Here is a 270,519-nt window from a genome sequence, read left to right as displayed (position 1 = left end):
GGACGCTTGGGTTATATTCCTGGCTCTGGGAGGGGAGTGGGATCTACTGGGTTACAACGAGGGGGCAGGCTGAGAATCAGGACTCCTGGATTCTGTTCCTGGATCTCCCTTTTGACCCTCTTTTACCTTGGGCAAGTCCTGGGATGTTTCAGTAGGGAAAGCGGTCCCAGTCCTCAAGGGAGTCCCAGAAGGGTGGATCTCTCTGTCTATCCCACTCGCTTGGATTGTAAAACCTTTGGGGCAGAAACTGTCTCTTAGGCCAGGACTCCTCTACACTCTATTAGGGAATCTACGCTGCTGATAGCAATGGTGGGAGTGCTAATAAAGAGAGGGCGCCGGCATGTTCAACCACCCATCATCTGCACCTGCTTTGTATGTTTGCACAGCACCTAGCACAAAGAAGGCCTTTTGGTGCTACTGTCAGGTAACATAAAACTGATCAAAGGAAATAATAATGTGGAATTAGCCTCCAGAACTCATTGCCACATGAGAGGTAATGTCCCCCCTGGGCAGGCTATAATTGTCCACAGTAGAGTTTCTTGCACCTGGCTCTGAAATGTCTGGTAATAGCCATGCTTGGCGATGACCCTATGATCTGATCTGGTGTGGCATTTCCTGTGCCCCTGAAAAATACATCTTGGCTGGCATCTTCAAAGCCATGGAGAGGATTCAGACACATTTTAATGGCGGATGGGTATCAAAATCCCTTTGGTTGCTTTGAAGCTCGAAACAGCAATTTGCCCAGGCACCGGTTAACCTATTGCTTTTCACCTGCAATAACCCTGTAATCCAGTACCTGGCCTTTTAGAGGTTAACCTCCTTGATGAACCAGACCTTCAGATCTCTGGGTCGGATCCTCCACTGGTATGAACCCGCCTAGCCCCACTGAGATCACTCATCTCAGAGTCTGTTTTTCCCTTCCTCTGGGTAAAAGCAAACCACTGCAAACCAGGGAAGGGTTAATGGGGGAAGGCACGTTATCAGCTGGCTTCCAGTAACAGGTTTCTTTTCCTGGCAGTGGTATTTGGACAGGGCTTCAGTCTGGACAATATCCAAAGACATCCAGTTGCAACATATGTACTTACAGCTAAGCAGCGGACTGGGCTTACCTAACAACGGGTGTCACAAGTCTGAGCGGTGAAAATGCCATATGGCCAGCGGGACCAAGGAGGGCTCAGTGGAATGGGAGCGGTGAAAGTAAAAGCAACATGGTGTCATGGCTAAGGCAGTCGCCTGGGACCCAGGAGATCTGAATTCTCTTCCAGGCTCTGCCCCTGACCTGCGGTGTGACCTCTCGCATTGCCTCTGGATGATGAACCTCTGGGACAGAGCCACTGCCCCTTGCTATGTATGACCAGCGCCTAGCATGCTGGGCCCTCGAAGTGCTAATGCTATATGAATCATAAATACAGAGCTGGGCAGATGCTGCCATTATTAGCTACATTTAAAGCCAGACGGCCACATCCTCAGCTGGCGTAAACGACCCTACTTCTATTGACTTCGTTACAGCAATGCTGGTTTGCAGCAGCCGAGGCGCTGGCCCCAAATCCGGGTGTGAGCCCAACGCGTAAGACTTGAATCTACTGTTATAATCAGCCTCACCCTTTGTTTTACGAGCAAGATTTTAATTTTTCCATCAGGCTGACAGGGGAGCAAGTTGTGTTCATGGCCTGGTATTATGGTAACTCCAGCTGAGATCGGGGACCCACTGTCCTAGGCGCTGTACCTACACTCAGCAAGATGCAGTGTCTTCCATAAAGGGTTAATTTATACACTCAGGGTCAGATCACAGGCTGGTCTCGGTGGAGTTACTGTATTGAATGAGTATTGAGTACTGAATGGGAACAGATCCTCAGCTGATGTCAAGCCATTTACCCCGACTCCCATCAGTGGAATGACACTGACAGAGGCAAAATCTAGTCCAAAACGCACAGATTTTCAAGAGACCATTTGATCATCGAGACTGACCTCCTGCAAAGCACAGGCTATTGTATTTCACACAGTTACCCCTGTACTGAGCCCGATAACCGGTGACTGACTAAAGCATATACCTTCCAGAAAGGTATCTGGTGTTGATTTGGGGCTGAGTATACAATATCTAATCCATAATCCACACACCAGCCTTGCAAATTTATTTTAACAGGCGGATAAAACATCATTAGTTGTCCCACTATCAATGGGCAAGTAGATTTTGTGCCGTCATGAATGAATATTTGTTATTATTTGTATCACAGCAGTGCCTAGATGCCCCAGCTGAGATCAGTGCTCCATTGTGCCAGGCGTTGCACAGAAACTTAGTGAGGGACAGCCCCTGCCCCAGCTGAGATCAGGGCCCCATTGTACCAGGTGCTGCACAGATTCATGATGAGAGACTGTTTACAATCTGAATAAGGAAGACAGACAAAGGCTGGACCGTATCCACTCTGCCAGGCTGTACTATACAATAATTCTCTGACTATTCTAGGACTGGTGGGGATCAGTGGCCCTGCAATGAAAGGGGTCATCTTGCCCTTTCTGTCCTAACGATGACTTCCCAGCAGTGGAAAGAGGATTATTAAGATAAGAACATAAGAACGGCCATACTGGGTCAGACCAGTGGTCCTAGCCCAGTATCCTACCTTCCGACAGTGGCCAACGCCAGCTGTTTCAAAGGGAATGAACAAAACAGGGCAATTATCACATAATCCATCCCCTGTCGGCCAGTCCCAGCATCTGGCAGTCAGAGGCTTAAGGACCCCCACAGCATGGGGTTGCATCCCTGACCATCTTGGCTAATAGCCATTGATGGATCTATCCTCCATGAACTTATCTAGTTCTCTTTTTGAACCCCGTTATAGTTTTGGCCTTCACAACATCCCCTGCCAATGAGTTCCACAGGTTGACTGCATGATGTGTGCAGGACTTCCTTTTCGTTGTTTTACACCTGCTGCCCATTAATTTCATGGGGTGACCCCCTGGTTCTTGTGTTACGTGAAGGGGTCAATAACACTTCCTTAGTCACTTTCTCCGCGCCAGTCCTGATTCTATACACCTCTGTCATATCCCTCCTTAGTCATCTCTTTCCCAAGATGAAGCGCCCCGGGCTTTTTAATCTCTTCTCATATGGAAGCTTAATCCCTTCATCATTTTTGTTGCCCTTCTCTGTACCTATTCCACTTCTAATACACCTGTTTTGAGATGAGGCGACCAGAGCTGCAAGCAGAATTCAAGGGGTGTATTTCAACTTATGAAATAAAGTATTTGGTTCACTTCAGCGCATACTTCTGAAAGTTCAGGAAGGGAACTCCTGAAAAATGTAATTGGAAGTCAGGGGATTAGGTAGGAGGAGGAGTCCAGTCATTTCCCAAAAGCTATTTCTGGGCCCCATTTCGTAAAGCCTGCACTCAAGTGCGTACTAAATCGCTGCTCTACAACACATCAAAACAATGCTCTCAGTGAGATCGGCGCGATGATGAAAAGTGAAACGTGAAAACACGAAAGCCAAACAGCGCGACGTGGAAAACAGAAATAAACATCAGAACAGTAACTTTAGCCTGAGGCGGCCCCCACGAATTGCAGTTTAAGATCTGCACTTTATACCATTTGCCATAGGGTGACCAAATGACAAGAAGAAAATATGAGGACACATGGGGGGGGGGGCAGCCACAGGCTCACCAGGGCCGGCTCTAGGTTTTTTGCTGCCCGAAGCAAAAATAAAAATAAAAAAGCCGGCGTGCCACTGAAGCAAAATATCAGGACAAATGGCATCCCGACCGTACATCGGTCAGGACGCGGGACAAACAACTAAATAACGGGACAGTCCCAATTTTATCGGGACATCTGGTCACCCAAATTTGCCACAAGTTGCTACAAAAAGAACGTGAAAGAAATGCAGTGTGTCCAATATGTGCGATTTGCAGGATTAACGAGCCACCTTGGCGCTGCTGTGGGAAATATCCAGGGACTGCATGCTTCTAGGCACACTTGCTGAATTTCAGACACAGGCTTCTGGAAAATTCCACCTTTCACACTGAATCATTTCATATTAGATAGATTCAGATGAACATGGCCCTGACCCTCCAGTCTACAGACAACCTGCGCATGTTATTGAACAAACACATGGGTGGACTGTGATCTCGGCTGGCTAAAGAGCTGGGTTCAACACTCGACCGAGGAAGGATTTATTGGGCAACAGGTTCCTGATGCAATTTGCAAACAAGGGGGAACATGAGACGGGGAAACCTATGGGGATTTTCAGTGAAAGGCAGTGCCTTAGTACCAGGGGCTAGAAGCTGCTATTACTGTGCTCACAGGAAAGCTGGAAGAACCCCATTAGCATCGCTGCATGCTGCTGATTTGCATACTAATTTTTTTTCATAGTGGTTTATTGGCATGCCATACCACTGTGTTTAATGGCATGCCCCATTATTTGCAGATCAGATTATTTGCGTGCCAGTTTTCTAGCAGCTGGACGGCCTTACAGCTTACCTGCTGTTTTAGCTGCATCAGCTAGGAAACACACACATTCTTGTGCGTGTCTTGAGAGTGCTTCAGGGAAGTAATGTTGCAAGATTCTCCCTGCACTGTATTTAGCCTCCATGGTTTGGATCCAGCCCTGTAAGGTAGAGAGCGCCCTCCACCTGGTGGGATTACAGCAGGGGGCCTGAGAGCCAAACACAACATCTCCTGCTACTTGGTCAAACCTTAGCAATGAGTAATGAGCAAGCGATTGTCCTGGTTCTGAGGGTCAGCCACCTTAGAGTGACATGACCACACCTGCAATGCCAGTGTATTACATCCTTATTTGAAAGAGTGCAATGGATTGAGAAGGGAATTGACAGCCAGGAGTTCCCCTGATCCTGTCTTTGTGTGGCTAGTGGCTTAATACCTATTGGTAGGAACGTTGGAGCCTGCTTACTCCCCTGTCTTCCTCCCAGGGCAGTGACAGTGTTTGTAAAGGGCACTGAACATGCAAAGTGTCTTCCTTGCTATGTGAGTGAAAAGTAAATGAGGAAACACTCCAAATCAAGAGCCAGGATTAGAACCCAGGAGTCCTGACTCTCATTTCACTATTCTAGCCACTAAACCCCACTTTCCTCCCCAAGCTAGGACAAGAACCCAGGAGTCCTGAGTACCAGTATACACACCACGCTAAACACTAGACCCCACTCTCCTCCCTGTGCTGGGGTTGAACTCTGGAGTCCTGAATACCAGTATACACACCGCGCTAATCACTAGCCCGAACTCCCTTGCCAGAGTTGGAACAGAACCCAGGAGTCCTGGTGAGCTGCCTTTTTGCTCTAACCTACCCCACCCCCTACCCATTTAAGATACAGAAGAGTCTTTGTTTTGTTGCTCTTTGACGAGCAACTGCTGAGTTTTCTTTTCCTGGGGTTTCCTAAGAGGCTGGCACGCCCCACACCTCACATCTACAGAGATTACAAGGAAATTCCAACATGTTGCTACACTGGAAGGTACAAGGCACTTCCCCCACTCTCCCCCAGATACCCTCCCATTCCTGAATCCACGTCAGTTCTGGCATTGCCAGTTCCTGTCAAAGCCTCACAATCCTTGATTTCTTCACTGTTTACCCAGGATTGATGGGAAATAGAGGAATTTTTACTCTCAAATGTATTCAGAGATTTCTCCAAATCTGAGGTTCAGCACTTTGGTGAGGAGGATTTTGGGAACCTATGAGCAGATGGCACCCCCAGCCTGTTCCAAACACATTATACACAGCCAATTCCACTCTCTTCCTGGAAGCTGACTTTATTAGCAAACTAATAACCAGATACCAGGCATCCGAGGCCAGCTTCCTTTCCCCAGGGTTGGCTGTTTCTCAGGTTCCCCGGTAGGATCGCTGTGTCCCAGGCCGTGCTGAGAATGGGCTCTGTGGATCCTGAGCCCCTGTGAAACCCAGGCCTTCATAGCTCACACTGGGCACCCCCAAAAACAGAGGCATTCAGAATTAAAGGCTGCTTTTCCTATTTTGGTTCTGAGCATCTTGGCTAATATCACACAGCAAGCCCATGGCAGGAGCAGAACCAGGTGCCCCGCCCCACCCCCTTCTTCTCTAACCATTAAACCGTACTCCCATAGCGAGGAGTAGAACCCAGAGCCCTGACCACTCAATCCTCTTCTTAAACCCATAGATCACAGCCCCCTCTTTAAGCTAGAAGTAGAACCCAGGAGTCCTGACCCCCAGTTCCCTTCTCTAACCATTAGATAACCCTACCCTCCCTCAGCTAGCAATAGACCACAGGCCAGTTCTACCCACTTAATCCCACTCTGCCCCCAGAGCTGGAAATAGAATCCAGGAGTCCTGACTCCTTAGTTTTGTGTCTTAACCACAAGATCATCTTTCTTCCCCTTCTTGGTTCTTCCTTGATGTAAAAGGTAAACAAGACCTTAGGGTACAGATGGGTTTATCTTGGCAGGTATGTTCTCTGTGGATTGTACAGTGAGCACAATCATCCCACCCTGCCTCTGTCCCAGCGTCTCTAAGCCTTGACTCGCTCCCTCCCCTTCACTGCATTGCCAGGGAACTGGCAGCATGTGCAGGTTGTTCAGGGAGTTGTTGTTCGGCTGAATATCGTTAAAAAGGCTAATTTCCCCTCTAAGTGTCTGAAAGTCATTCCGGAATGGGGGGGGGCGGGTGTTCCAGATCTCCCAACAGCCCTGGGGTTCATGGGACGGTCCTACTTTGACACCCCCCCAAACCCCCTCTCCTGGTGGAGTGAACATTTCCTGCATTCTTGGTTGCCCAGAGGGGAGGGTCTAAAGGGGCCATTTGCCTTGGGCCCCCAGTTTGAGGGGGCCCCCAAACTCTGTGGCACGGCGACCTGGTGCATGGGTTTGCAGTGCTGCTCAGGTTTGGCCTGCCCGCCCCCTGACGCCACCTACGGAGGGGCGGGCGAGCCAAACGTGAGTGGCGTTGTGAGCCCCGGTGCTAGGCTGCAACACCACTCACATTTGACCCATCCGCCTCCGTCCAAAGAGGGCGAGTGGGCCAAAAACCCGAGTGGCGCGGCGTCCTGCTTTAGCCACCTGAAATGTTGGGGGGGGGGAGTTCTCTGTGCAATACCTAGATAAAACACACACACGTTACCAAACCACAGGCACAAGTAGGCAGCGGAATAGACCAGAGAGCTGAAATTGCCCATCCTGCCAATAGAGGGCCTTACCTCCTAGATTAGGGATGGAGGCACTTTGCCAAGAGACGTCCTGTACCCCGGCTATAAATAGAGACCATCAATCCATTGGTCTATTACCTTCCCCCAGCATGAAATTCACTAAGATCATCCTCTTAAAGGAGCCTCTTCTGCTTCCTGACTGAGCGGCAGGGACGCTAGCCCCCCTGTATTGAGATCAAGTCAGTGCTGGGGGTCCGGGAGCTTCTGCAATTATATATTGACCACTTCCCAGGGGTTAGCTCGCAACAGAAGAGGCATCCGAACAAAAAGCAGACGTTTCTGGGAGAAGTGGCGTCTTCTGGTGCCATGGGAGGATCTGCTGTCTACCTGCTGGCTGTGTTTGCATTCAGCTTATCAGCCGTGTCTCACAGCCAGCCGCTGTAAGTAACCCCGGGATTCTAAAGCAACGATCAGTGGAGATCAAAGTGTATGTGTGGGAATGGGGCATTTCCCTGAAGAGACCCTGGCCAAGATTCGCAATAGGGAGTTGGGGTGGGCTGCAGTTTTTAAGCGCCCAACTTGATGCGCTTTGGAGGCCTGATTTTCAGAAGGGTGGGTGCTCTAAATCCCAAGATCCCTTATAAAGGTGCTGAAAACTCAAGGGCCCCAAATGACTAGTCGCTGCTAAAAAGCCTTCAAAAGACAAGTCAGGCCCCCAAAATCCTGGGATTGGCTGGACACTCGCAAGATTTTTATAAAAACAACAAACTGGGGGTTCTTATTTATCTTTGGGTTTCTGAGCCTTTTAGAGTCATGCTCAGGCCATGTTTTCAAGCTTTCGTCCCCGATCAGCAGTGCTAGAAACTTGCATTTGATGTCAACGAAAACCGAGATCCTCACACAGTCGCAGCCCTCCGGGAAGCTGGAGCTTCAAGGCAAACACCAAATCTTGCGAGACTTGCAGTAAACTCATGAGAGTTGGCAACACTGGCCACATGCTCTCAGTTTTGACTCTGCATGTGGGATCAGGCTTGTGGGTGGCTGGCCTGTGAAGGGCTAGAGGCCTGGGGCCAACCAACCCTAATTGCTAAGGTGGCTCAGCTGAGCAGGGGTCAGCTGATTTCCCTCTAAAGAGCCGAGAGCAGCAGGAATGTGCAGAGCGGGAAATTTCTAGGGAAATGGGGCCTTTTATTCTATGTAATGTTAATCCTGTTTCAGTGGGATCAGCTCTGTCGGCTACAGTCTCAAGTTCAATAGAGAAAAGGAGGACTTGTGGCACCTTAGAGACTAACCAATTTATTTGAGCCTAAGCTTTCGTGAGCTACAGCTCACTTCATATCCGATGAAGTGAGCTGTAGCTCACGAAAGCTTATGCTCAAATAAATTGGTTAGTTTCTAAGGTGCCACAAGTCCTCCTTTTCTTTTTGCAAATACAGACTAACACGGCTGTTACTCTGAAAAAAGTTCAACAGAGAGTTATCTCTGTTTGTTCTGGATCTAGAGTTCATAGGAACACATGAAACCACAGGTAAATAACACCGACAATTACAAGAGCGTCTGCCTTTTAGTAGGTTTCAGAGTAACAGCCGTCTTAGTCTGTATTCGCAAAAAGAAAAGGAGTACTTGAGGCACCTTAGAGACTAACCAATTTATTTGAGCATGAGCTTTCGTGAGCTACAGCTCACTTCATCGGATGCATACCATGGAAACTGCAGCAGAGTGCTGCCTTTTAGTAGTTTTATTAAAATCACCAGCAAAGTGATAAATGTCACAGCATATACAATTCCTAGAGATAAGTACCATGGACCACTTATACCTACCGACATACCCACATGCTCCTAGATGGTGTTAGAGTCTGTTGGCCCGCTCATGGGTTGATCGATACGGGATTGGTTCCTGTGGGAGTTTCCCACAGGAAGCTCAATTTTCCTGCTCTGGGCACCCCCAACCCACTCTTTCTTATTTATCTGTGTCTCCTGGAAACACAAGGGACCCCGAATTCTATAGGCCATGTAGGTTCTCATTAACGTTGGCGTACCATCTTTATCTTGCGGTTAAGGCACGTGTTAGAGACACTATCTGTTGTTACAGCATTTTATTATTTAAATTTAAGACCTTATATTTTTGGAATATTACCAGTTGGTACCTCTTTCCCGTAAGTTTTCGGGTTATTTCTCGGTCATGGTCTTGCGCCATCATTTCTTCTCTCCAATGTCTAAAATAGCTAAGCTAAAGTTTTGCAGGCCTCAATCTACAGGTTCTTGAGTTTCAGCTTGTCTTACTCATGTCTACTACTTCGTTCCCCTAAATACTGATCAATCTTATACTTTTATAATCCTACAAATCAACTCCGGTGAACATACAATGAATATATGTAATATAACACATTGATTAATGATAACATCACACAATAAATGGATACTAAACTAAAATCATTGACTGCAGAGACTAGCACAGAGGCTGTAGGGTGACTAGACTCCAGTGCAGCCAGCTGGGACGTGGAGAGTGGGACAACAGGCAGGAAAAGTCTGGGGGTGACCTGATAAAGAGGTGCGCATGGATGCACTTGAGAAAGGACTGGCAAACTTTATTTTGAAATATTTGTTCATTGAATAAACCCAAACCTGAAATAGACTGTGAAAGGGCTTGTGAGTTATTGCAGAAGCCCCTCGAAAGCGGGAAACTGAGGCAGGGGGCTGCCTGCTGGACTAGCTTGAGGCCATGAGGGGATGCGTGGGAGGAGGCCGCCCCACAACAGGGCTGTTGCAATGGGACAGTTCTAAGCACCGAATGTTTGCAAGGGGGAAAGAAGGTGGCCAGAGTTTTGAGTCACCGGGCTGGGTTACGGCACCAGCTGCCCCAAATTTACCCCTGAAATTGACAAGAAATTCAAAGTCAAAGCTGAAGCCAAGGTAAACATCCCTAATACTCAGTTCCTGATCCTGCAAACACTCATGTGCTTAACTTTCCAACTCTGACCCGTCCCTCTCCCAGGCTCAGATTGCTCTCCGGGGCAGGGACTGTCTCTTTGTCGTACAGGTGTACAGAACCTACAACCTGATACCTTCCATTTTTGATCAGGGCCTCTAGGTGCTCCTGTGATACACACAATAAATAATCAGACTGTACGATCTTTGGGGCAGGGACTTTTTGTTTTTTGTTCATACAGCACCTAGCACAATGAAGGGAGGCAGCTCCTATGTACCACTGTAATATACCTAATAAATAATCTGAACTTGCAGATTGCTCCACTGTGACGAGGGCTTCTCCCACTGGAAAAAAAGAAAGAAGATACATTGCAGCCCCTTTCTTGCCTGTGAACATAATTAAAAGAAGCTCTGAAAAACAGGCTAGACATAAAAATAGAGACACAAAGAATGAGAAAGAAAAGCAAAACATATAGGCCAAAAAAAATTATAAAAACACAAGAGGTGCAAGTTGTCTGATTTATTTGCATAATCAAGGCAGGAGACAAAGGTCTTCTCTGTTCTGCTTCTGCGTGTAGGAAGCTATGTCCATATATGTGTGATGTTTATTGGTTGAAACAGGGAACTAGGGGTCAGGACTCCTGAGTTCTATTCTCAGAACAGGGAGGGAATATTGTCCAGCGTTTAGAGCAGAGAACCCAGAAGTCCTAGCTCCTAGCCCAATTCTCAGAACAGCGAGGGAATATTTTCCAGAATTTAGAGCACAAAGACCAGGAGTCAAGACTCCTGGGCTCTACCACTCCTAATTCTATTACTACCCTGTTGTGGGTGAGTCACATGAGCATTTTGTGCCTCAGTTTACCCACCTGGCGGGGTCTGGGGTCAGGGTCTTGGCTGCTCCCCAACCACCAGGCTCCAGCTGCTTACCTTCTGATGGCGGCAAAGATCACTGCTCAAGGTAGCCCAAGCCAGGTGCAAGGTGCTGGAGTTTGGCTGACTCTGCTCTACCATCTCATCTCTTCCCTTACCAGATGCACGCTGATCACTCCAAGTGTCCTGCGCGTGGACAGCGAAGAGATGGTCATTGTGGAAGCTCATGGCCACCGTAGCCCGATCGAGGCGAGGATCACCGTGTATGACTTCCCACAGAGGAAGAGTGCCTTGGTTTCGACCACAGTCAGCCTGAACCCTGGGAACGGCATGATGAATTCTGCCAAAATAAAGGTGGGGCTAGTGGGAGGCTACACTTATCTGGGCGGGAAACCCTGACCTCTGTCTTATAAGATGGTAAATCAGAAGAGAACTGGATGGTTTGAGGGACAGGTCATGGCATACCAAGCTTTTCCCCTTAATACTGGGGGGAACCTTTTCCAAAGCACCTAAGTGACTTAGGTGAGGGGAAGGACAGATTGGCTCATGGCTCAGACTGCTCAAGGTAGTCCAAGCCAAAGGCAACCTAGGTGCGGAGAGATGGAGTCTCTGTAAGGGCACTGGTATAAGTCATTGAGTACAGCAGTGACTTCCCAGTTCTACCAATGGCTTTAAATTTTAAAAGTTAGGGTCGTAATGAAAGATCTTCTCCCATGATATAACGATGCTCCAGGTTCCTGCTCAGCTACTGCCAAAGGATGCCCAGAAGAAGCAATATGTCTACATCGAAGCCAAGAGCAGCCTGTTCACCTTAGAGAAGGTGGTTCTGCTTTCACTCCACAGCGGCTACATCTTCATCCAGACAGATAAGACCATCTACACACCTGGGTCTACAGGTCAGTCCCTGGCTGGGGCTTTGCTTCTACCTTTTGTGTCAGCGTCTAAACACATGGGTCAACATTTTCAGAACTGGCTGCTAATTCTGAGCACCTCCCTTTACTGGGTTACTACTCCTCCCCAAATCCCTCCGCAAGGGCCTCCTTTTCAGTGGGGCTGAATTCAGTGAGGCGGCGTGGGTGAAGAATGTAGCACAAAAAGCCACTTTCAATGCACAACAAGAAGCCAGAGGAACTATGCTACATATTCTGGAGAGTCGTCTTGTCTATGAACTAACCATATTCATATATACAGACATCTCTCATTTAGAGAGGACTCCCGTAACAGCACGTAGCATGTGAACGAAGACAGAAATCGGCCCTTAGAATTGTAGCACCAAATCAACGCGTTTAAGAGGGTTTTCTCAGACTAAGGCACCCACGTTTTTTAACCATTGGAAGTGGTAGATTCTCCATCTCTTGATGTCCTCAGATCGGGTTACCATACTGCAAGTTCCCAAACGCAGGACACTGCCGGGGGGAAGAGCGAGCTGGAGGGGGAGGGGAATATTGCAGCCGTTGCTTTCCGGCTGCCCACCCCTGAAGGTGGCACAGAAGTAAGTGGGGCGATACCGTACCAGGCCACCCTTACTTCTGTGCTGCTTCTGGTGCTGCCTTCGTAGCTGGGCGCCCGGCCAGCAGCTGCTGGTGCTGAAAAGGTTCTAACAATCTGGAGTCCCTCGGCTGTCCCCCTTCCCTGTCCAGGTCAAGTGTTCTCTGTCAACCTCTCGAAAAACACCCAGTTGCACGGGCTCCGCAGCGTTAGCACTGAGCAATGGTAAATGTGAAGGGGTGGGGATCGTGTTGTGAAACTCTGGACTAGGCAATGACAGGGGTCTAATAGATGTCGATGCTCTGGAACTGCTCCCTACGAAGCCGGTCAGGACTCTGGGGCAGTCGCCTTTCTGTGAGCAGCCTGTCTTCAGGGCACACAGCTCACCCAGCTTCCACCTTCCTGGGTCTGACCTCCGAGCATTCAGCATCCTCTGCCCCTCCCCGTGCGCTTCCCCCAGCGAGTCCGCTCAGGCGGGGTCCTGGGGAAGCCAGAGGGTCCTGCACCCCAACTTCGCAGTCAGACGGGACTCTCAGCCAGCCAGTAAAACAGAACGTTTATTAGACGACAGGGACATGGTCTAACACAGGGCTTGTAGGTCCAGAGAACAGGACCCCTCAGCTGGGTCCATTTTGGGAGGCAGTGAGCCAGACAACCACGTCTGCCCTTCACTCCATGTCTCCAGCCAGCCCCAAACTGAAACTCCATCCAGCCCCTCCTCTTCTGGGCTTTGTCCCTTAACTGGGCCAGGAGGTCACCTGATCCCTTTGTTCTCCAACCCTTTAGCTCTCACCTTGCAGGGGGGAAGGGCCAGGCCATCAGTGGCCAGGAAACAGGGTGTCGGCCATTCTCTGTGTCCAGACCCCTGCACACCGCTGCCCTCTAGGGCTCTGCAGTGATCATACACCCTTACCCCACCGCCTAGATACTTAAGAACTGCCTAAGGGAAACTGAGGCACCCCCACACTATTCAGAGGAAACATTAAGAACAGTCCCACTTCGTCACAACTGAGCAATGGTAAATGTAATGGGGTGGGGGTCGTGTTGTGAAACTCTGGACTAGGCAATGACAGTGGTCCCTTCTAGCCTTAACATCGAATAGATGTCGATGCTAGTTCCTGGGCTAGGTCCCATTATTGCCCCAATTGCCCCTGCCTGTGCCGACTGACTGCCCCATCTTTCTCTTTCGGTAGTGAGGTACCGGCTTTTCACTGTGGGTCACATGTTGGACCCCATCTTCAAGGTGGTATCTGTGGAGCTCATGGTAAGATGTTTTCTATTTACCCAGCTTTCCTCCTCTGCGGATCTCTCTGCTTCACTTCCTTTCATGGACTAGCAAGCCTAGAGGCCAGGAGGTTGCGCTAACTCCTTGTCACAAGTGGCAGGCCCTTTAAGGGGAGTTAGATCCAGTCCTGCCTGTGACTAACCAGCTGTCTCCCAGCTGATGCCCAGCCCCTGAGGCTCTGGATCTGGTGATAGCTTGTCGGTCTTCTGGTCCAATAGAAGCCAGCAAGTAGCTCAGTTGAGAGGGAGGACTCTGGGCTGCAACAGGAGACCCTGGATCAGAGAAGGGACCCAGAACCGGGCTCGCTGCATCCCAGTGAGGTGAAAAACCAGGCTGAGGGTAGCTGCTGTAGGGGCAGTGGGAGGGGACAGGTACCTGTTCTGGTTGGCATTGAACTGTGGATGAAACGTAAATGTGTCCCTGGGAAAACGGACCGAAATACCCGGGCTGGAGGGAGCTTCCTGGATGTAGCTGGCTGGTGAGTTGGCCTGGTCCGTGACTGGGGCTCCTAGGCACTACAGTAATACACCTAATAAATAATGTACAGCGCCTTGCACGGTGGTTTCAGACTGATTCTTTCTGGTGCTTGGTTTCAGAATCCAGATGGGATTATTGTAGAGAAGAACATGGTGTCCTCGATGGACCAAGGTGGCATCATCTCCAGGAGCTACAAGATCCCTGATATCGTGAAGTAAGCTGTAACAGTCGGGGGAAGGTGGTTATAATAGGATCTTCGTATACTTCCTGAGCTACAAGGACCAGCTTTCTTAGCCAAGGCTGTAGCAGGCACCTCAATCTCTGCATGAGCCCTCACCACCACTAGAAGGGGACAGAGTACCACACAGAGTGGGCGTGGCTTAGACACTAAGTGGGAGTGGCTTCCGCACATCCACGTTCCAATGTGTTTTTGTTGCACTTTGCCACCATATTTTCTGTACAATAATCACCCATTTTTTACTTCTGTTTCCAAAGGGTTTGTTTTTTTTAATGTTGCAGGTTCCAGTTAAGGAAAGCATGCCTCTATCTATTTACTTGTCAGCTTCCCCCATCCCTAGGATACCTGACTGCATTGTGATAGTCTCACAACACCCCAGGGAGGTGTCAAAATATTAGTATTCCCATTTTGCAGATGGGAAAACTGAGGCCCAGAGAGATTTAAGGTTCAGATTTTTCAAGCGCTTAGTACTCATCTGCTCCCAGTATGGCCAGATTTGTATCAAAAGAGCCCAGGACAAGTTGTGCCTAAATGGGAGCTGAGCTTGAGCTCTGCTGGAAAATCTGTCCCTCGGGAACTTGTCCAAGGTCACACATGGTGTCTGTGGCAGGGCTGGGTGTGGGACCCAAAGCCCCCACTGCTCTAACGCCCTGGACCCCACTCCTCTCCCAGAGCTGGGACTAGAACCCAGCTGTACTGATTTCCAGCCCCCACCTCTCTAACCCCTAGACCCCACTCCCCTTCCCAAACCGGGATAGAACCCAGGCATCCTAGCTCCCAGCCCCCCTGCTCTAACCCACTCGACCACACTCCCCTGCCAGAGCTGAAAACATAATGAAGGAGCCCTGACTCCCAGCCCCCTGCTCTCACCACTGTACCCCATTCCCCTCCCAGAATAGAAAACAGAATGCCAATCTCCTGAGTCCCAGCCCAGTGCTTTAGCTCCACAAGCATACCACACCAGCCTGACTGAGCTAGATAGATCCTGCTCCCCACCGCATGGTCTGGGCTTGTGTCTTGCAGCAGCGGAGTGTGGAAGATTGTCTCCAAGTACGAGCATGCCTCTCAGGAGGCCTTCACCGCCGAGTTTGAAGTCAAGGAATACGGTACCTGCCCTGCCCCTAACAGGAGGGTGTTTCCTTATCGCAGCTGAATGGCTGGCTGGTTTCGGGATCCAGGAAGAATTTCTATCCCTTCCACTCCCACCTCCCGGGCACAGTGGGAAGAACTTTGGGGAGGCCCTTTTCGATGAGGGTCCGTGTGACAGTGGAACCTCTTAGGGCACTGAGCAGAGGGGGTGTTGTGGTCCAGTCCTACAGGGTGAGCAGGGACAGGAGCCCGAAGATTGCCTGAGTTTTGGGGTGAGCTGCAGGCTGTGTAAGGCCTCAATCCTTCACACCTTCTAGGTGGTTTTTAAGCCCCATCAGCTACCTCTTCAGGGATAAGAGAGGGAATAGGGACATGCCAGGAGCTGCAGACCAGCTGCAGCAGCTAGAGGTTAAATTAGCCCCCCTGTCAGGCTCGCCTCTCACTGAAAGAGAAGAGCATGCTGGGAAAAAGCCTGACGTAGCAGCAGAGGACCACAGTCCTAGAGGAAGCACCTCTTAGCGGTGCCTTTCTGAGGGCCAGCTACCTACGGGGAGAGCATCCCGAGAGACCCAGCACCTGAGGTGTCCGAATCAATCCCAACCTTCCGATTCCCTTCGTTGATCCATCTCTCCATAGCTTATGGCCATCAGCTGCTTCCTGGGAGAGTCTCTCCCTCTCCCACTGTGTATCTTGGACACCGTCTCCTAGGACCGTGTGGGGGTTATGACCTCCAGCCAGATGGCCCCGGGCCCTCGGGTGACTGTTTCGGTGTCTCCGATCTTTTGCAGTGCTGCCTAGTTTCGAAGTGACCCTGGAGCCTTCCCAGAAGTTCTTCCTTGTTGACCAGAATGAGCTTAGCATCGACATTACAGCCAAGTGGGTCCCCCTCTTTCTCTCTGGCATTTCTGCTGTGGTTCAGAGCTGCGGGGCAGACTTCTGGGGCTTGTGCATGAAGTATATAATCTCCTGGGCTAACGGTCGGCTCACATCCTGACCTATTCTAATCTGCACTCATCGGTGTCTCCAGTAGGGTGACCAGACAGCAAATGTGAAAAATCGGGACGGGATGGGGGGTAATAGGAGCCTATATAAGAAAAAGATCCCAAAATCTTATAAATCCCTATAAATCGGGACATCTGGTCACCCTAGTCTCCAGACACCTGCTGCTCCTTTGTAGTCCACTTATTTCTCCTGTTAATGGCCTCAGTGCTGGAGTCCGTTGGTTACCTGCTGTGTCTCTCCTTGGGGGCTACTCCACATAAGTGGATAACAGCCTACTATCGCTACCAGCAAGTGGATTTACTTCTTTCACTCAAATGGTTCAGGCTTTGTGTCCTGATGCTCACCAGCCTCTCTGTGCCTCAATTTCTTCTATCCATTAAATAGGAGTAATGCTGAGTATTTTCTCTTCCTGCCACGGTCTGTTTTCCATGCAGGTTCCTATATGGGAAGCCAGTTCAAGGCCAAGCCTATGCGCTCTTTGGAGTGATGGTGGATAATGAGAAAAAGAGCATCGTGAACTCACTCAACAAAGTCCCGGTGAGAACCCTGCCCCTGAACGTAGCTTTCTGGCTACAATACACTGATGGGGCTGTAGTGGAGCAGGGTGCTTTTGGGGATATCTGCTCTGCTTTCAGAGTCCGAGATAAGAGCAGGAGCCAAAGGTAGAGTTTCGATCCATATCCAAATACAGCAAATATCCTGTCTCCGGCAACGTATAGCAAATGGGGGAAAAGGGGAAATAGGTAGCAATTAATATAAATTAGAAGTTTTGAAGGATAGAAAATTGATAAGGGAAGCTAAAGACAGCTGGAAAAAATCCATGGCTGGCAGAGCTAAGAACAATAAGGAGTATTTTAAAGTATATTAAGAACAAAAATATCCTAGCAGTGGTACAGCCCATAACTAGATGGAGATGGTAAAACTGAAAGAAGGAAAGAAAGGGGCCAGGTGATGGAAACATGTTATTTTCCTGTCAATTTCAGATCAAGGATGGCAAAGGCTGTGCTAAGCTAACCAAAGAAATGCTGCGTAGCAGGTTCCCCAGACCCAGCGAGCTTCTCGGTCACTCAATCTATGTGACAGTGACAGTGCTGACGGACACAGGTAACGGAGTGGTTCCCTTGGCTGGTTGCTGGGTTTTCAGACCAGAGCAGAGCTTAAGTGATGCATGGCTAACCCCAGCAGGCTTGGCACACGGCTGTGGCCTTCTGATCTTTCCAGTGCCTCTGTTACTGGGGATAGGGGAAGCACAGGGCTGGGTTTTGCTTTGTATCCTAAAAGCAGCAAAACATGGGCTCATCTTCATTGCTGTTGTGTTTCAAACCTCAGAGTTCCTGTTCTCTGTATTACAGCAGAACCCCAGCTGAGATCAGGGTCCCTGGTGCCGGTCGCTGCCCAGACACACAGGGAGAGACAGTCTCTGCCCCAGCTGAGATCAGGCCCCTGGTGCCGGTCGCTGCCCAGACACACAGGGAGAGACAGTCTCTGCCCCAGCTGAGATCAGGCCCCTGGTGCCGGTCGCTGCCCAGACACACAGGGACAGACAGTCTCTGCCCCAGCTGAGATCAGGCCCCTGGTGCCGGTCGCTGCCCAGACACACAGGGAGAGACAGTCTCTGCCCCTGCTGAGATCAGGGCTGGGTGCTGCCCAGACACACAGTTCCCGCCCTGGATAGCTCACAGTCTAAACAGACAGAGGAACTATCACTATCCCCATTTGATGTATGGTGAGCTGAGACCCAGAGCGATGAATAACTTGCTCAAGGTCACACACAGGAGTTGGTGACAAAGCCAGGCCTTGAACCCAGATCCCCTGAGTCCCAGTCCAGCCATCATCTCAAGACCACACTTCTTCTTATTATTTTTTTTTAATCCCCAAGGGAGTGACATGGTGGAGGCTGAGAAATCCGGGATCCACATTGTGACCTCTCCCTACAAAATCCTCTTCTCCAGATCTGCTACGTACTTCAAACCCGGGCTGCCCTTTAACCTGGTGGTACGTCCAACCACTGGCATTGCCGACGTATAACCTTCATAGTGTTATCTTACAGCCTGATATGGCTAGCACACAGATCTGCATGACATTGGAGAGCAGGGATGATTCGCTTTCTAAGGGTGTACAGCGTGAGAGCCTCTCTTTAGTGGTTCACAAGAAATCCTATCTGGAAGTGGTCATTGGAGCAGGCAAAAAGAGACCGGTGTCTGCATTGCAACCACCGCTAGTGCAGGCTGGCCCCACTGGGCATGGCTCAGCATAGAGGCCCAGGATTGACTGAGCTCCTCTTAAGTGGAGGGTGTGCAGGGTTATTTGAGCAGCGTTGTTGTCATAGGTACAACCAGGACAAACAACCGTCTTGCTCCCAGCATCAGGGGCCTGCGGAGAGCCAGGCTTTGTAACTGACCAGATCCGGCACAGGGGAGGACGCTGACCTGCAGGTTACATGCCTGGGCTGGGAGTATGTGGAGAACATCAGGCTCCAACGAGACCTACCGGGCACCGTCAACCGTCACTAAGTTCACATCCATCCTCTCTCCTGTCATCTGCTGCCCAGGTCTCCGTGGTGAACGCAGACGGGTCCCCCGCCTCCCAGGTCCCCGTGCGCAGCGGGTCAGGTGCCAGCGGTTTGACACAGGCTGACGGGACAGTGCAGCTGGCGATCAACACTCCAGCAGATGCATCTCAATTCTCAGTGAAGGTGCATGTCAGGTCACTTGGGGCAGGATGCTCCCTGGGTCCTGGTGCTGGTTCCCTACCCGTTCTGTTGATGATGGAAGTGGACCAGATTGGGGAGAGGTCTGATCTAGGACCCTACAGGTCCTGGGCTCCGGCCAATGTCAAAGGCAGGAGGCAACTGGGTCTGATTCTCTATTGCTCATCCCACCTAAGACCCACCCGCAGAGCAATGGGCCTTCCTGGCTGACATAGCCCTGCCTTCTCCCCTCTAGACCCCAGTGCCAGGGACACGCTGGAGAAGGGAGATGCCACGGCTGCTGCGCTCTGGCTAGTCTCTGCTTGTGGTGGCCCATAGGGGTTGTTGGGAGCAGAGGGTAGGTCAAAGCAGGCCTAAGGCTGCTCTAAACTGAAACTGGGGTCCGGACCCAAGATGCAGGGACCACAAAGATGACTTAAATCCACATCGGGCCGGCAAGATCCCAACTATCTAGTGCTGGGCCCATGTAAGTCAGTGGGAATTCTGCCATTGACTCCAGCCGTGTCAGGATCTGGCCCCTTTTAGACCTGGTCCTTAGCTGTCTCTGACGAAGAAAGTCTGTTGACCGTCCCCCACTGTCCCGCAGGTGGAAACTGTGGTTGCCAACCTCCGGCAGGAGCATCAGAGCTCGGCGGTCTGGGCCATGGTAGCCTACGGGTCGCAAGGGGGCTCGAGGAACTACCTGCACATCTCGGTGCCGGCCACTCAGCTCCAGCCGGGGAACGCCCTGCCTGTGAGCTTCAGCTTGCGGAATAGTGACGCTGGCATTCAGGGGCAGATCCACTATTTCACCTACCTGGTAAGAGGCAGCATCTCTGTGTGCGCAGCAGGGGAGGAGGAGGTGACGGGGGCTGGCAGTCTGGACTCCTGGGGTCTAGTCCCAGGACTGGGCGGGGAGTGGAGTCTAGGACTCCGGGGTTTCCTTCCTGGCTGTATATGATTTTGTGCTAACCGTATCATGGAGACTCATCGAGTGACAGTGAATGCCTTCTGCTTCCCCATCAGATCCTGAACAAAGGGAAGATCATCCAGGCTGGAAGGCAGGCCAGGCAAGCGGGACAAACTCTGGTGACCATGTTCCTGCCCATCACCCCAGACCTCATCCCTTCTTTCCGAATCGTGGCTTACTACCACGTAGGGCAGAAGGAGATCGTGGCAGATTCGATCTGGTTGGACATCCAGGACTCCTGTATGGGAACGGTGGGTTGATCTTCTCTCTGGTACTTACGTCAATATATTTAAATAACCTGCTGGATTCTGGTTGAGAGAGGAGAGCAGGTTCCCAGTGGGAGAAATGGTGAGCTATTCCCAGGGTAGATCTGACTCAGTCCTTACTCGCTGATTAAACATAAGATAGATAGGGACATTCTCGCCTCATGCTTACACCAGGGTATAACTCTACTGGCTTCAGTGGAGTGACTCCTGATTTACACCCCATGGAGGCAAAAGGAGAATCAGGCCCTCTGTTTTTCCTCAGGCACAGCTCTCCCTGGTGACAGGAGCAGAACTGTCAAAAAGGTTCCCGTTCTGCTCAGGAACAAACCAGAGATCTTGCAGTCTTTCACAAAAAAGATCAGAGCAAGACCACCCCCACCCTGGTATCCAGGGCGCTCACCTGGGCTGGGAGGGGGTGGGGGGCATGGGTCCAAGTCTCTGCTCTGAAAGAGGGATGTGAACCTGAGGGTCCCATATCCCACTGGGCTGGTCTCAGCTCTGTTCCATTTCATGTAGATAACTAAATCTTCACTGGAGGAGAGCAAAAGATGTCTACCCAATGGTTAGGGCACTCCCCTGGTATATGGGAGACCCATTTCAAGCCCCTCCGCCAACTTGGGCAGAGCAGTGATTTGAACTTTATTAGCTCTTTTGGGGTCTCTCTCTCTCTCTCCCTGTCTCATTTTGAGCAGAAATTACACGCTACCTGAGAATCTTTCTCTGCAGAAAGGACACGCCCCTTGCCCAAGAGATGGTTTGCCTTTGACAGATTAGGATTGTTTTTTGATGGAAAACCATTTCATTGAAAAGTTCCCATTCAATGCTGCCTGAGAAAGGGATTGGCTCAAGTCTCCTCCACTTCTAACTGCTAGGGTAGCGCTTCTTTAGCTCCAGTGGGTGATGCCTGTGTTTCTACAGCCCAAGGAGCGGGGTTCAAATCCCAGGGCAGTGTGGGGATTCCATACCCTGGGAGCCCCATGGCCATGGGGAGGTCTCCCCATTCAGCAGTCACCCTCACGTGGCTGATTCATTCTTTCCTCTCGTCTCCATGAAAGCTGAAGGTAACAGGTGCGACGGAGCAAGACAACGATGTCCAGGCGCCGGGTGGGAAGATGAATCTCCGAGTGAAGGGAGATCCCGGCGCCAGAGTCGGGCTCGTGGCTGTGGATAAAGCTGTTTATGTGTTAAACAGGAAATATAAATTCTCCCAAGCCAAGGTGAGCGTACCGGCAGGGGGTGGTCGGGCATGGGGACCGAACCGGGGACCTGTGTGTCCACCCCTGGAGGAGGCCAGAGTACCACCTGCAGTGGGGGATGGGCTATATGAGAGGCTGAGGTCTCTATACCTCTGGTGATGGAGGGGAGTGGGGTCTAGTGGTTAGAGCAGAGGGGCTGGGAGTCAGGACTCCTGGGTTCTGTTCCTGGCTCTGGGAAGGGAGTGGGGCCTGGTGGGTGAGAGCTGTGGAGGCTGGGAGTCAGGACCCTTGGGGTCTTTCCCAAGCTCATAGAGGGGAATGGGGTTTAGTGGTTTTAGGGGACGGGGGGTTCTATTCCTGGCTCTGGGTGGGAAGTGGTGCCTAGTGGTTAGAGCGGGGCAAGATTGGGGGCTGGGCTGGGAGGCAGGAGTCCTGGGTTCCATTCCCAGCTCTGACACGGATGCCCATCAGGGAGAGGGTGTTGACTGCAGGAGGATTTTGGGGCTGGCATGACCTGTGAAGCTCGATTCCCCACTACCCCCATGATGGGTCTGAGGGAGGACGACTGCCCGGTTTCATCCCCGGGAGGATCAAATTGAACGGACTGGGGGGAGGCCTAAAGGAAGGTTGTGAGCTGGCTTTGTGCGTGCGCGTGAGCATTGCTGCCCCCTGCTGTCTGGACTTGGAGCTGCTCCACCATGTGTTCTCGACCTACAGGCAGGCCCAGGCCTGGTGGGCTCCGGTGCTGCATTAAAGCGCTGGTTTCTTTGGGAGGGGTTGAATCCTACTGCTGCCAGTCTGCTTGTGGGGTTCAAGGTCTGACTAGTTTCAGAGGACCAGCCATGTTAGTCTGTATCCGCAAAAAGAAAAGGAGGACTTGTGGCACCTTAGAGACTAACCAATTTATTAGTGCATAAGCTTTCGTGGGCTACAGCTCACTTCATCGGATGCATACAGAGGAAAATACAGTGGGGAGATTTTATATACACGGAGAACATGAAACAATGGGTGTTACCATACAGCCTGTAACAAGAGTGATCAGGAAAGGTGAGCTATGACCAGCGGGGGGGGTGGGGGTGGGGGGGAGCCTTTGGAAGTGATAATCAAGGTGGGCCATTTCCAGCAGTTGACAAGAACAGTCGGAGGGGAAATAAACAAGGGGAAATAGTTTTACTTTGTGTAATGACGCATCCACTCTCAGGCTCTGTTCAAGCCTCAGTTAATTGTATCCAGTTTGCAAATTAATTCCAATTTCGCAGTCTCTCGTTGGAGTCTGTTTTTGAAGGCTTTTTGTTGAAGAATTGCCACTTTTAGGTCTGTAATCGAGTGACCAGAGAGACTGAAGTGTTCTCCGACTGGTTTTTGACTGTCACAATTCTTGACGTCTGATTTGTGTCCATTTATTCTTTTGCGTAGAGACTGTCCAGTTTGGCCAATGTACATGGCAGAGGGGCATTGCTGGCAGTTGATGGCATATATCACATTGGTAGATGCGCAGGTGAACGAGCCTCTGATAGTGTGGCTGATGTGATTAGGTCCTATGATGGCGTCCCCTGAATAGATATGTGGACACAGTTGGCAGCAGGCTTTGTTGCAAGGATAGGTTCCTGGGTTAGTGGTTCTGTTGTGTGGTGTGTGGTTGCTGGTGAGTATTTGCTTCAGGTTAGGGGGCTGTCTGTAGGCAAGGACTGGCCTGTCTCCCAAGATCTGTGAGAGTGATGGGTCGTCCTTCAGGATAGGTTGTAGATCCTTGATGATGCGTTGGAGGGGTTTTAGCTGGAGGCTGAAGGTGATGGCTAGTGGCGTTCTGTTATTTTCTTTGTTGGGCCTGTCCTGTAGTAGGTAACTTTTGGGTACTCTTCTGGCTCGTCCCTTCTGATCTGAACCTCTATGAATCTACCCTAGGTACTTATGAAAGCGGAGGGGAATGGTCCCGCTATTGTGAGGAACTTTCCTGGCTTCTACACTACCCCGGTGAAATGGGCTCACGGAAAGATCTGAGTCCTCGCTCCCACTTCCTTTATCCAGAGGTCTCCCTGCCCTCAAGGACTCCCCTTCCATTCTCCTGTCTGGCAGAGTCCTCGTCACCCCAACAAGGCTGGGCCCAGGATTCCTGGGGGGGCTCGACCCCCAACCTTGCTGTGGTCATCCAGGACAGGGGCTATGGTGTCCCCACTCCGGGGTGCTCTCTCTGTGCTGGACACTTCACTGATCACTGCATACAATTTAAAGCAAATACAATTTATTTAGTCAGCAATTAGTTTAAAAAGGAATAAGGAAAAATGGAAACGGTTAAAGGAAAACTCATCACCCTGCTCTGTGGCAGGGAACGTTACAAACAGGGTCTCTGGGATGTCAGGGCAGTTCACAGTCTGCTCCTTGTAGGTCCCAGGCCCCTTCTCAGGCCCTGGCTGTGCTGCAGGGATGCTGTGGGTTGGACACTTGCTCTGGCGGTGGCCACATGCTCTCAGGCTCTAAGTGGCAGGACTCTTCTTCCCAGCGTCGCCCCCGCCCCGTCGGGGTTACGATCCCCCTCCACGTCTGGCCTGCAGGGCCCCTTGGCTGGGGGCATCTCCCTGCACTGGGCCTGCTGCCCAGGGTCCCCCTCGCTCCCCCCAGCTGCTCACCGCACCCAGCTCCGGACTGCTCCAGCCCCAGCCCCACCACTCGGTCTCTGCTGGGCTGCTGCTGCTGCTCTGCCTCCAGCTCCCTGGGCTGCTTCTCTGGCCCCTCTGGCTCTGGTTGGTGCAGCTCTGCTCCCAGGGTCTGCTCTCCCTGGGCTGTGTCTCTGGCTCTGGGGCTGCAGCCCTGCTCTGGATCGCTCTGGATCTGGCCCAGCTCTGCTCCCCAGCTCAGCTTGGGCCCCTGCTTTCTCCTTAGCTCGGCCCCACTCTGACTGACCCAGACAATTCCAGCTCACATGGAGGAGGGAACCCACCCTGGCCTCCTGACTCCCTGATTATCCTGCCTGCCCTGTCAATCAGGCTGACCTGGAGCATTGGCCTCTCCCTTTTTGGTACCGGGAGCTAACCAACCAAAACACCTCCACTGAATGTTAGTAAGGGGACAACCCCTTACACTTACAGGGCCACAATTACTGTAGGACCTGAGCGTCTCACATGGTACAGATGGGGAAACTGAGGCCCAGAGAGGCTAAGTGACTTACCCAAGGTCACCCAGGGAGTCTGGGGCAGAGCAGGGAATGGCATCGTGTCCCCTCTTGTCTCTCTAGATCTGGGACGCAGTGGAGAAGAGCGACATCGGCTGCACGCCCGGCAGCGGCAAGGACCACGTCGGGGTGTTTGCGGACGCTGGGCTGCTGCTTCAGACCAACGTTGGCATTGAGACGCCCCAGCGGGCAGGTGACCCGGTCGTGCCACAGGGCTCTCCAGTGCAGGGCAGCCTGGGATCGAGCCCGCTGCTCATACCGCGTGGGAACAGAGCGAATACAGCCCCAGAAGTCCCTTTATTAAGTCCCCCCTTTCCCCCGGCGGTACAACCCAGCCTGGTCTTTTAGGGCAGTGGTTCTCAACAAGGTTTCAGGGGGGCCGCCAAGTAGGGCCAGAGTTAGACTTGCTGGGGTCCAGGACAGAAAGCCAACGCCTCGCTGCATGGGACTGAAGCCCGGGGCCCCAAGTCCCGCCACCCGGGGCTGAAGCTGAAGCCTAAGCAATGTAGTTTCGTGGGGGCCCCTGTGGCATGGGGCCCTGGGCAACTGCCCTGCTTCCTAGCCCCTAACGCCAGCCCTGGCTTTTATATGCAGAAAAGCAGTTCTTGTGGCACAGGGGGGCCGTGGAGTTTTTATAGCGTGTCGGGAGGGGCTCAGGAAGGAAAAGGTCGAGAACCCCTCTCTAGGGGGTGCTGGGTTGCAGGGAGCAGGGTGGAGTATCAGTAGGAGGCGCTCTTCCCTCTGAATCAGCGCTGACCCCAATGCCCCAGCACTATGCTACCAGAGGTGGGAGAACCGTGAAACCAAGACCAGGAAAGAGCCACAGCGTTTCTCGCCTGAGCCGGACTAATGCCACATCCCCACGACACTGACATGTGTTACTCTCTCTTGCCAGAGTCCCGCTGCTCCCAGCCCGCTCGGCTTCGGCGCTCGCCCCTGATCTCAGGGAGAAAAGCTGCCAAAGGTAGGTGCCCCTCTGCACGGCCTCGCCCGGGCACGCACTCTCGTGCCCTCGGCTTGCACGGACTTGCACGCCCTCTGCTTGCAGGCACTCTCGTGCCCTCTGCTTGCACGCCCTTGCACGCCCTTTGCATGTGCCCCCTTCACGCTGCTGCTCTCGCACGCACCCTCTCCCTCTCTCGCGCCCGGGCCGCGCGCTGAGGGGGCCCTGCTTTCCCGCAGCGAGGCAGTATCCAAGCCAGCGCCTGCGGAAGTGCTGCCAGGACGGCATGCAAGAGAACCCCATGGGCTACTCTTGCGACCGACGAGCCAAGTACATCCTGGAGGGCGGCGAGTGCATCCAAGCCTTTCTCGACTGCTGCAAGCACATCTTCAACAGGCCCCTCCAGGTCCACAGGAAGTTCCTGTTCTCAAAGCACGTGTTAGGTAAGACTCCGTCTGCACTAGGGGATATGGGTTGCAACAGTGATTAGTGTCGCCTGCACTAGGAGAGCTGGGATCTCGTAAGAAGTTTGAGTCTGTTGTGTCCGCCAGCTAATGGGCTCAAACAGCAGCCTAAGGGACTCCTTGCCACAGTATATTAGCGCCAGGGGTAAAAGCTCACATTTTTAGCACCGTTGGTCCAGGGTTCAAACCCCCAGTCAGGCCTATTACGTTAGCCTGGCTGTAACACACCAGGCATGCGGGCCCCGTAGCTTCCAGGGAAACCCAGGAATTCCCACCCATCACTGGGCTCGCTCTGGCTCAGGGCTGGGCTGACTCCCTGTTTCGCTCCCCCTCAGCGGCATCCGTTCCTGTGATGGCCCCCGGGAGGAGCCAGGAGCCTGTGGCTGAAGTCGCAGAGGACGGGGAGTACCTGGCGGACGAGGACATCGTCTCCAGGAGCCAGTTTGCCGAGAGCTGGCTCTGGCAAATGGAGCTGCTGCCGCAGGAGGCCGAGTCGGACGGGTACGGGTCACACCGCTCGAGGGCGAAGGAGAAACACTGAGGGGCAGATTCATCCTGGTGCAGGCTGGGCTTCCCATATTCCATGTCGCCCCCTCCGGGGCTTTGCAGGGGCACCCGATACCCAGAGCATGGGTGTTCTCTGGCCCCGCCCCTTTCCTCTCCCAGTCTGGCCACGCCCCTTTCCTCTCCCAGTCTGGTCCCTCCCTGCTTGGCCCTCCCCATGCCCTGCCTCCACTCGCACTCAGACCCGGGGCGGGGGGGCGGTCTTGTCTCTGCAGCCAGAAGGGTCCCCCAACCTGATCAGTTCTGCTCCCGTCTCTTCCAGGCTGGCTTCCAGAACCGTGCCGGTGTACCTGGAGGACTCCATCACCACCTGGGAGGTGCTGGCCGTGAGCCTCTCCAGGACAAGGGGTAAGACTGGGAGCCGTGTGTCCACCTTAGCCAAGCGGGGAAGGACAGGCGTGTGGTTAAAGCATGGGACTGGGAGTCAGGTCTCCTGGCTTTGGGAGGGAGTAGTGGCTAGAGCGGGTTGGGAGCCAAGATAGCGGGATCCTATCCCCAGCTCTGGGAGGGGAGTGAGGGCTAGTGGATACAGAAGACTGGGCCTCAGGCCTCGGGGGGAGGGCTAGCTCAGTGGTTTGAGCTATTGGCCTGCTAAACCCAGGGTTGTGAGTTCAATCCTTGAGGGGGCCATTTAGGGATCTGGGGCAAAAATTGGGGATTGGTCCTACTTTGAGCAGGGGGTTGGACTAGATGACCTCCTGAGGTCCCTGCCAACCCTGATATTCTATGACTCCTGGCTTTTATTCCCAGCTCCGACACTGACATGCCATCCGCCTCCTGCCCATCACAACTACCTCGTTCTGTGCCTCAGTTTCCCTCTCTCTGAAACAGAGTTAATCCTGTGGCTTAACCAAGTTAACATTTTTGGAGCATCTTGTGATTTATAACACCCTGATTCCCTTTCCTATGAGGCCAGATGGTTGGGGAGCCGGGACTAGAACTTGCCACTGCAAAGACAGGATGCTGCCCCGGGAGCAAACAGAAATTCCCTTTCTTGGTAGGAGAAGCTGCGGGCTGGTCAGGCCTAAATTTTAGGCCCAACCCAGACCCGAATGGAGCCAATCCCATGCAACCCGAGCGGGTTGAGTGGTTTTCCAGCCCGAGCCCCACTCAGCACCATTGCCTCCTGCCCAGGGGGTTGGTGTGGCGGCAGCTCTGAGCGACAGCGGCCCAGAGCGCTGTTCCTGCCGGCCGCCGTGCCCTGCTGCACTGTGTGTGTGCGTCCAGCCCAGGGAGGGCGGGGGTGGCTGGCTCGCGTGGGGCGTGGAGGGGAGCCGACCCGAGCCCACCCTGGGAGGGTCGGGATGTTTTCCAACCTAAGCCAGCCTGGACCCAACACTTGCAGGGCTCAAACCAGTAGCATCTCCTCTTTGGACCTACCCACTAGATGGCAACGTCATGCAGACCCCCAGAGAGGGAGGGCAGCCCTATTCCACCCCAGAGGTGGGTGCACTTCCGTGGTGTGATCCTCATATACGCAGCACTCCCGGACCCTCACTGCGGGTGATACGTGTAGAGGAGGCTGTGGAAGGTGCCCGCTGCCGAGTGATCTGATCCAAGGAGGGGTGGGCTTTGACTGGACTCCCTTCCCATTGCAGGGATCTGCGTGGCCGAGCCTTATGAAATAACGGTGATGAAGCAGTTCTTCGTTGATCTCCGGCTGCCCTACTCCGTGGTGCGGAACGAGCAGGTGGCCATCCGGGCCGTGCTGTACAACTACGCACCCCGGGCTCTCCAGGCGAGTAGAGATCAGCCCTGCCCTGGTGGATGGGTGGAAGATGCCTGTTGGTAAAGGAAGGCAATGGGAGTGGTGTCTAGTGGTTAGAGCAGGGAAGGATGGGAGTCAGGACTCCTGGGATCTATTCCTACCTTGAAGAAGTGAGAGCAGTGTAGCCATTAGCAAAGAGGAACCCAGGACTTCTGGGTTCTGTTGCTAAAGGTGGGATGGAGTGTGATCTAGTGGTTGGTGCTGGGAATTAGGGCAGCTAGGTTCTCACTGTGAATAGCTTGCTTTTTCTCTCTCTGACTCAGTTTCCCTCTCTATAAAACGGGGCTAATTATATTTACTCACCTCCGGGAGGGAGGGTTAATTAACATACACTTGTGAAGCGAGTCAAGATTTTACATGAGGAGGGTGAATGGTTAATTGGCTATGGATGAAAAGGAGATTTGTTGTGGAGAATATCACTGCCTGGACTGCGGTGATCAGTGACAGACTGAGGTGAACATAAGAACGGCCACAGTAGGTCCGATCAAAGGTCTGTCTAGCCCAGTGTCCTGTTTTCCAACAGTGGCCAATGCCGGGTGCACCAGAGGGTGGCGGGGTAGACTGGGGTGAAGAACACAATGGGGGCCTGGAGCGTAAGACACTTAGAGGTGAGACCCCAGCCACCAAGTTGGCAGTGTGGATCAGGACGCTCCTCTACCTACCACAGTTCTGGAGTGTCCTGGTTCTGATCCACAGTGGAGATTGGAGCCAGACACATAGTTTTAATCTGGATCAGAACTTTTCCATAGCTTGTGGAGTATTTGGATCCAGGCTTCTGGTTCTGACCTATAATGGAGACCGGAGCCAGACATGCAGTTTGGATCTGGATCAGAACTTCCCTAGAATGTGGAGGTATTTGGATCTGGGTTTTTTGATTCTGGTTCTCACAAGGCCTAGGCGCTTAGCCTTACTTTGAGGGCTTAGGTGGTTCCTGGAGTGGTGCCAGCTGGACCCACAGGATGGTTCCCCCAGCGTGGCTGCTGACGAGGTTGCTTGGCTTGTGGCTCGCAGATCCGGGTGGAGCTGATGTACAACGAAAAGATCTGCAGCTCCAGCAGGCGTGACAGCCGGTTCCGGCAGGAGCTGGTGATCCAAGCCGGAGCCTCTCGAGCCGTCTCCTACGTGATCATCCCCCTTGAGCTGGGGGAGGTGGAGATCGAGGTGACAGCGGCCATCCAGGGGCTCCCCATTGCAGATGGCGTGAAGAAGAAGCTCAGGGTGGTGGTAAGTGTCAGAGACAGATGGCTACAAGTCAGGGCATCACCTGACTGGCTAGCGCTGCTGTTTTTAAGCTAAGCATGGATGGGCCTGTTCAGAATTTAGCTGAGAGACCTCCAAGGAAGAAGTGGGGGTAACTCAGTAGGGGATGGTGCTGGGGCAGTTGCACTGTAATGAACAATGTGGCTGGCTCAGCTGGGGGTGCTTGCCCCTTGGAATTGTCCCTGGTACTAGGGGGAGGAGGGGTACTGTGCTCCTGGGGCTCAGTAGGGGATCAACTTGGGGGTCCTAATAGCTGATGCCAGTGTGGGAGAGTGGCTAGGAGATGCCCACCAGCCTGCAGCGTCAGTTCTCTGCGATTGGTCTGTAGTTCCCAGTGCTGGGGGTTGGTATAAGGATAATCAGGGGGTGGGTGAGGCAGAGACCTCGCCCCGTGTGCTCCCCCTCAATGAGCAGTTTGGCCCCTGTCTGGCTTTTCTCTCCTGCAGCCTGAGGGCATGAAAATCTTTAAGAACATCAAGAGTGTCCTGCTGGATCCGACTGCCCGCGGCTCAGGTAGGGCCTGCTGGGGCGTTGCCCCTGTGGGTCTGAGGCTCTGCTTTGAAATCTCCCCCTCCGGAGCTTTGGTTGCTTATCAAATGTGTCAGGAGGAGCTGGTGGCTTTATGGTTCCACCTACCCCCCAGAGTCACAAGGCACCGTGCTGTGCTGAGTGGGATATGACTGCCGTTAGTGGCTGGGCTGCAGCTGATAACAGCCTACCATTGCAGCCAGCTAATGGAGTTAATCCTTTAGCTCAAGTGTGCCTCTGGGGATCTAGCCCAGCTAGCATGAGGGGTGGTAGGGGCAAAGTACAAATCAAATGAGAGCAGTTTAAGGAGGTGAAATGTTTCTGAAGGTTCCCCCCATAACCAGTCCCCCGCCACCCCCAGCCCCAGCAGCATGTATGTTTCATGGCAATGTGGGAGGCCCCAAAATTGCACACTGGAAGATAAACCTCTGTTCCTAAAATGCCCTAAATTGGGGGCCTTCTTTGGACACTGCAGGGCTCTGGGTAACTGACCAGAAGAGCTCTGGTCAAAATCGCTCGCCACGCCAGCACTGTTATGTTCCGGGGGTGCTTCCCTCTGTGACCCATGTGTTTCTTGCAGCCTCTGGGGAGCAGCTGGAGACAATCGCGCCTGTGGACATGAGTAACGTGGTACCCAACACCGAGCCGGTGACCTTCATCAGCGTGAAGGGTAAGGCCTGGGGGTGGAGGGGAAGTAGGCAGAGATGGGTATGGGAGAGAGCTGCTAGTGGGGAGGGAAGATGGCAGCAAGAGGTCCCCATCCACCACGTTTTAACCCGTTAGCACCAGGATCGAGGGCTTTTTCGCCCGGCAGTGGGCACTTAAGCTGTTTCTGATCAGCCCTCGAATCCCGCACTGCATGGCTAGAGAGAGAACAGTCCCTAGCTTTCATCAGGCATTTTACAAGGCCAGACGGTTTCATTAGTCCAGGAGCGGTTGGGGGGAGCACTGGCAGATGCTCTAGGGTGACCAGGTGTCTGGTTTTCGACTGGAACGCCCAGTCGAAAAGGGTCCCTGGTGGCTCCGGTCGGCACTGCCGATGGGACCGTTAAAAGTCCGGTCAGCAGTGCTGCGGGCCTAAGGCAGGCTAGTCCCTACCAGTCCTGGCTCCGCATTGCACCCTGGAAGTGGCCAGCAGGTCCGGCTCCTAGGTGGGGGATGGCCATGGGGCTCTGCACGCTGCCCCCACCCTGAGCACCGGCTGCACACTCCCATTGGCCAGGAACCACGGGTGGAGCCTCCTGGCCTCCCGTCTATGTGCCGGACCGGCTGGCTGTTTCCAGGGCGTGTGCAGCATGGTGTCAGGACAGGCAGGGAGCCTGCCTTAGCCCTGCTGTGCCGCTGACTGGGAGCCGCCCGAGGTAAGCCCACCCCCCAACCCCAAGCTTCAACCCCCCTGCCCCAGCCCTGAGCCCCCCCAAACCTGGAGCCCCCTCCGGCACCCCAAGCCCCTCATCCCCGGCCCCACACCAGAGACCGCAGCTCCAGCCCAGAGCCCATACCCCCTCCCGCACCCCAACCCCCTGCCTCTACCCACAGCCCCCTCCTACATTCCAAGTCCCTTGGCCCCACCCCCCAGCCTGGAGCCTCCTCCTGCACCCCAAACCCACCCCAGAGCCCGCACCCCCAGCCGGAGCCCTCACCCCCTACTACACCCCAACTCCCTGCCCCAACCCAGAGCTCCCCCCCGCACCCTGAACCCTCATTATTAGCCCCACCCTGGAGCCCACACCCCCACTTAGAGCCCTCACCCCCTCCTGCACCCCAACCCCCTGCCCCAACCCAGTGAAAGTGAGTGAGGGTGGGGGAGAGCGAGCCACCAAGGGAGGGGGAATGTAGTTGAGCGGGGGCAGGGCCTCAAGAAGGGGCGGGGCCTCTGGGAAGGGGCGGGGCTAGGGTATTCAGTTTTGTGTGATTAGAAAGTTGGCAACCCTAAGAGGCTCCCTAAAAGTGTGAGGGGCACTGGCATCTGAACCATGGGCCTGCCTCCCATGCTGCTCCTTCCCTGAGGCCCTGCTCCTTCCCCAAGACCCCACCCCCCACTCTCTCCTCTCTGTCCCCTCCCCATCGCTCACCCTTACGGCGGGTAAAAAGTGGTGGGGCTATGGCACCCCCTGATCTGGCACCCCTGGTTGGAGGGGACAGCGCCCAACAGGGTGGGGAGGGGCCTGGGCTTGGTGTTGGGGGGTAATGGGAGGAGTGGGCAGGACTAGGGGCATAGGGGGGAAGCGGCTGAGAAGGGGGCTGGCTTTGAGGGGTGGGTGTGGGGCTTGATGCCCACCAGGGCAAAGGAGGGAAGGGGCTGGGCTGGGTGGGTGAGGACTGGGTAGCAGGGAGTGGGGGGGGCTCTGCCCACCTCTCACCCTCTCCGACCGGCCTGCCCAGGGGACATCGTGGGCGACACGGTGGAGAACTCCATCGACGGTGCCAACTTGAAGCACCTGATCCAGGTCCCGGCAGGCTGCGGGGAACAGAACATGATCGGCATGACCCCCGCTGTCATCGCCACCCACTACCTGGACAGCAGCCAGCAATGGGAGAGGCTCGGCGTGGAACGCAGGGCGGAGGCCATCAAGTTCATCACTCGGGGTGAATCTCTCTCTGGGTCGGGGGGAGGAGTTGGGCCGGGCAAAGAGCAATAGCTCGGGGCTCCTGCTGCTCTGAATGCCCTGTCCTGCCCCCAGGCACTGAGCCACCCTGGCTGAATTGTCTGAGTAGAGTGGAGCTGGCTAGGAGCCTGGGGTCTGTAAAGGAGCTGGGTCCCAGTCCCTTGAGGAACCTGGTGGATTAAAAGCAGGGGCCTGATTCCCAATTCCCATGCTTGGGGCAGGGACCGAGTGGGCAGGGCTTTAAGCCCCCTTGGTGCTCTCCCTATTCTAGGATTGTACAGGGCCTTTCCTGGCCCCTGGTGTGAGCAACAGCAGCCTTGGGGCTGCTCTGATTTACTCTGGTATGGGAATCAGGGATGAACTATATTGCAGCATGCTCTGGCCACGCCAACAATCTGCCCCCTCCACTGGGAGGCTGGGAACCAGCTGGGAGCAAGACCCTGCACTCCAGCTGGGATCACCCCTTCACAAGGGGAGTCTCAGGGATCTGTTACACTCCCTGTTATGACCTCGTCATGCTGCTAGAGGGGGCCCACAGGTAAGTGGAAATCAAGCCCCAGTTCTGTAAAGTCTGCCCCGAAGCAAATAGGCAGCCGGCAGTATCTGGGAAGCACCGAGGCAACAGGCTCATCCTGGCCTGTGCTGCTTACGTCATGCACTGCACCAGCATCAGTCGCCTTGTAGCAGCATTGCTCAGTGTCAGGGAGACTGCGACGCAGAATCTAACCCAAAGGGGATGGGAATGTGGGTACTTGTGGCTAGGTCCTCATGCCTGGGGGGGTGGAGATGCTGTGGCAATCTGTACTTTCCTTGGCTAGCAAGGAGTCCCGGGAACTCATGAGATGGAAGAGCTACAGAGAGGTCTAGTGGTATCAGTGGGGACCGGGAGTCGAAATGGGGACTAGTGGTCTAGAGCAGTGCGGGGGTGGGTCTCAGAACTCCTGGGTTCCATTCCCAGCTGCGGAAGCAGAGCGTGTTACAGCTGGGCTGAGCACCTCAAACTGGGAATCCAGATTTTAACTTCTGCAGCTCAGGCCCCATCTCTGATCGCTTGATTTCAGGGTACACCCAGCAGCTGGCTTATCGGAAAGCAGATAACTCCTATGCAGCCTTCACAAACAGACCAGCGAGCACCTGGTAAAGCATGGGGCGCGGGGGGCAGAAACGTGGTGGGAACTGGGGCTGAGCTGTTGTCCTAACACACATCTGACTTCAGAGACTCTCCACTAAAGTCTCCCTGGCATGGGACCCAGAAGACCTGGGTTCAATTCTTCCTCTTCTGTTGACAACTCCATGTGGGACCTTGGGCATGGCCCTTTGTCGATCTGGCCCGCAGGTTCCCCGTCAGTAAAATGGGGTTAATGGCCTTTCCTTTCAATTGTGAGCCCTTTGGAGCAGGGACTGCCTCTGGCTCTGGGTCTGTGCAGTGCCTGGCGCAACGGGACCCTGATCTCAGTCAGTGTCTGGGCACCACCTGAAACAACGCAGACCCCTATCTCGGTCGGGGTCTGTGCAGTGCCTGGCACAATGGCGCACCCCATCTCAGTTGGGGGGTTGTGCAGTGTGCCCATTATGATGTGGGTGGGAGGGACCCGTCTTGGTTGGGATCCCGGGCAGTGCCCAGCATGACAGTGAGGTGGGGGTAGGGTGTGATCTCAGATGGGGACCTCTAGGTTCAACCATAAGACAGCTTATGGTCACTGTTTAACTGATTAACAAACGGTTAAGAGCTGTTGCAATAACTGGTTGAGAGATGATTAGAGTCTCCGGCTTTTATACACGGCTGATAGCAATCGACATGGCATGCAACTCATCTCCGTGGCGTATTAACCCGTTACGAAGGTACCCTTTATTTAAAGTGTGACCCACATTAATATGGGGTCGGGGCGGCTGGCTGCTCCTCCCCTGCTCACCCCAAGCCTTTCCTCCCCGGCAGGCTGACAGCCTACGTGGTGAAGGTCTTTGCCTTGGCCGACGAACTGATCGCTATCAACCCCGAGGTGCTGTGCGGGGCTGTGAAGTGGCTGATCCTGCAGACGCAGAAGCCTGACGGGGTGTTCCAGGAGGATGCCCCCGTGATCCACGGGGAGATGGTGGTGAGCTGCTCACCCTGGGGGGGCTGAATCTGGAGCTGGTGTCGCTTTGCTCCATGATGGAGCAGCGGCTTGGGAGATCGGGATCCGGGTTCCGAGTTCGGGCAGCGCCTGGGAACGGGGCACACAGGGCGCGGGATGCGGAGCCTTCCAGAAACCCAGCCTTTCCTCTGGCTCTTCTCTCGCTAGGGAGGGTACCAGGGTTCGGAGCCGGATGCTTCTCTGACGGCCTTCGTTGTCATTGCGATGGTGGAGGCCAGAGGCGCCTGTCAGCCGTATGTGAAGGTGAGTCATGCAGGCGGCATGCGAGGCCACCGAGTTTAGCACGTGGCGTTTTTTCATCTAGGGACAAGAATGTAGGAGTGGGGGCTAGCGACTAGGGGACTGGGTGTCAGGACTCCTGGGTTCTATTCCCAGCTCTGGGGTGGGAAGAGATGGGGCAACAGGACTCCTGGGTTCTATCCCAGGATGTTCTGGGAGGAGAGTGGGGGTCTAGTAGTCAGGACAAGGGGCTGGGAGGCAGGATCTGTGGGGCCTGGTAGTTGGAGTAGGGGGTCTGGGAGTCAAGACCCCTGGTTCTATCCCATGATCTGGGAGGAGAGTGGGGGGCTAGTTGTCAGAACGGGGGGCTGGGAGCTAGGACTCCTGGGTCCTATTCCTGGTTCTTCTGCTGATTCGCCTTTTAACCTTGGAAAATATGCCTTCCCCTCTCCGTGCCTCGGTTTCCCTAGTCGACGCTCTCTCCCTTCTGGGCTCTAATGCGGGCTCTGGGGTCTCGGTGCCTTTTCAGAGCTTGGGCAGAAGCATCACGAAGGCTGGAGATTACTTGGCGAGGCGCATGAAAGACCTGAAGAAACCCTACTCCGTGGCCATCACGTCCTACGCACTGGCGCTGCTGGGCCACGCTGGAGCAGGAGACAGGCTCATGGCGCTTTCCACGGGTGAGTGAGTCTCTGGCTCCAGAATCCACGTCTGCGTCTCAGGCGGGCAGCAGGAGAGACGCTGAGACAGGCAAGCCATTGGGCTGACTAGCCTCGTATCCCACCTCTCCTTTGCTGTGTAGATCAGACCCACAGGCCCAGCTGGGCTGAGATCTCCCCTAGCACTGCATTGGGTCAGAGCCATGGGCCCGGCTACCCTGGTATCTCCTGCTATCTCAGCCTAGGCGCTGAGGTTTTTTTTTCCCCAGAGTGCTCCACCCCCGCTCTGCCCCATGGCCCTGCCCCCACCCTACCCTTCCCCCGAGGCCCCACCCTCGCTCTCCCACTTCCAACCCATGCTCTGCCCCTCCCCAAGGCACCCGCCCACCTGCTGCTTGCTGCTTGCTGCCCTCCCTCAGCCACCAAACAGCTGTTTGGCAGCGCTTCCGATCAGCTGATCGGGGGTGCCGCCGAACAGCTGTGGCTGGTGAAGGCTGAGCACCCACTTCTTTTTCCCATGGGTGCTCCAGCCCTGGAGCACCCACGGAGTCGGTGCCTATTCACCTCAGATGAGACCAATAGCCCCACCTTGCCTTGTGTCTCCCCCCCCATAACTACAGCACTGGGATGATTTAGTTTGGGATTGATCCTGCTTTGAGCAGGGGGTTGGACTAGATGACCTCCTGCGGTCCCTTCCAAACCCTGATATTCTGTGATTCTATGATCACACCAATGGGCCCATCCAACCTGGTATCCTGCCTCCCTGCCCCCAAAATCAGGCCAACGGGCCCACCCAGCCCGATACCCCTTCCCGCTCCCAGACGCACCAGGCTATTCTGTGCTAGCTGCCAGCTGTGTATGTGACGGGGCGGGTCCCTCGCTGCTCCGCAGGAGGAACGCACTGGGCCGACCCCCAGTCCCGTCTCTACTCCATCGAATCCACCTCTTACGCCCTGCTGGCCTTGCTGAAGCAGAAGAGGTTGGAGCTGACAGGGCCCATTGTCCGGTGGCTGACGGAGCAGCGGTATTATGGAGGAGGCTACGGCTCAACCCAGGTAAATATCACCACTGCGGATCCCTGACCCAGACCCAAGGCGGGCCCACGTGTGACATGAGAAATGGCAGGTGAGGATCCATCTGGCAGCTGGCTCTGCTGAATTAGCCCAGCCGCTGACTGCAGCATATTGCCGGGTCCAGGGCATCATCCCATCTCTGGGGACGTCTCCTGGCATGGGGCTTCTATTTGTCCCATGGGAGACTATGCCACACCCTAGGGAGGCTTATGTAGTGGGGTGACCTGGCCCTGCAGATAGGGCATAGGACTGGGAGCCAGGATTCCTGGGTTCCCTTCCCAGCTCTGGGAGGGGAGTGGGCTCTAGTGTTAGAGCAGGGGGCCTGGGATCTTTCCCAGCTCTTCCACTGTGTTACTCTGCAACCTTGGATACGCCCCTTTCCTTCTCCGGGCCTCATTTTCCCCCTCGGAAAAGCACAGTGATCCCCCCCCCCGCCTTTGTAAAGCATTTCCCACCCCAAAGCCCAGCCTGTGGGTGCTCAGTGTGTCCCTCTGGCTCTAGGCAAGCTGCCAACGTCACAGGTGATGGGAAGGGGCTCTGGGGAGCTTCTTGCTAAAACCCCATGGCCAGATGGCCGTGAGGTGTGGGCCATTGCTCTGCTGCTGGGGCTTAGGCCTTCCCCCTCTTTCCCCCTGCCAGCTCCCAGGAGTAGGATACACCCCCTCCTCCTGTCCCCCGCCCCCCAGGATTATGCCCCTCAGACTCTTTGCCACCGCTGCTCCTAGGAGGGAATACATCTCCTTTGGGATCCCCCCACCCCCAGTCCCCACGAGGAGATATGTTACCTCAGAATTACCCCCTTCCAGAGCCTTTGCCCCCCAAGGGGAATATGCCCCCCAATATTGCCCCTTTCAGAGCCTTGCCTTCCTCCTCAAGGAGGGGTTATGCCCCGCCCCAGGATTATCCCCTTTCCAAAGCCTTCGTCTCCCACCCCCATTCCTTGCCAGCCTCCAGCACTATCTGTATCCCTCCCAGTTCCCAGGAAGGCCTCTCCCACACTCCCTTGCCAAGGCAGGTTGCTATCAGCCCTGTGTTTTGCATGGGAGACAGACGGTTCTTTGTTCCAAGGGGGAAGTGCAGCCCAGCCACCCTGGGTTAATCACAGACTGAGGGGCAGCCTCTTGTTAAAAACTTGGCAGCAGCTCAGTGAACACGTGGGTTGGTCCGGTGAGATCGAGATGGGCTGCGTCTGAACCACCTGCATCTTGGGTCAGGCCTCACCCCACAATGCGCAAGCAGGGCCCAGCAGATCCCATGAAGCCCCAGAATCTGCCCCGGGGCCACAGAATTGTGCCACGGAATCTCAGCTTCTAGCCTTTTGTGGAAGCTGCCAGCCAAGCGTGCACTGCCTGCCTGAGTCTGCAGACTGTCTGACATGGCTGTGGGAGAAAGGAGCTGACCCCTCGCTATCCCACTGGGGTGTTTGAACCCTCAGGAGCTAATGCTGGTGATGGAGTATTATTTGCTCCTTTTTTGCTGTGGCTCACCAGAAGAATGTGTTCACTCTGGTCCCTAATGATGGCAGCCCACTGACTAAAGCAGGCAGTCCATGGAGCATGTCGCAGAGCACAGAGAATGACGAAAGCATCTTCCAGGAAGGCCTTCTTCCGCCTAACAGAGTGGTAGGGCTCAATGCCAGGATAACTGGGTGACGTTCCCTGGCCTGTGAAATCCAGCAGGTCAGACTAGATGGTCTAATGGTCCTGTCTGGCCTTATTGTTTGTTCTTGTTCTGCATTCCTCCACTAGATCAAAGCACCCTTTAGAACCCGGGGCTCCCCCACCCCACAAAGGTGCTTTACACACCGTTATCAAGTCACCTCTTGATCTCTCTGAGAAGCTGATTCAGCTCCTTCTGTGTCTCACTAAAGGCATTTTCTCCAGCCCCTCGAATCATGTTCGTGGCTCTTTTCTACCCGTTCCAATATTCCCACGTCCTTTGTTGCACACACCAGAACTAGGCGCAGCCTCCCCCCCTGCACCGCCCCTTCCCCCGATGCCTCACCCCCATGCTGCCCCTTCCCCTGATGCCCCGCCCCTGCGCTGCCCCTTACCCTGATGCCCCACCCCTGCGCTGCCTCTTCACCCCAAAGACCCCACACCCCGCTCACTCCTCTCTGCCCCCTCCGCACTGTGGCTTGCCTGAAAAGTGATGGGGCCATGGCCCCCTGCCCCCCACATTCCAGCGCCCCCGGCGTTGCAGCGTTTCGCACGCAGAGGAAAACTCCCCTCCCTGCTCTTGGTCGCCGCTCCAAGGAGTAGCACAGTTCTCCTTCGTGGCCGTGGCATAAAATTTTCTCTCTTTTACTGATGAGCCCTTTTTTAGCGCAAATCACCGCCACCCCCATCCGCCTCCTCGGGGCCCCACCTCCCCAAAGCCGTAGCTTCCACTGGTCTCCCTAGAGCCGCCACTGCATTTCCAGCCACCCTGCACCCCATCCGCAGGGGTCTTGCTGCGGGGTTTGCTGGGCGTCCCTCTGGGTCCTTGTGCATTAACCCATTTGCCCCTTCCTCGCGACAGGCCACGATCATGGTCTTCCAGGCTCTGGCCCAGTACCAGATGGATGTGTCGGAAACCAAGGACACGGCCCTGGACGTTTCCATTAACCTGCCGGGTCGGAGCAGGCCCCTGCTCTGGAGGATCAACCGGGACAATGCCATGGTAGCCCGGACGGAGCGGGTAAGTCCCAGGGGCTTGGAGAGGGGGGACCGGGCTGAACGCCCCGCATGGGTGAGGGTGGGATGAGGGTGAATGGCAGCAGGAGTTCCTGTTGCCGAGCAGGGAGGAGCAGGCGTGAGGGGTCGGTGGAACGGCAAGGGGATGGCACGGTCACTGTGGAGAGAGACCACGCGGAGGGTGGGAAATTGGCCACGTGTGAGGAGGCAGGGCTGGGGGGTGGCCCTAGGGTGAGGGGGTGCCATGGGCAGGGGGCAGTGCCTTCCCCATGCAGAAACTGGGGAAACCCAGCCTTACTCGGGGAACAAACCACTTGTGTCTCGGACAACATGGTCGCTAACCTACCCGCTCCCATCCCCACAGACCAAGCTGACCGACGGCTTCACTGTCTCTGCCAAGGGACACGGCAAAGGGACACTGTCGGTACGTATGGGCTGCTGAGAACCCGCCCGTCGGCCTAGGGGGCTCCTGGATGTACAGCGTGTGGCTCTGAAAGTCCATTTCGCCAGCTGGCGGGGATCTTCCTGGATCTGAGGGGGCAGCAACTGCCCCCCAATCTCAGTGCTGCCCCCTGCTGGATGGATCTGAGCAGGGCTGCCGGGCAATGACATGCTTTGGGGAGGCCGCATCCCTTGTTCCGTCTCTCTCTCCGCCAACCCGAGCTTCTCTCCGGTCTGGCCATTTCTATCTGGCCCTAGGAATCCTGCGACAGCCTGGATTTGCCCGAGACTCCTCCCCATAGACCCCTGGGCCGGAGCAGCCTGGTCAATATCCGTCCCTTCATCGCCCCTTTCTTTCCCAGGTGATGACGGTTTATTACGCTCCCCTGACGGAGGGGGCGGCAGCCTGCAAGAAGTTTGACTTTAGCGTCTCTGTGCAAAGGGCACCTGATGGTAAAGACCTGGGATTCCTGATCAGGGGAGAGGGGACTGGTTTGAGGGGTGCAAGGCCGCAAGATGGCTATCTATACCCTGGTGAGAAGGGGTTAACCTCCATGCAGCTTACCCCTTTTCTAAGCTGGCTGAGGAACAGAGCCCTGTCACCAAGCCTCAGTGGGTCACAGCTGAGAATGCCAAACTCAGGATAAACTGGTGAAAAACTAGAGCAGACTCACCCCCCACTGGTGGTTATTCTGTCACGAGATTATAGCAAGCCAGTAAGAAAAGCCACTCAACTTTATGATGAGTGGTTACTGAAAACCAATTTAATCAAACTGTAGGGTCCTTCTAATCCCAAGAAATCAGCCACTTAGCCAGGTCAATCTGTAACTCAGATTTTACCCAATAATCATCTTGATGCCAATCCTGTAGTAACTAAAACTAAAGGTTTAATAAGAAAAGAAAAGAAGAAAAGATAATATACATACAAATAATTGCAAAGTCCTGTAGCAACGATGCAATAGATGGCTGGCTTGTAAAGTCTCTCTGGGAACTTCCAAAAGATTCGAAGGTCCGCAGTCCATATAGTTCAAAATGCTCCAAAAACTGTAAATCCACAGGCCAGAGAATCAGGGCAGGAAAGTGGCAAAATGAAGCTGTCTCAGGGGTCTTCTATCTCCTCTGCCATGTGCCTAGGGACATGTTGTCTCTGTTTGTGCAAAAAGAACAGGAGGACTTGTGGCGCCTTAGAGACTAACCAATTTATTTGAGCATGAGCTTTCATGAGCTGCAGCTCACTTCATCGGATGCATTCAGTGGAAAATACAGACTAACACGGCTGCTACTCTGAAACCTGTTTGTGCAAAGTGACTGGCCTGAGATGGCGTCTGGGTCACATGGACAATGATCACCCCTCCTTGGGAAGTTCGATAATTCACAGGGGCAGCCATTGCCTGTGGCCCATTGTTAGGGTGAAGTGTCCTTAATGGGCCATCACCACACAGCTGTCCAGCCTTGATGTAAATCTTATCTGGTGGGTGTTACCCAGGAATACAGCACATGTGTAAAATACAAGTCCCTGGCCAACAGTCGTAACTTTAGGTACACAGATGATCCATGCATATGAACAGGACAGTCCTACTTAGCAAATCATCACTTTTCCATTGACACCTCGTATGACACGCTTTGTACAAGACTTGTTGCAATTGTGTAACCGTGGCATTATCGTTCATCGGTTCAATCAGACTGCGTCACAAGCTCCCCTGTAGGGAAAGACCTTGTTGATTTGCCTCTGTCTCCATCTTCAGAGTCACTGCGGGGGAAGATCTGGGCTTTATTTGGGACTCAGGCTGTTTCAGAACCGGACTCCAGCTGCTTGCTTGGGGCTTGCTTGGAGCAGGGGTGCGCACGGTCAGCATTTGAGCAAGGGGTTCTCCCAGCAACTGCTCCCGTGGCTCATGATTAGCCGGGAGCTGCAAGGGGCTGGGGAAGCAGATTGGGGTGTGGATGAATTTCCCCACTAAAAGAAAAATTGCTTCTTCAACAGGCTTTGATCTCAGAACCTAATTAGGTCCCAGTGTGGTGGGGAACGTGTTAGCCACTTAGAGATGGGGAAACTAAGGCACAGGTCACTCAGCAGCACTGTTGGGTATAGAACCCTGGCTCCTATTCCCCACCTGGGCCACTAGACCCCCATTCCCCTCCAAGGATAGAACCTAGGAGTTCTGATTCCTAGTCCCCCTGCTCTAACCATTAGACCGCACCCCTCTGCCAGAGCTGGGACTAGAACCTAGGGCTCCTGATTTGCATGCCAGTAACCACAAGATCCTTTTTCTTCCCATGACGGAAGCAACTTGCACTTGGCAGACAAACTAGTCACAATTGACACTTCCCTGGAAAACTGTATCAGAGATTGAAAAGATTAGGGCGGTTTATGAGAAGGGAGGAACTGAGAGGATGTGAGAGAGCTGCATACAAAGGAAGGAGCCTAGTCAAGGACCCGTGTTCAATTCTGCTCTGCCACAGATTCCTGTCTGACCTTGGGCCGGTCATTTAGTCTCTCTGTGCCTCAGTTTCCCTATCTGGAAATGGGGGGAAAATGGGACTTCCCTCCCCCACAACGAGGGCAGACTGTGAGGTGCTCAGATAATATGGCGATGGGGCCCAGAGAAATACTTTGGAGAGAGAGGAGAAGTCCTGTGCGGAAAGAGCAATAGCCCGGAGCTCTGATCTAGCGCTTTTCATCAGTGGATCTCAAAGGGACAGATATTTAAAGGTCTTTAGGCACCTAGCTCCTATTGAAACCACTGAGAGGTAAACACCAACGTACCTTTAACTGTCAGGTCCCAAGCACTTCCCAAAGGAGACACGAGGACAAAGAGGCACTGAAAGAGAGACAAGTAACCACACAGGACAGATGAGAATCATGTCGCTTAGATGAGCGACTGGGTGACGGGAGCAGGATAAGGACCAGTGTACAACAGGCTGGGATAGTTTGGTGCCCATCTTGTGTGACTGTGTCTGTAAGTGGGGTGGGGGAATCCCTGAGGAGGGGGGAGTCCTCCCCTGGGAATAAATTTGGGATGATCCTGGTGCGTTTCCTCTCCGGAACCATTTTTAAATGGGTCTGGTGATGTGGGGGGGCACCATTGATGAGACAGGAATGTGACTCCCCTGCTGTGTTGATGGGTCTTTGCAGCCAAGAAGCCAGAAGGAGCCCTGGCCTCTGTGTTCATCCAGATCTGCATGCGGTGAGTCATCCCCGGCAGCCATCACCCCCCCCCACAGCCGCCCCCCACCCTAGAATGGTGGAGAGTGTGTCAGATCCTGGCTTGAGGTGTGTGTCCATGTCTCCGTTTAGGGCAGCGGCTCTCAAACGGTGGGTCACGACCGCATTTTAATGGGGTTGCCAGGGCTGGCATTAGACGTGCTGAGGCCTGGGGCTGAAGCCCTGAGCAGTGGGGCTCAGGCTTTGACCCTCCTTGCTGGGTGATGGGGCTTAGTTTACAGGCCCCCTGCCTGGGGCTGAAGCCCTCAGGCTTCTGCTTTGGACCCCTGCCCTGGGTGGTGGGGTTCAGGCTTTGGCCCCCTATGCTGGGCGGTGGGGCTCAGGCAGACTCAGGCTTCAGTCCCCCCTCCTGGGGTCGTGTAGTAATTTTTCTTGTCAGAAGGCAGTTGCAATGCAATGAAGTTTGAGAACCCCTGGTCTAGTGGTTACTGTCCCTGTAACAATAATAACCAATAGGAATTAGGCACCTAAATACCTTGGAGGATCTGGAACCTGGGGCCTACAACATGCATGATTTCCAGTCCCATCCTTTCCCCCCACCCCGTTCGGCTTTCTTTTCCTGGCTATAGTGCCCACCCCAAGGCCGGCAGATCTCCTTGGCTGCACCCCGGCTGTTTTGGGTACAAGCTCCAGACTGCCCCCTAAAGGGCTAGTACACCCCTCCACAGCCCCCCAAGGGGTTATTTTTTGAGGGGGTGGCCTCCAGGATCTGCTTTCCCCACCGAGGTCTGTCCGGCAGCCATTGATACCTGAATTGGTGCTACTTGGGATCCACGCGTCCCCTCTCCCGCTGCAACCAGGAAGGGCCGTGGAGGCAGTCGGCTGGGCTAGCAGCCTCCCCAGTGGCTTCGTCCAGCCAGCGTCCACTGGTCAGTGCCGGTGGCCTCCAGAGAGGATCCGCTTTGTTGCCTGGCGGGTGTTTTCCTAGCCAAATCCTCTCTGCATCCTCCAGGTTCCTGGGAACGGTGGACTCCACCATGACCATCCTAGACGTCTCCATGCCCACCGGCTTCTCCCCAGACATGGACGACTTGGATAAGGTGAGCCCCACCCCCTCAACGCGTGGGGAGTTGGCTGCTCCCCTGGGACCAACCTAAGAGTGGTGGTTCGGGCAGGGGTTTTAACCTCTTCCATGCCAGGATCACACACACACAAATTTAGCAATCTGGGGAGGGCATCACAACCTCCTGATTCTTGTTGGGTCATGACTCAGGGGCTTGGTGCCTTTCACCTCTTGGTCATTCTCGGTCACAGACTGGGGCAGCAGTAGGTGTTCTCAGCTGGTGGCTGTGTGGTGGGTTCTCAGCCCAGTTCCTAGTGGGACAGGAAAGTCACTGTGTCATTGGCACGAACCAGCCCCCTCGTTGGCAGCCCCTGTGTCAGATGGGCCATGGAGATGGTGCTCCCCTCTCATTCCTAATGCGGGGTCCCCCCCAGGCAGGGCTGAACCACATCCGGAGAGGGTGAGGAGCGCGGAACTCAACACGGTCGATGCCCTGTCCAGGTGTCACAAGAGGACTGAGACCCTGGGAATGTCAGTGGGCCAAGCCTTGTTCATGGGATCAGAGCGGAGAGCAAGAGGCAGACAGTAGGGGGGTGGAAAAGGGGGTGTGAAGTCAGGAGGGGCAAAGCTGGGCACCCCCAAAGCTTTCGAAGAGTTGGGGGCCCAAGTGGGCACCGTCCAGCTTGTGGATTCTACTGGCTGATCAGTTTGATTTCCATGCCCAGCTCACGAACCGTGTGGACAAATACATCTCCAAGTTTGAACTGGACACGGATCTGTCTGAGAGAGGTTCCCTCATCCTCTATCTAGACAAGGTACAGCTTGGCCATCCCCCCCCTTCTTTCTCTTTCTTTCTTTCCCCACCTTCTCTCTCTCTCTTTGTCACACTTAATATTAAGGTCCCACTGATAATGGATTAATAAATGCTTCAGAGCTACTAATAAATGGCCAATCAATTGTTCTGGAGCCCAGCAGATCAGTAGGTTGCTTAACCCATCTCTGGGTACGTCTACACTGCAGCGGAAGGTGTGATTCCCAGCTCAGGCTAGTGCACTAAAGATAGCGGCGTGGCTGCAGCAGCTAGCCAGCCGAGCTCTCAGACCAGACTAGAGTTGGGCAACCAGCCTGAGCTGCTGTGACTCGTGAGGCTGCAGCCATGCTTCTGTTTTCAGGCACGAGCTCACGTGTGCGTCTGCCAAGCTGGGGATGACACCTCCCAACTGCTGTGTAGACATGGCCTATAACTCCTTCCGCTGATAGTCGTCTGTGGCACATCCTGCTCCTGGCTGACATGGGGATAGCCTCCATTCATCATGCATTAGCCCTTCAGAGTAAGGTTCGATTCCAAAGTGTGACCAATATTTCTATTTGGGTGGCTCCCAGAAGTCCCTGATTGGGGGTGGGGGGCAATGTTCCCGCTAATGTTTTCTAATTTGGGGAAGAGGATCTCCCCAAACTGCATAAGGATCCAGCATCCACCCTGCTCCCAGTTCCCAGTGTAAGGGGCAGATCAGGCACCTGGCCAGAACTGTAGAGCAGCCCTGAAGCGGCTCTAATTTACACTGGGGCCCTGCACAGTCACGCAATATGGGGAGCACAAAGGGGGATGGGGTTTAAAGCCCCTGCCACCCCCTTGTGCCCCCTGTCCCAAGTGCAGAGTGGAGTAACTGGGAATCGGGCCCTTTGCCATGCTATTGGCACTCTCTCCTGCCTGCAATGACTATGCCATTGCAGCTCCTAAGGGCCTTTCTCTTCCTCGCTAGGTGTCCAGCAAAGAGACAGACTGTCTGAAATTTAAAGCTCACCAGCACTTCGAAGTGGGTCTGATCCAGCCGGCAGCCGTGATGGTGTACGAGTACTACTCCCTGGGTTAGAGCATTCATCACTCGCTCATCTCGTTAGCGCCCAGCAAAGCACGCTGGCCCCAGCAAACAGTCAGACAGAACCCTGGTGCAGTGTGCTACCCAGTCAGGACAGGCTTGAGCCTTATCACCCGACTAGCTCTTCAGGGAGGCAAACCAGGGCAGTGCCTGGGGCACTAGCCTGTGACGCAGGAAATCTGGATTTGATTCCCCAGCTCTGCTTTTGACCTTGTCATTCTATGACTCAGTTTCCTTTCTGGAAACAGCCTTTCTACCATAAGAATAACACTTCCGTCCCCTTCTGCCCCCCCCAAAAGGAAATGATCACCAGTTTGCTAGCCTCTTTAAACCAGAGCATCCAAACCTCTGAGGAGCTAATTTAAGGGGAATGAGCCCACCTGGGTAGTTAATTGACTAACGAGCACCTGGGCATGATAAAAGCCCATCATTAGTAGGGGGTACTGATAGAGAGAAGCCCTCCTAAAGGTGAGGAGTGCCAGGAGAAACAGAGGCCCCATAAAGGCAGGTGGCTGTGCAACCCCCCTGACCCTAAGGGAAAAGCCTTGAATTCAATTTTATTTGTGTTTAATAAAGAAGAACCCCGGCAGGGGAATTTGGACGTGTACATTTTGTGTGGAGTTCTAAAGGGAAACTGAAGCAGAAGGTGCTTGCAGTGCCACACTAGGCCAGGAGGGGGCAGTACAGGATGGGCAACAGAAATAAAATCTCAAAAATAAAATCAAACCCCTTCCCCAGCTGAGTTTTAGCTCTAAAAAGGGAGACAAGCCAGAGTCTCCATTAAGTTCACAAAGGACTTCGCTAGTGATTTTACATGGAAGATGCCCAGATACTACAGTGATGGGCAGCTGGATAAAATCCTCAAGTACACAAAGAGATTCCCCAGGGAATCAAAGCCAGATTTTCTGGACAGAATAACCCGTCCTTTACCCGTAGAGCTTCGGGGCAGGGACTGTCTCTCGCTGTTGGTACAGCATCTGGCACGAGGCGGCCCTGCTCTCACTGTGTGAGTGTCCGTGTCCCAGCACGGGGGTCTGTCTCCCATTGTGCATCTGTGCATGGTGTGAACTCAAACTCTAGGTGTTACCATTATACACTTAGTAACAAACCTTTTCTCTCTCTCTCAGAAAACCGCTGCACAAAATTTTACCATCCAACCCAAGACAGCGGCTTGCTGAAGGTGCTGTGTGAGGAAGACGCCTGCCGTTGCATGGAAGGTAAAGGGAGACCAAAGGGAGGGGGAAATTTCTCTGCCCTGTCCCTTCACTGGCTTCTATGCTACAGGTTGGAACCACGACTGACCTAGTGGGCTTGGGCCAGTGAGAGCACGGGGGATGCAGCACTAATGCACTAGCCCTGCCGGGTGCTGGCCCGTGGCAGCTCTGGGATCAGCAGCCCTCAGCGTGGGGCGAGCTTGGGGGATTTAATGGTTCTGGGTCCAGATTGCGCTCCTAGAACTCTCCCTCCCTGATTCTCTGGTGGGGAGAATCTGTGGACGCTTCCAGCTCCCACCTTCGTACAGATAACATGCAAAGTGACCTCTTCCCCTTGGCCAGGCCCTGATCTCCGGCTGCCTCTGGGACCTTCCCACAGGGAGGGGGCACAGGCCTGGGCGTCAGGATTCCGGGGTTCTATTCCCCGCTCTGGGAAGCGAGCGGGGACTAGTGGTCAGAGCAGTGGAGGGCTGGGAGTCAGGACTCCTGGATTCTATTCCCACCTCTGCCATTGATTCATCATGTGACCTAGGGCAAACTCATTGCCCTGTTTATGCCACAGCTTCCTTGTCTGTGCAATGAGGGTGACGCCCACCCATCACCCATGGGGGCTGTGAAGCTGAATTCATTCATGTCCGTAAAGGGCAGCAAAAGCCTGGTGTGAAAGGGGCTGTAAACCTGCTACTTCACTAGGATCGTCTGCTTCTGTCCCCAGAGAAATGCAGCCTGATCAAGAAATTTAAACAACCCCCTGCTGACATTTCTGTCCGCATCGAAGCCGCGTGTGAGGCTGGGGTGGATTATGGTAAGACAGGCCCTGTGTTCTGGCCCTATTTCTCCTGATCAGCTGTTGTCCAAGGGAGGGCCAAAGCTGGGGGGTGGTGGGGCGAGATCTGCCAGTGATCCCAGAGGCAATGAACTCCTGATCTGGGCAGAGATAATTGCAATGAGCGTAGTGGCAGCAGGCCATGTAACAGGGTACGTGTGGACTCCACCACATTCCTTGGCTGATACAGAGATGGGGGCTCTGGGCTGGGACTCAGCAGAGCTGGGATCTGTTCCTGCCTCTGGCCTGCTGGGTGACCTTGGGCAGGTCATATCCCTTCAGTGCCTCAGTTTTCCCAACTATAAAATGGGGATAATGATACTGACCTAATTTGAGATCTAACGATGATAAGACCTAGGTACAATGATTTATCTGAAATGAATGGCTGAACTTTTTTAACAAGTGTTTTTTCCCCACCTGTTGCTCAGCCATTTGAGTTAAATATTTAAAACCCACCAAGTTTTAAACAGTCTGAATAAAACCCACTCCCCGTTCCCAGTTAGACTGAGGACAGCCATGCCTGGGAGATCCGCTCTCTGGGCAAACACAGAGCCCTCTGGTGCAGGGGTGGGGAAGAGTCTGAATTCATCATGTATCTTCCCCCAGGCCTTTTACACAGCAAGACAACCTGGATCAAGCCCATTCCCACCCCCACCTGCAGGTTCCCCTTTAGTGCCTGAGACCCATTGATATAGGACCCTACATCCCACGCCCTCACTGATCAAGGAAGCAGCCAAGCGCTGAGCAAGTGGGATTCTAGATGACAACTGGTGTTGCCCCTTTGCCCCAGTGGGTGGGATTTGATTCTATTCTGTACAGGTTCTTGTCCCATAAGACACAGATCTGGAAGGGACCCTCTGGGTCATCAAGTCCAGTCCCCTGCAGACACCCCCATCACCGTGGTATCTGGCCTGTATTCTGTAGATCCACCTAGACGGTCACGATGGTGCCTTCGGGCTTTAACAGATCTCTGACTGCCATCTTCTCCCCCAGTCTATAAAGCTCGGCTGGTGAAGGTGGAGCAGAACGGGATGTACAATTACTTCACTATGAGGATCGTGCAGGTCGTTAAGGAAGGTAACGGCCCTTGCGGTGAATGTCTGTCCGCGTCTCACCCTGCGTGCTGGCTGTCCTCATCACAGGGTGCAATGCTGCTCCTCTCTCATCCGCCGTCCCCCACTCAGGGGCTTTTAACCTGCGTTTTGTTTCTCTACATCTGGGGAGGTGAATTTAGTGCTCCTTGAAAACGATGGAGTACATGGCACCAGCTGAGAACCGCACGGTTCAGGAGGGCTCATGAAGTCAGTCCACGCAGCTGATGCCCCACAGTCCCGACCCACAGCCCCCTGCTGACCCAGTCCTGGGCTTCCCCCCTCCCAGCTCTGCCAGTGCCCCTCCATCCTGACCCACAGCGACCCACAGCCCCCTGCTGGCTCAGCCCTGGGCTTCCCCCTTCCCCCCCAGCTCTGCCGGTGCCCCTCCATCCTGACCCACAGCCCCCTGCTGACCCAGTCCTGGGCTTCCCCCCTCCCAGCTCTGCCAGTGCCCCTCCATCCTGACCCACAGCGACCCACAGCCCCCTGCTGGCTCAGCCCTGGGCTTCCCCCTTCCCCCCCAGCTCTGCCGGTGCCCCTCCATCCTGACCCACAGCCCCCTGCTAGCCCAGCCCTGGGCTTCCCCCCTCCCAGGTCTGCCAGTGCCCCTCCATCCTGACCCACAGCCCCCTGCTGGCCCAGCCCTGGGCTTCCCCCTTCCCCCCCCAGCTCTGCCGGTGCCACTCCATCCTGACCCACAGCCCCCTGGGCTCCCCTTTCACCTTCAGTCATGTCCCTTAGACCCCCTGCTATGCCCAGGGCTGGATTAATCTTTTGTGGGCCCCGGCACCCAGACCTTGGCCCTGTCCCCCGCTCCGCCCCTGCTCAGCCCCTTCCCACCGAGACCCCTCCCATGCTCTGCCCTGAGGCCCCGCCCCTGCTCAGTCTCTTCCTTCCAAGGCCCCGCCCCCCAGTGCAAGTGGGGAGGAGAGGAGCAAGCCATGGGTGGAGCCACAGGGGGCAGGGCCATGGTCCGGGGCCAGGGCCCCCTCTGAGCGTGAGCCCAACGCCACAGCATCATTGTAAACCCGGTACCGGCCATGCCACACCTGGGCTTCCCTCTCCCTAGCTCTGCTGATGCGCCTTAATCCTACCCCACAGCCCGCCTGCTATTCCAGTCCTGTGTTCCCCCCCCAGCTCTGCCCATGCCCATCGGTATCATCAGAGACATTGTGAAAAACGGCCTTGCCCGTCCCCGAGAGCCCGTCACACTGAGGTGCGCGGCTAGAAAACGCTCCAGACTGATCAATGCTCCAGTTATCTCCAGCATGGCGCTGCCCCCGCGTCCCTCCCGGTGGCTTTTAGCTGTCAGCTTCGACCTTGGTAGTCTCCTAACCGCTCCCTGAGCCTGCCAGGGGCTCCGCGGGAGAGGCCGACACTTCCAAACGTTGTCTTCGTTCTAGATCAGAACACAGCCAAAAACCGAAACTTCCTGCTCAACCAAATTTTGATTCGGGTCAGCAGCAACGCTCCTTTGCGATCAAACCAAACGCTTCCGTTCTGATCTCGACTTTCCCGACGGTTCTAGTAGAAAATAAAATAATTTTCGAACCAAAAAAACCCTCAGTATTCCCGTCCCAAAGTGGAGGATTTTGGCTGAATCAGCACACTCCTTTCAACGTTTTTTTAAACAAAGTTTTGTCCGAATCGACACGTTCCTCCTGATTTCAACAAACCGGTATTTTGCAATGGAAAATTGTCCTGTTAAAAAAACATTGATCAGCGTTACCCCTGCCTGAGAGGCAGCCAGCCCCCTTTGTGATGCCGGCCCTGAACTGGCTGCTGCTTTCATCCCATTCAGCTGCATGTTTTCAAAGATGACTGGAGGAGATAGACACTCAAGTCAGTGTGATTTGGACTCCTAAATCCCTTTAACTCCTTTGAGAAGCCCAGCCTAAATATCAAACCCGCCACATGTTTACTTGCAGTATATATTTCAGTCACTCACTGTCGCTGTGCAATGAAGAGGCCCAGACAGCATGTGGTCCCTGGTAAACATGAGATACAAAGTTGCGTGTCAAGCTCTGTGGAAGCCAGTTTGGTAGAGTCTCTGATTGTTTCCTTTAATAAACGCCCCCTATTTAAAGGACTGTGATTCCATGTTTTGTGACCATGGGAGCCCTTTTCCAACAAGACAGAGGAATCCAGATTCTGATCTCATTTACACCAGCATAAATCAGGAGTGACTCTATTGACAGGGATTTTGAACTCACCTGCCCCGATGTCCTAAGAACTGGGCCATACTGGGTCAGACCAATGGTCCATCTAGCCCAATATCCTATCTTCTGACGGTGGCCAATGCCAGGAGCTTCAGAGGGAATGAATCATCGAGTGATCGATCCCCTGTTGTCCACTCCCAGCTTCTGGCAGTCAGAGGCTTGAGACACCCAGTGCATGGGGTAGCATCCCTGACCATCTTGGCTAACAGTCATGGATGGACCTATCCTCCAAATGTCAATCCAGAGCGACCCCAGGGAGACAGATTCTGAGCACATGTCAAACTAAAAGAGACCCCTTTGAAATCGAGAGTCACTCTGGATTGGTACCTGTTTAACTGAGATCAGACTCTTCTGCAGTGGGTCTGGCTCCTGTTCGCTGATCTGCCATCAGCGATCATTCTGCTCCCCACGCTCATAGGCCATCGCTGGCTTTTTTTTTTTTTTAAAGGGACAGAGCAAGGCATCCAGGGGAAGACCCGTCGATTTATCAGCCCAGTGGCTTGCAAGGCGACCCTGAACCTGCTGGAGAACAGGAGCTACTTGATCTGGGGCCTCAGCAGTGACCTGTGGGATCTGAAGACTGAGTGAGTCTCCAGCAGGCTCCTGGAGAGGCAGAAGGATTATGAGGAAGGGGGGGAAGAGTGGGCTGGTGGTTAATGCACTAGGCTGGGACTCAAGAGAAGTGGGTTCAATTCCCAGCTCTGCCACTGACCCCATGTGATCTTGGGTAAGTCACTTCATCTCTGTGCCTCAGTTCCTGCTCTGTGCAGCACCCTGCAACAGTGGGGCCCTGAGCCAAGTGCTCCCGTACTAACAATGGGAGGTGGTTCCCCTTAATGCCCTGTGATCTCTGCCAGGCTGTACGCTGGACATGTGGGGTCACCCCCTCACCCGCGAAGGGCTGTGGTAATGTTTCCTCCTGCTCTCTTTCCCAGGATGGCTTACTTGCTCGGGAGCGGTTCCTGGGTTGAGCTGTGGCCAAACCCCATGGAATGCCAACAGGGACATTTCCGTGCCCTCTGCAAGGGGCTGGAGGAGTTTGCCCAGCACATGATGACGAACGGCTGCCCTTCATAGGCCGAGAAGAGGAGGACCCAGGAATGTCACTAGCTGTCACCCTTTCTGTGGGGAGGTCTCCCTTGTCCCCCATGCCCCCATCTATAATGTTAACTGGAGTCATGGCAGAACCTCTATACATTTCACAGCAGCAGGGGTAGGACTCACATCCTCCTGCATGCAGTCCCCTGCCTCTGGATCTGCAGGAGAATCTCCTACAGCTGCTCGTAGCATGGGCTTATGACACACAGTTATGCAGTTCAAATTCCATCCAGTAGAGGGCAGCAGTGGACGTGTACACAGCTCATGACACTGCTGTTTTCCATAACCCTCTATTATCCTTGTAATACCCCCTGCTCTGCGATTTCTACTGATCCAAGCTCTCTGGACACAGAGGACAGAGCACGGAACCGTAGCTTGTGTGGGTCGTTCCCACCTCTGAGATACCCAAGGCCTCTGTCATTTCTTTACACCGTGGCACACTTCAACCGTCCCTGAACTGAACTGAATACTCCTTTGTACAGCACCTGTTACAATGCCCATCCCCTCTGAATCCTCAATCCAGAAACTTTGTGCCTCCTGAGGGAGCTATCCTGAGGCATCTGTCTGGGTTTGTACCTGTTTTATCCCACGAATGTGAATAAAGTTTTGCGGCAGCAGGGAAACGGCTGTCAGCACCCATAAGGGGAGATTTATTTCATGGGCTGCTTTAGATTGACTCCAAGCCCTCTATAACCCTAGGGAAACTTAATGCGCCATGTGGATGCTCTAGATGGTAAGATCTTTGGGGCAGGAGCTGTCTTTTCATTCTGTGGTTGTACAGCGCCTGGCACGGTGCGGTCCTGGGTGCTGTGATCATACAAATAATTTAAAATAGCCTGGAATAAAGGTGACTTTATTCCAGAATGACTCTGCATTATAAGCACCCTAATACTTGCAGAATAAAGTGATTTCTGGTCTGGAATTGAGTATCCAGGAGGAGCTACTCCAGTCAGTGTCTATGTATAAACAAGGAAGGATGATGGTCTAGTGGTTAAAGCATTGACCTAGGATGTGGGAGCCTTGGGTTTAATTCCCTACTCTGTCCTCTTCTGACCCTGGGCAAGTCACATGGCCTCTCCGTGCCTCAGTTCCCCCACTGAACAACAGGGATAACAGCACTGCCTCACAGGGGGTCGAGGATAAACCCATTAAAGAGTGTGAAGTGTTTGAGTTCCAGTGATGAAAAGCACCATATCAGAAATCGGCGTTATTTCATTACCAAGCTTCCCCCTGTGCCCACCCCTTCTTACGCAGCAGGAAGACGAAGGGGGAACATTTTGGCTAAGATTCCTGAGCACGGACCCAGCCTCGGCACATCTGGGCTCCGCCTGCAATCAAACAACCCCAAGCAATCTCTAGGGTAAAAGGCAAAGGACCCTCCCGTGCTGTTTTGCTGAGCATTCGGGTTGGCTTTTGCTCGGAACTGGCATATCTCAGCAAGTGGCGGGTTTGTTTAAAGCCTTCCATGATCCAGAGGCTTGATTCTCACTTGCCCTACAGCCCCTTTGCTGCTGCTGTTGCAAAGTAAAGGGACCACAGAGCTGAGAGATCTCTCCTGGCAGAGGGCATTGCTTGAGCTGCTAACCCCTTGAAGCTCCTGACACAGGGGATGTGGTCAAGCTGGAGTGGGCACGGCCAGCATGAAAAACTAGCCAAACAGCGGTCCAGATTAGTTAGTGGTGCGCTAGCCATGCCCCCTTGGCTCTGGCCGCACTTGTGCTCCACATCACTGCAGGGAAGCCCCGGTGGCTGTTCAGTGTGTACGTTAGAGTTGCCTCAAGGCAGCTAAGCAGGAAGGGGCAAAAATGGTGTAAACCCACCTCTGCCCCTGTCCCTGATGCCAGTGGTGAATGGATCTCAGCCAGAGCAGGGAATCAGGGGCCCAGCCCAGGGTTTCCAGCAATTGTGGGGTACAAAGCCCCCATGTGAGCAGCTTCTCACTGGGCTGGTTCTGGGCCTTGCTCCAGCCAAATCCCAGAACTGCAGTGAGCAGGGAAATTGTTACTAAGACCATAAGAACGGCCATACTGGGTCAGACCAATGGTCCACCTAGCCCAGTGTCCTGTCTTCTGACAGTGGCCAATGCCAGATGCTTCCAATCATCAGGTGATCCATCCTCTGTTGCCCAGTTCCAGCATCTGGCAGTCAGAGGTTTAGGGACATCCAGAGCATCTTGGTCCCTGACTGTCTTGGTCAATAGCCATTGATGGACCTAACCTCCATGAACGTATCTAATTCGTTTTTGAACCCAGATATAGTTTTGGCCTTTGTAACCGCCCCTGGCAACAAGTTCCAGAGGTTGACTGTGCGCTGTGCGAAGAAATACTTCCTTTTGTTTGTTTTAAGCCTGAGGCCTAGTAATATCATTGGGTGAGCCCCAGTTCTTGTGTTAGGTGAAGGGGTAAATAACTCTTCCTTAGTCACTTACTCCGCATCAGTCCGGATTTTAGAAACCTCCAGTTTATCCCCCCCTTAGTTATCTCTTTTTTAAACTGAGCAGTCCCAGATTTTTTAATCTCTCCTCCTATGGACGCTGCTCCACACCCCTAATCATTTGTGTTGCCCTTCTCTGCACCTTTTCCATTTCAAATACATCTTTTTTGAGTTGGGGCGACCAGAACTGCACACAGTATTCGTGATGTGGGCGTACCATGGATTTATACAGTGGCATTGTGATCATTCTGCCTTATTGTCTATCCCTTTCCTAATGGTTCCTACCAGGCTGTTCACTTTTTTGACGGCCGCTGCACATTGAATGGATCTTTTCAGAGAACTCTCCACAATGACTCCAAGATCTCTTTCCTGAGTGGTGACAGGTAATTTGGATCCCACCGTTTTGTATGGACAGCTGGGATTATATTTTCCAATGTGCATTACTTTGCATTTATCAACACTGAATTTCATCTGCCATTTTCTTGCCCAGTCACCTAGTTTAGTGAGATCCCTTTGTAACTCTTCGCAGTCAGTTTTGGGTTTACAAAATTGCTCAAGGTAGTTATCATCTGCAGACTTTGCCACCTTGCTATTTACAGCTTTCCCCAGATCATTTATTGATACGTTGAACAGCTCAGGCACCAGTACAGATCCCTGGGAAACATCACTATTTATCTCTCCCCATTCTGAAAATGACCAGTTATTCCGACCCTTTGTTTCCTATCTTCTAACCAGTTCGTGGGAGCACTTTCCCTTTTATCCCATGACGGCTTACTTCGCTTAAGAGCCTGTGACAAGGGACCTTGTCAAAGTCTTTCTGAAAGTCTACGTATAGTATATCCACTGGATCACTCTTGTCCACATGTTTATTGAGCCCCCAAAGAATTCTAGTAGATTGGTGAGGCATGATTTCCCTTTACAGAAGCCGTGTTGACTTTTCCCCAACAAATCGTGTTCATCTGTGTGTCCGACAATTCTGTACTTTACCTTAGTTTCAGTCAATTTGCCGGTACTGAAGTCAGGTTTACCAGCTTGTAATTGCCAGGATCGCCTCTGGAGCCTTTTTTAAAAATTGGCATCACCTTCGCTATCCTCCAGTCATGTGGTCCAGAAGCTGATTTAAGTGTTGGTGACATACTGCAGTGAGTAGTTCTGCAGGGTCCCCCTTTATCATTTTGAAGAATTTATCATTGAACTTTGAATCTCAAAAGCATTTTCGGGGTCAGAACATGGAGGACTGGGAGGGGCTCACACGACACAGTGAGACCCAGCAAGTTGTGTTTGGAAATATCTGAGCTGGGCATGGCCAGTACAGGAGCACGTTGGCATGCTAACGCTGTGCAATTTATTCAAGAGGCATAAACTGACGGCGGCTCAGCCCTAGGGTACAGTTATTTGGAAGTGCACAACAAAATGGCCCAAACCTCAAAAAACACGTTAGCCACATGCTTCAAAGTTGGGCGACTTCAAAATAAAGTGCACATATAAAAAGAAATCAAGGACAGCAGCAACTCGGCTGTCGTGAGCCACAGTACAATAACAAAGCCCCACTGCAGGCTCCAGCCCCACAATAACAAAGCCCCACTGCAGGCTCCAGCCCCACAATAACAAAGCCCCACTGCAGGCTCCAGCCCCACAATAACAAAGCCCCACTGCAGGCTCCAGCCCCACAATAACAAAGCCCCACTGCACGCTCCAGCCCTACAATAACAAAGCCCCCCTGCACGCTCCAGCCCCACAATAACAAGCCCCCCTGCACGCTCCAGCCCCACAATAACAAAGCCCCCCTGCACGCTCCAGCCCCACAATAACAAAGCCCCACGTGCAGGCTCCAGCCCCACAATAACAAGCCCCCCTGCACGCTCCAGCCCCACAATAACAAAGCCCCACTGCACGCTCCAGCCCCACAATAACAAAGCCCCACTGCACGCTCCAGCCCCACAATAACAAAGCCCCCCTGCACGCTCCAGCCCCTCAATAACAAAGCCCCACGTGCAGGCTCCAGCCCCACAATAACAAAGCCCCACGTGCAGGCTCCAGCCCCACAATAACAAAGCCCCACGTGCACGCTCCAGCCCCTCAATAACAAAGCCCCCCTGCACGCTCCAGCCCCACAATAACAAAGCCCCACGTGCATGCTCCAGCCCCACAATAACAAAGCCCCACTGCACGCTCCAGCCCCACAATAACAAGCCCCCCTGCACGCTCCAGCCCCACAATAACAAAGCCCCCCTGCACGCTCCAGCCCCACAATAACAAAGCCCCACGTGCACGCTCCAGCCCCACAATAACAAGCCCCCCTGCACGCTCCAGCCCCACAATAACAAAGCCCCACTGCACGCTCCAGCCCCACAATAACAAAGCCCCACTGCACGCTCCAGCCCCACAATAACAAAGCCCCACGTGCAGGCTCCAGCCCCACAATAACAAAGCCCCACGTGCAGGCTCCAGCCCCACAATAACAAAGCCCCACGTGCAGGCTCCAGCCCCACAATAACAAAGCCCCCCTGCACGCTCCAGCCCCACAATAACAAAGCCCCACGTGCACGCTCCAGCCCCACAATAACAAGCCCCCCTGCACGCTCCAGCCCCACAATAACAAAGCCCCACTGCACGCTCCAGCCCCACAATAACAAGCCCCCCTGCACGCTCCAGCCCCACAATAACAAAGCCCCACGTGCACGCTCCAGCCCCACAATAACAAAGCCCCACGTGCAGGCTCCAGCCCTACAATAACAAAGCCCCCCTGCACGCTCCAGCCCCACAATAACAAAGCCCCCCTGCAGGCTCCAGCCCCACAATAACAAAGCCCCACGTGCAGGCTCCAGCCCCACAATAACAAGCCCCCCTACCCCCCGAGTTACCTTGGAGGGGGGCGGGATACCGGAGGGTGCCCCCCCCCGCCGGGGCGCGACAGGCAGAAGGGCGGGGCATAGGGGGGCGCTGGGCAGGGCTCTGCCCCCGCCCCGGGACCTGGGGGAGGCCGGCCTGCAGGGACTACAAGCCCCGGCGTGCTGCGGGCTGGCGGGGCGTTTCCCTCGGCTGGTCGGGTGAAGGAGCCGTAGCTGGAGCCGCTGCAAGGCGGGGACTGGCTGAGCCGGGGATCGATCCAGCTCGCAGCGGTGCAGGTAGGCGGGGGGCTGGGCTCCGAGCTCCCGGCTCCAAGGGCAGCTGAATCCTGCAGCAAGGGGCTCCCCCCACCCCCGTCTCGGGCGGGAGGGGGATAAAGCGGGGCTTCGCCTTGTGCTCAGCCTTCCCCTGATCCTGTGGGGCTGGGAGATTGGGGTGCATGGGGGGGGGGTAAGAAAGGTAGGGGTGCAATGCGGATCGGAGCCCAGGCGGACCCAGGGGTGCACTGGGAAGAGCTGAGAGCTAAGGGGAGCGGGGGTGCATTGATGAAGGGGAAAAGCTGGGTGGGGGGCAGGAAAGATCGGGGTGCCATGTGGTTCTGAGAGCAGGGGTGCACTGGGGAGCAAGATCTGGGAACTGAGGACCCCTGGGAGGCGGGTGCAGTGGGTGGAGCTGGCAGTCGGGTGCAAAGTGCAATGGGGATGTCGGGAACTGGGCCTGCAGCAGTGACAAGGTGTTTTGGGGGTGTCCATCGGAAGTACAGTACAGAGTGGCTCTCTGGGGAGCTGCCTGAGAACCACCTTCCAGGGTGGGGAGCCCGGCGGAGATCTTCCTGTGGAGAGCGGAGCCCCATCTTCTATATATAGCCTGATCCTGCAGGGTCTAGCACCAGAATAAGCCAAGATTAGTCAGGCTGGCTACAGCTGCTGTGTCTGCTACTTTCCCAGAGAGCCAAGGACGGACACAGAGCTCTGAGGCTGGTGCCATTTTGAGCAGTAACCACGAATTTCCCGGGAGCGCTGACCATCTCCCCTCCTGTCTCCCACCTGGATCAGACTCCCACAGCCCCGGAGTCCCCCTGACTCACATGGCCCATAATTCTGGACCGTACCTGTGGTCAGTTAAAGTTTGTACCGACCCTTGGTACTCGCTGGGTTCTGGGGTGACCCACCTGGGTTCTGTGTCTTCTCTGACCCGCAGGCCTGGGTGAAACACTGACACGGCCCTCTGCATTTCATCAGTGTTGCTATTACAGAAACACGTAGGTCGTGGCCTTGCACAGAGCCCCAGCCATGATCAGGGCCCACCCCATCGTGCCGGGCACTACACAGACCTCCATCATGCCAGATTCTGCACAGACATATAGTGAGAGACAGTCCCAGCCCTGGAGATTTTACAGTATACACAGAGGAAGGCTGGGTATAAGGAATTATTATTATCCCCATTTTGCAGGCAGGGAAACTGAGGCCGTAACTTGCCTCAGGGCTGCGAGGGGCAGAGCTGGAAACTGAGCCCAGTTCTCCTTTGTCTGCCTGTCACTTTAGATTTTTTTGGGGCAGGGACCGTCTCTTACTCTGTGCAGCACCTGGTGTGACGGGGGACCCCAATCTCAGCTCTGGCTTGTAGGTGCCCCAAAGTACAAAATTACAGTCCGAGAAGTGTTGCATTTAAAGGGCCTTTCATTCTATGAGCGACTGGGCTTGTTTTGTGCATATCCCACCTGCTCAGCCGTCGGCTGTGGACTTCGGGCTCCCTTTTAAAGAGCTTTTATCTCCTCAGTCAATATAAATGCAGTTTATAAGAGAGCGTAATTGAACAAGAATAAATCTGGAGAAGGATCTCCTCCTTCCAGGCCCAACCCCCTCGTTAATCGTCCCCTGGCCCCTTTGCCCGCTTGGGTGCTTCCCTGTGCTACCCAGTTGTGACGGAAGTCTCAGCCGGGTGAGATCAGCAGGACGGGCCTTTCGTCCACAAAGAAATCAAAGCTTAGATCAATAATAGCCCAGCTTCCGTCCTTCGTTTGGTTATAATTCCCCACCCGGTGCTGCGGCCGACCGGCGAGCAGCCTTGCTGAGTCTGAACTGGGTCAGGGGAGAGACCCAAGGCCCGGGTCCGGCTTGAATAACTGAGATCCAGGGCAGGAGTTGCCATGAGGAGCTGTTGCCTGGTCATTATTAATTGCCGACTGCCTTGGCTCGGGGCCCTCTGTCGTGTCTGGCCCGTCAAACAGCTCCGCTGACGAAACCTGATGTTTGCCAACTTGTCGAGTTATTGGGGGTGTTGTGGTATCCCCTGGAGACCCCATCTGCGATCGGGACGGGGGGCCCGTCGTGCCGGGTGAGAACCAGTCCCGTGCTCCAATGAGCTCCCAGCCTAAATAGACCAAGGAGGGGAGGGGGAAAAGAGGCACAGAGCAGCTGTGCCTTGCCCAAGCTCGCCCAGAGGCCGAGCCGGGAAATAGAACCACTGCCCTCGTCTGCCCCCCGTGCTGTGGATTCCTGGCAGAGCTGGGTCACCAGCAAGCCCTGATTCCCCCCCCCCCCCCCGCCCCCGTTCCCAAGCGTGCTGACGCGGCCGCATTGGCGGGTGCCGGGGCCCTGGAGTGTAGACGCAGCCTCCGGGCAGCAGCGGGTTCCTGGCAGCATGAGAACGGCCACGGCCCCGGACGACGGGGGCGTCCCGCCTGGCTGCGTCTACACCAGGGGTGAGGGCGGTTGGTTGCGGCGCGCGGGGGTTGGGCTCTTTGCTGCCCTGCGTCCGGTCGCTCACGTCGGCCTCCGTTTGACGGGCGGAGCCGGCCCCGGGGATAAGAGGCTGAGGCGGTTCCAGAATAGAACCACATGTGCTCCCGCGGGAGGGGGATGGGCGGAGGCTGGTGCCACTTCACCTGGTGGAAATCCTCTCCTAGGAAGAGACCGGGATCGGGGGGTGTCATGCAGAGGGCAGCCAGATCAGTGAAGCAGGAGATGGGACTGGCACAACCGAGTAGATCAGTGGGGGGAGGGAGAGCTCAGTGGTTTGAGCGTTGGCCTGTTCAACCCAGGGTTGTGAGTTCAATCCTTGAGGGGGCCATTTAGGGATCTGGGAAAAATTGGGGATTGGTCCTGCTTTGAGCAGGGGGTTGGACTAGATGACCTCCTGAGGTCTCTTCCAACCCTCATATTCTATGATTCTATGCCTCACGCCTAACACCCCCAGCCCCCATTAAGCCCCACTCTCCCCGTATAGATAGAACCCAGGAGTCTTGATGCCGCCCTCCCCTCTAGGTGCTCTGCTCCCTTCCCAGAGCTGCAGCTAGAACCCAGGGGTCCTGACTTGCAACCTTCCCACTCTAACCACTAGACCCCACTCCCTCAACCCTCTTTGAACCTGACTTCTCTTGCCTGTTTGTAACAGACAGACAGACAGAGGGATGTCCTGCAGGACCGTGCTGCTGACTGGCTGCTCCTCCGGGATAGGGCTGGCCCTGGCCGTCCGGCTGGCTAAAGATGAGCTGAAGAGATTCCGAGGTGAGAAGGTCGGGATGGGGATTATAAAGAGCTGGAGAAGAAGAGGAACATGGGGCATAGGGCAGGGAAATGATAATGATCTTACTACTTCTATGGCCTTTTATCCCCGGGGCTTTATAGCCCTATGTGCCGAATCACTTCTCCCACCACTGAGATGCAGCCACCTCTGGGGTGGGATGTGGCTGCTGTTAATACAGAGATTGTTCAGCCAGTTTTGAAATGCAGCCACTGTTGGGATGGGGTGTGGTAACAGTTTATGCTCACCCACTGCTGAGATGCAGCCGCCTCTGGGGTGGGGCACAGCAGCTGTTAATACAGAGATTGCTCAGCCACTGCGGAGATGCAGCCACCTCTGGTCCTGCCCCATTAAATGGCACCTTTCTGCCTCACAGCACCCACTGGTGCCACACTGGCATAGCCTGCGAGGGGAGAGCACCCCCTACTGAGCCCCCACCCTGGTTCTGCAGCACAGTTCCCCCTAGTGCATCAGAGTCTGCACAGACAGCCCCCCCAACTCTCCTGTGCCCCCTACTGAGCCCTTCACCCTGCAGCACCCATCTTTGCCCTGGAAATCTCCCATCCAAGCACCGGCCAGGCCCGAGCCTGCTTAGCACAGGAGCTTCCTGGCTGGTTTGAACCCTCCTGGCCACCCCCCATCTCTCTGCCTAGTCATCGCCACCATGAGGAATCTGGACAAGCGCGAGGCCTTGGAGAAGCAAGCGGGGCCGGCTTTGGACAAGACCCTGGAAATCCGCCAGATGGATGTGACCAGCGAGGAATCCATCCGGCGCTGCGTGGAGGGCATTCCCCAGCGGAGAGTGGACGTGCTGGGTAGGACAGCCGGCCCGGCCGCTCGGGGCTGCGTGGGCCGCCTTCCTTGGAACGCACCCGGTGGGGGGAGGTTGGGGGACCACTGCGCTCTTCCCTGCAGGCAGTGTGGCTCCCTGGCCCCACAGACCCACCGTGGGAATGGGGGCCGGAGCAGCTGGGGGTTCCTCCAGCGGAGGGAGTCTAAGGAATTTCTTGTCTTGGGTGCCTTGGACCCCGCCCACTTAGACACTCCCGTTTTTCTCACCTGTAACTTACACAGCCCCTTACAGGTAGCGGCTGCATTTGCCCCCCTGAGTCTCTACCCCTGACTCCTGGGTGCATCAGTGGCAAACCTTGTGCACGCACACGCGTTGGTAAAGGGGTGTGAGGCTCAGAGGGGAGGCTGGTGTAACTGGAGGAGCTGGGTGGCTTCGCCCTGCTCATTTGCCCCCGCTAAAAATCCGGCCACAGATGCGAGGGCTCTTCGGCACTAAGGTTGCTGTGTGGGGAAAGGGGGCGGTTGACACCGGATCTCACGCACGTGCGCCCGGCTGGCCTTGCTGGGTGGTGACCCAGCGGAGGGTTCGGCTGAACAGGGAAGGGGACGCGCTGTAAAGTGGGGATCTTGATGCCTTCCCCAGCAGAGCTGAGCCCCTGCTCAGGGAGAGCATAGGAAACGCCATATGAGATCAGACCCATGGGCCCATCTAGCCTGGCGTCCCCCAGCCCCCATGCCTTCCTACCTTGGATGGGCCCATCTAGGATGTCAGGCCATGAGGCCTGTGGGGTCGCCCCGCCCGAAGGAAAGGATAGGGAGCCCCATGGTGTGGGCCCGCCAGAGAGCCGGATGGGCCGTTTATGCTTCTGCCTTTGGTGATCGGAGCCGGGGGGAAAAGAGGATCCCGGCTGCCCCGTCTCTGTGGGGCTCCCCACTTCCAGTCTGCGCTCACCCCCGCCCCAGTAGCTGCCATACCCTGGGGGGTTCCTGGGGCTCGCATGTCCTCCCCCCGTTGCAGTGAACAACGCGGGGCTGGGCATGATTGGGCCAGTGGAGAGCCAGAGCGTCGCTGCCATGAAGAGCCTCTTTGACACCAACTTCTTCGGGCTGGTGCGACTGGTGCGCGAAGTCTTCCCCGACATGAAGCGCCGACGCCGGGGCCACATCGTGGTGATGAGCAGCGTGCTGGGGCTGCAAGGTGAGACCGGGGGACGGGGCAGGGAGGGCTGTGGCCCCTGAGGACCGGCTGCACCTTGCTGATTTGGTGTGGGGGCCTCGGCCTCCATCCAGGTACCCACGTCAAATATGATGAAAATTTCTGTAAATCTTATTTCATCCTATAAAAGAAAAGGTTCTCCCAATCCCGAAGGATCGGACACATGACCTCCCAGGTGAACGCATGTTTCCGATCTTACCCAAACACCCGCTTCAGCCGATTCTTATTAACTAAACTAAAATTTATTAAAACACAAGAGAGAGAGAGTCTGGTTAAAAGATCAATATAGAGACAGACATGAATTCAATCCATTGAGGTGCAGATTCACAGCAGAGACGGTGAGCTTTGTAGTGGCAAAGAGTTCTTTTGGAAATAGTTCATAGGTGATAGTCCAATGTCCAAATCTCATATTCAGGGTGTACCTGCATAACTGGGACCTCAGTCTTGTGACTCGAACTTCCCCTGATGAAGTCTAAGCAGATCTGAGATCACAGAATCAGGACCCAAGGCTCTTTTATACAATGTCATGTCCTCTTTGACAAGTTGGGATTTCCTTGGGGAACAAAAGGTAATTACGATGACTTTGAAGGAGGTCCATCACCGGTTCTTAGCTATATGAATTAGCATAAGGCCATTTGTTGTTCCTCCACCATTCACAGTACAGTTCAAAGAGAGATGAATACCGAGATATCCCGTGTTTGCAATTCATTTAAATGCTAGGATCTTCTTTTGACCTCTGAATGATCAGAATACAGCACAGACAGGGACTGTTGATTACATTGTCCACCCTACTCACACATCTGTAAATACACAAAACCACAAACATTATCTCCCCACAGGTCTTTTGAGGGTTATTTATTTTGCAGGATGTTTAACTCTTTCTAGCCATGCATCACAGGTGTATTACGGTAGCCCCTAGGAGCCCCAGCCATGGCCCAGGGCCCCACTGCGCTAGGCGCTGTACAAACGCAGAGCAAGCAGCTGGTCTCTGCCTCCAAGACCTTACAATCGAGCTATAAGACAGGAGATGGTGGGACAATTCTGGTCAGTACCACGGGCAGGTGTCTCCGCTCCCTGGCGGCCGACCCCTCGTCAAGTTCTGGGCAGGCCCTCCCGGCACAGCAGAGCCTCACCCTTTGCCGGCCCAGCTCCCTCCCCTCTCTCTGCTTGACCTGACTCGCTCTCGCCTTTGCTCTCCAGGCCTCCTCTTCAATGACATCTACTGCGCCTCCAAGTTCGCTGTGGAGGGTTTCTGTGAGAGCTTGGCCCTGCAGGCACTGAAGTTTGGTGTGAAGTAAGTCTGGGGGGGCAGGGCTGTGTAGGGGAGATGAGCCCCAGTGCTACAGGGGGGCAGTGGACATTCCCAGCCGTCCCCCCCGTCCGAAGCTCAGAGGGGTTGCAGGCAGGTGGCTGCAGGGAGCGGACGGGAGGTGCTTGGTCGCTCCATTGATCCATTAGGCCGACTGGGCAGCCCCCCCCGGGGCTGACTTTGCAGGTGCTCAGAAAAGGGGGACGGACCCACCAAGGTTGTGAGGGGTGGGGTCCAGAAGGCCTCTCCCTCCCCTCTGCCCCATGGGCATCCTAGCACTGTTGGCTTAGTGCAGCGGTCACCAGCCGGTCAATCGCAATCTCCGGGGGCACAGTGGGGCTGCCGCTAAGACAGGCTCCCTGCCTGCCCTGGCCCCACGCTGCTCCCGGAAGCGGCCCCGGGGGCGGGGGTCTCCCTCCGCGCGCTGCTCCTGCCTGCAAGCATCGCCCCCGCAGCTCCCGTTGGCTGGGAACGGGGAGCCAGTGGGAGCTGCGGGGCTGATGCTTGCAGAGGGGGGCAGTGCGTAGCCATGTGCCTTCCACGCTCCCCCTCCCCGGGGCCACAGGAGTGCTTTGGCCCCTTCTGGGAGCAGCTGCACCGCCGACCAGAAGCCGCCAGAGGTAAGTGCTTCTGGAGCCAGCACCCCGAACCTCCTCCTGCACCCTGAATTCCCTCCTGCCCCTAAGCCCCAGACCTCAGCCCCCTACTGGAGCCAGTACCCCGAACCAGCCCTGAGCCCACTCCTGCACCCTGAACCCTAACCCTGCCCCCCGCTCCCAGAGCCTGCACCCCAACACTCTGCCCAAGCGCTGACCCCCCCCCGAATCCCAACACTCTGCCCCAGTCCAGAGCCCGCACCCCCTCCTACACCCCAACACTCTGCCCCAGCCTGGAGCCCCCTCCTGCACCCCTAGGCTCAGCCCAGAGCCCGCTCCCACACTGCGAACCCCTCAGCTCCAGCCCAGAGCCCGTACCCCCTCCCAAACCCCTACCCCAGCCTGGTGAAAGTGAGTGAGGGTGGGGGAGAGCAAGTGACGGGGAAGCGGGGGGGTGGAGTGGGTGGGGTGGGGCTTTGGGGAAGGGGCGGGGCCTTGTGGGAGGGGCGGGGTAGATCCTGGGTTGCCCTTAAATTCAAAAAGTGATCTTGGACATAAAAAGGTTGGAGACCACTGGCTTAGTGCATCATGTGTGCACGGAAGGGGAGGAATCGACTGCAGTGCTGGGATCTTAGGCTGGGTGCACCAGGTATAAGGATATTGGATTATATGGCCCAGCCATCTGAGATGGCAATGCCGGGAAGTGGGACTCCAGAGTTGGTGGGAGGAAGGGATGGAAGTAAGCGGGTGGCGGGAGGCAGGGAGCAGTGGGTGAGTATAGAGGGGAAGTTGGGAGGGTGGAGGATGGATGGTTGGATGGAGCAGTGGGTGGGTAGAGGGAGAAAGGGCTGGAAGGAGGGATGGATGGAGCAGTGGGTGGGTAGAGGGAGGAAGGAGGGATGGTTGGGTGGAGCAGTAGGTGGGTAGAGGGAGGAAAGGCTGGAAGGAGGGAGGGGTGGGTGGTCTGATATGGGAAGGGCAGCAGGTGGGGTGCTGGACTAGAGGGCCCACTGGCCTAAGGAGGTGCTGCACCAACCTGTACAACCCAGTGCTCTGCCCCTGCATGCCAGCTCCTATCTGCGTGTGCCCTAACGGGCCCGGAGCCAGGCCCTGGCGGGGTACATGAGCTGCGATGTGTTACTGTCTCCTGCTCCTCTCCAGCATCAGCCTGATCGAACCCGGGCCGGTGGTGACCGAGTTCGAAAGGAAACTCTACGAAGAAGCCGCCTGCATGGACCTGTCCGCCGTTGACCAGGAGACACTGGACATATTCCAAGGCTTCTACATGGCCTATTCCAAGGAAGTCTTCACAGTGCTGGGGCAGTCGCCAGACGAGGTGGCTGAGGTAGGGAGCCATCTCCCCACCCTCCCACGCTGACCCGCTACCCCCTTCCTAGCCCTATAGTACTCGGCTCTAACCACACTGGCACTGGGGACCCAGGGAGGACAGGTGGGGAGTTAGATCCTAGGGGCCTGCTTGCCAGAGGTTCTCAGCACCCCCAAATCTAATGGTGGCACCGGGAACAGCCGGGGCCGTCAGATCAGCTCTGGGCTAAATCTTCAGTTGCTACTCAGCCTCTGTCCCAGCCATCTGCCACGTGGGGTGGGGTGGGGTGGGGTGTGAGTCTGTGTAAGGGCAGGGCGACCAGTGGTGAAGCAAGTATGTTACTGCTCAGCCCTTTGAGATCAACAGATAAAAAGCATTTTTGTTGAGCTCGGCACAGCTATCCCTGTTTTACAGAGGGGGGAAACTGAGGCATGGAAAAGGGAAGGGACTTGCAGAGCTGGGATTGAACCCAGGAGTCCTGGCTCCCAGCCCCCCTGCTCTAACCACCAGGCCCCACTCCCCTCCCAGAGCCAGGGATAGAACCCAGGAGTGCTGACTCACAGCCCCCCCTGCTCTAACCATCAGGCCCCACTCTCCTCCCTGAGCTGGGAACAGAACCCAGGAGTCCTGGCTCCCAGCCCCCCCACTCTAATCACCTAGGCAGTACCATAATACACTGAAGAAATAACATACAGTAGCCAGTGTAGTGGGGCTTGAGCCATGGCTGGGGCTCGTAGGTGCTACCAAGACCAACAATAAGTGCTAATCAGAGTGGTGCTGATTTACCCCAGATCTGGCCCATTGAGTCCAATGGAGCCATGATTATTTATATTATCGTTGTGCCTGGGAGCCCCAGCCCTGGCCCAGGTCCCCATTGTATTAGGTGTGTTACGGTAGAGCCTAGGGCGCCCCAGCCGCGGCCCAGGACCCCACTGTGTTAGGTGTGTTACGGTAGAGCCTAGGGCGCCCCAGCCGTGGCCCAGGACCCCACTGTGTTAGGTGTGTTACGGTAGAGCCTAGGGCGCCCCAGCTGTGGCCCAGGACCCCATTGTATTAGGTGTGTTACGGTAGAGCCTAGGGCGCCCCAGCCGTGGCCCAGGTCCCCATTGTATTAGGTGTGTTACGGTAGAGCCTAGGGCGCCCCAGCCGTGGCCCAGGACCCCATTGTATTAGGTGTGTTACGGTAGAGCCTAGGGCGCCCCAGCCGTGGCCCAGGTCCCCATTGTATTAGGTGTGTTACGGTAGAGCCTAGGGCGCCCCAGCCGCGGCCCAGGACCCCACTGTGTTAGGTGCTGTACAAATACCACCTGGGGACGTGGCCCATTGACCCCAGTGGAGCTGTGGCTGATTTTCATACCAACGGGGGGTCTGCCCCGTGCAGGTTAAGCCCAGGGCGTGTCGGTCGAGCGTCTAACGGGCAGGCCCTTCCTCCGCTCTCCCCAGCATACGGCCAAGGTGATCATGGCAGAGAAGCCGCCTTTTCGCTATCAGACCAACAGCCTCTACACGCCCATGACCACCCTGAAACACGCCGACCCCACCGGGAACCTGCCTCTGAACACCTTCCACCAGATGATCTTCCAGCATGACCGGCTCTTCAAAGCCAGCCTCAGCCTCCTCAAGATGCTGCAGTGGAGGAAGAGGAGGGACGTGTCCTATAACAAGTCTCCTTGAGACGAAGGCACCAGGCCCCTTCCTCCTCCTCCTCCTCCCTGGACAACACAGACAGCTCCAGCTATAGATCCCACCCCGCTCCCATGCCCTGTAGCTTCCAGTGTGGACAGCCACGGTACAAGCACAAACCCTTGGACCGAGGGGGAGGCATCAGCACGGTGGGTGATGGGGGGAGCCGGGGGGGAGGGGCAGGATGTTTAGGAGCATGAATCCAGGAGGGGGCTAGCAACACCCCCCGCTTTGCCCTCTTTTTAGCCAGCTGATTCTTTTGTATCTTTTTTTTTTTTTTAAGTAAATTTTGGGTGTTAAAAGGATTAAAAAAAAAAAAAACTTTCAAAAAGTAGAGGAAGGAGGCCCTGCTGGGCCTAGGACCCAGGAGTCCCGGCCCCCACTCCCTTCCCAGAGCTGGGGATAGTACCCAGGAGTCCCATCCCCTTCCCAGAGCTGGGGATAGGACCCAGGAGTCCCATCCCCTTCCCAGAGCTGGGGATAGGACTCAGGAGTCCGATCCCAACCTCTTCCCACAGCTGGGGACAGAACCCAGGCGTTTCCAGAGTCAGGGATTGAACCCAGGAGTCCGGGTGCCTGTCCCAATGCTCTAACCACTAGGCACCACTTCCCTTCCACAGCTGGGGCTAGATCTCTGGATGTATTAAGTTGTCACACACACACACACACACCTGCTTGAGAGGGTGGACCCAGCTGTGCTTCCACTGGGGGGGGGGGGGGTGATAGACATCCTCCACGAGGAGGTAGCCCAGCAGGTGTGTGCCACGGCTTGTAGCCCTGGGCGAAGGGAGCCATGGGGCATCAGGCTGTGTCCCCCTGACACTACCAGGGAGGCCTGCAGGAAGATGGCCGGGGTGGCTCGTCCAGGGCGGGGATGACTACGGCACTGGCTGGAGTTAGGGGCACCGTGTTTGCCGGCAGGCTGGGAGGGAACTAGCGCAACCAGACTTGGCAGACTCTCAACGAGGGTTCGATGCAGCTCCTGGCCCTGGGTTCAAGTGGGTTGAGTGGCCCGGCTGGGGGCAGCAAAGCAATTTAGCTGGCGTCTCTTAGGCACGCCCTGGGGGCCGCAACAGTCCCAAGAGGGGGTGAGCGTTTAGTCTGCAGCCTCTTCCTCACGGCTCTGCACCCTCCAAAGGCCAGTTTCCTGATCTCTCCCTCTCCTCAATCTCCCGCTGGGGGGGCCGCTGCCCCCTGCCCAGCACCTGCGGTAGTGCTGGGAGCATGACTTGTAGAGCGTGCAATGACTCCCCCAGCAGCTGTTCAGGGCCCGGGCAGCCCATCCGATCAACCTGCCGGGGTGCAGGAATCCCTCAATAAACAGAGGTGCTGGAGCCTGGTGGCTGGGGTCAATTTTTAAGTCGTTGGAAAATGGCAGCTGCCCGGCAGGGGCGTGGGAACTCTCACTTCTTCGTCCGCAGAGGGAAGGGCAGAGGCAGGACAGCTGGGGCCCTACAGCTGCCCCATAAGTTATCCCCCCCCATCCATGGTACTTACAGCCCCCATTACAGTAGTAGCTGAGCCCCTCACAACTGCAAGTGTATTTAGTCTCCCCCCCGTCCCCCTTGGGGCAGTAGGGGTTAAGTGGCACAGAAGGGCTAAGTGAGGTGCCTATGGTCATGCAGGAAGGCTGTGGCAGAGGCAGGATCAGGGCAGCTGTGCCCAAACCCCTGCAATATCATGGTTGCCTGGAGAAGCCCTCTTGTGCTTGGGGCTCTACCCCCATGAGGAGAGCACCATCCCTGACCCCAACAGCCACCCTCCACTCCCCGCATTGAACCTGGCTCCTTGCCTGGAGCAACAGCCAGGAACTCCATCTTAGCTGATGGAATGGACACGGCAAACGTGGAACCTGGTGGAAGCCCCCTGGCCTAGATCAAGGGGAGGGGGCAGAGTTGAGAGCCTGAGCGCTAACCCAGCTCCAGGATTGGAGGCCTCAGGGCCGTAACCCGCAATGGGGGCTGTGCTGGGGTGGACGCTGGACGTCCTAGACCGTGCTGATCCTGCAGGGCTACAGGCCCAATGTATAATCAATTGCTTCCATTGCACCCCAGCGGCAGCCTTGTGTTCTCTGGTCCAGCACCACTGCATCCAAACAAGCATCACCTAAGGCAGAGGGGGGGGGCCACATCCCGCCTGTGGGACCCTCCTGCCCCCCCCCGAGCTCCTGTCCCAGTATGCTAGCCCCCGGCCCCTCCTCCGCAGCCTCAGCTCACTACACCACCGGCTTAGTGCTCGGGGCGGGCGGGCCGCGAGCCCTGGTCTGACCTGGTGCTCTGTGCTGCACGGCGAGTGGCAGTACCATCACCAGCCACCGGTGCTCCAGGCAACGCAGTAAGGGGGCAGGGGGGGTCGGCTAGAGCGCAGGGGAGTTTGCGGGGTGGGCAGGGCCGGGGGTGTGGATAGCGGTCGGGGCGGTCAGAGGCCAGGGACCAAGGGGGTTCAATGGGGGCAGGGGTCCGGGGGGGGGGGTAGTCAGGAGGGAGGGGGGGTTTGGAGGGGGCAGCAGGAGGCAAGCAGGTGGGGGATCGGAGGTGGGGCAGTCAGGGAACAGGGCAGGTTGGATGGGGCAGAAGTCCTGGGGGCTCGTCAGGGTGAGAAGCAGGGGGGGGTGGATGGATAGGGACTGGGGCCCAAGCCGTGCCTGGCTGTTTGGGGAGGCACAGCCTCCCCTAACCGGCCCTCCATACAATTTTGGAAACCCGATGTGGCCCTCAGGCCAAAATGTTTGCCCGCCCGACCTAAGGCCTGCCCATGTCAGTCAAATAGCTTCCAGCGTTAGCAGGGCAATCTTCTTCCTAGCACAGACGCAACATGCCGCATGCCCAGGATTCTTCACCGAAGTTGATCCGCTGGTTGGATCAGGAGCTGCTCCGGCCGGAGCCGGGTACTGACGGGGAGCGTGACGTGAACGCTGATCCATGCCTCTGCAATGGAGGCAGGGGCTGAGCCTTCAGCCCTCATGCCCACGCAGGCCCCAGGGCTGATGGATCAGGATCAGGTCCTTCCGCCCTAGAGCCCAGCTCAGAACTGGATACCACGTGCGTTAGGATGAACACTGCTTTAGGATCAAGTCACGACACTTCGCACCGGGCAGGCCCCCACCGTCACACGCGCCATGCTCGAAAAGCCTCAATCTTAGAGCAGCTGTTTTACCCAAATGAATAAGCCAGAGCCAAGATACGGAAAGGGCCATTTATACACCAGCATGGAATGCAGGGCTTTGCCCTCTATACACAGAGCCCACTCCCCTAAGACAAAGCCAGAGACCTCCCGCGCCAGGCTGTGCAGAAAGTTACAATTAAGCCAAGGAACTCCTTACCACGTGGGCATATTGACCCAACCCTGCTGAGACAATGGGGATCCACCCAGGGGTTAGGAGTGTGATAATCACAGTTCCCAGAAATAATGAGGAATTTAAATCGGGGGGGAGGAGAGGTGTTGAGCCCGCACTTACAAGGGCATCACAGCCAAGGGCAGAGTTATTCGGTAGAGAACAGAGGCAGCCAGAGAGAGGGTGGTGGCACCCCGGCAGTAGGATCTCCCTTGTGGGGAGGCCCCCTCCCCCCCATTGCAGCCACTGAGCAGGTCGCATAAATGCAGACAGAGCCTGCGTTGAGGATCAGGACGCTGGCTGTTCTACGCTGGCCTGAACTCCAGTAGTGTCACAAGCAGGGGCCGGGTCCCAAACTCCTCCGTGGCCTCACACTGTTAGCTCCTGCCTCTGGCCTGGTGCACAGCAGCTAAGAGCCTGCTGTTTCAGGGGTGCTGGGCCAATCCCAGCAGGGGTACAGGCCTTGTGCATGAGCGGGTCCCACCTACTCTGTATCTGGGGTTAAAGAGGTTTGTTCCACGGGAGGAGGAGGTTGCTTACCCCAGCTCACAGGGGCAGGCTGGGAGCTAAATGAAGCTGGGTTCTCCCCTGCTCATTCCCTTTAAGGGTGGAACCCCCGTTTCCACCTAGCTGCACAGGTAACCAAGGGCAGGATCTAGCGCTGGGGTCTGAGCAGGAAGGAAGCCAGCTCCAATCTCAGCTCCCGGGGAGACGGGCAGAGCAGACAGACGCGGCAGGCGAGCACGCTGGAGTCACAGAGAGGCAACCAAGACGCAAGCCCTGCAGGCCCAGCTGGTGTGAGAATCACACCTGAACCTACCACCCGACAGGGTCTAGCAAGAAGCCAGGAGCAGCATGCCCCTGAAAACCTGCTTCTCCCAGGAAGGAGGGACCACCGATGCTCGAGTGAAAACCATGGCCCACAGCTAACCGGGTACCACACGGAGATCCCGACGAGCGAAAGCCAAGCGTCACTGCTCAGTTGTTGTCTAGATCCTGGCCTATTGCTCAGCACCACCAGCATGTAGTGGGGTTGGGGAGCTCTTGGCCTCAGCTGAAGATAGCCTCTACTTCTCCTCCGCCCTGGAACCATCTATCGCCTCACCCCAGTGGTACAGGACCTCTTTGACCCCAGCCAGATGTTGGTGCTTAAGGCCAGCTCCACCTTTGCTGCTTGGCCCCAGCTAGTCAATGGAGTGAAGGAGAAGGGGGTGGGAGAGCTGGTGAGGATGGGGGCTGCTGGTGGAGGATGCATCTAAGCCAGCAGCAGGGATGCACGGATCAGGAAGCGGGTCTGGAAACCGCTCTTGCAGGAGAAGAGCAGAGCTTGGCCAAAGTCCCCCCCCCGCAGCCCCGTACAAGAGACAGCAGCCCCCAGCCATCCAGAGTTCGTCTGATCTTCTTGCAGTCTGGAGAACAGGCCTGGTTCTGGGAACAGCGGCTGGAATTGCACGGGACCATGCAGTTCTCAGCACTGCCACAAGGTGGGGCAGGGGAGCAGAGAGGCAGGAATTCAACACAAACCCCCAGATTTCTCTGTCCCACTTGGGAGTCTTCGGCCAGGCCACAGGGTGGGACCCGGCGGCCTCCCCAGGGTCCGAGCGCGAGCAACAGTCTGGGTGGATAGGCCTCACACTGCCTCACGGGCAACCCTGCTCTTCTTCAGCTTGGAGAGACCCTCATGGACGCCGACTTCTGTGACCCTGCAGAGAGAAAGCGAGACAGACGACCCCAGACTCAGATGGGATGGATCAGACCTGGGTGCTTCCTCTACAGCCCTAGCAAGGGTCCTGCAGCTCCTGGAACTGCAGGGATAAGTTCCCTCCCTTATGGAAAGCAGTAACACCCGCTACACCTAACACCTGGAACTTCCCCGGACAAGCAACAGAGGGTGCTGTGGAGCAGGAGCAAGAGGACTCAGACTTGAAGGTCAGACGGGACCCTCGAGATCTAGTCCAGTGGTTTTCAAAGTTCGGGTTGCGGAATGCAAGGCACTGGGTCGCCTTGCTCAGCTCCCAGGGACCCTGGCAGCCGGCCAGTAAAAGCCAGTAGTCCCTACCTGTTCCGACACCACGCTGCGCCCCAGAAGCGGCCAGCAGCAGGTCCAGTTTGTAGGCAGGGGGACCACAGGGCTCCGTGCGCTGTCCCTGCCCCAAGCACTGGCTCCGCACTCCCATTGGCTGGGAACGGACCCATTGGCCAGTTCCCGGCCAATGGGAGTATGGGGGGGAGGTGCCTGTGGGCGAGAGCCATGCAGCGCCACTTGCGTGCCTCCGCCTAGGAGCCGGACCTTCTGGCCACTTCCGGGGTGCAGCACGGGAAGCCTGCCTCTGCACCCAAGCTGTGCCACAGACTGGGAGCCACCGGAAGTAAGCCCATGCCCCAATCCCCTGCCCCAGCCCTGAGCCTCCCACGAAACCCGGAGCCCCTTTGGCACCCCAAACCCTTCATCCCCAGCCCCGCACCAGAGCCTGCCCCCACAGCCCTGACCCTCTCCTGCACCCCAACTCCCTGCCCCAGCCCAGAGGCCCCTCCCACACCCTGAACGCCTCATTCCCAGCTCTGTTGCGTCACGGGCAACAACAATTTTCTTCAAATGGGTTGCCAGAAAAAGAGTTGAAAACCACTGATCTAGTCTGACCTCCACCAGTGAGCTTGGAAGGATTTGATTTTTACTGGTAAATGTGGAAGGTGGATCTCACCCAACATCCACACACACACACAAATATTTCCATTCATAACTGAGAGGCAAAGTAAGAAAAATGCAACTTGAGACCTCAGTGTTTGATCGAAGGCTATTTACTTGGTACATTTTGCCATGGAACACTGCCAATTGGTGTTTAAAACTTTAACGGACAATTTCAATGGCCACTGTCATTAGCTAATTATTGTCTGCCCCCTTGCCGGATCCTCTTCTAGTTTCCTTGTGAAAACTGAAAAATGATAAAAATGGGGGGGGGAATATTTTAAAATAAATATTGATATTATCCATCAAAATGATAAAAACCATAAACATCGAATTCTGCCAAGCCTACTCATCAGGTTCACACACAGGTGGGAAACTGAATGAGCATAACTCAGGCCCAAATAGCTATTCCATGTATGCAAACTGGGTATAGCCCTGTTGGTCCCAGGATGTTAGAGAGACAAGATGGGTGAGTTTCCCTGCTCACAGTCTACACCAGCCCCAGTAGCACTGGGAATGAGCCCGACTTCCCCACCCCACCCAGAGATCCAGCTGCTTACACCTGATTCATCTGCAGTTCCTCCCCCTCTTCCTCATCCTCTTGGGGCAGCTGTAGATAAGGGTTGTTCGAAGCCGGGCGGAACTTGTATCCCGTTAGGATGAAGAAAACCAAGGTGGATACTTCGACCAGGAGCTGCAAGGAAGGAAAGAAGGGTCCTTAGGCCTAGCGACTGGAGTCCAAGATCAGTGCAGCTGCTGTTGATGCAGCTGGCTCTGGGGTGGGACATAACAGCACACAGCAACAGTTTAGGACGGGAAGGGAAGAATCACACAATGAGTGATAGGGAAAAAACAACAACGAGGCCTGAATGTGTATTGCCCACCCTGGAATTTGGGAAGGAAACTGACCTGGGAAAGGGGGGCTGTTGAAACGTCTGCAGCTATCTCAGACCCTTGGATTTACATGAAATCTGACCGAGTGCAGCATAGCGCCCCCTAGCACCAGCCGGCTGCAGTAGCCAGTGGGAAGAGTGCTGCAGCTCACAGCATCTCCCAAAGCAGCTGGGCTCTCCTTGGTGGTCTCCTAGCCAACTACTGGCCCAGCAGACGTCTACTTAGCACCAGCTCACAGTCCCAGCTGGGTGGGTTGCAGGGTAAGCAAAGGCTGGGGACCAGTCAGAGGCACCTGCATTGCAGATCCCCAGTCGCCACTTCCAGTCCAGAGGCAAGAAAACTCGGCCTATAATACACGTCTTTACAATACAGCATCTCACCAATGGATCTCAAAGCACTTCGCCACCACTCACGTCCAGAGCCCAGCTGGGAGGGCGGGAGATGTCCCCCGTCTTGCCAATAAGGATCTTAGAATGGATCAGTGACATTGCTAGGAATAGAACCCAGGAATCCTGCCTCCCACCCCACCCCCCCTCCTCAGCCTCACCTCATAGAGCCACTGCCACTGGAAGGGGACGGTGAATTTGAGCAGGATGGCAATGACGCGGGAGAAGTAAATGTAACACACGACCTGGAAGAGGGGGAGAGAGAGAGCGACTGAGGCCACGGCAGGGTCCCGGTCCCGTCACGCACACAGTGCTGATGCTGCCAGTGTCCCTGAGAGAGGAGCCAGGGCTGTGGGCACCTACCATGACGTAGTAATGTCTGAAAAGCTTCAGTTTCGCCAGGTTTGTGGCAGCTGGAAATAAAACAAGGGGAGTTTGTCAAACGGCACTGGAAGCAGGTTCCACATTGGGGGGGACGGAGGGGGACAGAGTCCCCCCCAGAGCGAGGGGGTGGAGGGAGCAGCTGGGTTTCTCCGGAGGAAGCCAAGATGGACTCACCTTTGCCATCTGTGCTGGAGGCCTCCTGGAGGTGGCGGATGGACCTGTGGATGGACCAACAGATGCTCAGCGGTTCCCGCCCTCGGCTCTGGAGTTGCCTTTCCCAGGGGCAACTCCACCGGCCTGGAGCAGACGAGCCTGCTGGGCCCATGGCTCACAGGGGCAGGATGCAGAGATCACCTCCGTGGGGACGTGGCCAAGCCAAAGCAATGACTCCCATGGGATTGTGGGAAGATTTGCACCCTTCACCCCACCCCATGAAGCCTTCAATGGTCCCCCAGCACTGTGTCGGGCACCCAGGTTAGTGCACAAAGCCGGGATGCCCCTCTGCACCGGACACTTCCCATGGGGACGTATGGGGGGTGGAGAGTGATTGGCACCACCATGACCCCAGAGAGACGGACATGACAATACCTCCCATGACAGTCCCCCATAGCACCGTGGGGTCAGCGCTGACTCCAAGGGGAGATCACCCCCTACTAACCCCCTCATCCTGCAGTACAGCAGCATCAGGGTCACAGCTGACTTGGGAGAGAGCCCCCTACAGACCCCCCACCCTGCAGTTTTCCTCCATTTCCCATCCAAGCATTGACCCAGCTTAGCTTGCGAGACCTGGCAGGTTCCCAACCCAAGGCAGTAGCGCTGCTGAGATGGGCTCCGGGGCAGAACCCCCCCCCCGGCTCTTACCACACCACGGGGAAGAGGATGGCCCCGCAGCAGAGCAGGTCCACCAGGAAGAGGATCTGCTTCCAGGAGGCGTAGTCACTGCTGCCCTCCTCCGAGGACTCGATGATAATGTAAGCGACGTTTGCCAGCACCTGCGCAATGGGAAAGGCGGGTGGTGAAGGGACTTCGCAGCCCCAGATGGGCATCCTGCAGGCGGGCACTAGCCGTCGCTGCCCAAACACCTGCCACCCCAGCGTGGGCCCTGTATCTTCCCCCCGCTTGCCGAAACGCCAGGGCAGAGCAGGGTGCTACCACCTGGCTCTTATTTAGCCCTTTTCATCTGAAGATCTCCAAGCGCTTCCACAAGGAAGGGCAGTACCATCATCCCTATCTCGCACATGGGGAAACTGAGGCACAAGGGGGGGTGGGGAGGCAACTTGGCTGAAGTCACCCAGCTGACAAGGGGCGGAGCGGGTAGCAGACCCCACATCCCCCAAGGTCCAGCCCAGGGCTCTGTCCATGAGCCAACGGGGCTTCACCGAGGGAATCGCTTGCCCAAATCGTTCGCTTTCAGCACCGGGAGTCCAAAATGAGCCCGGACAGATCCGGCTACGGTGTCCCTAGGAGGTGGGGAGGGGGCACCTCAGGGTGGACGTAAGCGACCCCACCCCAACTCCAGCCCCATGTCCCCACCCAGCACAGCTCTGGCTTTTAAGGCAGAATGGCGAGGAGGCAGCCGCCCACAGAAGTGGCAGCTCCCCCCCCTCCCCAGCCCTCGCGCCTCTCACCTGCAAGGGGATGACGATCACAAAGAGCTTCTTCTCTTTGTCCGACAGGATGTACTTGATGAAGGCCCAGCCTGTCCCAATCAGCGCGATGGTGATGAAGAGCAGGGCGCCCTTCAGCCTGCAAGGGACCCAGAGGCAACTCAGGCGGGCGCCCTGTTCTGGGAGGCAGGGCGGGCCCAGGGCGAGCCACAGAGGGGCTGTGGGACTGAAGAAACCGGGACACGCCCCCCTCCCCCGCGCAACTGCCCCTGCTCCTCACAGCGCCCCCTGCTGGGAGAGGCTGGAACTGCAGTATCCAGGAGCTTCCCCCACAGGCAGCGCTCCTGCCCTGCTCTATACAGCGCCCCCTACAGGAAGAGGCTGCGACTGGAGTGGCTAAAAGCTCCGCCCACAGCCAGCCCTCCTACACCATCCCCTGCAATTATCAGCTCCAAGCAGTCAGTGTCCTACGACACCCTCCAGGGCCCCTCATGCTGGGTGGACTGTGGTAGCGAGACCTCCCCAGCAACCCTCCCAGTGGTGGCAAGCACCACCCCCAGCCAGTGCTCCCTGGTGGGAGAAACTGGGACTACAATACTTGCAAGCTCCCCCATTATCCAGTGGCTCCCCCAGGGCCCCCACCCCCGGAGCCAGCCGTGATGCTGGGCTATCCATGTCCCCTCTGCGTAGGCCCCGTAACCGGACGCTCTGAACTTACAGGTGGGTCACGAAGTACATGACGGCTAAGCTCTCGATCGGGTGACCCTCGGTGTTAATGAAATAGTAGTTGATCTGAGAGAGAGGACAGAGAACGGGGTCTCAGTTGGAGCCTCCCGATTCAGGCTAGACAGGCTGGGAGAGCGCCCACCACAGCCACCCAAAGGCCATCTGCTTGTTAGGGAGCTGGTGGCAAAGCCGAGGGGACTCGGAGCCATTCACCTCCGTGTCCCGGCCGGGTAACAGCCATCACGAGACAGCTGTCGGGCAGCCAGTGCACAAAAGGAGTCCAACAGGTCTCAGCCCCGCATGCCAGAGAGACACCATTGTCTTCTTGGGGATAGACCAGCCCTTCCCCGAGAAGGGTCAGAGATTCTTAGCAGGGGTGACCCAGGCTTAGAGGGAGGGAGGGGGACACTGTCCCGGCCAGCGCGCTGAGAGCAGAGAGGACCCTGGGACCAGGCAGGCCATCATGTTCAGTTTGCCCCGAAGCTTTTCGAGGGGCGCTGGATTCAGGCTAACACCTTACAGGCTAGCGTCTTCCTCTACCCAATCCCCTGAGCCAGCAGGCCCTGGGCACATGTCACCTCTTAGACAGGGACACCCCAGCTAGGCTGAGGCCGAGGCTCATGGGGGTCAGCGGGAGCCCGACTGCAGTGAACCCAGGTATGGCTGCTGTCCAATAACATCAGGCTCTACCAGCTTTCTGTGCGTGTCCCAGACCTAGCACAATGGGGTCGTGGTCCATGACTGGGGTTCGTAAGAGCAACCGTACTACAAACACCTAGCTCACAGATTGCTTTTCATCTATGGGTCTCAAAGCACTTTACAAAGGAGGCTTGGCAGCATCATTCCCATTTCATAGATGGGGAAACTGAGGCACAGAGGAGCAGCTTGCCTGAAATCAGCCAGCAGGCCAATGGCTCGCGCCCAGGTCTCTCAAGCCCTTTGTCCCTGGGCCCACCTGCATTGGCGTAGCTGTCTACTTACACTGTGAAAGAGGAGAGAAAGGGCCTTGGTATACGCTAAGGCGGCCATAAGCCAGTGGATTTTGAACACGCTGAACCTGCAGGTAGAGAGACACAATCAGGCGGGTGCCCATGGCGGCTCCGTGGCAGGGCAGGGTGGGGTACAACAGAGAGGAAGGCTGCCTGCCCGGGAAAAGCAGTGTGGACACAGTCGACCAGAGGGGCGGGGCTCACTTGTGCTGGCAGAGGAAGTAGACCCACACGGTGGCCGCGGCCAGGAAGCAGGCGGACATGACCAGGTAGAGTTTGATGAGGGGGATCTCGGCAGCCGACAGGTACCCGTCCGGGTTCTTCTCTCGGATCATCACCTGCAAAGCAGAGACGGAGTCAGTGCAGAGTGGGAGCTAAGGCTGGGGGAGACGCCACCCCCAGGAGGTCTGATCCAGGGTGGCAGGGGAGCACCAGGCTAGAGGGGCCCCTTGCTTTGGTCTGGAGTGGTGGGGGAAACACTGGATGGACCACTGATCTGATCCAACATGCAGGGGGGGATACCAGGCCAGAGGGGCTAGCTGGTCTGATCTCCCATAGCAGGGGCGCAACAGGAGGCTAGATGGGACTGGGAGCAACAAACACAGACCAAGGATGTATGACAAACCCCGCCGCGTGCTGTGGCTTTGGAAATGCGTGGCGTGCCCGCAGTTTGCTCTAGACTTGCCGTGCCTGGCGGATAAAGCCCTGAATTGGAACACTGAAGACCTGGGTTCAAATCCCAGGCACTTGTACTCCACAGCCCAGTAAGGACCCCTCATGGCCCATTCATCCTGTCGATGGCAGCAGGACAAGCGTTTGGGGCTCAGTGTAGGGAATCTGAGCAGCCTGGGCTTCTACTTAGGTGGTCAGGTCTTTGGGGCAGGGACTGGCTTTGCGTTCTGTGTCTGTACATTGCCGAGCACAGGAGGGTCCTGGGCCGGGACTGGGGCTCCTAGCCACTACAGCAATACAAATATCTAGCTCATATAGCACTTTCTAGCCACATATCTCAAAGCACTTCGCAGAGGTCAGTGTCATTATCCCCATTTTACAGATGGGGAAACTGAGGCACGGGGGGTGGGGGGGGGAAGTGGCTCACTCAGGGAATAGGACCCAGGTCTCCTGAGTCCCAGTCCCAGTGCTTTACTCTGCTTTCTAATCCGCCCGGAGGCAGAGAGGGGAAGTCTGTAGCAGAGGATCAGAACTCTAGTGCCTCCACGGGGGGGGGGGGGGGGGGCTACCGTCCCCCAAATGCACACTCACGGTGATGTCGTAAGGCATCTGGTTTGCCGGGGCTCTGTTGTGGCAGTTGTGAAAGTTGAGGTTGTACAGACCTTCCGCCTCCGAGCCGATCACTACGTGGAACTGCAAAGACAGAGGGGGAGAGACCCGAGTTACCGGTCAGGGCTCTGATCGGAAGTATCCAGCCTGACTCGTTGCAGGAGACAGGCCGAGGATCCCCCCTGCTCAGTGGAGTTCCCATTACAGACACGTCAAGACTCCAGGGGCTCTGCCCCTCCCTCTCTGGGCTGCAGCCCGTTCTGGCCCAGGAAGGGCGGGGAGCAAGTCAACCCAGCAGCAGTTCTAAGGAGCAGTGTGCAGCCCTCACTGGCCAGGACAGGCCTTGTAGCGAGACAGCTGGGTCCAGCCCCATTCAGCAATGATCAGGGATACCAGACTAGACTGACCAAAGGGGCTCATCCCACACAGCAGGAGGTGGGATGCCATTGGACCAGGCCACTTATTTGATCTGATGTGTCAGGGAGGAGAGGGGAACAGGCTACAGGGAAGCAGATACCAGGATAGTTGGGCCAGGCTGACCTGCCTTGGAAGTGAGGGTGGGGAGATGCCAGGCCGGATGGGCCCACAGGTCTGAGCTTGGGGGCGGGGGGGAAAAACACAGGGGAAGAACACAAGCTGTTGGCTTGTTCCAGGAGGGCCCTTCCTCCATCCAGCCGGGCGACACTTACGCTGAAGTTGTAGGAGTCGTTCACGTTCCCTAGAGCCAGGACCAGATCTTCCACTCTGTGGCCGGAATCCTGCTGCACAAGAAAGGCCAGTAAGGAGCAACGTGCACAGAGCTGGAGAGTCCCCTGCCGCCCGTGGGAGAGGAGGAAAGAGTGGGGCTTACTCTGCCCAGGGATCGCCTGGAGCCTGGCTTACCACCACGCCAGCGGCTCAGCCGTGCTACAGTTCCCAGCTGCTGGTCCGTGGGTGAGGGCTGCTTGTCATACCGCCGCAAGCAACGACCAGGACTCTGTCGCTCCCCGCTTCCCATCCAGCCCGATTCCCCAAAGCCTGCCCCTCTCCCCAGCCTCTCTGTCCCACAACGGGCAGTTGGCACCCTGGGCTCTGCTGAGAGAACGGTGCTGGAATCGGGGAGGCAGCAGGTGCCAGCAGAAGTCTAGTGACCTGGCACAGCTGCCTGGGAACCGCCCTAGGCTCAGTCTCTGAAGGGCATGTACCTGCTTGGCTTCGCCCTCTGTCTTCTTCTGGGGGCTTCCCGCATTGGGCCCTTTACCAGGCACTTCCTGCTGTGTTTCTGTGCCTGGAAGAACGAACACGCCCCTTCGTCAAGGACTAGATGGCGTTAACTCCAGCTCCTGCTGGCGTGGCTCAGGCTGGGAGCCACTCCTGCCCCCCACCTCCTCTCAGGCCCTTGCATCAGCTGCTCCCCAAAAAGCCACCTTGCACCAGGCAGACTCCTTGCTGGCTTGCCCCATTTGCTGTGCAGCTGTTCAATCCCACAAGCTCAGCAGAGTCAGGATGGGTTACTACGCGGAGGAGAGATCTCCAACGAACAAGCGGATGGCACACTCCCTTCCAAGCCAGCGCCAGACAGGAGGGATCGGCTGTGGTTACGGCACTGCACCGTGACGGAGGAGATCTGGGTTCAATCGCTGGCTCTGCACAACCTTGGGCAAGTCACTCCAGCTCTATGCCTCAGTTTCCCCATCTATACCCTGGGGAAAAGCCTTCCCATGTCTGTTTAGACGGAGCTCTCCAAGACAGGGACCGTCTCTTACTATGTGTCTATGCAGCACCCAACACAATAGGGCCTCAATCGCAGCTGTGGCTGGGACAGGACTAATATGATTATACAGTACATACTATGGGATACTTGACATTAACTCCAGCCGTCCGTTGGGCCAACTCCGACAACGATGACCTGCCTCCTTGGCATTAGCTGCCGTAGTAGCCTCAACTTCCTATCCTAAACACGAGCACGAGTGCTGGGTGTCTATTACATAGCTGCCACATTCCACCCCAAAGATGGCTGCATTTCAAGCACTGGGGTCCCGCTACATCTGTAATCTGGCCATGTTCCCCCTGGTGCTTTGAGATCCTTGGAACAAAGGTACCCCCGAAGCACACAGAGTTACATATTGAGTGCATGGGGCAATGCTAGCGGGATCAGATGCACCTGCCATGTTAAGCAATTAACTGCAGCGCTCTCATTAGGGAGAAAACTAGCTCCTTCTTGAGCAGCATGGAGAAGGCTACTTCACGCCGGGTAAGTAGGAGACAGCAAGACCTGGGCGTCTAGGCCGCTTCCAGTCTCCCTCACCTTTACTGGCAGCAGCCTGGGCCTTGCTATCGTTGGCTGGTTTCGGATCTGAGCCCCCATTCTGCACCTCGGGGATCAGACCGGAATAAATCTGCAGCTTCTTCTGCTCTCCCAGCTTCCGCACTTGGACCCTGAAAGGACAGAACCAAGCGTCAGTACGGGGGGCGTGACACAATGGAGATGGGTTCACCCCCCAGAGTCGGAAGGGACGTGGAGAGAGGGGGCGGGATCAGTAATGCAAAGGGTCGCTCTCCCAACACACCCTACTAAAGGATGCCTCCTGTTTCAGGTCACTGGGAGCCAGGACACCTGGGTTCTGTTCCTAGCTCTGGGAGAGGGACGTGGGGTCTAGTGTGGTTATAACTGGGAGCTAGGACTCCTGGGTTCTACTCCCAGCTGGGAGGGTCTAGTGCTCAGAGTAAAAGTAGCAGTTTAATTTTTCTGCTGCCTTTTCCATTTCACTGTGTAACCTCCTGTAACAAGAGGATACGTAGGAGCACCTGACTGATCTTCTGTCTACCATTCACTCATTAATTTATACACCACCATCACATCTCCTTATTTATTCCCTGTCTAATCCTAGTCCTCTTTCACACACCACCTGATATCAGGGGTGGTTGCAGGCAGCGATGGTGACATGAGCTGTCTGCATATTTGCTAGGGGCTGCTCTGATCCCTGGACCCGGAAGAGTCTAGGAACTAGGCTAACTTGCCGTTAACGGCTCCAGTCGATTTAGCGGGAGGCCGGATGAGGAATCCAATGAAATATACATAAGCGCAGACAGAATTTCACTTGCCTTTTCTGGTTGACGTCGATGAGGAAGAGGATTCGTGACTCCGCTCCATTTTGTTCCAAGGTGCAGTTATGAGATTCCTTCCCCTGCAGAGAGGAAAACTGCCCCGCATCAGATCAGACAAAAAAAAAACCATGTACAAGCTAACTAATTACCACCATCTGGATTTACAGTAGGCCCCAAATCAGGGCCCTGCTGTGTAAGATGCTGTACGTAGTAAGAGACAGTCCCTGCCTCAGAGTGTTTACAATCTAAATAGCCAAAAGACAGGGAGGGAGGGAGGGGATGTGACACTCAACAGGTCAGTGGCACAGCTGGGAATAGAACTGAGGTCCTATCAACTTCCAGTCCAGAGCTCTACCCACTAGACCCTGCTGCCTCTCCAAGGGACTGATTCACATTCACTTCCCCTACAGCCAGTCTTTCCAGTGGCTCCCAGAGGTAACCGATGGCAGATTCCGGACATTCCCCCTTCCGGATTCCTTTGCAACAGCCTAGCCCTGGAGAACCCATCTGGGTTCCATGCGGTGAAGCCAGTTACCGCTGCTCAGGGGATCAGCCAGAAGGGGTCACTCAAGAACAACACATCACCCATTGAGCAGGACTCCCCCTCCAGAACACCAGCGTTTCCCAAACAAACTCAGAAGAGTCTGCATGCACACACAGAGAATGGCAACTCACTGGGTAGGAAAGGGCCTCGCGAATCCTCGTCCTGGACAAGCTGAAGCCGACCTGGAAAGAGAAAGGATTCATCTGTTATAACCAAGCCCTTCTCTGCATTAGCAAGGGGCAAATCCCTAAGCCTTTCGCAGATGGGGAAGGCTCGGGTGGGGCAGGGCACAGAAACTCTGCCAAGAGGCAGCCAGCCATGATGTCTCCCATACAGGGCATCAAGATGCCCCATGATACACAGTTACGGCCCTCCAGACCAGCTCACTGATCAACTCCAGGAGGCCCGAAGGTATCCGGCTACTTGGATTTCTTACCAGATGGACTGAGTGTTGGGGGAAGTCCATAAGTTACTTGACCATTCTCAAAAAATGTGTTCAGACCCACCCACCCCTTGGAACACTGAAACCCGCCAAATTAAGGACCCACCCAGCCCCTAATGCATTATGAATTTTATGGACAGCCCTTTGGAGGGGGAGCCCTGCTGGCTGCTTCTAGGGTATGTCTTCACCGCAGTTGCAGAGGTAACTCGGGCTCTTATTCAGGTGGTTGCCTCTACCCCCCCACAAACAAAACACTCCCCCAGCTGGCCTGGCTGAGGGTATAGGCTAGCGCCAGGAATCTGATCCATCTTAGGTACTTAAATGACCCACACACACACACACACAACCCCACAATATTTCATGTATTTAACCTTCCAAGTGCTGTTAACATCTTTTTTTTTTTTTTTTTTTTGAAGTATCTCAATGGGCCTCTATTCTCCATCTAAGTGACTTGCCCAAGGTCACATAGGAAGTTGGTGGCAGAGCACAGAACTGATCTCCCAGTTGTAGGCCAGGGACCTGGGCCATTCTTCCTCTGCCTGATTGGAACCCAGGACAGCAGGTGTCTCAGACCTAAAGTTTAGCTCAACCCAGCCATCTCTGCTCCCAGCGGAGAGAATGCTAGATTCATTGCAGGAGCGCCCCACAGGTGTGAACCACCCTGGGGCAGCGCCATTCACACCCACACCTGCTGTCCCCTTGGGAATCACGGGCGGGGAGAGGTGGGGTTCGCTTCCTGGCATGCACCATGAACTATTATGTGACTGCAGTCCTCCTGGGAAGAGCCGCTGCGCTTACCCATGGCTTCTCCTGCTTGGCGCTGCCAAGGCCAAGATGCAGCCGGCTCACGTTCACCTCCAGGGAGCCATTCGCGTAGAAGCCAAAGGTGTTCAAATGGATGTCAGCCCTCTTCTCGCCCTGAAATAGACGAGGCAGGAAGCCATCACACCACCAAGCCCATTAGACTGGCTTACAACAGCAACAGAACACAAGGCAGGGCTCCACGCCACTCCCAAGGCTCCAGGGGTCAGGGATGGGAAACAAGGGACAGCCCCACGCAGCAGCCTCCAGCCAGAGGGCAGCACCTCAAGGTGCCCTTTAAAGTCACTCTGGTGCAGCCAGCCAGAGAGGTGGGGCCCAGAACGCCTCTTCCACCCTTGGCGAGCCAGATTAATCTCACTGCCAGAGCTGCAGAGGCATCAGAATTGCTTCCCCTTCAGAAGAGGAAGTGACTTCGGAGGCGCAGGGGGGTAGAGGCTGGAGCAGGAGCGAGATTAGAGGGTTTCGGATCCAGATCACGTGTCTGCATCAGCCAAGCGCCATTTCGTCACACGGAGTCACCTGGGATGTGGCAATATGGTGACCCATAGGGACGGGACTGCACCAAATCTAACCCAGCCCACATACTACAGCGACGGGCTGCTCCCGTAGACACAGCTGCTTAAAGAAGATGAGTTCATTGCTCAGCACCAGACAGGCTCAGAGCGGTACTGAGCCCAGGATCTGAGCCATGTTTTTCTCCCGGAGAAGGGAGTCAGCTGTGATGCCACCTAAATCAAAGCCTGAGAACTGAGCGCTCCTCCCAGCCCGTAGGGAAGCTCACACCTGAATCCATAGCCAGCTCCAATCTCTGTTAAGCAGGCAAAGCAAATCCCAGACGTCAGCACCCCCTCCAAGCGCACACAAACATTAGACCGGAGCTCTGGCCCGTTTGTAATTAAAATAATAGATCTCCAGCCCCAAGGAGATCAGACTGGGATGTGTTAGAGGAGAGGAGGGAGAAGAACAGGTTGGGGGAAATGGGCGGGGGGGGGGGAGATAAGGTGTTGGGTGAGTAGAATGGGGGAGGGTGGCCAGGGGTGGGACACAAGGTGAGAGCAGGGCGCTGTCTTCATCCAGCAGAACATGTGGAAACAAAGCAACCCCCCATGTAGCCAACGAGTTCATCTGATCATTTAATTGTGTTATCTAGTGTCCCGGTGTTATTTGCATTTCAGTTGCTAAATAAACGTACTGAAATAAAACAGAAAGCTTGGAAAGTCTGGCTGACACCCTTCTCAGCCGCCCATGCCTGAGGGTCCAACCCCCCGTTCCTTCTCTGTGCTTCACACCCTGGAAACATTGGGCTGCCCAAACCGCAGCCCATGTATCCATGTGACATTGTCTCAACACCTTGCAAACTCAGATCCGCTCCAGACTCCCCCAGTCCCCATCTGGGGATCCCCCAAACACCAATGACCTTGTCCACATCAGGCCCCCCCCCAGTTACCCAGACCCCCACTCCCCCACCACTGCGTTCTCAGAGCATTTCCACCTGGAAGTCCAGGGGCTGCTGCGTGAGGGGTCACCAAGGGAGGAGGTGGTCTGGGAAGTTGGTCAAGGCCAGGCGCCATGGGGAGGAGTGGCGGAGGGGAGAGGGTTTGTGGAAGGGCCGAGGTGGACGATGGGGAAGGTGTAACTGAGACAAGGAGGGGAGAGATGGAGGCTGGGGGGGGATCATGAGGTGCTGGGGAGAAGGCAAGGGAAGTCAGGGAGAGAGGAAGGACTCAGGGAGATTCCCGGGGGTGTTCCCAAGGGTAATTCAAGTCCCAGCAAGCGGGGGGAGGGGGGGGATCATGCAGGGGAGGCCTCAGAGTGGGGGGGAGGGGAAGCTGGCAGCTCAAAGCCTGAGGGGGGGGGGTGTCAGTCCCATTGTCCAGGTGTGGGTTGTGGGCAGTCCCCAAAGCCAAGGTAGGCCGGTCCCTTCCAGGGTCGGATAGGGTTGGTCAAGTCCTGAGGGTCAGGAAGTCCCATCCTGGGATTATGATCCCCATCCGAGGGGGGGTCCAGTCCTGTCCCGTCCCAGGGAAGGGGTCCCAGCTCAGGGGCTGGTCTCATCCCGGGTGGGGGGTGGGGTAGGACCAATCCGTGGGGGAGGGGGGTGTCAGCCCAGTCCAGTCGGGTCGGGTCTGATCCCTGGGAGGGGGGGGGGGGGTCGGGTCGGGTCGGATCCCTGGGTGGGGGGGGGGTCGGGTCGGGTCCCTGGAGGGGGGGGGTCGGGTCAGGTCCCTGGGAGGGGGGGGGGCGGGGAGGGCGGATCCCTGGGAGGGGGGGGGCGGGGCGGGGCGGATCCCTGGAGGGGTCGGGTCGGATCCCTGGGAGGGGGGGGGGGTCGGGTCTGATCCCTGAGAGGGGGGGGGGGGTCGGGTCGGGGTCTGATCCCTGGGAGGGGGGGGGGGGTCGGGTCGGGTCTGATCCCTGGGAGCGGGGGGGGGTCGGGTCGGGTCTGATCCCTGGGAGGGGGGGGGGGGGGTCGGGGTCGGGTCTGATCCTGGGAGGGGGGGGGGGGTCGGGTCGGGTCTGATCCCTGGAGGGGGGGGGGGTCGGGTCGGGTCTGATCCCTGGGAGGGGGGGGGGGGTCGGGTCGTGTCTGATCCCTGGGAGGTGGGGGGGGGGTCGGGTCGGGTCTGATCCCTGGGAGGGGGGGGGGTCGGGTCGGGTCTGATCCCTGGGAGGGGGGGGGGTCGGGTCGGGTCTGATCCCTGGGAGGGGGGGGGGGTCGGGTCGGGTCTGATCCCTGGGAGGGGGGGGGGGTCGGTCGGGTCTGATCCTGGGGGGGGGGTGGTCGGGTCGGGTCTGATCCTGGGAGGGGGGGGGGGTCGGGTCGGGTCTGATCCCTGGGAGGGGGGGGGGGGTCGGGTCTGATCCCTGGGAGGGGGGGGGGGGTCGGGTCGGGTCTGATCCCTGGGAGGGGGGGGGGGGTCGGGTCGGGTCTGATCCCTGGGAGGGGGGGGGGGGTCGGGTCTGATCCCTGGGAGGGGGGGGGGGGGTCGGGTCTGATCCCTGGAGGGGGGGGGGGTCGGTCGGGTCTGATCCCTGGGAGGGGGGGGGGTCGGGTCGGGTCTGATCCCTGGGGGGTGGGGGGGGGGTCGGTCGGGTCTGATCCCTGGGGGTGGGGGGGGGTCGGGTCGGGTCTGATCCCTGGGGGGGTGGGGGGGGGTCGGGTCGGGTCTGATCCCTGGGGGGTGGGGGGGGGTCGGGTCGGGTCTGATCCCTGGGGGGTGGGGGGGGGTCGGGTCGGGTCTGATCCCTGGGGGGGTGGGGGGGGGTCGGGTCGGGTCTGATCCCTGGGGGGTGGGGGGGGGGTCGGGTCGGGTCTGATCCTGGGGGTGGGGGGGGGTCGGGTCTGATCCCTGGGGGGTGGGGAGGGGTCGGGTCGGGTCTGATCCCTGGGGGGTGGGGAGGGGGGTCGGGTCGGGTCTGATCCCTGGGGGGTGGGGAGGGTCGGGTCGGGTCTGATCCCTGGGGGGTGGGGGGGGGTCGGGTCGGGTCTGATCCTGGGGTGGTGGGGGGGGGGGTCGGGTCGGGTCTGATCCCTGGGGGGTGGGGGGGGTCGGGTCGGGTCTGATCCCTGGGGGGTGGGGGGGGTCGGGTCGGGTCTGATCCCTGGGAGGGGGGGGGGTCGGGTCTGATCCCTGGGAGGGGGGGGGGGGGAAGGGGAAGGGGAAGGGGAGGGTCGGGTCCGGTCGGGTCCGGTCCCTGGGGGGGGGTCGGGTCGGGTCTGATCCCTGGGAGGTGGGGGGGGTCGGGTCGGGTCTGATCCCTGGGAGGGGGGGGGGTCGGGTCTGATCCCTGGGAGGGGGAGGGGGAAGGGAAGGGGAAGGGGAGGGTCGGGTCCGGTCGGGTCCGGTCCCTGGGGGGGGGGTCGGGTCGGGTCTGATCCCTGGGAGGGGGGGGGGGTCGGGTCGGGTCTGATCCCTGGGAGGGGGGGGGGGGTCGGGTCGGGTCTGATCCCTGGGGGGTGGGGGGGGGGTCGGGTCGGGTCTGATCCCTGGGAAGGGGAGGGGGAGGGGGAGGGTCCGGTCGGGTCCGGTCGGGTCCGGTCCGGTCTCCCCAGCCGCGCTCACCGTCAGCACCAGGCGGTGGATCCGGCCCGCGGCGCCCCCGAGCAGCAGCAGCAGCGGGAGGAGCCGCCCCAGCCCCCGCGAGGCCCCGGGCCCCCGCCGCCTCCGGCCGAACATCCCTGGGCACCGGCTGGCCGCCCCGCCTCGTCCCGTCCCGGTCCGGCCACTCAGACTCCGCCCCCGCCTGCCTCCGGGTCCGCCAATCGGCGCGCCGCGACCCCGCCTCGCCGCTAATCATCGCCCAGCTCGTCACTTGCACCCGCCCCTGCCGGGAAGGTCAACCAATACAAGCGCGACGTCCGTTATCCCCGCCTCAGGCCTTGAGGCTGACAGGGAAACGCACCAATGGCAGCGTTTCCCATGCTGCCTTGGGCTGGAACTCCATTTCCTATGATGCCTAGCGCTAGAAACTACATTTCCCATCAGCCCGAGGGGAACCCTATATTTCCCATGATGCCTAGCCAGAGAGGGCTTCCCCTTCCTGGAGCTCATTGGCTGGAACTACAATTCCCAGGATGCTCTGGGGCCTTTACCTTGTGGGCACCTCTGGGGTGGGGTGTGGCAGCTACAGGGGGCAGAGAGGCTGTGGGGCGTGACCCTGTTCTAATGGGGGGCCGGGGCTGGCTTAGATTTGCTGCAGCTTGAGCCCCACCGCTTGGGGCCAAAGCCTCAGCCCGGGGTGCCGGGGCTCCGGTTACAGGCCCCCCCTGCCTGGGGCTGAAGCCCTGGGGATTCTGTTTGAGCCCCCCTGCCTGGGGTGGTGGGGCTCAGGCTTTGGCTCCCCCCGCCCCGCCCCAGGGGTCATGTAGTAATTTTTGTTGTCCGAAGGGGGTCGCAGTGCAATGAAGTTTGAGAAGCCCTGAATTCTAAGACAATGGAAAGGGGTGCACCTGGGAGCTAGGACGCCTGGGTTCTAGGCCCAGCTCTGGGATGGATTCGGGTGGTCTAGCAGTTAGAGCTGGGAGCCAGGACCCCTGGGTTCTATCCTGGTTCTAGGAGGAGGTTTGGTCTAGTGGTTAGAGCAGTGGCAAGCTGGGAATCAGGACCCCCGGATTCTAATTCCCATTAGATTTCCCAAGGGAGGGGTGGGGCTTTCTGGTGGGGTTCTGAGGCTCAGTACAGACATGCCAGTAAAGAACTTTTGAGGCCCTGGGATAGACGCTGGTGGAGCCAGCTGAACTGTGAACATGAATACTTCATCACAACTTGCGAAAATAGCAGGGGCTTTTTCATAACCACAGTTGCTCGGCGCTGCAATTTTATGTCTCAAAGCTGCATCTTCACCACACCCTCCTCACGGCACACTGGAGCCTTGACTTCCAGCTGAGTCATAGGAGAGAGCACCTCCTACTACAGCCCAACACCTCTGCCTAACCCCGTTTAATTATTTCATGATTATTAGGTGTCTTGCAATAGCACTGGGAGGCCCCCAACATTTTGCTGGTGCTGTACAAACATATAACAAGGAGAGAGTCCCTGCTCCAAAGAGCTTACAGACCAAGACAAAAGACAGCAGGTGATAAAAAAAACAGCTGTCTAGTGAGGGGAACACAAGGAAACAATAAAATGATACTGATTAGCATGAAAAACAGTGAAAATCTCAAATCTGTAGCCTTACCCCATCAAGCTTTTTATGAGTGTCCCAGCAGAGAAGCATTTTAAGGAAGGCTTGGAAGGAGAAAATGCTTGGAGAATGCTCAAAGATGCTTGTGGGGGGAAAAGTTTAAATGAACATTTAAGACTTTGCCATCATTTCTGGAAAGAGGAGGGACTTGGTGTGGATGTGATATGTTGATACATATAAGAGATGATAGGTAGGGTGGGGATAGGAAAGGGGTTAAAATGAAGACTAGTATCTTAGCTTTCTCACTTTGACAACACTCCTCTCGTTTGTTATGGAAATAAAGCAGTGCTGAGCTGAAAGCCGGTGGGATCAGAGCTAGAGCTGGGTGGGAAACTGTCCTGCAAGGGTTTGAGATTTTGAAATCTTTTCCACATCTCGATCTTGAATCAAGTTGAAAAGTCAAAATCTCGAAGATTCTTGGGATAAGCTGAAAAATATTGAGCCATTGAGTCAATCAGAACAGTTTGCTTTGATAATTTAGGAGCGTTTCGTTCCAATGTTGACCTTTTAAAAATAATTTTTACATTTTCTCTCATGAATTCATGAACATTTCAAAATGAGACGTTGCTTGGAACTAAAAAAAAATAAACTTTCATTTTGAAAATGTGGAAATGTTATAGACGCTGAGTTTTTAATCTGCTGGAGGGTGTTCCCTCTGGCTCCGCCCCCACTCCACCCCTTCCCCCAAGACCCCACCCCATGCTGCTTATGCCCCTATTTATAGGCCCCACCCCACCCTGCTTTGGCCATCATTCCAGAGGACATGCTTTCATGCTGATGACGCTCGTTAAAAAAATAATGCGTTAAATACATTTGTGACGGAACTCCTTGGGTGAGAATTGTATGCCTCCTGCTCTGTTTTACCACATTCTGCCATATCATTCATGTTATAGCAGTCTCGGGTGATATCCCAGCACATGTTGTTCATTTTAAGAACACTTTCACTGCAGATTTCACAAAACGCAAAGAAGGGTACCAATGTACCAATTGGGGAGAGGGATAGCTCAGTGGTTTGAGTATTGGCCTGCTAAACCCAGGGTGTTGTGAGTTCAATCCTTGAGGGGGCCCATTTAGGAATCTGGGGCAAAACTTGGGGATTGGTCCTGCTTTGAGCAGGGGGTTGGACTAGATGACCTCCTGAGGTCCCTTCAATCCCTGATATTCTATGATTCTATGTGAGATTTCTAAAGATAGCTGCAGCACTCCACCCAAAGTTAGAATCTTGTTGGGAACACTGGGGCATGGCCACCAGCCTCTCGGCACTGGGTGCGGCAACAATCTGAAGTGCCTTCCAAAATCTGAGAGGGACGAGGTGTGGAGCTTGCTTTCAGAAGTCTTAAAAGAGCAACACTCCAGTGCAGAAACGACAGAACCCGAACCACCAAAAAAGAAAATCAACCTTCTGCTGGTGGCATCTGACTCAGATTATGAAAATGACCATGTGTCGGTCCGCTCTGCTTTGGAATCTTATCAAGTAGAACCCATCATCAACATGGACGCATGTCCCCTGGAATGGTAGCTGAAGCATGAAAGGACATATGAATCATTAGTGCATCTGGCACATAAATATCTTGCGATTCCAGCTACAACTGTGCCATGAGAACGCCTGTTCTCACTGTCAGGTGACACTGTAAGCAAGAACTGGGTAGTTTTATCTCCTGCAAATGTAAACAAACTTGTTTGTCTGAGTGATTGGCATAACGAGAAGTAGGACTTGCAGGCTCTAAAATTTTACATGGTTTTTATTTTTGAATGCAGTTTTTTTCTACATAATTCTACATTTGTAAATTCAACTTTCATGGTAAACAGATTGCACGACAGTACTTGTATTAGGTGAATTGAAAAATACTATTTCTGTTGTTCTTTTACAGTGCAAATAGTTGTAATCAAAAATAAATATAAAGTGAGCACTGTACACTTTCAGAGTGTTAGTCTGTATCAGCAAAACCGACGAGGAGTCCTTGTAGCACTTTAGAGGCTAACAAATTTATTTGGGCATAAGCTTTTGTGAGCTAAAACCCACTTCATCAGATGCATGCAGTGAAAATACAGGAGCAGGTATAAATACATGAAAGGATGTGGGGCTGCTTTACCAAGTGTGAGGTCAGTCTAACGAGTGAAATCAATTAACAGCAGGATACCAAGGGAGGAAAAATAACTTCTGAAGTGGTAAGAGAGTGGCCCATTACAGACAGTTGACAAGAGACCTAGTTAAGGTTTAATTTAACTTTGTCACACCACCTAAAAAAACTCCTCTCCCTCTTTAACCATTCCCATAAATAAGCCCATTGAATTATGTTTAGGATCAAAAGGGTAGGGGGATCATAATGATATAAGAATGGCTATACTGGGTCAGCCCAATGGTCCATCTAGCCCAGAATCCTGTCTTCCGACAGTGGCCAGTGCCAGATGCTTCAGAGGGAATGAACAGAACAGGGCATTTTGGAGTGATCCATCTCCTGTCATCCAGCCCCAGCTTCTGGCAGTCGGAGGTTTAGGGACACCCAGAGCATGGGGCTCGGTCCCTGACCATCTTGGCTAATAGCCAGTGATGGACCTGTCCTCCACGAACGTATCTCATTCTTTTCTGAACCCATTTAGACTTTTGGCCTTCACAACATCCCCTGGCAACAAGTTCCACAGGCTGCCCGTGTGTTGTGTGAAGGAGTACTTCCTTGTTTTGGTTTAAACCTTCTGCCTAATAATTCCATCAGCTGAGCCTTAGTTCTTGTGTTATGTGATGAGGTGAATGCCACTTCCCTATTCACTCTCTCCACACCAGTAATGATTTTAGAAATCTCTATCATTTGTATTGTGGCTTTATGACATTTTCTATCCCTTTCCTCATGGTCCCTAACAGTCTGTTTGCTTTTTTGAGTGAGGCTACACATAAAGCAGATTTCAGATTTTTTCAGTCAGCTATCCTTGATGATACCAAGATCTCGTTCTTAAATGGTAACAGCTAATTTAGACCCCATCATTTTATATATAGTTGGGATTTCATTTTCCAACATGCATCACTTTTAACTTATCAAGGCTGAATTTAATCTGCCATTTTCTTGCCCAGTCAGTGAGATCCCTTTGTAATACTTCACAATCAGCTTTGGGCTTACCTAGCTTGAGTAATTTTGTGCCATCTGCAAATTTTGCCACCTCACTGTTCACCCCCTTTTTCCAGATCATTTATGAATATGCTGAAGACCACAGGTCCCAGTACTGCTCCCTGGCCCACTATTTCCCTCTCTCCACTGTGAAAAGTGACCATTTATTCCTTCCCTTTGTTTCCCATCTTTTAACCAGTCACTGATCCGCGAGAGGATCTTCCCTCTTATCCCGTGACTGCTTAGTTTGCTTAAGAGTCTTTGCTGAAGGACCTTTGTGACAATCAAAGTCCAAACACCCTAGGGGGACAATTGGGGGTCTGAACCCTGAATAATAAGCAATTGAGTCAGATACACTATTATTGTACTATAAAAGTGTATCGAGGGCAGTCTTTTATGAAAGCTGGTGATATGCTGGTGATTAATATGACAGTGAAATGTCTGTATTAACTCTCATGTGACAAATTATGGATACATATGGATATTAGGCTTTCAAGTCTGTGCCCAAACATAGAGATACACAGGTTTTCTCCCGGACAGGAGGAAAGGCAGCTACCTACCTGTCTCCAATGTAAATTAAGCATTGTGGAATCACAACAGTGGTCACACCATCAAAGCATCAGGGAGATGGGAAGGCAACAGGAAGGTCATCCTGACTCTGGGGATAAAACCGTGAGTTTTGGGAAACTTGAACAGAAGCAAAAAGCCATTCTGGGATCCATCGGCTGGGAGAACGAAGAAGCCAGAACTTTGTATCTATGGAAGATGGAACCTCTGGCTAATGAAGCTGGAGAAGGCAGAGGTCTTGTTTAGCCAGAGGCTGCTAGGGGAGGAGAGATGGCTAGAATGCAAGGCCATGTGTCAGAGCAAGGAGGCTGACCTGGAACAATAGAAACTTGTTGACCAGGACAAATGCAGGCAGCACGAACAGCAGAAGAGGGTCAAAGCAGGCCCATGGGACCCAGGAGGAGGAAGGCCTAGTGATGTGCTGGATCAGGGGCTAGCCAGCAACCAGATGTTGGAATGCTGGACCCCATCTCTTTGCCTGTAGCCTGGATCATTGTGGGCCCTAAAGGTTGTTCTGGGATTCGGAAATTGGGAAGTGGGTTTTTTTTTGGTATTTGTTATTTTCTGTACTGCTATAACAGAGTTGATCTCAAGGGTGCTCAGGTACAAGCCTGCCATGGCCAGACTCAGTGCTCGAGGGGGTGAACGCTCACTGGGGAAACTGAGTCAGTGTAGAGTGTGTCTGTGGCACAGCTAAGAGATGCTGTGGGCCAAAATCTGATGGGAGCGGTGAGCCACTAACACAGCTGTGGGCCAGTCCTTTGCTGAGAGCAGGGAAGACTGCAGAGTGTGGTGAGATTCTGGCACAGCTAGGAAAGCTGTGGGCCACACCACCACTGACCGCAGGGAAACTGAGGCACAGCTAAACGGTGCGGTGCTGAAACACTGCTGGGCGCAGGAAAGACTCAGGGTGGTACAAGATCTGGATTCATGCCTTCGGGGTGACATATGGCCAGTCACATGAGGAAATCCCCCACTGTTATTGTGTTTTCTGCCTTTGCAGCCTCTCTAATCAACCTGAGCATTTCACAATCACCATCAACATCCTGGTCTAGTATATAGCCCTACTGTTATACTCTTACTGCTCAAGGAGGGAGTTTCTATCTATAGAGATTCTGTGGTACAGCTTCGTTGATTCAAGATTTCCACTTTCTTTGACTCTATGCTTTCTTTCACATATAGTGCCACTCTCCCACTGGCATGACCTACTCTGTCATTCCTGTGTATTTTGTACCCTGGTCTTACCAGGACACATTGATTAACCCTATTCCACTAAGTTTCCATGATGCCTATTATATCAATATCCTCATTTAATGCCGGGCACTCTAGTTCACCCATCTTAGTCAAAAAAGCTAACAACGTTAGGAACCATTCGGAAGGAGATGGATAATAAGACAGAAAATATAATGCCACTAAATAAACCCTAGAAGCACTTCAGAGAATGGCACCAGGGAAGTCCTTGACTTTAATCTTTTATCTAGCAGCCTAAATCTGGCCTCCAGGACCTCTGTCCTACCGTTCCCTATGTCATTGGTAACCACCTTCACCAGCACTGATGTCTCATGTGGTCAGCAGCCTTTGCACCGAGCAGGCAATTTACCACGTGGTTCTCCTGACCATCACAAACTCAACTATCTACCAAATCCCCCATTACGATTACCTGGATCTTCCTAGTAACTGGGGTCCCTTCCCCCAGAGGGGTATCCTTGATGCAAGGGGATACCACAACTTCATCTGGAAGAGGGTCCCCACTATGGAATTGTTTCCCTCTGCTCCAGCTTGATGTTCTCCTTCCCTGAGACTTTCATTCTCCATAACAGAACAGAAGCTGTCAGATTGGGGGTGGGACCACTCTATTGTGCCCCTGCAAGTGTCCTCTGGGTATCTCTCTGTCTCCCTTTGCTCCTCCAGTTCAGCCACATAGATCTCAAGAGTGTGATCTCAAGATCTCATAGATCTCACTGTGTCTCTGCGGGCCATGAGCTGCTTGTCCCGTGTGCACACACACATCACCGGCCCATGCTGTATTCCGTGCAATAAACTGCTTTGTGGCTGGACTTCTGGCTGCATTATTTTTACTCTTGCCAGGGTTGTGGGTTTTTTAGGGGAGAACATTATTGGCTGAAGTTTAGCATATGTTTGTTAGGTGGGTTGGGTTTCTCTCTCTCTCCTTACTCCCACCCCCATTTCTTTTTGAGGAAGCTTTGCTAGCACCCTTCTAGTAGTTAGCTTATAGTCTGTCGGCCTCCCGCCCCGTTGCTAAACTCTCCTTACCTGGGTAGCTCACTCCATCTTGCTCCCCATCACGAGGCGCTCGCTGCTCAAAAACCGGACCCGGAAGGAAGGCCTCTCATACTCCCACTCAAAACTCCCTTGTTTGCTTAGGAGCTGGCTTTTTAAACTCCTGTTCTCCCAGAGTTAGCCCCACCTCCTTGTCAAGGGTTCCGAAAGGGGTCATGGACCAAGGGATAGCATCAGGCTAGAGCCTCGTTAGGAAGCTCTCAGCCTAGCCTAGCCTGCTGGTTGACTCAGCACAGAGCCCTCAGAACAGACCACACTATAATCTTCAAGCATGCAAGCAAGCTAACAGACAAACCCACCCCAAGAATCAAGCTCCTGTGCGCTAGATCTCCCTCGAGCCGTACAGAGGCCATTAACTCCCTGATCTTTGTGGTGATGCTTCTATCTATGTGCCTCAGGCCAACAGCAGAATTTGAACCCAGCACCTTCACCGCAAAACAGGTGAACCAGGAACACTTGAGCTACCGGGCTGGACACCATAGCAGACTCCTAAACCTCTTACAAGAACCGGCCACGAGAGGGGGCTCTAGACCCACACGGCAGGTTACATTATACAGCACAGATCACACTGGCCATTAAATTCCTGCTGTATCACAATGCAAACTCCTGTCTAATTTGCCACCCATAGGGTCATTTTACCTTTTTGGGGGAGGGGAGCAGTTGGAAGGTGTCTGAGAGTAGGGATGGGGTATATATCTAATTGCCTCTAGCTGACTGGTAGGAATCCCAATCCCAAGGAATTTGCCACAACAGATGAACATAATTGATGGTCCGTGGCCTGTTATGCGTTCTTTGTATTATCATAGTGACCAGCGGCCCGAGCCAGGGAGCAGGACACCGCAGTGCTCGGTGATGTAGAGGCACAGACTAAAAACACAGCCCCTGCCCTAAAGAGCTCCCAATCCCAAGCCACGTCTACGCTCTGGGCGCTCTCTCTAGCAGCACAGTTATGGTGCCACATCTATGCTGGCATAACTCCACAGTGTAGAGGCCGAGGATGGCAACGGATGGGCTTTTCCCATCGGGGTAGGGCCCCCGCGTCCCTGAGCGACGATAGCTCGGTCGACAGAAGCGGTCGTCCACCTGCCGAGCTGCGTCTACACCTGGGGTTGGGCTGGCCCTGCTACGGCGCTTGGGGGTGTGGATTTAGCAGCCCCCTTAGTGCTGTAGCTGCGAAGTGCACACCAGGGCCAAGTATAAGAGAGGCGATAACAGATGGACACAGACAGACGGGGCACGACAAGGAAAGGGTGAGGCAAACCTGGTCAGCATGACAGGTGGGTGGTATCCCATGGCCAGAGCCAGATGTGTCAGAGGAGGGTGTAGGAAATGCCCTTCCCTATAGGGGGGTGTGGGGAGAATTTGGGGGGGGGAATGCCCTTCTCTATAGGGTCAGTGTGTAGGGTCCTCCTCTCTCTATAGGGGCCAGTGGGGAAATCCCCTTCTATATAGGGACAGCATGAGGGGTTCCCGTCTCTCTCTAGGGGGTAGTGTGTGGGGTTCCCATCTCGCTATAGGGCACAGTGGGGGGACGCCCTTCCCTATAACAGCAGTGTGTGGGGCTCCCATCTCTCTTGGGGCCAGTGGGGGAAAGTCCTTCTCTCTAGGGGCAGTGTGCGTGTGGGGGGGTGGGGGGGTTCACCTCTCTCTATAAGGGTCAAAGTGGGGTCCCCAACTCTCTGTGGGGGACAGTGGGGAATGCCCTTCGCTATGGGGCAGTGTGTGTGTGTGTGTGTGGGTTCACCTCTCTCTATAAGGGTCAAAGTGGGGTCCCCAACTCTCTGTGGGGGACAGTGGGGAATGCCCTTCGCTATGGGGCAGTGTGTGTGTGTGGGGGGGGTTCACCTCTCTCTATAAGGGTCAAAGTGGGGTCCCCAACTCTCTATGGGGGACAGTGGGGAATGCCCTTCGCTATGGGGCAGTGTGTGTGTGTGGGGGGGTTCACCTCTCTCTATAAGGGTCAAAGTGGGGTCCCCAACTCTCTGTGGGGGACAGTGGGGAATGCCCTTCGCTATGGGGCAGTGTGTGTGTGTGGGGGGGGTTCACCTCTCTCTATAAGGGTCAAAGTGGGGTCCCCAACTCTCTGTGGGGGACAGTGGGGAATGCCCTTCGCTATGGGGCAGTGTATGTGTGTGTGGGGGGGTTCACCTCTCTCTATAAGGGTCAAAGTGGGGTCCCCAACTCTCTGTGGGGGACAGTGGGGAATGCCCTTCGCTATGGGGCAGTGTGTGGGGTTCCCCACTCTCTAGAGGGGACACGGCGGGGGGGGTGCCCTTCGCTGTGGGGCGTCCCCGGGCCGGGGCTGGGCGGGGTCCCTGTCCCTTTAAGGCGCAGGGGGCGGGGGCCGCCCGGCCCCGCGGCAGGAGGCAGCGCCGCGCTGGGATGTTGTGAGCCCGGAGCAGGCGGCGGCGGCGGATCCGGGCCCGGCCGCGCTCTGACCGCAGCGGGGGGAGCGGGCGCCGCCAGCATGGACTGGGGCACCGAGCTGTGGGTGAGTGGGGCCGGGCTGCGGGACCCCAGCGCCGGGCAGGGCTCCCTGGAGCCAGCCCCCCAACTCCGCTCCCTTCCCCTTCCCTCCTCGGGGCCAGCCCCCCAACTCCCCTCCCTTCCCCTTCCCTCCTCGGGGCCAGCCCCCCAACTCCCCTCCCTTCCCCTTCCCTCCTCGGGGCCAGCCCCCCAACTCCGCTCCCTTCCCCTTCCCTCCTCGGGGCCAGCCCCCCAACTCCGCTCCCTTCCCCTTCCCTCCTCGGGGCCAGCCCCCCAACTCCGCTCCCTTCCCCTTCCCTCCTCGGGGCCAGCCCCCCAACTCCCCTCCCTTCCCCTTCCCTCCTCGGGGCCAGCCCCCCAACTCCCCTCCCTTCCCCTTCCCTCCTCGGGGCCAGCCCCCCAACTCCCCTCCCTTCCCCTTCCCTCCTCGGGGCCAGCCCCCCCCAACTCCCCTCCCTTCCCCTTCCCTCCTCGGGGCCAGCCCCCCCCAACTCCCCTCCCTTCCCCTTCCCTCCTCGGGGCCAGCCCCCCCCAACTCCCCTCCCTTCCCCTTCCCTCCTCGGGGCCAGCCCCCCCCAACTCCCCTCCCTTCCCCTTCCCTCCTCGGGGCCAGCCCCCCCCAACTCCCCTCCCTTCCCCTTCCCTCCTCGGGGCCAGCCCCCCCCAACTCCGCTCCCTTCCCCTTCCCTCCTCGGGGCCAGCCCCCCAACTCCGCTCCCTTCCCCTTCCCTCCTCGGGGCCAGCCCCCCAACTCCGCTCCCTTCCCCTTCCCTCCTCGGGGCCAGCCCCCCAACTCCGCTCCCTTCCCCTTCCCTCCTCGGGGCCAGCCCCCCAACTCCGCTCCCTTCCCCTTCCCTCCTCGGGGCCAGCCCCCCCCAACTCCCCTCCCTTCCCTTCTTCCCCCCCCCCTCGGGGCCAGCCCCCCCCAACTCCCCTCCCTTCCCTTCTTCCCCCCCCCCTCGGGGCCAGCCCCCCCCAACTCCCCTCCCTTCCCTTCTCCCCCCCCCCCCTCGGGGCCAGCCCCCCCCAACTCCCCTCCCTTCCCTTCTCCCCCCCCCCCCTCGGGGCCAGCCCCCCCCAACTCCCCTCCCTTCCCTTCTCCCCCCCCCCTCGGGGCCAGCCCCCCCCAACTCCCCTCCCTTCCCTTCCCCCCGCAACTCCCCTTCTCATCCCACGGCTGGTTTCCCCTTGTCTCAATTCCCTCCCTCTTTCCTGCTTCCTTAAGGCTGGGTTTCCTTCCCCTCTTGAGCCCCTGGGCAAGCCCCCCAGTTTTATTCCCCCTAGGCTGGGCTTCCTCCCCCCTGCCCAGTCCCCTTTCTCTCTCTGCCCCCTGTCCCCCGCTCATCCCCTGGGATTGGCTTTCTTTCCCCCATCCCCCCCCCATCCCCCGGGCTAGGCTTCTTCTGTCTTTGTCCCCCCATATCCTCGGTCTGGGCTCCCCATTATTTCCCTCTTCCTCCAGTTCTGTCCCTTCCCCAGTTCCTGGGAGCCTGTTCCCTCTATCCTGGTTCTCTCTCCCCTATCTAAGCCCCATTTCCTTTTCCTTGTGATCATCCCCCAAACCCCTCTGGCTCTTCCCTTCCCGTCTTCTTACCTCCCTGTTCCCCTCTCCCCCTTTCCACTGTGGCTGCTTCTCCCTCCCCTGGCCCAGCTTAGTGCTGATTTTCTCCCAGCCCTGGTGGGGGGGGGGAAGCCCTTATTTCCATCCAGCTCTCCGTGTCAGGGTGGGTGTTTCCCCTTCCTCCCCCAGTGGATGGACACACTTCCTGGGTATGGAATTCCCCGGCCTTGTAATGGGGCATGTGGGTTGGGGTGTATATGTGATGTCATGTAACTTATCCCCCCAACCCAACCCCCCTTAGAGCCTCTGGGGTGGTGGAGTTGCGCAGTGCTGGGATGCGCTTTACCACCCCCCCATTCCTCCTGTATGAACCCCCTTTGTCAGTGGCCCCCAGATCACAAAAATGGAGACTCACCCTGATTTGAAAGCAACATACCTAGTCTAGATCTTAAGTGTTCACACTGATACATTTCTGCAAGCACTTTATTCTGAGGGGGATGTTGTCTCAGTAGTGGGGGGGTTGCGATCCATTTTTGCACCACACTTTTGGTTCAACCCCTTCCTTGTGATGGGTTTGTAATGGGGCGTCTGTGGAGACTTGGCTTCCTGACCCCAGCCTGTGTGGGTCAATTTCTTCTCTGTGTGGTCCTTTGGGCTAAAAGTTTGTGTGTGTAACTCTACTGTGTAGTTTTCTCCCCGGAGCATTTTTGTAAGTTAAGCTCCAGAAGTTTCTCTGCCATTTTGGGATCATGGCTTCCCTTAGGCCAGGGGGCGGTGGGGGCAGAGCTGCTGGAACTAGGGGTATGGTAGCACCCCCTGGCTTGAAGTTTCTATCCATGGTTTTCAGTGCCCCTGCTATAAAAAGTGTTCAAATGCCACTGGGCAGGGTGGGTGGGTAGGAAGCATTTGAAAAACTGCCCTTGGCCTCTGAAAGGAGTTGGTCTGCCTCTAATCTGGTTAATCTCAAATTTTTCTACAGGCATCAGATCTACTTTGAGCTGGGTCACTTGAGTAAAAAAATCTCCTCTTATTTTTTTGGGGGAGGCGGGAGGAGTTCTCAGTGCCCACCCCTGCCTGGGCAAAAGCAGACTGTGGCTGGGAGTGCTTGCCCTGGGCGAGGGGGGAATATGGAGACTCCCAGATGTTTGTTGCTCTTATCTGTCTGTCGTACAGATCTTGGCTTGCTCCTGCCTATATGAAATAGGGACACCTTTATAATGCATGCCTGAGCAGTGCGGGAGTGGTTAGAACAGGACTCCTGGGTTCTATTTCCCAGCTCTGGGAGGTGACGTGCCTAGTGGTGAGTACAGGGGAGGGGGTAGCTATGACTCCTGGATTCTACTGTAAACTCTAGGAGGAGTTGTGGCTGGTGCAGGGGATTGGCAGCCAGGACTCCTCCTGCCTTTCCTCCCTAGCTTTGGGAGGGCCTGTGCCTCTAGTGGCTAGCATGGTAGGGCTGGTAGCCAGGACTCCTGGGTTCTTTTCCTGACTCTGCCATGAGATTTGGGGAAGGCAAGTCCTGTAACCTCTTTTTGTCTCAGTTTCCCTGTCTATAACGTGCGGCTAATACCTTGGGGAGGAGAGAAGGATGATGAGGCTTAACTCCTAAAACGACTTGAATCCGTGTTTGAAAGAGGCTATGGAACCTATACCTGCTAGTAATAATTGCTTCATATCTGCAAAGCGCTGCGTGATCTGTTAATCCATTGCTCAGTTCTATCCAGCGTTTACGTAGGGCCTACTGTATTCTGTTTGGCTGTCTTAGTTGTGGATCTGTGCGCTTTGGGTGGGGGAGGAGGGGGAGGAGAAGGGAGCCCATTTCAACTAATGAGTTGAGCGGGATCAAGCATGTTCCATGTTTACAGCCTGGCCAGAACTTCTTGTGGAAGAATGTGTAATAAGCCAGGCTTTTCTGCCCCCTCCTCCTACACGCAGATATGATCAATGTTCTCCTCTCTTCCCATAGGAAGCTGTGTACGATGCTCTCCAGTCTGGGATGCCACTTGCAAACAATGCATCTGCAGCATTGCTAACCCTGAGGGTTCACCCCAAAAAAAACCTTTTTTTAAAAAAAATAACTTGTGGGGCCACTTTGTTTGCCTGCCAGTTTCTGAGCCTTTAGGGTGCATTAGCTTCAAATTTCCAGGCTTTTATCTGCAGCTGGAGGCTAGAACCCTTCTTTTATTTTAATGGGGAAAAAGAATTATTCTCATGCAGTTTCTTGGTTCCAGACATTGGAGCTTTTAAAAAAAAGCCTCAGAGATCATGACAGTCTTGAGAAAACTCTGCTCGTTGGCGATGCTGCATCTGGGTTCACCAGCGTGTTCGGTTTCTCTCCTTGGGGCTGGGGTGTTCTCACACACGTCTGTCCATCTTGGCGTTATGGACTCTTCTGTACAAGTTCGCACCCTCAAAGTGTAAGGCGAAGGGGTTAACAAAAGTATTACCATCCCAGATCTGGCTCAGGATCCGTTTAGTCCAGTGTCTTGACAGTGGCTGGCACCAGATGCTTCAGAGGAAAGTCTAAGAAACCCAATTCGCCTGCTCTGAATGGGAAAGGTGATGTTTTGCTCTCCGTAGTTGGTATGTCTCGAGTAGATGTGGCTACCTTGACTGACACACCTTTTGGAAATGGTGCATCGCCTCCCTTCCCCCTCCCCTCCCCCCCCAGTTCTCTGCTGAAGGAATCCCCCCCCCCCCCCCCCCGCTTTTCTGAATACATTTGGGGAAAGTCCACTCCCAGGTGGGTAAGTAAGTAGGAAATTCCTGAGGAAGATTTGCGGGGGGGTGGGGGGTGGAATGACCCTGAGCCATCAACTTTTGCAGAGTTGACGAGTTTTGATTTAAAAATGTTATAGCCCAAGGAGACCTGATGTGGCGGAGGGAGGGCGTCTCTGCCCACAGCAGCTGTAACGAAATGAACAAGACTGGTAAGTTTTGCAGCTGCTGTTGGGGGGGGGCCCCCTGTGGGAGTTTCTCATCCCTGAAAGGGAACAGTTCCCTCTGCCGGGAAAGAGGAGTCTCCCCACACCCCAAACAGACGGAGGCGGGAAGGAGAGGGTCGCATAGCAAACCCGCCATGCCTTGCGATGGGACAGCTCTGTGTTTTGAAGGGCATGAAGATGGGGTGGGGGAAACGGGGAGGGGTTTTTCCTTTTTACTAGGCACTTTTGCAGAGCTCCTCTTCTAAGCTGACATGAGATGATATCCTTCCAGCGGAGGAATCCCAGCAAGAGCCCCTTTCCCAGCAGCGTGCGTCTCTTTTGCTAGGGCCCTGCCCCAGACCTTTGCTGGTGGCAGTGGAGGGGCTAGTCTTCCGCTTGGTGCAAATGGTACATTTTTTGCAAGTCTCGGGGTCTCTCCTGTGTCTGCAGAACCCACTGAGCTCCCCGCTCCCTTCCCATTGAATCTGGCTTCTGCCTGGAGAAGCCTTAGCCCTAGTTACCATGGAGACTGTCTCACACTTTGTAGGCTCAAGCAAGCGGTGGGTGTGGATCAGAGGCTGAGTGGGGGCAGGAAAACAATGCATCTGGGGAAGGGGGTGTAGAGGAAGCGAAGGATGCAAGCTCTGGGTCTAGTCATTTGTGAAGGGGACTATGTTTGGAGGACAGACTGTGCACGGGGAAGCTACTATTGTAACTTGTGGCTGGTAACCTGAGACTGTCCCTGGTGCCCTAGGAGCACAGAGGGTCTCTTTGCTAAGAAGTGAGCTAGCCCTGCGTGTGGCGATGAAGGGGTGGCTTTCGCTCAGGAGGAGTAATATCACCTAGCTGGTCTACAGCACTTTCCATCAGCTGACCTCAAAGTGCTTTACAAAGGCAGGGCCACAGGATTACCCTCATTTTACAGCGGGGGAAACTGAGGCACAGGGCAGGGACATGTCACCAAAGTCACCCAGCAGGCCCGTCTCAGAGCTGATAACGCCCAGGGCTCCTGAGACCTGGTCCAGTGCTCTACCCACTAGGCCCCACAGCTGGGTGGGACTCTGCAAGTTGTGTTCTGCGAGAGGTCAGACTGAACAATCCCCCCAAAGTCCATGGGTAGTGGCAGGGGGGCGAGCACTTATGCCGTGTGACTAGGCAAATTGGTTCTGTTCCCAAGTGTCTGCTTCATACAACCTCCCCCACCACTTTCCTATTTAGCACCATCTCTTGTTGCCTCCCTCAGCAGAGTCTGAATGGCCCATGGGGACTGGTCCCGGCCCAGGGGGTGGGCTGTCTTTGGAGCTAGCCCTGCTGCTGTGTCTGTTCTGGCACCTCTCTAGCGGGCGCTGGACTGCTGCGTCCTAATGTCCCTTGTTTGTTGTGCGACTTCACGGATGGATAGGATTGCTGGCTTCCTCTTCCCTGACTAAGCCTGTCCTTGGCCTCCGTGATGTGTGGCATGTGGGTTGCATTTGACACCAGGGAGGGGCCTTCCCGGAAGGGACTGTATCAAAACGCAACCTAGTAACCAGCCCTGCTGAGTGAGGTTAGTACCAGTCTTACGAGGCTTGTGAGGACAGGGGGAGGTGGGTGGGTGGGGAAGAAGGGTGGTTAAGTCATTGGGCTGGGATGAGAGAGACCTGGGTTCAGTTACTGGCTCTGCCGCATACTTGTGTGACCTTGGGCAAGTCATTTAATTGCTCCGTGCATCAGTTTTCCATCTGTAAAATAAGGATCTTTCCTTTGTGTCCTTTGAGAAGCTCTTTGGGGTAGGAACTTTCTATTAGGTGCATGGATGGTGCCTGGCACAGCAGGGCTTTGATATATGCTAAAACTTCTAGGTGCTACTGTAATCTACTACTAAAGGCTTGTCTGTATGATGAAATTGGCCGGAATAGCTAATCTGGATAAACTCCCCATGTGGGTGCTCTGATTCCAGAATAGCTAGAGCACTGAAAGTCCAAACCGTACTTCATTCTGGAATAATTTCCCTGTGAGCCCCGTTAAATAGCATGGAGGGTTCTGCTGCAGGCTGTGGCTGTCCAGTGGCATGTGTGGGTGCCAATGCGGGGCTGGGTCATGTTACCACACACAAATGGGGCTGGTCCTTCGCCGCTATCCCACAACTCCCCACGAGCTCAGCCAGATAGGCCGCTTGTGAAGCCGCTACTGGCCAGGGGTCCAGCTGGCTGGAAGCCACCTAATCCTTCCAATGCAGCTGCACCCTCGACAGAGCCTCGGGACAGGGTAAGAAGCCAAACGCTGAGGCTGCTGCCAGTGCTGACTAATCTTTGGTTTCAAGGTGGGGGTCAGCACCCGCTGGGCTAATAGCAGTTTTGACCTGGCAACACCAACGCAGCTAATTCCCGATGTGGCCCAAGCCTGGATCTGAAAGCTAAAGAGAAATCTGGACGTGATTCTCACGCCAAATTCTTTTAATGCTGATGCCAATTTTAAGGCTTCGTTTGGCTGCCTGAGAGGCGTAAAAGGGACCTTAGTGTAAATGAAGCTCTGGCCCTTTAAAATCTGTCCAAACCCATGGAGCCATCAGGGGAGCATTGCAACACGAAGTACCCCCCCTCTGGGGGGATGCTACTAGGTGGGTTACTTTCCCCAGATGATGCCAATGAGAGGGGATGAGGTGAGGAAGTGGGGTCACTTCAGGTTGCTGCCATATCAATTCGAGCAGCTATTGCAAGGTCTCAGCTTCCAGCAAAGCAGGATCAGTTTTCAGGGAACTTTTTATTTTTGTGCTGTGTTGCTTTTGCATTGGCTTCTCCAAATCTCAGCAGACCCAACTGGTGCCTAGCAGTTCAAACCTCTCTGAGTGTTAGCGTGATGATCCCCCTTGCTTTGAATTTTAAGTCCACTCAGAAACTTTACAACACGTTTCTGACTTAAAATGTGTGTCCTTCTCCCCCCACACCTTTTTGGCCTCTTGCTTTCGGTTCCTAAATCTTCTGCATGAAAGATCAATCCTGTTCTGAAGCCTGGTTGTCTTATCTTTGATCCAAAATCTTGAAAGTCATTTGGAGGGAGTGGTAAAGGAACTTCTCGGCTGGGTTTTTATGAGTATGGTGAAATAGACGATTCTGAAGGGAAGCAGAAATCTGTAGCCTCTGGAGGAGGGGGAAAAGCTAGGAGTGGAGATTCTGGATGGGTGTGGTTTTGTGCTCAGAGTCAGACTCCTGGGTTCAATCCTCAGCTCTGCTACAGTCTTGCTGCATGACCTCGGGCAAGTCCATTTAATCTTCTCCACCCACCTGTAAAACGAAGCGTGCTAGAGACGCTGGAGGTGATTACACCTGAATCTCTTACTTAAAATCCGGTTTCTTACAGCTCTAGTTCACATTCGCTCAGCTTGAAGATTGAAGTTGTGTTAGTCAGTTTCACTACTGTTTCTAGACTGTTTCGCTTCCTAGTTAACAGTGCCTGCTGGGATAGCTTGGTGGCAGACCATGCATGGGAAGACCCCCCCCCCTTCCCCCGCCACCCCTTCAAAATGTGCACAAACTGTCACAAAAAGATTGATTTCTGCTAAATTGCTGTGAAACTTTTTTTAAGTAGTTATAAATGTTGGATCTAAACTACGTAGGAGCTTCCCTTTTAAGGGATGTCTTGAAAGGTGGTAGAGTTCAAGCCAATAAAAGGAAGTCCTCCCCCCCATTACATATAGCTGCCATGTGGAACTCATTGCCACAAGACACTGTTAGCTAAAACCTCAGCAGGATTTAAAAAAAAGGCACTTATATGGATGAGAGCATCCTGGCTTATAATAAAACAAAAAATGAAACCCCCAAAGTTTAGGTAAGGCCATGAATCCTCCTGCCTTAGGATGGCTGATACCTTCTTCTCTGCAGAGTTAACTTAGGGTCTTACTTGGGTGTTACCCCCACCACTTTCTTATCCACACAATCATCTCGCCCCAGGCAAGCTGGTCTGCCTGGTGGTACACCTTTCACTTGGCCTAGAACCCGTCCAGTGTGCAGGGGGATACAGTCGCTGGTCCTGCGGTACCTGCCCACAATTCCTCTGCATGTCCAGGAGGACCAACAGGTTCTCCCACCATTCACCAGGGGAAGAATCATGGAGTGTACTGCAGCACGGAGGATAATGGGATGTGCCCTCCAGATGGCCTAGTGACCCAGCAGCGGGGATGACGCTAGGACTGTGCAGGGTGGCTGCTCACGCCAGGCCTAGGCTACCCTGGCTGGCTGCTCAGATCCGGGGGCTGATCACAGTAGTTAACTCTGCAGCAAAGACACTTCCTCCCCCCCAGGGCCAGGCTCCTCTTGACCTCTCGCTCGGGTCCCCAGTAACTCTGGGGTTTCTTGCGCCTTCCTCTAAGCATCTGGTGCTGCTGCAGAGATTGCCACTGGGCGAGACGGATGGTTCATTTTATCCAGCATGGCGATTCCTATCCCCAGTTTGTAGTTGAGGCAATGTTCAGTGTTAACAGAAGCCTCACCTCTTCAGGGGCTTGTAAGCTTCTCCCTGCTGTTTACTGCGGTTTTACAGTTTGTTTGTCCTCTCTTTTTAAAAAGGAATTTCCCTTCCCCTTGTTGCTATGTAAAAGGCAGCTGCAGGCGAAAACTGGTGAAACTGACCAGATTCAAGTACTCTCAGATGCATCAAGTAGCAGCAGTGTGTGTGTGATTTTCTATCTTTAAACTGTAAGAACCCTTGGGTGTGACTTGTAACAACAGGAGGGTGGAATTCCGATGGAAAGGACGCTGCTTTTAAATTGATGGCAGCCCTTTAAGCAAGAAATCCTGTCACTTGTGTGTATACCTGAAACCCTGATTTTATGATGATTATTTGTATTACTGTCACGCTGGGAGATCAGACTCCCTGATAAGGCTGTGTCTACACTGCAGGCTTCTGCCGGCAAAGCTGTGTCAGTCAGCTCTGTGAAGAGGGGTGATCGACCGCTGGGCCAGCAGAAGCCCCAAGTGTGGACGCAGCGATGTCGGCAAAACCGGCACAGCTTGGATTTTAGCTCAGGGTGGATTTTAATACAGTGGTACCAGGTGCAGCTTTGCGGGTGTTGCTGCATCCGTGCTAGGAGGGGGGTGCCAGTGTAATATGCCGATTTCCTAGTGAAGACACAGCCTAAGAGGCAGCCCCACACAAACTACGCTCTAAACAGATAAATCAAAAGGGAGGGGAAACTGAGGCCAGGTGAGGGGGGATGTGACTTTTCCAAGGTCGGTGGCAGGGCTGGGAAAAGAACCCAGGAATCCTGATTCCCTCTGATCTTATCTACTTGACCATGTTGCCTTGGAACTATACAACTCTTCCCTGCTCTATCTGTCCTCTCCAAGGGCAGACCGACCCTCTTTCTCTCTCCCCCCCCCAAGGTGCACTCCCTCTGTCGGCCCCTGAACCTTTCTGTGTTCCCCCCCTTCCTCCCCCCGCCCACATGAGTCTTTTCACTGCCACAGGGCATATGCTATTCGGCAATCAGTGCTCGGGAGGGGAGGGTCTGACATCTCCTGCAGCAGGGTGGACATTTCGTTTCACAGGTTATAACAGCTCTGCAGTGCTGACAACAGCGGGAAGTTAATTGTTGCCAATCTAAACCGCCAAAACGCTGGAGATGGAGATGTGAGGAGCTGATGTGTAAGGGCACAAAGGGGCTGTGGCTTTCTGGATCTGATCCGTCCTCATTCCTTTGCTAGGGGCTTTAAATGCTCTCCAACCAGATAAATGGCTCTCTGACGCAACCCCCATCCTTGTTCAAGGTCCTTTCCCACCCGCAGCTGTGAGGAGGGGCCCATGGGGAATTTCCCCCTCTGAGCAGAGATGAGCCATGGAGGCCTTATCTGGCAATGGGGATTTGCCCCACTTCCACAGCCTTCAGTGTCTAGTCCCTCATGTAGATGCATCAAACAAGGGGTTGGGATTAAGATTCTCTGTTCTTTGGGGGCAGGGACTGTCTCTTGCTGTGAGTCTGTGCAGCGCCTGGCACAAAGGGGCCCTGATCTCAGCTGGTCTTTTGGAGCTACCGTAAGAAACATGATTAGTAATAGTAGGAGAGCCACACTTACAGACCCCAACTGAAATCAGGGTCCCATCCTACTAGATTCTGCAGAAACAGTCCCTGCCCCCGCCAAGAAGCTCACAATCAGAGGGTGGGAGGGGAAACTGAGGCACAGAGAAGGGAAGTGAATTGCCCGTGGGCACCCAGAAAGTCAGTAGCAGAGTCCGGAACAGAGCCTGTCTCCCGAGGTGACAGGAGATAACCACTAGGCCCCACTACTGGTAGACAGGGTAAGATTTTCTAGGCTGGGCTTTGCAGCACTACGGTTTGCTGCTTCTGCTTTAGTCTCTTCCAGGTCAAAACTCTGCTTTGCCTGTTTGCACTGATGCGGTCTGTGTTCGTGTGTGTTTGTGTGGGTGTCCGGCTCGCAATGCAGAAAACGGCCTTTAGGGCTAAAACTTCTAGCACCCAAGTAGCCGTCGAGCCTCTAACTCCCACCCTGGCGATGACCTGAAAATGGAGCCACCTGTTTAATCGCCCGGCTTTGAGCTGGGGAAAATTTTTTACGCCTGGGCGCTGCCCTGCACCAGCAAAGGTGGCTCTGTCCCGTTAGACAGCTGCTTTTGGTGCAGTAAATAGGATGTGTGTGTTCAGTGCCCCTACTCTCATTATTGGCGGTTTAATCGTTGTTTAACCTTGATGTGTGGTTTTTATTTTCTAAATGGCAGCCTGAAGGTGCTGTCTGGCCTCCCGCCCTCCTGGGTAATGGTCATTAAAAGGGCTACGGAAGATTTGCGGTGTTGGGGGGGGGGGTGCATCCTGTCTGAGGCCGCATAAATAACATCAAGTTTAATGCTGCATCATTCTCAGGTGACGCCCCCTTGGACACTGTTCTTGACTGCGCAGAGAGAAATAGGTAGCGAAAATACCAAGGTGTTGATTGCTTGGACTCTGAGATTAAATACCCCAGTCCAGATTTCCCTGCTTCCTTTAAAATCCCTTGTGCTGTGTGTTGCTGCTAATGCGATTACCATCATCCCTGATTAGCACTTCCCTGGGGGACTGGGACAGCTAGGTGTGGGGAGAGGGGGGCCAACGGCCCCCTTAAATCTCACCAGGATGGATTTTGGAGCTACAGCTCTGTATGTAGGAGTATAGATCTGGCGGTGCTTTGATCCCTTCTGCGTGGGGACAGAATTAAGCCGTAATTTCCCCCTCTCAAACAGTCGTAAAACCAACACTTGAAAATTAGTGTGTCTGGCTCGTCACAGTAAAAGGAGCATTAACGTTTATCTCTAACCCCTGCTCTGTGTTATCTTTCCCCGCTCTAGATTTCCCTAGATTCCCAGGGTTTCTACATGTTCCCTTATTTTCCCAGGAAAGGAAACCACGCTCTTCCCCACTCAACTAGCCAGTGGAACCCTTGGCCACAAGATTTCATGGAAGCCAGATGTGTGAGAATGGAACAAATAACCAGGAGCTTTAAAAGGAAGCTTTTGGGAGGGATAGCTCAGTGCTTTGAGCATTGGCCTGCTAAACCCAGGGTTGTGAGTTCAGTCCTTGAGGGGGCTGTTTAGGGATCTGGGGCAAAAATTGGGGATTGGTCCTGCTTTGAGCAGGGGGTTGGACTAGATGACCTCCTGAGGTCCCTGCCAACCCTGATATTCTGTGGGCTAGGAAGCTTGCTGTGGCATGTAACTCTCTTGGGCTTAGGTGGAAACTTTCCCTGGGGGAAAGTTGTCCCCTCACTGCTTAGACTGCAAGCTCTTTGGGGCAGGGAGTATCTTTTTGTTCTGTGACTGCACCTAGCACAGCGAGGTCCTGCTCCATGACCGGGGGCTTTAAGGCACTACAGTAAGACAAATAATAATCACGAGGATTTCTTCCTCTGAAGCGTCTGGCAAAGGCAGCTTTTGAAATCAGGATGGATAGACTCACTGCTGAGTTGATGGTGCAGAGACTTGTGTCCGTAAGGTGAGTCTCGCAGATGTCTGTCTCAGATGTGGCTCCCATCAGCATGGTATCTGATCATCTCCCTTGTTCATGTGTTTTTCTGCACAACCCTCTAGTGAGGGAGGGACGAGCTGGAGGCCCCACGTAAGGGTGTGGGTACGCTGTGGTCAGAGGTCTGATTGCAGCGTGTATAGACGTACCGAGCTAGCTTGAATCCGGCTCTGCTATCAATAGTGGTGAAGCTGTGGAAGCACGTGCTTAGCTGCTCAAGTGCAAGCCCATCCGGGGTCTACCTGGGTATAGACTCGGAGAAGAGGGAGCCCATGCTTAAAGCTAGCTCAGGTGAGCTTGGCAAGCCGGTTGATTGACTGGCGAATAGGCAATGTCAGATATTCCAGCAAGAATGGCTGCATGGTGGGGACATGCATGTGGGTTTTTTAGAATTCGTGTCTCTGATTTGCCTTTTTCTGAGTTAATAGTTCAGCTGCCTTTTTTGTAATTGGGAATAAGTATCCATCTAAACCGATTGGAGATTAACCAAAAAAAGTGAAGACAACAAGGAGTCCGGTGGCACGTTAAAGACTAACAGCTTTATCTGAGCCTAAGCTTTTGTGGGTAAAAACCCCACTTCTTCAGATGCATGGAGTGAAAATTACAGGTGCAGACGTAAATATACTGGCACATGAAGAGAAGGGAGTTACCTCACAAGTGGAGAACCAGCGTGGACAGGGCCAGTGCGATCAGGGTGGATGGTGTCCACTCCCAACAATAGATGAGGTGGTGTCAATTCCAGGAGAGGCAACGCTGCTTCTGTAATGAGCCAGCCACTCCCAGTCCCTGTTCAAGCCCAAATTAATGGTGGTAAATCTGCAAATGAATTTTAGTTCTGCTGTTTCTCTTTGAAGTCTGTTTTTGAAGTGTTTTTGTTCAAGTATAGCTACTTTCGAATCCGTTATAGAATGTCCAGAAAGATTGACGTGTTCGCCTACTTGTGTGTTACCATTCCTGATGTCGGATTTGTGTCCATTTATTCTTTTACGTAGGGACTGTCCAGTCTGGCCAATGTACACGGCAGAGGGGCATTGCTGGCACATGATGGCATATATAACGTTAGTAGACATGCAGGTGAATGAGCCTCTCTGATGGTGTGGCTGATGTGGTTGGGTCTTCTGATGGTATCACTCGAGTAGATATGGGAACATAGTAGGCAACGAGGTTTGCTACAGGGATTGGTTCCTGGGTTAGTGTTTCTGTGGTGTGGTGTGTGGTTGCTGGTGAGTGTTTGCTTCAGGTTGGGGGGGTTTCTGTAAGCCTGCCTGCCTCCCAAGGTCTGGGAGAGTGAGGGATCGTTTTCCAGGATAGGTTGTAGATCGTTGATGATGTGCTGGAGAGGTTTTAGCTGGGGGCTGTACGTGTTGGCCAGTGGTGTTCTGTTATTTTTCTTGTTGGGCCTGTCCTGTAGTAGGTGACTTCTGGGTACCCATCTCTCTCTGTCAATCTGTTTCCTCACTTCTCCAGGTGGGTACTATAGTTTTAAGAGTGCTTGAAAAAGATCTTGTAGGTGTTTGTCTCTGTCTGAAGGATTGGAGCAAGTTCGTTTGTATCTTAGGGCTTGGCTGTAGACAGTGGATCGTGTGGTGTGTCCTGGATGGAGGCTGGAGGCATGTAGGTAAGTATAGTGGTCAGTAGGTTTCCGGTATAGGGTGGTGGTTATGTGACCATCACTTATTTGCACTGTAGTGTCCAGGAAGCAGATCTCCTTGTGTGGACTGATCCAGCCTGAGGTTGATGGTGGGGTGGAAATGTTGAAATCCAGGTGGAATTCTTCAAGGGCCTCCTTCCCTAAAATACAACCGAATTTGCTCCAATCCCTCAGACAAAGACATCTCTTGACTGCAGCCTAGACATATCCAATGTGTCACCTCAAAAATCACATAGGTCATGCCCAAGGTCACACAGGGAGTCTGTGGCAGAGCAGGTGCGGAACCTGGGTGCCCCAGGTCTTCGGTTGTGCCCCTAACCGCTGGGCCCATCCTTTCTTCCTGTGAAATAGATCAGATCTCATGAAAGACCTTGTTTATGTTGGGATTTCAGCCACCCCTCAGCGTAGACATGATTTACACCAATACACCATTTTGCACCTAACATAAATGATGCTGTGGTTTATCCTAGTTACAAAATGGTGGGTGGGTCATAAATTCATAGATCATGACGGTCCCTTCTGGCCTTCAAATGATCTAGTCTGACCTCCTGTAATACATAGGCCATAGACCCTTCCCCAAATAATTCCTAGAGCAGAACTTTTAGAAAATATCCAAGCTTGATTTAAAAATGGCCAGAGATTCACCACGACCCTCGGTGAGGTCTCCGGAGATAGGAGAGACGGGGGGGGAGACGTGATATTTTTTATTGGACCACCTTCTGGTGGTGAAAGAGAGAGGCTTTTGAATGTCACAGAGCTCTTCTTCGGGTTTTGTAAGTCACGTCTGTGCTCAGTGGTTTGCACTAGTGCAAGTTAAGCTGGTACCTAAAATCCCAGTCTGTGCAGTCCTCCTCCTGGCCATGGCCCTGCCGATTTTCCTCGGTTAATCTCTGGGCTTCAACTTAATCTGGCCAGTCATTGTGTTCCCTGTCGATAACCAACTCCCAATACAATGGCCCGAATTGCCCTGTCTATTGTGAGGCCTAGCGATCTTTGCTGTGTAACAAAGACTTTATCTGGAAAGATAACAATGCCTGTAAGAGTTTGTGGGCCCAAGCTATGCAGAAACCATTGGTCCTGGGTGCAGGATGGTGGGATGTGGGTGTGTTTGGGAGGGGGGCCGGTCAAGGGGCATGCAAGCAGTCACTTACTCAGCCTGGTGGGGTCCACAGTTTGCCATGAGTGGACCTTAGAATTGATCCTGGGGAGAGATTTATTATCTGTGTTGATTGGAGGCCACACCTGGGATCAGGGGCCCATGGTGCTGCACAGACACCGAGTGAGGAACAGTCCTTGCCCCCGAAAGCTCAGTCTAAATAGACAAAGGATGGGAGGAGAAACTGAGGCCCAGAACAGGGAGGTGACTTGTTTAACATTCCCAATTCAGCAGACTTACCTGTGTAATATAGAAGCCAAAAGTCCTGACTCCGACTGGTTAGAGCAGCAGGTCTGGGAGTCAGGACTGCTGGATTCTGTTCCCATCCCCCCACCCCAAAAAAAAAAAACGCTGGGAAGAGAACCCAGGAGTCCTGCTTCCCAAGCCTAAACCACAAAGTCGTCCTTATTAACTCCAAGGATGCCTGATCTGCTACAGATCCGCTGTGCGTGGAGGGGGGTGGAACAGTCACAGAATTGGATCCCAACCATGGGAATAAATGATCTTGATACATTTGTGCCTCCGCTAGTGAGTTTGTCTGCGCTCAGGGTTCCAGTTCCCAGCCACATCGTGTGGGAGGAGATCGTAGGACACAGGAGGGGTGGGATCCGAGACCTAGGTTTCCATTCCACTGGCCTTTCCTCGAAAGAGCCCTGGAACTGGGTCTCCCGCCTTGGAAAACAGTTTGTCAGGGGAGATCAGAGCATTATCTGCCCTCTTTGTTCCATCCTCCGCCACCTGTTTGCGGTGAGCAAGGGCCTGTTTGTTAGGAGCAAAAAAGTGTGTGTGTGTGTGAGGCACTGCTCTGCAGAGGCCAGGAGAAGCAGACTCTGTCATGGGCTATTTTTAGGACACAAACAGGTCGGGCAGCTGAAAGGAATTGGGCAGGAATCCCAGCAGAGTTTTCAAATAGACGTGTTTTGCTGTAGAAGCAGAGGGATCATGGAAGGAAAGAACTATCAGGGCCTCTAGCTAGATTCGTTTATGTCCCTCCCCATTGCTGTTGCATCACCAAACACCCCTGCAAGGTAGGGAAATGGACAGTGCTAATAGTTGCCAATGGGGAAACTGAGGCACAGAATGAGTGGGAGAGCTAGGAATTGAACCTACATCTTCCAGGGCCCAGCCTGCTGCCTTATTTGTAGCACCTGGAGACCCCAACTGAGACTAGTGGATTTTCAGGCTACAAGGGACCATGATGATCATCTTATCTGACCCCCCGGATAATTTCACCCCAGTGTGCTGGGTGCTGTATGTACATCTAGCAAGTGACAGTCCCTGCCCCAGAGAGCAGGAAGGATCGTCCCCCTTTTGCAGTGGGGAAACTGAGGAATAGAGCGAGGCAGTGACTTGCTCATGGTGGCGTTTGGAGCCAAGAACTGAAACCAGATCTCTTGAGACCCAGCCCACTGCTTTAACCACCAGGCCACTCTTGCTGCCCCTGCTCAGAGCGAGACTGTTTGAATACTTGGTCTTGTTTAAGCACCTCACGGTGATGGAGCTTGTGCATCTCCCTGTCGCTTTCAGACTAGAGCTTCCCTAGACAAATGTTAGTGAGCAAGCCTCATAATTTGATCTCCCCTATCCGTAGGATGAGAGGAGTGGGTGGGAAACAGAGGCACCGAGCAGGGAAAGGACTTGTACAAAGCCCGACTGACTGGGGCATGCAGGACCTGGTGCTGATGCTCCCAGTCTCCCCTGTCACCTGTTTTAGCCACTAGGCCTGATCTGGTCTCTTCTCATCTGAGCCAGCCTGGATCTGCTTCAGGAACTTCAGTACCAGCTGACTCCTATCAGTGTCTCCTCATCATCCGCCCCCTCTCCCCCACCCGGAGTTGTGACAGATGATTATAAATCGTGTTTCTAATCAGTGTGGCCTGGGGGCTGAATTTCCTCTCTAAGCATCAATGTGGAGGGGTACAGGAGACAGGACAATTCTGCCTCTTTCTTCCACCGCTGCTGCCGGGGTGCTCTCTCTCCAATCCAAGCCTTCCTGCCTCTGAGCCCTTCGAGCCCCACCCTAATGGGGGGGAGGGGGCAGGGGATTAAAGAGAAAAGAACCGGGATGCAGCAGGCATTTCTGCAGGTCCCACATCTGGACTTTATTTCCACTTCCTGCCTGTGTTTATTCCTGCTCTGCTGGGGAAGAGAGACAGCAGGACGTTGAGACCGCACCCCCACCCCGAAGGGTGGGGGGGTCCTCTGAAACCAAGCAGGGCGAGGGAAGGACGACACCTGGAGTGAAACACGCCGCTTAAACTCGCGAGCCGGCCGGAGATTGCCGCTGGTAGACTCCCTATTGCAGGGGTGGCGAAGATGGTCCTATGCTCAGGAGTCAGGATGCCTGCGTTGTGCCCCCCACCTCTGGGAGGGGAAGGGGGGTCTGGTGGGGGTAGTGGGAGTCAGGACTCCTGGTCCTACTGCTGGCTCTAGGAAGGTAGTGAGGTCTAGTAGGTTGGGGGAGGGGGCTGGGCGTCAGGGCTCCTGGATTCTATTCGTGGCTCTGCAACTGACCTGCTGGGTGACCTTAGGCAAGTCACTTCTCTTCTGCGTCCCCCAGTTTTGGAGTCATTAAAATGGCACTTGACCATTCCCCCTCCCAGCTTTGAATGCGTTTGTACTTGCACTCGGTGTCCTTGGCTGGAAGGTGCTAAGCCTGGCGGTCGACAAGGCTGTGTATAAATACAGGGCACTGAAACTCGAGAGCAGCAGTGGGTTACCGATATTCTCGCTCGTCCTCTAGCTTATCCCTCTCGCAGAGGAGCATCCGGACGCCGACACGTGCCCCAGCCGCCAGCAAGTTGTGTAACCTCTTTACCTTCTTCTGTTCTCTACCCGCTGACTCCCAGACCTCGTTACTCGACCCCACTAGATCCCACTTGCCTCCCAGAGCTGGGAGTGGAACCCAGGAGTCCTGACTGCCGACCTCCCTGCTCTCATCCCTGGACTTTCTTGTCAACTAAGACTGTAAGCAAGAGACAATCTGCCCCAGAGAGCTGGGGTACAGACAGCACCTGGCTCAATAGGCCCCTGCTCTCGGGTAGGCACTGCTGTAATAAGGTGCCCGGCTGAGACCCCGATTCCCGGCTCCGTGCGACTCGCTGTGTGATCTCCCCACGCCGTCCAGCTGCTGTTTGTCAAACTGGGCGCTCGTTGCTGCAGGCTGGCTCGCGTCTCAGGGCTGGGGCAGACAGTCCAGAAACCAGCCATGGGTTTGCTGAGCTGATTAGCTCGAACAATGCAGCTCTCTGGCTCTGAACGGGAGTGACTCACTCCTCGTGGCCTCATTAGAATTCCGGCTCTGTTTATCCAGATTGGAGTTCCCCCAGGCTCCCCTCTTGCTGATCGGGAGACTGGGGGGGGTCACTTGAGCTGTGGATCTCCCTGGCTGGGCTGGGCTGCAGGGGCACTTTTAGCATGCATGCCCCTCCATGGCACTGGGGTTTGGAGCTGGCTCTCGATTTTGCACAATGGGCTTCGCAGCTCTTTGTCGAGCTGGCATGCCACCGTACTGGTTGCATAAACCCTGGGAGTGGCTCGTGGAAGAGCTGGGCTGGGGGGGGGGCTGGCTGGCTGGCTGGGAAATTGGAGATGGGAAGGGGCTGGTGACGGAGACCTGGCTGTGATTATATGGGGGCGGGAGCTCGCTAGTTTGGGGGTGGAGGTCAGGGATGAGACACAAAGCCCATTCGCTCTTCTTCCTAGCTCGGATTCAGCCCAGCTGATTGCAGCAAGTCTTGGACAATCACACCCCATTTGTGTGTGCTATGAACTGTGCTGAGACTCCACAGCTCACTCCATGTGTGGGGTGCCTTGCCCCCAACCCCCACTGCAGATCTCAACAAGAACAGAATGATTCTTGGAGACAGAATTCCCCTTCCACTCCTGCTCCCCCTGTATTGCCCCCCAGGATAGGGCAGCGACTCACTGGTGTGTGGATGGGGGTGGGTGGGAGTTGTACCTTATTACCTGATCTGTTATCAGGAGGACTCCAGACTCCAGGTCTGACAGGCCAGCGGTAAATCAACTTGTAAAGAGTCCACAGCCCCTTCCGCCCAGAGGGCAGGGCGAAAAGTTGATCGGCTGCTGCAAAAATCACTAGACTCTCCAGGAGGATGTTTTTTTTTTTGCAGAGACCCCTGTCAAAGGCCAGTGGTGTAACCTCATCAAAGAGAGAGGGTGGCCTTGTGGTTAGTGGACGGGGCTTGGGAGGTCTCGGTTCAGTTCCTGACTCTGCCACTAACTCCTGTATGACCTTGGGCCCATCATGTCCTCTCCGGGACTGTACTTCCTCAGTTCTAACATGGGGATCACAGTCCTTCCTTTGTGGGGCAGGGACTGCCTTGCACTGTCTGTGCACCCAGCATGGTGGAGACACGGGTGCTGGGGGTGTGGCAGAATCCCCTTGGCTTGAAGTGGTTTCCGTCATATACAGTGCTGACCGCTTGCTTCAATGGCTCTTAGCACCCTGCTATACACATTGTTTCAGCACCCCTGCATGGGGGAGGTGGAGACAAATCTCTGGGTTTGTCTACACGAGAAAGTTGCACCAATTTAACGAAGGTGAGACTCTAAACCGATGTAGTTAAAACGGGTGCGAACTCCCATTTGGATGCTTTTTTCTCCATTTAGTTTAATCCTGTTCCCAGCTGAATTGTGCTCAACCAAAAAAAGTCTGAATCTACTTGAGTAAAACCAAAATGGGAACATGCACGCTGGGGTTTGCACCAGTCAAAGGAGATCTGCTTAAGAACTGAATTAAGGTAAATTTGTGCAACTTCCCCATGTAGACAAGACCTCAGCTGGGGGCCTTTAAATACACCGTAATACACCTAATAACCTGCAGCCTGCTGATGTGGAAAATTCTCTGCTCTCGCTCGCGGTGGGTTGGGCTCTGGGGAGTTTGCCATGAAGCCCACACGTTTTGCTGGTGATTGATATATTTGAAAGCCAGAAGGGACATTTATGGCCTGACATCGGCATAGCCCAGGCTGGGGATCGATGATTTCTGTATCAAACCAGTAACTTCTGTTTGAGCTGTTGCTGCTTTTTAACCAAAATACCCCACCTTGATTGAAAGACTTCAGGGGATGGAGAATCTACTCCGGCAATAGGCAGGCTTTTTCTGTGGCTCATCACCCTCGCTGTTTAAAAAAACAACAACTTGCACCTAGTTTCTAAAAACGGGGGCTGTGTTCCGCTCCCAGAACCCTAGACCCTGGATTCCAGCGGAGATCTCTGCAGACTCCTTGTGAATTGCAAACTGATTTTGTGACCGGCAGTCCAAGGAGCCCAGTGCCAGCAGCGGGAGCGCTGCCCATGGGCTAGACCGTCTCCTAGCGGTAATCCTGGGTGGCAGTCTGTGCCGTGGCTGGAGCCGGGTCAGGGCAGTGCTGCTGGATAATGATCCAGTTCTCTTGCATCGGGGCGCTCTAGACCGACTCGTATTCGGCAGCTAAAACCTGAAGTCTGCTCCGGCGATTTTTGTACCTAGGGGGAGGTTTAAGGCAGCAGAATGAGTCACCTGAGATGGAATTTGGACAGAATTATCTGTCCGCTGGGGCTATTTAAACACCCACTGGGGCCACAGTGGGTGTCACTAATACCCTTTCAGGTGTCTGTCATCCATCCGAGCACAGACCCAGCCTGACCCTCTTTAGCTTCTGTGATCAGCTGGGATCTTAGTCCAACGTGGTACCAACTTGCAGGTTTCCTGTGTTCTCTGGTCTACTCCCACCATTGCCTACCATGGGGTGGGAGGTCTCCCACTTGCGTGAGATGTTTCTGGCATTGTATACTAAATTTGCATCCGTTACCGCTGGTCAGAGAATTGTTCCCTCTAATTGTGCCCTCTCTGTAACTCTCCATCCTGGCCAAATGGCAGTGCAGTCTATCAGCTAGAGCAGGGTGGACAAGGAGTCGGCCCTTTCAGTTAGGGAGGGGAGTAGGGTTAGAGCAGGGTGGGTGGGAGTTGGGACCACTTGGGATCTATTCCCAGCTGTGGTGGTAGTGGGTTAAACTGGGGGGCTGGTAGGCAGGACTCCTGGGTTCTATTCATGGGGAGGAGAGGGCAGGGGTACCAGCTGCAGAGGGCGAGCTAGTGACTTTGTGCTGACTCTCTTGTGCATTTGTGGCAGAGAAGGGCAGAATAAATGGGAGGGGAAGAACTGCAGTCAAGTGGCTTTTTGTTCTGGAGTAGTGTGTGCAAATGGGGAGCTATTCCAGTCAGTTTCTCCATGTGGATAAGTCCTGAGAAGGGACTTGGTCTGTTTATTTTGCTTAGAACAGTGTGTGTGTGTGTGGGGGGGGGAATGCAGCTAAATCATGAAATGTGCATGGTCTCTTTCTGCTTGTGAAGAGCAGAGTGTGGGGGGGGCAAGGGACGGCCGATGACCAGATCCAACAGCTGGATGTTGCAGCTAGACAAACTCGGCCCGTAGCGAAGGTGTGCATCTTTAAGAACAAGGGTCATTTACCATTGGGCCTCCTCGCTGGCAACTTGAAAATCAAGACTGGCTTGCTTCCGAAGGATCTGCTCTCGTTCAAACAGGGATTGTTTGGGGGCAGGTCTCTGCCTGTGTTCTGCAGGAGATCAGACCAGAGGATCACAGTGGCCTTGGGATCGATGAAAAAGCAGGCCCTAGTCCTCTAACTAGTCCTGTCTCTCGTTCTTTCTGTCTCTCACAGACACTCAACCGTTGCCCTTTTAACAGCGTTAACCGCGGCCCTGCTGATCCTCCACCTGGTGGGGCTGGCTCTACCAGTCTCTCTGCCTGATCTTCCATGCCGCACCAAAGGCGTTGCCTGGGAATGAGGCTGCAGCTTCCTCTGAATAGGCAAATAGGCCGACGTGGGGGTCGTCTGGTTTGAATAGTCAAATAATGGTCACGTGGCTGAGGGTGGTGAGGTGAAGCAGCGAGTGGGGAGCATTGGCCGTGCTGGGCTGCTCTGGGGGTGTGTGTATTGGGGAGAGTTATTAAAACTTCATTGCGCCGATGAGTCTCTTAGCTCGTGTGTTATCCTGCTCTGCTGCCTATCATTGGAAGATCTCAAAGAACACTTGTTAGCTATCCCTCTGCCCCCCACCCCTGCCATAGGAGTTGCCCCCCAGGGGTGCTGGAGCAATTTGTATCTTGCAAGTACTTAAAGCGGAAACCATGTATTTTGTTGTTGTTGTTGCTACTTCAAGTCAGGGGGTGCTGCTGCACCCCTAGTTCCAGAGCCCCTGGTTACCCGCACTTTAGAGGGGGATGCTGAGGTTGTTCCTACCCCCAGCCCCAAGGTCCCACAGAGAGTCATAGGAATAGAACCCAGGAGTCCTGATGAGCAGCCCCTGCTCTAACCACTAGACTCCACTCCTTTCCCGGAGCTGGGAAGAGAACTAGGAGTCCTTCATGCTGGCTCTGCCACCCCAGACCCGACTCCCCAAGCCAGGTATAGAACCCAGGAGTCCTGGTTCCCAGCCCCTCCCTCCCCCCAACCATTAGAACCCACTCCCTTCCCAGAGCTGGGAATAGAACCCAGGAGTCTTGGCTCCCAGCCCCCCCTGCTTTAATCACTAGACCCCAGAAGTAGAACCCAGGAGTCCTGAGTCCCAGCCTTGCTGCTCTAACCACTAGGCAACATCCCTGGCTTGTGTTTCCAGTGATGGGCAAGAGTGGGGTCTGGAGCAGAGCGTGTGTGGATCAGATTCTCCTCCTGGCCCTGGGAGGGGAGTGTGGTCCAGTGTGTAGAGCTGTGAGGTCGTGCATGTAGGCAGGGTGTGCGAATAACTTGGGATTCCGTGGTTCTGTTCCCAGCTCCCTTTGCTCTAACTGCTAGGCTAAACTGCTTCCCAGATTCGCTAGTGGCTCTGTGCCATATGCTACCTGGCCCTAAAATAGGGGCAGGGCCCTGGTAGAAGGGATGGTAAATCTCTTTTCCATGACTCCCTTGCTGACAACCCCCCCCAATCTCCAGACTGCCCTCTGCAAAACACGGAGACACTCCTGTTTGCTGCTTCTGCTCCTCTCCCCTTCGCCCTGAGCCAGGAAAAGCCAGCCACAGCGTTCTGCCCTAATGTGAACTCCAGAAGCGCTAGCTGGGGGCTAGGGAGGAATGAACCCTCTGTGAGCCAACAAGCTGGATCCTTGGGCGCAGTTGCTCGGAGACTCCCTACCACCCTTCCCCCTCCAGCCCCCCCCCCCCAACCGCGCGCACACACCTTGCTGTGGGAAGCTGACAACCAGAAGATCCCCAGGGAGTCTGTTGTGATACTCCCTTCTGTGTGTTCCCCCAGCTGGTGAATGGCTGCAGGAGTCTGGATCCAGCTATGTGGAGTGCGGGGGAGAACTCTTTGCCTGACCCAGTCAGCAGAGGGGGAGCTGCTGTCTTGGGGCACTGCTTCTTAGAGGGTTGAAGCAGGTAGGGTGGTGGTGGTAGCTGCCTATCTTGAATGGTGGTGGAGTTACGCCATAGCAGTGCTCCACTCCAGAGCCAGCTGCATCTCGACGCCAGTAGCTATGGATTTGATCACTGGGCAAGTGAAAAGGGAATCGCGAAGGCAGGGATTGCTCCGTACCCGCATGCTGCAGGTCGTTGGCAGAATAAACATTTGTGTAAGGTGTAATACGGTCCAATGGCTGGAGGTTGAAGCTTGACAAATTCAGACTGGACAAAAGGCAAATGTTTCTAATGGCGAGAGTAATTAACCACAGGAACAATTTATAAGGGCAGTGGCAGATTAGCCACTGAGCCAACAGGGCCCGTGGGCACAGGACCTAGCCAGTTGGGGGGGCCCCCTGGAAAAATGGAAGCCCCTGCACTCCAACCTGGCTCCGCCCACCCGGTGCTCCAGGAGGTGGGGGGGACTGCAGCCAGAAGGGGTAGGGATGGCCCCCCACACCCTCCTTAATCTGCCTCTGTACCAGGGTCGTGATGGATTCTCCAGCACTGGGAATTTTTAAATCAAGATTGGAAGTTTTTCAAGATGATCTGCCCTAGGAATTTTTCTGGGGAAGTTTTATGGCCTGTATTTTACAGGGAGCCACACTAGATAATCACAATGCCATTCGACAGGATTCATAGATTTGAAGGGACCAAAGTACTTCACAAGCTACACAGGGATAGCTAAGGCCACCCGTGAGAGGCTGCCGCCTCTGGGGTGGGGCATGAGGATTGTGCACTTGCTTGGCACAGAGATGCAGCAGGCTCTGGGGTGGAGCATGGGCCGTTCTATGTCTGATACGGCTCTCATTACCACAGTATCAGAGTGCCTCTCAATTTTGAATGCCCTATTCCTAAGCAGTGCCTTTCACACACCTTCTGAGAGAAGGCAGCGGTATTAATTCCTCAGCCATAAAATGGAGATAAGCAACATGCCCAAGGTCCCACAAGAAGTCTGTGGCAGGTCTTCTGAGTCCCATATTAATGCCCGAACCACGGAACCATCTTCTCCTTGCTCCCAGCATTGGGGTGCAGTTGCCTCTGGGGTGGCACATGGCAGTTGTTTGTGCGGGGATCGTTCACCTGGCACTGAGACGTAGCTGGCTCTGGAGTGGGGCACAGCGACTGTTTAATATCCACCCCATTCAGGATGGGAAGTGAAGAATGTCCTGGGGGAAAATGATCTGAGCCCAGGACTTGGGAGTCCCCCTACTGAGCCCCCCTGCAGCACAGGGCCTCCTAGTGGAGCACTGGGGTCCGCACGGATTGCGAGGGGAGGAGAGCTGCCCCTAATGAGCACCCACCCTGCTCCCTAGCGCTGCACTGAGGTCCGCACTGAATGTAAAGGGAGAGCGCCCTCTCCTGAGCCCTGCTCCCTGCAGCACAACGCCCCTTTAGCCCCAGGAATCCTGGCCGTCCGCATGTCTCCTGTGCTGCTCCAGATCCTAACCGAAGAGCTGGCCGAGAGAACCTCTGTGTTTCCACTGCATGGCAAAATGGGCCTTGTCTGATAGGCTCCATCTCTCTCGACCTGTGGCCCTTCTCCATCCAACTCCAGGACTTGTCTTCCTGCGGGTAGCTTTTCTTTCGGACTCTGGAAACTCCTCCTGCAACAAACCTCCCTGAGTTACATTCCTCCCCCACCACCCCCGTCTCACTGAAAGACACCGAAGTCCGTGGGTGGATTGGCATTTCCTTCCATGACAGCCCTCGGAGGGTCCGTGCTCCGGGAGGATTGCGGTTGGAGAGCAAGTCCCTGTCTATTACAGCCGAACCTCAGCTGATCTGAGCGAGCCAACCTCCAGCTTCCTGGCTCTAGGAGGCCTCTGTCTGTCCTCGGCAGCATATCTCCCCTCCAAGCCTGTTTCAAAACTGGCAGCGTCGGTATCACTCGGTAGCAAAGGCCAGGTGGGTTTGTAGTATCTGGCTTTGGCGTCTGATTACTGAGCTTGCTGGGGCTGGAAGGCAAGAGGTCTGCCTGCCTTTACCCGTTATGTTTCCTGCAGAGCGGCCAGGTCAGAACAGTCAACAGGGGCCATATAAGACATGTTGACTCCGTTTCTCTGTCGTCTGCGGTGGCGGGTGTCTCTTGCACTCACGTGGCTCCTGTTCGGAGCGTACTGTGTACCTTGGGGAACATCCACCTCCAAATCCTGACTCTGGGCCGGGACCACCAGGCAGGAGAATGCTGGCTCTTGGAAAACTCATCCTGGCCCAGTGCCGCTGGGGACAGGAGTTTGGGGCTGGGTAGCTCTAGGTGCAGCATAGATGTGATCAACTCAGCTTCTAGCTCCATCCTTTGCGAGGGTGTCTTGGCTGTTTATCGAGGGAGCTCCCAGGAGAGAAGGCTCCATCATTCCTGTCCTACAGGCCTGGTACTTAACCGTGAATTGCCCTTCAAATTCAGGTTTCAGAGTAACAGCCGTGTTAGTCTGTATTCGCAAAAAGAAAAGGAGGACTTGTGGCACCTTAGAGACTAACCACAAAATATTCCACCCGTTGTCCTTGGACTGGCCGCTACCACCACCAAACTAATACTGGTTACTAGGGAAGAGCTGTTTGGACGCGTCCTTCCCCCCAAAATACTTCCCAAAACCTTGCACCCCACTTCCTGGACAAGGTTTGGTAAAAAGCCTCACCAATTTGCCTAGGTGACTACAGACCCAGACCCTTGGATCTTAAGAACAATGAACAATCCTCCCAACACTTGCACCCCCCCTTTCCTGGGAAATGTTGGATAAAAAGCCTCACCAATTTGCATAGGTGACCACAGACCCAAACCCTTGGATCTGAGAACAATGAAAAAGCATTCAGTTTCTTACAAGAAGACTTTTAATAAAAATAGAAGTAAATAGAAATAAAGAAATCCCCCCTGTAAAATCAGGATGGTAGATATCTTACAGGGTAATTAGATTCAAAAACATAGAGAACCCCTCTAGGCAAAAACCTTAAGTTACAAAAAAGATACACAGACAGAAATAGTTATTCTATTCAGCACAGTTCTTTTCTCAGCCATTTAAAGAAATCATAATCTAACACGAACCTAGCTAGGTTACTTACTAAAAGTTCTAAGACTCCATTCCTGGTCTATCCCCGGCAAAGACAGAATACAGACACACACACAGACCCTTTGTTTCTCTCCCTCCTCCCAGCTTTTGAAAGTATCTTGTCTCCTCATTGGTCATTTTGGTCAGGTGCCAGCGAGGTTACCTTTAGCTTCTTAACCCTTTACAGGTGAGAGGAGCTTTCCCCTGGCCAGGAAGGATTTCAAAGGGGTTTACCCTTCCTTCCCTTTATATTTATGACACGCCCCCCAAATCTCAGCTAAATTGGTTAGTCTCTAAGGTGCCACAAGTACTCCTTTCCTTCAAATTCACAGTCCTGTTCCTTCTCTCTTCTCCTCCCCCCACCCCACCCATCAGGAAAGCTGAGATGTGTCTCTGCAGCATGGCAAGACGTAGCATTGCAACTAGGAACATGAGGATGCATCCTATTGGATGCGGGGGATCAGAGGGTAAGAACTAACCAGCTTGGCTAAGCAAGGAGCAGTGTGTCCCAGTGAACAGAGCACAAGACTGGAACTTGGGAGATGTGAGTTCTCTTCCTGGTTCTGCCACTGGCCTGCCGGGTGTCCTTGGGCAAGTCATTCCCCTCATCGTGCCTCAGTTTCCCTGTCTATAACATGGGGATAATGATACTGGCCCCAAGTGTTTTGAGATCTGTGGATGAACGGGGCTGTATGTAAGGCTAGGTGGTATTAATACACCCAATCATGTCTCCCTCTGGTGGCCAGCCTTCTGAAAGATAACAGCCTACTGCTGCTGCCTGCTAATGGAGTTACTACTTTAGCGCAAAGGAGTCTGTGCAGGGAGGGTCATCTTCCTTCCTCAGTGCTTAGGGTGGTCCAGGAGTAGGGCACTGGACTGGTAATCAGCAGACTTCGCTCTGCCATCTGGTGTGACCTGGGGCAAGTCATTCACCTCTCAGGACTTGTCTCCTCTTTCCAGGGCAGGGACTGACCGTGTAGCACCTAGCCCAATGGGGGCCCGATCTCAATCTGTAACCGCTAATAGTAAAGGCCTTACCTTAGTGTGTAACCTGGAACTGAATCTTGGCTGGATACCAAGGGCAAGAGAAAAGTGAGATCAATAAGATCCTGGCCTCTTGCTGGAAATAATAGGGTCACTTGGGACACTCCCCAGTCGGATTGGGGAAACCCACAGCAGAGAACATCCTTTAATCTGACCCCCCCCCCCATCCCCCTGGTGGGATGGAGGCTAGTTCTCTGTAAGCAGATGTCATGAGTTGGGTGAGGGTTGTGCATTAAGGGGAACTTGCCCTCTTTCGCCACCTATTGACGCCTCTCATGCCGTTTGATGGCTGTTTTTTTCTTAAAGGCAGAGGCTTCTGGAGTCATGTGAATGTGACGGTCTCTAAGTTTCTAACCTTCAGGGCTGTGGGGGAAACCTTCAGAACTTGACGGCAAAGGCTTGGAATCCAGGAATTAAATGGAAAAAGACCCCCAAACTTTAAAAGCAGTCTCAGAAGTTTCATAGGCGCCTGTTGCAAGACTTTTGTACACGCTCTATGGGCTGGTCGTTTTGGGTCAGTAAGAAGACTGATCTTCTAGGGTGTTTCATCTATCGGCGTCTGTCACCTTAGCTCCCAGCTGGGCTGCTCTGTTCTGATACACATGCCAGGCCCCTGTCCTGAGCCAGATTTCCTGATGTGCTTTATGTTGCTCTTGGTTTTGGGCACCGATGCCTGAAAGTGGGGCCACTGGGAAGCCTCTCTCCTCCAACCCAATCTGCTGCCATCTGTCTCTCATCAGATAACGGACGGGGGTGGAAATCTGGGCTGATTTCAGCCATCTGCCGGGATCAGTGCCGCTGTCACGATGGGGGTCTTTCAAGGGGGACACGGCTCTGTCACTCAAGAAGTTAACTCTGCCCGGGCGGGGGTCATTGTTTCCTGGGTGGGGCAGACTTGGCTGGAGTGGGAGTCCCTAGGATAAATAGTTTGCAGCTTAGATCGTAACCCTCCTGGCTGGGGAAAGGCTCAGCGAGAGCCATGGAACCAGGCATCTGGAACGGCTGCAGGTCACATGAGGTCCGCTGCTCGGGAAGGAGGCTCCAATCCCGGAACTGGCTACAGGCCACGTCCTGATCTCTGCTTGCCAGCGTAGATCCGGAGTGACTCCTCTTGCCTGCAATCACGTTTTATGATGGCGTGAATGGGAGCAGAATCTGGCGCATTGTTTGTGCTGCAGCATCCGTTCCAGGCTGCGCTGACCAGGTCTGTCTACACTGCAGTTAAAGTACCTTTAGTGGCTTGCATGTTAACTCGAGAGCTTGTCTTTCACCCATAGAAGTTGGTCCAATAAAAGATATGACTGCACCCTGTCTCAGTTGCTGGAGGGCTTATTGGAGGGTTGGGGAGGGCAGTCCTGGCACTCTGACCTCATTCTCCACCCTCCCATGCTAATACAGCTGGGGTCAGGCCCAGAGTTACGTGGAACGCTGGGCTAAACTTCTAGGTCTTGTCTGCAGATCGGGCACCAGTCAGGGAGGCAGGTGGCTTGGGTTCTGTTTCCGACTCTGCTTTCTGTGTGAGCCCTTGAGCTTGTGTCTCTGTCCCTCAGTTTCCCCATCTGTGAAATGGGAGGGAGGGTGATGTGCCACCTTTTGTAAAGTGCTTTGCGGTTATGGGTGGAAGGCACCATAGAAGAGCCATGGGTACAGTAGTGCTGGAAACCCCAGGCGTTAACCAGAACCCTATTGTACTAGATTCTGTGCAAAGTCAACCTTCCTTGAGTATTTTTGCACCCAACAGTTATAAAAGAGCTAGGCGAGGAGCTCCCTGAACCATTTGCATTGTTCCGCCCCCTTCCCCCAATAACTCTTTGATCATTGTGGAAGATCTATAAGTCTGGATGAAAGGGTCTATTTGAAGAATATTTTAAAAGGCTAAACAGGATGACTGATGTTGATCCCAGGGTAAATAATGGAACAGCTGATTTGGGACTCAAGATAATAAAGAATTAAAGGCAGGTAACTAATGCTAATCAACATGAGTTTATGGAAAATAGATCCGTCAGACTAACTGTGATGTGACACTAACTAGGAACAAGGGATGTCGGCCATGCTTACAGGGTGGGGGGACTCGCTCCTGAGAAGCAGTGACTGAAAAAGATCAGGGGGTTATGGTGGATAATCAGCTGATCCTGAGCTACCAGTGTGGCGCTGTAGCCAAAAGGGCTAATGCGATCCTGGGATGTGTAAACGGGAATCTAGAGCAGAGGTTATACATCTGAATTTGGCAGTGGTGCGACCGCTGCTGAAATACTGTGTCCAGTTCTGGTGGCCACAATTCAAGAAGGATGTCAAGATATTGGAAGGAGTCAGAGAAGTCATGAGAAAGATTTAAAGGATTGGCAAATAGGGACTTGGGGAGCTCAATTTACTCAGATTAGCAGAGAGAAGGTTAAGGGGTGACTTGATCTATAAGTACCCACATGGGGAACAGAAACTTGATAACAGAGGACTCCTGAGTCAAGCAGGGGAAGGTCTAACGTGATCCAATGGCTGGAAGTTGAAGCTAGACAAATTCAGGGTAGAAATATGTTGTAAACTTTCATCGATGCGTGTGATTAACTATGGGAACAACTTACCAACAGCTGTGGTGAATTCTCCATCGCTGGCAATTTTAAAATCGAGATTGGATGCTTTTTTTTCCTAAAAGATCTGCTTCAGTTCAAAGAGGAAGGGATCCAGGCAAGTCGTGTGGCCTGTGTTTGTACCAGATCAGACCTGAGGAGGGTGGCCTTAGAACCTGAGCTTTTTGGACTCCTTCACAACCCTGCCTAACACAAGGAAGTTGAATCCTAGCTGCTCTGGCAGCCCCAGCCTGATATATAATCGCTTGTGCTGGTGTGGATGTAGGCTGACCAGATAGAAAGTGTGAAGACTCAGGACAGGGGTTGGGGGGTAGTTGGGGGCTCCTCTGTAAGAAAAAGCCCCGAATATCGGGACTGTCCCTCTAAACTCGGGACATCTGGTCACACTGTATGGATGGGAGCTGGAGCCAAGGCCACAGCCGGTGGGAGCAGAGAGTAGGCACCGTGCTATGCCCAGTACATGGTGTGCTGACTACTGAACCCAGGTGTCAGCTCGGTGCCCCTTGCATGGGGAAGATTTGCTGCCTTAACTAAGGCCCTTTTATGGTGCAGAGGGACGGTCCATTAAGGTCAAGGTAACTGAGAACCAGCGTCCTGTGGCTTTTTATGCCGGTGATACAGAGCTGCCTTCCCCTTCACACTCGGGTGCCTCCGCCCCCAGGCTGATCTAACCTGGCATGTAGCTCTTTGGCATCTAAGTACAATCAACTGCGACGCCCGGCAGGAAGGCAGGGGAGCTGGTGAGTCACGCTTGGCGCCAGCTGGGGAAGCCTGTGCGTGGTGCTGAGAGCTTCAGGGCCCTGGTGCCAAGGCCCTAGTCCGATGGCAAACGGGCCAACTCCACTCGAAAGGGCGAGCGTGTCACTGTCACTGGGGAAGGGTTCCTGGCTGATTCCTTAGGGAAGGACAGCCTCCTAGACGGCGGTGTGGGGGTCTGGGACTCCTGGGTTCTGTTCCCAGCTTTGGGAGGGGCAGTGTGCTCTGAGTAGAGCAGTGAAGATGGGGAGTTGATACCTGGATTGTATTCAGAAAGTGGGGAGTGAGATCATGGTGTGTCTGGGAGCCAGGATTCCTGGGTTCTATACCTGGCCCTGGGAGGGGAGTAGAGTCTAGTGGTTAGAGCAGCAGAGGGGCCGGGAGCCAGGACTCCCGGGTTCTGACAATCCTGTGTCAAATGTCTGTTTTAAAATAAATAAATAAAATTTGTGCTCGCTACAGGAGAAACTAAGGGTTTGTCTACACTAGCACTTTACAGCCCTGCAACTTTCTTGCTCAGGGGTCTGAGAAAACGCCCTCCCCCCACCCCGAGTGCAGCAAGTTTCAGCGCTGTAAAGTGCTAATGTAGACAGTGCCCCGTGCTGGGAGCTACACCCCTCAAGGAGGTGGGTTTTTTGCTCTTTCCCAGCGCTGTGCCCCGACTACACGGTCCAGTGGAGACTAGCCCTAATATAATGGCTTTATCTTGGGTAAATCTTCTACTTCAACTTCCCCTGTAACTCTGGTTGCGAACATGCCCCTCAGTGTTGCTGCACAGCAGTTACCACCAGAGATGGAGCGGGGTCGAATGACTAGTGCAAGGCAGGCTGGGAGTCGGGACTCTTGGGTTCTATTCCTGGCTCTGGGAGGGGCACGGGGGGGGGGAGGGGGAGGAGGGCGTCTGAACTTCGTTCTGTTTCCATCTGTGGGACGGACTTTGGCTTAATGGTTAGAACAGGATCCCAGGTGCCTGGACTCTTGGGTTCTATCCCTAGCTGTGGGGAGGGAGTGGAGTCCAGTGGCTAGAGCATGGGGTGGGGTCTAGTGAAAAGTCAGGACTCCTGGGTTCTATTCCTGTCTCTGCCAGTAACTCACTATTCGATCAGGTGACAGTCCCTTCTGTGCCTGTTTCCCCCCCTTCTAAAAAACTTTTAAAAATCCCTCCCGGGGATGCTGCTGGACGTTCTGCAAAGCATTTGAGATCCTCAGGTGACAGGCGTGGTGTCGTTATCTGAATGGCCCCATTCCCTGCCTGCTCTGAGCTATGCGAGGTGAGGCCCCTAAAGCCACACCCTATTCTGTCACAGGCAGTCCTGTCTTCCCCTCTGCGGCTGGCTCGGCTTTTCTTGTCTCATTTGGGGGAGAGGGGGGTTACAGAGGTGATTAGATCAGTGAAGTTTCTTTTTATGGGGGCCTTAAACCCTTCAAGCAATAGGAGTCACCTTCCCCCCGCTCTGAACAGCGCGGTGGCCCATGACCTTGTGGGTTCCCCAGGCAGTGTTAGACTGTAACCTCGAAGAGTCATGTTAACTAGCAGGACATTAAAACGCTCCTGTGTGGACGGGCACAAGCTGGGTTTAACATTGCGTCAGCTGGCTGGGGTGAGCTCTCTTAGTCCATCCTGACTAGCTGACTGGATGTTAAACCCGGCTCGCTCCCCCATCTACACAATCTGCAAAGTATTAGTTTGACATTGTGCTCATTAAGGAGACTCCGAGGTCGTGTTCTGAGGCCGCCTTGTTGTCTAGTGAAGACGTGCCCTGACTCTGGGAATTGACTGTTCTAGTCACATCCTGTCAGGACTCCGCAAACGGAACCATTTATTGCACGTCTCTGGCCCACGTCGTCACTAGTAGCTGAGCACTTCACAATGTCTGTTTATCCTCTCATTAGTGATGTGCTACCTCACGAGGCTATCTCCTTTTTAGGGACCTGAGGAACAGAGAAGTTAAGTGACTCTCCCGAGGTCTCTGTGGAAGAGCAGGGCCTTACACCTGGATCTCCCAAGATCTAGACTAGTACCCTAACCACGGTGCCAGCCTTCCTCTCTGACAACTCCGCTAGGGAGAATGGTCCATTACTTAAGCTTCAAAGAGTGCAGGCCTGAAATCTCAGCCTGTCTCGTTAATCCTCATTTGCTTGGGGACGGGGAGAAGGATGATTTTGGGGTGGAAGTGCAGGACTCCTGGGTTCTTTCCGCCTCCCACCTCCCAGCTCCGCCACTTCTGCCCTGTGGGCCCTCACTAACTGTAGGTTCAGAGACTCCAACATTCCCTTGTGATCATCTAGTCTGACCTCTTGTATAACAGGCAACAGAACTTCCCCTAAGGCAAGTTCACTTCCTCCTTGTGGGTCATTCGCTCCCACCCCGCCCCCATCTTACACATGGATAGCTCCCTACTTAACAAATTGCTGGGAGGGTTACTGCAAAGTTTCCAAGGGGCTTAGAGAGCCTTTGATGGAAGGAGCTCGTTAGGTGCCTTGCAAAGTATTTCAAATATCCCTCAGTACTGATCTTTCTCCTTCATGCAAGGTGGATTGGATTTAGTCTGCCAGAGACGGCAGCCAAACATAGGATGTGGGTTTAAAAAGTGGCGTAGTTCTTTCTCTAAATACCCTCTTGCTTTGCACTCCTGTAGCCCCTATCGATCTAGTTGCAGCAGAGCAAATCTTCTTGAGAGAGATCCGGGCCTAAAATGGGTCCGTTTCACTTTATTTCTAGTCCAAGTCATGACTTTTCCTTTCTCCCTGCTCCTACCTGTTTGCTGAGCTCTCCTCACTAACGAGCCGTGTTTTAAACCTCTCCCCTCCACCTTTATTTTTGCTTGGAATCTCGCATCTAATATTTTGAACAAAATCTTGCCATGTTGTTTGAGTTGCACCAAGACAGCTGGGCACTGCACAGACTGCAGAGAGAGGGAGACAGGCTGACCAATATAGTCTGTTTCCTTGTGCTATGGAGGGCTAAGTATGTCTGTCCATATCCAGCTGCCATCTTTTTCTTTTCTCTTTGGATTGTAAGATCCTTGGGGCAGGGGCCATCTTTTTTATTCTGTTTGTGCAGCGCTTGGTGCAGTGGGGTCCTGGTTCGTGACTGGAGCTTTGAGACGCTATGGTAATAACGAAATAGACAGAGAGGTTCTTGATGTCACGTGGAGTGTGACACAGAACTGGGAAGTGAGCTAAGATCTCCTGAGTCCCGGTCTGGTCTCTTTATTTGTATAAGGACGGGAGCAGGGGAGAGATGCCCTGCTGAGTGCTGGGACAGCAGGGAAAGTGTGCTCTTCCCCATGGGCGAGGGGAGGGGGGCTGACGGTAACTTGCTGGGGTCCCAGTGCTGGCTCCTGGGGGGGAGCAAGGCCCCCAGCCTTGTGGGGTGGCTTTGGCAGCCCAAAAGCAGTGTGTTGTGAGCTGCGTCTCCAAGGCTGGCTTTATGCCCAGGACCCAGCAGGGACATTTGCCGTGAATGTTTGATGTTGAATAAGGAGCTGCCAAGCTGAAAGGGCTGAGAAACGCTGGATGAACCTGACCTGTTTTATAACCCAGAGAATCCTGCCTCCAGCCCACATCTGGTGGTTGAGCTAGAGAGTATACCTTTAGATCAAGCCCGGGTTTCTCTTTCTAAACGGCTTCAAGTGTTTGGAGAAGCCACCAAGTGCATGATCTGAGGCTCCTTAAAGAGACGTGGGTCACAATTCTGAGCACCTGCCCTCTGAGGATCAGGGTCCCGAGAACTGAGCCAACACAGCGTTAAGGTGGGCCCTAGCTGGGACCCAAACCACTAATGGTTTCTGAAAATCGTGCCCCAGATGCTGTGTTCCTCTTCCACCCTTTCTGGGTCTATTTCGTCCTGGTCTGTGTTATGCAGAAGGTTAGGCTCAGTAGATCATGGTGGTTCCTTCTGGCCTTTCAGTGTGTGAATCTAGATAGTGTGTCTAATGTTAGCTGACACCCATAGGTCTCCTAATTCAGGCTCCTGTGAAGTCTTGTGCCAATTACTAACAGAGATTGCTTTAAGCCTGAGGTTTTATATCCCTTTTTTTATAATAGTTAATGCACACGCCCGGCAGTTCTTGTTCTGCCTGTGTCTTCAGGGCAGGGACTGTGTCTCTGCAGCACCTAGCGCAATGGGGCCTGGTTTGAGCCTCGAGGCACTGCCATCATACACAGAGCACTGGAGAGAGAAATGAAGGGGCGTAGGTCAGGGAATGTGTCTTCATATGAATTTGCCACACCAGATCAGAACAGGGAGCCCGTCTAGTCCGGCATCCCATCTCTGACGGGGGCCAGCATCCAGTGCTTCAGAGGATGGTGCAAGAAACTCTGTGGGTGGCCGTTAGAGGCACGTTTTCCCCCATGGGGATGTTTTCCACCTGACATCTGGCTCTGGAGCATGAGGGTTTTATCCTTTTCATACTACTGAGTGTCTGGGTTGAGTTGACTTTAATGCCTTACGACTAATATAACTCTGAGGCCGAAAACCCTGTTAGCGACAGTGCAGTTTTTGCCCCAGGTTGGGGTGGGCGGGGAGGGGGTGTACCCGTTTGCACAGAGGCACCAGTGGCTAAAATCCCATTGCAGACCATGCCTGAGAGGCGCTGCCCACCTGCAGCGGGGGAGGGTTGCACCCATGGTGCCAAGGTGGCATGGAGAAGGGACAGAGGGGGCTGGGGGTGGACGACTGGCACTGTGACAGGGGCTGGAGGCCAGGCGGGGGTAAGGATGCATTTTGACTGAGCTGCAGCTGGGTTGGTGGGTGGCTCTGGCATCGGGGTGGGAAGGGCATGGGTCCGGTGCCAGGGATTTCTCCTTTGCCCAGAAGAGTCGTTGGGTAGGGGAATCTGGTCTCCATGTGAAACCTGCCTGAGCCCTGGCAAAAGCTGCTCTTGTAAACAAGGCCGCATTGTGTGGCTGGGTTTATAAACACCCCCCCGGCCCTGGCGTCGTTCTCCTCCAAGCTCTGAATGGGCCTGGCTGCCGGCCAGCGAGGCGAGCCCGTGGGGGGGCCCACGGGAACGCAGGCCTTTCCTCCACTGCCTGCAGAAGGCGAGCTGCTGCACTTGGGCTCCTTTCCCAGCCTCTGGGAGGGCAGGAATTGGGACTGGGGATCTTAGGGGAGGCCTTGGGGATTAGGGAGGATGAGGGCCTGGAGGGGAAGGTGTGGGGATGCAGGGGAGCTGGGATCAGTGGGGAGGAGGGGAGGTTGGGGGTCAGGGCTGGTGATCTGGCGGAGGTGGTGTGGGGACAGGGATGTGGAGAGGGGTGGGAGTGGGGGGGGGTGTATGGGGGGAGCACTAGGGACTCCTACCATTGTGTTTTCCTGGGGCCCAAGTCTGGGGCCCAGTCTGTAGGATCAAGAGAGGCCACAAGGGGTGAGGAACAGTACTGAGGAGGTGGGGGGTGGTCTGAGATTAGTGGGCATGGGCTGGGGGGGTGTTTGTGTGACCACAGGAGATTGAGCCCCGTGTTTGGGGCGGAAGAGGGGTGGGTTGCCACGGGTGCGAGCTGGCACAGCTGGGAATTGAACCCGGGGTTCTGCGAGGGGTGGGGTGGGGAATGCTGCGGTTTGAGCCCAGCGTTCGGGGTGGGGGCATCAGAGTGGGCGGTTGGGCATAGGAAGGACGCTGTATTGTTTCCAGCTGTGCGGTGACACCTCTCACCTCTCTTCCCCCTCAGGACCAGTTTGACGACATAGAGCGTCACACCCAGTGGGGGCTGGATCTGATGGAGAAGTACGTGAAGTTCGTGAAGGAGCGGACGGAGATCGAGCAGGCCTATGCCAAGCAGCTCAGGTAGGAGGGCAGGGGACAAAGGCCAGAACTGCTGCTTAAGGCACAAGGGCCTAGTGGTCAGGGCACCTGGATTTTAGTCACAGTCCCTTCCAGAACTAGGGCCGGGCAGGATTCCTGGGTCGCATTCCCTGCATTTGGAGGGGAATGGGGTCTAGTGGTTAGAGGATGGAGCCAGGTTCCAGGACTCCTGGGTTCTTTCTCTTCAGCTCCTCCTTTGGTACCTTTGGAGCAAACAGTCTCCTCTCTCTGGATATGTTTACACTGCAGTAAAACGCCGAGGGGTTGGCCCGTGTCAGCTGACTTGAGATGCGGGGCTAAACATTTTCAGTGTTGATGCTCGGGCTGGAGCCTGAGCCCAAACGTCTGTACTGCGATCTTATAGTCCCACGGCTGGGGCTCGTTGCAGTGTAGATAGACCCTCTGTGCCTCCATTTCCCCATCTGTGAAATGGAAATTGAGGCAAAGGCAGTAGAAGGGATTTGCCCAAAGTCGTGCAGGGAACTGGCTGGCAGGATGGCCGGATCCCAGGCCCCACTCACAGCTCTGTCCTTCCCTTGTCTCTCCCCCATCCCTGACCTGTCCATGCCTTGTGGCAGAGACTACTCATACCTGCCGATAGTCGGTGGGGGCGAGGGGGGCGGTGGCAGAGTGAGGGCTCCTGGCTTCAGTAGTGTTACTGAGCATGCTCAGTACAAGCCAAAGAGCAAATGGGGGGAGGAGGCACATGACCCTGCATGCGCCCCCCCCCCCCCCGACTCCCATGCGTCATGGCTGCCATATTATCTGCATTGTGCTCCAAGATCCCTGCTTGGCCTGGCCTAGCAGGGAGCAAAGGGTTAACTAGGTGCAACTCAATGTTTCCTAGTTAATTTTCCACCTCTTCCCCTCCCAAAAGCTGCTGCTCTGCCAGCAGGGCAGCCAGCCCCTTGGCGCTTCCAGCCTGGAATACAGACGAATTGGGGGGGAGATTTGGGACCTGCTGTCCAAGTTTGTTTGACTCCTTCCCGGGTTGCTGACTGGATTTTACCAGTGACTCCTTGCTTTATGCTCTGGCCCTTGGTTGGGGGGGAGTTGTTGGTGAATCTGCTCTGGACTGCCCCGGAGACCGTCTTCTGCCTAGCTCCAAAGCAGATATGCTCGCTGCCTCCCAGATACCCTGGTGATGGGCATCAGGAGAAACTGGCGCATGGCATGGGGCAGTGGCAGGGTAGGCTGCCCTCCGCCTCCTGCCCACATTTACAGATTCCCAGGCCAGACGGGACCACTGTGATCATCTGGTCTGACCTCCTGGATAACTGCCCCCAAATAATTCCTAGAGCAGAGCTTTTAGAAAAAGATCCAACCTAAATTTAAAACCTCAGTGATGGAGGATCCACCATGGCCATTGGCAGGTTGTTCCAGTGTTCAGTGACTCTCCCTGTTAAAAAATGTATGCCTTATTTCCAGTCAGAATTGGTCTAGCTTCAGCTCCCAGTCATTGGACCGTGTTAGACCTTTTGCTGCTAGATTGAAGAGCCCCTTATAAAAGATTTGTCCCCCAGGTAGGTACGTATAGACAGTGATCAAGTCACCCCTTAACCGTCTCTTTGTTACGCAAAGAAGTTGGCGTTCCTGGAGTCTCTCGCTATCAGGCAGGTTTTCTAACCCTTTCCTCATTCTCGTGGCTCTTCTTTGACCTCTCCCCATCCTCCTTGAATTATGGGCACCAGAACTGGATGCAGGATTCCAGCAGTGGTCGCACCAGTGCCAGATAGAGGGACAATAACCTCTCTGCCCCTGCTTGAGATTCCTCTGTTTACACATCCCACTGCTGCAGAGGCCACACAGCACGGGGAGGAGGTGAGCAGCCCTCGGTGGTGAAAGAACAGCTTAAGGACTGTTTAGAAAAGCTGGACATACACAAGTCCCTGGGTCCAGATCTAATGCATCCAAGGGTTCTGAGGGAATTGGCTGATGTGATTGCAGAGCCATTGGCCATTATCTTTGAAAACTTGTGGTGATCGGGGGAGGTCCCGGACGATTGGAAAAAGGCAAATATAGTGCCCATTTTTAAAAAAGGGAAGAAGGAGAACCCAGGGATCTACAGACCGGTCAGCCCCACCTCGGTCTCTTGGAAAAATCATGGAGCAGGTCCTCAAGGAATCCATTTTGAAGCACTTGGAGGAGAGGAAGGTGATCAGGAACCGTCAACATGGATTCACCAAGGGCAAGTCATGCCTGACCAAGATGATTGCCTTCTATGATGAGATAACTGGCTGTGTGGATATGGGGAAAGTGGTGGACGTGATATATCTTGACTTTAGCAAAGCTTTTGATACGGTCTCCCACAGTATTCTTGCCAGTATCCAATCCATAAAAATGTATGGATTGGATGAATGAACTATAAGGTGGATAGAAAGGTGGCTAGGTTGTCGGGCTCAACAGATGGTGATCAACGACTCGATGTCTAGTTGACAGCCGGTATCAAGTGGAGTACCCCAGGGGTCGGTCCTGAGGCCGGTTTTGTTCAACATCGTTACTAATGATCTGGATGATGGGATGGATTGCACCCTCAGCAAGTTCGCAGAGGACACTAAGCTGGCAGGAGAGGTAGATACGCTGGAGGGTAGGGATAGGGTCCAGAGGGTCCTAGACAAATTGAAGGATTGGGCCAAAAGAAATCTGATGAAGTTCAACAAGGGCAAGTGCAGGGTCCTGCACTTAGGACGGAAGAATCCCATGCACCGCTGCAGGCTGGGGACCGACTAGTTAAGCAGCAGTTCTGCAGAAAAGGACCTGGGGAGTACAGTGGATGAGAAGCTGGATATGAGTCAGCAGTGTGCCCTTGTTGCCAAGAAGGCCAATGGCATATTGGGCTGCATTAGTCGGAGCATTGCCAGCAGATCGATGGAAGCGATTGTTCCCCTCTATTCGGCATTGGTGATGCCACACCTGGAGTACTGCGTCCAGTTTTAGTCCCCCCCACTACAGAAAGGATGTGGACAAATTGGAGAAAGTCCAGCGGAGGGCAACGAAAATGATCAGGGGGCTGGGGCACATGACTTATGAGGAGAGGCTGAGGTAACGGGGGTTATTTAGTCTGCAGAAGAGAAGAGTGAGGGGGGATTTGATAGCAGCCTTCAACTACCTGAAAGGGGGTTCCAAAGAGGATGGAGCTTGACTGTTCTCAGTGGTCCCAGATGACAGAACAAGAAGCAATGGTCTCAAGTTGCAGTGGGGGAAGTCTAGGCTGGATATTAGAAAACACTATTTCACTAGGAGGGTAGTGAAGCACTGGACTGGGTTACCTAGGGAGGTGGTGGAGTCTCCATCCTTAGAGGTTTTTAATGCCCAGCTTGACAGCGCCGTGGCTGGGATGATTTAGTTGGTATTGGCCCTGCCTTGAGCAGGGGGTTGGACTAGATGACCTCCTGAGGTCTCTTCCAACCCTAATCTTCTATGATCGCATTAGCCCTTTTGGCCACAGTTTCACAATGGGAGCTCGTGTTCAGCTGATTATCCACCATGACCTCCAGATCCTTTCCAAAGTCACCGCTTCCAAGGCTAGAGGCCCCCATCCTGTAAGCATGGCGTGCGTTCTGGGTGTCCCAGATGTACACATTTACATTTAGCTGTATTAAAACACACGTGGTTTGCTTCCACCGATTTTACCAAGCCACCCAGATCACTCTGTGTGAGGGACCTGACCCCTTCAGTATTCATCACTACCCCAGTTTTTGTGCTTGCTGGGGCTTCTGGGGGCGTGTCCCATGATTCTTAGCACTGCACTAAGTTGAGCTCCTCTGTGACTTCCTTCCCAGTGCATCCTGGGAGAACTTGGCTATCCTTTTGTGTGGGGGATGGTGGGAAGGCTAGCAGCATCCAAGGGGCACGAGCCTGCGGCCAAGTCTACACTCCAAGGTGGCTGTGTTAGCAGCTGATGAGATGTGCTCGCTCCGGCTTTAGCCTATGCTCCATCTTGGGCCAACTGGCTCGAGTTAGCAGCCCCGCAGCACAGGAGGGAGGGGTTTGTGCACCGACAGGACCCGTGTTCGGGACAACACTTCAGTTAACTCTGCAGAGAAGACCGAGCCCAGGGAGAAGCGGCCACGCCAGGCCCACCCGGGCAAGGGGGACTAGACGGCTCAGAGGATGGCAGGGGAATGCTCCCAAGCAGGCGAAGGGGTGTAGACACTCCCTTCCTGTTAGAATTTAAAAGGAATCGGGTGTTCAGATCCCGGGGCAAGGGGGCTGGCGATATCAGTCAGGGATCCTAGCAACCTCCAAGGGAGGGAACCAAAAACTGCGTGAGAAAGTGGAGGGAGCCTAGCTGGAAAGCACCTAACGCTCCTCTGCAGTGCCGGCGGCGGTGACTTACCCAGCAGATGAGTGGCAGAACCCGAACAGAATCCAGGTCACCTGGGTCCCAGCCTTTTCCTCTAACCTCTGTCTGCCGAGTCCCTCTGCCCTGCTCGGGGCTTCCTCCCCACCCCATTGAGCTGACCCAGCGTGGAAACGCAAGGTGCTTTCTTGACCTGGCTGCCGGGTAACATGTTTCTCTCGAGCATCTGGGGAGGGTTGGATGCTGGCTGAATGCGGCTGCTTCTGGGGTGGAAGAGAGCAACTTGCTGCTCCCCCTTGCACACTGTGCTGTTCAGGGGGGACTCTGAGGATGCAGGGGTGAGCCTTTCTGAGTTAGGGGCTCTGTGATTCCCACGTATGCTACACGACTGCCCCTATGTGGCACAGAACGTCTGCTGGGCATTTTATCCCGAGGAAGCCTGGACAGTGCGGTGGCTAGGGCTCTAGCATGGGCCTTGGGTGGCTGTATGGTTCAGTGGACGGGGGACTGGCTGTTCAGATGTAAGAGATCTGGGTTCTAAACCCAGCTCTGCCCCAAACCCCTGGGAGATGTGGGCAAGTCACTTAGGGTCAGATTTTTCAAGGTATTTAGGATGCCTAATTTCTATTGAAATCAACAGGAATTGGGTACTTAAATACCTTGTAAAACCTGGCCCTTATCTTCTCCCGGCCTCCATTCCCCACCTGTAAAGTGTTCCTGCCCTGAAGGGTATCACTGTGTGTGTGTGTGGCAGGGGTGTTAGATAAATTCCTTAGCTAGACAGATAAGAGCAGCTGGGATCGACCCCAAATATCCCCCCACATCCCACTCCTTTGTCCTCCCCAGAAGAATCTCTGTTAGCAGTACAGGGCCTATGACACAGAATCAAGTCATTCTGATTCCACCTAGCAGAGAGCAGTGAGTGGTACACGGACACACTCTCTCCCCCCTGCTCAGCCCAACCCCACATCCCCTCCTATTATTGCAGGGATGCTGGCCAGACAATAAATTCAAATAGTGTTAAAAATAAAACAAACTCTCCTCTTCTCTCCCTCCCCCACGGTTGTGGTGCACTGGGATGACTAATTATACAAACCTCAAGGCCTGCTCTCTGGCCGGTTCCCTATTTACATGCTTTCTTCACCAGGGAGCCTTAAGTCACTTTCCCTCTGATGTGTCACTTTCATACTTGGGTCCTCCTATGCTAGCTCTAAGTGGCTGTTTGGGGGTCTCTACCCGGCCTAGGGAACAGTGCTTTGAAGTGGTCACTGGCCCTTTAAAGGTTTCATTGCCCCACTGGCTTTCAGAAAAGCTCCTCTGGAAGATACTAGGAGTCGTGGTGATACAGTAACTCCTCACTTAACAGTGTAGTTCTGTTCCTGAAAAATGCAACTTTAAGTGAAACTGTGTTAAATGAATCCAGTTTTCCCATAAGATTTAATGCAAATGTGGGGGGTTAGGTTCCAAGGAAGCTGTTTTGGCATTCTATACTGCACAGTACTGTACTGTGGTGGGGATGCGCCCCTGGCTTATCCCACACAGGCACAGCCCGCTGCAGACAATGAGGCAGGCAAGGACGCTGGGAAGTACCTTGTGCAGCAGCAGCTTCCCCCGAGAAGAACAAGCCCTAACTTTGCTGTGGGATGCTCCAGGCCTGCCTCTTCCCGTCCCTGCTCTGCTCCAGGCCTGCCTCTTCCCACCCCCACTCCACCTCCTCCCCGGAGCACGCCGCATCCTTGTTCCTCCCACTTCCTCCCAGCGCTTCCCTGCCGCCAAACAGCTGTTTGGAGGCACTTAGGACTTTCTGGGAGAGAGGGGGGGAGGAGCAGGGACGCGGCACTTCCCCGTTCCTCCCCTTCCCTCCAGTGGCAGATTTAGAGTTAGTGGGGCCCTGTGCTCAGCTTCATTCCACCCCCCCCCACCCCGCAGGGGGAGCATCCTCTCATCTCCCCTGCCCCCCCCCCCCCCGTTTTTCATTTTTTCTCTCCATTTTCCTCCTGGGGCTGGGGATGCAGGGTCGGGGAGGGAGTTAGGGTGTGGGAGGGGGCTCAAGGTGGGGGTGCAGGGTCGGGGAGGGAGTTAGGGTGTGGGAAGGGGCTCAAGGTGGGGGTGCAGGGTCGGGGAGGGAGTTAGGGTGTGGGAGGGGGCTCAGGGCTGGGGCAGGCAGGAGGTGCAGAGCACTTACCTGGGGCAGCTCCTGTTTGGTGCAGGGGGTGCGCAGGTGGCTCTGCGCAGTGAAGCACCGCCCCCATGGCCACGATTCTGGGAGCTGCCCCCCCTGGCCAGGCAGGGCCACCTGGAACGCGGGGGCTGCAGAGCCCTGGCCTGCAGCTCTAAAGCCCCTTTTGGAGTGCGGCCCTGCAAGCACGGGCCGGAGGACTCGGGAGCAGCAAGGGCAGCCACGCAGCCGGCCGGCCGGAGAGAAGCGGTGCTTTGAAGGGGAAAGTACAGCTTCTCTCCAGCCGCTGGCTGCGCGGCTGCCCCTTCTCCTCCGGCCCGCCACATTCCGAAAGCGGCTTTAGAGCTTCAGGCAGGGCCCCGGGACCCCTCAGCCCAGGGTCCTGCAGCCCCTAATGCCCCTGCCTCGCCAGGGGAGGGCAGCTTCCCTGCTCCCTCCCTCCCCAGAAAGTCCTAAGCACTGCCAAACAGCTGTTTGGCGGCGGGGGAAGCGCTGGGAGGGAGAGGGAGGAGGCGGTGAAGAGGAACTTGGGCAATGCTCCCTTGTAAAGTCGCTGCTCTTTCACAGAATCATACAAGCAGTGGACAGACCAGGCAGCCAAACCACGTTATAAGGGAGCATTGCACAACTTTAAAGGAGCACGTTCCCTAATGGAGTAGCAGCGTAACTTGGAAACAACGTTAAGCGGGAGGGCGTTAAGTGAGTTAAGTGTCTTGCTGCCCCTTCCTCTGCTGGTGCACCTCCACTCCCTGCCCTAGAGCGATCTGTCTCGGCGTCTTTCTCCAGCCTGGCCCAGTCCTTGGTCTCTTACCAACAAACTTTCGCAGGCCAGACCCATCCAGCCACAGAACCGATCTAGTCGTGTTACGCCTTCGGCGGCCCGTGGTTAGTGGCCACTTCAGATCCCAGTCGCTGTGGGTGAGTGAGTTGGGACGCCGATCGGTCAATAATACCGCGTACAATGCAGCAGAGGAGCGACTGTCCATATCCGCTGCTCCCCTGTCTAAATGGGGCCAAGCGGCAATGATGATTGCTGGCCTTGGCGCAAAAGCGCCACGGCGGATGAGGTGGGGGGAGGGGATGTGGTCGGTCAGTGGGCTGTAAATACACACTTGCAGAGCTGTGATCCACCCCGCCAGCTGGGGGCAGCATTCTGCCTGGGCGGACACGCACGCAAGGCGTAATTCAAGTAGGGGGCAGCCAACTCTTGTCACTGTATTGCGAGTCTCGCGACTTACAGCATGTCTCCGAACGCTTCGGCTCCTGGCCGCAGCTGTCTGCGCAAGCATCTCTGCTGACAAGATGGTTTAAAATGTAAATTTCTAGCCCTTGTGGCTGCTGGGAAAAGCTTGAAACTGACTTGAAGTAAAAAACAAACAAACCAAAAAGCACCCCCCCCCGGGCCCCCACCAGTAGGTGAATTAAAAAAAAAAAAAAAAAGACCCAACGTGAAACTCAGGGCGAGGGGACAAGATTTTGCTATGCAACAGCCCTGCCTCCAGATCATGACTAAAGAGTGGCAGACAAAGCCGGGAGAGGCAGCGTCTGGCAGTATCGTGGGCTCATGGCCAGCCCTGCCGTGCTTCGTCTGTTGGTGAATTGAGCGAGCTAGATCTTGCCAACTCAGCAGTGTGGTATGGATTTGTTTGCAAGGTGCTTCTTGGATGTCCAGTGGTGTGTTTTTTTTTTTCCCCCTTTCTCATCTAATAGGCTCCATCTCCTTTCTAACCAGGAAAGAAACTCCCAGCTCTTGGGAGGGGCTGTGCCCAAACTTGCAGGTGATACCATGGGCTGCCTGGCTCTCTCCGTGGCTCTGGTTTCTAGGAAGGCTGCATCATGTAAGAGAGGCGGGGAGTTTCCTGCCAGGGCTAGGAAATTCTCTGTTTGAGGCAGAGGGGGTCGTGCCATTTAAGTCTGTCCTGAACCAACCAACCAGCCAGCATAGGCAGCGTTGCCTAGTGGGCTGGGAGACTTGGGTTCTGTTCTGAGCTCTGCCCCTCCCCTGTTCTGTGTCCCCACTCCCTGCCTCACTTTCCCTAGGACACACTCTTCTCTAGCCCCTTTAGGGCAGGGCCTTTGTCTGGGCAGCACCCAGCACATGGTGGACCCCGGTCTCCGCTGGGGCCCTGTAGCTGTGACTGTAATAAACAATGGTTGGTTCCGTGCTAGCAGGGTGGGCTGTGTGTATCTGGGAATGGATGTGCTGGGGCTTGGGCCTCTGTTTCTGCCGGCAGCCAGAGCTGGGTGTCCTGGGTCAAGTTGCTGCTGCCTCTTGTGCCTCAGTTTCCCCATCTCTAAAACGAGGGTTGTGATGCTTTTGTGAAGTGCTTGAAGGCTTGTGGGTGAAATGTGCTTTATTATTGATCAAGAGGCTTGGGCCCAATGGGTGGGTGGGAAGGGGGTGGCCTGTTCCTTTAAAACCTCATCCCCATCTCCTGCTTCTCAGACCCTCACCTCCTGCTGACGCTGGTGGTGAAGGCAGCCACCTCGTCCTGTCTCCTTTAAGGGGCAGCAGCCGCTGTTCACGCTGAGGGCAAGTGCCAGGCCAGACTAGCCTTTCTGCTAAGCAGGTCTCTGCCACAGGCCAGTCAGAATCCACTGGGCTATATTTAGCAGGAGGAAGGAAGAGCCCCATCCAGGCTGGCTCAGCCCCGGGGTAGCTGACAAGAAGAGCAGGCATGTGGCAGAGAAGTCTGAACGCTGCCTTTTTCTTGCAAACCACATTACAGGGAGCTGCCCTCTCGAGCCCATTTCACACCAGGCTGCCTGTCTGTCCCTCCACTCCGGGGGGTTCTCCGAGCTCCTAGCAGAGGAGATTTTTGGTTTCATTTCTCTTTTCTTGCCCAGCTTTTTCAGAGACCGCTTGCGTCAGGCCTTGGGGTGAAATCCCACCAAAAAGCACCTTCCCGTCATGGCTGTGTGTAGAAAAGGGTTTTGTTTTGTTTTGTTCCATTCCCATGATGCCCTCTTTCTTCCACTGCCCCAGGGGGAGATCTGGGTTTTCTTCTTGGCTCTGGGGAGTGGGGTCGAATGGTTGGAGCAGTGGGAGATTGGGTGTCAGGACTCCTGGGTTTTTATCGTGGTTTAGTGCCACATCAGAGGGGAAATTGGAAGTACAGAATCTTCTCTTCTGAGCTGGGAGTAGGACTCGGGAGTCATGACTCCCCGCCCTACCTGCTGAAACCACTAGATACCACTCCCCTCCAAGAGCCAGGGTGAGAACCCAGGAGTCCTGGCTCCTTGTGCCCTGCTCTGGCTAGTAGACTACACTCCTGGGTTGTGTGACCAGCTCTGGGAGTGAGGTGCAGTGGTTAAGCAGAGGGGACCTGGAAATCAGGACTCCTGGGTTCATCTCAACTCTGCCACTGGTTCACTATATGGAAATGATCAAGTCTGTCCGTCTTTCTTTCTTTCTTGCTCATTGCCTCAGTTTCCCCATCTGTGACGTGGGGATAACAGCCCTACCTGATGGGCTGTGTGGAGAAGTATATTAAAGTTTGAGGGGCACTCAGACGTTACAGTACCAGGTAAGTACGACAGACAGACAGGGATTCCAAGGACTTTACAACATAGTTCCAGCTGGGTCCAGTGGATCAGATGCTGCACTGAGACTTGGCAGAGCTGATTCTGTTCCCAGCTTTGCCGATGACCCTGGGCAAGTCACTACCTCTCTCCCTGCCTCAGCTGCCCCTCACACTGCTGGCCTGGATTAGCTCACGAACAGTTTGGAGCAGGGCTGCGCTCTCACAAAAAGTCTGCAGCTTTCCCGTTGTCCTCAGGGTGGGGCTGGTAGATTTCTGGTGCTGGAACTGGGGCTCGGGGTTCCTTGACGACTTCTTACGATGGTTTCTATCTATCCGGGGCCTTCTGGTCTGATGGCCTCTCTCTGACTGGTAACTGTCTTGGAATCTTCCTGGTGCAGGGAACCCCCTACCCTTGTTTCCCAGGAAACCTCCACTCTCCTGTGGGTTTTTTTCTTTCCCGTTTGCAGGAATCTGGTGAAAAAGTATCTTCCGAAACGGAACACAAGAGAAGATCCAGAATCCAAGTAAGTGCCTCTGTCTATCTGATCTTGGCGCGTCATTCTCTTGAAGCTAGTTGAGAGAGACAGAATGAGAACCAAAGACTGGATGTTTTTAAGGACACAAAAGCCTGGCTAGGTATAAATGGTCCTGCCTCAGTGTGGCAGGGGATGGACTAGATGACCTTTTGAGGTCCCTGCCAGCCCAATGTTTCTATGATTCTAAGTTTAAAGCCAGACAACTTCAAGTTAGAAATAAGGCACAATGCTTTAATGGTAGGGTGATAAACCATTGGTCCAACTTCCCCAAGGAAGCAGTGGAGTCTCCATCCCTTGATCTTCAAATCCAGGCCGGCTGCCTTTCTGGAAGGTGCATTTGTGTTGGACTAACGCAAGTTATCAGGCTTGGCACAGGAGTAATTGCGTGAAATTCTCTGGCCCGTGCCCTCCAGGAGGTCAGAGGAGATAACAGAATAGCCCCTTCTGGCCTTAAACTCTATGAATTGGAATGGTTCAAGTTTCTTTAATAGATCTAAAGGCCAGAAGGGAGCATTGTCCTCTAGCCTGATGTACATAAAAGGCCAGAGAATGTCACCCTTTGGAACTCCTTGCGACAGGAAGTGGTTGAAACCAGGAATTTAGTAAGTTTCAAAAAGGGATTGGACACTTTTATGTGGGGAGCAGGAATATCCAGAGTGATCACAATTACAGCTAACGACTATTCTGGAAGGGTTATTAAACCTCAGGCATTGGGATTTAAACTGCTCTCTATTAGAGGCCAGGATGGGACTTAATGCTGGGAGCAGATTATTTTACATGGGATACAGCGGGGTTCTTACACCTGCCGTCTAGAATCCTAGAATATCAGGGTTGGAAGGGACCTCAGGAGGTCATCTAGTCCAACCCCCTGCTCAAAGCAGGACCAATCGCCAACTAAATGATCCCAGCCAGGGCTTTGTCAAGCCTGACCTTAAAAATATCTAAGGAAGGAGATTCTACCACCTCCCTAGGTAACGCATTCCAGTGTTTCACCACCCTCCTAGTGAAAAAGTTTTTCCTAATATCCAACCTAAACCTCCCCCACTGCAATTTGAGATCATTACTCCTTGTCCTGTCACCTGCTACCACTGAGAACAGTCTAGATCCAGTCTAGTGCTGGCATTGTCCGGATCCTGGACTCGATGGAGTAGACTGCCTGTCTGATGCAGTCTGGTGTATTCCTGCCCCAGGCCCATGACTTCTGATTGGCGCAGAGCACTGGAAAGGCTTCTGTGAGGGTGCAGAGATGGGCTGGAACCTCTCAGCCGGACCCCAGAAACGTCAGGAGTGTCGGGCCATTGGATTTGATCTTGTTGTTTGTTTGCCCCCCAGTTTGGGTCCGGGCTCTGCCCTTGGATGGTGGGGAAATTGACTGAGATCTGCTGCTCTCATGATATCGGCCAGAAGCGGCAGAACACTTAGCTTGCCAGGCAGCCCACCGGAGCCGGTGACCATGGCTGATCCAAACCTTCAGCCTGGATCAACCTCTGTCTCTGGCCCTAATCCAGCCCATCAGACACCCTCCTCTAACCCTCTGCTCCGCTGCCAATATCGAGACTGGCCACTTCCTTTAGAACTTTCCAGCCCAGAACTTTGCACCCCAAACGTCTTCCCCTTGCTGGGCCTGCACGAAACAGGTGGCTGTTCCATTTACAGAGAAATTGGCTACAAAACATAAATGCTGTGGCTGGGGGAAAACCCCTGTGACTTTTCCCATTTTGTCCGTGGCTTTCTTCTGTGTCTGTGACTCACCCCGCAGCAGCGGTTCCTGTGGGGCTGGACCCAGCTCCCCGCTGCAGGTGTCGTCACCCAGAGCACCGGCTCACGGCGCCGCTCAGGTCTGGCCGGGCCAAGCCCAAGCAGCACGCTGATCCCGTACGCCAGGGTGCCATGCCGGGAGCCGAGCGCTGGGCCCAGCTCCCCGGGACACAGGGGCTGCCCGAGCTGCTGCTGCTGCGGGGTGAGTGGGGATAGGGGCAGGGGCTTGCTTTCCAGGCCCACCCCCCAGCCTTGCCTCTGCACTGGGCCAGGATTACCATTGTAGTGCTGGGAGCGTTAATAGAGCTGCCAGGTGATCTGTCAATAGTAGGATGCCCCCTGCTGGCCAGTTGGAGAACTGCGCCGGAGTGTTTGCAATCGGCTGTATTGAGAGACAAGGATGTCACTATTGTGGATGAAGGAAACTGGGTTCTGGGTTTGCAAAATCTTTAGTCTCAGTGGCTTTGGATCTAAGCTCTGTTTCATTGACAGTTAAACCATCTCAAAGCTCAGATAAGGCTCCGGTTTTAGTAATGGATTTCTCTTCTCCCTGCTTCATCTAGAAAATCTAGAGTTAGAATAATAACGTTAAAAAAAAAAAGTTTTGGAAAGGATATAAAGCCTCATGATTCAAGGCATATGCCCCAGCCTTTAACTGCGGGGGGGGGGGCCGGAGACATCTTTCCCTGTCAGCAGGTTATCCTGTCATGCACTAATTGAGAGTTTCTTGCACCATCCTCTAAGGCAGCTCATATTGATTCCTAGATTAAGGCCAGAATGAACCGTTATGATTATTTTATAATAGCCACATGGGGAGAAGGTTTCCGGTAGCTGAGGCCTCTTGTTCTAGCAGAGAAAGACAGAATGAGATCTGATGGCCGGAAGATGAAGCTAGGTAGACCCCTCCAGGTACAGGTTTGGGCCAACTCATTGGAGGGATGTGGTGGATCCTCCATCACTCAAAGTCTTTGACCTTGAATCCGTGACCTCCTGCGTCCTGCAGGCTGGAGGATTCCCTCCAGAGGTAGTTGCACTGAGCCCCCCCTCACGATGGAGCGGCCTTGTGCATCATGGAGATTCCCATCTGGGCTTAGCAGAGGCGGGATCCTGGCCTAGACTGAAACCTGTTCTGATCCAGGCTGAGTTTGGAGATGCCTGGGGCAGATGAGCTGGGGGGTTGAGGGGCTGGGGGTGTATGTACTGAGCCTCTGCACCAACGACCTTCGCATGATCTTGTTGCTCGCCCCATAACTCTGCCCGTGCTCCAGGTTTTGCCAGTACCAGGCCTTCCTGCAGGTGGTGAAGGAGCTCAATGACTTTGCTGGGCAGAGGGAGGTGGTGGCGGAGAACCTGATGACACAGATCTGCATGGAGCTCTCTAAGAATGCCCAGGAGCTCAAGCAGGAGAGGAAATCGGTAACGCTTTCTCCCTCCCTGTCTTCCAGTGCAACTGTCCAGGGCTTAGTAATATCTAGAGGGGTGGGGGATGTGGATCCAGCTAAGCCCTGAGCATCCTTTGTGGCCGGGTTACATATGTGGGGTCCCCACTGAGCCTGAAGAGCTTGGGTAATGGTACCAGCCAAGTGTGCCTCTTTGCAGGGCCCACCCACTAGGGGGAAACAGCCTGCTACTGCCTTGAAGTAAGGTACCGGGGCCTTTGGCTCAAGTGGTAGAGGGAGGGTGCTTTTAGCTCCAGCGGGACCCAGGTTCAGTCCCTGCAGATGCTGCGTCCTTTGGGTGAGAATTTCGGCCAGCTCGCTGTAATGACTGACGTTCCCTCTGGGAGTTGGGGCCACCTCTGCCTTCCTGGAGGGTTTGCACGTGGCTGGACATGGGATCGGTGGGCGCATCGTAGGGTGCAGTAGTCATGCTGCTTTTGGGGAGCTTTTTTAGAATCTGGGGAACTACCAAAATTGCCGTCGTCCTGGAGAGGAGAAGGGACATGTACGTGCCCCGTGGTGCTGCTGTAATACAGCTTATAGGGGTTCAAGAGCGTCCCTGGACTGGGGCTGTCTAAGTGTTACCATAATACACCTAATAAATAGCCAACAGCAGGACATCTATCAAGGCACTATCAATGAATAACGTACAGCGCCTAGCACCATGGAGCCCTGGCCGCTACTGTAATACACCTAATGAATAAATTAGCCAACACCAGAGCGTTTTTCATCACAGCCTGAATTTTCAGAAGTGCCTAGTGATTTGGGGCCCTTGAGACTTCTTAAAGGGACCCCGACTTTTTCACTGGGGCAGGGTGCTTGGTGCTGTCTGAAAATCAGGGTCAGTTGAAGGAGTCTCAAACTTCCCAAATCTCTAGCCACTTCTGCAAATTCTTGTTGTGATGAAGAACATTCTGGTGTTGGCTAATTTATTCGTTAGGTGTATTACGGTAGAGGCCAGGGCTCCTTGGTGCTAGGCGCTGTACGTTATTCATTGGTAGTGCCTTGCCGCGCTAGGTGCGGTACAAACACAGAACAGAGAGACGGCTGAAAATCACGAGGTTCTGCTGACGTTTCTCCTCTTTGCAGCACTTCCAGGAGGGCCGGCGAGCCCAGCAGCAGCTAGAAAACTCCTTCAAGCAACTCGAAAACGTGAGTCCCGGGGAACAGGGCCAGCTGTTTACGTTCTGTTCATGCTCGCTTTGGGCCTGATCCAAGCTCTTTGGAGCCGCCGGGAGCCTTTCCGTTGGCCGCGAGGAAGCTTTGGATGGCACTCGCCAAGACCCAGCTGCACGGGTCAGCTGGTGCTTTGCAGAGAGCACAGCTGGTGGAAGGAAATGCCTTCAGGAGAATGAAAGGGGCTTTATTCAGAGGAAGTCCAGAACATGTGCAGCAAAACTGTTCTGTGGTTCGGGTGGGGGGAAGGCTGGAAGTCAGGACTCCTGGGTTCTGTTGCTAACTCAGGGAAGGCAGTGGGCTCTGATGCATGAGACCAGGGGTTCTCAAAATTCATTGAACCATGACCCCCTTCTGACAACAAAATTTACTATATGACCCCAGGAGGGGGGACTGAAGCCGAAGCGCCTCCCCCCGCACCCAGTCCCACCATCCCGGGTGCAGGGGCCAAAGCCAGAGTCCCCCGTCAGTGGGGTCTGAAGCCCACGGGCTTCAGCTCCAGGCAGGGGGCCTGTAACTTGTGCCCCGCCACCCAGGGCTGAAACCCTCAGGCTTTTGCTTTGGCCCTAGGCAGTGGGGCTCGGGCTTTGGCCCTGGGCCCCAGCAAGTCTAACGCCAGCCCTGGCAACCCCGCGAAAGTAGGGTCGTGATCCACAGTTTGAGAACTGCTGCATTAGACCAATGGGAGGTGCTGGGAGTCAGGACTCCTGGGTTCTGTTTCGAGCTCTGGGAGGGGAGTGGGGTCAAGTGGGTTAGCTGGGAGTCAGGACACCTTGGTTCCATTCTCACCTCTGCCACACACTCGCTCCATGCTTTAGGGCAAGTCCCTTAACCTTTCACTTTAGCTTCCTCCTCTGTAATGGGGGAGAGTCCCTGAGCCCCCTTCCCTGTGGTTCCCCCAAATCCTGTGGGTGGGAAGGGGCTGTGTACTCCAGCAAGGTAACGCTGGCTTGTATCCCCGCCGTCCCCCCTTCCCGCTCCCCACAGAGCAAACGCAAGTTCGAGCGGGACTGCAGGGAGGCGGAGAAAGCTATGCTGGCAGCCGAGAAGCTCGACCAGGACCTCAATGCCACCAAGGCGGACGTGGAGAAGGTTGGAACACTGCTGTCTCCTTGGCTTGAATCCCTCTAGCGTGGGCCTGTTGGGGACGGGGGAACCATCAGGCGGCATGGGAATGGGTCCAGCAGGATAGGAGGGGACCCATTGGGTGATGTAGTCCATGGGTTTTGCTAGCTGCTTCACAGATTGGTATGAAGACCAGGTTTCTGCCCCAAAGAGCTGACTATCCAGAACTGGCCGCGTTCAGAGAGGCTGCATTAGAGAAAGAGGATGGTGCCGGAGTTCAGGCTTGGAGAGATCTTGGTTCAGTTCCTGGCTCTGCCATAGACCACCCCCCCCAGCTCCAGGTGACCTTGGGCCAGTCACTTCATCTGTGCCTCAGTTTCACTCTCTCTGTGATGGGGCTAACGATCCTTCCTGAGGCTGTTCAGGCTGACCTCTCAGGGGCCGTGTCTGCAGCACCTGGCACGATGCAGGGCACCCCCCTCCCAGCCTTACCAGGGGGTGCAGTGATGGGGGGGCGGGGGGGTTAACTGTATGGTGCAGGGGAGAAGAGCAGGTGGGAGAGAGGCCCTCTCCAGGGCTTGCTATTGAGGATGGGGAATTTGCCCCCGGCCCAAGGTTTGGATACAAGGGATTCCCTGGGCTGCGTCTGCCCCCGGGGACGGAGCTGGGCCTGGTGTGATGATCGCTCTAACCCTGGCAGGCGAAGCAGCAGGCCAATCTGCGCAGTCACATGGCGGAGGAGAGCAAGAACGAATACGCCTCCTTCCTGCAGAAATTCAACCGGGACCAGAGCCAGTTCTACTTCCTGGAGATGCCGCAGATCTTCAATGTAAGCCCCTCCCCTTGACTATAAGCTCCTCCCCATCAATATAAGCCCCTTCTACTTAATCTTAGCCCTGCCTCCTCCTTTCTGTCCTTCCCTTCTTTTTCTTTCCCTCTTCATGCCAGTTATACCAATATAATAATGATTTCTAGCTCTTATCTGTGGATCTCAAAGCCCTTCACAAAAGGTATCATTATCCGTGTTTTACAGATGGGGAAACTGAGGTATAGAGAGGGAAAGTGATTTTTCCCAAGGTCACCAAGCAGGCCAGTGGCAGAGCCAAAAATAGAACCTAGGTCTCCGAGGCCCTGTGCAGTGCTCTAACCACTAGGCCAGGTTTTGACATGTTAGCAGAGTCCTGGCCCATGGCTTGGACTCCCGTGCTTGGTGCTGTCTAAACACGGATCAAGTTGTCGTCACTGCCTCAGACAGCTTCCAGCCTAAGTAAGGAAATAGCTAGATGGGAATAGAACAGCCTGTGCGCTATGGGGAGTTGTGATGCTTTCACTACATAGCTTTTGTGTGTGAATCTTGGGAAGGTCCTGGTCTCGTAGCCTGCGGAACTCACTGCTCAAGGATGGCAAAGTACACACGTGAGGAAAAGTATTTCTTCCTCATCTACTAAAACTGAAAGGTGGAAAATTCAAAACACATATCCCATTGCTCTTGTGTTGTGGGAACAGCCCTACCCGATCTTCCCTTCTCAATCTCACCCATTATTGTGTGGATTTCTGTGGGGTCGGTCTCATCCCCAAGGTAAACAACTCTAGCCTTTTTCAATCAAACTAGCTGCCCGTCCAGCATATAGGACTCCTGGGTCCTATATCTGGCTCTTCCACTGGCCTGCTGCGTGACTTTAGGCAAGTCATGCCCCCTCTCTGTGCCTCTGTTTCCCCATACGTGAAATGGGGATAATGGCACTGACCTCCTTTGTAAAGCACTGGGAGATCTGTGGATAAAGCACTTTATAAGAGCTGGGTATTAATAATAATAATTAATAATAATTGTAGTCTTTTCCAGGGCTTTTATCATTCTCACTGTTTTCTGCTCCCTGCCCCTTGCAGAAGCTGCAGGAGATGGACGAAAGGCGGACGGTGCGGCTGAAGGAAGGCTACGGCATCTTCTCCGAGACTGAGCGGCAAGTCATGCCCATCATCGGCAAGTGCCTAGACGGCATGAAGGCAGCGGCCGACTCAGTGAACGAGAAGAACGTGGGTCCTGCAGTCTCTTTAAATGTAGTGCCCCAGGAGTGGAAAGCCCATTGGAGTTGCTACAGCACCTGCCGTCCAATAGGAAGGCAGACCTCCCCCCCCCAAGTAGGCGGGGCTAACTGGGTGGGATCCAGGTGTCATAACCTCCACCCTCCACTAGGGGCCCCGGGCCAGCATGGGGGCAGTTTTGCTTTTACTTCACCTGGAGGAGTTAAGTCAGTCTGGCCCCAGATTGCAAACCCAGAGGGATTTGTGGGTATTTGTGTCCTAGGGAATGGGAAAAGGACCCAGGCATCCTGACTCCAACTCACCCTGCTCTAACCACCACACCTGCTCCTCTTGCAGACCCAGGGAGTCAGGACCCTGCGAGGGGAGTGGGGTCTAGTGGAGGGGGGATAGGGCTGAGAGTCAGGATGCCTGGGTCCTATTTGGACTTGTGTCCGTGGATAGAATAAGGATTGGCGTCCGATCTGTAGAGATCAATGTGGAGCGGGGGAAGAGCCCATTTCAAGGAGCTGGAGCCCAGCCCTACGTGCAAGTGTTTCTGGGGAGATGGGAACGCTGCAGTGAGGAGGAGCGGGCGCTAGGTGGGGAGGGTAGCAGCTCTGGTTCTCCCGGCGGTGACGCCCTCCCCCTCGCCCCACCACCGGCAGGACTCCCAGGTGCTGATCGAATTACACAAGTCCGGCTTCGAGAGGCCGGGAGACGTGGACTTCGAAGACTTCAGCCAGCCTATCAACCGCACCTCTTCGGACAGCAGCCTGGGGACGCCCCGGGGCACCCTGGATGGCCGGCTGGACCCCCGCCTGCTAGGCAAGAATAAAGGGAAGCGCTGGCTCTTCAGCAAGAAGAATAAGGTAGGAACTGGCAGTAAGGCCCTGAGTCACTGGCTCTGGGCGCTGCTCGGGCTGGGGCAGCTCAGCCTGGCTGGAACTGGGAGCGGGACCTTGCGGTCGAAGCACTGAATTGGAAGTCAGGACTCCTGGGTTCTAGTCCCCTCTCGGGGGTGCGGGTCAGGACTCCTGGGTTTTAGTCCCAGCTGTGGCAGGTGAGTGGGGGGTGAGTCTAGTGGCTAGAGCAGGGGGGCTGGGAGTCAGAACTCCTGGGTTCCGTTCACAGCTCCGGGAGTCCTGACTCCCAGCCCCACTCCCCTCCCGGAGTTGTGACTAGCACCCACGAGTCCTGACTCCCTGCCCTAACCACTAGACACCCCCCCCCACCTCCTACACTACCAATTGGCATGAGCCCGTCCATATCTCCTTCTGCCCCTTTGTCTAGCCTACTAGCTATGCAGAGGGGCAGGTGCTACCAGGCACCGGTCCTGGGCCACATCCCTTATCAACTGTAGAGGAACAGCTGCCATATGCAGTTCTGGGGGCTCTGGGCCTCGGCTGCTGCCCCCCCCCCCCGGCCCGAGCGCTGCTAAGATGCCCGGGTAGCTAGTGGCCTGCAACCCCCTTTGCTGCAGGCTACGCCCCCGTTTGACCCCGGTCTGTGATCGTTCTCCCTGGCTGCATCTTCCTGCCTATGCATGATGCCATAAAAGAGCATTAAGCCCCTGTCTTTCTCGAGTGCTGGTCGGGTGTGAGCCAGCGAGGCTGAGATGCTAATAATAATTAACCAGTTCTGGAGCACAGGCTGCAAATCAGCCAGCATGAGCCCCTCTCTTTCTGTCTCCTCCACTGCTGGCCCTGCCCAGTCCTCTTGTCCTCCATGAGTCACATCCGAGGCACCCCTCCCTCCCGCGCCCTAGGAGAGCAGCCTTGGGAACATGCTGTTCCAACAAGGAATCTTGACCTGGCTTTTACGCCAGGTTAGAGCTCTTGGGGCAGGGAGGGGGTGGGTGTGTTTTTTTGCATCTTGGTTCTGGGATCCCTGAATAACTGAGGCTGTTTATTAATAACCTGCCCCCCCCCACCCCACCCCCCCGCCACACACACACACGCTCCCCTGTGGAATGGGTCAGGATCAATGATGGCCATGCTCCAGGACAGCTCTCTCTTGTCTGTGGGATCCTTTTCAAAATAATAATAAAAAAAACTCGGTCTCCCAACACGCCCGGTTTAGCAAGAGGCTTGTTAGCAAAAGCAGGTCACAGCCACATGCGTCTCAGCCCTTTGAGACCCGCCCCCCAGGGTCACGTCTGTGTTTGTAGGATTTCTCTTCCGTCCTCTTCCCCCATGTGTTACCTGTGTCCTAACCCCCATGTCCCGTCTGTACTGTGCAGAACAGAGATCACCCCAGATCGCACTGGTCAGGGTGGCCACAGCCTTGGGTTTTGTTTTTTTTCTCCACCTTCCTCTGCAGCGTGGAGTGTGAGTCGGTTTATCTGGGTTTATCTCACTTAATTCCCTGCCGACGCAGGGCCCCAGGGAGGGGTCCCTCCGATTCTCTGCCTGCGGCATGTGTGTGTTTAGTCTCTAGTGGGCTGTATTTGGCCTATTGGCTTTAGTGGGCAGGTGCTGGGTGGGTGACACAGGAGGTCAGACTAAGGCCAGAACGGAGCCCCGATCCGAACCGCTGACCTGGTTGTCCTCTGAGCTCTGCTCCCCCGCGTCACGTTTGTCCTTTGCATGCTCCATCTTCCTCCAGCGTCCACATTCTGGCTGCATTCTCCCCTTTCCCCTTGTACATCCTGGCCTGCGTGGGAGGCTAGCGCAGGCTGCTGCTCTGAGGAAGGGACATGTTTCTGGCAGAGAAATCCTTGGGGATGGGGGCAATGGTGCGGTCAGCTCCCTTCGGCTTTTCTGGGCTTTTCTATAACTCCCACTGAGGCTCGTCACAATTTGGGGCAACGGCGGCGGTCCCCTTTCTGCAGGGAGCCCCGAGTCTCGCTCTCTTCTGCCGGGGGGAGTCCCGGCTGCACGGTTCCCTGCCTTCGCTGTGCGTTTCCTAGCAAGGACAGCCCTGCTGAGAACGGAGGGATTGCTTCAGATCTGTGTTACACCTTCATGCTTAAGATAAAGAGCATTACAGAGAGAACCTCTATGAACAATAAAAGAACCCATACGCCCGCTAGCGAGCGAGCTCCCCCGGTATCACCCTGCCCTACCCATTCCTTTGCGGTTCCTCCGCACTTCGGCTCCCAACAGCCCCCCCGCCTTAGGAGGCCTCTGTCAGTCAAGTCCTTTCAAGGCTCCCTGAGGATCTGGCCCCTCCGTGGACCAGTCCGTTGGCTGGATCAGAAAGAAGGCTCTGATCTAGCTAGAACCCTGGCTTTTATCCAGATCGTCTCTTCCTGGTCTATGGAGAATCCGGTTTGAACAGGGACATGGATGCCTCCCCAGGTGGCCAACCGAGTTAATTAGCATTCCCCCTCCCTCTTAGAGAAGGTACACCCCATGCACACCCAGCCCGGTGCATTTTCATACAGCGCTCCCCCAAGGTATGAACTCTTAACACAGAGAAGTGCAGCTTCATTCAGGAAAGTTTCTCTTCACTTTGTCCAGGATATTAGGGGTTACTGTAAGTCTGTCACAGGGCTGTCCCGTCTCTCCGATGCTGGGGATCCTGGAGCTGCTGTCTAGTGAAAGATGGTTTGGAGGCCCCATTTGGTCACGCAGTGCATAAAGACAGGTTTCAGAGTGGCAGCCGTGTTAGTCTGTATCAGCAAAAAGAACGAGGAGTCCTTGTGGCACTTTAAAAACTAACAACTGTATTTGAGCATAAGTTTTCGTGGGCTAAAGCCCACTTCATCAGATGCATGCAGTGGAAAACACAGTAGGAAGATACACATACACACATATATATATGAAAAAATGGGGGTTGCCATACCAACTCTAACAAGACTCATCGATTAAGATGGGCTATTATCAGCAGGAGAAAAAAAAACTTTTGTAGTGATAATCAGGATGGCCCATTTCAAACAGTTGACAAGAAGGTGTGAGTAACAGTAGAGAAACAGTGTGTTTCTTCACTTCAGCAGGTGGGTATTGTAGTTGTAAGAATGCTCAATAGAGATCTTGTAGGTGTTTGTCCCTGTCTGAGGGGTTGGAGCAAATGCGGTTGTATCGCAGAGCTTGGCTGTAGACAACGGATCATGTGGTGTGGTCTGGGTGAAAGCTGGAGGCATGTAGGTAGGAATAGCGGTCAGTAGGTTTCCGGTATAGGGTGGTGTTTGTGACCATCACTTATTAGCACTGAAGTGTCCAGGAAGTGGATCTCTTGTGTGGACTGGTCCAAGCTGAGGTTGATGGTGGGATGGAAATTGTTGAAATCATGGTGGAATTCCTCAAGAGCTTCTTTTCCATGGGTCCAGATGATGAAGATGTCATCAATATAGCGCAAGTAGAGCAGGGGCATTAGGGGACGAGAGCTGAGGAAGTGTTGTTCTAAGTCAGCCACAAAAATGTTGGCATACTGTGGGGCCATGCGGGTACCCATAGCAGTGACACTGACTTAAAGGTATACATTGTCCCCAAATGTGAAATAGTTGTGGGTGAGGACAAAGTCACAAAGTTCAGCCACCAGGTTTGCTGTGACATTATCGGGGAATTCCACCATGATTCTGCCTTTGAGGAATTCCACTATGATTTCAACAATTTCCATCCCACCATCAACCTCAGCCTGGATGAGTCCACACAAAAGATCCACCTGCTGAGGTGAAGAAACAGATTGACAGAGCAAGAAGAGTACCCAGAAGTCACCTACTACAGGACAGGCCCAACAAAGAAAGTAACGGAACGCCCCTAGCCATCATCTTCAGCCCCCCAACTAAAACCTCTCCAGCGCATCACCAAGGATCTACAACCTATCCTGAAGGACGATCCATCACTCCCACAGATCTTGGGAGACAGGCCAGTCCTCGCTTACAGACAGCCCCCCAACCTGAAGCAAACACTCACCAGGAACTACACACCACACAACAAAAACACTAACCCAGGAACCTATCCTTGCAAGAAAGCCCGTTGCCAACTGTGTCCACATATCTGTTCAAGGGACACCATCATAGGGCCTAATCGCATCAGCCACACTATATCAGAGGCTCGTTCACCTGCACATCTACCAATGTGATATCTGCCATCATGTGCCAGCAATGCCCCCTGCCATGTACATTGGCCAAACTGGACAGTCTCTACATAAAAGAATAAATGGACACAAATCAGACATCAAGAATTATAATATTCAAAAACCAGTCGGAGAACACTTCAACCTCCCTGGTCACTCAATTACAGACCTAAAAGTCACAATTCTTCAACAAAAAAACTTCAAAAACAGACTCCAAGGAGAAACTGCAGAACTGGTAAATAGTTTGCAAATTAATTCCATTAACTTAGGCTTGAATAAAGACTGGGAGTGGATGGGTCATTTCACAAACTAAAAACTATTTCCCCATGCTAATTTTCCCCCTACTGTTACTCACACCTTCTTGTCAACTGTTTGAAATGGGCCATCCTGATTATCACTACATAAGTATTTTTCTCCTGCTGATAATAGCCCACCTTAATCGATGAGTCTCGTTAGAGTTGGTATGGCAACCCCCATTTTTTCAGTGTGTGTGTGTATCTTCCTACTGTATTTTCCACTGCATGCATCTGATAAAGTGGGCTTTAGCCCACGAAAGCTTATGCTCAAATAAATTTGTTAATCTCTAAAGTGCCACAAGTACTCCTCGTTCTTTTTGCAGTGCATAAAGGGGACTTAATGTGGGTGGAGAAGACCCTGTTCAGGGACCTCCCAGGCCAGCGTGGAGCTGGCATAAGGGCCTGCCCCCCAGCATACTGGGGACATGGCCAGCGTGATCCACGCTATGGCTTTTTCCGCTGCCTGGGACCTATGGGAAGCAGAGAGTAAGTTAGAGCAGCCCTCAGGAAGGACGTTGAGCAGGAGAAGGGGGCGGGGAAGGGCTGAGTGAAGCCCAATTGGTTAGTAGGCCAAGTACCCCCTCCTGCTCCAGATCTGGCCGGCCAATCAGCAAAGCTGGATGGGGACTCCCCGCTTATGGCAGCCTGTAGAAAAGGACCTGGGCTCTAGCACTCTGCACGCCGAGCCACTACTACGCCCCAGGCTCCGTGGGCCTCCCTGGGTGTGCTGGGCCCATTTCACAGGCACTGCTGGCCGGGTCAAGTTTTCCCTCCCTCACCCACCCCAGAGGGAACTTCTTGCTCTCCTCGTCTCGCGCCTGTTTCATAGCCAAGCCGCTTGCTGCTTCGCTTTGTGCATGCGCTAAAAACTCCTACCTGGCAACACGCAGACATCGATGCTCGGCGCCCTGCGTCCGCCCAGGAGCGGGGTGGCATGGGGGAAAACCCGAAGGGGTCTCCCCTGTAGGAGGTAGCCCACGGGTGGGAAACCCAAGCTGTGGTTTGGATCTGGGGTTTCTGGCTTGGGGCCCTATTTCCCCTCTGCCAGCAGGGGTATAAAAATAGCATCTCGCCTCTTCTCACCCCTGGAGCTGCAGTGGGGGTAGGGCACATTGTGCCATGCGGCAAGCAGGGGGCATTGGTGCCATGCAGGGGTGGGTAAGGAGGGTGACGAGATAAGGAGGCCTAGGGAACATATATCCAAGGCAGAGACTCTAGGGCATCAGTCCCCACCCCCTGATTAGCCATGTGTTCCCATGAATGCTTCCTGCAGACCCTCACCCTTCTATCCTGCCTTCAGATTTCCACACCCCTCTCCTTTCCCCCCTCCCCCACTCCAGCTGAGGTAGGTGACCTCTGGGGTGAGGGTGCATCAGTTAACCAAAAGCTCCCTCTATGGGGGGATATGTCATGGGGTGCAAGGCACTCAAGAAGGTGGGGGGGAGTTATCACATGGAAGGATCCCTATGGAGGGACTAATAGCTTGCTGTAAGGGGTGGGGTAGGGGAATGGATATTCCCCCCACACCCTGGCAGGGGTTTGCTAAAGGGAATGAGACCAACTGTCCACACTGAAGCTGGCAGGAATTTAGGCCCGGATCCAGCGAAACGCTTCAAGCTGCCCTAGCTGGGGGGGGCCTGTGATGGGAAGGGAGGTAGGCTGAGAGAGTGAGATGAGGGTGTGTGTGGGGGGGTTATACACAGGCCTGTAGGAGCAAAGCCGCCTCTGGTTTAGCAGACAAGGGACCTTCATGTTGCTCACCTCCTGCTGTAACATGTCCCCCTCCCCAAGTCTCCTTACCATCTCCCATGATGCATTATGGTCTCCCCTCTTTGTGAGGGTAGGTGGTGCATCATGGGAGACATGAACAAAGTTCACTTTTCCCACCAAAGTGCCCCTCTACCAAGAGAGGAAGGTGGGAGCCGAAAGCCAGGTCCTCTTGTCGGTGTCAAGCTTCCCAGTCACATGGGTGCGAGGAAGGGCCAAGGGTGCAGGGTGGGGCCTGATCCATGGTGTCAGTCACACCCCTGGTGCAGGATGGGACCCCAAGGGTTTAAAACAGGCATATTTCCAAGGGTCTTAGGGGAATTAGGCACCCAAAGTCCTTTGTCTTCCCATGGGACTCGGGTCCCTTTAGGATCATTTGAACAATACCTGGCCTTGAAAGGGTTCTGAGCCTAATCCCCTTCCCTTCGCTGCTGGGATTCTCTACACGTGGGAGACAGCCAAAATGAGTGGTGGGCCTCCCCCTCGCTGCCCCCGGCTGGTGGGTTGTGATGGTGCAGCTTGTCCTGACCCCTCTCCCCTTTATTCCCTGTGCTGCGTTGGGGTTTTTTTTTGTGTGTGTGCGTGCCTGTTTATTTTCTTACAGAGTTCTCTCCATTGTGTGTCCCCATGTGTTCTGTTGTCCCTTTGTCTGTCCCTAGCTCCCACCCCCTCCCCTCTCCCCGGTGATCTCTGCCCCTCCTCCTTCCTCCTCGTCTGCCACCAACGGACCTCCATCCCCCAAATTCACCCGGGACCCTCTGTCTTACTGTCTGAATGAGATCAATAAGACAGTCAAACCCCGCATCGCCTCCTTCCGCAGCCTCAAACGGGGGGTAAGTTTTGTGTCTTGTCTTTTGCTTTGTACCAAGCCGGGGGAAGTTGCTGCTGTTATGAAGGGCACCTGCAAAGAGAGAAACACAGCGGGGCTGTGCAGGAAGGAGGCTTAAAGGTTTTTTTTGGTTTTGTTTTTTTTAAAGGCCCTATTGCATCTACTTTGGCTTTCTGGCAAACCCCCCCCTGAAAATGGAACTATTCAGAAATGCTACCGTAGTGCCTCCTGGGAGCTGTAGTTCACGTGCCTTATGAGCCCATTGTCCTCTGGACCAGGCTCCCTGGTTGGACAGCACCTCCCATAATGCACCATGGTGTGCCCTCTTTGTAAGGAGAGGTGGTGCATCATGGGAGATGCAGTCCCATCAGGAGCCGAGCTCACAAAGGAGAACAGGAATATGCAGTTCGGTTGCTTCATGTCCCTGTTCTCCGCTGTGAGCTCGGCTCCTGATGGGACTGCATCTCCCATGATGCGCCACCTCCCCCTACAAAGAGGGCAGACTGTGGTGCATTATGGGAGATGTAGCCCGCTGAAGGAGCTTGACAGAGACTAACTGAACTACAACTCCCAGGAGGCACCGCGGCAGCATAGTCAAATCTAAATGCGTTGGGTTTCAGGTCTTTGTTTTGCTCAATGAGAACATCAGATCTTTCTGCCCAAAGCAGATGCGTTTCCCCAAATCCAAGTTTTTCCCATAAAAATTCAGTTTCCATGGGAATTTTTGCCCAGCCCCAGCACACACCCAATTATTTCTTATTTTACTGGTCACTTCTTAAACCCCCATGTTCTCGCTCTTTTCCACGTAGCTCCAGCCTCCCTTGCATGGTACAGCAGTCAGTGCTTCCACCCATTTCAAAAACATCAGCTCCCCAGACATGCGCCTTCCTTCCAGTCTTCCTAGCCCAGCCCTTCGCCTGCCCCTCACAGCACCATATTCCACCTTGTTCTGCCCATCCAAACCAGGAGCTGCCCCTTTTGCATCCTCCAGCCAGGAGCATTTGCAGCCTCCGCTCCTGTGCCACATCAAACCCCAAGCCGTCCCTTGCTTTCCAGGCTTCCCTTCTGTTGCCTTCTCCTGTTAGGAAGCTGCATTTGCTGCTTGGGGTACAGACTCTGTGGGGGTGGGGTCAAGCCCCAGTCAACATCAAACCGTTTCCTGTTCTAAATGAACCATTGCAAGGCAGGAGACCAAAGACCCAATCTAGCAGCCAATTTCTCATCTCCTCTCTCCCTCTCCCCCGGCACCTCTTCCCTCACCACCTCCGGGATTCCCAGGACGTAGGAGCACCTCCACAAACCAGGGCTTGCCCACATGGCTTTCACCCTCCATGCCGCGGGGGGGGGGGGGGGGGGGCCCTGACTCTGCCAGGCTGAGGGCACGTGGTTATTGTGCCAAGATCCCAGTGTGTTTCGCTTTAAAATAAATAAATAAAAAAATAAAATCACAGATGTCTTTGCTTGGTGCTGCCTTGGCAAGGGGTGGAAATTAGGTGCTCTCCAACTGAGTAACTGTGTCGTGTGAATAAAAGTATTGCCAGGCTGGACCACGGTCCAGCTAGTAGCATCTCGAGCGGCGCCTGATGCTTCCGAGGACCTGGCCTCGATGGGCTGATCTTTGCTCTGCCTGGGCCTGGTTACACGGGGCTGTAGTGCTGCATACCGCTGTCCAAGGCCTGTCCACCAAGTGACTTGCCGGAGGGCCACCCGGGTCTCCTGAGTCCCAGCTCAGTGCTGGGTTTCCCCCGTAGCCGGAACTGCTGGGGCGGATGCTGTGAGCTGTCTCCTCCTCCACGGGCTGAGGGTTCTGCAGCCGGGATCTTAACCCTCCGTGCTGCTGGTGGAGGCCGAGATCCGGCCCGCGTTGGTGTAAAGCTGCAGGGCCGTGGCTGGTGTCTCCCTGACAGCTAGGTGCCAAGCGCTCTTCGCTGCACAACCCTAGATCTCCGGATCCCGGCCACTGCTGCAGAACGGCCTCGTGCAGCGTCTTGCCCTGCTTCCAAGGGCTGTCCCGATCCTGCTAGGTACCGAGCTCTCCCAGTGACCAGTGAAGGTTGAGGAGGCCCGGGCCCTCAGAGAGGGACACGCACGTTCCCCTGGCACTGGCCAGCGTCTTGCAAGTCAGGGCAGGGGCTGTCGGCAGCCCCTGCAACCCATGGTGTGAAGGAGTCGGGGGCCACGGGGGTGGGGGGGTGTTTCATCATGAAGGGAACTGATGTATCCTTTTCTTCCCCTTCCCGCCGCCAGCCTGTGATCACGGAAGATTTCAGCCACTTGCCGCCGGAGCAGAGGAGGAAAAAGCTGCAGCAGAAGATCGAGGAGAGGACCCGGGAGCTGCAGAAGGAAATCGACCAGAGGTACAAGCGCACGGTGCCTTTTGGGTGTCTCCTGTCTTTGTTCTCCTCCTCTGGTGGCGGCTCGCCTGCTGGACTACCTCTTCCATGAGGCTTCACGGACAGGGACTCCCGCAATGCACCACCCCTCCCTTCTCCAGGCTCTTAGTCCCTGAGGGTTTATCCACAGTCTGGCCTCCTGCTGCAGTGAGTTCTGTAGATTGCGCACAATAGGGAAAAGCTATTTCCACATAGCGTGTGCGCTTGAACTGTAATCACTCCTTCAAATAATCATTGTACAGTGACCCCAAGCGAGATGGGCAGCCCCATTGTGCCAGGCGCTGGACGTGCATTGTGAGAGCCAGTCCCTGCCCCAGTTTGTCTAGTCTAAATAGACCAGGGTAGGATGGGAAAACAGGAGGAGGAGAAATGATTTCCCCCAGGTCAGGGGCACAGCCAGTAATTGAAAAGAGACTAAGGGGGGGTGTGATAGAGGTCTATGAAATCGTGACTGGTGCAGAGAAAGTGACTAGGGAAGTGTTATTTACTCCTCATAACACAAGAACTAGGCAGCAGGTTTAAAACAAACAAAAGGAAGTGCTTCTTCACGCAACGCACAGTCAACCTGCGGAACTCCTTGCCAGAGGATGTTGTGAAGGCCAAAACTAAACGGGGCTCAAAAAAGAACTAGATAAGTTCCTGGAGGATAAGTCCATCCATGGCTATTAGTCAAGATGGTCAGGGATGCAACCCCATGCTCTGGGCATCCCTAGCCTCTGCTTGCTGGAAGTGGATGACAAGAGTTTAATCACTTGATAATTGCCTGTCCTGTTCACTGCCTGTGAAAGGTCGGGTGTTGGCCACTGTCAGAAGACCGGATACCGGGCAAGATGGACCACTGGGCTGACCCAGTGAGGCCATTCTGATGTTATGTAGCTCCTAGTCCAGTGCCCTATCTGTTAGGAAGAACTCCTTCCCCTTGTTCTCTCTATATGCAGGAGGATATAAAGGGAGGGAACCAATCAGTTTTCATCCTACAATTTGCATTCAGATCTCTTTGCCAGAAGGCAGAAGTTTTGTGTGTGCTGTCCCTTTAAATTCCTTCCCCGAACTCTTTCCCCCCCCCCACGCTTTCCCCCCAGAGATGCCTTAAACAAGATGAAGGACGTGTACCAGAAGACGCCCCAGATGGGCGATCCCGCTAGCCTGGAGCCAAAGATCTCGGAGACCCTCAGCAACATCGAGAAGCTGCGCCTAGAAATCCAGAAGTACGAGGTAAGGGGGGAGTGCGGGGGTCACAAGGTGGGGTTACCTCTGACACGCTCCCCAGGCCCCTTTGGGAATCCACGCATCTGGCTCTGCTGTCCTGCCATCTGTGGCTCCAGACACACGCGATGCCCGGTGTGTCCGGCCAGTCCTTCCTTTGAACCGGTTCAAAGTGCGGTAAAGCCATAAGGGATGTCTTTATCGCCCTCTAGTGGCCGAACCCTGTAACAGCACCTCACTCTTCTCGAGCGCTTTTCATCTGTGGAGCTGCGTTATCCCCATGTTACGGCGGGGGAAACTGAGGCAAAACACAGGGGAAGTGACTTGCCCAGGCTGACCCAGCAGGCCAGTGTCGGAGCTGGGAATAAAACCTAGATCTCCTGAGTCCCTGGCTAAGTGTTCTATCCACTAGGCCACGCTACTCTGCATTTAAGGCCTCATCTACACTAGCAAGTGGACGCTAGGAAGCCTACTCTTAGTGTAGACGCAGTTGACGCAGCTTGTAGTGGCAGAAGAATGCTTTCGATAGGGTAGCGTCTACTGGTTCTCCAAGCGAAATAAGCGACATTGGCAATAGCATTTGTATATTGCAATAAGAATGTAAAAAATCACACCCCCTAACCGATATAAATACATGGTCAAAATTGTCTGGTCCCCAGCACAATGTGCTCCAGGTCCACTCATTGTCCATTGTCTTACTGAGAGATTCTAAGTATTTTAGGTCCTTATCTGGTCCCGGTCACAGGTGCAGCTGAGCATCGCACCATTTCTAGTGTATTTATCCTCCCAGGGCAAAGCTGTTATCCCCATTGTACAGATGGGGAGACTGAGGCACAGAGAAGCTAAGTGACAGGAAGTCTGTGGCAGAGCAGGGACTTGAACCTGGGACTTAAGTCTTAGGCTAGTGCCCTATCTGCTGCACCGTCCTGCTTCTGTAAGGCGTAGTGGGGTCCCACTCAGATTAGAAGCTATTTGGGGCAAGGACCAGCATCTTGTTCTGTGTTCGTGCAGCACCTAGCACAGTGGAGACCTAGGCCATGACTGGGGTGCCTAGGCACTATCGTAATACACCTAATAAATAATTTCAGAGTAACAGCCATGTTAGTCTGTAGCTCACGAAAGCTTATGCTCAAATAAATTGGTTAGTCTCTAAGGTGCCACAAGTACTCCTTTTCTTTTTGCTAATAAATAATGTACAGCACCTAGCACAACGGAGACCTGGGTCATGACTGAGGCTCCTAGGCATTACCCACAATATGAATAATATCAAAAGATGAGAAAATATCTTAAACCAGGCAGAGACCCTACAAATAATGGTGTCACGACTGCATTGGTTCTTAGGTTAGGTGTCCTTATGACTCAAAGGCTGCTGGTTTGATTTATGAGCAGCTGAGTCAGACCTAAGTTATTCTGGGGTGAATCGTGTGTAACCCAGTGTCCAGTATCGTTTCATTCACAGAAACAACCTGGGCCTTCAGTCGCTTCCTCTTTCTCAAGCGACGAACGTTACACTAGACAAACCTGTTAAAAGGCTCTGCCCAGTTTCCTTATTCGCTAAGGAAGTTATTCTCGGCCACCGGTTTATTTTATGAATGAGTCGGCTGAGTTTGCATAACCTGATAAAAGCTCAGGTCGTGGCACCTTCCCCCGCCCCTTCCTCCGGTGATTCAGACCCTCTTGGGTGTGTCCTGTTCCTACAGTACATACATAGCCCATGTCTCAGCTACAGTCCCATCCTGCCCACTCCAGTATCAAACTCGCTGGGAGGCAGGACTCCTGGGTTCTATTTGCAGCTCTGGAGGAAGTGGCAGAGGCGATGCTAGCCCATTGGGGGCCCTCAACGGGAATATTTTTTGGGGGAGCCCCCCCATTGCCCCTCACCCACCTCCTAAAACTACGAATGGTATTTCCATAACTATACCAACACACTTAACTGATAAGCTTGTTAAATAGGGTGAATGGTATTTTGGGGGTAATACTAAAGCGGGTCCCCCGTGAGCCGTTTGGGGCCATAAGCAGTTGCTTAGTCTGCTTACGCCTAGCACCGCCATGGAGGAATGGGGGTCTAGTGGTTAGAGCAGGGAGCCAAGATTCCTGGGTTCTGAGCTCTGATTTTGCTCTACCTTACGCTGGGGGCGGGTCGGGCCGGGCAAGACAAAATATGGGGAGCCCAAAGACTGCGTGAAGCAGAACTGAGCATCGGGGTACTTGCAGCTGCTCTGGAAAAGCACCTGACTGCCTGGCCGAGGACTGGGTTTGTAGATAGTCTGAGGGCAGGGATGGGGCCAAGACCCCACGGGGGACAGCTGCTGAGGGGCATGCCTTGCCAGGGGACTAGGCCTAGGAGCAGAGAAGGAAGCCCCATGTGAATGAAGACGCTTGCCCCCATGTGCGAGCCATCTCTGCCGTGGGGAGGCAGAAATGAAATGCTTGAACCTCTCTCTTTCTCCCCCGCGCCTCCCAGTCATGGCTGGCTGAAGCAGAGAGCAGAATGCTGAGTAACCGGCCGGACAGCATCCTGAGACAGAGCCGTCACCTGGACCACGCCACCACCCTGAACAACAACGGCTCCCACGAGAAGGACAGGTGAGGAGGTGAAATGTCCTGCCTCCAGGAGCTAGAGGGAGCAGGCAGCCGTAATACCCAGGTGTGGGTGCTGCTGAATCCTCATCCGCATGTGTGGTTTGGGATCTCTGGGCCGGGTGCCGTCTGTCTCGCCAGGGAAGGATTTTTTTTCATTGAACAGAACCCAGGAGTCCTGGCTCCTTAGCTCCCTGTTCTCATCACTAGATCCTGCACCGCTCCCGGAATGGGGATTAGAATTTAGGAGTCCTGGTTGTCAGCCCGCCACCCCCTGCTCTAACCACTAGACGACACTCCTGCTTCTGAACAGCCACACTGGACTCCCTGTGGCTGGAGCTACCCCCAGAAACAATTGCTCACTCTGTGTCATTCCCCCCTCAGCCCTGATGCTACCCACTCTGACGACAGCCAAGATGCCCTGAACCAGCCAATCTACACAGAGTTTGATGAGGACTTCGAGGAGGACCTGGCCTCGCCCATCGGCACCTGTGTGGCCATGTACCAGTTTGAAGGTACTTGCCCAAGACACTTCGGAGGCAGGGTCCCAGGTTGGACTACATCTCCCATGATTCACCAGGGTCTTGCCCCTCTTTGACTGAGAAAGCAGTGCATTATGGGAGTCTTGGGCCATGGTGCATCATGGGAAATGAAGTCCCGCTTGGGAGTTGGGCCCAGAAAGGAGAATGAGGCACACCTGAACCATGACTCCCATGAGGCATCATGGCAGCATTTCCTCATAAAAAATATTCTACTTTTTGGGTAGTTTTTCAACAGAAAATGGACATTTCCATGGGAAGCTGTTACTTAACCTGAAAAATCTCATTTAGTCAAAAACCAGTTTTCTGCTGGAAATTTTTCAACCATCCTTTGCCAGTTCCCCCTCCCTCCACACCCCAGTGCCTGGTGCGCAATGAGGATAACAGTCTTACTAGTGCTGGCTGCTAACAGAGCTCCTCCTTTAGGTCAAACAGTAGGAACCTACTGAAAGGCCTTGAGTTCAAACTCCGCTTAGGGGTTGGAGCCTTCACCGCCAAGCAGGCTACATCTCCAACCCCCTGTTCGGTCCACACCCCCAGGTAGGGGTTTGGCATAAGTTCCCCTCTAACTGCTGTCCACTGGGATATTTCCTGGCTAATGGGGGACAAGGAAGGGTCACTTAGGGTCTGTGTCATTCACCCATGTCTTCCAGTGGAAACTTCCAGCCCCCAGTGGCCTATTGCTGCAGGTGTGATTCCCCCAGGGCTTCTGGGAGCTCTAACATACGGGCCCTCCCATCCCTTCACAGGGATGAGGGAGGGGAACCTAGCTGAGCTCTGAAACGAGCGATTCTTCTCACCCCGTTGCCTGGATTTCCCCCACCCCCTTCCTCCCTCCCTCTCCCCCCCCCAGGTTCCAGCGAAGGCACCATCTCCATGACGGAGGGGGAGGAGCTGAGCCTGATGGAGGAGGACAAAGGCGACGGCTGGACCCGCGTGCGGAGGAGCAAAGGCGACGAGGGCTACGTGCCGACGTCCTACCTGCGGGTCACCCTGAACTGAGCGTGGGCCTCCCCGCCCGGCTGGAGAGCGGCAGCCGGCTCGTGGAGCTGCAGGGGGGGCGGCGGGGATTGGAGCAACGCTGCTGGAGCCTGGGGGTTAGGACTCCACGGGTACAGGCTTGGGAGTGGCCCCTGGCCCTGCATAGACAAGTGGCCCTTGTGGGCAAGCAGTGGTGCCCGCTTGCAAAGCAGATCGCCTGTGAGGGGAAGGAGAACCCCCCCCCCCCCTTCTGCCCAAGCCCCAGCTCTGTGGCATTTCGCATTTCAGCACGGCCTCTCGGCTTGCGGGGGGAGGTCGCAGTGGGTGCTGGGGGGAGGGGTGGACTGGGTTTCTGGCTGCTGCCCCTGCATACTCCCATACTGTGCCCCCTCTGTCAGTTCCCTGTGAGTGAGTAACTCAACCTCCTCCTAAAAGCATTTGCTGCACCCTGCCCTCTCCCCTGCTCTTAAGCACCTGGGCTGTGAACCCCACATTTCCCCCAGGGGCGTGGCTGCAATAATCCCTGTGTCCACAAGGGGGTATGGTTCAGATTCCATCCCTCTATACTCAGTGGGGACATGGTTCCCATGCTACCCCCCACCCCCTCCTGGGTGGGGCTCATAGGAGCCTGTTATTATTTCCTCCTGTGGGGGGGGGGGGCGGCTGCATGAGGTCTTTGGGGTGAAGGGAGCTGCACTGCCTCCTGCTAGTTTAGGGCAAAGGGATCCAGGCTCAATGGGGGTGTGATGAGCAGAGCCTGTATGGAATAGCGGGGCTATGGAATAGAAAGTGCATCGATTCTTCCATGTTCATCACCCTGGCATCTGGGCGTCTTCCAGGTGCATGTTAAGCAGCATGCCGAACCTCAGTCCTGGGTCAGTTGTTGCCTTTCTGGGATTTGAACCCAGGACCTGTGGCTTCCCGCTTAGGCTGGCGCCAGCCCAGATGTTAATGGAACAGAGGTGCCAGCCGGCCGGGAGCCCCCGGGCCTGAACCTCTGGCCATTCTCTGCCAGGGGCCATGGGTGGGAGCGAGTGCCCGTTGCAGCTAATGCCACCAGCTCGAGCGTTGGCCGAGCTCCAGCCCACTTCCCCTTCCGCCGCTGGGGCCACGAAATGCACTTTATTCCCCAGACTCCAAAACTCGCCCAGCCAAGGGGGGAAAAATATGCATAAAGTGCCTGCTGCATAAATGAATCTGTCCCCTGGGGGGGATGTGGGGGGGTGATCTCGCTGGGGGGGAGCCCAGGGGTCCGCGCTGCAGCCCACCCCTTGTGTGTAATTTTTTTTAGAGGACTCTAATATATTAGCCTTTTATACAGTGACCAATTACTGCTCGTTTTAGCCTATGCCTCAGTTAACCTGTAACATAAGTGTAAATGTCCCAGTGGTCTTGGCGTCTGTTCACCCTACCGGGGGGGGGGGGGGGGCAGATCCTGTCTCCCCTCCGGTTCTGAGAAGTGGGTCTGGGGGGGGTGTCGCTGTGCTGGAGCCCGTGGCCCCCGAGCCATAGAATGTATTTCCACTGCAGCCTGGTGCCTTTTACACTTTATGTAAATAGTTGATTTCTCTCTCTCCCTTCCCCAGTGCAGTTTTTAAGAAGTTTATAAAAACAGTACAGACTCTGTGGCCTCGGTTTGTTTCGGCCGTGGGAGGGGAGCAGAGCGGTTCGTCCATATTCCAGCGCCACCTAGCCCACCCTGCTCTTAGGGAGAGGGGCGCGGCTAGTTGTGTAGGTTACCATCCTGTCTAGAAGCCCCCCAGCTGAGAGCAGGACCCCATTGTGGTGGCCCGGGGGCCAGGCATCCGGTCCTCGTCCTCACTAGGGTGAGGTCTACACCACACCCCCTCTGTCGATCTAGGGGGTGTGAAAAATCCACACCCCTGAGCAATGCCGTTATACCGACTTACCCCCTGTGTACACGGCGCTCTGTTGACGGGAGAGTTTCTCCCGGCGCCATGGCTGCTGCCTCTCGGGGCGGAGGCTTAACTACGCCGCCGGGAGCAGCTCCCCTGGCGGGAGAGGAGCGTTTTCACTCCCGCACTACAGCGATGCAGCTGTACGGCGAAGACAAACCCGGAGGGATTCTCATACAGGTGAGGACGCTCTCGTGTGGCCGAGGCAGGGTCTAGTGTTCACAGGTGCTAGCAGGTCCAGCTACAAACTACGGAGGGGCTTAAGGTTTCCCTGAGGCTATGCCCGCTCTTCCCTGGAGCTCCGCCTTGCGTCAGTGTGTTGGCTAACGAGTTAAGGGCGCTTCTTTTTTGCTCGTGTGCTGGAGAGCCTGGATGGGGATGTGGCCCGGGAAGCTTTTAAATGCTATGTAGCTAGTTGAGGCCAGCCCCAGCTTTGGAGGGTTGTTCTGGACTACCTCGGGTGAGGTAAATTACCCTGTCTGCTCATGCGATGTACAGCCCTCTTGCGGCTACCCGGCAGTAAAAATGCATCCTGGTTTTTCAGTGAGGACAGAGCTAAGGAACGATTATCCCTGTTTTTCGCTTGGGGAAACGGAGGAACAGAGGCAGTGACAACCCCCCAGCTGCGCCGTGGTGGACGGGAACACAGGTGGCCTCACAGGGTGCTAGTGGGTTTAGAGTAGGGGGAATTGGCCACCAGGACTCCTGGGTTCCATTTAGCAGGGCTAGGCCCAGGGGAGGAGGGGGACTGGGAGTCTGGACTCCTGGGTTCTATTCTCAGCTGTGGGAGGGGCATGGGCTCAAGTAGGTGTGGAGTCCTATCTTTGCCTTCCCTTGATTTTGCTGTGTGACTATCGGCCTGTCTCAGTTTCCCCGTCAGGGACGTGGTACTTTTACTTCCATTCGGAAGTTCTCAATAGTGTGTTAGAGGCAACATTTCAATTGCTAATTTCTGCTAGAGCAGAGCAGGGGGCCAGCCACCCTTGTGCTGTCTCCAGCCACCCCCCTTCTTACTCCACAGTGGATGTGGGGAAGAGAGGGGGACCCCATGAAGGGAAGAGCAGTTTAGTGGAGCTGGAGTGTGCATTGGTTTACAGAGAGCAGGGGGCTTAAATTAACACCCTCACTTGGAGTGGTATGGCTTCCCCTCAGACAAGGGCTTCGCCTGAGTTCAGAGCATCCACACAGGGCTAAGCCCCGTTGTAACTACCCTCGTTTAAATTCCCAGCTTAGGCTCTCATAGGCATAACCCTCCTGGCCAGCCGCTCCTTAGGGCATTGGATGGGCACTGCCTCAAGCTGGTTCCCCTCACATGAGCATAGACTCGGGGGGGGACACCACAGCCTGGCTTGGACTGTTCCCCTCTGTGGTGCATTGTCTGGTTTCACTTCCCCACTGCCCTCGGCTGAGGAGCGTGTTGGGGGACCGGGGTGGGGATGGGTACGCTATGGGGGTCCTAGTCTAACTCCTGGCCAGCCTATTCTAGGTCTTCACCCCTTCTGCTCCCGCTGCTGCAGAACTGGCTGCCAAACCCAGGTGTCTCCTGCTGTAACCATTAGGCAATTCTTCACCTCCGGGGCAGAGATAACAGCCTCCTTGCCACCCCCGCTCAGGGGAGCTCCCCCCATGCATTGAGGGCAGCACAAACCCGCTTCATTTCAGGGGAGAAGGGGACAGGGGCAGAGATTTTTAACTTCCTCTAAGCCTCCAGTGGTCATTCTAAGGGGGCAGGGCGTGGATTCCCCTTCAGGCTAGGGCACCCCCTGAATGGGGGTATAGGGCCCAGTGGGTGTCTACCGCCCTGCCCTGTCCTGGGAAAGACAACAGCCCTCAAGCCCCAGGCTGAGAGTTCTAGCCCCACTCCTCCTGCACCAGTCCAACTTGCCCTAGGCTGCAACTTAGCCCCCCTCTGCCAGAGCCCCGCATCGCCGCCTCTGCGTAACTGCAGCACCCCAGGGCCTGGAGCAACCCTTGCAGCCGTTACCAAAACCAGTTGGAAGGCTTTGGTTTATTACTATTGCTACAACCACCATCCCTCCCACACACGCTTTGCTGGGAGGGGGATTCCCCCCTGCTGCTTTGCTCCCTTTCACCATCTCACACCCTCCCACGCTGGCAAAGAGGCGGGGGAAGCTGCAGCTGCAGTGGCATTTTGCATTTAAAAAGCCGTGGGTGCAATGGGTCCACCAATCCTCCTCACTCCCGCAAGCTTCTGCACACGGAGCAGCCGCCTCCAGCAGCAAGGCGCGGGGCAGGGGGGGCTGGTAGAATACTGCCCGGGCGTAAGCCGCTGAAATCTCTGTACCCCCCGTCCTCTGCAGCGGTGGGGCCCGGGTGGCTTTTGGGCTCGGGCTCGTTCCCCTGCCCCCATCCTGCTACCGGCACTGGCGGCCAGGCTAGGGGAGAGATCTCCAGGCAGTGGGGCGCTGTTGCTCCTCCATCCTGTCTTGGCTCTGCAAGCCATTGTTCGTGGGCTGTGCCGTGGCGGTGGAGGAAACTCAGGGCTCCGTTTTCCTCGCTGGTTCTAGTTTCTGGGACAGCACCGTGAGGATGGCGTCGAATTTCCTGTAGCGCTCGGCCCGGTCTGCGGCCGCTCCTTTGCTGCCCCAGAATAAGCGGAGCGCGAACTCGGTTTGGAAAGCTTCGAGGAGCTCCGCCGTGGCTTGGAATCCTAGCAAGAGGAGAGAAGATACCAGGGAAGGGTTGAGAGGTGCAGGAGGGCTGGGGCTCTGGCTCATTCCTTCATGGAGGATCAGGGTTGGAAGGGACCTCAGGAGGTCATCTAGTCCAACCCCCTGCTCAAAGCAGGATCAATCCCCAATTTTTGCCCCAGATCCCTAAATGGCCCTCTCAAGGATTGAACTCACAACCCTGGGTTTAGCAGGCCAATGCTCAAACCACTGAGCTCTCCCTCCCCCCGCCCCTTCCTATGCTGTTTGTGTAATCGCAGGCCCGGGGACTAAGAACTGGCTTTATTGAAGGCGAGACCAAGCTCTACATCCAGTGGGGCTACTCAAACCATTTCCATCACAGCTGGGTTTGAGAATATTACTGTTTGGATCTGCCTCGGCCCTGCCTTGTGGGAGTTGCAGTGCAGTGGCCGCATCTCCACCACCACCTCTAGGGGCAGGGCTCCCTTGTTGGACTACATCTCCCATGATTCACTACAGCATCACTTCATGGTGCAGTAAAGCAATGGCATCATGGGAGTCCCAGGTCAGGGGGGCATCATGGGAGATGTAGTCCAGCTGGGGAATCCAGCCCAGAGACAACGGGGAGCATGAGGAGGTAACCGAACTACAACTCCGCTGAGGCTCTGGAAAACCTTCAGCCTGCCCCAAGCTGGGCTGATAGACACGGCTCCTTGCAGCCCTACCTTGGAGCTTGGCCTCTGCGGTGGCTTTGTACGCCCCGGCGCTGGTGGCGATGGAGCGGGCGGACTCCAGCGTCCGTAAGAGGAGGTCGCAGCTCTCCTCGTGGTCGTCCCAGAGCTGCTCCCCTTCCATGAGGCTGATGAGAGGCAGGAGGTGAGGGATGGCGACCTCTCCGGGGGAGGAGTTCCCTGCAGTAGGGGGACAAGGGGTCAGAGAGCCACCTCCAAGCAGGGTCACGTATCCAGCCTGTGCCTTGGAGGCCAGGCACCCAGCGGGAGCTGGGCCGGCAACCCCAGACATGCACACCGTGGCCGCTCAAGCTGGAAGAACGCTTCAGCAGCAGCTTTTTTATCTCGGGCCCTGGTCTCTGCAAGTCTAGCCACTGGGGTTGATGTATCCGGCAACCAGGCACAGAAGAGGTCTGTCCTAATCACATCCCCCCGCCCCGAAACTGCAGTGGAAGCTGCTCGGATAAATGGGCAACAGCTTCCCCCCCGCGCCCTCCCACATGATTGTAGGTGCTTCCAGCCATCACACGTCACACCTAGCGTTAGTCAGTATGGGGCCTGGGAGGGAGGGTCTAATTCTCTCCCTTCTACCTGAATGATGCTTTGCTGTTGCAGGCTGGGGCTAGAGTAAGAAGGACTGGCCATGGAGGGTGAAATGCAGCCCTGGTGTAAAGGGTGGATCCATGGCCAGCACTGAGGCTCAGTGCAGGGGATGCTGGGAGAAGAAGAAGATCGGATCCCATTTGAGACAGGAATCCTCTCCCCCGCATGGACAGAAAGAAGGGTGTCCACTCTAGCTTAGGTACTGACCTGGCACCCACCACCCTAGCAGCTGGGCACCTTGCTGTCATTAATGCATTTATCCTCACCACCCCCAGAGAGGCAGGGCTCTCATCCCCATTGTACAGATGGGGAAACTGAGGCACAGAGGGCCTATGTGATTTGTCCACCGGGCTGCTGGAGCAGAGCCGGGACTTGAAGCTAGTTTTCCCTAGTCTCAGGCCATCACTCTAACCACTGGGAAAGCCATCCTCCTGGACTGGGCCAGGACTCTGGCATAAAAGGGTATTTGTGGGGTGGGGGGGGAAGAGCAGCACATTTAGGGGACCTGTACCATTTGGCATCAGAGGTGGGGGAAGGGGGCCTGGCTTTGAGCCAGCCCAGGCTGGTGGCACACAAACCCAGGTGAGGCCATCCGTCCATACCCCCCTGCCCCAGCCTAATTCCCACCTCTCCAGGTGTCAGCCACCCCCTGCAGCCCTCTCTTCCCGGGGCGAGATTCACCCCCATGATGCTCCCACCACGGCCCCTCCTTGCCCAGGCAGATCCCTCCCCAGCTTGTTTCATCCCCTCTCAGGTCCACGGACTGGGCACCCAGCAGGCTGTGCTTCACCTTCCCCCTGGTTGAGGCGTTTCACGAAGGGCTTGAGGTCCTTCTCGAAGGCGATGGCGCTCTCGGTGTGGGTCTGCCGCAGCTTCTGCCACGTCTGATCCAGCCGCGCAACCTGCAGAGTGGTGGTGGGGGGGGGCAGGGACAGGAGTGAGACATTGGGGGGCGGGCTACGGTGGGTGCCATGCCTTGGGGCAAGCGTCGTGGACCAGACGCAGGCCGCTCGCCAGATGGATGGGAGTCCCGTTCCTTAGGGGTAGATCAAGGCCTATTGGATCCCATTACGATGGAGCGACTCAAGACTGGGCCGGGCACTGCACAGACCAGCTGACCAAGGTCGGGGCCACCTGGTGCCAGGTGTTGCTCAGGTGCTGGCTGAGATCAGGGGGGTCCCCCATGGGCTGGGTGCTGCCCAGACCCATAGGCAGTCCTTGCCCTGAACAGCTCACTGTGAACACGCACAGTGCGGGCAGGGGAAACTGAGGCCCAGAGACGAGAAGCGACTTGTCCAAGGTCACAGGTCTCCCTCGTCCATTAACACGTTACCTCCCCCTAACCCTCCCTCTCCTCCCCACTAATGGGGACCAAGACAGTTCTGCTCCCTCCCGTCTTTTTCCCCAGGGCTCCATCCAGCCACCCAAGCTCCAGGGCTCACAGCCCACCCCGTGACGAGACAATTCCATACGCCCCTCTCTATGGGCCAGCCCGAACCGTCCCCCTCTGTCGGCCTCATCAAGGCTGCCTTACAGGCTGGGGCCAGGGCCGGCCTCCATGGGGAGCAGGAGCTAAGTGTCCCCCCCGCCGCCCCCGGCTCGCCCCCCACCTGGGGCAGCTGCAGGCCCTTCATCACGGCCGACAGAGCAAACAGGTCCCCGGCCGAGCCCTTCAGCTCCACAGCCAGCTGGACGATCTTGTGCAGGGTGCCGGCTCGCTCCGCCACGCCCCCGGTGCAGCCCAGGATGTCCACCGCGATGCCCAGGGCCATGAGATGGTGCCTGGAAGGGACAGAGACACCGCAAGGGGCTGAACCCCACCGCTCGCTAGCAGGGCGGGCGGTGGGCCTGTAGCTGCTCAAGGGAGGCTGGCGTTACCTGGGGCAAGCTAAGCAGGTCTGGGCTTGGGCGTGTGTTAAAGGGGAGACCTGCAAGGGAAACATCCCCCTGCGTAACGTGGGGAGGGGCTCAGGAGGGGGAGTGCTCCTTAAAACATAGGTTAACCGCCTACGTGTAAGAAATTAATCCCCCCCCCCCTTTCCCCCTATGATCTAGATCAGCCAAGCTAAGCCCCAATGCAAACACCCTAGGGTGACAGAAGAATTCTTCCGTTGCCCTAGTTACTGCCGCTGGAGGGGGTGGCTTGGCGATGGGAAAACCCCTTCTGTCGTGCCGGGGGGGGGCACGTTGCAGCCGTAGGGCGTGTAGCGTAGACATGCTCTAAGTCCGCGCAGATCCTAATGCCCCAGCATGGTGCTATTGGGGTCTGCTGCAGTGAGTGGGGCTTTCAGGAGGGGGCGCTCTCCCCCTGGCAGCCAGTGCAGACCTCAGTACCACACTGCAGTGCTAGGAGGCGCTCTGCCATCTTTCACCGGAGGCCCCGAGCTTGTCTACACAAACATTTAGTCCCCAGCAAGCTGGGGCTGGGAACTTACCCCAGCCGGCCACGCTCTAAGATCTGGTCTCCACTACACACCTATAACTCCGGCACCCAGGGGTGGGAACTGCCCCCCACCACCAGCCCCCCGGCTGATGCCCCCTGGAAATGTGAGTTGATGCAGTCGAGTTTGAAAGCACATTCACAAGCTGGTACTGCACGTCGCACGTCACCTGGGTGCACAGGGACAGAGCGTGCAGGCCGGGAGGGTGGGGGGTGGGTCGGCTCCCACCCTAGCTTGCCGCAAACTAAATGTTCATGCAGACGAGCCCTTAAGTGCAGTCTTAACCTATTCTGTGGTCAGTAAAGGGCTTTACCCAGCCATGTCCCGGCTAAGTTTTATTCTAACTGTCCCCCGCGGCTTTCACTAGACTCCAGCTCCTCCTCCTGCCAGTGCAAATCCTGCTGAGCTGTTGCGCCACCCTCACGCCCTCACCCAGAGGCAGCCGCATTTCCACACTGCTACACCTCATCCCGCAGCCTCCGTCCCCACACCCTGCTCCCCCAGGCTGGTACCTTTCCAACAGGTCCAGGCGCAGCTGGTGCCCGTGAGGCAGGGTGATCAGCTCCAGACCCGAGCTTACCCCCATCGCTTGCTGCTGCTCCCTGGGCACCCTGGTGATCCTGCTAACCTGGTGCAAGCAACAAACAAGCGCAGGGGTGAGGGCCTGAGATCTGCCGGGACAAAGGGACCCTCCTGCCGGCGGGGGGAGCGAGGTCACTGGGTCCCCCAAGGGACAGGGCCTTTTCTTATTACACTGAGAGCCCCTGGATACTCCGATCCCCCCATTCCACATTTGCTGAGGAGCGAGCAGTACCCCCAGCCAGGCTTAAGCAGGCCCATGCAAAGACCAAGGAGGGAGGGTCCCCGTCGGTCCATAAGCCACCCCCTACTCATCTCCAGGATCGCTGGGCTGCAGGGAGTGGGGATCAGTAGGGGGCGCTCTCCCCACACAGTTATGCTAGGGGGTACTGTGCTACAAAGGAGCAGGGCGGGGGGCTCAGGAGGGGGCACTCTCCCCCCACAGGCAGTGCCGACCCCAACCCGCTATAACTATGCCGATCTCCGACTTCCTGTTCTCCAGGGCTGCTTCCCATCGGAGCTATGGGGCTCCTACCCATTCCCCTTATGGTGGGGGTGGGGACAGTTCCATAGCCCCCGAGATCCCCTACCCCCCCAAGCATTCCCCCACCCCCTCAATATTTAACCCTTTCTACCCACAGGCTGCAGCTTCACTAAGCTGGCAAGGTCTCAGCTCTGGGAAGGGCCAGTGCAATGGGCCCTCTTGGAGGGGGGAGAGTCTGAGAACCACGGGTGGGGCTGGGCATGAGAGGAGAGGAGCTCTCTATGAATTGGGCTGGAGAGGTATGAGATGGGGCCACCCGCGCAGGATAACAAGCCCCCTGAGCTTCCCCCCGGGGGAGAGCGGAGCAGCCGCCGGGCATGGCTGGGGTACAAGTGCACAGACCCCAGTGGCCAGTTTTTACCCCCAGGGTCCGACTCCATTCCCAGGGGGTCCTGGGGTCCAGGGCTGTTAGAGGCAGGGGGTAATGCCACCCACATACCCATGCCGGTCGGGTTTAGCGTCTGGGTGCTGGGTGCCACTGGCTACCATGGCGCTGGTAGCCCATGATATCCAGGCCAGTGATCCTGTCTGGCCTTAAATGCTATGGCTCTGTGGGGTCTTCCACAAAAAGGATCTCAAAACCTCACAACCAGCTCACCTCCCCGCACCCCACTGCCCTGGAGGGCACTCTCATCCCCCTCACCATACAGATGGGGGAAACTGAGGCACAGGCCATAGTTGCATAGTGAGTTGGCAAGAGAGCTGGTGCCCCCCCTAACTATTAGACCCCCAGTCCCCTCCGAGAGCTGGGGATAGAACCCAGGAGTCCTGGCTCCCAGCTCCCCCTTACCAGACAGTCCATGTAGAGGACATGCAGGGCCATGGTCCGGCAGTCATGCCGGGTGAAGAGGTCCTTGAGCCGTTTGAGGGCGCCGGGCTCCAGGGGCTTGTTGTCGGGGGGCAGGAGGAGCGAGGGGAAGCTGTGGGGCTGGAAGGAGGAGGCTGTCTCCAGTAGGGGGCGCACAAAGTCCTCCTCGTAGTGGCGTGGCCGGGGGAGCGGCACCCCCTCATCCTCGAGGAAGCCGAAGGCCGTGTCTGTGGCCCGGGCCCGGCCACGCCACTTCTCCTCGGTGTGCAGCCGAGCCACGTGGCTCCGCAGGCCGGCCGGGGCTTTGGGCACCAGCTCGCAGTAGGTGCTGGGCTGCTCCTGGGGGGCGTCGCCCACCAGCATGGAAGGGGCCCGCAGGGGCTTGGGGGGAGCCCTGGAGTGCAGCTGCCCCTCCGAGCCGCTCAGGGCTGCACCCCCCTCGGGGTCCAGGCACCGGGGGGCGGGGGGCCGCAGCACGGGGTCGCTGCCAGTGCGGAAGACGGGTGAGGGGGGCGGGAGCTTGCTCCATTCCTGGGTGCCGGCTGGAGCTTCCGGGCTGCCTGCAGAAGGAGACAGGACCATGTCAGAGCGGGGAGCGGAGCAGCCGGACACATGGTTCCCACAGAGCCTGGTTCTGATCTCAGCCAGGACTGGTGTGAATCCGGAGTCGCTCCCAAAGGGACAGGGGAGTTACACCGGCGTGAAAGCAGCGGGGTGGCAATCAGAGCGATGGTGATATGTAGCAGGGCCAGATCCCCAGCTGGCAGAAATGGGCTATCGCTCCATTGGAGTCAATGGAGAGATGCAAATTTACACCAGCTTGAGGATCTGGTTTATAAGGAGTCCGTTATTTGGTGTATTACGGTAATGCCTGGGAGCCCTTGTCATGGTCCAGAACCCTGTTGTGCTAGGAACTGTACATTATCTATTAGATGTATTATGGTAGTGTCTAGGCGCCCTGCTCGTGGACCAGGGGTGTGCTAGGCGCTGTACATTATACATAAGAACAGCCACACTGGGTCAGACCAAAGGTCAATCTATCCCAGTATCCTGTCTTCTGACAGCGGCCAATGCCAGGTGCCCCAGAGGGAATGAACAGAACAGGGAATCATCACATGATCCATCCCCTGTCGCCCATTCCCAGCTTCTGGCAAACAGAGGCTAAGGACACCATCCCTGCCCATCCCGGCTAATAGCCATTGATGGACCTACCCTCCATGAACTTATCTAGTTCTTTTTTTAACCCTGTTATAGTCTTGGCCTTCACACCATCCTCCGGCAAGGAGTTCCACAGGTTAACTGTGTGTTGTGTGAAAAAATACTTCCTTTTGTTTGTTTTAAACCTTCTGCATATTAAGGCATCTAATAGATGCATTATGGTAGCACCTAGGAGCCCCGCTAATGGACCAGGAGCGTGCTAGGCACTGTACATTATCTATTAGGTGCATTACGGAACCACCTGGGAGCATTGCACTAGGGGGCTGCACAAATCCTGTTACACCGGCGTAAATCCAGAGGAACTGCATTGAAGGTAGCAGCCAAACCATCCCCTGCCCTGTACCCCCCCAGGTGGTGAAAGGGGTTAATACCCCTCCCCCCAGTGGAGGCAGCCTTTGCCCTCCAGCCCCAGCTCCCACGCACCTGTCCGCAGGTTACTGTCTGACTGTGCCGTGTAGAGCAGGGGGCGCCGGCCCAGCTGATCCAGCCCGGTGGGCTGGCTCCCGCTCCTGTCTTTCACCCTGCAGGGAGAAGCGGCGACACTGTGAGCCCCCGGCCGCTGCAGACCCCCAAGCTGCAAAGGACCCACGCCCAGAATGAAGGGGATGCCGGAGTAATGTGCCCAGCTGTTGGATCGGGGATCCTGCCCTCCGTGCCAGGGCTGGGCTGCTTCATGGAACGTGATCATTCGTGGGGAAGCCAGTTTGGAGCCCGAGTCACTCGTGTGAGTCATGCACGGCACCAGGGACCGGCCTTTCAGACCCAGCCCACAGCGCGGGGGGCAGTTTGGCAGACACAGGGTTAATAATGAGGGCAGCCCCTATCCCCCTGGGTTCGGAAAGCACTTAGCAAGGAATTTAGCATCACAACCCATCTCCAGGTGAGAAGATCAGAAGACCCACTTCACTGATGGGAAAACTGAGGCAAGGAAAGGGGAACGGGCTTCCCCCGAGGTCACATTGTGACTCTATGGTACAGCGGGAATAGAATCCAGGAGTCCTGACTCCGAGTCCTCCCTGTTCAAACCCACAACCCCCCCCACTCCCCTCCCAGGGCTGGGAACCGAACCCAGGCGTCCTGACTCCCTGCCCTTCCCTGGCTCTAACCACTAGACCCCACCTCCCTCCTGGAATTGAGCGGAGAACCCAGGAGTCCGGACTCCCAGCCCCAGCTCTAACCAGCGCCATTTCCCATCCCAGCGCTCACCGGAGCAGGTTCCCCTCTGTCGGCATCTCCCCAGCGGTGAGTCTGTGGCGGCCGAGTCTCTGGGCAGGAGCCGCGTCCCCCTCGGCCGGCTCCTGCTCGTCCAGACGGGGCTGGCCGGTGGCCCCGTAGCGCTCTTGCAGCCAGCGCAGCGGCACGTCCCGGTTGAGGGGCCGAGAGACCACGGCGCCCGAGGTCTCTGAGATGGGCTTGCAGTTGCCCACGTAGAAGCGCACCAGGGCCGGCACGTTGTCAAACTGGTCCTGCTCGAACTGGAAGAGGGTGCGGGAGTAGCCCTGGCGAGGGCGCAGCACCACCCGGATGATCTTGAAGTGCAGGGTCTCGCCCCGCCAGCGGCAGGACAGCACATAGTCCCCCTGGCTGGAGCCTGAGTCCCGGATCAGGAAATCCCCGTCCTCCCCCAGCAGGGACTCGGCCTCCTGGGGAGACAAGGGCTGTTCATTGGCGGGGATGGCAGGCAGCGGGACTAGTGGTTAGAGCGGGGGGGGCTGGGAGACAGGACTCCTGGGTTCCTTTTCTGGCTCTGGGAGGGGAGCGGGGTCTAGTGGTTAGAGCGGGGGCAGGGAGACAGGACTCCTGGGTTTCATTCCTGGCTCTGGGAGGGGAGTGGAGTCTAGTGGTTAGAGCGGGGGCAGGGAGACAGGACTCCTGGGTTCCTTTTCTGGCTCTGGGAGGGGAGCGGGGTCTAGTGTTTAGAGCAGGGGCTGGGAGACAGGACTCCTGGGTTCCTTTTCTGGCTCTGGGAGGGGAGTGGGGTCTAGTGGTTAGAGCAGGGGCTGGGAGACAGGACTCCTGGGTTTCATTCCTGGCTCTGGGAGGGGAGCGGGGTCTAGTGGTTAGAGCAGGGGCTGGGAGACAGGACTCCTGGGTTCCTTTTCTGGCTCTGGGAGGGGAGCGGGGTCTAGTGTTTAGAGCAGGGGCTGGGAGACAGGACTCCTGGGTTCCTTTTCTGGCTCTGGGAGGGGAGTGGGGTCTAGTGGTTAGAGCGGGGGGGTGCTGGGAGTCATGACTCCTGCTTTCCATTTCTGGCTCTGGGAGGGGAGTGGGGTCTAGTGGTTAGAGCGGGGGGGAGAGGGGGCTGGGAGTCAGGACTCCTGGGATCCATCCCTGGCTCTGTCACTGACTTTCTGTGTGACCTTGGCCAAGTCACTTCCCCTCCCTGCACTTCTGGGTCCCCCTCCGTAAACCAGGGATACCGAGCCTCCTGGGCTGGTGGGACTGAGCTCCATGGGATCTATGCCCCAGCCAGGGCAATGGGGCCTGACCTCAGCTGGGGCCTCTGGGCACTACCATAATACGCCTAATAGATCGGAATCGTGGGTACCTCCCGTGGCAGGCAGCCGTGGTACCACGCGTGGCTCCGCAGCTCCTCCGTGCTGAGCTTCAGCTCTTCCTCCAGCTCCTTCCTGAGCTTCTCCTTGGCCAACTCCATGGTCACCTCTGCGTAGGCCTCCTGGGCGGCAAAGGGTCACAGGTCAGCAGCAACATCTTCCTCCCAGCAACTGGTTTAGTGCCCCCCTCTCCCCGCCCCCCGGACTCTGACCTCCCGTCCCGTCCCCCCCAGACCCACGCAGCCTGATCTCTCCCAGCCTCTGACCTCAGGACAGGGCAGTGTCATAGAATCACAGACTATCCGGGTTGGAAGGGACCACAGGAGGTCATCGAGTCCCACCCCCTGCATGTCCATACCCCCGTTGAGATCAGAGCCCCGCTGTGCCGGACACTGCAGACAACGAGAAATAGACAAAATGGTAAAATGCAGGATACCAATCCTTCCTCTCGCTGTGTCTCTTTAGTCTGTGAGCTCTTCAGGGCAGAGACGCTCTTCAGGGCTGAGCAGCACCCGGCATGGCCGGGGCACCCCCAATCTCAACTGGGGCCTGCACAGCACCCAGCCCGATGGCAGGGGGAGCCTCTAGACCAGGCGTTCTCAACTTTTTCCTTTGTGAGGCCTCCCCAACATGCTATAAAAACTCCACGCCGCCCCCCGCCCCCCATGCCACAGTAACTGATTTCCTGAGAACCACGGCTCTAGAACCTACTGTCAGATCACCACTAAGGTTGCGGTTGGCGCCCGGGATGGCTGTGCAAAGAGGGGGAAGATGAGGGGAAGACGATAAGACGGGGGGAGTGGAAAGAGCAAAGTGCCAAAAGCAGCCATGGCATGTAACCCTCTCCGATCCCTTTACCCAGCGAGGAGCCTGGCTGTTCACCCGGCCCCGGAGGAGTCTAGTCCTCAGGATCAGATCCTCCTGTCCCAACGGTGGCTCCTCCGGACTGCCTGCTCGGGGCGGTTCCTTCCGGTTCACGCAGCTCCTTGCCTAGGCAGGTTATCAGACGCCGAGCACACCTTGGGATGCTTGGGCTCTGAGTCAGCGGCACTGGGAGCCCGCCAGCAGCCCGTGACCCTGGCAGGCCGGAAGAGTTCCAGCCCAGCGAGCGGGCCCCGTGGTGCAGCTCCAACCGGCTGGCGTGCAAGAGCTCTCAGCACAGGGGACAGGGCCGTTCGATACAAGTCTGCGCTCCTGCTTATGGAGGAGAGGGAGAGGGCACTGCAGGAGCTGGGGGTTTGCCCTGCAGCCAGCGTGCGCCCCACAAGGTCACTGCACCCTGGTTGCGTGTGTGCCTCAGTTTCCCCTCCTCCTTCACCGTGGTGGCACTCAGAGACCATGGCAACTGGGAACAGAATGCAGGAGTCCTACTCCCCAGCCCGCCTGGCGCTCCCCTTCCAGAGCTAGGACTCCTGGGTTCTAATTCAGTCTCCCCACCGACGACTACACCCCACTGCCCTCCCAGAGCCTGGTTAATTCATCTTACTGAACAGAAAACAGTCACCTTCAGCCCTTGGATCCAGGATCCCCACGTCCGTCTAGTCCTTTCCTAGGGCTTCGGTCACCCTCGGATCAGGACCCCCTGCTACCCTTGCTGCTGGACTCCTGCTCCTGCTGTGACTTCCCCCAGCCCCCACAAGCACCCCGTCTCCTCCACCCACCCCGGACTCCCAGCCTCTTCTACTTACAGAGACCCCCAATAAGTCACATGACTCTTCACAGCTGTGGTCCCTCCAGTTAGGGGCTGCACCTTGGGGCTCCCAGTCCCTGCTGGGAGGGGCTGGGACTGGAGTGGCCTTGAGCACCTCCCACAGCCAGCGCTCCTGCCCCGCTCCCCACAGCACCCCCTGCTGGGAGAGACTGGGACTGGAGTAGCCAGGAGCTCCCACGACAGCCAGCGCTCCTGCCCCGCTCTCCACAGCACCCCCTGCTGGGAGAGGCCAGGGCTGGGGGTAGCCAGGAGCTCCCACGACAGCCAGCGCTCCTGCCCCGCTCCCCACAGCACCCCCTGCTGGGAGAGGCCAGGGCTGGGGTAGCCAGGAGCTCCCACGACAGCCAGCGCTCCTGCCCCGCTCCCCACAGCGCCCCCTGCTGGGAGAGGCCAGGGCTGGGGTAGCCAGGAGCTCCCACGACAGCCAGCGCTCCTGCCCCGCTCCCCACAGCACCCCCTGCTGGGAGAGGCCAGGGCTGGGGTAGCCAGGAGCTCCCACGACAGCCAGCGCTCCTGCCCCGCTCCCCACAGCACCCCCTGCTGGGAGAGGCCAGGGCTGGGGTAGCCAGGAGCTCCCACGACAGCCAGCGCTCCTGCCCCGCTCCCCACAGCGCCCCCTGCTGGGAGAGGCCAGGGCTGGGGTAGCCTACATTTCCTACCGTGGTACTTCTACAACAGAGGCAGCAGAGGGATCCCAAACTCGGTGGGTCACTGAGGCTCACCCAGCCCCTTTGGCCCCAAACACCGTCCTTCCCTGTGGCCTGGGTGCGTCTCCACGACGGGCACCCTAGAGCAGTGGTTCTCAACTCGGGGGGCTGCGAGCCGGTTTCAGCAGGGCCCGCCAAAACAAACCAGAGCGGGGCCGGCGTTCAACTGGCTGGGGCCCAGGGCAGGAAGCCCAAGCCCGAGCCCCACCACCTGGGGCTGAAGCCGAAGCCCGAGCAACTTAGCGTCACGGGGGCTCCCCTGTGGGGCGTGGGGCCCCGGGCAATTGCCCTGCTTGCTACCCTCTGACCTCCGCCCTGGCTTTTAATCTACCGGATATGCAGAAAAACCCTTGTGACGCAGGTGGGCCGTGGAATTTGTATAGCATGGGGCAGGGGGAGAGGGGAAGGGGGCTCGGAAAGAAAAAGCTTGAGAACCCCTGTCTAGACTTAGCGCATCTCTGCACCCGCAGGTACCACAACCAAGCCGGACGGACGCTCTGCCCCCTTTAGACGACATCAGACAGCCGCCAACTGGGATTCTGGACTGAAGCCTCCTCGCAGGGGACTAGGCGCCCGCAAAGCCTGCTTGCCTCGAATGCAATTAACAAGGACAGGCCCATCCGGCACAAGGATGCTGCTGGGCGAAAGAGGAGCGATTGCCGTTTAACCCGCTTCCTCGGCCCAACAAGCTAGAGGCCCAAAATGATCAGGGCATGGGGACATGCCCAGATGACCCCGGCAGGTAATCCACGCTCCGTGCTGCAGAAGGTGGCAAATCCCGTCACTTCCCAGGTCCCTGCCAATCCAGGGCAGGGGGGGGGAATTCCTGCCTGACCTCAGATCTGGCCATCAGTTTGACCCTGAGCAGGTGAGCAAGACCCACCAGCCAGACATCTCTGGACCTCCTCAGAGCACCGGTCCCCGTGGTGTCCCATCTCCAGCTGTGGGGTGCTGCAGCATGGGCCCCCCGCCCCAGCTCTGGCATCAGAAAAGCTCTACCTCCAGACCTGATCCCACTCAGTGGGCATTCTGCAGCTGATGGCAACAGGTCTAGGATCAGGCCCTGAGTGTGGGCAGCGGTCCGTTCTCTTGACTCCCAGCCCCATGCATTAGCTACCCGACCGTCCACACCACTCACACATGGGACTGGGAGGGAGCATTTTCCCACATGGGCACAAACATGTGGCACAATGGCCTGCAATTTAGGACCCCACAGTCCTAATTTGGACCTCAGGCTGTCCCTGGAGACCTAAAGGATGGTGACTCATCCCCCTGGGCCGCCATCCTGCAGATGCCAGGATGCTCTGCCCCCCCTGAATCTTGACACCGGGTTCCCACAGGAGGGACACAAGCCCATATGGAACAGGGCTCAGACCCACCCCTTCATTCAACACAGGTGCTGCTGAGCTGCCAAGGGTGGGCACCAGCTGCTACAGACCTGCGCTGGAATCAGAGAGGAAAAGGCTCCAAGAGGAATGATGTTCCAATAATTTGGGCCCTAGCCTAGGACTTGGGAGACCCACGTTCTAATCCCTGCTCTGCCACAGACTCCCAGGGTGACCTTCGGCAAGTCACGTAGCCTCTCTGAGCCTCAGTTTCCCCATTTGTACAATGGGGGTACCAGCAGTGTCCTGCCTCAGATGAAGAGTTGGGAGGATAAATATATTAAAGCTGGTGAAGGGCTTTGAGATCTGCTTGTGAAAAGCACCGTGTTAGAGCTCTGATTATATCCCCTGCTCAGCCAGCCAGCCCTCTGCTTTTTTCCTTTGATCTTTGCAGCAGAGCTCCCAAGACAAAATTCCTGCCAAGGTCAGGGACAGGCCCCCGTCTACAGAAGGGCTGAGCCCCCTACACCAGAGCCAGCCAGTGCAGCTTCCCAGCTCTGTAAATCACAAGCCCAGATCTGACATGACCTCCCCCGTGGCTAATTCCCCCTCACTGTTAAAAATGTGATTCTTATTTGCAGCATGAATTTGTCTGGCCTCAGCTTCCAGCCGCTGCATCTCTTCCTGCTAAATGTCAGAGCTGCCTAGCATAGGTGCTTCTAAGCTGTGATCAAGTCACCTCTTAACCGAAACAAATCAGGCTGCTTAATTCTCTCAGAGTCAGGCCAGTTTGAAAAAAGAAAAGGAGGACTTGTGGCACCTTAGAGACTAACCAATTTATTTGAGCATAAGCTTTCGTGAGCTACAGCTCACTTCATCGGATGCATACTCCTTTTCTTTTTGCGAATACAGACTAACACGGCTGTTACTCTGAGGCCGGTTTGAATCACTCTGATCAAGGGATACAAGAATCTACGACGTACAGGCAACTCCGGGGCCTCACGTGAGGGGATGCCCAGTCTGACGGGGCACCCAACCCGCTAGGACCATTCACCACTGGGTCTCCACCCTCCAGGGCTCACGCCAACCCCCCGCAGAGATGCTTCCTCCTAAAAGGGGATGAGATTCAGATCAAAAGCCCCCTGGGAAGAAACTGAATGGCAGTCAAGTGAGATGAAAGAAGGGGCGGCTCCCAAGCTCTTGGGCCCAGACCCGGAGCCCTGGTGTCTTCATCAGCAAAGAATTAAAGAGACAGATAAAAAATCACAGGGAGATGATGACACATGCTGGGTCCTGATCTTTATCCGTGGGGCAGACCAAATAAGCAGCTACGCCAGGTGCGTGCACCAGCCAAGCTCCACTGAGAATGGGGAGACGCAGGGTCGGGCTCTGGCCTCGGCTAGGGTGGTGTAAATCCAGAGTCACTTCAGTGACATCCCCGGATTGACACTATTGTCTGGATCTAATGCAACAGGGACCGGGGGGGCGGGGGGGCTGGAGGGGATACCAGGCTGGCTGTGACAGCTCAGACCAATGGGCCCATCAAGGGTGAGGCAATACTGAGCTAGATGGGTCCATGGAGCTGATCCAGGGTGGGGCGGGCAGGATACTGAGCTAGATGGTCCCATTGGCCTGACCTGGCACCATGGGGTGGGGAGGGAGGAGGTGGGATACCGGGCTAGATGGGCCCATTGGCCTGATCCTGCAGGACAGTCCCTGAGTCCTGGCCCCTGAACTCCATGGCACTAGGTGAGCGGCAATGCAGGGGCCTGGTGATGCTGTAGTTTTCCTGGCTCTCATCACCCTTCTAATCCCCCAGCGCAGCCCCACTAGACGGGAGCTGCACGCCTGGCTCAGGACATGGAAACCCTGGCCCTGTGGCTCCATCCCTGGGAATCCAAACACAAAGGGCTGGGCGGCCACACAATGGGGAGGAAATCCTCCACCCTGGCGTGCTTCCCCCCCCCCCCCCCGGCCATTGCAGGCCCGGTTTGCTGGAACAGCACCAGTGCTGAGGCAGGCTCAGGGATTGGATCCTCCTCCCACACTCCCTGGGGAACTCAGCCGGTGTAAATCAGCCACGACTTCAAAGGAGCAGAGCCAGTTTACACCAGCCGGGGATCTGGCCCCATCAACTCCCGCGGAGCAACGCCCATCTACCCGGGGCCCAAAAGGAAAACTGGCAAAGGGAACGGACACCAACGACTGGACGACCGCCGGGGAAGGAAGCCGGTCACCCGAAATAAGTGACGTGACGTGTATTTGTTCCGATCAGCCACGGCCCACCACCACCAGTGAAGCCTGTGGGACTCACCCCTGCCAGGGCTCCGTGGGCACCGCGGGCCACCTGACCGCAGCATAGGCAGGACACATGCTGGCCACGTGCTGATTTCAGATACCCCAGGGTAAATCCAGGGTCCCCCTCCGACTGCCACGGGGTCGGGGCTGAACCAGCCCCTACACCCCCCAATTGTCTTGCCCGCAGACAGATCATCACGCAGCCAAAGCCCCTTTTCCAAGGGCTAGATAAGGGGGGTTGTGCTTTTAAGCCAGCTGTAGGGTGTGTGTGTGTGTTTGTGTGTGTGTTGGGGGGTAACCAACAAACAAAGGGTGTTGGGGTGTGGGCAGGGTATGCAGGGGATTTAGGGAGAGCTCCAGTCTCTCTGGGGAAACAGTCTGAAAAACGGCGATGGGGAACAGAGAGAAGATTCCCCCTAGGCTCCGAGGGGTGGGGGAGAAGGTCTTTGCTAACATACTCCCCGCAAACAAATCTCCTCCCACCCCTGTAACTGGGTACCCCATCAGGGCAGGAGCCAGTGGGAACGTCTCCCATGTCACTGCCAGGGCAGGGGTCCCCAGAGTAGATTCCCCCCTCCCAGATCCTGGCCACCTCTTATTGGGCTGCACCCCCTCCAGATCTCCCCTCAAGGCCCTGGATAGCTGCCCCCCATCCTGGCTACCTCCTATAGGGTAGGGCTCCCCCCGCCAGATCTCACCTCCAGGACACCCCCGCCATCTGGATCTCCTCCTATGGGCAAGGTCCCCTCCCCCCGCACCTCACCTCCCGGGCAGTCCCCCACCCCGATCTGGCTCCTTTCCTTTCCTATAGGGCAGGGCACCCACCCAGATTTCACCTCCAGGATACCCCCCCCCGATTCTAGCCGCTCCCCCAAACAGAAGCAACGGGTCCCCTGCAGCCCCCCCCGCAGGGCTCCCCCTTCCTGGCCACCCCCAGCCAGGGCAGGCGCAGGGGTGGGTGTCCAATGTCTCTCCCGTACCTGAGCGGTTGGGGCGCAGCGCTGCGCTTGGGGGTCCCGTGCGCGGCTCCGGCTCCCTCCAGCCCCGGCAGGTCCCCGCCAGCCCCGGGCTCGCCGCTCTCCCCATTCCGCACATTCCAGCGCCCGGCAGCGGCTCCGCCCAGGGCCCGGACCCACCCCCGGGAGCAGCGGAGCCCGGGAGCAGGCAGGGGCGCCGGAGCCGGGGGGGGGGGGGGTTGCGAGCCTGTGGGTGTGGGCGGGGCTGCGTGCAACGGTGAGGGGCTGTGGGGGTGACGATGTGAGGTGGGAAACGCTTGTGAGTCTGGGAGTGAGGTGGAGTGTACCCCTGTGGCTGTGAGTTGGGTTGTGTGTTCTGGGTGTGACAGTGGGTGTGAGTTTGAATGTATCTGTGTGACTGTGAGTTGGGTTGTGTGTTCTGGGTGTGGGTTTGAGTGTATCCCTGTGAGTTGGGTTGTGTGTTCTGGGTGTGAGTTTGAGTGTATCCCTGTGAGTTGGGTTGTGTGTTCTGGGTGTGAGTTTGAGTGTATCTCTGGGACTGTGAGTTTGTGTTGCTGAGTCTGGTGTATTATGGGTGTGTTAGTGGGTGTGAGTCTGAATGTATCTGTGTGACTGTGAGTTGGGTTGTGTGTTCTGGGTGTGAGTTTGAGTGTATCCCTGTGAGTTGGGTTGTGTGTTCTGGGTGTGGGTTTGAGTGTATCTCTGGGACTGTGAGTCCGTGTTGCTGAGTCTGGTGTATTATGGGTGTGTTAGTGGGTGTGAGTCTGAATGTATCTGTGTGACTGTGAGTTGGGTTGTGTGTTCTGGGTGTGGGTTTGAGTGTATCCCTGTGAGTTGGGTTGTGTGTTCTGGGTGTGAGTTTGAGTGTATCTCTGGGACTGTGAGTCCATGTTGCTGAGTCTGGTGTATTATGGGTGTGTTAGTGGGTGTGAGTCTGAATGTATCTGTGTGACTGTGAGTTGGGTTGTGTGTTCTGGGTGTGGGTTTGAGTGTATCCCTGTGAGTTGGGTTGTGTGTTCTGGGTGTGAGTTTGAGTGTATCCCTGTGAGTTGGGTTGTGTGTTCTGGGTGTGAGTTTGAGTGTATCTCTGGGACTGTGAGTTTGTGTTGCTGAGTCTGGTGTATTATGGGTGTGTTAGTGGGTGTGAGTCTGAATGTATCTGTGTGACTGAGTTGGTGAGTCGGGTTGTGTATTCTGGGGGTGATAGTGGGTGTAAGTTTGAGAGCATCTCTGTGACTGTGAGAAAGTGAGTCTGGTTGTGTGTTTTGGGTGTGATTGGAGTGTATGTGACTGAGTTTGTGCGTTGCTGAGTTGGATTGTGTATTCTGGGTGTGTTAGTGAGTGTGAGATTGAATGTATCTGTGTGATGGTGAGTTGGGTTTTGTGTTTTGGATGTGATATGGGTGTGAGTTTGAGTGTGTCTCTGACTGAGATGGTGAGTCTGGTTGTGTGTTTTGGGTGTGAGTTTGAAGAGTATGAGTGTGAGCTGGTATGTCTGCGAGTCTGACTGATCTCTGGGTGTACATTGGTGTAATGGCACGTTCGCGTCCTCAGGTAGGCTTGTGGGTGTCAGCTGGGTTGTCTTTGTGAGTCTGTGTTTCGAGTGTGCCTGGGTGCTAGTGTGTTTGTGTAGCCTTGAAGGTGTGAGAAGTGTGTTTGGGAGCCTGCGTGATTATGAGTTATTGTGAGTCCGATTGTGGAGGGGCAGCTGGTGTGGGTGTGATGGGGGGTGAGGGTGTAAGCAGAGCCATGGCGAGGGTTGCTGTTTGTGCGGTAGATGTGACCACTCCCCTGTGGCACAGCGCCCCCTGCCACCAGGCTATGGGATTGGGATCGGAACTGATTCAGAGGGGAGAGCGCCCCCTACTGAGTCATCACCCCGCTCCCTGGAGCACAGCGCCCCCTGCCACCAGGCTATGGGATTGGGATCGGAACTGATTCAGAGGGGAGAGCGCCCCCTACTGAGTCATCACCCCGCTCCCTGGAGCACAGCGCCCCCTGCCACCAGGCTATGGGATTGGGATCGGAACTGATTCAGAGGGGAGAGCCCTCTTGAATAAGCCAGCCACCCACCCACTCTGCTTCCTGCAGCACAGCGCCCCCTAGTGCTGCCCTGGGGTAGTGGGGCCAGCGCTGATTCGGAACGGAGAGCGCCCCCTTCGGAACCACCCTCACCACTCTCTTTAGTGCAAGGTTCCCCATCCCAGGTCGGATCCAGCCCGACCTCGCTTGAGGGATTAGATCGCGGCCTTATAAAAGACTTTTCCCTTATAAAAGACTGTGGAAGTAGGAGCCCAGTAAGGATTGAAGCAGGAACAATGGGCCAGATGGCTGGTGGCAGCTGGGGCTGGAAGGAGTGGGTTGACTTTTCCAACGAGTTTCTTGGACAGGTGGTGGGTACTTGCTGACAGCTTTCCCCGCTGTTACCATGACTGTGTCAGCCTGGAACAGAGCTGAGGCTGAGAGAAGCTGGCTGACTCTCATCTCAGCAGCACCGTGTCCGGGGCCATGAGTAATCTCTGCGTCGGGAAGGATGATGCTGTCACTATTAGGTCACCCGGGGGCTGCAATCACCAGCCTTGACCTGGGGACCAACTCCCTAGCTGGTGTAAATCAGCTGAACTCCAGGGAGTTCAATGGTGCACTTACACACAGTCCCCACCCCCAAGGGCTCCCCTTCCAAACAGACAAAGGGAGGGGAAACTGAGGCACAGAGAGGGGCATGACTTTCTCAAGGCCACCTGGCAGGACAGCAGGAGAGGCGGGATTAGAAACCAGAGGTTCTCAGTCCCTAGCCCATGCCCTAGCCACTAGACCCCACTGCCTCTCACATGCCAGAGTATGTTGTTGTTTATTAAATTTTTAAACAGTAAACAGTAGCACAGAGAGCTGCAGCTGTGCTAGGTGCTGACAAACATAGAAAATGTCAGGTCCACTCCGAGGGGCTTCTGAGTCAAGTAGACAAAGCAGAAAAGAAAGGGGAAGAGTGGTCCAGTGGTTAGAGCACTAGCCTGGGGTTTAAGGCAGACCAGGTTCAATTCCTTGCTCTGTCACAGGCTTTGTCTGCAGCCCTGGCAAAGTTGCTTCCACTCTCCCCTTTTTCTATAGACAGAGTGTATGTGTGACTGTGCCTCGGTTTCCCCAACTGTGAAACTGACATAAAATCCCTTTCCTGCCTCATGTATGGTGAGGTATATGGTAATAGGGTGGGTGAGACAAATGAGATGCCGGGGGGTGGGGGGCCAGGGAAGTTGGTTTTACAGGAAGAATTGGATGGGCCCGATCCTTGGCCAAACAGGAGCAGTGGTTGCAGCATGCCTAGCTTGTTATCAGGTGCAGCATGGCAGATGTGAGCGATGAGGAGTTTCACAGATTTTGAACTGGAGCTTTGGCACTGGGGGTCTCCACTGCTGCTGTGGTGACTCAGAAACCTACCTTCCTTGCAGGTGCTCTGATGGGGAACTCTGAGCTGGGTGACTGGGCAGGAAATGACCTGGCATTGAGGTTGGTTTAACTCAGCTCCAAACCCACGACCACAGATGTGGTGACTTGATCAGGCTGGGTAAGTACTCCCACAGGCAGCACAGAAGCTGACGGCTGGACAGAAAGGCTGGACAAGTTCCAGTTAGAAACTAGGGCAGGTATTTTTAACAGTGAGGGTGAATAGCCATTGGAACAGACTACCAAGGGAAGGGGCAGCTTCTCCATCTCTGATGTCTTCGGATCCAGAGTGGATGCCTTTCCAGAAAACATGCTTTAGCCAAACACAGATGCTGCACAGACCCTGACGGAGATCAGGGCCCCCGTTGTGCCAGGTCTGCACAGACACATAGCAAGAGACCATTCCTGCCCTCACAACTAAAAAACTAAAACATTTTTGGGTTTTTGGGGGTCAAAATTTTCTGTGGATTTTTGAAAATTTGGAAAATGAGCTTTAAAAAAAATTATGAAACACAGCATCCATTTCCAAACAGTTCTCCTGGCTATAGATCAGCGGCTTTCAACCTTTTTTCATTTGTGGACCCCTAAAATTTTCAAAAGGAGGTCTGGTCCCCTTTGGAAATCTTACACACAGTCTGTGGATCCACAGGAATCCAAGGACCACAGGTTGACAACTACTGCTACATAGATCAGTGGCTCTCAATCTTTCCAGGCTACTGTACCCCTTCCAGGAGTCTGATTTGTCTTGTGTACCCCAAGGTTCACGACACTTAAAAAGCACTTGCTTACAAAGTCAGGCATAAAAATACAAAAGTGTCCCAGCACAGTATTACAAAACTGACAAATGGCTGACTTTCTCATTTTTACCGTACAATTATCCAATAAATCAATTGGATTATAAGTATTGTACTTACATTTCAGTGGATAGTACATAGAGCAGTTTAAACCAATCACTGTATGAAATTGTAGTGTGTACTGACTTCGCCAGGGCTTTTATGTAGCCTGTTGTAAAACTAGGCAAATATCCAGATGAGTTGATGGACCCCCCGGAAGACCCCTGTGTACTCCCAGGGGTATGCATACCTCGGGTTGAGATCCACTGCTTTTGACAGACAGAGTCTGGGTTTCAGAGTAGCAGCCGTGTTAGTCTGTATCCGCAAAAAGAAAAGGAGGACTTGTGGCACCTTAGAGACTAACCAATTTATTTGAGCATGAGCTTTCGTGAGCTACAGCTCACTTCATCGGATTCATAAAGTGGAAAGTACAGTGAGGAGATTTTATATACACACAGACCTTGAAAAAATATACATTGTAAGGAGAGTGATCACTTAAGATGAGCTATTACCAGCTGGAGAGTGGGGTGGGGGGAAGAGAAAACCTTTTGAAGTGATAATCAAGGTGGGCCATTTCCAGGAGTTAACAAGAACATCTGAGGAACCGGGAGGGGCGGGGAGAGGGAATAAACAAGGGGAAATAGTTTCACTTAGTATAATGACTCAACCACTCCCAGTCTCTATTCAAGCCTAAGTTAATTGTATCCAATTTGCAAATTAATTCCAATTCCGCAGTCTCTCGTTGGAGTGTGTTTTCGAAGGTTTTTTGTTGAAGGATAGTCACTCTGAGATCAGAAATCGAGTGACCAGAGAGATTGAAGTGTTCTCTGACTGGTTTTTGAATGTTACAATTCTTGACGTCTGATTTGTGTCCATTTATTCTTTTATGTAGAGACTGTCCAGTTTGCCCAATGTACATGGCAGAGGGGCATTGGGTTGTTAATGGGGATAGATGAATAGGTGACCATGGGGATAAATAGATATTGTCTCTCTCTCTCTCCATACTCCACTCCCCACCCTGAGGATACAATCTGGATACAGCCCTTTAGCTCAGGTAAAGGGTTAGATCCCAGCTGTGTGGGTGTGAAGGGCCAGGCATCCCAATGTGCTGTTTACACTGCGTTGTAAATCCAGAGATCAGACTCAGGTCCGAGCCCAACCACTTCCTACCATCCACTCACAAATCTGTCTGCAAGCCCTGCCCCCTCCCCTGCAAAATGTGGTGAAGAGTGACCCCTAGTGGTCACTTTGGGCAAACAGGTGGCCGCCCCGCAGGGATTTAAATGGAGAAGGTGTGGGGAGGAGGAGATAGGGTTGGAAGCACTGCTATGAATTTGCAGTGGGGACGGGGAGGTTAGTGGATGGAGACTGCTCTAGGCTCAGTGCAGAAGCTGACCCACCCAGGGCATCTCACTGTAGATACCAGCTCCTCAGCCTGCCCCCTCCCACGATCTCCCCGTGGAAGCAAACCCACCTGTTGCTTCCACTGCTCAGATCGCTGGCTGCGTCTCTGCTTCTTGTCACCCCCTCCGGCTGTGCTTGATGGGAACTGATTTGCCTTACGAGGGGCAAACATGCCATAAAGAACAGCCACCCACCCTTCTTATGACAGAAACAGGGAGTCGCTTCTATTAAGTCTGCTGGCGACTTCCTAGCTGATCTTTGGGAAATCGCTCCCTTGCTCTGTGCCTCGGTTTCCCCACCTGTGAAACAGGGATCATACTGACCTGCCTGCCATGTGGTGCGTGTGTGTGAAAGAGACAGCAAGAGCATACTGCCCGGTTCTACAGAGAAGATAAGGTGTCTACTACTGCCGCAAGCAGAGGAGCTTTTCCTTTAGCTCAGGGGACCAAAGTCTTTGGGAGCAGAGCAGAGCGACTAGCCCCGGCTCCCCAAGCTGTGTGCACACAGGAACGAACTGTGACTTTTTTTTCCCAGTAGGTGCTTTTAAAAGGGGCCTGCCTCCTCTGCCAGCACTTATCCTGCTCACCAGAGAAGCTCTCTCTGATGCCCCTGGAGGAGAGGGGCACCCTTCCCTTGTAGCTCCTCCCTGGGGTGAGGGAGGGGGAAGCTCCCAGGCCTGCTCCACCCCAGCCCCCACATGGGCTCCCTTGCTCTGTGGTTTGGTGTTGTCAGTTGCAAAAGAGGAAGCTGTCGCTCTCAGGCATCGGTTTCCCAGACACGAGGAGGAGGCGGAGGCAGCCGAAGCCGTCAGCAGCCAGCCAGCAAGGACGCTCGGTCAGGGAGATGGAGCTGTGGAAGCAGTGTGCCAACTGGCTGATCCAGTGCCGGGTGCTGCCCCCCAACCACCGAGTGACCTGGCCCAGCTCCCAGGTGTGCGAACTGGCTCAGGCCCTGCGCGACGGCGTCCTACTCTGCCAGCTTCTCAACAACCTAATGCCCCATGCCGTCAACCTGCGGGAGATCAACTTGCGGCCCCAGATGTCCCAGGTGGGTGAGCGGGAGAACCGGGGGAGGAATGGGGCCTGGCAGCTAAGGTGTTAATCTGGGAGCTGAGCCGGAGGCTTATGGGATCCAGCTGGCCGTGAAGCGGTTAATGTCCATGGGGTGGGGGAGTTAATGGCATCAAGCTGGTAACTCAGGGGTAAACGTCAAAAGGGGGAGGCAAGGCTTATGGGGGCTCACTGGCAGCTAAGGGGTTAATATCCACCCCCCCCAAAAGGGGTGGAGGGATTGAGACCCAGTTGACAGTTAAAGGGTTAACATCCAAGAGGAGGGGGAGTTCATGGAGTCCAGCTGATAGCTAAGGGATTAACACTGTGTGTGTGTTTGAGAGAGAGATGGAGCGGGTTTATGAGACCCGTTTGTCAAGCAAGGGGTTAACAGTAGTGTGTGTGTCTGGGGGTGGGGAGTTGCTGGGACAGCTGGCAGCTAAATGGTTAACAGCAGGGTGGTGGGTGGTTATGGGCCCCAGTTGACAGCTAAGAGGTTAACACGGAACTGGGGAGTCTTACACGCTTCCTCACCTGACAGCTAAGGGGTTAACAGGAAGGTGGGTGGTGTGGGAGGAGGGTGCTTGCAGGCATTGCTGTCTTTGGGGATGGGGAGGAAATGGGATCCAGTGGGGGGAAGCAGACACCGGCAACGAACCCTTCAGCAGCTAAGGGGTTAACAGCAGGGATGGCTGGGTGGGGGTGGGGGCTGAGATGGGCCCTGGGGTGAACCTGGCACATGGGAATGCAGCCCCTGGAGCAGGGCCAGGGCACTGGGGCAGCTCCCCTGGGTCAGGGCACAGGCAGGAGGGTGAATGATGGTGGGGTGGGGGCTGGCAAGCCCTGTTGAGCGGGGTTGGAGTCCTAGCTGCAAAGCCTTGGCGGGAGACGCGAGCAGGCCCTGGCTCTGTAGAGGACCGACAGTCATAGGAGGGGACTGGGGAACGGATACCCAGCTGTGCCCGGAATTGGAGAGTGGCAGGCTCAGTGAGCCCTCAGTTTTGGGCCCTCAGTAGGCCCTCAGTTTTGGGGCTTGGTGTGAGACTCAAAGTGGGCAGAATCGGAGCCTTTCATAACACGCCAATGGTAGCAAGGAATAGAACCCAGGTGTCCGGACTCCCAGCCCTCCTGGTTCAGTCCACTAGACCTCATTACTTTCCCAGCACTGGGAACAGGACCCAGGAGTCCTGATTCGCACCCTCCTGACCCCCCCCCGCCCCATTCTAACCCCTAAATCCTGCTCCCCTCCTAGAACTGGAGACAGGACCCAGGAGTCCTGATGCTCAGACTTGTGCTTTAATAAGACCATTTCTCAAAGTAAATTTGAGGTTCAATGCATTAACCACCATCCGGGTGAGTGCGTGCAGCATGCATGTAGGTGGAGAGGAATTTACGACAGGACTGGGGAGCCCTGTTCCCAGCTCTGGGAGGGGTGTAGGGTCAAGTGGGTGAGAGCAGGGGCGAATGAGAGTCAGGACTCCTGGGTTCCATCCATGGCTCTGGGAAGGGAGTGGGGTCTAGTAGTTAGACCAGGGGAGGCTGGAAGTCAAGGTTCCTGGGTTCCTTTCCCAGCTCTGTCATGGTCCTGCTATTAGAGAAACAAGGTGGGTGAGGAAATATTGGACCAACTTTTACAACAACAATTGTCCTGCTACGAAAGATGCCAGTACAAATGGGGGGAGGGAGAGCTCAGTCGTTTGAGCTTTGGCCTGCTAAATCCAGGGTTGTGAGTTCAATCCTTGAGGGGGCCCTTTAGGGATCTGGGGCAAAAATTGGGGATTGGTCCTGCTTTGAGCAGGGGGTTGGACTAGATGACCTCCTGAGATCCCTTCCAACCCTGATATTCTACGAAATGGACCTTCAAGTTACGTCTACACTTAAGTTTTCCCAGCATAGCTATACCAGCCATGCCCTCCTAGTGTGGACACTAAGGCCTGGTTTATATTGGAATAGCTGCACCGGCAAACCCTCCTAGTATAAAGACAACGAGGAGCCCGGTGGCACCTTAAAGACTAACGGATAGTTATTAGAGACGCAGCTTGTGGCAAACGAGTGCTTCCATCGTACAACAAAATAAATGATACCGGCATACACACGTCTAGGCCACGGTAACTGCAGTTCTAGCAGAGTTTTTGCTGGTAAGGGGATGTCACGTCCCTAAGCAACATTATTACACTGGCAACGTTTTTAATGTAGACCTGTCCTCGGAGGGCTTTCGCTGGAATTGCTGATTTTGGTTCTCCGGCCCTCTTCTCCTGGTATAGCCGCGTCCCTACAAACTAGAGCTTAGCTAGGGCGGTAAAAACCCACATCCCTAACTGATGCAGCTAGGCTGGCGTTACTTTTAAATAACCAGGCCCAAACGTGTGAGATCTGGAAATCATGGCCAGGAGGTGAATTAAGCCTCCATGAAATCTGATCTAGGCTCGAAGGAGGGTCAGAAGGGATGGAAAATCCGGAATTGGGTGTATTGAGATAAGGCAAAAGTTGGGCTTGGTTTCCACCCCTGACACATGCTCTGGGGTGAGGGGGCACTGATCGGTACTGGCGGTGGTCTGGGTTCAGGATAGCAGGGCAGAATGGGCCAGCGTTTCTCTTAGTGGTAAGACAGTGACTGTCTGGAAATGAGTCCTCGGGTGTCTCAATCATTCCCATGTGATTGCGCTGAGAGACAAAAGAAACAAATCGCTCTCAGTCTCTTACTCCTCAGAGACTCGAGGAAAAAGGGAGGCTAGGGCAGGCTCTGACTTACCCCGGTGTAAATCCAGCATGTCAAGGCACTTACTCCAGATTTACACCAGATCAAAAGGAAATGTGGGGGGTTGTGTTAGGTGAGCCCTTGTCTTTGTTAACTAAGGTCTTCCTCCGGGCGGGCGCCATATCTAGGGTGACAATCATCTTGGAATCCTGCTTGGCAAGAAAGGCCTTTTGTCGTGCGTGCGTGGGAATAGGGGAGTCTCCCTTTAAATGATCTGTGAGTCCCCGAGTGACGAGTGACGCTCCCTGTGTTCTGTGTTTGAGAAGCTGCCAGAAACCAGTCAGAGCAGGAGAGTGTGTGTGGCCAACCCTGGCATGATTGTGTGCTGCTGAGTCCCAATTGCAGTGTTTACTAACTGGGTTCTATATGGTGTTGGGACTCAGGACTCCTGGGTTCTAGTCCCAGCTCTGGGAGGAAGTGATCAGACAAGCAGGACTGGGTATCAGGACTCCTGGGTTCTGGGAGGGAAGCAGGGTCGGAGCAGGCTGGCTGGGAGCTCTCCTGAGTTCTCTCTATTCCCAGCACCGGGAGGGAAGTGCGGGTGAGTGGCGCAAGGGGTGGGGCGGTTGGGACTTTTATGTTTCATTTCCGAGCCTGCCACTGCTTCTGCCTGTGAAGCTGCTTCCCCTCCTGGCCCTCCGTTTCCCTATTTGCACAAATGGCAGATGACGACGTGGAACTTCTTTGGAAAGGCGTTATGCTGCAGTGCCGTCTCCAGGTTTCAGGGCTGACCGCTGACCAGGGTCAGCGAGAACTATCCGCTCCCTGGCTCTAGTGGACAGGATACCAGATTGGGAGTCAGGACGCCAGGGTTCCACCAACACGCTTGGGTGACCGGTCTCGCTCTGTGCCTCAGTTTCCTCCCTCTGGGGATGAGAATAAAACTCTTTGAGACTTGCGGATAGGGAATGCTTTGCGGTCACATCATTAGATGCAGCATATGGGCTCCCCTCGCTTCTGAAGCAACTTATCGGAACAGGAATTTTCCTCTGGGTCAAATTGGCAGGGATGTTGGTGGTTTTATGCCTTTCTGGCGGATCACCGGGGCATGTCTCACCTGATCTGCCATCACAGGGGCCTCAGTTTCTCCAGGTCTCTGTGTGTGGTACAAAGCAATTTAGTCTCTTGAGGGCTGAAGTGCTTTGGTCTAAGTAGAGTCACTGGGCTCAGTATAGGGGTGTCTGGGTGGGATATAGTGGCCTGTACTCCACAGGAGAGCAGACTAGGTGGTCTAATGGTCCCGTCTAACCTTAAACTCTATGAGACTGTGGAACTAGCTGGCACTGGGCTCAAGGGAGTGCTGGTCGATAAGAGTTTGGCAGACCGTATATTCCCTGCCTATCGCCAAATAGGACTTGGGTCCTGAATAATAATCATCCCTAGCTCTCCCTTTTCATTGGTAGATCTCAAAGGAGGTTAAGCACCAACATCCCTATTTTACAGGTGGGGAAACTGAAGCACAGAGCTGCCCGTGGTCACCCAGCTGCAGATCTGAGACTAGAATGCAGGTCTGTTGAGTCCCAGTCTAGTGCTCTGCCCACTAGGCTCTACTGCCTCTAGGAACTGGCCCCAACAAGATGTAAACTTGGCCCCGTGTTTAAAAACAACATCCCCATTGATTGGGGAAAATGCTGTAAACAGCTCCTGCGGTGTTTAGATAGTCAAATCCCCGGTGAGGTTGCCGTGTTACGGGACTGTTCCTAGGGTGACCACAGACTGAACAATGGAACCAGAATGCCCCAGGCAGGCTCTCCCAAGAAGAGGAGCTTTAAGGAAGCTGCTAAGCGAATTATCTTGGCTGACACACCGGTCACGGTCATTGAACTGAATGCCCCAGAGCTCAAAGCCACAGCGGCTTGAACTGAAGAGCCAGGCTTCCCTAGCTGCCTCTCAAAATCCCCCTCCCCCGGCGGTTTTAACACTCCCCCACTTCCCGTCCTGGACTGTTGTCTGCTATGGCTCTGCCACTGTTAAGCAGCTGCTGCATCCCACTCCAGAGGTGGTTGCATTTCAGTGGTGGGTGGGTGAGCCCTGTGCTCTGGGGCTGTAACAAGCTCGTGTTCCCCGTGGATAGGGGCTTCAGGGAGATCCATAATGTGCACTCAGTGCTGGGTTATACTGTGGTTTAGCCAGGTCTTGTTGCTTCTTGGATGGGAAACCCAGAGTGCTGTTGGGGGAGGGTTGCCACCTGACTCCAGGACGGACCCCAATGCACCGTCACCAGGGTGCTGCACTTTGGGAGACCATCCAGAGCGTCCCTGGTGGTCGGAACAACCTAGGACTCAGCTGTGATGACTGTAAATAGGATTCTCTACGGAGGCTGCTGGACGCACACCAGCCCTATGGTTCTCTCTTGGCCCCTGGTGTCACTTAGTCCTGGTGTCACCGCCATGGAAAGCCCTGCTGGCTAGCTCTCACCTGTTCTGAGGCTCTCACCACTTCTATATTTCGGAGGCACCTATCACTGGGGGATTTAGGTCACTAAAGAGCCCAGGGCAATTTGCTCAAGGGTGTGAACTCTGGTGCTCTACCCGATTTCTAATCTCAGTCATTCCATTCTGCCTCTCTAAATTATCCCCCTTGCTGTTTTAATTCTCCTTCGCTTTCTGTCCCAGGCAGTTGTTGCGCGTTTCAGCTGTGCAGCTGTTAAGCAGCTGTTGCATCCCACCCCAGAGATAGCTGCATTTCAGTATTGGGTGAGCGATCCCTTGCGCAGTGTTGCCGTGTACCATTGATCAGCTGCCACGTCCCACCTCAGAGGCAGCTGCATTTCAGTGCTGGGTGAGCAATCAATGTGTAGCATTGCAATTCAGCTATTAAGCAGCTGCTGCATCCCACCCCAGAAGTGGCTGCATTTCAACACTTGCTGAGTGATCCCTTGCACAGTGTTGCTGTGTCCCGCTGGACAGTTGCTGTGTCCCACACCAGAGTTAGCTGCATTTCAGTGCAGGGTGAGCAATGCCTGCTCAGCATCACAATGTGCCGTTGATCAGCTGCCACGTCCTACCTCAGAGGTGGCTGCATTTTAGTGGTGGCAAAGCGATCCTTGTCTAGTTTGTAAAGTGCTCTGAGGTCTCACGGGATGGATGATGCGCTGTGGAAATTAGAGGTGGACTTGAACTTCAGTGCAGTCCATGAACCGATATTCAGAGGGCGTTTGGATCCAACCCTAGGTGTGCTAGCTACTCCTTTGGTGAGTGAACACAGGCTTGGTTGAGAGTCTCTAGCCCCTTGGTTGCAGGGGAAGACGGGTGAGGGGGGCGGCCAATCAGAGCTTTCCCAGGAGACATGAAACGTACCAGCCTCCCTGCACGTGTGTGTGACTCGGGCAGATGCTGAGAGAGCAAAGCTGTTTGTTTCGCTGAAACTCGTCATTCTGCTGGGTTTGCACTCAAGTTCCTTCCTCAGTTCCGCTTGCAGGAGCCGCTCGCTCTCGCTGCTTCTCCCCAGAGCTGCTTTCCACGCTGCTCCCAACTTGTTGTGGTGCGATTTTCAAAAGCGCCTACATGACTTAGGTGCCTAAAGTCCCATTTTCAGAAGTAAATTGGGGTCCCAGGAGCCTAAGTGTCATTGAAAGTCAATGGGATTTTGGCACCTAAATAGAGCTGGGGCCTTTGCAGCAACCGGCACATCGGGGCCCTGATCTCAGTCAGGGTCTGTGCAGCGCCTGGCACAACGGGGCCCTGATCTTGGTCGGGGTCTGTGCAGCGTCTGGCATAATGGGGGACCCCGATCTAGGTTGGGGCCTCTGGCTGCTACCGTAATACACATAATATCCACAATTGTAATAATTATTGGTGGCCACATTGGGAAAGGAGATTAAACTTCAGGGTTTGAGATGATCTCTGAGACCAGGAGACCTAATGTGAGGGGCAGATTATTCCCTATTTGCTACTGCAGAACCTCCTTGTCCCAGCTGGTGCAACTACCTGCCACAAGAACTAGGGACCATTCCCAAACCTCCTCCCTTTCCTCTGAACCATCTGGCACTGACCACTGTCAGAGAAAAGATCCTGGGCTGCAAGGACCTCGGGTCCGATCCTGTCCAGCAATCCCTGTGTTCCTAGTAATCTAATCTGGTTCTCGTCCCCTGCTGCACTGAATCAGAGCAACGGTCTAACTAGCCTGGTGTGCGACCCACTGCCATATTATTATTATGTATTAGGTACATTATGGTATTGCCTAGGAGTCCCACTCGTGGATCGAGACCCCATGGTGCTAGGCACTGCCCATGAACACAGAACAAAAAGATGGTCCCTGCCCCAACCAGATCTGACCAATGGCCCATCTACTCCGGCATCCCGTCTCGTGGTGCGGTGGGTCACAGCGTGGGGATCATTGCGCCATGACATGGGGTCCAGGGAATGCACCGAAATAGTTTAAGTCCTTCCTGGAGGGATGCGCCCGACAAGCAGTGATGGGGAACCGCCCCTCGGCCACTGGACCCCTCCCTGGTGGAGTCCCACAGAAATCCATTCTTCCGCTGGTCCCAGTCAACATCTCCATGCGGGCACGAGGTCAGACAACATGGACTTACGTACCAGCAATAAGCAGATGTTGCCTATCCATCACCATGCACCGCCCACCCCCATGTGGCCCAGAGACGGGACGAGGTCAGCACGTGGCTGAAGAACAGCTGAAGAGACACTGAACCTGAGCAAGACAGAGGTGACGCTGGAGGACTGAGGGAAGCCCGCTGAGGAGCGTGCAGCCGGCTGGCTAGGGGACTCCATCCCATCCTGCTGGACAAAGACCTGGCCTCAGTGACTCAGGCCTTCGTCACTGAACTACAGCCATGTGATAGACCTGGCTGAAGCCTTCAGTGTGTGGGAAACTCCAGCTCATACAGTAGTCTGCAGCACGCCTCCCGCAAACCCATCACCCTGCCTGCTGCTCTCAGCACCAGCTCCCGTTGGATAGAGAGTCAAGTTCAAGGGCTCGGTCTTTCTCGTCAAGCTTCTTGCTGGCCTGGGCCCAGCCTTAAGCTCCGGGACGGGGCCTATAGTCAACATTCCTGCTGCTCAGGCCCCAGACAGAGCCTCCTTGTCCCAGACGGTGGAACTACCTGCCACAAGAACTAGGGACCATTCCAAACCTCCCCTCCTCTTCTTCCAAGCACCAGACACACTTCTTCGATCGGCCTTCTCCAGTACAAAGCCAGTGCGGTGCAGGCAAATACAACAGACCCCAGATAGTGCTTCACTGCATAGCCCAGCTGATTGGCGCCTGGCTCAGCTTAGCCCGGGCGGGAGCAGCCCAGCCCGACCCCAGTTACTGGTCCACTAGCTGCCGCTGCTCGAACGGCTGCAGGCACATGCCCGGGGATCTCAGTGCGGCATTAAGCTCTGATCCTTGTGGGAGAACTTCTCTGCCCTTGTGGGAAGGCGTTGGAGAACTAGAGTGGTTTTAACCTGCATCCACACTGCAAAGTGCAAGTGGCACCCGGCTCTAACCCGCTGGGCCAGCTGGGCGGGGTTTATGTGTGGATGGAACCAGAAGGGGAGTTGCGGGGCCATGCTGCAAAGGCTAACTCTGCAGTGAAGACCTGCTCTTCACCTGGGAACTCGCCTTGTGCTTTGATTCCCTTTGGGGAGCATGCTCAGAGCCCTGCGGGGGCGTGGAGACCTCAGAGCTCTGGGGTTTCTGAAAGGGCAGCTACAGACAGAGCCGGTGGTTTCCAGCTAGCACAAGGCCCCCAAGCCACAGAGGAGCTTGTCTCCAGAGCAGCCGCAGAGAGAGGAGATGGGTGTCTGCAGCCCAGACTCAGCCTGGCTAAGGTCAGACCTCGCGAGTAGAGCGGGGCTCTGCACCGAGCCCCTGAATCGCTAATAGCGAGGGAGGCAGCATCGTGGCACTGGTGGGAGTTGGCCCTGTGGCAACTCCATTAGCATCCTGCATCGGGGCTGCTCATAGCCCACTGGCCATCCCAGTGGGGCAGCTGGAGGCCCCGGGGGCTTGATTCTTGGTGATGCTAAGGGCCCTTTAGGCTGCTGCAGGAGCGTACACCCGCCCTGAGCATCCCCTCCACCCACGTGGGGGCCTCCCCACCTGATGGATCTGGTGGAAGGGGCAGGCTCTGCTCCCACAGAGGGTGGAGCAGTGGCACGGCTACAGTGCACCGCGCTGCAGCTGTTCTTTGCTTCCCAGGGGCCACTGAGTTAGAGCAGCCCTGAGGCTGCTCTAACTTGGACCAGAAGCCGGGCAGGACCCAGAATATGAGGACCACAAAGGGTGGTTTAAAGGCCCCCCCCATTCCTGCCCAAAGCAGGGGAATGGGGTAACTGAGAATCAAGCGCGAGGGGTGGGGTCTAAGCCAGTGTAACTGACACCAATGATGTAATGGACACCGATGAGCCGCCGGCTCAGACTCGGTCTGGATTCGCTTGCTGCTAAGCGTATGCTCCAGGCAGCACAGCATCCAGTGGGTAGGTCTGATATGGGACATCCCCAGCCCAGGCTGTGCAGACGCAACCAGAGGAAAACGCCAGCCCTGTTGCGCTCATTGGTTGCTCTCTGCGGTAGCCAATTTCCCCCGTGGGGGGTCGGGGGAGGAGGAAGCCATTCTGATGGCTCTGCAGAGCTTCCTGTTTCCGGCCCAGCCCTCCCTAGTCGTAAAGAGATGTGGCTGGTAGAAGGGAGCATGACCTCTCGGTGGATCTTGCACCACCCAACCGGGCATCGCCAGTCCCGGTGCAGCCTCACCAGACCCCCATGCGGCCTCGCTTTGTCAGCCCCCAGGCAGCAGCCCCAGCCCCAGCCTCGCATTGCCAGTCCCCTTGCAGCATTGCCGGCCTGGCTGTGACGTTGCCATGTCCCACGCAATGCTGCCAGCCTCACGTCTGCCAAAAAAATACAGTGCAGCCCCATCCAAAAAAATAAAAATTGTGAGATTGGCTTTAAAATCATGAGATTTTTAAATAACAACAAAAGTGGGGGTTCTCTTTATGTGCCTTTTAGTGGTTGTGCCCTTTAGGTTTCAGAGTTTCAAGCTTCAAATTGTGAGGTCTTTGGGGGAAGGGACTGTGTTTTCATTCTGTGTACGTACAGCACACAGCACAATGGAGTCCTGGGTGATAGCTACGTAAGCTACCTAGCTGGCCCCCATCACTGTCGGATCTGAGCACCTCCCAGTCTTTAATGTAGTCATCCCAACATCCTATGAGACAGGTCATTGCTATTATCTATATGATACAGATGGGGAAACTGAGGCGCAGAGAGATGGAGTGACCTGCCCATGGTCACCCAGGGAATCTGGAGCGAAGCTAAGAATTGACTCTGGGTCTCCCAAATTGTACGTTAATGCCTTTACCCCTGGATGATCCTTCCTGTCTGGGATACACATAATCTGGTGTTTACCGAATTCAGGTTTGCTCCTTCTCCCCTTGAACTATCCCGCGGCCATGAACTTTCCCAGGCTACACTCTCTCTTGGCTTCTCTGTCCATTAGTGCTCTGTTGAGTTTGGTGGAGTCAAACCAGAGATGAGTTTTGACCCATTGGGCTGGATTCTTGCTTATGCTAAGATCCTTCCGATTGCTCTGGCCCCTGAGAACCCTTCCAGTGCAGGGAGCCTCCAGCCTCTAGTGCCGGGGTGGACTGGATCGTGTGCTTCACTGTGGCTATTCCTACTCTCCAGGGCCCGAAGGGGTCGGATTGAGAGCATGGCTGGAGTACACTGAACTGTGTGTATTTTCCACCCCTCCCTCCCTCCCGGCCCTGAGCCCATAGGGGGTGGATGAGGGGTATGGCTGGCGTGCACTGCTCTGTGACTATTCCCTGTTCCCCTTGGGTTCATAGGGCGAAGAGCATGAGTTAGAGCAGCCCAGAGGTTGCTCTCACTGATGCCAAGAGCCAGGCAGGGCTCTGCACAGCCCCAGCATCCAGGGAATGTAAGGGGGTGCATAAAGCCACTTAACCACCCCTACCTTGGGCATTCCCCAAGCAGCAGAGCTGGTTTCCATTGCCCCAGGGTTGGCAGTGGCATCTCGTTGCTCTGCTGAGTTGGGCCTGGTTACACTGAGTTCAGGTCTGGATTCTTTGGCCTGTTCTAGCACCAGGGCCCCAGGTGCTCCCCCAGAGCTGGGCGCATTCCGATCCGGGGTTCTGGGTCTGACGTGCCCCCTTCCCCAGTCTCTCTTTCTCTTTCGAACTCGGGGTCCTTGAAATTTAGCAAGGAGAGGAAAGTGAAACCAGGGAGTCGGGGGCATATTTGCGGCTGATGAGCTCAGCTTGCGGTGGGCTCTGTGGGCTTAGCTGGCCCAGGGCCTCCGGGCTGTGAACGAGCTAGCTGACAGGGGGTGTGAAGCTTCCAGTTACTGTAAATGGGGGGAGAAAAAGGGGGGAAGGAGGAAGTTTAGAGGAGAGGAGGCAGGCAGGGGAAGGGGGAGGGGGAGGAGAAGGGGTGAGGGAAAGGAAGTAGGGGGAGGGGAGGGCATACCAGGGGAGGTGCAGGAGAGAGGAAGAGGAAGGCGTGGGGGAGGGAATCCAGGGGTGGAGGAGAGAAAACAAGTGATTTTAAAGAGCAGAAGTGGCTCAGCTCCTGTGGACCCCCCGTCCCGCCGTCGCTGGGGTGCGGGGGGCTGCAGCTGGATGTTCCTGTGAGAGACGGGGTGGAGCTAGGCCTTGCTTCTTGGCCCGAGTGTCCCCATCCCCTCAAACTGGAGGACCCCCCCCCCAAATGTGAGCGCCCGCAAACTTCTGGGGTGTTTAAAATCAAAATTCCCCAGTAGGCCAGGCCAAACACACGCTACTTCTACGAGCCAGAGCTGGTGGTGCATCCTCCCCAAAGATATCACGGGTCTGTCCCTTGCTCCGGCCCTCAGCCTCGGTCAGGCCCCAGAGGGCTAGGCCATAGTTTCCTGCAAAAGTTTCCTCCCCCAAACGAGGTTGAAATCTTGTAAAACTTCACAGACCGATAAGCCAGGTTCTCCCCCACCCCCACCCCAGTTCAGGTCAATAGAAATATTTCGGTTTCAAGAATTTTGAAATGTTTCATTTTGATTTCATCCCTTATTTGATTGAAAAGCAATTTTTTTCAACTCTAATTTGCTTACATTTTCAAAGAGGGAACCAGAATTTTCCTTGAGAAATTTCTCCCGTCGACACAGAACCGTTTGACAACTTCAGAACTTTTTTCAACGGGTTTTTTTGTTTTTTTTTTAAGTCAAAAACCTGTTTCACCTGTTTTTCTTAGCAGAGATCATTGTCAGAACCAACCCTTTCCCCTGAAACGTTTCGTAAGATGTATTTTGTCAGTGAAAAAAACCTTCTCCTGAAAAGTTCCCGTCTGGCTCTAGTCTCAAGAAATGTTAACGTGATGGCCACCATTTTGACTGCCACACTGGGGATAGACCTGGGAACCTCCAGAGCGTAGACTGATGCTGTGGCTTGTGCTAGCTCACGCTGTAATCGACTCATATCCTCTGTGGATCAGGGACCGACTGGGATCTGTAGTTACACGCTGACACGGGGGGATTAGGCTACGATTTTGGAGACTAAGCATGACCAGAGCCGGTTGGTCCTTGGGATGAGAGACGAGTAGGGGTGCATTAAAGTGTTTCCTCCCTGTAGCCTCTGCAGCACCAACCCACAACCAGGGCTTCTCGGTGCTTGTCCCTTTCCTCATTTGAACAACACCAAAACACAGACTTCAACTGGCGCTTCCTCTCGAGCTTGACTGTTGCTTTTTATAAAACCTCCTCAGTTCCTAACCTTAATTCTCTCTGGGACGCACATGCCTTTTCATATTCCCAGGCTGGAATTAGTAGGAAGCCTCTGCTCTGGAAGCAAGCGTGAGTCGGCAGAAATAGTGCTGCGTTTCTGAGCTGTGAGAGTGGTGCAAAGGCTCCATCTCTCTGTGCAGGGACGTGGCATCGGGGTGAGTCAGCAAAAGTAGCTCTGCCGCTCCACGTGAAGCTCTTGGCATTGGGGTGAATTGGCAGAGATATCGCTCAGCATGGTCCTGGCATTGGGGTGCATCAGCAGAAGTCGCCCTGCATCTCTGCAAAGGTTCTTGGTACTTGACAGCAGGACATTCAAACCCTTCGATACTCCTGAGCTGGCAATAAAAGTACCCACCTGTCCTGGCTGCCAGGCTGAATCAGGAGAAATAGCTCTACCTTGCCACACAGGGTTCCAAACCTTGATGCCCCTGGGCTGTCCAGCTTTCCTTGTGTGCTTTGAAACATAATGCTTGTTTTTTCCCCTTTAACAATGCCATACACACACACACGATTTGTTACGCAAACTTAATCCTGGACCATTTGCTTAGAATGGCAAAAGGGCTATTTTATGAATCTGTACTGCCAAGATAATTTCTGGAGGCTTTTGTGTCTTTGGGATAAAGGCCATTCAAGGAGCAGCCATAGTAGCGGGGCTGATGTGATGAACCACTGCAGCTGGAGAGCTGCAAAGACAGTCCACCAGTAGATCTTCTCTCCTGACAGCTTCCTGCCTGGGGAGGAGGGATGGAGACCCTATCAAAATTCCCAGCCTGATCTCATGGCAGCCATGTTGAGGCTTTAAAAAGCCTGTAGCATCATGGCTGAAATGTAAGATCTGTCCAAGTATGTGTCATAGGTCCCATTCTGCAGCAGCCAACGTGTGACTCTCCGCAGAAGCAGGTGTTTGGAGGAATGGTTGGCTGTGGTGATCTGGAATCTTTATATCTAGGTCTCCAATTTACTGGCAGAGGGCTAGGGAATGAAATTCATCACCAGAGATTTTCAGATGGGGAGGGACCATTCGATCATCTAGTCTGCTGTCCTGCATAACACCCGGCCATCCACTCGTGACCTGTGTTGAGCTCCTAGTCAAACTGGAGCCAGATCTCCAAAGATCTGGGCTCCAACTTAGGCACCGGAAGAGGTGACCAGGTTTTCAGCAGAGCTCAGCTCAGATCTCCGCTGAATCTCAGAGGATAAGCTCCCAGGCCATGTGTTGTGCCTTCTGCTCTTTACGCAAAACAGCCGTGTGGGCATAACCAAATAACCTATTGTGTTCACTGCATATATACAAACACACAAGGCCCAGCTCCGGCCACACCGTTTGCTCTGGTTGGTTTCTGGTGGCTTCTAAAACACGGAACATAGTGACAGGTTTCAGAGTAACAGCCGTGTTAGTCTGTATTCGCAAAAAGAAAAGGAGGACTTGTGGCACCTTAGAGACTAACCAATTTATTTGAGCATGAGCTTTCGTGAGCTACAGCTCACTTCATCGGATGCATACCGTGGAAACTGCAGAAGACATTATATACACAGAGACCATGAACCAATACCTCCTCCCACCCCACTCTCCTGCTGGTAATAGCTTATCTAAAGTGATCATCAAGTTGGGCCATTTCCAGCACAAATCCAGGTTTTCTCACCCTCCCCCCCCCACAAACTCACTCTCCTGCTGGTAATAGCCCATCCAAAGTGACCACTCTCTTCACAATGTGGGGTGGGAGGAGGTATTGTTTCATGGTCTCTGTGTGTATATAATGTCTTCTGCAGTTTCCACGGTATGCATCCGATGAAGTGAGTTGTAGCTCACGAAAGCTCATGCTCAAATAAATTGGTTAGTCTCTAAGGTGCCACAAAGTACTCCTTTTCTTTTTACGGAACATAGTGTGCACCATCAGAGGGCTCCCTCGGTATTTAAAGGGATACCACCCTGTTCCTGTTCACCACAGGAAAGTGGGCATCTTCTGGCAAACTTTTGAAGGGGGCAGGAATGCCAGGAGACCCGGAAGGTTAAGGATGACTCCCAAGATTATAAGATGGGAAAGCAGGTTCATGAAGCTATTATGGGTATTACAGTAACATCTAGAGATGCTGACCAAGATCACGGCTTCATTGTGGGGGTATAGTACACACATGAGGCAGCACCTGCCCCAAAGGGTTTATAGTCTAAAGGTGGGAGGGGAAACTGAGGCACGGCAAGGAGACGAGATATGCCCAGCATCACTGAGTAAGCTAGCGGAAGAGCTGGGCATGGAATGCATGTTTACTAAGTCCTAGCTTGGTGCCCTGTCCGCTAGCCCAGACTGCCACTCGAGGTAAGACGGAGCCAGCTTACTGATGGGGCCGGCGTGAGAGAGAAAGTTGGCAGGAAGGGGACAATTGTGGTTAAAGTGTGAAACGGCCTAACCACCATGGGAGAGGGTGTGGCCTGGAGAGGGAGACGAGACAAGATGCCCAGGGGTGGGGCGTGCAACACATGTTATTTAGGGGTTGAGGACACCAGGATAGTGCGGCAGACGATCAAGGAGATTGCAGTGTCCAAGGCTGAGGTCAAGGAAGAGGGTCACCTGAGGGATTTGAGGTCGGCAAATGGAAAAGGATATGTCCCTTTGCCACTGTCCATTCTGCAAGTGATGGTGCCCCATTCTGCAGCCTTCAGGCCTTCCAAGAGCAGATCCCCTGGGAGAGTTGGTAGCTTTGACCGGCTACAATGAAGGTCCGAAGCTTAGCTGGTTCAGCAGCTCCACGTGGGTTTTGCATTCAGAGCATGCACAGGCCAGGAACCTAAGCCATCTCTTCCGGGAGCAACGAGCAGACACAAATCTCAGGCCAGTTTTGAATGTCTCACGGATTGCACCTGACCACTGAGACCTCACAATGCTTTGGAGACACATCTCAGTCTATTTCAGTGATGGTGACTAAAACAGGACTCAGACTTGGGCCTTATCTATGGTGGGATTTTAAGCCACCGGTGTAGCTAAACTGGTGCAGCATAGAGGGGCCTTAAAGCGGGTGGAAACAGCCTCCCTGAGAATCTCCTCAGAGAGGGGACCAGTGTGGAACTTGTAAGAGTCCTACAGGTACTGTGTTCCCAGCCTCACAGCCAGAATACACTGCACGACAGCTATTTTCAGCTTCCTAGTGAAGCAGAGGAAGAATTAGAACAGCCTTGAGGCTGCTCTAAATGACCCCAGTGGCCAGGCAGGGCCTCAAAATGCAGGACTGGGAAGGGGTTGATAGCCCCCCTAGCCTTTTCGCTGCCCCCAGGCAGTCCCAGAGGCACAGCTTCTGGGAGGTATTTAGGCACCTAACTCCTATTGATTTCAGTGGAAGTTAGGAGCTCAAACACCTCTGATGGTCTGGGCCCAAGTCTCTGGGAATGAGTGTGTTTCTCTGTTCTAGTAATTACCCTGGGGAAGTTTTGTGGCCTGTTTTATACAGGAGGTCAGATGAATTCTTCCATCAACCTAGTGTTGTCTACATTAGGGGTTAGGTCGGTTAACTTCACCATTCAAGGGGGGTAGATTTTTCACACCCCTGTGCTACGTAGCTGGGTCGACTGAAGTGTTTAGCGTAGACTAGGCCATAGGCTTGGAGTTAGTGAAAACAAAGTGTCATATTTATTACACTAAGAGCAAATCTAATCCAACACGGAGCTGGACGTATTAAAAAAACAAGTTTATGCACAGAAACTGCTCATCTCACCCTATCTGTGTCACTCTGTCTTAAGCTTCTTCATTTGCAAATTTTGTGCCATGACCTGGCTGTGCCTGATGTCACCTCCCAGCACCAGCCTTTGCTGTTTGGGTGGCTGGAACGGCTTGCGGTGTCCCGCACCTTCTCTGAGGAATCTCCCCCCACCCCCCCCGGAGCCCACTTTCTGTCTGACTCTCCAATTCCCTGTCCCCTGGGACTGCCCTGTCACCATTCCCAGATCCCCCTCTCTCGAGATCTGCTCTCCCCCTGACGAACCCCGCACAGTGGCTTCCAAAACAGGGACTGAGCTGAGGGCTCAAGCGGATGAGCCGGCCAGTAGCAGGCTCATGTCCTGGGGACTGAGCAGTGGGACGCGATGCTGCTTTACTGGTGGCCACCAGTTCCAGCACAGAGGAGGCACTGGTGAGGAAAAGGCCTGCCATCCCCAATTTATTATCATGTATCTGTAATGCAGCAGGCCCTGGGCCCCCAGTCAGGGATCAGGGACCTCTGGGGCTGCCACAGACACGTGGCCATAAAAGGGAAGTCCCTGCCCCAATGAGCTTGCAGATTAAGCATCAGCTCCTGTTTCCTTTTCAGTTCCTGTGTCTCAAGAACATCCGCACCTTCCTCTCCACCTGCTGTGATAAATTCGGCCTGCGCAAGAACGAGCTCTTTGAAGTCTTCGATCTCTTCGACGTACGGGATTTCGGGAAGGTCAGCCTTTGTTTGGTTGGATTATTGATTGGTATCTATTTGGTGCCCGTCATGGTGGCATCTGGGCAACTCATGGTCTTTAATGCATTTTTCCATGGAACCCCATTGCATAGCAGGGAAATGCTAATATCCCTGTGTTAAGATGGGGAAACTGAGGCACAGGGTGGCTAAATGACTTGCCCACGGTTCCCCAGGGAGTCGGTGGCAGAGCAGGGAATGGATCCCCCAGTCTTGTTCTCGACTCTGAGATGGTCTGTGGAGAATTGGGTGATCGGATGTCCCGATTCTATAGGGACAGTCCCTATTTTTCGGTCTTTTTCTTATATAGGTTCCTATTACTCCCACCCCATCCCGATTTTTCACATTAGCTGTCTGGTCACCCTAGTGGGGAAATTGAGGCTCAAAGAGGGGAAGTGTCTTGACAAAGGGCCGCACAGCGCATCAGCAGTAAAGCCAAGAATCCTTGCGCCTAGTGTCCCTCTCTAACCACTAAACCACACTTATTCTCAGAGCTGGTGATGAACCCACAAGACCTGGCTCCCAACCCAATGCCGCCCCCCCCCCAACCACCAGACACCACTACCCTCCCAGGGCTGGCAACAGAACACAGGTGTCCTGACTCCCAGCCTCCCTGCTCTAACCACTAGACCTCACTGCCTTCCCCTCCTCTCCTAGAGCTGGAGAAAGAACTCAAGAGCCCTGGCTCCTGGGTGCCCCCCTGCTCTGACCACTAGCCCCCAGCCCCCTCCCAGAGCTGTGGATAGAACCCAGGAGTCCTGACTCCCATCCGCTCCGTGCCTTGCTCTAACCTACACCCCACTGCTGTTTAGACAGTGTACAGTATAACCATTGCCCGTATCAAAATAAATGGCCACGTTGTGTGTTTAGGTTTCAGAGTAGCAGCCGTGTTAGTCTGTATTCGCAAAAAGAACAGGAGGACTTGTGGCACCTTAGAGACGAACAAATTTATTTGAGCATAAGCTTTCGTGAGCTACAGCTCACTTCATCGGATGCATACAGTGGAAAATATAGTGGGGAGATTTTATATGCATGGAGAATATGAAACAATGGGTGTCACCATACACACTGTAACCAGAGTGATCAGGAAAGGAGAGCTATTTCCAGCAGGAGAGCGGGGGTGGGAGGCGGGGACCTTTTGTAGTGATAATCAAGGTGGGCCATTTCCAGCAGTTGACAAGAACAGTAGGCGGGGAAATAAACAAGGGGAAATAGTTTTACTTTGTGTAATGACCCATCCACTCCCAGTCTTTATTCAAGCCTAGGTTAATTGTATCCAGTTTGCAAATTAATTTCCAGTTCTGCAGTCTCTCCTTGGAGTCTGTTTCTGAAGTTTTTTTGTTGAAGAATTGCCACTTTTAGGTCTGTAAGCGAGTGACCAAAGAGATTGAAGTGTTTTCCAACTGGATTTTGAATGTTATAATTCTTGATGTCTGATTTGTGTCCATTTATTCTTTTACGTAGAGACTGTCCAGTTTGGCCAATGTACATGGCACGGGGGCATTGCTGGCAGTTGATGGCATATATCACATTGGTAGATGTGCAGGTGAACGAGCCTCTGATAGTGTGGCTGATGTGATTAGGCCCTATGATGGTGTCCCCTGAATAGATCTGTGGGCACAGTTGGCAACGGGCTTTGTTGCAAGGATAGGTTCCTGGGGTAGTGTTTTTGTTGTGTGGTGTGTGGTTGCTGGTGAGTATTTGCTTCAGGTTGGGGGGCTGTCTGTAAGCAAGGACTGGGCTGTCTCCCAAGATCTGTGAGAGATCTGTGTGTTTAGCGTGCCATAGTGAGACCCATTGCCCCAATCTTGCCTCTCCCCGCTCCACCCACACCAGAGAAGTGGAACCTCTTTTTGGTTTTTTCAGTTTCTTTTTACACCTGAGGTTTCTCAAATAGTTTCAGAAAGAGTCAGAGTCCTCCCAAACCCAGCTCCCCTGCCCCCTAACCCCAGCCTCAATGAGTCACGGCTAGCATTTAGCAAGTGCCGTAATGAGTGGTTGACAAGCTGTGAACCGATTTGGTGAAAAATATCAACATGTCAACATGGATCGAAACAGACCCATTTGCACAAAAATATTTGTGAATTTTTGTGGGTGACTTTTGTGTGTGAAAATGTGAAACGTTGGTGGAAATGTTAGCAACCAATTGTGCGTTAATGGTGAAAAGTGTCATGAAAATATTAGTGAAAATTTTCTTGGAAACTTTAGTGGTTTTGGGGAAAAATGCACACAGATTTTGGGGAAAATATTAATGAAAATCTTCAAGAAATACTAGTGAGTTAGGGGGACAATATTTGGGGGGGAAAAAGGGGGAAAGTGAAAATATTGATGAATTTGGGGGTGAACATTTTAGTGACATTTTTACCAAAATTGTCATTAACGTTTTTTTTCAAAATAATTGTCCCACGTTTTATTGCATTTTTTTCCTCTACTGAAAAATTTCGTATTAAAATGCTAAACGAAAGATCTGAAAAAGAACCCCAAATGGAGCATTATTATTGTTTTTAAATCTCGTGATGTGTAAGCCAATCTGGCTCCCGATTTTTGAATGCTTGGGGCTGGCCATAATGAATTTATCGTTGCAGCCAAGGCCATTGCAAGGCTGGGACTTTCAGGCTAAGCCTTCAAGGAGAGCCACTTGCCTCCTAAAGCAGTATGGTCTAGTGGCTAGAGCAGTGGACTAACCCTCACAAGAAGTGGGTTCTATTCCTGACTCTGTGAGACCTTGAAGACGCGACAAATTGCTCTGTGCCTCAGTTTCCCCAACTGTAAAATGGGGTTAATGGCTCACTGTTGTAAAGTGCTTTGAGTATGTATCTGTTGGACAATAAATCTTCTCTCTTTAGGGCAAGGGGTCTCACAACAACTCTCATTGGTGGGTGCACTGACACTTTCCCCCTAAAATACTTAATTAACTGTAGGAAAAACAGTTCACTATGCACAGATTCACACCCAGATCACTGTAATTTATATTTCTAGGGATTTTTGGCAGACTGAATAACAAAAATAATGCCTTCCCCCCTCTGCCCCCTCATCCGGGGCTTAATGGATCCTGGGGCTTGCTGTGAAAAGTGGCATTAGCGTAGTTCAGGTTTCAGAGGAGCAGCCGTGTTAGTCTGCATCCTCAAAAAGAACAGGAGGACTCGTGGCACCTTAGAGACGAACAAATTTATTTGAGCATAAGCTTTCGTGAGCTACAGCTCACTTCATCGGATGCATTCAGTGGAAAATACAGTGGAGAGATTTATATACACAGACAACATGAAACAATGGGTGTTACCATACACACTGTAATGAGAGTGATCAGGTAAGGTGAGCTATTACCAGCAGGAGAGCGCGGGGCGGGGGGGGGGGGAACCTTTTGTAGTGATAATCAAGGTAGGCCATTTCCAGCAGTTGACAAGAACGTCTGAGGAAGGGTTGGGGCGGGAATAAACATGGGGAAATAGTTTTACTTTGTGTAATGACCCATCCACTCCCAGTCTTTATTCAAGCCTAAGTCAATTGTATCCAGTTTGCAAATTAATTCCAATTCAGCAGTCTCTCCTTGGAGTCTGTTTTTGAAATTTTTTTGTTGAAGAATTGCCACTTTTAGGTCTGTAATCGCGTGACCAGAGAGATTGAAGTGTTGTCTGACTGGTTTTTGAATGTTATAATTCTTGATGTCTGATTTGTGTCCATTTATTCTTTTACGTAGAGACTGTCCAGTTTGGCCAATGTACATGGCAGAGGGGCATTGCTGGCACGTGATGGCATATATCACATTGGTAGATGTGCAGGTGAACGAGCCTCTGATAGTGTGGCTGATGTGATTAGGTCCTATGATGGTGTCCCTTCAATAGATATGTGGGCACAGTTGGCAACGGGCTTTGTTGCAAGGATAGGTTCCTGGGGTAGTGTTTTTGTTGTGTGGTGTGTGGTTGCTGGTGAGTATTTGCTTCAGGTTGGGGGGCTGTCTGTAAGCAAGGACTGGCCTGTCTCCCAAGATCTGTGAGAGTGATGGGTCCTCCTTCAGGATAGGTTGTAGATCCTTGATGATGCATTGGAGAGGTTTTAGTTGGGGGGCTGAAGATGATGGCTAGGGGCGTTCCGTTACTTTCTTTGTTGGGCCTGTCCTGTAGTAGGTGACTTCTGGGAACTCTTCTGGCTCTGTCAATCTGTTTCTTCACTTCAGCAGGTGGGTATTGTAGTTGTAAGAATGCTTGATAGAGATCTTGTAGGTGTTTGTCTCTGTCTGAGGGGTTGGAGCAAATGCAGTTGTATCGTAGAGCTTGGCTGTAGACAATGGATCGTGTGGTGTGGTCTGGATGAAAGCTGGAGGCATGTAGGTAGTCATAGCAGTCAGTAGGTTTCCAGTAGAATCCCCGATAATGTCACGGCAAACCTGGTGGCTGAACTTTGTGCCTTTGTCCTCACCCATGACTATTTCACATTTGGGGACAATGTATACCTTCAAATCAGCGGCACTGCTATGGGTATCCGCATGGCCCCACAGTATGCCAACATTTGTATGGCCAACTTAGAACAACGCTTCCTCAGCGCTCGTCCCCTAATGCCCCTATTCTACTTGCGCTACATTGATGACATCTTCATATTCTGGACCCATGGAAAAGAAGCCCTTGAGGAATTCCACCATGATTTCAACAATTTCCATCCCACCATCAACCTCAGCCTGGACCAGTCCACACAAGAGATCCACTTCCTGGACACTACGGTGCTAATAAGCAATGGTCACATAAACACCACCCTATACCACTCTCCTGCTGGTAATAGCTCACCTTACCTGATCACTCTCGTTACAGTGTGTATGGTAACACCCATTGTTTCATATTCTCTGTGTATATAAATCTCCTCACTGTATTTTCCACTGAATGCATCCGATGAAGTGAGCTGTAGCTCACGAAAGTTTATGCTCTAATAAATTTATTCATCTCTAAGGTGCCACAAGTCCTCCTTTTCTATTTGTGTATTTGTTAATGTCACAGCACAGTTAGTAGCTACCTGGGAGGCTATGAAAAGCGATAAGTGATGTTAACAAACATACAAGTATCACTTTTCACAGATAGCTAGTAAGTCTGCTGTGAAAAGGGATACTTGCATGTTTGCTAATATCACTTTTCTCAGCAAGCCCCAGGACCCATTAAGCCCTGGACTGGGGGGATGAGGGAGCTGAAAGGGGAGGCAGCGGGGGCCCAGGGCAATGCAGGGGATGGATGCGAGGCCAGGAAGGTAGCAGGGTCTGCGGGGGGAGGAGTGATGAGCCCCACTGTTGTGTGGCCAGAGTCAGGACCCAGTGTCTGCTGCCATGTGACTAGGGCCAGGGCCCAGTGCCCGCAGCCAGAACCTGGAGCTGGGGACAGGAACCGCGTGGCTAGAGCCAGGGATTGGAGCTTGCTGCTGTGCGGCTGGAGTCTGGGACTAGATCCAGGGGTCAGCGCCTGCCAGCCACCCAGCTGGAACCAGGGGCTGGAGGCTGAAGCCCGGCAGCTGGAAGCCAGGGCCGCGTGGCCAGAGCCAGGGGGCTCAGAACCCGCTGCCCCGCGGTCAGAGCCCGGGGCTGCATTGCCAGGATCTTGGAGTCCCACCACTGGAACCTGTCGCCCAAACCCCCTCCCTCCAACGTGGGTTAAGAACTCACCTTGCTCCTGCAGCGTTGTTCCCCACCTGTCTCCAGAGTCGGGGCGGGGCGGCGCATCCAGGAGCAACAAAGGTGGGGGGGGGGTTGCAATGCTTTGCCCCCCCATCACCGCCCAGGAGGCCTTCGTGGCCTCACATAAAGCCCCTGGTGGCCACATGCAGCCATGGTGGCCGCGTTTGAGAAACGTAAACAAACCGGCCCTGCCCATCAGGGGCTTTCCCTGCACAAGTGGCTGAACAAGTTTGGGAACCACTGCTTTAGGGAGTGTCAACCTTTCCCCAAGAAAAGTTGACTTGCTAGCCCTCCTGATCCCACTGGGTATGTCTACACTGCACAGGAAGCCCAGGTCTATGGGATCCAGGCTTGTGGACTCAGTGTTTCCCAGCCCGAGCTTGACTGTCCACACTGCATCGTAAGCCAGTTGCTGGACTCGGCTCACACTGCACGACACAGGCTTTCCGACTCGGATCTGTGGCTTGAGCTGCATCCACACAGTAAAATGACAGGGCTTGGACCCAAGTCACCGCAGGACTTGGGCTCTGACCCAGTCCCCTAAAAGATGTGGAGTGCTTGCTGACCCGAGACAGACTGATTTGTGCATAGACGAAAGGGGGGCTTGGGCTCAAACCTGAATCAGACCCCAGGCTTGGGGTACGTCTACACTGTGATTATAAAACCCCGGGCAGCAAATCTCAGAGCCTGGCCCAGCTGACTCGGGCTTGTGGGGCTTGGGCGGCGGGGCTAGAAATAGCAGTGTAGACACTCAGGCTGGACCCGGGGTTCTGAGACCCGCCCCCAACCCGAGCTCAAATAACTACACTGTAATTTGCCAGCCCTGCAATCCCGAGTCAACTGACCTGGGCCAGCCTCGGCCGTGCCATGGGTCTATGACTGCAGTTTAAACATGACAGAATGTACAGTGTAGACAACATACCCACAGATCCAGAAGAAAAATACCGTCTATTAAAGGGCTCTTTAATCAATTGAAGAAAGGATCAGCAAGAACCAGCAGCTGGAAGGGAAAAGCCAGACTCATTCAAATTAGAAACTAGGCACCAATTTTAAACAGTGAGGGGGTGGGAATCATTGACAGAAACTCCCCAGGGAAGTGGTGGATTCTCCATCTCTTGAGGTCTTCAAATACGGAAGTGGTTGGGCTCAAGACACGGTGACGGGGTGAAATTCTCCTGCCTGAGCTCTACGGGAGCGTCGATTGGATGCTTGAATGGTCTCGTCTGGTCCCAAAATCTGCGGATCTGCGAAGGCCGCGTTCTCACTGCACGTGAGACGCGCCTGCTGTGTCTCTGAGGCTCTGGTGCTGCAGCCCGTGTGTGGTTTTTCTTTTAGATTTCGCATCCTGTCGAGGTTGGGCTGCTCGCTCAGTTTCTGTTCTGCTGGGGCGTGGAAGAGGAGCTGGGGCCGGCAGCTTTCTCTGGCTTTCACAGAGCTGAATGGTTGGGTGCGGGTGTCACGTACCGGCTGCGTGCTACGATGCTGCTGTACGTCATGGGGGACGAAGGCTTCACAGTGACAGGGGTGGAGGCTCAAACTTCAGAGCTGAGACTCAGGGACGGGGTGGTGCAATGGTTAGAGCACTTGCTGCCCAGCTGGGTGCAAGGCCCTGCTTTGCTACAGGCTTCCAGTGTGACCTTGGGCAGATCTCTCTGTGCATCTGCTCCCCTAGCTATCAGATGGGGATCATAGCACTGCCTTACCGCTCTGGATGGTGTGAGGATTCATACAGATTAAAGAGAGTCAGGTGCTCAGATACTGTGATATTTGGGGCCATAAAGGTCTGATAATATGAGGCAGTGTGGTCTAGTGGTTAGACCATTGAACTGGGAGACCTCTGTTCTAGTCCTAGCTTTGCCGGTGACTGTGGGCAAATCATGTTGCCTCCCCATGACTCAGTTTTCCCCTCTGTAAAATGGGGATAACAAACCTGGCTTCCTTTGCAAAGGGCTTTGAGATGAAAAGCGCTAGATGATACTATTATTGCTATAGGTCATCCTCTGACACCAGTGCAATGGCGGAAATGCCATTTCCTGTTGGCAGTATAGGGCCTATGACACACACACACACACACACACAGGGTTGACCCAGTTCTGATTCCATCCAGGAAGGGGTTGGGGTGCACGTGCAATCTGTGTGTGTTATGTGTCCCCCGTTCTGTGCCTGAGCCACAGAGACAGTGGGTTGGTTAGAATCATAGAATCATAGAATCATAGAATATCAGGGTTGGAAGGGACCCCAGAAGGTCATCTAGTCCAACCCCCTGCTCAAAGCAGGACCAATTCCCAGTTAAATCATCCCAGCCAGGGCTTTGTCAAGCCTGACCTTAAAAACCTCTAAGGAAGGAGATTCTACCACCTCCCTAGGTAACGCATTCCAGTGTTTCACCACCCTCTTAGTGAAAAAGTTTTTCCTAATATCCAATCTAAACCTCCCCCACTGCAACTTGAGACCATTACTCCTCGTTCTGTCATCTGCTACCATTGAGAACAGTCTAGAGCCATCCTCTTTGGAACCCCCTTTCAGGTAGTTGAAAGCAGCTATCAAATCCCCCCTCATTCTTCTCTTCTGCAGACTAAACAATCCCAGCTCCCTCAGCCTCTCCTCATAACTCATGTGTTCCAGTCCCCTAATCATTTTTGTTGCCCTTCGCTGGACTCTCTCCAATTTATCCACATCCTTCTTGAAGTGTGGGGCCCAAAACTGGACACAGTACTCCAGATGAGGCCTCACCAATGTCGAATAGAGGGGAACGATCACGTCCCTCGATCTGCTCGCTATGCCCCTACTTATACATCCCAAAATGCCATTGGCCTTCTTGGCAACAAGGGCACACTGCTGACTCATATCCAGCTTCTCGTCCACTGTCACCCCTAGGTCCTTTTCCGCAGAACTGCTGCCTAGCCATTCGGTCCCTAGTCTGTAGCTGTGCATTGGGTTCTTCCGTCCTAAGTGCAGGACCCTGCACTTATCCTTATTGAACCTCATCAGATTCCTTTTGGCCCAATCTTCCAATTGGTCTAGGTCCTTCTGTATCCTATCCCTCCCCTCCAGCGTATCTACCACTCCTCCCAGTTTAGTATCATCCGTAAATTTGCTGAGAGTGCAATCCACACCATCCTCCAGATCATTTATGAAGATATTGAATAAAACCGGCCCCAGGACCGACCCTTGGGGCACTCCACTTGATACCGGCTGCCAACTAGACATGGAGCCATTGATCACTACCCATTGAGCCCGACAATCTAACCAGCTTTCTACCCACCTTATAGTGCATTCATCCAGCCCATACTTCCTTAACTTGCTGACAAGAATACTATGGGAGACCGTGTCAAAAGCTTTGCTAAAGTCAAGAAGCAACACGTCCACTGCTTTCCCTTCATCCACAGAACCAGTAATCTCATCGTAAAAGGCGATTAGATTAGTCAGGCATGACCTTCCCTTGGTGAATCCATGCTGGCTGTTCCTGATCACTTTCCTCTCATGCAAGTGCTTCAGGATTGATTCTTTGAGGACCTGCTCCATGATTTTTCCAGGGACTGAGGTGAGGCTGACTGGCCTGTAGTTCCCAGGATCCTCCTTCTTCCCTTTTTTAAAGATGGGCACCACATTAGCCTTTGTCCAGAGCTGCAATGAAGCTGCTTGTGGAGCGGAAGCTGGAGAGACTCATGCTGAAAGCTGTGGAGATCCCCTGGTTCAGTGTCTCCTGGGCTGCCTACTCAGCAAGCTGTCTCCTATTTGCCTGGCATTTCCAACTATGGATGGATGGTCTCCTTACCTATGTGCCACGGTCTGGCATTTGTTAGTTTTGGAGTAATAGCTGCTTCTGGGTTCTCTCCCCAGCTTTGAGAGGGGAGTGTAGTGTTTAGAACAGGGTGGGCTAGGAGTCAGGACTCCTGGGTTCTAAATCCAGTTCTGGGAGGGGAGTGGCATCTAGTGGTTAGAGCAGGGTGCCTGGGAGTCTGGATTCTATTCCCATTTTTGCCACTGACTCACTGCATGACTTTAAGCACATTGCTTCCTCGCCCCCACCTCCTGTGCCTCAGTTTCCCCCTTTATACTATATAGCTTCTCTGTGTGACCTTAGGCAAATCTCTGTGCCTCAATTCCCATCTGTACAGTGGGCACAACAGCCCTGCTCTGCCATCCAGGGGTATTGTGAGAGTAAATGCAGTAAAGATTGTGAGGTGCTCGGACATGACAGGGGTGGGGGACAGATAAGCACCTAGGGAAGAGAACTAGTAGTTTACCGGGCTTTGGGGAAATAACATAGGAACTGCCAGACTGAAAAAGTTCTTTGAGGCAGGGACTGTCTCTTTTGTCTATGTTTGTACAGCACCTAGCACAATTAGCACCTGATTTATGAGTGGGGTTTCTAGCACTACCCATAATACACGTAATAAATAATGTACAGTGCCTAGTACAATGGGGTCCTGGTGCAGAAATGGGGTTTCTAGCACTGCCATAATAAACCTAATAAATAACAATAATAGTCAGACTCAGAATCCATCTAGTCCCCTATTCTGCCTTAGACAGTGGCCAGCACCACATGCTGCAGAGACTCAGGTGGGATAATCTCCCCTCAGGAAAATCTTCTCTTAATCCCCAATAGTGAGGGGTTGTTTTGTGCCCTCATGCGTTTCTCTCTCTTCCAAAACATTTAACATTTGCTGGTCTAACTCTGGATCTCCTTGTTGTCCAGGTAAACAGCCAATTCCCCTTTGAATCTTGGCGAATTCTTGGCCATGGCAGTGTCCTGTGGCAATGAGTTCCACCGGCTAATCACCCGTGTTGTGGAAAAAGCACTTCCTTTGCCACTGTTCAATTTCATTCAAAGGGGCCACTTGTGCCGGTAGCCTGACAGGGCAACTAAAAGCTCCCCCTCTGTTTTCTCTAGTTGTCAGACTTGATCAAATTTGTCCCTTCTGGTTTTATAATCTATGAATTCCTTATTCTGTATCCGTATATTTATCTCCTGTTCGCTTCAATCTCTCTTCATAGGAGAGTTCTTCCAGGCTCCTGATCATTCCCGTCGCCCGTCTCTAAAGCCCCCCATCCATGCACTAGGCTTCATGGTCAGTGCTAGTAAATCCACCTCCCTGCTGCCTCTCAGTGACTTTTGTGACAGTGACACCCTCCCCGGAGCTGTCTCCCATGAACTCTGCTGAGCAGGGAAAAGGGAAAGGCTCCCCCGGCACGCCCGAGAGCATGTCGAATAGTCTTGGCCAAGGAGGAAGTGGAGAGTTTTGTGCTTCCTCCCAGACAGGCCAGTCTGAGGTGACATAACCTGCACCGCAGATCAAATGGCCCGAGATATCCCACAGAGCTTATCACTGCGTCTTTCTCCACCCTGCCCTGCCCCCTTTAAGAGGCTTTAAGGTGCCTGTGGACCATTGAGTGCCCAAGCACACCCACACCCTCCCTCACCCCCTTTTGGCCTTGACTGGAGTAGGGTGCCACCTTTCTAATGACTGATAACCGGACCCCCAAGGCCCCGCCTCTTTCCACAAAGCCCCGCCCTGCTCCACCTCTCCCCCCCTTCAAAATGCAGGGCCTCAGGGCTTGTCAAATGGCACCCGGACACACAAGCTGAAACCTGGACTGTCCGGTTGGCAGCCCTAGTTTGGAGTCACTTGGGGCTTTGGCTCATGAGGCAGCCATCTTGGAGAGCCATCCGGAGCCACGGAGCGAGTTAGGCCCTACTGTACGCACCCCCAAAAACTCACTTCCCTTGCTCCCCAGCCAGCCCCGACGCTCCAGCTCTGTCTTAGGGAAGAAGGCAGGAGGTCAGAGCCACAACCTTTGCCTAGCAGGATCAGCGCGCTGGGCACTGTCTGCAGGGCTGCCATGTCACGCTGCGGCCCAGCGACATCGTTCTGGGTCTGGAATAGTCCCTTAGTGTCACCTCGGTGTTGCTGGATCGAGCCGAGAATTATTATTTATCGTGTTTATGGCCGTGCCTGGGAGCCCCAGTCTCGGACCGAGACCCTTGTCAAATGCCCCAGAGTTTGGGGACAAGGTCGGGAGCATTTCCTGCCACTGAACTGCTGGGTGACCTTGGGCAAGTCGCTTCCCCCCTCGGGTCTCTGTTTCCCCGCCTACCCTTTGTCTATTTAGATTATAAACTCTTCAGGGCAGGGACTGTCTCTTACTGTGTCTGTGCAGCGCCCAGAACAATGGGGCCCTGATCTTGGGGCGGGGGGGGGGGTCTGTGCAGTGCCCAGAACAATGTGGGGGGGGACTGATCTCACTTAGGGATCTGTAGGTGCTACTGTAACACGAATAAATAATAACAATAATAAATAACAGTTCTTGAGAAGTGAGTGGGTGTCCCCACCTGGCCTCTGAGTAGCTCCCGTGTTGGTTTTGTGGTGCTTTCCCCATCACAGCAGCAGGGGGCATTCTGGAAGCAGGAGTTTCACATAGATTTATATTGCCCCTTTCAATCCAAACATCCCAAAGTCCTTAAAATCATGTGTACAGAAGAAGCCCAAGAATGTGAATGTCTTGGGTTAGTGGGGAGCACCCAAAGCCCCCAGATAATTGGTGTGCTGTTTGTAGCGATATATGGTGCTTGAAAGAAGATCTGTGTCCAGGAGGGTTCTCCTTATCTGTTTGCAGAGACAGCTGCTGGGCAGCTTCTGTTCTGTGTTGCAGTCCAGGTGCCGGGTGTTACAAAGGGGCTTTGTGTGTGAGAGACCCTGCGTCTCTGAGTACATGTTCATCTCGCTTTCATGGAGACTTTACATTGGTTCTTTCTTGCTTTCCGGAATAAAAGCTCCCTGGACAGAGACATTCCTGGTTTTTTCTTTTTGTACTTTGGGAAAGCCTCACATTTGGGGATTGAGGTCAGCTGGCCCAGCAGGCTTTGGGGCTGCGAAAATCCTGGGAAGATCCCCAGCCTGCTGCTCATTTTAACCCAGGGCATGGAAACCCCTCGGGTTTAGCACCAATGGGCCATATTTGCAGGCGTGCTGAGCATTCAGCAGCTCCCCTGGCAGTGGGAGTTTCCATAGCGCTCAATGGGTGGTTTCAGAGTAGCAGCCGTATTAGTCTGTATCCGTAAAAAGAAAAAGAGTACTTGTGGCACCTTAGAGACTAAGAAATTTATTAGAGCATCTCACAGGGCAACGCTGCATTCCCAGAGCCTCGGGGAGTTCCAATCCGGGTTCTGTGGGTCCAATCCACCCTTGCTACAGTTCTGTTGCCATCCCTGCAATTGTCCATCTTGTCCCCTGATGTAGCACGCCCCTCTCTCCCCTTACAGGTGATCGAGACCTTGTCGATTCTCTCATGGACTCAGATAGCTCAATCCAAAGGGATCATGTAAGTATGGATGGTGACGAACCTCGGCTAAGTGCTACAGCAAGGAATTTGAATATGCATGAGAGGGGTGGCTTCATTTCTCTTTGGAATGTGCTGGTGGATGGGAAAATCAGCCTGGTAGTTCATTAATATCACCTGGCCTCTCCTTGCTGGGAAGGATCCTAGTTTATGGTCCAAATCAGGCAGCCTACATGGGTCTAGAATCCACGAGCCAGGTATCCAGAGTCCTGCACTGGGTGATATCGAGGGTAGGAATTTTCCAGCAAATCATTTTTTCATCCGAAATGCTGATTCGTTGACACCAAAACTGGCTGTGAAAGAGGGACAGGTTGACCAAATTCTTCCTGACTCTGAAGAAAGTTTTGAGATGGTCAGAATGTGTCGTTTGGACATTTTCAAAATGGAAAAATTTCGGTTCTCCAGTTGGAAACAACTTTTCATTGGGAGATTGAAGCTAATCAGATGGGTAAAAAAAGAAAAGGATTTAAAAAAAAGAGAATAAATTGGCCAGTCTGAACAAAACTGGGGTTGAAAAGATTGAAATGAAACATTTCAGTGCACCAGAAACGAAAAAAAAAATTAGTTTTCTCCATGCGGGACTAGTTTCAAGATTGCAGCCTTTTGCCCCCAATTCATTATGGAAAAAATTTTCAACTCTTATTCGCAGGACGGGAAAACCTTTCCCCACCAAACCCTATCTGAGGGCCTAGTCCTACCTCCTAGACCTTCCCCTCAATTAGAAGTTATCAGCTGTGGTGGTCATGTGGTTAGTAAATGGCCACCTTGGTTGACTGTGACATCTGTCCAAGTTTGCCCACGGACAGTCTCTTGAGTGACCCCTTCTGGCTGATCAGCTCCATGAGAGGGGCAGGGATGCAGGCAGCCCTGTGCCGCTGGGACATGGGGGCAGCCGGGGTAAAACTGAGGGCAGAAAAGGCCAGAGAGACGAACCCTCCTGGAGAGGAGACGGTCGCGACCGAGGCTTGCCCGCGTTATAACCTGATCATGAGCTGGCTCCGTCCTCTTTCAGCCCCTTCCCCACCGAGGACAGCGTCGCGGACAATGACATTTACGGCGACCTTTCGGATCAGATTGAGTAAGTGCCCCCCTGCGTCTCCACCAAAAGCCATAGGGCGTGACCTGGAGAGAGCATTGGCTTGGCAGTCGAAAGGGTCCTGTTCCCTGCTTTTCCACTGGGCGACTCTGCCTCTGTAAAATGGAGGCCACGCTCTTGACTTTGTCTTGCCTGTTTATTCTGCAAAATCTTCGGGGCGGGGACTCTCTCATTACGCGTCTGTGCAGTGCCCCCCACGGTGCTTCATATGTAATCAAAAAGGTGCTGGGACTCAAGTCATTTTTTTAGATTCATAACAGATCATAGAATCATAGAATATCAGGGTTGGAAGGGACCCCTGAAGGTCATCTAGTCCAACCCCCTGCTCGAAGCAGGACCAATTCCCAGTTAAATCATCCCAGCCAGGGCTTTGTCAAGCCTGACCTTAAAAACCTCTAAGGAAGGAGATTCTACCACCTCCCTAGGTAACGCATTCCAGTGCTTCATCACCCTCCTAGTGAAAAAGTTTTTCCTAATATCCAACCTAAACCTCCCCCACTGCAACTTGAGACCATTACTCCTTGTTCTGTCATCTGCTACCACTGAGAACAGTCTAGAGCCATCCTCTTTGGAACCCCCTTTCAGGTAGTTGAAAGCAGCTATCAAATCCCCCCTCATTCTTCTCTTCTGCGGGCTAAACAATCCCAGCTCCCTCAGCCTCTCCTCATAAGTCATGTGTTCTAGACCCCGAATCATTTTTGTTGCCCTTCGCTGGACTCTCTCCAATTTATCCACATCCTTCTTGTAGTGTGGGGCCCAAAACTGGACACAGGACTCCAGATGAGGCCTCACCAATGTCGAATAGATGCAACAAGCCCGGAGGTGCCGGGGCTCTGAAGTGCCCAGCCTAGAGGTGCCGGGGCGACGCACTACCAAGCCCGGAGGTGCCGGGGCTCTGCACTGCCAAGCACTGGCCCAGCACGGGGAGGCCCCGAACTTGGTTGGGGTCTGTGGAGTGCCTGGAACAATGAGGGCCCTGATCTCACTTGGAGTCTGTGAGGTGTCTGGCACAACGGGGGCCCCCATCTTTCTGGGGAGTCTGTGCAGTGCCCGAGACAATAGGCCCTGATCTCAGTTGGGGTCTGTGCAGCGCCTGGCAAAATGGGGGCCCTGATCTCAGTCCATGCAGAGGGTTGCCAGCTTTCTAATAGCACAAAACCGAACACCCTTGCCTTGCCCCTTCCCCAAGGCCCTGCCCCTTCTCTGAGGCCCTGCCCCCGCTCACTCCATCCCCCCTCCCTCTGTTGCTTGCTCTCCCCCACCCTCACTCGCTCCTTTTCACCAGGCTGGGGCAGGGGGTTGGGGTGTGGGAGGGGGGTGAGGGCTTCAGAGTGTGGGATGGGGCTCCAGGCTGAGGCAGGGGGTTGGGGTGTGGGACGGGGGATGGGCTGGGGGCTGAGGGTGCGGGCTCAAGGGGAGGCCAGAAATGAGGGGTTCAGGGTGCAGGAGGGGGCTTCGGGCTAGGGTGCAGGAGGAGGTGTAGACTCTGGCTGGGAGTGTGGGCTCTGGGGTGGGGCCAGGGATGAGGGGTTTGGGGTGCGGGAGGGGGCTCTGAGCTGGGGCAGTGGGTTGAAGTGCGGGAGGGGGTGCGGGGTGCAGGCTCCAGGAGGAAGTTTGGGTGCAGGAGGGGGCTCGGGGCTGGGGCAGGGGATTGGGGTGGGGGAGGGGGTAAGGGGTGCGGGCTTCAGGTGGTGCTCACCTCAGGTGACTCCCAGAAGTGGCTACATGTCCCTCGGCTCCTAGGTGGAGGTGCGGCCAGGCGGCTTTATGCACTGCCCCCGTCCACCGCAGGTGCTGCTCCCACAGCTCCCATTGGCCGCAGTTCCCGGCCAACGGGAGCTGAGGAGCTGGCACGGGGGGGGGGGGGCAACACACAGAGCCCCCCTGGCAGACCCTACGTCTAGGGACCATAGGGACATGCGCGAAGCAAGGTAAGAAGCCTGCCAGCCCTGCCAACCGGACCTTTAATGGCCTGGTCAGTGGTGCTGACCTGAGCTTCCAGGATCCCTTTTTGACCAGGTGTTCTGGTCAAAATCCGGACACCTGGCAACCCTAGCAACACCTGGCACAATGGGGGCCCTGATCTCCATCCAGGTCTGTGCAGCACCTGGCACAATGGGGCCCTGATCTCAGTTGGGGTCTGTACAGATATTAATCATTGGGTGCTGAGGAACCCTTGGGGGAGCTCATCACTTCTGAGAATCAGACCACTTATTTAGGTGCCTAAATATTGAATTTTGGCCTGTGAGTTGGAACATCTGGATGTTCTGCAAGATAAGGGGTCAGACCCGGTGCAGGGCACTGAGCTTCCTTCTCGCTCTCAACTCCCCAGTGACACGGTGGAGGAAGATGACGACCTGTACGACTGCGTGGAGAATGAGGAGGCAGAAGGAGATGAAATCTACGAAGACCTGATGAGGTCGGAGCCGGTTGTCATGCCAGTAAGTAACAGGAAGGGTACGTTTCTGAGTCCCTGCTGCTGGAGTGGGATGTACCCCGAAGGTGGCTCGAGGTATTCAGCATGTGGAGATATTCTAGGACTCCTGGGTTCCATTCCCAGCTCTGGAAGGGGAGTGGAGCCTAGGGGGTAGAGCAGAGAGGAGTGGGAGTCAGCTCTCCTGGGCTTTGTTCCCAGCTTGGGAAGAGAGCTGGAGTCTAGTGGTTAGAGTAGAGGGGGCTTTGAGTCTGGACCCCTGGGTTCGATTACGAGCTTGGGGAGGGCTGTGGGTCTCCAGCTGGGCATCTGGCCCCAGCGGTTAAGGTTACTGAATGGCAGGTATCTGCACTGTGTCTTCCTGCAACAGAAGATGACAGAGCTGGATAAGCGGAACTGCTGCCTTCAAGAAATCAGACAGACGGAGGAGAAATACACAGACACATTAGAATCAATCTACCAGGTATGGCAGGTGGGCGGCCCACCAGTCCTGCCATCTCTGCTGGCCACTCGGCCCGCTGGGGGTGCAGACCGTTCCCCCTGTGACATAGGCAGAGGTATGGCTGGGATGATTTAGTTGGGGATTAGGTCCTGCTTTGAGCAGGGGGTTGGACGAGAACCTCCTGAGGTCCCTTCCAACCCTGATAGTCTATGATTCTATGATTTTATGACATGGTGAACAAGGGGCTCATCTCAGTTTGGCTTCCCCTGCCCCCTTAATGGGAGGGTTGTGTGGGCGGCAGGAGCTGGGGGGACACCCTTGAAAAGGCCAGGTTGGCATGAAAGAGGGTCAGAGCCCATGTGGGCAAAGGTCACCATGGTGCTACTTGAGGCAGTGACTGCAGAGTGTATAGCCCTTCCTAGCCCTTTAGTGACTGCACCATATGTAGCCGTGTAAAAGCATTCTACCACCTACAGCTCAAGCAACAGAACGACCAGCTTTTAGCTCCAGATGCTGCAGGTTCAGTCCCCAGAGACAACCTCCCCACCATGGGGGATGAGTCCGCTAGTTCTCACCGTACCTAAGGAGAAGAGGAGCTTTCCCCTAGAGCCGGTAGAAAAATGCTGGGGGTTCTGCAAAACATTTAATTGAGAACACAGTTTTCAGTGACCAATTTTGATTTTACATCAAAAACCTGAAATGTTTTTGATGAAAAAATGAAAAGAAACGAAACCACCTCCAAGAGATTTGGTCCAAAGCTGGACGTTTTTCAGTTTTCTGACCCAAAAAAGAAAAATCAAAAATGTTGGAGGAAGGCAGACGCTTTCTGTGAAAATGTCAACGCTCCAATTTTTCATCCAAAAAATTTCAACAGAAAAATTTGGACCAACCTTTAACTCCTGGATCACTTTAACCTTCAAGCATAGAGACATAGAATGATTCCAAGACTACAAAGGCCCATGGTGATCATCTAGTCTGACCTCCTGAATGACACAGGCCAAAGAACTTCCTCAAAAATAATTCCTAGAGTAGATCTTTTACAAAAACATCCAATTTTGATTTAAAAAGTGATGGGAGAATCCACCACAACTCTTGGTCAATTGTTTCAATGGTTAATTACCCTCCCCGTTAAAAGTTTACGCCTTGTTTCCAGTCTGAATTTGTCTAGCTTCAACTTCCAGCCATTGGATCATGTTAGACCTTTCTCTGCTTGACAGAAGAGCCCGTTATCTAATATTTGTTTCCCATGTCAGTACTTACTGGCCATAATCACATCACCCCTTAACCTTCTCTTTGTTAAGCTAAATGGATTGAGCTCACTTTAACTTTAGATTGAGCGAAGCTTTAACTCCTGGATTACTTTAACCTTCAACCTTTAGCATACACATTTGACCTTGAACCCCTGAATCACAGAGGTGCATGTTTTACCCTCTCCAGGAGGGTGGTCCCTTTAAATGACAATGCTATTTCCTTTCCCACTACCCAATCTCGCTCCCTTGGGTATGTTCCATGAAAATCCAGCCAGGGTTTGTCTGTGGAATCTGGCCCCAAGCCGTGTGATTCAGATAGGTCTGCCCTGTTTGACAACTCCCCGTTGTGTGTTTGCAGCACTTTATGAAGCCCCTGCAGAGATTTCTAAAGCTGGAGGACATGGAGAACATTTTCATCAACATTGAGGTAAGTTACTCTCTTCTTCATGTACCTCTCCTGACTCAAACTGAGCTCCATCCTGGAAACCCAGGCTAAATACCACCCATCAATCCACCTTCCCTGTTTAGGGGACTGTGTGACTCAGAAGTTCAGTATGTGCTATATATCCCCACATTCTAGTGGCTGTTCCACAAAGTGTATAACAACCTGCTACTGCTAGCAGCTAATGGAGTTGCTCTTTTAGCTCAAAAGGCAGCAGCCTGTGCTGAAGGCCCTGGATCCAAATTTCATTGGCAATCCATGCAGGGGTAGTTATGAATGTCACACTGTCTCCTGCAGTAGGTCATGGGTAGGTTCCTAGAACTAAAAGGCTCTGGTAGGGGAGTGTGGCTTACTGGTTAGGGTGAGCCAGCTTAGTAGTCAGAACTCATGGGTTCTATTCCTGGCTCTAGGAAGGAATCTGGTCTAGGGGTTAGATCAAGAAGGATTGGTAGTCAGGACTCCTGGGTTCTATTCTTTGCTGTGGGTCTATTGGTTAGATCAAGATGGATTGTTTGTCAGGACTCCTGGATTCTCTTTCTGGTCCTGGATAGGAGTGAGGCCTGATTGTTACAACCAGGGGATCTCATTAACACAACTGGGGGGGGCTGGCCCATTGACTTCAGTGGGGCCACACCCATTTGCACCCGCCGGGGATCTGGCCCCACTGATATTTTTGTTCTCTGTGTGTGTACAGCACCCAGTACAATGGGTTCCTGCTCTGTAAGTGGGGACTGGGCAAATTTCACATCAGCTGTTAGCCCAGGAAGCCCATGTCCTGGTGGGTTCCACAGTCTAATCTTGGGGTCTAGATCTAAGTCCGCCTCCCCTGGGCCTCCAGCATGAGACTTGGGGTGCACGTGATGTTTCTGTACAGCCCATAGCTGGTGACTGAGCTAGTTGTAGCAGGTTGAGTGGCTCTGAGCTGATTTCCCCCCACCTCCCCCCCAACACGCTCCCAGGACCTCGTGAAGGTGCATCGATTCTTTTTGGATGACCTGAAGAACGTCCTGTCCTTCAGCAACGCCCAGAACCTCTACCAGGTCTTTATCAAGTACAAGGAAAGGTGAGGATTGTCTGGAAAGGTGATGGTGGGGAGAAGAACCCCTGGGAAGGGGTGGAGGAGCTTCCCCTAGTGGGGTCTCTTGGGTACGCTCCATAGCCACATGTTCTTCCCCGTCCCCCTCGACCCAGACCCCCTTGCTGGGGGGAGGGTCGGTTCCCCTTTCTCCTTCCTGCCCTGAGAGAGCTCAGTATCTAGAAGAATCCGTGGAGATGTCCCCTTCTGTCCACCCCCTCACCCCACTTCTGTATTCCCTGCCCACATGGCACCCCCCCAGCCGAGCAAGAAAACTAAGCCCACCTTGTGGGCGCTCTCTTCGCACGTGGAGAGCAGAGGAGGGACAAGGGAGTCAGGGCACAGATGGTACCAGTGTTCCCCACTCTCCATTCCCACGATACGGGGCTCCCAGCACCTCTTTCCCGAGTTCCCACCTTTCTATTTCTCCCCTTGGCTATGAGTGGAGACGGGAAGAAGACAAGCCCAGGGTCCTTTCCAGACTAGGCCAGGGCCAGCTCTCCCTCCCCTCGCCCGGCTCATGGCCATACTTCCTTTTGCCCTCCCAGGTTCCTGCTCTATGGCAGATACTGCAGTCAGGTGGAAGCAGCCAGCCGGTGTCTGGACCAAGTGGCTGGTGCCAGCATGGACGTGAGGATGAAGCTGGAGGTCAGGGCCATGGTTCTGAATCATCCTAGCCACTCTCCCCTCCCCATCCATCCTCTAACAACAGCCCCATCCCCCACATCCCTCCGTGCTAACGGAAACCCCCTAAGCAGGAATAGGCTGGGGACATCAGAGGACATGGCAGAGGTGCCAGGGTCAGGGGGTTCAGAGGGCACATCAGGAGGTGCCATGGGGTCAGGGGGGTTCAGAGGGCACAGCAGGAGGTGCCAGGGTTGGGAGGTTCAGATGGCACAGCAGGAGATGCCATGGGGTCAGGGGGGTTCAGAGAGCACGGCAGGAGGTGCCAGGGTTGGGGGGTTCAGAGAATGTGGCAGGAGGTGCCATGGGGTTGGGGGGCTCAGAGAACATGGCAGGAGGTGCCATGGGGCCAGGGGGGTTCAGAGGGCACGGCAGGAGGTGCCAGGGTTGGGGGGTTCAGAGAACGTGGCAGGAGGTGCCATGGGGTCGGGGGGCTCAGAGAACATGGCAGGAGGTGCTATGGGGCCAGGGGGGTTCAGAGGGCATGGCAGGAGGTGCCAGGATTGGGGGGTTCAGAGAATGTGGCAGGAGGTGCCAGGGTTGGGGGGTTCAGAGGGCATGGCAGGAGGTGCCATTGAGCCGGGGGGTTCAGAGGGCACGGCAGGAGGTGCCATGGGGTCGGGGGGCTCAGAGAACATGGCAGGAGGTGCCAGGGTCAGGGGGTTCAGAGGGCATGGCAGGAGGTGCCATGGGGTCACAGGGGTGGATGGGTTCCATAGTCCTGGCTCAGTCAGGAGCTAGCTGGGGCCCTATGGGTGTCCCATCGCATAGGACTGGCCCTAGTCTCTGTGGGACCTTCTGGCCAGCCCTCAGCACACTGGGCATTTCCCCCGCCAATGCCCCTTCTTGTCGTGCAGGAATGCTCCCAACGAGCCAACAATGGGCGCTTCACCCTGCGTGACCTGCTGATGGTGCCCATGCAACGGGTGCTGAAGTACCATCTGCTTCTGCAGGTACAGACCCTTGGCGGGAAGCTGGGGGTGGGCACGAAAGGCCCTGGTCATGGGGAGGTGGGGGTAGTCTGTGCAGAAGGGTCACAGGTTGGCAGTCAGGGTTCTATTTTCAGCTCAGGGAGTGGAGTGGGGTCTTGTGGGCTAAAGCAGGGGGTAGGCTGGGGATCAAGACTCCTGGGTTCTATTCCTGGCTGTGCCGTTGGCCTGCTGTGTGACCATAGGCAAGTCCTTTCCCCGCTCAGTGCCTCAGTTTCTCTCTATAAAATAGGCAGAACAATGACCACCATCAGAAAGAAAGCCCTATAGGTTTCCGGCATGGTATAATCCCCATCAGTGCCAGCTGGGTCTGGCCAGCTCTTCCATCGAAGCCTGGGGTCAGCTTCAGACTAGGAAGTCTGCTCTTTGGGGCAGGAGCCGTCTTTATGTTCTCTTTGCGGGGTCCTGAGCCACGACTGGGGCACCTAGGTGCTACCGTAATACCCCTAATAAATCACATACAGCACCCAGCACTATATGGGTTCCTGGCTCTGCCCCACGGTGCTTCGCTCTGGGGAGCTGGGGAACCCTGGAACCCTCTGCGGGAGGAGCCAGAAATGCCTTTGAGTCAGTCAAATCCATCCCGGTTAATTTCCTCTCTCCAGGAGCTGGTGAAACATACCGTGGAGCCGACAGAAAAGGAGAACTTGCGGCTGGCGCTGGATGCCATGCGGGTGAGGCCGGCTCTCCGGCTCTTGGGTGCCGCCAACTTTCGGGATGGTCATGAGGGTCTCTCAGTGTTTTGGTCGCAAAACGCTCCGGGGCCTGGTGGGTGGGTGTGCGCACCAGAGGGGCTTATGCTTGCGGGGTGAGGGTAGGAAAGTTCCTGTGTAAGGCTGGGTGGAAGGGGGACTTTCCTCCCAGGGGAAATTCTGACACTGCAAGTACAGGGGAGGGAGAGGGGGATGGGGACCATCGCCCTGAGCCTGAAATTTTCCTGAGAATGGAACTGCTGAAAAATTTTGATTCGGAACATCTCAGTGACTCGAGGGCTTGTGGAGACATGGAAATGGACCGAAATAGCTTATTCTGGAATAATTACCTAATAAGAAAATTCTAGGATAATTATTTTAAAATGGAGTAATAATAAAAAAATCGATTCCAGAATAATTATTTTATACCAATAAAATAAACATAGTAATGAAAATAATAATTATAAGTAGCTACTCTGGAATAATTATTAAATAAATGACATCATAGTAATAATTATAAATAGCTCTTCTGGAATAATGATAAAATATAATAACAACAACAACAATAATAAATAATAACTGTAATAATAATTAATAATAATTTCACTATTCCAGAATAGTTCTTTTGGTATAAGTACCAGTGTGGATACTCTTATTCTGGAAGATGAATGCCTTTTCCAATTTAGCTTAATGCACTTTGGAAGTGGATTTATTCCGGAATAGCTACTTCTGAAAATGTTTAAGCGTAGACACACCTTAAATATAATATAATATAATATAATACAATATAATATACAGGGGCACCAGAACGGGGGGGACCAGGGGGTCATGGCCCCCCCACTTTTCACTGGCTGTAAGGGCAAGTGATGGGGGGGCGAAGAGGAGCAAGCGGGGGGCTGGGTCACTGCAGGGAAGAGGCAGTGTGGAAGCAGAGGATCTGGGGAAGAGGTGGGGGGGACGCCTTGGGGAGAAGGGGCAGTGTGGGGGCAGGGCTGGGGGGGGTGATGGGGCACAGGAGTGCGGGGCCACGGTTCGGGTGCCTGTGGCCCCCCGCTTTTAGGGCACTTACCTCCGCCGCTCCTGAGGTAATATAATAAATTAGTTAATAAGGCTTGGAAGTATTTGATTTTTATCGTAAATGTTGGTAAGCATCGATTTCACCGCACACACACAAACCAACCAAAATATTTCCACTGATGATAATCGACATTTAGAGGTAGGCAAAGTAAGAAGAATGCCAGTTGAGACCGTATTAGAGTCCAAATCCAGGGACTTAGACTTTTGAGTTAGGTGTGTTACAAGTGGACTAGCGCAGGGTTTCTCAAACTTTTTCTTTCTGAGGCCCCCTCAACATGCTAGAAAAATGCCGGGGCCCAGCCAGGGTGGGGTGGGGTGGGGGCTCCGGGCCTGGGACCCTGGGGCACAGCCGCAGTTTGACTTCTATTGGGGGGGGCAGAGGGGGAAGGGCTGTCAGGGCTCGGGCCAGCTCTGCACAGCGGGGTCTGGGGAGGGAGCACCATCTCCACCCCATGACTCACCTCATCAGGCCACCCACCTGTCTGGGGCTGTAGCCCGTGGCTACTTCCCAAGGGCTCTGCTGGGCCTGGAGCTGCCTGGGCAGCTCTGACCATCTGCGTGAGCAGTCAAAGGAGGCTGGGAGCTGAGAAGCAGACGCAACCCCAGGCACCAGGGGCAGATGGGGGGATGCCACCGCTGCCCACTCCCTGGCACCATCAGCCAGAGAGCAGCTGCCTCGCACTACCTGGCTCTGTCTTCCTGCCTAGGATCTGGCCGGGGGGCGGGGGGCTGAGGGAGAGGAGGGGGTGGGGGGAAGGAGCTGCCCCCAGAACTACTCCACTCTGGGTTAGGCACTGCAGTTTGGGGAGCAGCACCCTTGTGCCCCCTCAACGCTTCAGCCCTACAGGGGGTGCCAGGGCGCGGGGCACTGGGTTTCAGCGGCGGGGTTCTGCGGCCCCCCCTGAAAGGGCTTGTGGACCCCGAGGGGGCTACGGACCCCCCGGTTGAGAACCACCGGACTAGCAAATGACTCGTGAAAACAGGGGTGATTTGTTGATTGGAGGGTCTTTACTTTGTGTACGTGACGTGTGATGTTCACAGGTTTTGAATCTGCTGTCAGTGCATCGCCTGAGCACCTCATAATTATCCCGAAGTGTGAACATTTCGACCAGTAAAAATAGGGGGGAAAAAATGCTTAAAACCCGTAAATTCGTGCAACTGTGAAAATTTAAATCTACAAAAATCGATTAAAAAAAACAAACGTTCATAGTCTCAGTGAAAGTTCAAAAAAAATCTGCTCACCCTAAACAAATGCGCGAGAATAAACACCGTGCGCACACACTGTAGGGAATATCCGGTGACTACTTTGCGGCTGGTGCACTGGGCCGGGAGTGGAGGAAGGTGGTGCCAAGTGCAGGGGGCTCGTGAGGTGGGGAGGGTGGTGCGGAGGGGAGGGGTGGGGGGGGGCTTGTGCTACTGTGGTGGGGGTTTGTGGGCGGGGGGGGGCTGCAGAGTGGGGGGGTTTGTGGGGTGGGGAGGCTGGGGCCGGAGAGGGAGTGTGGGGGGCTGCTACTGGGGTGCTGGGCTGGGGCTATTCAGTACACCCCATTGGGTGGCGGCGGGGCAGAGCAGTAATGGAGGGGGTCTGGCGCCCCCTTTGCTAGCAAGGGATGTCACTCTGCCCCAAGGAAACTGCCCTCTTTGATAGTCAGACATCAGACGGCCATTCCCCCCCAGCAGAGAATGCCCTGGGGACCCTGAAGGGAAAACCCAACCATGGATCACATCCCCAAGCACGGCTGGTGCTGACCAAGGGCTCATTGTGTCCCCCCCATCCCTTAGGACCTGGCACAGTGCGTGAATGAGATCAAGAGAGACAACGAGACCCTGAAACAGATCACCAACTTCCAGCTCTCCATAGAGAAACTGGTGAGTCCCTGGGCCACACCTACTGTCACCTGGCCTGGCTGCCTTTGCTGCTTCCGTCGGTCTCTGTCTTTCTTTTTCCTTTCTTCCTTGTCTGTTTCTTTGTTCCTTCATTCATTCCTTCATTTTTCCTCTTTCATTTATTTATTCCTCCATTTATTTCTTCCTGCATTCATTCATTCATTCTTCCTCCACCATGTTTCACGTTCGCTCCTTTATCTGTTCATTCCTTTATTCGTTCATTCTTCCTCTTTCAATCTTGCGTTCGTTTACTCCTGTATTTATTCACTCCTTTACTTGTTCATTCATTTTTCCTCTCTCAACCTTTTGTTCGCTCCTTTATTCATTTGTTCGGTCGATCATTCTTCCTCTTTTTCTTTTTTTTTTGTTCTTTAATTCATTTTCTTTTACTCATTTGTTCTTTTTTTCATTCATTCACCTGTTGGTTGGTTCTTTCATTCACTGATTCATTCGTTTCCCCTCTTTCATTCTTTTTCATTCATTTTCACTGGTTTACGCTTTTCTTTTCATTTTTTGTTGTTCTTTCATTCAGTTCTTTTCATTTGCGCGTTCTCTTTAATGAACTAATTATTTCAAACAAGTGCCATGAAATTATTTTTTCCCCAGCTGCCTGTGTCACTCTTCGCCTCTCCCCTGGAATACGTATATACAATACAAACCTGAGTGCATGTTATACACACTCAACAGCTTCCTGCTGGCTGGCCTTTGTTAGAGCTGCTCCTGTCTAGATCAGTTCCCTTTCCTGGCTCCTCCTGGTCGCTGTGGTATTTCCCAGCATTCTCGCTACCACCCTTTGTACAGCTCTAGGAACCTTGTGCAGCCTAATATGGCCTCCCATGGAGTGAACCCAGGACCAAGCACAGAGGTTTTCCCTCTGTAGCTATAAGAGTTGCTCCATCATCCAGTAGCAGTCGTAGACTCTTACCATCTTTGGGCCAGCCATTAGGGAGGTATATGGCATCTGTTCAGCCTGCTGGTTCCTTTTGTCTCAGACTGAATTCCTGTAAACGGGTTTGGTTTTCTGTCCCCCTTCTCCTTTTAGTCACGGTCCCTGGCTCAGTACGGGAGGCCGAAGATTGACGGGGAGCTAAAGGTCACCAGCACTGAGAAACGCTCCAAGACGGACAGGTAAGGGCAGGCTGAGCTGTGCGGCTTTGAGGGGTGGCAGCGCGGCCTAGTGGACAGAGCACTGGACTGGAGACCTGGGTTCTACCGGCTTTGTCACCGGCCTGCTGGGTGACCGTGGGCATGTCGCTTAGGTGGGAGTGGGGGCTGAATCGATGGTGGAGGGCTTGTCCATGCAGTACAGATACGATCAATAAACCCCCGACGTGATGGAAGGTTGGCCATCTTGACTTAAGGTCCTACAAGTGGTTTACAAGCTCTTTTACCTCCTTGAGTTGTGGGGCCAACTCCAGGGCTCATCCCATTGCTCTTAGGCTGCTGACTTTCAGCAGAAGGGACCACGATGCATCTGATCACATAACAAGTGTCTGAGACAGCGGTTCTCAGGCCATGGCCCATGGCAGCCATCTCTGCGACCGACAGAGTGGGGCTCCAGCCCGCAAGATGCTAAGAGCTCTGGGCCCCCATTTAAGTACACGCTGAGCTTTAAGTCACACTGACTGCTCACGCACTTAGAATTCAGCGCATGCATCCGGCATCCACTCAGGAGCACGTCCCTTTTCAGGAAGGGCACTTACACACATGTTTAAGTGCTGTCCTGAACTGGGGTTTTAGCATCAGCGTTTTCAAGGGATAGCATGTCTTAGTACCATTCAAAATCTGGCCTTTCCTGGCAGGGTTGGTTGGGTTCTTTTCAAATTCAACAACAAAAACCAGCTTTTCATTGAAAACAAATGGGGTGGTGGGGAAATGCCCAAATGGGGTGGTGGGGAAATGGGGAAATGACAAAATGATTCCTACAAAAATGAATGTTTTTTTCAGAAATCCTTTGTATCGACAATTTCAACTGGAAAACCAGATTTGGGTTGGTTGGGGTTTTTGGGCCACAGTTTTGGGGTGGGGGGACAGGAAATTTTGATAAAACCAAAACTGATTTTTTTTAAGGACACTTCCTGCAACTAAAACGAAATTAAAATAATTTGCTGTCTTGAACCGCCTCCCCTCTGCCTATTTCAAAATCAAGCTCTGGGGCGGTAGGGGGATCTAGAGCAGATACGGTCCTTAATAGTGTCATCCTGAGGTCCAGAGAATAACAAAGGTTGGAGAACATCTTAGAGAAAAGCCAGAGAACAGCCAGCGTTTCTGTGCAGACAATCACCGGAGGGGTTCTCCTATCGCCACAGCTAATCCACTTCCCGAAGAGTCAGTAGCTGGGCTGATGGACGAATTCTCTCAGCAACCTAGTGCTGTCTGCACTGGGGTTTAGATCAGCTTAACTTCGTCGCTCAGGGGTGTGGATGTTTCACACCCCGGAGTGACATAGCTGGGTCGACGTAATTTTTGCATGTAGACCTGGCTTAAGTGTACGGCCTCCCAGGAGCAGGGCTCAAGTCTTGGGGCTCATATAAGCCAGATGTGCGTTCCTCCCGCCCCCGGCCCGTCGGTGGTTCATCTGTCCCAGGTTCTGTCTGCATCCTTCTCCGTGTTGGGGCCTGTTCCTTGCAGGTATGCCTTCCTTCTGGACCAAGCCCTGCTCATTTGCAAGAGAAAAGGGGACTCCTACGAGATGAGGGATTTCATCGACCTCCATACTTACCAGATCCGGGATGACTCCTCAGGAGAAAAGGACAATAAGAAGGTAACGCTGCGGGATGTGTGTGTGTGTGTGAGCTGGAGCCTCTCCCACCCTGCTAACACAACATGTGTGCACTCCATCCTGCACATCCATACCCACACTTACTCAGAGCAGGTATTTCCCCCCAGTAGGGGGCAGCGACCACACACATACAGAGTCTGCACCATTTCCACACAGTCTTCGGCCCAAGGCGTCTCCTTAGCTTGGCTGATCCCAGTATTTGGCCCTGTGCTAGCTCCGCTTCCCCCTGGCTCAACCCTTTTCTGTCCTGGGTTGGAGCTAATGAGACCTGCCAGTTCTGGCTGCCAGGGAGAGTCAGCAAAATAACTCCCATGCCTAGTCCCTCTGCTCTAACCCTGGGCACATTCCTCCCATCAGCCAGGAATAGAACCCAGTCATCCTAGCTGCCAGTCGCCCTGCTTCGACTCCTGGGCACACTCTTCCCAACAGCCAGGAAAAGAACCCAGGAGTCCTGGCTTCCACGCACACCCTGCTCTAACTACTAGTCAACGCTCCTTCCAAAAGCCAGCTGTAGAACCCTGGTAGTCCAACTCCTGCTTCCCTAGCTGTAATCACTAGACTTCTCTCCCCTTCCAAAGCTGGGAATAGACCCCTGGCATCCTGGCTCCCCACTCCCTTGCTCTAATTTCTAGTCCGCACTGCCCCTGTCTGCTGCTGGTGGGCGGGAGTGTGGTTTCACGTCTCTCTTTGAGTCCCCTTGTCTGATATGCAGTTACTGGGAAGGTGGGACCCCCCCCCCACTGCCCATGAGTTCCAGGGGGACTGTTAAACATCCGTGCACTTGTCTTTTCCAGTGGACTCACATGTTCCACCTGATCTGTTGTTACGGGACCCAGGGTTACGAGCTCTTCTTCAAGACGCGAGAGCTGAAGAAGAAGTGGATGGAGCAGTTTGAAATGTCCATGTACGTCCCCCTCCACCCCACACACCCTCACTCCCATCATTCCCCACTGAATCTCCCCAGATTCGGTGTCAAAAAACTGTCCCAGCCCTTCTCTGAAACTTCTCTGCCATGTCCTGCCCCCCTCTCCTCTCGGTTGGTTGTTGCTCGCTAGATTATTAGTGGTAAAGTGGCAGTGGCCAGAGGTTCTGATGAGGATCAGGGCCCTGTTGTGCCAGGCGCTGCACGGACACAGCGAGAGACGGTCCCTGCCCCAGCTGAGATCAGGACCCCGTTGTGCCAGGCACTGCACAGACACATAGGGTAAATCTACGATCTGAACTGCGGCTGTAATTTCCAGCCCGAGCAGACATACCTGTGCTAGATCTGTTCAAGCCTTGCACTAAAAATGGAAGTGTAGCTGTGGGGGAGCAAACGGCAGGCGGGACTAGCCGCCCTGAGTACGATCCCGTCCAAGCCTGTAGGCTCGTCCTCAGGGTGGCCAGATCGTCCCGCTCCTCACCCCACCTCGGCTACACTGCTATTTTCAGCGCGCCGGCTCCATCAGAACGAGGGGATGAAGTGCTCCTGGGTGCTACCGTAATATTCAGTGCCGAGCACGAAAGGGAGCTGGCCAATGACTGGGACGCCTAGGTGCTACCGTAATACACCTAATAAATAACAATAATAATCATAATAATCATAAGCATAACTCGGTCTGTCTCTCTCTCCTGATTCCCGTAGCTCCAATATCTACCCCGAGAACGCCACGTCCAATGGCCACGACTTCCACATGTACTCCTTCGAGGAGAATGCGTCCTGCAAATCCTGCCAGATGCTGCTCAGGTAGGCGCTGCCTGGATCCATGTGCGATGCCCATGCCCGCCACTGATCTGTACTACTGCTCCCAGCTAAGGCGTCTCCTGAGATTGGCCGTTCCCGTGCTTGGGGTTAATTTGTGGGGCAGGGCTGAGCTGGGAATGGGGCATGGGGAGGTAGGGGTTAATAGGGCAGGGCAGAAGGGTGTGGCGGGATGACATCAAGCCCCGATTTACCACGGTGACTCTAACACACATGTTCTCTCTCTTGGCGGTGGGAACAGGGGCACGTTCTACCAGGGCTATCGCTGCAGCCGATGCAAAGCCCCGGCTCACAAGGAGTGTCTGGGCCGGGTAGCCCCCTGCGGGAAGTCGAGCTCAGGTACGTGTCTGTGCCCAGCCCAGGTCAGCAGCGTTGGCGGGAGGTACAACTCCGTTCCTGCTACCTGAGCCTGCCTGAGGCCAGCCCTCCTTAGGACAACCCGGAAACTAATCAGCTGATTCCCAGAGCGTCTTATCTGAAGGGTTGGGGGCAAGAGATTGTGGGATGCTTCTAGGCCATGAAGTGCAATGCATTCTGGGATGCATCTGGGCCAAGTGTTGCAAGGGATTGTGGGATGCAGTTGGGACAAATTGGGACAAGGAATTCTGAGATGCATCTAGGCCATGAGGTGCAAGAGATTCTGGGATGCAGCTGGACAAAGTCATGCAAGGGATGCGCAAAATGGTGCAAGGGATTCTGGGATGCAGCTGGGGTATGGCAGCACAAAGGATTCTGGGATACATCTGAGGAGGCTGCAGTTGCAAGTGGCTGAATACAAGAGCAGAGGAAGGAAAGGGTTGGCCTACGGGCACGAGTTAACCCCTTCACTGCTGCTGCTCTGTATCACCATCTGCGCTTCGGCCACGTGCCGCTGAGGTGCCAGTGGGGTGACAAAGGGGCATCACGTGGGACAGGAGGTGGGTTTTCTATCCCAGCCTCCCTGGCACATACTGGTCACCCACAACCAGAAATACAATTCTGCTTTGATTCAGTCTGAGAACTCGCAGGATGAGATTTCGCAACTAACTGAGTAATCCTTTCCCCCCTTTTCTGTTTAATCCAGATTATGGGTCTACGATGAAAAAGGTAAACAAACAAACCAACCCCGAACAACCTTAAATCTCTTAGGGAGAAAACGTTCTCATCTGGGGGGTGGATTTAGTAGCTGTATTGTGATAGGAGCTAGAAGCCCCAGCCGAGATTGAGACTTTTACTGTGCTGGGCTCCGAAAAGTGCCTAGTAAGAGGCTGGGACTGTCTTTTTGTTCTGTGTCTGTACAGCGCCTAGCACAACGGAGTCCTGGGTCTGGGGGGGAGGCGGAGTCCTAGGCGTACCGTGAGACACCTAATAAATACGAATAATAATTAAGTAGGAGGGTTTGGAAACTGAGGCCTGGAGAGGGGAGGGGATTTGGCCAGGATCACACAAGTCAGAGTTGGAAATAGAAGGCAGGTCTCTTGAGTCCCAGTCCAGTGCTCCATCCGCTGGGCAATACTGCCCCTTGAAGCACCACTAACTTTTAATCAAGGTTCCCTTCACCTCAGCTCATTTGCTGCCTGGCTTTCTCTCCTCATACTAAAAAGAACAGGAGTACTTGTGGCACCTTAGAGACTAACCAATTTATTTGAGCATAAGCTTTCGTGAGCTACAGCTCACTTCATCGGATGCATACTGTGGAAAATACAGAAGATGTTTTTATACACACAAACCATGAAAAAATGGGTGTTTATCACTACAAAAGGTTTTCTCTCCCCCCACCCCACTCTCTTGCTGGTAATAGCTTATGTAAAGTGATCACTCTCCTTAAAATGTGTATGATAATCAAGGTGGGCCATTTCCAGCTCCTCATACTGTTTATCAGACAGATGTTGCACCTAATTTCTCGCTCACCCATGCCTTATTTTACACCTGTGATGCTCCAGTGTCAGTGAGCATAGAGCCAGGCCTTCTGGCTGATGCGGGAGAGCACACGGGAGATGTAATCCAGCCAGGGAGCCAGGCCCATAGAAGAAAACGGGGGCACGGGGCCACTGAACTACAACTCCCAGGAGGCACTGGGGCAGCATATGGAAATTTTCAGGCCTTTGGGGGATTTTTTGATGAAAAATTAGCCATTTTTCTGCAGAAAGCTGACACTTTTCGTGAAAAAATGGTGTTTCTCAGAAAAACCCCAAATGGAAAATGTTTCGGATCAGCCCTAGTCACAGCCTAAATGGCAGCATCAGGAGATCACAGAGCCCTACCCATGGTTCTTAGCAATAAGTGATGCGGGACAAGGGAGATCTTTACATGCTGAGGGTCTAGAGACTGGGCGCAAAGGAGCTTGGTCCCAGCTTATATGATGTTGCTGGGGGAGTCACCACGAATGGGCATCAAACCTGGGACCTTTGGGTCTAAAAACTGACCTAGCAGCAGGCTCATCAGCCTCTGTCTATGGCTCAATTACCATTAGAAGGGGATTAAGTACCACATGGGGGGTTGTTATATTTGCCTTGCTGAGCCCTCCCCTAGTACCACACTGGCCTAAGTCCCTCCTCAAGCCCCACCCTCTTACTCCAGTTCTGCTCATAATACTACACCCCCTGCTGATTTATAGCAGGGTCTGTGCCTGCTGAACTTCAGACAGATCCCACACATCCTCCTTATCTGAGCCAGGATCCTTGTCTTCCCTCTGCAGAACAAATCCAACCGACACACCCAGGAGAGAAAGAAGAATGACCTTGGTAAGTCCTGTGGCAGGCACCCACTCTCATGCTTCAGGGCAGGCAGGGGGGTCAGGAAGGAATTTCCTTTCTTGTAATCAGCAGTCCTGATTAGGCCTGGTGTGATGGAGACCCCTATTGGTGACACCAGGCACTGCAGCCTGGAGAAAGCCGAGGGTCTGCTCTGGGTCTAACGCCTCAATAAAGGACCCCCCTTTAAGTTCTGCTAGATCTGCTGTACTGTGGGGGACTGGAATACTATAACCACATCCCTCTGAAGCTGTAGTGCATCATGGGAGATGCAGTCCGGCTGGGGAGCTTGCCCCATAGAGGAGGACATGTGGTAACTGAGCTACCATTCCCACAGGCTGGACACCGGACTAGCTGGATTCCTGATCTGTGCTGGGATGCTGAGCTCCAGCTTAAATTCAGGGCACCTGCAGGAAAGCCCCACTGGCTCATGGGAGCTCTGGGTGGACGAGGGTTCAGGAGACAATAAGCCCTTAAAATACACCTTCCTGCATGCAGAATCCCTGTCCTGGAGGGGCAAATGAGGCCTGCCCCAGGGCTTTCCCTCTATCCCCCATGTAGAGCATGGGGAGGATTTTCTGTCCCCCTCGCACCAGGAAGATGTGGCCGTCCACGTGTGTCCCCGTAGTGGGTGGGAAGAGCGCTGGGCGCAGATAAGGCCGGGTGGCAGGCGTTTGCTGCAGGAAGATACATGGGGTTGCTCTGTGACCGGTTCCTTGCCAATGTCCTTGTTTCCTTAGGGCTGCCCAAAATGGAGGTCTGCCAGGAGTATTACGGGCTGCCCCCGCCACCCGTGGCATTTGGCCCGTCGCTGCGACTCAGCCTGGGGGACATTGTGGAGCTGACCAAAGCTGAGGCGCAGCAGCTATGGTGGGAGGTAGGTGTCTCCGCAGCCATCCACCCCCCACTCCGGGTGCCCTCATGGAGAAATGCTGACTAGAACAGCAGTTCCTGAGCGTTCAATCCCACAGATTCCCACCACCCCATAACTACATCGCTAGACCCGCTGCTGAGATTTTGTTTGTCTACGCACTCGGACTTGCAACCCCACCCGCTGATGGGGTGACCCCACTTGGGGTTGAGACCCACAGTTTGGGAACTGCTGGACTAGAGGAATTGCACATAAATTTGGTCAGTGGGGACTTGAAGCTATGACTTCTGGTTCCAAAACCACAGGGCTCCGCCACATGAGGACATCTCCTTTGGATGGCTGGTCCACCCAGAGGGTAACAGTCTGACTACTGTTATGTTCATGGCATACAAACCGAGAAACTAGATAAACCCAGAATACTCTTGCTGGAAGGTTGCAATGTAACACAACTTTATTTAATTGAATCCAGAATGATAACACATAAGAACCCCAAAACAGAGAGAGACAAAACAGGCTTCTCCCTGAGGCATAACTCACCCCAGCTTACTCCAAGCTGGCTGGCTGCAATCTAACTATTGCTAGGCCCACATCTCAGAACTTCCTACAGAGCTCTCTGCCCATAAGCAGGACCAGGAACACCCCACCACCACCCCTTGAGCGTTTAAAGGGATAGCGTACAGGTGCAATGCAGTTTTCAAGACACCGCAAATTAGTGCAGCTGGCTAATGGAGCTCACGTTAGCTCAAGTGGGAGAGGTCTGTCAGCGCTGACATTCCAGCCGCCAAGCCCTGCTGATGACCGTAGCTCATGATAAGAAATGATGGTGGGGAGGGGTGTCTTTAAAATCAGGTGTCAAAGAGGAGAGCAGCATAAATCAATTCGTGCTTTAGCCTCTTGTTGTTCGGGAGGCCAGGCGGCATCAGGCTCCGAATGATGAAACAACTGATCTGGGCCGCTTCTGAGCATGGCTCAGTTGTTGAGCCCTGTATTCGACTTTCCTGATGAGGCCAAGAGGGAGGCAGACTCCTCTTAGTGGTGATGCCAGGCAGTGAAGGCCAGAGAGAACCACTGGGTCTGCCCCGTCCAGCAGCCGCGGTGTCCAACCTGCTTTCAGTGTCTCTGTGTTTATACCTCAGGCTTTAGCAGCAATAAATAGCCCCTTTGGCAGGGTCACCCATGCCTTGTCTTCTCCCAGTTAATTCCTGGCACGATGGAGCTCTGATCTCAGTTGGAGTCTGTGCAGCACCTGGCACAATGGGGCCCTGATCTCAGTGCTGGCTCTGATCAGAGTGTTAGGCAGGGTTTGATCCAAAACCCACTGGAGCCAGTGGAAAAGAGGTGGGCAGGGTTTCATCCAAAACCCACAGGAGCCCATGGAGAAGATGCCCATTGACTTCAGTGGGAGTTGGCTCAGGCCTTCAGGCTAGAGTTGGTTGGAAAAAGGGGGCTTTTTCCTGTGCAAAATGGTCAACTTTTGGGGGAAAAAATGAAATATTACGGTGGGGGACTGTAGTCCCGGTGCCTTGTTGGAGTTGTAGTTCGGTTGCTTCATGCTCCCATTTCTCTTCAAAAGGCCATGCTTCCTGGTCAGACTACATCTCCCATGATGCACCACAGTCTGCCCTCTTGGTGAGGGGAGACGGTTGTATTATGGGAGGCCCTGACCATGGTGCATCCTGGGAGAAGTAGTCTGGCTGGGGAGCCTGGCCCATAGAGAATAGGGGCACGAGAAAACCAAACTACAATTCCCAAGAAACACCACAGCGAGATAGCCAAATTGAAATATTTCTGCTCTCGGCTTAAACCTCCAGCCTACCATAGTCCCTCTGCAAACCAGGCCCAGAGCAGCCCCTTCGGCCTCTGCCATGATAGCTCTTTATGATTAGGGTGACCAGATAGCAAGTGTGAAAAATCGGGATGAGGGGTGGGGGGTTATAGACACCTATATAAGAAAAAGCCCCAAATATCGGGACTGTCCCTATAAAATTGGGACATCTGGTCACCCGATTTACGATAGATCTGACATGCATTGGCTTCCGCTTTGCAGGGCAGAAACACATCCACGAATGAGATCGGCTGGTTCCCATGCCAAAAAGTCAAACCGTATGTGTGTGTGAGTAGCAACTCCTTTCACATTTGCTTGATTAGCTGGTAGATGCTGGATGTTTTTGTAGGGTCTCTAAATTCCTTAGACAAGTTTGGGTGGGTTGCATCTGATCTGGGGACAAAGGGCAGATGTCCGTCTACAATCCAGGATGCTTAGCAGCAGAAGAAAGGGTGGGTTTTGTGGGTAAGGCGTTGGAGTGGGGCTCAGAAAATTTGAGTGAAATTCTTGGCTCTGCCACAGACTGCCTGTGAGCAAGTCACTTCATCTCCTTGTACCTCATCTCCTCATTTTTAAATGGAGTATAATCATTCTTTCTTTGTTTACATGCTGTCTGGGGCAGGACCTGTCTTTCACTATGTGTCTGGGCAGCACCCAGGGCCCTGATCTTGGGGAAGGTCTATGCAATGCCTGGCACAATGGGGCCCCATTCTTTGTTCTGTTATATACATAATTTTTAAAAAAATGAATTATTTGTGATATGACACTGGGAGCAAAATGAAACTCCAGAATAACAGAGTGCTGACATCAGACATCAGCTCTCCTGGGCCAGACATAACTCTTTCTTCTCCCTTTTATTTACTGCAAGAAAATAAAACCTTTTTCTTTCCCCCCCCAGAATCCTCCTCCAGATTTTTCTGTTTATCTTTGGTAAGTAAAATTATAGAATTGAAACATTTCTGCATCTACATAATTTATTGCTGTTTAATCTGGAGTCCAGCCTTCTATGCATCATGCTCTATGAAATCACAGACTGTCTTAAACCAGCTTGAGTTCCAGATTTGCCTCCATTGTTTACCAGGAAACCACACCCTCGCTGGTATGGCATACAGCCCACAGCAACATCTAGTGGCTGAATTGTAGACTTCAAGTAATAACTCCTGTGTGGATGTCCCTCCTTGCAGGTACGCGGGACCTATGGAGAGAGCAGAGGCGGAGCAAATCCTCACAAACCGTTCAGACGGCACATTCCTGGTGCGGCAGAGGGTCAAGGACGCGGCTGAGTTTGCCATCAGCATCAAGTAATCCTAACCTTAGTAACAGCTTCTAAAGAGCAACATCTTTGTGTGCGTGAATAGCCTGCTGCTCAGAAAGAACTCTTTTGGGCCCTTCCCTATAATGCAAACACCAGGGGGCGCATAACAAAATTAAATGCCGACCTGGTAAAAGTAAATATTTTTATATGCAACAGGTAGTTAACCTGTGGGACTCCCTACCTCATGATCTTATGAAGGTAAATTGCTTCGTAAGTTAAGAAGATAGGGTTAGATATTTAAGAATAGCATCTCCAACAGCACCAGCTAGGGGAGCAGGGGAAAGTGCCTTAAGCTGCAGTGCATAGAATGATCTTCCATCTGGATGTGCTTGCCACTTGAGGTGGGATATAAGGCCAGAGCGGTGCAATTATGGAGAATCCTATATTCCTAGGGCCAGAGCCCCAACTGGCATAAATCGGTGTCGCTCCATTGGAGTCGGTGGGGCCAGATCTCCATCTTAGTTCTTTCTGAAAGACCCTGTGAGAGAGAGTACAGTGTGTGCCTCTCTTCTGTAACCAGCTGCATCTACCCTCCATGCACAAAGCCCTGCCCTCCCCAGAGAGCAGACAGCTAGAAATTGAAAGGTGCAATACACTGGAAAATTACAGCTGTTGAGATCGTTAGGAAACCTGCGGTCCCCTGAGAGCTGGTGTCTGTCCCCCCAGGTTTAACGTAGAAATCAAACACATCAAGATCCTGACGTCGGAGGGCCTGTACCGCATCACGGAGAAGAAGGCGTTCAAAGGACTCATAGTAAGGATTGAGCGGATTTCCCATCCACTGCTTCAACTCCATCTTCACTGGAAGGCCACTGGGGGAATGCTTAGTGCAACACCAGCCGCTTAGCCCTCAGGAAGGCAGTATGGTGTACTGAATAGAGCAGGAGGGGCTGGGATCCAGGACTCTTGGGTTCTGTTCCCAGCGAGGGCGGGTGGGGGGGGGCTAGTGGGTTAGAGGAGGAGGTGGCTGGGAATCAGGCCTCCTGGGTTCTATTTCTGGCTGGAGGGGCTGGGGGAGTGGGGTCTAGTTGTTACGGTCTCTGTTCCTGCTCTGATCTTTAACTATTCATGGTAAATAGGCCCAATGGCCTGTGATGGGAAGTTAGATGGGGTGGGATCTGAGTTACTACAGAGAATTCTTTCCTGGGTATCTGGCTGGTGAATCTTGCCCACATGCTCAGGGTTTCAGCTGATCGCCACATTTGGGGTCGGGAAGGAATTTTCTTCCAGGGCAGATTGGCCGAGGCCCTGGGGGGTTTTCGCCTTCCTCTGTAGCATGGGTCACTTGCTGGAGGATTCTCTGCACCTTGAAGTCCTTAAACCACGATTTGAGGACTTCAATAGCTCAGACATAGGTGAGAGGTTTATTGCAGGAGTGGGTGGGTGAGATTCTGTGGCCTGCATTGTGCAGGAGGTCAGACTAGATGATCATAATGGTCCCTTCTGACCTTGATACCTATGAGAAGGAATCTCCGCATGCTCAGAGCCCCTCTGTACTTCCTCCCTAGGAGCTGGTGGAGTTTTACCAGCAGAACTCCCTGAAAGACTGCTTCAAAACACTCGACACCACACTGCAGTTCCCGTTCAAGGAGCCCGAGCAGAGGGCCATCTCCAGACCTCCTGGTAGGGTGCTCGGGGACCAGTGCTGAAGCTGGGGCAGGGAGACCTTGAGAGCCCTCCCTCAGGGCTGCAGGATCTCAGCCCCCGGGGTTCTTGGGATAGATTCTCATGACTGGGCATATGTGGGATGGAAATTTCCCCCAAAACATTTTTCTTGAGGGACGGTGGCTTTTCAACCCAATTTTCCCCCCCCTCCTAGTTTTTGTCAAATATCCAGGGTTTAGTGTGGGGGGCCCCAAAATTGGGGCTTTCAACAGAAATGGTAAAATTGGGACAAAACCAGGAGAAAAATGTCTGGAGGCAAAACCCGTCATTTCCCAGCCCCAGCTGGAACCGATCATACTGGTCGGCGGCCATGGCCCCCCGAGGGCCCTCTCTATTAAAAATCATAGAATCATAGAATATCAGGGTTGGAAGGGACCTCAGGAGGTCATCTAGTCCAAACCCCTGCTCAAAGCAGGACCGATCCCCAACTAAATCATCCCAGCCAGGGCTTTGTCAACCCTGACCTTAAAAACTTCTAAGGAAGGAGATTCCACCACCTCCCTAGGTAACACATTCCAGTGCTTCACCACCCTTCCAGTGAAAAAGTTTTTCCTAATATCCAACCTAAACCTCCCCCACTGCAACTTGAGACCATTACTCCTCATTCTGTCATGTGCTATCACTGAGAACAATCTAGATCCATCCTCTTTGGAACCCCCTTTCAGTTGGTTGAAAGCAGTTATCAAATCCTCCCACATTCTTCTCTTCCGCAGACTAAACAATCCCAGTTTCCTTAGCCTCTCCTCATAAGTCACCTGTTCCAGTCCCATAATCATTTTTGTTGCCCTCCTCTGGACGTTTTCCAATTTTTCCACATCCTTTTTGTAGTGTGGGGCCCAAAACTGGACACAGTACTCCAGGTGAGGCCTCACCACTGTTGAATAGAGTGGAACGATCACGTCCCTCGATCTGCAGACAATGCCCCTACTTATACATCCCAAAATGCCATTGGCCTTCTTGGCAACAAGGGCACACTGCTGACTCATATCCAACTTCTCGTCCACTGTCACCCCTAGGTCCTTTTCCGCAGAACTGCTGCCTAGCCATTCAGTCCCTAGTGGTGCATGGGATTCTTCCGTCCTAAGTGCAGGACTCTGCACTTGTCCTTGTTGAACCTCATCAGATTTCTTTTGGCCCAATCCTCTAATTTGTCTAGGGCCCTCTGTATCCTATCCCTACCCTCCAGTGTATCTACCTCTCCTCCCAGTTTAATGTCATTTGCAAATTTGCGGAGGGTGCAATCCACACCATCCTCCAGATCATTAATGAAGATATTGAACAAAACCGGCCCGAGGACCGACCCTTGGGGCACTCCACTTGATACCGGCTGCCAACTAGACATGGAACCATTGATCACTACCCGTTGAGCCCAACAATCTAGCCAGCTTTCTATCCACCTTATCGTCCATTTATCCAGCCCATACTTCTTTAACTTGCTGGCAAGAATACTGTGGGAGACCGTGTCAAAAGCTTTGCTAAAGTCAAGGAACAACAAGTCCACTGCTTTCCCTTCATGCACAGAGCCAGTTATCTCGTCATAGAAGGCAATTAGGTTAGTCAGGAATGACTTGCCCTTGGTGAATCCATGCTGACTGTTCCTGATCACTTTCCTCTCCTCTAAGTGCTTCAGAATTGATTCCTTGAGAACCTGCTCCATGATATTTCCATGATTCTGTGCATCATGGCTGGTGCATGGACTCCACCCTGGTGGTCTCTTGAAATTAACGCTCTGCGGCTCAAGCCCTCGGAGCCCTAGGAGGGGAGAGAGCCAGTCTTTCACCATGAGTTCACTGCCTCCAGCCATGTGGTGGGTGACGAGCGCTTCTGGGGGCTGCTCGCTTTCCAGGATCCCACCAGAGGGGTAGATCTTTATTTGAGGGTGTCCAGTCCTGTCTCTAGTGTGGGTCTGTCCCCTTGCAGCAGGAGGGCTGAAGTACTTTGGTTCGGCAAAGGCTCGCTACGATTTCTGCGCGCGGGACCGGACGGAGTTGACACTCAAGGAGGGTGACATCATAAAGATCCTGAGCAAGAAAGGGCAGCAGGGCTGGTGGAAAGGGGAGATCTATGGCCGGGTGAGTGCACCGCCAAGAGGGGGTTGGGACCGGCGGAGTTTTACAGCCCCCTTATACACCAGAACGGGCCTGACAAACCCGTCCACTAGGGGGCAGTGTTACACACATATACACGCAGACGCCCCGCTCTGACATATCCCATCCAGCAGAGGGCAGGGTTCTTCACACCTCTACACACGCCCACAATCTCTGCATGCACACACACAATCCGCGCGTGATGTGCCCACGCGCCCACAATCTCTGCATGCCTGCACACACGCATGTACGATCTCCACACACACGTACGTGCACACGCCCGATCGCGCCACATGCCTGCGCCCACACGTTCTGATGCATCTGGTATCAGAGCGAGTATAAAATGCCAAGAAATCTGTGGCCAGCTGGTGACTTCCGTGGCACTTTGTCTCCCCCTAGTGGTGGCTGGGACAGTAGCAGCTGAGGAGCCAGCTAATGGAGCGGGGCTTTTAGGTCAAGCGGTAGAGGCTGGTGCCTTTAGATCCAGAGGTCCACAGTTCAATCCCTGCTACCCATGCCTCAGGTTAGTGGCCCTTGTGCCACATGGCATGGCCAGCATATCTCACCACAGCATTGGGGGTAGCACACAGATCTTCCTGCTGTGAAAACCAGCTGAGTTACAGGAGAATCCCTGTTAGCTCTTAGCAGTAAAGGGCTTATGACACACAGGTAAGCAGCACCCATCTCATCCAGAAGAGGGCAGCAATGTGTATCTGACACATGGGCCATGTTCCAATGGCTGTTTTGTGATAACAACTGAACGTCTCACTGGGTTTTCCCCTCCTAGGTTGGCTGGTTCCCAGCGAATTACGTGGAGGAAGATTATTCGGAATATTGCTGAGGTCTGGAGCCCTGTGTAATTTTTTTCCCACCTGAGATCATGACCCACAGGATTCCCGTGGGCTCACGCAGAGCTCACACTGTGAGCTCACGCGGAGCCAGGCCTGGAAGGGGTCTCTGTAGCAGGAAGAAATGTTGTGTTGGTGCCCAGTGGCAAGTGCGGCGGGAAATAGCACCCCCTGGACTATTAATTTATGAACTTTCGGAACCCTCTTCTCTTTCTCTTCTCTCACGCATGTAAAGGAAGTTTTGTGTTGAATAAACTGGATGGGTAGACGGGCTGGGGATGTATCGTCTGCCACCCTGCCCCCAAAAGCCCTTTTCTCTCCAGTCCGTGCCATGATCCAACTGCCCCATCAGGCGCCGGAGTATGGAGCCCAGAGGGCTGCCACCACGTGAATGGGTAGGAGGCGGTCCCCTAAGGAGGGAGGATCTCTTGCCCACTGTCACCTTTATATTCCCTCCAGCATAGGCAGAGCCCAGATGGCAACAGGCTCACGTGATTGCCCTTTGTTACCAGATTTGCCCGTTAGGTATGCTCATTTATTAGGGTTACTCTTCTAGGGGGGTGGGGGTGGGGTGGATGAGCAAACCCCACAGGATTTTGGGGCGCTATAGGGATCTTTAGCTTAGGTAAGAGGAGCATTGCTTCAGAGTAAATGGGGAAGCCAAAACCACAAAAGAGTAAAGTTCAGAGAGAAAGAGAGGGAGGGAAGCAACCAGCTTAACCATAAAAGTTATTTATTGAATAACAGTGATAACTACACAAGGAGAGCCTAAACCAAAATAACAGTTACATTATTAAAGGTTACAAAAGTCATATATAGAAAACGGTACCTGATCAAACAAGTCAGGGTTAGAAAGTTATACCTGAGGAAGAAAAGAAAACAGAGTGGGGAGGATCTCACCGCTCCACGAAGTTTGAACTGGTCGGGGTTCCCAGGTGATGGTAGTTGCTCAGGGCCCTGAATGCTGGAAACAGGCAGAGCCCCCAGCATGATCAGTCAGGAGAAGATGAAGTCCCAATGGAACTGATGCAGAGTTTGGATCCAGGCATCAGAACACTTACTTGAACATAGGTAGGGGGGTTTTGTAGAGAAACATCAATGGTTCATGGGAGAACACTACATCATTCAGGCTTGACATGGGAGCTGATCGTTCCTGGCTATGGGTGATGTTCCTTGGAGAGAGCTCACAATGCAATTAGGCAGTTTCAGTATTTTGGATACCAATCAAGGATTCATTACTAGAATTGGTCTGATAACTGCTGAGCTGGGGGTGTGCAGGCATGGGTTCATTAACATCTGGAGCAGAGATCCCTCATCATGCCGTGCTTCCCTGCTTTTCTGGTCCCAGAGTTCCCTGCGGTTCTTGCCTTGGAATCTCCGTTCTCTGTTCTGTATGCTAATGGAGATGCCTCCTTGTCCTATCTTTGATGCAGATGAGGCTAGGGGAGTTGCCTTAATCCTATCACCCTTGTCAGGAGGGGTCTAGGTGTGTCTCACACTGCCCTTCACTGCTCTCTGCAAGTCTTTTCTCCAATCGATTTTGGTTCAAGCAGAGGCTGGGGGCATCCTTTATGAGTCAGACAGGCTGGATACTGTGCCCTGGTTCCCCAAGAACACAGAGCTGACGGGTATCACATTAACCCTTTACTAAGTTGGTCAGCAGGGTGAGCCAAGGCATCCGGGGCGGGGGACTTGCTGGCAAGTCAATTTATGAGCCAGGAACAGAACCCAGGAGTCCTGACAGCCAGGCCCCTCTTCTAACCACTAGACCACACTGTGACGGGTTGGATCACAGAAACTTCCTGGGGGCTGCCACCTGATGTGCCAAGACTATTTCTGTCCCAGCTTTCCCTGCCACCTTGGGACTCCAGCACCCTGTCTTGCTGAGCCAGACACACCAGTCTGCTCCAACACAGACCCAGGGTCTGAACCACATGCCGCAAAGCTGCAGACTTAACTGAAAGCAATTTAAGAAGTGTTCCTGTCTTTAACACTCAGATGCCCAACTCCCAATGGGGTCCAAACCCCAAATAAATCTGTTTTACCCTGTATAAAGCTTATACAGGGTAAACTCATAAATTGTTCACCCTCTGTAACACTGATAGAGAGATATGCACAACTGTTTGCCCCCCCACCCCCAGGTATTAATACATACTCTGGGCTAATTAATAAGTAAAAAGTGATTTTATTAAATACAGACAGTAGGATTTAAGTGGTTCCAAATACTAACAGACAGAACAAAGTGAATTAGCAAGCAAAATATAAAATAAAACACGCAAGTCTAAGTCTAGAACATTAATAAAACTGAATACAGATAAAATCCTCATCCAGTAAGCTTCCTTTTACAGACTAGCCTCCTTCTAGTCTGGGTCCAGCAATCACTCACACCCCCTGTACTGTCCTTTGTTCCAGTTTCTTTCAGGTATCCTTGCTGGGGGTGGAGAGGTTCTCTCTTTAGCCAGCTGAAGACCAAATGGAGGGGTCTCCCACGGGCTTAAATAGACTCTCTTGTGGGTGGAGCCCCCCTCTTCTCTCCTATGCAAAGTCCAGCTACACGATGGAGTTTTGGAGTCACATGGGCAAGTCATATGTCCATGCATGAGTCAGAACTTACAGGTGGCAGCCATTGCCCACATGCTATCTTGAATGTCTCCAGGAAGACTTCTTATGTGGATTGGAGCCTTCCAACATCCATTGTTTGTTAAATGCTGCTTGACTGCATACTTAATTTGCACGTTCCTTTCTCAAGAAGCTGACCAAATGCTTTACAAAGGCTACTTAAAAAAATCAAGCCAGTACACAGCCAATATTCATATTTGAATACAAAACTGACATATGCCTACAAGTAGGATTAATAGATTCAATAGATCATAACCTTTACATAGATATGTTACATGGTATATGTAGCATAAAACATATGCCAGTTATGTCATATATATATATATATTCATAAGCCTATTTCCATAAAGTCTTAGGGGGCACCGTCACACACACTTCCTCCCAGCACTGGGGTTAGATCCAGCAGCCCTGACTTTCAGCCCGTCGCTCCGAAGCACTAAATTAAACCTCTCTTAGGGCCAGCATTAGGACCTGGGGGTCTTGACTTTCAGAGCCCCTCCTCCCGCTCTAACCACTAGGCCTCACTCCCCTCCCTGAGCTGGGGAGAGAACCCAGGAGTCCTGACTCCCATTCTCCCACCATGCTTTAATGGAAGGGTTCTCACCCTTTTTTTGCTGGCCCCGCCCCCCGAAAATATTTCAGGCTGTGATGACCCCCCCCAAAAGTGACGACCCCCCCACCCCATACCATGCCACCCTTACTTCTGAGCTGTTGCTGGAGGCCACACTGCCTTCAGAGCTGGGCGCCTGGCCAGCAGCCGCTGCTCTCCAGACACCCAGCTTTGAAGGGCTCAGACAGTCCGCCCTGCACAAGGCGGACAGCCAGAGCCCGGGCATGCATGGGGGCCTGTGACATGCGCCCCCCCCATTACCTCATGACCCCCAGTTTGAGAACCCCTGCAACAGCTAGACCCCACTCCACTCCCAGAAGAGGGAAGAGAAACCAGGAGTCCTGAATCCCATTCCCCTCTAACTCATGAGCCCCCATTCCACCCCCAGAGCTGAGAATGGAACTTAATGAAAGCGAAAAGGAGGCACCAAAACATTTGCTGATGTACGTTCCCCTCCCTTTTGTCCGCTTCACTCATTCATTTCATTGCACTATGCTGCCTAAACCCCAGGCCGTGTGGGGTTTCCTCCCTTCTGCTCCATTGGCTCTGCAGTGCATTTTCCAGAGGGATGAGCTGCCAGGGTAGATCCTGGGGACACGGACACCCTTTAGCATCAATTCCCAGCCACGCCAGGCCTAGTACTGTGTTAGCATCCAAAGTAGCTACCCCTAAATGGCGCTGTTACCTCCAAATGGTGTGGTGGTGGTGATAATATGGTTCTCTAAGAAACTGAGGCACAGAGCAGGGAAGCAGCTTGCCCCACGTCACCCAGCAGCAGAGTCAGGCACAGAAACCGAGGTGTGGGTGTGCCAGGCCAGCACGTTGCCCCTGCTAGGCTCCACAACACAGGGAAATGCGGCCTAGGCCCAGTGGCCATGGGGGTTGGGAAGAGATAAAAGTGGGGTGGGAGAGTGTTGGGATCAGAGCCAGAATACATTACAGTGTTTTGGTGAGCTACCAGTAAGTTCAACCCTGGCTCAGCATTTTCCCCCGGGTCTTGAGTTTGTGCAATATTCCAGGAAACCCAAGGAAAACGGAAGCACTTAGTTTCAAGCAGAACATTGTGGCCTCAGGGTGCATGCATGCGAGCGAGCGGCACGGGACGTCTACTGACGAAACCCGGGTTCTATTTCTCTGCTGCTAGGTGACCCTGGGCAAGTCCTGCCAGATCGCAGAGCCTCAGTTTCCCCCACTGTAAAATGGGGTGAGCGATACGCATCTCCTTTGTAATGTGCTCTAAGTGCTAATTATTGTGCTGCACAAACACCGACTGCGACACGGTCCCCACCCCAACGAGCTCACTAGCCCAGGATGAGAGGGGGACGATAAGGTACTGTCAAGGTTCCTCCCCCACTCTAAACTCTAGGGTACAGATGTGGGGACCTGCATGAAAACCTCCGAAGCTTACTTTTATCAGCTTAGGTTAAAACTTCCCCAAGGTATAAATTAATTTTACCCTTTGCCCTTGGAATTTCCACTGCCACCACCAAACTTTAACTGGATTTACTGGGAAATGTAGTTTGGACACGTCTTTCCCCCCAAAATCCTCCCAACCCTTGCACCCCACTTCCTGGGGAAGGTTTGGTAAAAATCCTCACCAATTTGCATAGGTGACCACAGACCCAAACCCTTGGATCTTAGAACAATGAAAAAGCATTCAGTTTTCTTACAAGAAGACTTTTAATAGAAGTAAAGGAATCACCTCTGTAAAATCAGGATGGTAGATACCTTACAGGGTAATTAGATTCAAAACATAGAGAATCCCTCTAGGCAAAACCTTAAGTTACAAAAAAGACACACAGACAGGGATAGTCATTCTATTCAGCACAGTTCTTTTCTCAGCCAGTTAAAGAAATCATAATCTAACACATACCTAGCTAGATTACTTACTAAAAGTTCTAAGACTCCATTCCTGTTCTGTCCCCGGCAAAAGCAGCATACAGACAGCCCCAGACCCTTTGTTTTTATCCTTCCTCCCAGCTTTTGAAAGTATCTTGTCTCCTCATTGGTCATTTTGGTCAGGTGCCAGCGAGGTTACCTTTAGCTTCTTAACCCTTTACAAGTGAGAGGATTTTTCCTCTGGCCAGGAGGGATTTTAAAGGGGTTTACCCTTCCCTTTATATTTATGACACGCCCCCCAAATCTCAGCTAGGGGGGAACGCTGGCTGTGATTTCTTCCTGGAGCTCTAGGAAAAACAGAGTTAATAAGACACATGCACCTCTAAATATACTACCAAGTACATAAAGACTAACAATATTTTCCACATCTCAAGGACGATTTTAACCAGTTGATTCTGGGAAACTTTCACGGGAGAGTGCATCAGCCACTTTGTTAGAAGCTCCTGAGATGTGTTGGATGTCAAAATCAAAACCTTGGAGAGCTAAACTCTACCAAATAAGTTTTTTGTTATTTCCCATGGCGGTATGAAGCCACTTCAGTGCAGCATGGTCGGTTTGCAGGTGGAAACGCCGTCCCCAAACATATGGGCGTAGCTTTTCCAGAGCGTAGACAATGGCGTAACATTCTTTTTCAATGACTGACGAGTTGCTTTCCCTCTCAGACAGTTTTTTGCTGAGAAACACTACAGGGTGGAATTCTTGATCAGGTCCTTTCTGCATTAAAACTGCTCCCACACCACGCTCGGACGCATCTGTGGTTACTAGGAACAGTTTGTCAAAGTCTGGGGCCCTTAGTACAGGGTCAGACATGAGTGTCGCTTTAAGCTGGTTAAAGGCCTTCTGACACTGTTCGGTCCACTGAACGGCATTTGGCTGTTTCTTTTTGGTTAGGTCTGTCAGTGGGGCGGCGATTCCGCTGTATTGTGGTACAAATCGTCTGCAATAACTGGCCAAGCCTAAGAAGGATTGAACCTGTTTCTTTGACTTTGGGACAGGCCACTTTTGGATAGCATCCACTTTGGCCTTTAGGGGGCTGATAGTTCCTTGACCCACCTGGTGTCCAAGGAAAGTCACCCTGTTTAGGCCTATTTGACACTTCTTAGCCTTAACTGTTAGTCCTGCCTCCCTTATGCGCTCAAGGACTTTTTGTAGATGTTCCAGGTGTTCTGCCCAGGAATCCAAAAATATGGCCACATCGTCAAGGTAGGCAACTGCATATTCTCCTTATCCTGCTAGGAGACCATCTACAAGTCTTTGGAAAGTGGCGGGTGCATTTCGCAGCCCGAAAGGGAGTACATTAAATTCATACAGCCCGAGATGTGTGGTGAAGACTGACCTTTCCTTGGCGGATTCATCTAGCGGTACCTGCCAGTACCCCTTGGTTAAGTCCAAGGTAGAGATGAACTGGGCCCGTCCCAGTTTCTCTAATAGTTCATCTGTGCGTGGCATTGGATAGTTGTCAGGGCAAGTTACACCATTTAGCTTATGGTAGTCCACGCAAAAACATATCTCCCCATCTGGTTTGGGAACTAGAACCACTGGAGATGCCCATGCACTTCCAGAAGGGCGGATTACACCCATCTGTAACATATCTTGGATCTCCCGTTCTATAGCAGTTTTAGCTTGAGGAGACACCCAGTAAGGTTGGACTCTAATTGGGTGAGCATTACCTGCGTCAATGGAGTGGTATGCCCGTTCAGTCAGTCCTGGGGTGGCTGAGAACGTTGGCGCGTAGCTAGCGCACAGCTCCTGGATCTGCTGTCGCTGCATACGCCCAAGGGTCATGGAGAGGTTCACCTCTTCCACACCACCAGCACTTTTTCCTTCGTAGTAGACACCTTCAGGCCACTCAGTGTCGTCTCCTTCCTGGGCTGTAAACTGACAAACCTTTAATTCTCTGGAAAAAAAGGGCTTTAGAGAATTAATATGGTACACCTTAGGCTTTTGGTTGGAGGTGGGGAATGCTATGAGATAATTAACGGCTCCCAGGCGCTCCTGGACTGTAAATGGCCCTTCCCACGATGCTTCCATTTTATGGGCCTGGAGTGCCTTTAAGACCATGACCTGGTACCCTACTTTGAAGGAATGCTCTCTGGCATGTTTATCATATCAGACTTTTTGTTCTTTTTGAGCATCCTGTAAGTTTTCTTTAGCAAGGGCTAAAGAGGTTCGGAGGGTGTTTTGTAGGGTGGTTACAAAGTCCAGAATGTTAGTTCCTGGAGAAGGTGTAAATCCCTCCCATTGCTGCTTCACCAACTGCAATGGCCCCTTAACCTCACGGCCATATATAAGTTCAAATGGGGAAAACCCTAAACTGGGATGTGGTACAGCTCTGTAGGCAAAGAGCAACTGCTGCAACACTAGGTCCCAATCATTGGAGTGCTCATTTACGAATTTACGTATCATGGCCCCCAAAGTTCCATTAAACTTCTCCACCAGGCCATTTGTTTGATGGTGGTAAGGAGTGGCAACCAAGTGATTTACCCCATGGGCTTCCCAAAGGTTTTCCATAGTTCCTGCCAGGAAATTAGTCCCCGCATCTGTGAGGATGTCGGAGGGCCAACCTACCCTGGCAAAAATGTCTGCTAGTGCCTGGCACACACTTTTAGCCCTGGAGTTGCTTAGAGCTACTGCTTCCGGCCATCGGGTGGCAAAATCCATGAAAAGTCAGTATGTACTGCTTTCCTCTGGGTGTCTTTTTCGGAAAAGGACCCAGAATATCCACAGCTACTCGCTGAAATGGAACTTCAATGATGGGGAGTGGCTGGAGAGGTGCTTTGACCTGGTCTTGGGGTTTTCCCACTCTTTGGCATACTTCACAAGATCGGACATCGGTAGATAGACATCCTTGCCCATTCCCTCCCAGTGGAATGACCCCCCCCAAACGGTCTTTGGTCCTGTTCACCCCAGCATGGCCAGTAGGATGATTGTGGGCTAAGCTCAAGAGCTTGGCCCGGTATTTAGTTGGAACTATCAACTGTCTGTGAGGACACCAGTCTTCCTGGTGTCCACCAGAAAGAGTTTCCTTATATAAAAGTCCTCTTTCTACAACAAACCTGGATCGATTAGAAGAGCTGAGAGGCGGTGGGTTGCTCTGTGCCGCCGTCCTATCTCTCTGGAGGCTTCCATCTGCTTCCTGTTCAGTCTGGAATGGTTCCCTTGATGCTGGAGACATCAGTTCCTCATTGGATTGTGGACCTATGCTTGGTCCCTCTGGAAGCAATGTAGGGGATGGGGCTGTTTCCATTGACGGTGAACCGCTTTCTGCTGGGACACTATGTTGGGGTTCAGGCTCCGGCTGAGCCTCTTGTGTAGGGTTATGGGCTGCTGCCGGCTCAGGTTCGGTGGGGCCCTCTGGTGTTGAGGTTGCAAGTACTGGATTCAGTGCTGACACGGGGTCTGGTGTTGGTTGTTCGGCTGGTTCCGGTTCTGGAACTGGTTCTGTCTGGGTCTCTGGGACTGGATCCACGACTGCTGTTGCAGACCTTGGCCTGGGGTCCGGGTCCATCACCTCTGACTGGGTCCTGATAGAAGTTTCCAGAACAGAGCTAGGCCTCATGGCTTGTTTAGCCTGGCTGCGGGTGACCATTCCCACCCTCTTGGCCCGCTTCACATGATTGGCCAAGTCTTCCCCCAACAGCATGGGGATGGGATAATCATCATAGACTGCAAAAGTCCACGTTCCTGACCAGCCCTTGTACTGGACAGGCAACTTGGCTGTAGGCAAATCGAAAGAGTTGGACTGGAAGGGTTGAATCGTCACTTGGATCTCTGGGTTGATTAAACTGGGGTCCACTAAGGAAGCATGGATAGCTGACACTTGTGCTCCGGTGTCCCTCCACGTGGTGACCTTCTTCCCGCCCACACTCACAGTTTCCCTCCGCTCCAAGGGTATCTGGGAGGTATCTGGGCCTGCAGACCTCTGGTGTGATTCCAGTGCAATGAACTGTAATCTGTTGGGGGTCTTGGGGCAGTTGGCCTTTACATGCCCCAGCTCATTACATTTAAAACATTGTCCAGCTGACGGGTCACTGGGGCGAGGTGGGTTGCTGGAGAACGGGGTGGTGGGACGATAAGGTGTCTGGAGGGTTCTTTGGGAGGTAGGTGGGGCTTTGGGCGGCCCCCGGTAATAGGGTGTGGTCTGGGGTTGTCCCTTCTGGTCTCCGCTCCAACTCGACCAGTTTTCTTCTTCTCTGCCACCTCCACCCATCTGGCTCCAATCTCTCCTCCCTCGATTACAGTTTTGGGCTTCCCATCTAGGATGTATCTTTCTATTTCCTCAGAAACACCCTCTAAGAATTGTTCCATTTGCATTAGGAAGGGCAAATTTACTGGAGATTCAATACTTGCTCCTGATATCCAGGCATCCCAATGTTTCACAATGTGGTAGGTATCTTGGTAAATGACACGTCTGGTTTCCACCTTAGGGCTCTGAACCTCCGACGAGAATGCTTGGGTGTTATCCCCATTCTGACTCTTGCCTTGGATTTAAACAGTTCATACTTGTTCATGTGTTCTTTAGGCATTTCAGCCGCCACCTCAGCTAAGGGTCCACTGAGCTGTGGCCTCAGCTTTACCATGTATTGGTCGGTAGAGATGCTGTACCCAAGGCAGGCCCTTTCGAAGTTTTCTAAGAAGACCTCCGTATCATCGCCTGCCTTGTAGGTGGGGAACTTTCTGGGATGGGAAGTGGTACCTGGAGAAGGATTGCTAGGGTTTGTTGGTATATTCTGCTGAGCCTTTATCTTCTCCATCTCCTCCACATGCTTCCTCTCTTTTTCCTTCTCCTCCAGTTCTTTGGCCCTTGCCTCCATTTCCCTCCTGTGGGCAGCCTCCTGTACCTCCTTCTGCAGCCGCATGAGTTCTATCTGTCTTTCACGTTCCTTTTGTTTTTCCTCAGCCTGAAATCTGGCTAATTCCAGCTTTTGTTGAGCCGCGGATTCTGTCATTCTAAACGCTCTGTTTTTAACTAACTTTACACCCGAGGTTTAGAAATAAACAAACAAAACTTGGCTGTAAAATTTTGCTGTGCTGGAATAGGATACCTATTCTCTGATAGTGATTGTCAGCCTACAGAAAAAGACAATTCCCTTTGTCTCTGCTCTGGGCCCAAATCAAAGCAAAAAACCTCCAACTACTTGGAAACCTGCTTACCAGCAGCCCAAAGGAAAAAAAAATCCTTTCAAACCTGTGCTCCTCGTAAAAAAAAAAAAAAAAATCAAAATCCTAAAAAAAACCCCTGCCACTTTTGTCTCCAGGCAAACAAGTAGAACACCCCCCTTATTTACTTTTAGGGAAAAAGAACCCTCTGGTTTGCAAAGACTGTGAATTTCCCTGCAGGAGTTAATTACTCTGCCTCCAGGCAAAGAAAACCTGCAATTCACAAAGATAATCCCCTTTTGTCTCTGCTCTGGCCCCAAAGCAGAGAAAAAACTAGCTGCTTTCAGTTGGACCTCCTTTCCAGCAGCCCCAAAGGAAAAAAAATATTTCCTTTTTAAAATCTGTTTTTCTGGTTCAAAAAATCTCAAATTGATCTCAAAAGGATTTCAGGTTAATCCCACCACTCTGCCACCATGTCAAGGTTCCTCCCCCACTCTGAACTCTAGGGTACAGATGTGGGGACCTGCATGAAAACCTCCGAAGCTTACTTTTACCAGCTTAGGTTAAAACTTCCCAAAGGTACAAATTAATTTTACCCTTTGCCCTTGGAATGTCCACTGCCACCACCAAACTTTAACTGGATTTACTGGGAAACATAGTTTGGACACGTCTTTCCCCCCAAAATCCTCCCAACCCTTGCACCCCACTTCCTGGGGAAGGTTTGGTAAAAATCCTCACCAATTTGTATAGGTGACCACAGACCCAAACCCTTGGATCTGAGAACAATGAAAAAGCATTCAGTTTTTTTACAAGAAGACTTAATAGAAGTAAAGGAATCACCTCTGTAAAATCAGGATGGTAGATACCTTACAGGGTAATTAGATTCAAAACATAGAGAATCCCTCTAGGCAAAAACCTTAAGTTACAAAAAAGACACACAGACAGGGATAGTCATTCTATTCAGCACAGTTCTTTTCTCAGCCAGTTAAAGAAATCATAATCTAACACATACCTAGCTAGATTACTTACTAAAAGTTCTAAAGCCCCTACTCTACTTGCGCTATATTGATGACATCTTCATCATCTGGACCCATGGAAAAGAAGCCCTTGAGGAATTCCACCATGATTTCAACAATTTCCATCCCACCACCAACCTCAGCCTGGTCCAGTCCACACAAGAGATCCACTTCCTGGACACTACAGTGCTAATAAACAATGGTCACATAAACACCACCCTATACCGGAAACCTACTGACCGCTATTCCTACCTGCATGCATCTAGCTTTCACCCTGACCACACCACACGATCCATCGTGTACAGCCAAGCTCTGCGATACAACCGCATTTGCTCCAACCCCTCAGACAGAGACAAACACCTACAAGATCTCTGTCAAGCTTTCTTACAACTACAATACCCACCTGCAGAAGTAAAGAAACAGATTGATAGAGCCAGAAGAGTTCCCAGAAGTTACCTACTACAGGACAGGCCTAACAAAGAAAATAACAGAACGCCACTAGCCGTCACCTTCAGCCCCCAACTAAAACCCCTCCAACGCATTATTAAGGATCTACAACCTATCCTAAAGGATGACCCAACACTCTCAGAAATCTTGGGAGACAGACCAGTCCTTGCCTACAGACAGCCCCGCAACCTGAAGCAAATACTCACCAACAACCACATACCACACAACAGAACCACTAACCCAGGAACTTATCCTTGCAACAAAGCCCGTTGCCAATTGTGCCCACATATCTATTCAGGGGACACCATCACAGGGCCTAATAACATCAGCCACACTATCAGAGGCTCGTTCACCTGCACATCCACCAATGTGATATATGCCATCATGTGCCAGCAATGCCCCTCTGCCATGTACATTGGTCAAACTGGACAGTCTGTACGTAAAAGAATAAATGGACACAAATCAGATGTCAAGAATTATAACATTCATAAACCAGTCGGAGAACACTTCAATCTCTCTGGTCACGCAATCACAGACATGAAGGTCGCTATCTTAAAACAAAAAAACTTCAAATCCAGACTCCAGCGAGAAACTGCTGAATTGGAATTCATTTGCAAATTGGATACTATTAATTTAGGCTTAAATAGAGACTGGGAGTGGCTAAGTCATTATGCAAGGTAGCCTATTTCCTCTTGTTTTTTCCTACCCCCCCTCCCCGATGTTCTGGTTTAACTTGGATTTAAACTTGGAGAGTGGTCAGTTTGGATGAGCTATTACCAGCAGGAGAGTGAGTTTGTGTGTGTATGGGGGTGGGGGGGATGTGAGAAAACCTGGATTTGTGCAGGAAATGGCCCAACTTGATTATCATGCACATTGTGTAAAGAGTTGTCACTTTGGATGGGCTATCACCAGCAGGAGAGTGAATTTGTGTGGGGGGGTGGAGGGTGAGAAAACCTGGATTTGTGCTGGAAATGGCCCAACCTGATGATCACTTTAGATAAGCTATTACCAGCAGGACAGTGGGGTGGGAGGAGGTATTGTTTCATATTCTCTGTGTATATATAAAGTCTGCTGCAGTTTCCACGGTATGCATCCGATGAAGTGAGTTGTAGCTCACGAAAGCTCATGCTCAAATAAATTGGTTAGTCTCTAAGGTGCCACAAGTACTCCTTTTCTTTTTTAAAAGTTCTGAGACTCCATTCCTGTTCTGCCCCAGGCAAAAGCAGCATACAGACAGCCCCAGACCCTTTGTTTTTCTCCCTCCTCCCAGCTTTTGAAAGTATCTTGTCTCCTCATTGGTCATTTTGGTCAGGTGCCAACAAGGTTACCTTTAGCTTCTTAACCCTTTACAGGTGAAAGGATTTTTCCTCTGGCCAGGAGGGATTTTAAAGGGGTTTACCCTTCCCTTTATATTTATGACAGGTACAGTGAGGGGCAGGGACTCAGCCAACGCCAGTGGCCGAGCCTGAAAGAGAACCCAGGTCTGCAGAGTGGGATGCTGTCACCATTGGACCACCCTGCCTGTTAAATGAAGAGGCTGGGTTGCCATTTATCACTGCAGGAATTGGCTGGGAGCCCTTTCCCCTGGCTACGCACCCCGTGCTGCTCTGGCAGCATCTAAACCAGAACACAGTGAGCACTACGCGAGGGCTCACGTTAGTTAAAGGGATACTGCCCTATTCCTGTACACTGCGGCCCCCGCAGCCCTGCTCCCACCCCAGAGCCCAGGCGTAACATCCTAAGCAGATGTCTCCTTGGCCTGAAAAACAAAATGCTTAAACAAGCCCCACCAGGCCAGGAAGGTCACTCACCTCCTTGCCTCTCCCAGGACTTCCTGCTCCCAGGCAGCCCATCTCTGCCACAGGCATCTCCATGCCAGGCACAGGGCAGCTCCGAGGGAAAGCTGGCACTGCTGCTACAGGAATTACTATTAACCAGCATTGATAACGCCAAGCATGCACACGGCACTTTTTATATCAAAGGAAGTCAGCCTCATTAGCCCCCATTTTACAGATGGGGAAACCGAGGCACAGACACACCAAAGGTCACGCGGCAGTGCCAGGAAATGAATCCAAGTCTCCTCAGTCTCGAGGTTGCGGTTGAGCCACCACCCACACATGTGCCTTTCTATTCCCCTTCTCTGAGAGCGGCTCTGAGGAAACGCTCTGCCCGTGACTGACTCAGCACTTTTCCCAAGAGAAACGTCCCGCGGTTGGTCAGTTTCCCCAGTCGCCCAGGCATGGCTCAGCTTGTTACTCCACCAGTGACGGCATCCCAGTCCCCTCCCGGCTTTGCAGACGGGGCGGTCTCAGAATTGGTTCCCCCCTCCACGTTCCTGTGAATCTCAGAGCTCCCGGCAGAACAGCAGAGGAAAACTGGGACAACCGTGTGCCCCAGGGAAGCATGGAGGGCCCGACCTGGCTTCCAGATCTGAACCCCTCTGCAGGCCGGACGGCTGAGCCAGTGGCAACAGACATCTACCTAGCTGTATGTATGTCTCCAGGGACTGCCCTCATCATCCTGTCACCTGCCCTCTTGCAGCCCCACAAAGCTTTCCTTGAGCTCTCCCTACTCAGCACTCTGTCCAGCCCTCCTGGGCACGGAGAGCTCGCATCTCAGGCGTCATCTGTGTGGAGAAATCCCCCGGACTAGGCATGTTGTAAGCAGTTGGGAACAGTGTCTACTGATTTATGGGCTCTGCTGTTGAGAAAGCAGCCTCAGAAATAAGCACCGATGATGAAAAACATCCTGAATGAAATATGACCACAGACTTCTGGGTTACAATTCCACTCAGCCTCCCCTTCCCAGGGCAGTACTCCACCCCCTGAGCACGTAACTTTACAGCACCAGGATCTCTTAGCAGTATGCCCTCCCTTGTACATTATTATCCTGTTTCCCTTAGCTCTGGCTAC

The 270,519-nt window shown here is 54.0% G+C and overlaps 6 protein-coding genes and 2 long non-coding RNA genes across 21 annotated transcripts; 5 read left to right on the top strand and 3 right to left on the bottom strand.

Moving 5' to 3' along the window:
* The first annotated feature begins 7,454 nt into the window (after positions 1–7,454).
* On the top strand, positions 7,455–53,291 carry LOC140901138 (complement C3). Its single transcript, XM_073319457.2, has 41 exons — positions 7,455–7,552; positions 11,071–11,263; positions 11,643–11,805; positions 13,591–13,661; positions 14,279–14,373; positions 15,421–15,503; positions 16,275–16,362; positions 16,923–17,025; positions 17,472–17,592; positions 18,368–18,483; positions 19,040–19,183; positions 19,785–19,997; positions 20,204–20,398; positions 21,469–21,630; positions 24,842–24,971; positions 25,674–25,742; positions 25,961–26,164; positions 26,521–26,686; positions 27,012–27,097; positions 28,348–28,487; positions 29,529–29,741; positions 30,224–30,290; positions 30,886–30,975; positions 32,691–32,894; positions 33,976–34,051; positions 34,851–35,010; positions 35,197–35,292; positions 35,798–35,948; positions 36,819–36,982; positions 39,521–39,679; positions 40,040–40,099; positions 40,479–40,569; positions 43,253–43,304; positions 44,295–44,382; positions 45,071–45,160; positions 46,109–46,214; positions 47,353–47,442; positions 48,155–48,244; positions 49,259–49,342; positions 52,027–52,162; positions 52,514–53,291. The coding sequence occupies exons 1-41, from the start codon at positions 7,479–7,481 to the stop codon at positions 52,653–52,655; spliced, it is 5,025 nt and encodes a 1,674-aa protein (XP_073175558.2). The 5' UTR covers positions 7,455–7,478; the 3' UTR covers positions 52,656–53,291.
* On the bottom strand, positions 41,007–58,231 carry LOC140901140 (uncharacterized). The gene is made up of 4 exons (XR_012155775.2): positions 57,974–58,231; positions 44,092–44,656; positions 42,884–42,938; positions 41,007–41,263 (listed from the first exon to the last, which is right to left on the bottom strand). It is a non-coding gene; the product is annotated as an uncharacterized LOC140901140 (long non-coding RNA).
* LOC140901139 (retinol dehydrogenase 8) lies at positions 58,104–69,741 on the top strand. Its single transcript, XM_073319458.2, has 7 exons — positions 58,104–58,237; positions 61,356–61,468; positions 62,138–62,299; positions 63,295–63,474; positions 64,693–64,786; positions 66,559–66,742; positions 68,168–69,741. Exons 2-7 carry the CDS (start codon positions 61,372–61,374, stop codon positions 68,396–68,398), a joined length of 948 nt encoding a protein of 315 aa, XP_073175559.1. The 5' UTR covers positions 58,104–58,237; positions 61,356–61,371; the 3' UTR covers positions 68,399–69,741.
* Positions 69,742–71,588: 1,847 nt separating this feature from the next.
* GPR108 (G protein-coupled receptor 108) lies at positions 71,589–89,823 on the bottom strand. Of its 3 annotated transcripts, none has more exons than XM_073318303.2 (18): positions 89,654–89,822; positions 85,566–85,685; positions 84,457–84,507; positions 83,779–83,861; positions 82,982–83,112; positions 81,879–81,961; positions 81,384–81,455; positions 80,677–80,778; positions 79,618–79,751; positions 79,406–79,481; positions 78,417–78,490; positions 77,720–77,837; positions 76,953–77,083; positions 76,266–76,309; positions 76,071–76,120; positions 75,869–75,952; positions 74,988–75,121; positions 71,589–73,444 (listed from the first exon to the last, which is right to left on the bottom strand). In XM_073318303.2, the coding sequence occupies exons 1-18, from the start codon at positions 89,765–89,767 to the stop codon at positions 73,372–73,374; spliced, it is 1,674 nt and encodes a 557-aa protein (XP_073174404.1). In that variant the 5' UTR covers positions 89,768–89,822; the 3' UTR covers positions 71,589–73,371. The 3 variants fall into 3 exon arrangements, with proteins under 3 accessions (XP_073174404.1, XP_073174405.1, XP_073174406.1); XM_073318304.2 differs by having other exon boundaries at positions 81,384–81,452; XM_073318305.2 differs by lacking the exons at positions 71,589–73,444; positions 76,071–76,120; positions 76,266–76,309 and having other exon boundaries at positions 74,995–75,121; positions 89,654–89,823.
* A 9,781-nt stretch (positions 89,824–99,604) lies between these two features.
* Positions 99,605–171,911, top strand: TRIP10 (thyroid hormone receptor interactor 10). 4 transcript variants are annotated; one of them, XM_073319006.2, is made up of 15 exons: positions 99,605–99,734; positions 136,542–136,657; positions 147,149–147,205; positions 150,244–150,391; positions 151,504–151,566; positions 152,578–152,682; positions 153,356–153,484; positions 154,543–154,689; positions 155,343–155,546; positions 162,419–162,592; positions 164,836–164,945; positions 166,064–166,196; positions 168,652–168,773; positions 169,152–169,282; positions 170,160–171,911. In XM_073319006.2, the coding sequence occupies exons 1-15, from the start codon at positions 99,711–99,713 to the stop codon at positions 170,306–170,308; spliced, it is 1,812 nt and encodes a 603-aa protein (XP_073175107.1). In that variant the 5' UTR covers positions 99,605–99,710; the 3' UTR covers positions 170,309–171,911. The 4 variants fall into 4 exon arrangements, with proteins under 4 accessions (XP_073175107.1, XP_073175108.1, XP_073175110.1 ...); XM_073319007.2 differs by lacking the exon at positions 153,356–153,484; XM_073319009.2 differs by lacking the exon at positions 162,419–162,592.
* Positions 171,625–191,551, bottom strand: SH2D3A (SH2 domain containing 3A). 4 transcript variants are annotated; one of them, XM_073319002.2, is made up of 11 exons: positions 191,355–191,551; positions 184,600–184,725; positions 184,327–184,455; positions 182,985–183,421; positions 182,202–182,299; positions 180,543–181,120; positions 179,142–179,257; positions 177,799–177,998; positions 176,979–177,090; positions 175,580–175,765; positions 171,625–174,874 (listed from the first exon to the last, which is right to left on the bottom strand). In XM_073319002.2, the coding sequence occupies exons 2-11, from the start codon at positions 184,687–184,689 to the stop codon at positions 174,400–174,402; spliced, it is 2,421 nt and encodes an 806-aa protein (XP_073175103.2). In that variant the 5' UTR covers positions 184,690–184,725; positions 191,355–191,551; the 3' UTR covers positions 171,625–174,399. The 4 variants fall into 4 exon arrangements, with proteins under 4 accessions (XP_073175103.2, XP_073175104.2, XP_073175105.2 ...); XM_073319005.2 differs by having other exon boundaries at positions 174,608–174,874; positions 177,799–177,970; XM_073319003.2 differs by lacking the exon at positions 184,600–184,725 and having other exon boundaries at positions 171,626–174,874.
* Positions 180,038–189,411, top strand: LOC140900957 (uncharacterized). Its single transcript, XR_012155754.2, has 3 exons — positions 180,038–182,502; positions 187,222–187,493; positions 188,148–189,411. It is a non-coding gene; the product is annotated as an uncharacterized LOC140900957 (long non-coding RNA).
* A 3,046-nt stretch (positions 191,552–194,597) lies between the features above and the next one.
* Positions 194,598–256,223, top strand: VAV1 (vav guanine nucleotide exchange factor 1). 6 transcript variants are annotated; one of them, XM_078849595.1, is made up of 28 exons: positions 194,598–194,913; positions 197,790–198,076; positions 214,854–214,970; positions 227,906–227,964; positions 228,995–229,060; positions 231,411–231,519; positions 231,883–231,975; positions 233,563–233,631; positions 234,606–234,709; positions 235,270–235,369; positions 236,263–236,358; positions 237,000–237,068; positions 239,946–240,032; positions 241,093–241,178; positions 242,682–242,814; positions 243,627–243,736; positions 244,457–244,558; positions 244,815–244,912; positions 245,637–245,659; positions 247,251–247,296; positions 248,046–248,182; positions 250,224–250,289; positions 250,900–250,931; positions 251,186–251,302; positions 251,983–252,070; positions 252,825–252,939; positions 254,902–255,053; positions 255,856–256,223. In XM_078849595.1, exons 2-28 carry the CDS (start codon positions 197,873–197,875, stop codon positions 255,907–255,909), a joined length of 2,532 nt encoding a protein of 843 aa, XP_078705721.1. In that variant the 5' UTR covers positions 194,598–194,913; positions 197,790–197,872; the 3' UTR covers positions 255,910–256,223. The 6 variants fall into 6 exon arrangements, with proteins under 6 accessions (XP_078705721.1, XP_073175100.1, XP_073175101.1 ...); XM_073318998.2 differs by lacking the exon at positions 194,598–194,913 and adding an exon at positions 196,252–197,562; XM_073318999.2 differs by lacking the exon at positions 194,598–194,913 and having other exon boundaries at positions 196,250–198,076; positions 254,905–255,053.
* The last annotated feature ends 14,296 nt before the right edge of the window (positions 256,224–270,519 follow it).

Source organism: Lepidochelys kempii, chromosome 20, assembly GCF_965140285.1.
Source record: "Lepidochelys kempii isolate rLepKem1 chromosome 20, rLepKem1.hap1, whole genome shotgun sequence".
NCBI lineage: Eukaryota > Metazoa > Chordata > Testudines > Cheloniidae > Lepidochelys > Lepidochelys kempii.
Note: the sequence above shows the minus strand (reverse complement) of the source record. Positions and strands in the feature narration are given on the sequence as shown.

Coding starts and splice junctions, on each gene's coding strand:
- SH2D3A (XM_073319002.2), bottom strand. CDS start 184,689: ATGGACATGCAGGGGGTGGGACTCGATGACCTCCTGTGGTCCCTTCCA. Junction 177,999..179,141: donor CGCCTGGACCTGTTGGAAAG/GTACCAGCCTGG, acceptor GGTGGGGTTCAG/CCCCTTGCGGTGTCTCTGTC. Junction 177,091..177,798: donor AGGGCCTGCAGCTGCCCCAG/GTGGGGGGCGAG, acceptor ACCACTCTGCAG/GTTGCGCGGCTGGATCAGAC.
- GPR108 (XM_073318303.2), bottom strand. CDS start 89,767: ATGTTCGGCCGGAGGCGGCGGGGGCCCGGGGCCTCGCGGGGGCTGGGG. Junction 83,862..84,456: donor GCGAGGCCCTTTCCTACCCA/GTGAGTTGCCAT, acceptor TCCTCTCTGCAG/GGGAAGGAATCTCATAACTG. Junction 81,456..81,878: donor CAGAGGGCGAAGCCAAGCAG/GTACATGCCCTT, acceptor TTTCTTGTGCAG/CAGGATTCCGGCCACAGAGT.
- VAV1 (XM_078849595.1), top strand. CDS start 197,873: ATGGAGCTGTGGAAGCAGTGTGCCAACTGGCTGATCCAGTGCCGGGTG. Junction 231,976..233,562: donor CATTAGAATCAATCTACCAG/GTATGGCAGGTG, acceptor GTGTGTTTGCAG/CACTTTATGAAGCCCCTGCA. Junction 237,069..239,945: donor TGGCGCTGGATGCCATGCGG/GTGAGGCCGGCT, acceptor CCCATCCCTTAG/GACCTGGCACAGTGCGTGAA.
- LOC140901138 (XM_073319457.2), top strand. CDS start 7,479: ATGGGAGGATCTGCTGTCTACCTGCTGGCTGTGTTTGCATTCAGCTTA. Junction 16,363..16,922: donor AGCATCGACATTACAGCCAA/GTGGGTCCCCCT, acceptor TTTTCCATGCAG/GTTCCTATATGGGAAGCCAG. Junction 19,998..20,203: donor TCCACTATTTCACCTACCTG/GTAAGAGGCAGC, acceptor CTTCCCCATCAG/ATCCTGAACAAAGGGAAGAT.
- LOC140901139 (XM_073319458.2), top strand. CDS start 61,372: ATGTCCTGCAGGACCGTGCTGCTGACTGGCTGCTCCTCCGGGATAGGG. Junction 61,469..62,137: donor TGAGCTGAAGAGATTCCGAG/GTGAGAAGGTCG, acceptor CTCTCTGCCTAG/TCATCGCCACCATGAGGAAT. Junction 66,743..68,167: donor CGCCAGACGAGGTGGCTGAG/GTAGGGAGCCAT, acceptor CGCTCTCCCCAG/CATACGGCCAAGGTGATCAT.
- TRIP10 (XM_073319006.2), top strand. CDS start 99,711: ATGGACTGGGGCACCGAGCTGTGG. Junction 152,683..153,355: donor CCAAGGCGGACGTGGAGAAG/GTTGGAACACTG, acceptor TAACCCTGGCAG/GCGAAGCAGCAGGCCAATCT. Junction 155,547..162,418: donor TCTTCAGCAAGAAGAATAAG/GTAGGAACTGGC, acceptor GTCTGTCCCTAG/CTCCCACCCCCTCCCCTCTC.